The sequence below is a fragment of the Monodelphis domestica genome, chromosome 8 (genome assembly GCF_027887165.1).
Source record: "Monodelphis domestica isolate mMonDom1 chromosome 8, mMonDom1.pri, whole genome shotgun sequence".
NCBI classification, from domain to species: Eukaryota; Metazoa; Chordata; class Mammalia; order Didelphimorphia; family Didelphidae; genus Monodelphis; species Monodelphis domestica.
Window position 1 is genome coordinate 32,348,407 of NC_077234.1, and position 248,847 is coordinate 32,597,253.

At 41.8% G+C, this 248,847-nt stretch overlaps 3 protein-coding genes and 1 long non-coding RNA gene across 7 annotated transcripts; 3 read left to right on the forward strand and 1 right to left on the reverse strand.

The window, feature by feature from the left end:
* Nucleotides 1-53,846: 53,846 nt before the first annotated feature.
* LOC103099682 (uncharacterized) lies at nt 53,847-64,173 on the forward strand. Its single transcript, XR_472020.2, has 2 exons — nt 53,847-53,996; nt 64,030-64,173. It is a non-coding gene; the product is annotated as an uncharacterized LOC103099682 (long non-coding RNA).
* Nucleotides 64,174-67,898: 3,725 nt separating this feature from the next.
* SKIL (SKI like proto-oncogene) lies at nt 67,899-102,199 on the forward strand. Of its 4 annotated transcripts, none has more exons than XM_056807794.1 (8): nt 67,899-68,033; nt 71,817-72,032; nt 72,592-73,755; nt 91,076-91,173; nt 93,644-93,894; nt 94,421-94,662; nt 96,513-96,737; nt 97,781-102,199. In XM_056807794.1, the coding sequence occupies exons 3-8, from the start codon at nt 72,655-72,657 to the stop codon at nt 97,937-97,939; spliced, it is 2,076 nt and encodes a 691-aa protein (XP_056663772.1). In that variant the 5' UTR covers nt 67,899-68,033; nt 71,817-72,032; nt 72,592-72,654; the 3' UTR covers nt 97,940-102,199. The 4 variants fall into 4 exon arrangements, with proteins under 4 accessions (XP_056663772.1, XP_056663771.1, XP_056663770.1 ...); XM_056807793.1 differs by lacking the exon at nt 67,899-68,033 and adding an exon at nt 69,311-69,542; XM_056807792.1 differs by lacking the exon at nt 67,899-68,033 and adding an exon at nt 70,400-70,552.
* A 12,628-nt stretch (nt 102,200-114,827) lies between these two features.
* CLDN11 (claudin 11) lies at nt 114,828-137,665 on the forward strand. Its single transcript, XM_001362263.3, has 3 exons — nt 114,828-115,566; nt 120,096-120,260; nt 136,335-137,665. Exons 1-3 carry the CDS (start codon nt 115,341-115,343, stop codon nt 136,565-136,567), a joined length of 624 nt encoding a protein of 207 aa, XP_001362300.1. The 5' UTR covers nt 114,828-115,340; the 3' UTR covers nt 136,568-137,665.
* A 10,754-nt stretch (nt 137,666-148,419) lies between these two features.
* SLC7A14 (solute carrier family 7 member 14) lies at nt 148,420-228,492 on the reverse strand. The gene is made up of 7 exons (XM_056808481.1): nt 228,381-228,492; nt 213,612-213,884; nt 211,952-212,169; nt 197,792-197,938; nt 187,630-187,838; nt 186,238-187,115; nt 148,420-156,113 (listed from the first exon to the last, which is right to left on the reverse strand). Exons 1-7 carry the CDS (start codon nt 228,490-228,492, stop codon nt 155,788-155,790), a joined length of 2,163 nt encoding a protein of 720 aa, XP_056664459.1. The 3' UTR covers nt 148,420-155,787.
* Nucleotides 228,493-248,847: the final 20,355 nt, after the last annotated feature.

The following is a 248,847-nucleotide window of genomic DNA, read 5'->3' on the forward strand; positions in this document are numbered from 1 at the left end:
GGCACTGATCTACACTGGAAGAGGGAATTTCCTCACTGGCAAATCATTGAATCTTTCTGTTTTCTTAGAGGGTCTCCAAGACTGAGTTAGGGGAAAGGCACTGACCTACACTGGTAGAGGGAATTTCCTCACTGGCAAATCATTGAATCTTTGTTTTCTTAGAGGGTCTCCAAGACTGAGTTAGGGGAAAGGCACTGACCTACACTGGTAGAGGGAATTTCCTCACTGGGAAATCATTGAATCTTTCTGTTTTCTTAGAGGGTCTTCAAGACTGAATTAGGGGAAAGGCACTGATCTACACTGGTAGAGGGAATTTCCTCACTGGCAAATCATTGAATCTTTCTGTTTTCTTAGAGGGTCTCCAAGACTGAGTTAGGGGAAAGGCACTGACCTACACTGGTAGAGGGAATTTCCTCACTGGGAAGGATCCTATATCACCCAAATCATATGTTCCATCCCAATTCCAATTCCTATCCCCAGCTGCAGCACATGCCTCCAGAAAGAGACCTCAACAAAACACAAACATCTCCACATGTAAAGAACAGAGAGGCTTAAGTATGAAACCGCAATCCTTTATTATGGAAAGCTTGATTTTTGTCTGATTCTTTACCAGTTCTCAAATTTGCCACATTTTATACAGCATCCACCATTTGCTTTCTGAGGTGCTTAGAAAAAATGAGACAGAAACCCCGTGGACAGCCCCAGGCTCTCCAGGTTATTTCTTTGTTGGCTTGCTTGTTCATTTATTCATTCACTTCAATTATTTTTTAAAAAGTCTCTCCCCGCTTCATACTGTTGGAACTTAGAAGGATTCTATTTATTCTCTTTGCAAAGTGCCCGAGTTCCAAGTAGGCATTTATTTGACTACCCCAAGTCAGGGCTCCTAGGATAGGCGCCGCCGCCAAGCCCCAGCCAACAGCCTCACACATTTTCTTCACAGGTTTTTTGTCAAACAGCTATTTTAGATTTGTTGGGTTGTTGATTGCACTTGATAATCTGCGTGTTGTAACTTCATAGTAGGGGTGAAAGGTACAAAATCAATCCACTTGTTAGAGCACTGACATGCCAGTCCTGTCCCTATTGGGAAACCACGAAAAAGCAGATGCCACATGGTTTACAGGATCTGGAATGGGATGGAGCGCTTTCCCAGTTCCATTGGGCAGACTCTGAAGATAGCCAAAGGATTGTTGGTACATTTAGCCAAACGTATCTCTCTACCTTGTCCAAAACCAGAGTAATTATCCATGCAAAATTCCAGACTCTCTCAAAGACATCCTATTCCTTTTAGGGGACTGAAGCAATTACATAAATTCATTCCTCAGCACATAGAAATGAAGATAGTCCAGTTCTTTGTCTAGATGAAGAAAAAGGCTCAGAGTTGGTAAGTCATAGGGTTAATAAGTGCCTGGAGCAGGATTTGAACTCCTGTCTTCCTGCTTCCAGAATGCTGTCTGCTACACCAGTTAGCTGCCTCATTTAGGCTCCTTTAGGGCAGGAATTCTTAACCTTTTTGGTGGTGTAAACCCCTTTGGAAACCTAGAGATGGTTTCTACAATATGATAAACATTAAACACTCACTATGTGCCAGGCACTGGGCTAAATGCTGGGGATACACATATTGAAAAGGAAAGAAAGTCCTGCCCTCAAGGAGTTTACAGTCAGGAAAACAGACAAATGGTGGGGAGATGCTAGGTACTCTGGCATGGGGAAATGAAGATGGTGGTGGAGTGGAAATCAAAAAGAGTAACTGTTGGCAGAGGAAGAGATGGCTGCCATTTTGAGTCCTCTATCAAAGGAGGCTGTGGGAAGAGTTTTTTGCTCTGTCATCCATCCCTTCAATAGGAGAGGCAGAAGCAATTGAGGTGTGAGGACCAGAGGTGAAGCAACCTCCATGTTGGTGAATTTCCTGGTGATGAGATTATTGGGAGGAGGAGACAGTGGTGGTGGCATTTGGATCATGGTGGATTCATACTTGATACTAAGCAGAATAGCTGGTGGAAAATGAACAATTGTCTCATAATAATGTCTTAAATGTATAAATAAGATGCATAGGATTATGGAAGAAACCTCTTCATCACAAGAAGGCCCAGACACTGCTCTCACTCTCCAACTTATCCTCTAGGCTGCTCCACTGTCACACTAGCTACCAGAATCCCTCCTTCCCACTTCCCATTCTCTTTTATATCTTATCTTCCCCTAATAGAATATGAACTCCTTGAGAGTATGGACCTTCTAATTTTCTTGTTTTTGTATTCTCAGTTCTTAATACAGTACTTGGCACAAAGTAATAACTCCCTGATAAATTCTTCCTTCCTTCCCTCCCTCCCTCCTTCCTTCCTTCCTTCCCTCCTCCCTCCTTCCTTCCCTCCCTCCTTCCCTCCTTCCCTCCTCCCTTCCTTCCTTCCTTCCTTTCTTTCTTTCTTTCTTTCTTTCTTTCTTTCTTTCTTTCTTTCTTTCTTTCTTTCTTTCTTTCTTTCTTTCTTTCTTTCTTTCTTTCTTTCTTTCTTTCTTTCTTTCTTTCTTTCTTTCTTTCTTTCTTTCTTTCTTTCTTTTCTTTCTTTTCTTTCTTTTCTTTCTTTTCTTTCTTTTCTTTCTTTTCTTTCTTTCTTTCTTTTCTTTCTTTTTCTTTCTCTTCCTTCCTTTTTCTTTCTCTTCCTTCCTTCCTTCCTTCCTTCCTTCCTTCCTTCCTTCCTTCCTTCCTTCCTTCCTTCCTTCCTTTCCTCCTTTATATCTATTGATTATTTCAAAATATTTATTCTAAAGAAGTCATAGACCCCAGGTTTACAATCCTTACATTCAAGAAAATAGATTTTTGATTATCAGAGCTGGTCAGAAGAGCAAATGAAACTGTTGCATGCTCTTCTGACCATTCCTGTTAGTTTATATCTTATCTATGACTTTTCTGTTGACTCAAATTTTATGGGCTAATAGAAAAGGTGGAGTCACCTTAGATTTATAGGTCACAGGCTGGAAAGAACTTTAGTCCAACCCCTTCATTTTTCAGATGAGGAACATCCAGCCAAGGGAGTTGAAGAGACTTTCCCAAGGTGGCAGAGACAGGATTCAAACTCAGGTCCTCTGACTCCAGACCCAACTTTCTTTCCATTGCACCATGCTAACTCTCAAAGTTGTCAAGATCAGCATGACAAATAATTAGTTAGCAGCTTTGTACATAATGTAACTGGAAAGGTGCTTGGAAAGTCATCCTGCCCCCCAAATATCTTTCCTTATTGGCCCAAAATCTCACCAGCTCAGATGGATGGATTGGGACTCATTTTTATTAGCAATTCCTTGCCCCCCCCCAATCTCATAGATTTGGAGTGACCTCAACAAACTGCTATTAAAATGGAATTCTACAGTATCCTTTAAAGCAAGGACTGTTTTTTTTTTTAACCCTTTTTTTGCACCTCTAGCACTTAGCATAGTGCCTGGAACATGGTAGGTGCTTAATAAACACTAATTGGCTGATTAGACTCGGCATCAGTAGAGACCTGGGTTCAAATCCAACCTCCCAGAAACTCTACTTCCTTTTGTCAAAAGGAGATAACAATAGCTTCCTCCCAGTGACATTAAAAGGCTCAAATGCAAGGATAATAATAATAGCACTTATATAGTACTTTTTTGCTGGCTATTACAATATATGTAAAGCACTTTGCCAAACCCTTAAAGCCCTAAATAAATATTAGCTACTACCATTACTAATTGGGTTGCAGCTATGATGACAGGGTGCTCAGAAGCTAATGAGGATATGGAGAGAGTCTGAAAAGTGTTGGAGACGGCAAATATTGAACAACACTAAAAAGTCAAATTTGCTCTGTCTTTAGCAACTGATAACTGACCTGTGAGCCAATTCTGAATCTGATGTCTCTGTGCAGCCAGTTAGAAGAAATGTGAAAATCAGCATCAGATTTGAAGAAATGCTTATTACAGGAGTCAAAACTCAGGAAAGAAATCAGTCAATGAAACATTTTCTAAAGGGCAGCGAGATGGCTCAGTGGATAGAGTGCCAGGCCTGGAGTTGGGAGAATCTGGGTTCAAATGTGATCTTAGATATTTCCTAGCTGTGCGACCCTGGTCAAGTCACTTAACCCAGTTTGCCCAGCCTTTGTCTTCTGTCTTACAGAGTTGTTGCTAAGGGCTTACTTTTTTTTTTTAATTAAGCACCTATTGGGGGCAGCTGGGTAGCTCAGTGGATTGAGAGCCACTGAGAGTGGATTGAGGTTCAAATCTGGCCTCAGACACTTCCCAACTGTGTGACTCTGGGCAAGTCACTTGACCCCCATTGCCTAGCCCTTACCACTCTTCTGCCTTGGAGCCAATACACAGTATTGACTCCAAGATGGAAGGTAAGGGTTATTAAAGAATAATAAGAATAATTAAGCACCTATTCTTTATCAGGCATTGAATGATAAAACCTGTAATCTCAAATATTTATCTGAAAATGTACAAATAATGAGTAATAAGCAAAGTGAACTAGAAATCCTAACAGAGATGAATTTGACCTCAAAAATATCATTGAGTTTTAGTGGAATTAGATGCATCAATAGAATGTCATGTTGTATTGTATTATGGAAAATTTTTTTCAAAATGGATAATCTAGATAAAAGCAAGGCAGGAAGGTAGGACTGTGTTGGGGGGACCATTGTGGCACAATAGCATTGCTGGGAAACAAGAAAAGGGAGGAAACCATTTGAATGAAAAATCAGTGGAAGGAGGAACAGTAATATTGTCAACAGATCACCTGGCCAGAAGGAGGAAATAAATGAGGCATTTGTGGGGAAAAGATCATAACTTGGCCCAGAGGCATAAATATAGTAGTATGACGCTTTTAAAACCAAAGGAGGAGAGAGAGAGAGAGAGAGAGAGAGAGAGAGAGAGAGAGAGAGAGAGAGAGAGAGAGAGAGAGAGAGAGAGGGAGGGAGGGAGGGAGGAAGAGAGGGAGAAAGAAGGAAAGAGGGAGGGAGGGAGAGGGGGAAGAGAAAGAGGGAAAGAGGGGGAAGGAAAAAAGAAAGAGGGAGGGAGAGAGAGAGAGGAAGAGGAGAGAGAGACAGAGACAGAGACAGAGACAAGATAATATTTTCTTGACCTTTCTAAGTAATAATTTTTTCATTCAAAACATGGAGGAAAATGGGTTTGAATCAAGAACACATGTGATACCCAGTGGAATTGCCGTTGGCTGTAGGAGAGGTGGTGGGAGGGGGGGAGGGAAGAAAAGAAAATGATCTTTGTTTCCAATGAATAATGTTTGGAAATGACCAAATTAAAAAAAAAACAACAACATGGAGGAATCAGCAAAGTTGACCTCTTTGCTGGTGATTGCCACTGGCATGATGGAATTGGTTGCTGAGGTAGAAATGGTAGGAAGGGACTGCTCCATCTTAGAATTTGTGGTTCAGGAGAAAAGAAAAATCTAGGCATGTTATGACTGGCTCCCTTCATGAGGGTTCAAATTTCAGAGTTCAAAGAAAGGCTGTATAGAATTCCAGGGACTAAAATTCCACAAGGGATTTCCTTTTAGCCCAGGAAAGATGGAAAACTCTCAAGTATGCCATTCAGAAGGCACAAAGACAAGCTGTGGAGAACATGAGGAGATAAAGGAATAGTTTGTTTAAAGAGACTAAAGATGATGAATAAAGAACTTATCAACCAACCAAGATTTTTAAAAGATATTTATAGAAGATGAATGCTAAAGTTCAGAATGGGGGAGAGTTGGATGGCTCAGTAGATTCCTAGAGACAGGAGGTCCTGGATTCAAATTTGACCTCAGACCCTTCCTAGCTGTGTGACCCTGGGCAAGCCACTTAACCCCCATTGCCCAGCCCTTTCCACTTGATTCTAAGACAGAAGGTAAGGATTATTAAAAAATAAAGCTCTGTATGAGCTGAGCCTGATGAGGAAAGCTGAGGATGACCAAAAGTCTGCAAGCTTTTATTAAACATCTATTATATGCCAGGCATCGTGCTAAATGCTGGGGATTCAGAGACAGGGGAAAATGACTTCTCCAAGAGCTCACAGTCTAATGGGAGAGAGACAACATACACACAAATATGTCCTAAGTAATCCAGGATAAATTGGAGCTAGGCACTCAGCATGAGGAGGACTGAGAAAGACTTTCTTGCAGAAGGCAGGATGGTGGGTGAGACTTGATAAAAGCCAAGAGGCAGAGATGAGGCATACAGGAAGCCACCAAAAATCAACAGCCTGGAGATGGAGGAACGGCAAGGAGGCCAAGCTCACTGGCTCCAAGAATGATCCAAGATATGAAGGGAGGAAGATGTGGGGAGACTGGAAAGGGCAGGAGGCTCCAGGCTATACTTGTGTTTGATCCTGGGGCAACAGAGAGCTGCTGGAGCTTATTAAGTAGGAGAGAGTCATGGACAGACCTTCACTTTAAGAAGAGTATTTTGATTGCTGAGTGGAGGATGTAGGAGAGAGTTGAGGCAGGGAGGGCAGTTAGTGGCCATTTAATAATCCAGGTATGAGATGATAATAGCCTGCATCAGAGTGGTAGCAGTGTATAGGAAGGTAGAATCAGCAGGATTTGGCAACTCATTTAATTTCTTAAATGTTTATTGTTTTAATAAAACTTTTACCTTCCTCTTAGGATCAATACTCTGTATTGTTTCTAAGACAGAAGAGCAGTAAAAGCTGGACAATGGAGGTTAAGTGACTTACCAAGGTCACATAGCTAGGAAGTATCTGAGGTCACATTTGAACCCAGGACCTCCCATCTCCAGGTCTGGCTCTTTTTCTACTGAGTCACCTAACTGTCCCCAGCAGCCCATTTAATATAAAGAGTGAGAAGATGGGGATGTCATCTAGGTTGTGAGCTTAGGTACCTGGGACAGTAGTGATACCCTCAACAGCAGTGAAGAAGCTAGGAAGAGGGGAAGGTTCAAAGAGAGGAAAATGCATTCTGTTTGGGATATATTGAGTTTATAATAGCTACAGGACATCCATTCTAAGTTGCTCAGCAGGTAGTTGAGATGCAAGGCTGAAGGTCAAGAGAGAGGTTAGGGCTGGATAAACTGATCTGAGATTCATCTCCTTAGAGATGAAAATTGACTTCATGGAAGCTCATGATAAAAAGCTGTTTTTAACTCTGTTGGGAGAAAGAGAAGACTCAGAGAGAGAGAATAGACCACTGTGCAAGGTAGAGAAGATGAGGCTAATTTACAGAAGTGGCAGCTAGGTGGCACAGTGGATAGAGCACCTAGATTGAAGTTGGGAAGACCTGGGTTCAAGTCTAGCCTTTCAGATTTCCTAGCTGTATGATTCTGGGCAAGTCACTTACCTCCATTTGCTTAGTCCTCACCTTTCTGTCTTAGAGTTTCTATTAGGACAGAAAATAAAGACCTCAATTTTTAATTTGCTTTTGTTTTCTCTTCCTTTCTCTACTGTTATTCATCCTTCTCCCATCTCAGTGAACCAGTTTTCCATCTCAGCTTCTCCAGGAAGTCTTTCCCATCCTCTCTTAATTCTAGTGTCTTCCCTGTCATTACTTATTTATCCTGTTCTTAGGTGTCTTCTCTATTAGACTGTGAACTCCTTATGGGCAGGGACTGTCTTTTGTCTCTTTTTAGCACAGAGCTTGGCACATAGCAAGGTGCTTAATAAGTGTTTATTGACTAACTCAAGAAGGGAGGAGGAAAGGGAACAAGCATTTATTAAACATCTACTATGTGCTAGCACAGAGCCTGGCACATAGCAGGGTGCTTAATAAGGGTTTATTGACTAACTCAAGAAAGGAGGAGGAAAGGAAACAAGCATTTATTAAACATCTACTATGTGCTATTTATAAATTAGGGCAGAACAAAAATGGCTTACAGAGAATCAATACCCAAGATAAATAGGGAAATAGCAATAGGCTACCTGTTCTGTTCAAATTGGCGAGCCATCTCTTGAAAGTGCTTGATGGGTCTCCATTTTTGAGTTTACAGAGATCTAAGAAGGTGACACGGGATCAAAGAAAGGACAACAAATGTCATCCTGATTTTCATAAAAGAGAAGAGAATGGTGAAGCCAGTAAGTGGACTTTGTGCACATAATGCTAGAATATATCCTTCAAGGGATGGTTAGTGGACGTCTAGAAATGGGAGCTGTGCTCAGATGGCCTCACGGTGAATCGATTACACCAGCTGAAGCTCATTTTCATTTTTGACTGCTAGAGCAAAGGAATGTGAGGAGGAGAGTTCATTAGACTGTAGAAAATCACTGAACAGAATCTTTCAGGGTGGTCTTGTGGAAAACACAGGGAGCTGATGGGATAAAGTTAGCACTTGGCGTTTTGTTGAATGACCAAACCCAAAGAGTGATTGTAAAGTCATTAGATGTCCATTTGGAAAGTCTCCAGTGGGATGCCCTAGCAATTTGTGCTGGGCTCTTGGGTTGTTTAACAGTGACTTGGTTAAAGGCAAAAAGGGCATGTTTATCAAATGTTTAGAAGAGACTATGACAGGAAGAATGGATAACATTTTGGATGACAAAGTCTGAATCCTAAGAAATTTTGACGAGCTGAAGGAATGGGCTGAATCTCATAAGAGAAACCTTAATGGGGATAGAGAGAAAATCTTCCACATAGATTCCAAAGACAGATAAAAAAAGAACAAGATGGGAAGGGTAGGACCCAGCTGAAGCTCAACTGAAAAAAAAAAAAAGCTCAGGGTTTGAACTGAAAAGTTAATTTGAATAACTGTTATATGTGCCAGCCAAAAAAAGGTAAGCATTGGGGCAGCTAGGTGGCTCAGTGGATAGAGAGCTAGGCCTAGGTTCAAATCTGGCCTCAGACACTTCCTAGCTGTGTGACCCTGGGCAAGTCACCTAACCCCCATTGCCTAGTCCTTCTTGTTCTTCTGTCTTGGAACCCATACTTAGTTCTCATTCTAAAACAGAAGGTAAGAAGCAGCATCATTCCCAGAGTTAGGGAGACTATAATCCCATTGTTTCTGTTTTACCAGAAGGCATACAATATTTGTGTTTAGTTCTGGGGGCCACTTTTTTTTTAAAGCCCTTACTTTTTGCCTTAGAATCAATGGAAAGGACTAAGCAATGGGGGTTAAGTGACTTGCCCAGGGTCACACAGCTAGGAAGTATCTGAGACAAGATTTGAACCTAGGACCTCCTGTCTCTAGGCTTGGCTCTCAATCCACTGAGCTACCCAGCTGACCCTTGGGGGCCACTTTTTTTTTTAATTTTGGAAAATTTACCTCCCTCTCATAGCTGACACTCAATACCACTGGGTTTTACACGTGTCATTGATCAAGACCTATTTCCTTATTATTGATGTTTGGGGTGATCATTTAGAGTCTCCATCCCCATCGATCCATGTGATCAAGCAGTTATTTTTCCTCTCTTTCTACTCCCACAGTTCTTCCTCTGGATGTGGACAGTGTTCTTTCTCATAAATCCTAGGGGCCACTTTTTAAGAAGGATGTTGGCTGATAGGCTGGAGAATGTGTAGAGGAAGGCAACTAAGATGGTGAAGAGGTGATAGGCCCATAGATAAAAATCTGGAAGGAGAACTAAGAGACCATCTATGTTACCTCCTCATTTTAAAATATGAGGAAACAAAGGCCCAGAGAGGTTAGGCAATTTGCCCAAAATCACCAAGAGAGAAGGGAAACAAGCCCTGGCTCCAAGTTCAGTTCCATTGACTTCCAAGATCACATCCCATGATCAGCTGAAAGGACTGGAAAGAACATGGTAACTCTCCTTTCGAAATTGAACGTCAGCCACATAGAAGAGGGAGTCAACTTAGTTGGCTTGGCCACAGAAGTACTAGTAATGGATGGAAGTGGAAAAGATGCTGGGAAAGGTTGAGGTAGAACAGTCCAAAAGGGGAATGGACTCCATTGGGAACCTGAGTGGCTTTCCTCCTCTTTGAGAAAGGGTTGGTGTGTTGGAGAGGAGAATCTCTTCAGAGGATTGCTGGCTTCTCAGAGTCCTTCAAGAATCTGGAATTTGATGAATGTGAATGTAAGCTTCATGCCCCGTGGCTGTTGAGCTGGCCATGGGGAAAAATGGCGACTGTGGGACCTTGGCCAGCCTCCTTTAATAAAACTTGGGAGCTTATGGCCTCCCACATGGGTCTTGCCCATAGCAAGGACTTCATGACTTTTTATTATTTAACTCAGTTGAATGATGAAGAAGCACAGATTGAGGAAAGTCAGAGAAGCCTTTTGGGCCTTGAAACAGTAAAAGGGGGAAGTTAGTTTCGAGAAGTTTTCATGGGCTAGTTTCAAAGGAGCAGTTGAGTCAGGATGGATGGTTACAAGAGCACACGTGGATGGAAAACAGAGTTTTCGGCATGGATCCCAGACAGTAAGAACTTTATTCCTTCAGCAGCCCAAGGAGGAATTCACCAGTGGATTCCTCACCCCCAACAGAACCGAGGAACCCCTCTGCTGAGCTCCCACACTGATTGGTGCCTCTCCAATAAAGCTGGGCGGCTCTTCCTTTTGTCTTGGGGGTTCTTCTCTCTCCGGGTTAGACAATAAGTAACTTAAAGTCAGTCACCATGTCTTTGCTTCAGTCTGATCCTTTGGTATCTCTGTAATCTGGCTCCAACCTGACCTTTCCAGGGCAAATTCTTACTCCTCCTTCACTCTGTGTTCTAGGCAAATGGAGGACACAAACTGTTCTGGGATCTTAGCCTCTCACCTCCTGACCCCGGGCATTTGCATTTTCTCCCCTTGCCTGGAATGCCTTTCCTTTTCCATGGGGTGTCCCTAGGGCTGAGCATACTGTCTAAGGGAGGCCTTTCATCTGTTAGATTATTCCCTGCTTGTTCCCCCAGGGCTCCAGGCAATTATTTACCTATGGGGAGGCACTCAGTAAATATTTGGTGAGCTGGATCTAAAAGAAGTAGGAAAAGGCCTGAGATCCCCAAATCCTGATCTGCAGGCATGGAGACTTTAGCCAAGGGCCCTAAGGAGGCAGTTCCAGAGCTCTAAGCTACCTGGAACCACTGGGCTTTGGGGGTAAGGCAGGGTCTGGGGGTGATGCGACCCCCCGGGCTGCTGTGAACCAGGCTTACCCTCCACTGCCCAGCCCATGGTCCCGCTTTCCCAAGTGTCTTCTTGAGATGGCCTCTCCTCCCTCCTCCATACCCACCAGGCCTCTGAAGGGGCCAATTGGAGCCAACTGAGAATTGCCTCCCCCACCCCCAGGACCAGCAGGCCTCACTTCAGGGGGGCTCCTGCCACACAGTCTCTCCCATCCTCCTGCTTAGCCAATTTTGCCCCAAGTATTCCTGGGTGCACTTTGGCTCTCCACACGCTACAACCCAGTAGAATCTGCACTCCTAACAGCTGCCTGTGTCTGCAGTGCTTTCAAGGACGCAGTAGGGGCGAGGGAATGACCATCTGCCCGGCCATTACTCCTCAGCGTCCTCAGGGACTGCCATCTGCTTTGCGACTTTCCCAAAGTACTGCCTGGCCTTTCCATGTGCCATTGACTCAACCTAAACCTGAGCCCTCCTTTAGGGATTATCTCCTCCAGTTAGAATGTGAGCTCTTTGGGACTAGGGAGTATCTCAGCAAGGGCTTCAGACACATGAGCTCTGTGACCCTGGGCAAGTCACTTAGCCTTGTTTGCCTCAGTTTCCTCAACTGTAAAATGAACTGGAAAAGGAAATTGCAATCTATACCAGGATCTTAGCTGAATGACCCTGGGCAAATCACTTAACCCTGTTTGCCTCAGTTTCCTCATCTGTAAAATGAGCTGGAGAAGGAAATGGCCAACCATTCCAGTATCTTTGCCAAGAAAACCCCAAATGGGGACATGAAGAGTCAGATATGACTGAAAAGACTGAACAGCAACAAAGTCTACCTTTCCTCTTCAATGGAAAAAAAAAACATAATATGAACAGAATGAATATCAATCAACATAAACATCTCTACTTGCAAAGAAAAACTAAAAAAAAAGGTCTGAATGTGAAGCCATGGACCTCAATCGCAGACATGTTGGGTTTTAAAGGACATGGGATCTAACACGGTGGCACCCCAGCCTGTCCTGCTTGTTTGTACCCTTTTTGAACTTCCTCTTTTCCTTCGTGGGCATTTTTCAAAGGTTTCATTGAGGCTCTTTTTCTTTCTTTTCTCACCTCTGTGCATTTGACAGAAGTGATCAGGAATGGAAGTCACTTGGTCTTGACACTGAGATAAAACTCTGTTCCAGGGAGAACCCTCTTGCATCCCTTCTATGAAGGCAGAAAGCAATCCCAGGGCTTGGGCAGGTGAGAGTGTAAAGAGTAGAGGGAGTCATTCAATGTATGCCTCTGGCCAGAGTGGGTAGAGATGACTGATGAGGCAAAGAGAGAGCTGGGTAACAGATGCTACCTAGTGCAAGAGTGGCAGGTAATGCATCTTTGCGACTAGAGAGCTGGCTGTTAAGCCAAGACAACCTGGATCCAACTCACACCTCTAGCACAAACTGGATGGATGATTTGGGGTGAGTTACTTAGCCTTTTGACTCTGCTGCCTTGTCTCTGAAATGACTGTACATTTACACTGTATACATCTTGTATGTGCCTCCCCCATTCCACTGTGAGCTCTTTAGGGGCAAGGGCTGTTTTTGTGCCTTTGTGTCCCTTCATTCATAATAATTAAATAAATACATATTACTGAGGTCAATAATGATAGTGACGAAGGAAGGGAATTCCAGGCCTGGGAGATAGCCCAAGGCCAAAAGTAAGGAAAATTTGAAGTGTTGAGTTCAGGAAATACCCAGAGGGGCTCACTAGCTATTTTTGGAACCTCTTCCTCCCTCCAGGCAACTCTCAAAGACTGAACGTTGTTGAGAAAAATGGTGCTGACCTGTACTGGAAGAGGGACTCTTTCACCAGAAAGGAGCCTGAGAAGTTGGGTGAGAACCAGCTTGTGGAGGGAATTAAGTACCAGACTGAGAAGCTTGCATTTTATCAGCCGTCACAGATTGCTGAGTGTGTGGTGGGGGAAAGGCAATATGGTCAGGTTTTTGATTCAAGAATATGAATTTGCAATTGTTAAGAGGGGAGAGATTGGAGGCTGGGAAACTAAGGAAGACAGTATTGTAGAATGAGAGTCTGACCTGGGACAGAGGCACTGGAAGTAGAGGGAAGAGGGGCAGATGTAGCAGATACTGAGGATGTAGGGTCAACAGATGAGATGAGGGTGAGGTAAGGGAAGGTTCTGAGACAGAGAACCTTTGAGACAAGTTTAAATTATAGACTATTTTAAAGCCATCTTATTCATTTTGACTTATGGAATGCTTCTTTCTCTTGGTTCCCATCTTTAACCACTCCTCCATTCCCAGTTTTTTTTGCAGGATGATCACCCTTCTCTCCCCCAGTGAGGCCCCCAAGACTCTGCTCTGCGCCCTCTTCTCTCCTCTCCCTATGCTCTCCCTTTTGGTGATCTCATCTGTTTCCTTAAATTCAATGATTATCTCTATGAAGATGCTTTCCAAATTGGCAGTCTATATTCCCAGTGGTCTCTTGGCGTCTCTACCAGGATGTCTTAGAGGCATCTCAAACTCAACTTGTTGATGACAGAATTTAGATTTTCTCTTATGAGCATTGCTTCTCAAAACTTTCTATTTCTAGTAATGGTACCACCATTCTTCCAGTCACCCAAGCTTGTAGCCTTGGAATCAGCCTTGACATGAAAGATGGAGGTACCTTTGACAGAAACAGGAAAGTTCCTTTTGAGTTCTAGATGGGCCATGGTGAGTTTGAGATGTCTATGGTACACCCAGATGGGAATGTCCAGTGGGCAACTGGTGGTACAATCAGTCCCTAAGCTTTGATAAGTGCCTACTATGTGCTCAGGCAATGTGCGAGGGGATACAAAGGCAAAAGCCAGTCCCTACTCTCAAGAAAGGGGCTTTCAGACTAATGGGAGAGTCAACAGGCAAACATTTCCATACAAACAAGCTACATACAGGATAAATTGGAAATGATTAACAGAAGGAAGGCACTGGAATTAAGGGGGATCATAAAGGGTTTCCACAAGGAGGGGATTTTAGCTGGAACTTGCAGGAAGTCAGGGAAACCAGAAGCAAGAGACTGGAATTTAGGAGATACTAATTAGGCAGATTAGGCAATCTTTTAGATTAGGGAGATTAGGTAATCATTTGAATAAAGATGATCTCTGAATTGCTGAAAATGGACAAGTTCACCAAAGAAGAAGATAGAGAAAGAAAGGTAGACCCTGCAGAGAAACTAAGAGGGGGTGCCCACATTTAGAGAGGGAAGACCAGACCAAGAGGATGACCTTCCAAGGGAACCAAGATGGAACATGTTGGAAGGAGAGACATGAGAATAGAGGGTGGTCTAAGTTAAAGGCTCCCAAAAGGAGAGAGGAAAGCTGTCTGTTATTCAGGGGCAGATTGTTTCCCCCCAGGTTCATTTTAAGTGAGGCTCTAATAAATTGAAACCACCCCGGCTTAAACTGAAGAATGTTCCCAAATGCATCACGTAAACCCATTTACAAAATTGCAGATTCCAAGCTGGGAAGGCCAAAAGGGGTCAAATGAGCCAACCCTCTCACTTTTCTGTCTGGGAATCTCTGGCCCAGGGAAGAGAGGGAATAGGGAATAGGATTAGAGCCATGTTTTTCCTTTTCTTTAAATTAAATTTCATTTTTTATTCTGAATTTTAAACCCTAGAATAAAAAGCATTTTTGTATAGAGAACAGAGCACGAAATAGGATTGTATTTGAAGTCATTCCATTTACTTCTTCATTTTTTAAAGTATGTAATCAATTCTACATATTTCTCTGAGAACTGTGCTATTTAGTGTGCTTTCTCCTAAACTTCCTTCTGTTCTCTTGTGGGCATTTTTAAAAAAGTTTCAATGACTTTCTTTGTTTGGGTCTGCCAAACTTTCCCTTCTGCGCCATGTCATTTTTCTACTTTTGCCCCCGGAAACAATGTTATATGTGGCTATGAGGCTCTTATAACCCCTGCAAAAGCCTTTGATTGAGAGCTAGGGGTCATAGTTGCAGTCCAGGCCTGTCCAAGTAACATTATGGAGCTTCCCCACGAGATGTAATGAGTTATTTCTCCAATAATACCTCCAGAGAGTGAGTACCATTGGAAATACATCACGGCCTCCATCGCTCTGCAAGAGAAGCCGGGACTGTCTTCCTTGGCTCTTGCCACTTGCCAGGTTATCCCAGCTCTAAGGCAGCTTTGAGCCTTCTCTACTTTCTTCCACAGCACTGATAAAAATGTAGACTAGATGGTGCCAGGAACAGAGTGAGCCCTGGGACCCATCACTGGAGCCCTCCCTACACGCTGATAGCCATCTAAGTTATTACTCTTCATTCAACGACTTTCACATTTGGTGAATTGGAGTTTCAGTAAACATCTCTCCATCTTTTCACAAGGATATTGTGAAGGAATGTCAAATAACTCGCTCAAGGCCAGAACTCCCCCGCCATTGACAATTTTTTGTCCTGTCCAACTCTTTGCAACCCCAGTTAGCATTTCTTGGCAAAGATACTGGAGTGGCTTCCCATTTCCTTAAGGTTAAGTGATTAGCCCAGCATCACACAAGTGTCTGAGACCCAATCTGAACTCCGGGCTTCCTGACTCAAGGTCCAGCACTCTATCCACTGTGCCACCTAGCTGCCTTCTTATCTGACTTACCAGGCAATAATTCCTCTAGATGCAATCTTAGTGAAGGAATTGAGATCTGTCCTTGAAGTCAGGAAGACAATGAGCTCAAGTCCTGCTTCTGCTACACCAGATGTGTGATGCTGGCCTCAGATACTTACTAGCTGTGTGACCCTGGGCTAGTCACTTAACCCCGTTTACCTCAGTTCCTCATTTGTAAAATGAGCTGGAGAAGAAAATGGCAAGCCACTCCATTATCCTGGTCAAGAAGACCCCAAGAAGAGTTGAATACAACTGAAATGACTGAACAACTATTTCTATTTTAGTTATATATCATTGCTCTAAGCAATTCACCAAAACTAGGATTTCTCAAACCTTCAGGAAATCCCAGGGCCAGGCCCCATCTTTCTCTGGCCCCAGAGCTCCCTCCTATCAAATGCCCTTAGTTAGGTGATATCAAAGGTCTGAAAACCAGGGAAAGGGTTGAGAACAATTGTGGTTCTCAATGCCTGACAAAACCTTAGAATAATTCATTGAAACTTTGAAATGCAAGAATTTCACCAAGTAAAAACCAAGTTCTTGGGTGGAAGGGTGATGATGACCAATGCTGGTAATGATATGGGAGGGAGGGTAAGGCACAGGACAGACATATACAGCATCATCCCCTTGTCCTGGGGAGTGAGGGACCAACCAGGAGCAGCCAGAGCATGTATGACCTTTGCAAAGGGGCTAAACATATGTTTCATTTCTTCCAATCAATCAATCAATCAATCAATAAGCACCTACTATGTGCCAGGTATGATTACAAAAAGAGGTAAGAGATAGTCCCTGCCCTCATGGAGCTTACAATCTAATGGGGAAACCATGCAAACAAATATATACAGAATAAATATACTTAAATATATAAAATGATAAATATCTACTACTAATAAATACACATACAGAATAAATAGGAGATAATTAATAGAGGCACTGGAACTAATTGGGATTGTGGAAAGCTTCTGCTAGGAGGTGGGATTTTAGTTGGGACTTAAAGGAAGCCAGGTAGGTAGAATTGAGAAGGAGAGCATCCCACGAGTGGGGGATAGTTGGAAAGAATGCCCAGAGCCAAGGGATGGAGTATCTTATTCATGGAAGTCAGGAGACCAGTATCACTGGATCCAGAATATGGTGGAGAATAAGGTGTAGAAAGTCTGGAGAGATAGAAGGAAGCTAAATTCTAAAGGGCTTTGAATGCCCAACACAGCATTTTGCATTTGATCCTGGAGGTGATAGGGAGCCACTGAAATTTATTGAGTAGGGAGGTGACATGATCGGTGAGTTTCAAGAAAATCACTTTAGAGATTGCATGAAGGATGGGACTGGAGTGGGGACACTTGAGGCAGGCAGACCCATCAAGAACTCTTACAATGGTCTGAGAGTGACGTCATGAGAACCTGCTCTAGGACCATGGCCATGCCAAAGGAGGAAAGAGGCATAGTTGGGAGGTGTCACCAAGGTGAAATCAATCGCCTCTGGTCACAACTTGGATACGGGGAGTGAGTGAGAGTGAGGAATCCTGGATGATTCCTAGGTTGTGAGCTGGGGGGATTGAGAGGATGAGAGGTGGTAGAGGGGAAGATTTAGGGAGAAAGCTAATGAGCTCTGTTATGGATATCTTGAGATTAAGATGTCTACTGGACATCCATGGGAAGGACCTTATTTCATCTCTGAAATGGGAAAAATAGCTGACATTTCCTACTTGCAAAGTACTTGGCAAATGGTCCAAATACCATTATCCCCATTTCACAGATGAAGCACAGAGGGGTAAGTGACATATCCAGGGTCACACAGCTAAGAATTTTTTTGAATTTGAAATCAGATCTTTCTAAGCATTCAGGGCTTTCCACCCAAGAACAGTTGTTTAAGGAGTTGCTGTGTTGTGATGAACAAAGAAAAGAAGAAAGTGAGAATGGCATCCTCCTTCTACCCTGACTTGATGGGAAGATTTGAATCTTTTCAGCAAATTCTATGATTATAGAAAAACAGACACTCACTCTCTACCTTATGTGGAACCCAGGGCTGGCCACTTAATGCAGTTAGGAGGCACATCTCAGGAACCATCCAGATTTACTAGGATGGGGGAAAGCGTGTCCCAACCTGCTTGTCCCTCACCCTAACATTCCTCAGACCTTAAGTGTCTGGGGACACAATCCCCACCTGTAGGTCTGGCTCCACCCCAAGCCCTGGGACTGATCCTACCCTTAGGCAGAGGCCCAGGAAGAGTCTAGTTCAGTAGTTCAGCAATGAGTCAGTCTTTACTGTTGATCCTGTTTTGGCTGTGGAAAAAGCAATAAATTTGGAATCCAGAGACCCAAGTTACATTCCAGCTCTTCTCCTTATTATCTGTATGACTCTGGGCAGCTCCCTTCAGCCATTTGGGACTCAGTTTCCTTATCTATTGAATGAAGAGGTTGGACAAGAAAATCTTTAGCAACATTCTTAACTTGGGGTCCATGAATTGTTTTAAAGATATTTTGAAAACTATATTTCAGGGCACTCAGTGGAGTGTGAGCCATGCCTAGGGATGAGAAGTCTTGGATTCAAATGTGACCTCAGACACTTTTTAGCTGTATGACCCTGGGTAAGTCACTTACTCCTTACTGCTCTTGTGCTTTGGAGCCAATATTTAGTATTGGTATTTAAAACACACACACACACACACACACAACTCTCTTTCACTATAATTGGTTTCCTTGTTATCTTATGGATTTCATTTAGTGCATTGAAAACTTATTTTAAAAAAACCTCTTACTTTCTATCTTAGAAACAATTCTAAGACAGATGGTCAAAAGCTAGACAAACAGGGTTAAATGGCTTGCCCAGGGTCACACAGCTAGGAAGTATCTGAGGACAGATTTTCACCCAGATCCTCCCAACTCCACACCTGGTGCTCCATTCACTGTGCCAGTTGGCTACCCTGCAAAACATTATTCTGAGAAAGATACCAGAAGTTTCACCAGATGGTCATCAGAGTTCAAACCATGAAAAAAGGCTAAGAAGTCCTGCTTAAGATCTCCTTTCTAGCTCGGACCTCTTGGGATTCCATATTCCTGCCTTGTCCTTAAGTTCCTCCTATGGCTGACTTCTCACCTTAGATTCCTGGGATTCTGAGGCTCACTGGCCTCAGCAAATAGCTTTCTTTTCCCTAAATTGGGCTGTTTGTGCCCAGGTCCCTTATTACCTACTCAGTGCCTCCCCTTGCCTGGCCAGACCCGGCCACTTCATTAGGTTGATAACCTGGAGCTTGAACTCAGTTTGGAACTTTGGCAAACCATATACATGACTGCAATAAAAGAAAAGAAAAGAGTACTCCACGCTGGTTAAGCCCTGGTTCCTCCAATGACCAATTTCCGTCCCGGTAGAATGATGTTGAAATCCACCTCTCCCCTCTCTGTGGCTGAGACTGTGGCGTTCGCTACGGGACAGGCTCTCCTCTGGTGGACAATTTTGTTAGAAGAGAGGATGGTCAAGAACAAGTAGCTCTGCTGTGGAAACGCTTTAGAAAAAGGGTCTTAATTACTCTTTCCCTGGGAAGGATGCATCACCTGCTTCAGGATTCATGTCCCTGCATGCTTTTCTCTTAGAGAACCCACACCTGACCTTGAAGAAGTCTGGTAGGATGGCTCCCACTGCCTCTCCTATTGCCTTCCACTTTCCCACAGATCAAAATGGCGGGAAGGTTTTCCTTACTTTGAGCTGAAATCTGCTTCTCTGTAACTCTCACCCATTGCTTGTTCTTAGTCTTAGCCTCCGTGGCCAAGCAGATCAAGGCAAATGCCTGGAATCTGTCAGATACTGGACTAAAGCTGTCCTGCTCCCCATAAGTTTTTTCTCTTGTTGAGTTGTTTCAGTTGTGTCTGATTCTTTGTGACCCCATTGGGGGTTTTCTTGGCAAAGATACTAGAGGGGTTTGCCATTTCCTTCTCCAGCTCATTTTATAGATGAGGAAACTGAGGTAAATAGGGTTAAATGACTTGTCCAGGATCACCTACCTAGTAAGCTGGATTTGAATTCAGGAAGTTGAATCTTTCTGATTCCTGACCTGGTACCACCTAGCTGCCCTATGCTAAATATTACCCATTAGATTATGGGGTGGTTTCTAGGGCCCTCACTATCCTGTTTGCATTCTTTTGGATGCTTTCCCATTGGTCAAAGTCTTTTGTAAACATTGGCTGCTCAAAAGGGGAATAGTTCCTTCAGAAGTGTTTGGTCAAGGCTAGTGTACAATGGGATCCTCATTTCCCTTGCTGAACAGGGACCCTTAAAGGTTTCATTGACTTTCTCACTGAGTATGGTGCCTGGCACATAGTAGATGCTTAATAAATGTTTGTTGACTGCTCAACTGGCTGGTTGGCTACCATGTTTCACTGTTGACTCCAGTGCAACAGAGAGTTCCATCACATGAGGGCTCTATTCATGTCACAACACTTCCTAGCAACAAGGTGCCACAGTGAATAGAGCACTGAACTTGGAGTTAGGAAGATCTGAGTTCAAATGTGGCCTCAGATACTTATTAGCTGTGTGATGTTGGTCAAGTCAATTAACTCTGCCTCAGTTTCCTCTACTGGAAAATGGGGATAATGACAGTACCTACCTCCCAAAGTTGTTTCAAGGATCCAATGAGCTATTTATAGAGTGCTTTGTATGGCATCTGGCACATAATAGATGCCATGTAAGTGCTTATTCCTTTCCCTCTCCCAAGTACAATCTGAAACCAGATGAAATAATTGGGAAATAGTAACAAAAAAATACATGACCATAAAACCTAGATAATATCATATGCAGCTTGCAGAGAACCTTAAGTGTGGATTGTGGTCCCATTTCCATTTGAGTATGGCATTACTGGTAGAGAGCTGGCAGTCTCCTAAAATCCCCAAATCTTTTCCAGGTAATCTGCTGCCCAGCCGTATCTACTCTATGTCCTGGATAGTAGGATCTCTGAAGTTACTTTATAATGCTACGGGTGCAGGCTCAGCCTTTAAAAGCAATCTCTTCAGCTCTCAAATAAACTTGGGCTTACAACATGGGCGACCTCCCACCAAGTGACTTTGGTGCTTTAGACAACCCTATGGTTCCACGAGCAAAAGGTTAAACCTGTAGACGATAGGATGAGAGCTAGCATGTTCTCCTTGGAGAGGTGAATATTAGCAAACTGATTTCCTCATGCACTCAAAGGAAACAAGAAATGTCATTTCATGGGACACTTATTGGTAAGAGATAACTAGTGGAGAAGAAGATAGAATTTTGGGCTTGGAGTTAGGCAGGGAAACTAAAATCCCATTTCAGATCCCCACCTCATGTTTCTGGGCAAGTCACTCAGGCTCAGTTTCATCCTCTTTAAAATGAAGGGGTTAGGGGGAAGTTGGGTAGCTCAGTGGGTTGATAGCTTGGCCAAGAGACAAGAGGTCCTCTGTTCAAATAAATCTGGCTTCAGACACTTCCTAGCTGGGTGACCCTGGGCAAGTCACTTAACCCCTGTTGTCTAGCCCTTATGATTCTTCTGCTTTAGAACCAATACACAGTAGTGATTCTAAAATGAAAGGTAAAGGTTTTTTTTAAAAATAAAGGAACTCCATGGTGTTGAGGGACCCTTCCAACTCTAAGTCAATGATCCCATGATCTCATCTTGCAGAATTCAAATTAAGCTTAAGCGAACAGACTGATATTGTGTAATTGGAAATCTTGTGCCTTTGAACCTCATTTCCCAGGAGCCCACTGACTTCCTGTAGTTAAGTGCTGATGTAGACAGGGAAGATATATAAGGTGGTCTTCCATGGCTAGCTCTTTTTGCTTCCTGTTGGCCACTATGGTGGAGCGGGTGTTTGAACAGGTAGATTAGCCATGGGCACATGGTTTTATTTTGTCACCGTTTTATTTTGTTACTTCTAGTGATTATTAATACATCTTATTAAATATAATATTTTAAGTTATTGTATATTAATTTTAATGTTTACAATGTTAAGGAAATTGCAGACTATACTCCCACATCTGGAGGAGAGGGCAAAGAAGTAGGGAATGTCTACTTAAAAAGCAAGTAGAGAATGTCTACAAGAGAACTTAAGGTCCTCCATACTAAGCCAACTTATAATCGTTCTTTTTTTTAGATTTTTAAAATTTAAGTATTTTTCCATGGTTCAATGATTCATATTCTTTCCCTCCCCTTTTTTCCTCCCTACTCCCAGAGCTGACAAGCAATTCCACTGGGTTACATATGTATTATTACTCAATACCTATTTCCTTATTAATCATTTTTTGTAATCTTTTAAAAACCAAAACCCCACAACCAATACCCACATAAACAAGTGAAAAATCAAAAGTTTTCCTCTGTGTTTCTACTCCCACAGTTCTTTCTCTAGATGTGGATAGTGTTCTTTTTCATAAGTCCCCCAGGATTGTCCTGGATCATTGCATTGCTATCAGTAGCAAAGTCAATTACATATGATCGTCCCATAACGTTTCAGTCTCTGGGTAGCATGTCCTCCTGGTTCTGCTCGTTTCACTCTGCATCAATTCGTGGAGGTCTTTCCAGCTTGTATTCAACTTACATCTTGACACATGATGACTGTCATGTGAAGAGAGGAAAATGGTAGAAACTCTATTGGAAAACATGGTCATCTTACGATTCTGAAATGAGAGAATGAAGACTACTGAGAAAGGTCCCAGAAAGAATCCTTTCTTTAAGAAGACTGTCAGAAGGCATTGGCTAAGGTCAGAAGGAAAGAATGTCCCTGAAACAGAAAAATGAAAGGCACCATACTTGAGCAGACAGGGAATGATTAGTTTTCAGATGAGATTCATCTCAGAAGCAACAGTTTGGTGTAATTAGAATGGTGAATTATTGGCTAACTAGAAAAAGGGTAAAAACTTAGAGGAAGAGGAAGAACATCAAATCAGAAAAATGAATAATTATGACTAGAAGACACTGCATATAATTAATCAATAAGCATCTATTAAGAGCCTACTATGTGCCAGGTATCCTGCTGGACTTCAGGGAATTGTTAGATAAGGAGCTGCCAATAGCCTATCAATTCAGACTGGCACCTTTTCTCAAATTTTAAAATAAAAAAAAAATCTCAAATCTTAAAGAATTGCCTTGGGGGAGCTAAGTAATACAATGGATTGAGAGCTGGGACCTGGGTTCAAATCTGACATCAGACACTTCCTAGCTATATGACCCTGGGCAAATAACTTAACACAAACTGCCTACTCCTTACTACTTTTCTGCCTTGGAACTGATACCTAGTGTTGATTCTACAACAGAAGGTAAGTATTTAAAAAAAAAAAAGTTGCCTTGAACAATGAGAGGTTATAGGTAGCCTACCTGGGGTCACACAAAACAGCCAGTATGTGACAAGGTAGAACTCAAAACCAAGTGTTCATGGCTTCAAGCATAGTTCTATAACTGTACCAGGGGTGCCCCTTATTGAGGCTACAAAGATTATTACAGCAACCTTCCCTCCCCACGTGTACATAAGCTACCAACTCTCAAAATGGGGAAAAAAGACTAAAATTAAGGTATTGCCTCTATCATCCTTCCCTTGAGGAGTTTGACTAATGTTAAACAGTTACCAAAACAGCACAGAAGCCACAGCGGGCACCAAGATGACAGATCAGCCATACGTGCCCATTTGCAAAGGAATAAGGAAAAGGTGGGAGGATAACAGCAATATGACTTCACACAACATTAAAGGGAGGAAAAACAAGACTTGGCATGCAACCCAGCTAAACCAAACCACCTTGAAAACATTTATACATGAAATTAGAAAGAGAACGAATGGACAAGAAACGGAATAAGATTTGTCAGCATTTCTGTGTAACCAACGCATAATCTAGTACTTTCTATTAATCTACCATCATCAGTGATGATAATGGAACTGCCATATCTGGATCCTATCCACTTGGAACTTCATATATTACATGAGAAAGGGCCAAGAATTTGGGAAGAGTAGCCTTATTTGATTAAACACAGAAGAAATTTATTCTGCAAGCAAAACTATTTGTAAAAGCTCATAAGGGTCTATGTTTAAGATATCTCAAGGAGGGGGAGATTCTAAAAGATTGGAGAAAGTCATGGAGGGCATCATTTAAAAATTAATTTAATTTAATTAAAAATTAATGATAGAATACAGGACTACAAAAGTTATCAGGCCCAAACTCTTTCATGTTAATATACCCCGAGAAGATATGTAAAATTGATAAGCTCACACAGGTAGCAAGTGGCAGTGCTAGAACTTGAAACAATGTTCTGTGACTCCTAGGTTCAGATGTCCATGTTTTGTGTGGCATGACCAGACCAAGGCTACCACCAGCAGGCTCCTATTGAGGTTATATTTCTCTTCTGGGGCTCACCTGCCCTTCCTTCATAGTCCCACAGAAACCCATCCATGACTTCTCATCCTGTGTAGTTCTTGTCCATGTGGTCCTCGAAATCCTGCATGGTGGATCTAACCAATGAGCTGACGTCCTTTCTCTCAATTTTTGAATATGTGTGTTTGCCAGTAGAGCCCTCAGACTGTCTGCCTCTTGTTTTCTCATCTCCCTACGCCAGTGGCCCATTTCCTTTTCAGATCATACATTTTCTTCCGACATCTTTATTTATTTTTTTATAACATTATTTTATTTGGTCATTTCCGAGCATTATTCATTAGAGACAAAGATCATTCCCTCCCCCCCCCCCCCCACCTATCCCATAGCCGATGCGCGATTCCACTGGGTTTCACATGTGTTCTTGGTTCGAACCCATTTCCCTGTTGTTGGCATTTGCATTAGAGTGTTCATTTAGAGTCTCTCCTCAGTTGTTTCCCCTCAACCCCTGTAGTCCAGCAGTTCTTTTCCTCAGTGTTTTTACTCCCACAATTTGTACTCTGCAGAATGCTCAGGGCCATTGTATTGACACTAATGGAGAAGTCCATTACATTCGATTGTACCACAGTGTATCAGTCTCTGTGTACAATGTCTCCTGGTTCTGCTCCTCTCACTCTGCATCACTTCCTGGAGGTTGTTCCAGTCTCCATGGAACTTCTCCACTTTATTATTCCTTTCAGCACAATAGTACTCCATCACCAACATATACCACAGTTTGTTCAGCCATTCCCCAATTGATGGGCATCCCCTCATTTTCCAATTTTTGGCCACCACAGAGTGCAGCTATGAATATTCTTGTACAAGTCTTTGTGTCCATTATCTCTTTGGGGTACAGACCCAGCAGTGCTATGGCTGGATCATAGGACAGACAGTCTCCGACATCTTTAAAGTCATCACGTTTAATATCCTGTCTCCTACTTATGCCAACTAGACATCAGCTATCCAGTGCCCTTTGGGATGTGACTGTGATGAAACTGGATCATGAGATTAACCCAGAGTTTCCTTTTAGATAATCCTTCTGAGCTATTTCCTCTCCCTTTAGGTGTGTCTGTCTCAAAGGTCACAGAGCTTGCCATTGTCCATGATATTGTTATCCCTGTGGCTGAAGCCCAAAGAATAAATGTGTACTCTGGTTATTCACAAAGGAGAGCCATTGTGAGTTTAAGGACAAGCTGAAAACCCATGAAGCAAAGACCAAAAAGCTAAGTTGTGGTAGCCCATGATGTTTGCTATCCAAGTAAATAGCAAGAGGTGGCTGTCTTCCAACTAGCCTTTGGTAAAATGACTTCCTGGGTCTCACTCTCTCCCTTTTCACTTTTTTCTTTCCTTCTCCCTCAACCTTCTTTATTTTCTTTCTTTTTTTTTGAAACCCTCACCTTCCATCTTAGAATGAATCAATACTATGTATTGGCTACAAGGCAGAAGAGTGGTAAGGGCTAGGCAATTGGGGTGAAGTGACTTGCCCAGGATCACAGAGCTGGGAAGTGTCTGAGGTCAAATTTGAACCTAGGACCTCCTGTCTCCAGGCCTGGCTCTCAATCCATTGAGCTACCCAGCTGCCCCCTTTATTTTGCTAAATACAAGAGACACAAGTCACTTAGATGCAATTGCCTTCTTTACCCTCTGCGGACCTTGTATCTACTCTCTATGTATCTTGTACATATTTATCTATGTACATGTGGTCTCTCCATTTAGAAGTTGAACTCCTCCAAGGGCAGGGCTTGTGGTTGTTGTTTTTTTTCTTTGTATTTCCAGAATAAAGCCCTTAAAACATTTTGTAGTTCAGTCATTTGAATTGTATCTGATTCTTCCATTTGGGCTTTCTTTGGAGAAGATACTGGAGTGGTTTGCCATGTCCTTCTCCAGCTCATTTGACAGATGAGAAAACTGAGGCAAACAGTGATAAATGACTTGTTCAGGGTCACCCAGCTAATAAGTGTCTAAAGTCAAATTTGAACTCAGGAAGATGAATCTTCCTGATTCCGGGTCTAGTGCTCTATCCACTGCACCCTCTAGCAAGTGGGTCACAAAAATGCTTACTGAATGATTGATTGGCATAAGCTAGAAGGTACAAGTGGGCTCACATGACCAGGCTTAAACAATGTGAAAGTAAACATATTCACATAAAGAAGTTTGAACTAAAATGTGGGACCCTCATAAAACTCAGACCCCCACAGTTATTCTGGTTTTGAACACCAGAGACTGTCTCCTCCCTCACCACATTTCTTTGCTTTCCCTTTGGACCCTGTTGAGATCCTGGTATCAAGCCCAGCTCCATTTCTGATTGGGAACTTCTCTTTCCTTGGCCCCTTCAGCTCAGGACCCTTTATCTCTGGCTACCAACCACGTCCCATTGCCCATCTACACAACGCTTTTGGTCCTTCCAGGGGCAGAAACACTTAACTGGGGGACCCAATAAGCTTCAAAACAGAGATATGACCAGAAAAGAAAAGATGGGCTGGTAGGTCGCAAGTATGGCAGAGGACCAACTTGAATGTTGGCAATGCGGGGAATGACAAGAGACCTAGAGAAAGAGCCTCAATATGGTGGATGGTCTTCCTATGGAAGGTTTCTAGGAGGAAATGAGCAAGAGTGACATGGGCTGAGCAGGGATGAATAGGTCATGAGTTATAACTTTGGAGGGATTATCTACATGAATAAGATCAAAGAACCAACAAAATATCCAGGTGGCATGGCGGAGGGAGTCAAAGGAACAGGGTTGGGTCCTTCCTGCTGAGCTACTGTGGCAAGGCCAATTGAAGCCCACAGATGGAGGCAAGGGTCAAGAAGGTTGACTACCAAGGAAAGAGAACAATCAGAGCTATATCTGGCTGTCCAGGAGTTTCTTAACTTTCCTTGGGTCTTGGATCCTTTTGGCAGTCTGGGGAAGCCTAGAGACTCCTTCTTAGAATAATGTACAGGTATATGAGAAAATAAAAGATGAGGCTTAAAATGGAAAATTAGCATTACGACCCTAACTTTGCTTTTTTAAAATAAGCTCTTACCTTCAGTCCTTCCAAGGATTGGTTCCAGCTAGGCAACTGGGGATAAGTGATTTGCTCAGGGTCACATAGCTAGGCAGGATCAGATTTGAGCCCAGGACCACCTGTCCCCAGACCTCATTCTCTATCTATCCACTGAGTCATCTAGCTGCCCCCGAACCCTAACTTTAAACTTTAGCCTTTATCCCTAGTTATATTAAAATAGTTATCTACATATTAAAAAAAAAAAAGCTACAAGTTCTTAAATTCCAGGTTAGGGACTCCTATTTAGGGAGGAGCAAAAACATCAAATGGAAAATGTAATCAGAGGATCAGAGTAAGGGTTCTTGACCCCAAATCAGGAGCCGTAGGAGTCTAGAGCCATTAAAGAAAATAATACGGTACAGACTCCCAGGCTCTGGAGAAAAAACGTTCATGAGAAAGAAGCAATCAGGACTCTTAGATTTTGTCTGCATTTGCTAAAAAATTATTCTTCTCAAAAAAAAAAAGAATATTCTTAATCATCTGTTAATGTCAATAAATCAGCATGGTTATGGAATTACAATCTTCATTGTGGAGGAAACAAAATGGGAACCATATTGAAACCTGAAATCTGGAGACCCAGTTTTTTTGTTAAACCCTCACCTTCTGTTTTGGAATCAATACTAGGTATTGGTTCCAAGGCAGAAGAATAGGAAGGGCTAGACAATGGGGGTTAAATGACTTGCCCAGGGTCACACAGCTAGGTGTGTCTGAGGCCACATTTGAACCCAGGACCTCCCATCTCTGGGTCTGGCTCTCCATCCACTGAGCCATCCAGTAGCCCCCTCCCCCCCCAATATGTTCTGATAGAGAGAATTCCACAGTGGAAATTCCCTTTACCAGTGAAATCACAGATTTGGTCAAAACAAAACAAAACACAAAACCAAACAGGTGGTTTAATAAACTCCGACTTGGGAATTCTTTACATTTGAAAATTCTGGCCCTAAGAACAGTGTGCCCTGCTTCATCAACTTTGCCATTTAAAATTGTGTTTCAGCTTAAAACGAGAGATTAGGACAGTCTGCCTCAGGAAAATGTGCTTGTCAGTGGTGATAACTAATTAGCCCAAGAATGAGTAGCAGAAAATGAGAGAAGGTGTGTCTGATCCCTTTCTGAAAATCCAGGAAATGGAATGAACTTCCTGGCCCATATCATGGCCCATTTAGGTCTCATTCCAACCTGAGGAGCGCTGAATGAGGCAGTGGATGTAAGCAAGTCGGGCTTTAGACTTAAAGATTCCTAGAAGGAAAGAATTAGTACTAGAACTAATATAAAACAATTGGAGACAATATGCTATAACAGAAAAAATGTAAAAGTCTGAGGGTCCATGTTCAAATCCCAGCCCTGTTGCTTATTCCTTGTATGGTTTCCCTCCTCCCCTAATTTGGATATGAACTTGTTTTGAGGAGGGATGGCGTCATTCCTTGTACTTGTATTCTGACCACTGCTATACCCAAGATCAATCAATCAACAAATATATATTAAGAGTCTACTTGATGATTGATTGACCTTTAACAAGTCACAGTTTCTCTAGATCTCAGTTTCCTCTTACAGAAAATGAGGAGTTGGGGCCAGCTCAGTGGCTCAGTGGATTGAAAGTCAAGCCTGGAGACAAGAGGTCCTGGTTTCAAATATGACCTCAGACACTTCCTAGCTGTTTGACCCTGGGTAAGTCACTTAACCCCCATTGCCTAGATTAAAAAAAAAAGAAAAAGAAAGAAAATGAGGAGTTGAATTAGGTAGCCTTTGAGAAGTTTCCTTCTAACTCTACACTGAAGATACTTTGAGGTTATGATTTTGCATATGGTGCAAACACATGGACAAGACTGCAGGGATGGCTCCCACTAATGCATTCATGTATTCACTGGAGTCATATCTGTATGTGTCCATGTTTTTAGTTTGCTACGATCTAGCTTGACATAAAAGAGCTGGCCCAGGAGTCAGACAGATCTGGATTCAAGTTCTCTCTGAGATATATTTTGTAACCATGGATAAATCACTTAGCCTATTGGTCTCCCAAGCCACTCTCGGAGGTGGAACCCAGCTTTAACAGTGGAGGAAGTTTCCATACTAGAAGTTCACGCACTGATGAAATCCTAGGTCGAGGGCTCCTTTCCCATTCCCAAAGAAAATCTAGCTATCCAACTATTTGAATCACTGTGGCCAATTTCTCAAGCAAACATACCAGAATTGACACAACAGAATGGATATTATCCTCTTTAGAGTAGGCAGTCCTTATGGGAGGCTAATTATAATAATGCCAAAGTTACGCAAAAACATTTGGAATTTTGTGCTGGCCTTCTGGTTAGACCTAGGTAGTTGTTAATGCTTGATTTGTATAGCTTAAGGCTATTTCATCCTTTTATAAATGACTTCAATAAAGTCATAGAGCATAGAGTTGCTTATCATTTCATAGATGATGGCTTTTTGATCCCAAAATATATGGACCAGTGGGATTTAGGGCCAAATTTAGTAAGCTGAAATTTAACAGAAATAAATGTAGTTTTCTTCTTGGGTTCAAAAAAGCAACATCACTGCCACAAAACCGAAGATCCTATCTAGTGGCTATCTAGTATAAAAATTAAATTTAGTCTTTAGTAATAAAAGTATTCTATTTTATGAGGTTTATTAAAGATTATTAGAAATCAAGGAAGAAAGAAAATACAAAATAATAAAAAAACATGTGCCATGGGCTGATTAGCCCATTCATAGCTTACTTACTACATACATCTTGCAAATGGCAGAGCAGCCCGCCTGTGAGGCAGAGAACCAGTTAAATACTAGTGATCTCACCCAGGTGGAAACTCAGGTGAGATTATAGGGAATTCTGGGAAAAACCAAGGCTTTGGGGGGATTGAAGTCTAGGGTTCAAATCTCCATTTTACACTAGTTTGTCCGGAAGAAATTTGAGGGTTGTTTGCACATCTAGGGAGTTCAGTATGAATTGACAGTAAAGCATGGCAGCCAAAAATTCTCATTTAGTCCCAGTCCTCACCAGACTCCATCTTAAGCCCTTTTCGCCTCTGACAGTCTGGAACTCTGTCCTTGCTGCAGATTGTGGGCTCCAAAGTTCTATTGTTACCTCTCAGGAGCAGCAGGAACAGATGTTAGAGGGACTTCTTGTGAGTCAGAAGACATCATGGTTCACTGGGCACATAGCTCTTTTCTTGGTTTCCCACAACCCCAGGTGTGTACAGCACGACTCTTGACCTGAAGAAAGAGGACAAAGGAAGGCAGAGGATTCAGCAGAATCTGAAGCACTCACTGGGAATGCACCTCTAGAAACCCGTCGCCGACTCCTCTTCCTCTTCTTGCTGACACCTGAAGTCCAGGATGCCCAAGATCCTTAAAGTGCACTGAGCCCCAGTTGCTAGAAAACCTCTCTTTTCCCCTATGTCCAGGCTTATTTAGTCACAAGTCATTGACAGCGTTGGAAGAGACATCCAAGGCCATCTAATCCAACTTTCTTGTTTTACAGATGAGGAAAATGAGAACCAAGGAAGTTAAATAACTTGTATTAGAGGTGGGATTTGAACCTGGGACCTCTGACCCCAGAGCCAATGAGTTCTCTTTCCACAGCTTCCTTTCCAAGGTCAAGAATGCTAATCACCAAGCAAAAGCAGAGAGGAATAGGGGCCAGAAATGTACTATTAGGTCTCAGGTGAAACTGAGGCAGCAAATGGGAAGTGTGGTCCCAAACACAGATCCAAGTCTGCTTGGTCAATCAATATTAGGACCAGCTCTCTAGAATCCCTAGGTGTCACTACCCTTGTTTCCCTAACTTCCTGACCCCAAGGGCTATGTTTTATGCCTAGAACTGCTTGTAGGAGTGAAAGTGTACCAACATAAAGGCTTACTAGTCTACCCAATCCCTCCCTCCCCCACTTGAAAATCCCTCTAAGTTCCATAAATGCTACAAAGGAGTGGGGCAGCTTGCTCAGTCCAAGGCCCCTCCCTCCTCTACTTCACTATCTGAGTTCCAGGAGAGACCAGTTAGAGATCTCCAATCCCTTCATCTGGGAAGATTTGTCTCATTGGCAGCTGGATGACTGCCAGACAAAGTACTCTGAAGCCTGTTGGGTGATTGTGCTAATGGGTGGCCTCTTTAGGTATTTTTAACAGCACTTGAACAACTCTGCTCAAACTGAGGACCTGAGAGGTTGGAAGCAAAATGTGTAAGCTGTGAAGAGGCAGGAAGCAGAGCACTTCTGAATTCAATACATTTCAACAAGCCTTCATTCATCTATCTATCTGTTCATCTCTCTCTCATCTTATTTCCCTATCCACCGCTTTCTTCTCTAACTCTCTCTTATTATCTAACTCTGTCTATATCCATCCATCCATCCATCCATCTATCTATCTATCTATCTATCTATCTATCTATCTATCTATCCATCCATCTATCTATATAATATCTCTCTATCCATCTATCTATATAATTATCTATCTATCTATCTAATATCTATCTATCCATCTATCTATATAATTATCTATCCATCTATCTATCTATCTATCTTCTATCTATCTATCTATCTATCTATCCACCCATCTATCTATCTATCTATCTATCTATCTATCTATCTATCTATCTAATTATCTATCTATCTATCTATCTATCTATCTATCTAATTATCTATCCATCCATCCATCCATCTATCTATCTATCTATCTATCTATCTATCTATCTATCTATCTATCTAATTATCTATCCATCCATCCATCTATCCATCTATCTATCTATCTATCTATCTATCTATCTATCTATCTACCTATCTAATTATCTATCTATCTAATTATCTATCTATCCATCTATCCATCCATCCATCTATCTATCCATCTATCTATCTATCTATCTATCTATCTATCTATCTATCTATCTATCTATCCATCTATCTAGCCATCCATCCATCTATCTATCCATCCATCCATCCATCTATCTATCTATCTATCTATCTATCTATCTATCTATCTATCTATCTATCTATCTATCTATCTTACTTCTGTGTCTATCTTTGTATTTATCTCTCTTTGTATCTGTTTATCTACCTCTCTGTCTCTTTATCTCTCTTAGTTTGTTTATCAACTTCTGTCTGTCTCACTATCAATCGTCTGTAATTCTGTCTACCTCTCTCTGTCTATAGTCATCTATCCAATTATCTCTGTCTGTCTGTCTGTCTGTCTATCTGTCTATATCTCTGGACCTCTGTCTGTCTGTCACTTTCTTCTGCCTATATCAGTCAATTTATCTATCTTTCTACTTCTCTCTATCTCTCTCCCTCTCTCTGTTCATCTGTCTCTGCCTCTCTGTATGTCTGACTGTCTCTGGCCTTAATCATTCATTCATTTATGTTGCTAGCTTCTGTTTTTACATTGCCTTCCTTTCTTGGTGCGTCCCTTCCCCTTCCACTGGAGAAGAGAGCCCGCCCGTATAGCAAAGAATAACAAAGAAAGATGAAAAAGTAGTTTCCCCCAAAGGATGAACACTTCACCTGGATCTGTCAGTGTATGTTTGGCTCTATGCTCCAGTCCTCCATCTGGGAAGCAGAAAGGGAAGTGTAAGTCCTCATCTCTTTTGGGCCAAGCTTCATAACACATTTGTTGAGTCTCCTTTGTGCCTGGCAGTGTGCTAAGTGATAGGGATACAAATGCAAAAAAGAAAACAATAATAATTCCTGCCCTCAAAGAACACCCTTTCTACTTGAGGGGCTGTAGGGAGAGAACAACGTGGTTTTTTAATAAGGCAATACCAGATATGGAGAGAGTAAATTGCTAATAAGGTACTTACCTGTCAGTGCCTTAGTCCTTCACAGAGGCCATTTACTTTTGGTGAAGCAGATCACTTAGAAAAAAGCCTTTAATGATGGAATGATAGCTATAAAGAGAAAGCTGCTGTTTGATAATAATAATTATACTAGCTAATATCTTATAGCACTTCAAGGGTTGTTAAGGCTCTTTACAAATTTACCTCATTTGGGGGCAGCTGGGTGGCTCAGTGGATTGAGAGTCAGGCCTAGAGACAGGAGGTCCTGGGTTCAAATTTGACTTCAGATACTTCCTAGCTCTGTGACTGTGGGCAAGTTGCCTCACTCCCATTGCTTTTCCCTTACCACTTTTCTGCCTTAGAGCCAAATTGATTTTAAGATGAAGGTAAGGGGTTTTATCTTTTATTGTTGAGACTTTATTTTTTAAATGGAAAATTCCTATTTAATTAATTAATTAAGGATAGTCTTCCATGGTTATATGATTCATGTTCTTTCCCTCTCCCCACCTCCACCCCCCCATAGCCGATGAGGAATTCCACTGGGTTTTACATGTGTCGTTGATCAAGACCCATTTCCATATTATTGATAATTGCACTGGGGTGATTGTTTAGAGTCTACAACCCTGATCATACCCCCATCAACCCATGTGATCAAGGAGTTGTTTTTCTTCTGTGTTTCTACTCTAAGGTTTTTTTTTTTTAAACCCTCACCTTTTGTCTTGGAATCACTACTGTGTATTGGCACCAAAGCAGAAGAGTGGTAAGGGCCAGGCAATGGGGGTCAAGTGACTTGCCCAGGGTCACACAGCTGGGAAATGTCTGAGGCCAGATCTGAACCCAGGACATCCCATCTCTAGGCCTGGCTCTCAATCCACTGAGCCACCAGCTGCCCCCTACTCTAAAGATTAAAAAAATAAAATAAAATAAATTTACTGACTTTGATCCTCCACATTTTACAGATGAGGAAACTGAGACAAACAAGGTTAAGTGACTTGCCCAGGTTCACACAGCTAGTAAGTGTCTATCCACTGAGCCCCATTGCCTGGGTCCCCAAAGCACACCAAGAGCTCATGTCACTGGGACCTAGTATTTGACATTAGGGAGAAAAAAATGCCGGGTAGTTTAGACAAGAACGCTGGGCTGAGGCCTGTCTGCTGTCCCCATAGCTACCTACAGGAAAGAGCCCAGCTTCCCAGGAGCAGTCTTGCCTTGCTAATTATAGATGAACAGCGTCTGGGTGGTAGAGCCTTCTGGACACTTGCACTGTGACAAGAGCTCCGCTGGCACAACTAACAATTTGGGTCATTGAACTTCAACCTAGGCTCGTTGCTGTCTTAAGCTGACAGATCAATAATGCTCAGAGTTTTTCAAAGAGGGCAAGGAAGGGGGCTGGAGGCACCATCTTCCCAGGAAGGCTGGACCTGCTAGAGAAGATGAATTCATGAGATGTGAAGTGTCAGCCGAGGCAGTGCTTGCCTTCAGCCTGGTCTGGAGGCTTGCCCTTGGCATTTGCTAGCTGAGTGACTGTGGACAAGTCACTGGGACTTTGAACCTCAGTTTCCTCTTCTGCAAAAGCAGGGGTCATCCCTCTACTAACCAGATTCTCGTTTGGCTATGCTCTCATGGACTGAGAGGATGCTGTCTATACCCAGGAGCCTCCTCATCTGGTGGCTTTTCTCCACATCCTCACCACCAAGCTCAATGTCGTCCTTGTTTTCTCCTGACGCAGTGAGGGTGCCAGAAAAGGCCCTGGCCATCCTCACATCATCTTAGAGCTGGACCTGCAGTCAGGAAGACCAAAGCCTGCCTCAGACACTTACATGGGTGATGGAGAACCTGGGTAAGTCATTTAACTTCTGCTTCAGTTCCTCACCTATAAAATGGGGTGAATGATAGCACCTGCCTCCTTCATTTTATGTGAAGATAGAATGTGATAAATGTTAGCTGTTATCATCCCTTGCTCTCTCCATGGGGCCATCTTCGTTTCTGTCATGAAATTATTTGATGGCATCCTTGCCAACCTCAAAGTTCTACATGAATTATTATTTCAAACACAGTGTGGCAGAAGTTGTTAGGTGATTCACTGGATGGCACATGGGACTTTTAGTCAGAAGTTCCAAGTTCAACTCCTGCCCCATCCATTTAGGAATGTGTGACCCTAGGCAAGTCATTTAACTGTGCCTTGGTTTCCTCATATGTAAAATGGAGTTAATAATAGCCTCGATTTCACAGGGTGATTGTAAAAATCAAATAAAATAACCTACATAAAGTTCTTTGGAAAGCTAAAAGTAATACATACATGCTAGCTGATGTTATTATTAATTCAGAATTAGGGAGGTAGCTGGGTGGTTCAATGAATTTAGAGCCATGCCTAGAGATGGGAGGTCCTGGGTTCAAATCTGGCCTCAGACACTTCCTAGCTGTGTGACCCTGGGCAAGTCACTTGACCCCCATTGCCTAGCCCTTACCACTCTTCTGCTTTGGAGCCAATACACAGTATTGATTCTAAGATGGAAGGTAAGGGTTTAAAACTTAAAAAAAAAAGAAATGGAAGATGACAGACACTTTCTACCTGTGTGACCCTGAGCAAGTCACTTGACCCCTATTGCCTAGCCCTTACCACTCTTCTGTCTTGGAACCAATACATAGCATTGATTCCAAGACAGAAGATAAGAATTTTTTTAAAAATCAGAATTAGGAGAGCCCTGGTTTCAAATCCTATCCCTGATACTTGCTAGCTAAGTGATTCGAGGTAACTCAACTTCTTTGACCTTCAGTTTCTGTATCTGTAAAATGGGAATAACTATCTCTAGCAGATACATCACAGAGTTGTGCAGGTTAAATAAGTTAATACCTGAAAGCCACTTTGCAAATCTCAAATGTCAGCAATTACGTTAATTATTCTTCTTGGAGAAGTAGCATGTCATGGTGGTGGAGTGCTGGCAGTCAGGAAGACCTGGGTTCAAATCATGCCACACTACCTATGAGACACAAGGCAAGGCACTTAACCTCTTAGCACCTCAGGCAACTCACTATGGGTTTGGATCTGCCTAGGCAGAAAGTGTTCCCACACTAATTAAATCAAAAGTCATTCACTTATTATTGTGGTTACTATCACTATCAATGATCTGAGGCTTAATTACAACATGGAAACTGGGCATGGGAACATGGGGGAAAAGAAGTTCGGGTTTTTTTATAGCCAATAAGGAAGTAAAATATTTGGTAAATCTGGCTTTCTACGAAAACCAGAGCCTCCGTGTCTCTAAAGCAAACGTCTTTCTTTCATTCAGTGTAAACTGAACATGAATGAGGTGTCCTAGACGACTGCCGGGGCTCTGATGTCCTGCATGGCTTCGCTGGCCATCTTGCCTCTTGGGATCCCCTGCTTGGCTGACATGAGATTGGAGGGGATGGACGGATGGATGGATGGATGGATGGATGGACGGACAGACGGACGGACGGACGGACGGACGGATGGATGGATGGATGGATGGATGGATGGATGTCAGAGCCGGGACTGGACTTTCGCAGGGGAAGCACGGAGGCCAAAAGAAAGAGGCAGCACCTGGGAGCTGCTCAGAGACCTACCTGTGTCTGGTGAGGGAGGCAGATGGCTTTTCCTGATTGCTGAAGCTTTGGAACAGTGTTCCTTTCTGGCGATGAGGTGGGCTACGAGAAGGGATGAGCCAGGCTGAACACTAGAAACAGTGATCTTGACTCAATGGAAGCCTGTGAAAGCAGCAAAGACCAGCTGGAGAAAGTCCGGTCCTCAGCCTAGTGTTTACCCACAGCTAAGATGACTGTGGCCTTTCCTTCCTGCCTGGAGCTGGGGGGACAAAGAAGGCCTATTATAAGACACCCAACTTCTGGTTTGACTCACTCCCATTCCCAGGCTGTGGTGGGGAGTCAGAAGAGGGCCAGGGACCAGACCACAAACAACTGGCTAGAGAGGCTCTTTGTTTCTTTGTTTTGGTTTTTGCTTTTGAGGCAAAGAGAGGCAAAGACAGCCGGATGGTAAGCTCTGCCATACATGTGTTTATTGCTTTTCGTTTTAAATGTTTTTCAACTAGGCAGCTGGGCAGCTCAGTGGATAGAACCCCAGTTCTTGGAGTTGGAAGGACCTGGGTTCAAATTTGACCTCAGATACTTCTTAGCAGTATGATCTTGGGCAAGTCACTTCACTCCGATTGTCTAGTCTTATTGCTTATTTAGTATTAATTCCAAGGCAGAAGTTAAGAGTTTAAAATATATATACATATCTAATTCAAGTTTTTTTCTTATAGAAGAATGTTCTTCTGTCCCTTAGTGTTTCCTATTTCTCATTTTTAAGATGAAAGGGTTTTTTTCTTTTTCTAAAAAAAGTTTTTAAGCAGTCTAATTAAAGTGTTACTCAACTTGACCTTGAGTTGGAGACAGGGTCTAAAGTATCATGTTGGGTCTGGAAATGAAGGGTTGTGGCTTGGAGGTAGGGCACAGATGTGTTCAAGACACATTCTGATTGACACATTTGATCCTGACCTATAATTTCATTCAGACAGGGAAGTCCCAGCAGCAATGTAGATTAGTACCTCATATGTGATTTACAGTCCTGGAAAATTGCCTGGCACACAGATTAAATGGCTTATTGTACAGTTGTATAGCTAGTAAATTTCAGGGCAGGATTTGAATCCAAGTCTTCTCACCTCCAAGGCTGAAGATCTTCTTTGTACTCTATGGACTTGTCTCCTTCTTGGCAAAGAGTCAGGAAGGTAACGGTGGGGATCAGAGAGCTAGATGATTGAGAGTCATCTGCTCCAGAGCCCCGACCCTAAAGTCCTCAGGTGACTAGTTGTAGGTGACCTTGACAATGATCTACCAGAATTCCAAGTAGGACAAATCAGTAGGTCTGTTGCTCAGCCCTAACATCTAGTGAAGAACTTGCAGAGCTCAGACCAGGAGGCAGGAGTTCAGGCTGTGCCCTGCATCAGACCACTTTGGGAGCACTGAAGGTTGCAAGTCCCAAGGCTGAGCCGTTTTTGAGATCCTGGAATAACTCAGCACTCAATACCTGCAAGAAAGCAGCACAATGATCACCTCCATCATGTCTCCTGAAGTGTGCACCAGCCGTTTAAGTGCCTACCATGTGCCAGGGTCTGTGCTAAATACTACTGACAGAACCCAGCCTTAACATAAAGTCCGAAGAAAGGAAGTGGGCTGGAAGAATAAACAAAGAAAAAAGGAACCTCCTATAAAGAACTATTATGGTGGCATGCACACTCAAGACATAAACCCAGAAGAAAAGAATGACTCCAAAATTCTTCCAGGGAAACCTCGAAGAAAACTACAGCTTAAGCACAAATTCATCTAGAAAATCTCAGAAGAGACAAAACAAGAGATTTTTTTAAAGGGTGAAAAAATATTTTTATAAATGAAATATGTTTGTTAGAGAAAAAAATTGGAAAAGAAATGGAAGCTATGGAAGAAAGAATTGGAAAAGGAATGAATAACTTGGCCCAAGAGGTGCAAAACCTTAGCTAAGCAACAAACTCTCTGAAAATTAGAATGGAATAAAAGATAACGATAAGAAGTAATTTTGAAAAAAATCAAAAGACTGGGGAAAAAAAACTAAAGGAAATGTAAAGGTATCTCATAAAAAGGACAATTGATCTGGGAAACAGTTCAAGGAGAGATAATTTAAGAATCATTGGATTACCTGAAAGCTATGACAAAACAAAACAAAACAAAGCAAAAGAGCCTAAACATCATATTTGAGAAATCATAAAACTTCCCTAATTTTGTATTACCAGAGGGGAAAGTAAAAATAAAAAGAAGCCACAAGTTACTTTCTGAAAGAAACCCAAAAAAAGACAATTCCTAGAAGCACTCTAATCAAAATCCAGATCTTCAAAGTCAAAGGAAAAATAGTAACAGTAGACAGAAAGAATTCAAGTACTGAGGAGCCAGTCAGGACCACATATGATTTAGTAGCCAGCACTACAAAGGAACAGAGACCTTGGAATATGATACTGTAGAAAGTGAAGGATATGGGCTTACAATCAAGAATAGCTTACCTATCAAAACTGAGTATAATCATACAGGTGGAAAAATAGATGTTTAATGCAATAGATGGCTTACAAGCATTCCTGATGAAAAATATCATTGAAAAACCAGAGGTACATAGAAACTTTGAAGTACAAACGTAAGAGTCATGGAACCAAAAATGTTAACATGAGTGAAAATCATAAAGGACTAAACAAGGATAAACTGTTTACATTCCAATATGGGAAGATGATTATTCCTTAAAAGCCCTATTAACATTAGAGGTCAAAGAGGGACTCTTATTAGATTGAGGGGCTAAGAGTGTTTTTTTTTTTAGGTTTTGATGATTTTAAAAGAAGAATGGGGTGGGGCAAAGGGAGCTGGGTGGCTCAGTGGACTGAAAGCCAGGCCTAGAGATGAGAGGTCTGGGTTAAAATCTGACCTCAGACACTTCCTAGTTGTGTGACCCTGGGCAAGTCACTTAACCCCCATTGCCTAGCCCTTACCACTCTTCTGCCTTGAAACCAATACACACAAAAAAACGAAGAATGGAAAGGGAGGAAAAGAAGAATATATTAAGAAGGGGGAAAGGAGAGGAAGGTTAGGGAAATTTATCTTACATAATTGGTATAAAAATTGATTTAAATAAGAAAGAAGAGGTTAATTTACTCTTAAATAAACTGATAAAAGGAAGGGGAAGGAAATACACGTTTAATATAAAGAATGCTTAATTTAAATAATATTTAAAATAAATATGTATACATGCTTAATTGAATAAGCATTTGTATAGTGCTTATGATGTTTCAGGCACTGTGCTAAGCACTTTGGAAATATTATCTTGTGCCTATCAATTGAGGAATAGCTAAACAAGTTGTGGTATATGATTCTTTTTTTTTTTTTTAATCCCTACCTTCTGTCTTGGAATCAGTACTGAGTATTGGCTCCAAGGCAGAAGAGAGATAAGGGGCTAGACAATGGGAGTTAAGAGACTCACCCAGGGTCACACAGCTGGGAAGTGTCTGAGGCCAGATTTGAACCTAGGATCTCTAGTCTATAGACTTGGCTCTCAATACACTGAGCTACCCAGCTGCCCTGGTGGTATATGATTCTGATGGTATACTATTGTGCCATAAGAAAGGATTGATGATCACCAAAAATGTGGAAAGACATATAAAGTAATGCAAAGTGAAGTGTTATTGCAGTACCAGCAATAAAGTACAATGATCAGCTGTGAATGACTTAACTACTGTCAATAATGCAAAGATTCAGGACAGCTCCAAGGATCTTATGACAAAAAAAAGCTATCTATAGTGCTAGAAAGAACTGATAAAGCCTGAATACAGATCAAAGCATACCAGTCTTCTTTTTCTTTACTTCATGAATTTTTCTCTAGTGTAAGTGATATGTGTCTTCTTTTACAACATGACAAACATGGAAATATATATTGCATGATAATACATGTGCAACCTATGTAATATTACCTGTTGTCTTGGGGAGGAGAATAGGGTGGGAGTGAGGGAGATAACATGTATCTCAAAATGTCAGAAAATGATTATTAAAATTATATCTATATGTAATCTAAAAAAATGCATTATTTAAAAAAAGAAAGAAAATGCCTCATTTAATCCTCACAACCAACTTGTGATGTAAGGACTATTATTATCCCCATTTTACAGTTGAGGAAACTGGGGGAAATAGAGTTTAAGTGACTTGCCCAGGTATGACACAGCTAGCAAGTATCTGAGGTAAAATCTGAACTCGGGTCTTTTCTGATTCCAGGCTCTGTGTTCTATGCACTGTGCCACTAAGCTGCCTCTAAAGAGGGGAGAAATATATATCATTGTGTACATAAATTCATTTCACTAAATAGGAAAATGAGAGGGGAAGGGAAGAAGGGATAGAGAATATAAGAGGAAGGATAAATTTAGAGAGAGATTAATCTTAAGCAAAATAATCTGTGACTAAGAATATATGAAAAATGTAATCATAATAGTTTACATTTATATGGTACTTACTATGTGTCAGGCACTACACTGAGCATTTGAGAATTATTATTTCATTTGATTTGCACAACAACCCTGGGAGGAAGGTACTATTATTATCCCCATTTTATAGTTGAGGAAACTGAAGCAAACAGAGGTTAACTGACTTGCCCAAGGGCACACAGCTAATGTGTCTGAGGCCATATTTGAATTCAGGACTTCTTGACTCCAGGCTGGGCTCTCTGTTTATTGGATCACTTAGATGCCCTAGTAGCTAATTTTGTGGTAGCAAAGAATTAGCAACCAGGAAGGGCTAACCATCAATTTTAGAAAGACTGAACAAGTTATGGTAAATGAATGTACTGTAAAATATGATAAAGGGAATGGTTCCAGAGAAATATGGAGAGACTTGTATGAACTGATGGAGAGTGAAGTGAGCAGAACCAAGAGACTAATCTATATGATAACAACAATAATGTGAAGACAAACAACTCTGAGACTGAGGAATTGTGGTGGATGCAACACCCAGCCTTAATTCCAGAGGATTCATGGTGAAATATGCTACCCACCCCCTTGATAGAGATGTGACAGATTCAGCAGGCAGATTGAGACATATTTTGGGGGTGGGGCAATGTGGAATATTGTTTTACTTGACTCTACATGTTTGTAGCAAGAGTTTTGTGTTTCTTTCTTCCTTGGTGGAAGAGGGGAAAGGAAGAGAAAGCAGATAAAAAAAACATTTACTTTTATATGATGCAAGACACCCTTTTATATTGGCCATTGGTCATATAAGACCAAAATCCCAAAATACAACCATAAACACACTGATATGAAAAATAGTATACTTTGATCTGCATCCGTCCTACTCCAATGGCTCTCTCTCAGGAAGTGGATAGCATCTCCCAACATAAGTCTTGCAGAAATTGTCCCAGATCATTGTATTTATTGCTGAGAGTAACTGTGTAGAAAATAGATTTTCATTTGCAGAAAAAACATTTTTTAATGAAAAAAAAAAAGGAAAACATTATCCAATCAATTTATTAAATGCCTACTATGTTCCAGGCACTGTGCTAGGTGCTGAGGATGCAAAAAGAACCCAAAGCCTTACCTTCAAGGAGCTTAAAACCTGTTGGGGAAGAAATACAGCTAAAATAAAATGCTTTTAAAAAGATGCTTCCTTATTCAATAGCACAACACAGTGCTTTCCACATGAAGAAGTTTGGTAGTGAAATGAACAAGTACAAATAGACAGGTAGATATGGTGTTTACATTTCGTTTTTTTCTTTTTTTTAAAAGAACAATCACTCAATACTTAATTTAACATGTGGCAATTTTAAGTGAGATTCTTTCCTGTCCTCCCCTCTAGAAATGTAGCTAATTCACTTTCTCACCCACTCAGTGAGCAAAGGAAAACATCACCCAGGACTTGTTACATATCACAAAGGCTACATGTTACCATGTAAGCATCTAGTTTGCCAGGGAAGACTTTCTGCTGTCTCCTCCTCCAGCAGAGAGAGGATGGGGTGAGAGGGGTGGGGTGGGGGGCGGGAGGAGAGGGCTCTGTCCTTTGTTAGGGAAGGGTGTGAGCTGGGAGTGTTCTGGGGTCCAGCCCCCAGAGCTGTTCAGTTTGGAAGCCAGTATCCCCAATCCCCTTTAGCCCTTCTTCCCTGGATAGACCCGGGAGAGCTGGAGGATCCCCAGATGTGAGTACTTAGCATTCAGACAGCACTTTCATCTGCGAAGTGCCTTATAAACATTAACTAATTAAGAGGAACAACACCCCAACAAGGTATTTAGCAGGATGCAAAAATGAAAAATCTAAGGCAAGCCAGTCAGGCTGCATGAATCATGAGCTGTTAAGTAAACATGACCTGAAAGCCAGCACAACTTCTTGCCAAAATTGTCTTTAAAGATGGGCAGGAAACTTGATTCAATTCCACAAACCTTTATCAAGCCTACTATGTGTAAAGGGGCCACACCACTGCTCTTTAACTTCCATTCTTCCAAGATTGCAGTCAATGGTTTATGACTTGTAGCCAAATAGCATCCCTGGTCAAATACTGGTATTAAGGGGCAGCTACATGGCTCGGTGGATTGAGAGCCAGACCTAGAGATGGGTGGTCCTGGGTTCATATGTGACCTCAGACACTTCTCAGCTGTGTGACCCTGGGCAAGTCACTTAACCCCCATTGCCTAACCCTTACCACTCTTCTGCCTTGAAACCAATACATAGTACTGATTCTAAGGTGGGAGATGAGGGTTTAAAAAACATGTAAATACTAGTGTTAAATATGCATGTATGTATTTATAGAAAAGATTTATAAATACAGGCAAGTATCTTTTTACAATTTAATTTAATTTTCACTGCCAGGTTCTTTCTTTTCCTTCACTGCTCCTCTGCTCATTGAAAAAGCAAGAAATGAGGGCAGCAAGGAAGCACAGTGACTAAGACTGTCAACCTGAGATTTGGGAGGTGCTGGGTTGAAATCTGTCCTCAGATACTTCCTGGCTGTGTGACCCTGGGCAAGTCACTTAACTCCAATTGCCTAGCCCTTATTATTTTTCTGCCTTGAAACCAATACTTAGTGTTAAATTCTAAGATAGAAGGTAAGGGCTTTTGGTTTGTTTTTTTTTTTTAAGCAAGAAATTCAGTGCTCTTTATGCATATGGAGTCATGCAAAATATATTTCTGCATTAGTCATGTTGGTATGTCTTTTTATATATGATATATGTTTTGACACTAATAATCCACCAACGCCAATATTTTGTTTAAGTGTATGTGTATGTGTGTATATATTTTTAAGAAAAAAAGTTTGGTGTCAATTAAACTCTAAACAGGCTGTCATACATTACAAATAGGAACCTTTGAAGAATGAAATAAAGGATGACTTCAAAAGAACATAAACAAAGAAACATTTTTTTCCTGTGGAAAATGAATGTAAGGAATGTCCATGAATGTAATATTATTGTAAGCTTTTTCCTATTGTGTCCAATTCTTCATGATCCCATTCGAGATTTTCTTGGCAAAAATACTGGATCAGTTTTCCATTTCCTTCTCCAGCTCATTTTACAGATCAGGAAACTGAGGAAAGTAGGATTAAGTGACTTACTTAGGGTCATGCAGTGTCTGAGACCAAATTTGAACTCAGGAAGATGAATCTTCCTGACTCCAGGCCTAACACTCTATCGCACCACCTAGCTGCCCCATTATTATATTTTCAAAAATAACCAATATGAAGAATTCAGAGAAACATAGAAAAATATATGAACTGATGCAGAGTGAATTCAATAATCAATCAATAAACATTTGTTATTTACTTACTATGTGCTAATAATAGTACATAATAATAGTAGTAGTAGTAGAGGCAACCTCATAGCTTCTGATTCAGTAATACTACTACTGGGTATGTATCCCAAAGAGATGAAAAAAATGGAACAGGACCTGTTTGTACAAAAATACTTAGAGCTGTTCTTTTTGTGGTGGCAAAAACTGGAAAGTAAAGGGGTGTCCCTCAACTGGGGAATGACTGAACAAAATGTGGTTATGGTGATGGAATACTGTTCTGCTATAAGGAATGATGAACCGCCTGATTTCTATAAGAACTGGAAAGACCTCCATGAACTGATGCAGAGTGAAATGAGCAGAACCAGGACAACATTATACACAGTAACTGCAATACTGTGGAATAATCAAATGTGATAGACTTTGCTACTAACGGCAATCCAGGACAATTCTGAGGGATTTATGAAAACGAATGCTCTTCACCTCTAGAGAAAGAACTTTTGGAATAGAATTACAGATGAAAACGTAAGATTAATCACTCGTTTATTTGCGTTTATGTCTTGGGGTTTGGATTCTATAAGATTATTCGCTTATAAAAATGAATACTATGGAAATATGTTTTGTGTGATAATACATGTATAACCCAGACTGAAATGTTTGTCAGCTCTAGGAGGGGGGAGGGAAGAAGGGAAAAAGGGAGGGAGGAAGATAATATGGATCATATGAGTTTGGGAAACTTATGTGGAAATTTGTTATTAAATTTTTTTAAAAAATTTAAATAATAGAGGGATCCTCTCAAGTAGAGAGCAGGCTTCAGAACCAGAAAGATCTGGATGTCCAATCCTATCTCTGCCAAATACTGGCTATGTGACCCTGGGGAGGTTACTTGAGTTGGGAGAGGTATGTTTCTCACCCAGAATTCCCCACAGCAATGAAATTATGGATCCATTCCTCATCCCTAAATAAGTTTCAGGCACTGTGCTAAGTGCAAGAGATACAAAGATAAAAGTGAGACTATTCCTGTCCTCAGGGAGTTTTCTGTCAGATCTGGCTATTGGTTGCAGTAGGGATTGGGGGTAGAGGAAGAAGGGATTTGGTCTCAGGGTTTATCACTTGCATTTGAGGGGAGGTTATGTGTGTGTGTGTGTGTGTGTGCGCACATGCGTGCATGTATCCACACATACATAAATACACATCATCACACATACATATATAGATACAGATACATATATGAGCATAACAAGGAAAATAGTACGTACAATAACTATACTAAAACAAAACTTTTCTGTTATCCTTAGACAAATTTGACCTTGGAGAAAAGATAAAAAAAATCGTGTCTCTTTCCCTTTACTGAAGAAGTGGAAGATTATAGATGTGGAGTGTTGCTACTCCAGACAAGCAAGCAAAGTATGGCTGATTTTACTAGACTTCTTTTTTAAAAGCGCTTTGTTACAAGAAAAGGCACAAAAGTAGGGGAAGAGCTTAGAAAAGAATACAATGTAAAAAGAAGGTAGTTGGTCCTATCTTTGGGAGAGAAAAAATGAATGAATAGTCCTTGTTCTTCATTGGAACCCTCATGATGCCAAGAGAAATCGAGGAAAGTCCCCAATGTGTTGAGTATTCCCGCTGTGGCAAACATCTGGGAGGACATGGACATTTTTATGCTTGTGTATATCTTCTATTTGTTTTGTGTGTGTGTGTGACCATGTGCTATCACCCTGGTAGGATGTAAGCTCTGAGGGAATGAGCTACCTTTTGTCTTTGTATCCCTAGCACATGGCACAGTGCCAGGTTCATGTAAGTGCATAATAAATGCTTGTTGATTGGCTGATAAATAAAGAAGGGGGGTAGAACTATGACCAAAGCAGAAGCTGAGGTTCTGCTCAAGCATGAGACCCAGGTTCTTCTCAAGAAGGCTGGGTGGTCAGTGGATTGAGAATCAGGTCCAGAGATGGGAGGTCCTGGGTTCAAATTTGGCCTCAGACACTTCCTAGCTGTGTGACCCTGGGCAAGTCACTTAACCCCCATTGCCTAGTCCTTACTGCTCTTCTGCCTTGGAACCAATACACAGGATTGATTCCAAGACAGACGATAAGGGTTTTTTTTTTTTTAAAAAGAGGAAGACTGGCCAGTGAAAAATCAGTGATGCCAGTTACTGAGGGAGTTGGAACTATCGCCCAGCTGGAGACTGGCTAGTAGAAATGGTATCAGTTAGTAAATGGACAGAAAATATCAAGCCTGTGATGGATATCTTAACTCAAACATTGCTTAGGTTGTCATAAAATAAAATACATCCGGGTTCTCGTAGATGTTTGCCACACAAGATGGGCAGGTATGGAGGGGTTGCAAACTGCATCACTGGAAGAAATATCCATTGATCAGCTCTCATATCCATTGGAATATTGGAATATTTGAGTATATGTAAAGTCTTGTACTAGACTCAGAGGATATAATGACAAGAGGAAACAGTCTGCCTTCCTAAGGCTCGTATTCTATTAGAGCAGGACTTCTCTGCTACTTTTGTGTTGGAAACCCCTTGAGTTGTCATCTTGGGAAGCCTCTGACCTCCTTAGAATCATGTCTGATGTTTTTAAATGAAATAAATACATGAGGAATAAAATACACATGATTACGCAGGAAACTAGTCATAGGTATCTCCTCCACATCTTGGGGAAGAGCATTAAGGGCTAGGCAATGGGGGTTAAGTGACTTACTTAGGGTCATACAGCTAGGAAGTGTCTGGGGTCAAATTTGAATCCAGAACCTCCTATATCTAGGCCTGGCTCTCAATCCACTGAGCCATCTAGCTTCCCCCCTTAATATTGGTTCTAATACAAAAGGTAAGAGTTTAAAAAATAAAATAAAGGCATTGTTACAAGGGTTGGGCAAAAGCTAAACTTGAGGATGGCATTGCTAGTGAGGACCAAGCATAAACTGAAGGAGCAGTGAAGAAGAGGAAAAGCTGGAATAAGGCAGGAGACTGATCAGAAAGGGGAACTTCAAAGTCGAAGATTATTGAACAGTTCTGGATCAAGTGTTCCAAACATGCTAGGTGTGGGGGATAGAGGGTAAAAATAGAACGGTGACTGCTTTGGGGAGCTGACATTCTCCTGGGGAGACAACATGCACATGTGTAAATACAGGCAAAATCAATCCAAGGCAATTTGAGGGGAAGGAACTATTAGCTGGGGATGCCTTTCCGTATAAGACAGTTGGAGCAGATAGGTGGCACAGTAGCTTCACACTCACTAGTTGTGTGACCCTGGGCAAGTCATTTAGCCCTGTTTGCCTCAGTTTCCTCATATAAAATGAGCCAGAGGAAGAAAAGGCAAGCCACTCTAGAGTCTTTGCTAACAAAACTCTGAATGGGGTCAGGAAGAGTCAAACACGACTGGAATGACAACTTAAAGTGATACCTCAGGTAAGTTTTGAAGGAAGCAAAGGATTCTAGGAAGTGGAGGTGTGAAGCAATCGTGTTCTAGGCATTGAGGACCACCAGTGCAAAGCCACAAAGATAGGAGATGGTAAGATGCACTGTGGAGTGCAGACACAAGTGTTTACTAGGTGCCAGGCTTTGTGCTCTGCCTGGTGGTACAAAGAGAACCAAGGTCCCTGCCCTCACCAAGCTTGGATTTCAGTGGAGGAGACACAACACGCGAATCACTGTGCCAATTCAATATATCCTCAGTGCAAATGGGAGGTAATCTTAGAGGTAAAGCATCAGGTGAGGGAGGCGATTGAGAAGGGATAGCTTCCTGCTGGTGGTGGGATTGGAGCTGGGTCTTAATTGAGGCCAAGAAGGCAGGAGGCTGAAGAGAGGAGAGAAAACCTTTCAGATATGGAGGACAGTCAATAAGGAAGGGTAGAGATGGGATGTGGACTATTGGGTACGAGAAACAACAAGGAGGCAGTGTCACTGGATTTTAGACTACATGGAAGGTTTAAGAAGGCTAGAAAAGTAGGAAAGAGTCCAAGTTTTATATTTGATCCTGGAGGGAATAGGGAGCCACTGGGGTGTATTGAGGAGGAGTGACATTGTCAGACCCTCCCTTTAGGACACCTACCTTGGTAGTCAAGTGGAAAATGGGAGGGACATGAGGCAGGACATCACTAATGCATCTATTAAAAATTGCTGATGGATGTATGATACTGCCCTTTGGCACAGGCCCTTTTCTGTCTCTGGCTTGCAATCTCCACAAAGACAGTGGTCAGAAGTATCCCAGTGGGATTGTGAGTAAGTTTTGGACAGCCTACCTGCATGAGGCAAATGCTCTACTAACCCAATAAAGAAGCTTCAAGGATCTACTTGTGTTCGAATGACCCCAGAGAGCAGAAAATCAATGTGGTATTTAATTAAGCTGTAACAAATTGAATTCACATAAAGGAATTGTGGTCACTGAAAACAATGTGCCCAGAGATTTGACAGGACACAGCTGAATTACCTTGAAGGGCAGTCAAACATTTGCCTGGTGACCTGTGGGGAGGAACTTGTCCTTTTTACACTTTTAGGAGTGGAGGAAAGAATAACACTAGCCAGGGGGCAGCTGGGTGGCTCAGTGGATTGAGAGTTCTGGGTTCAAATTTGGCCTCACGCACTTCCTATCTGTGTGACCCTGGGCAAGTCACTTAACCTGCATTGCCTAGCCCTTACCACTCTTCTGCCTTAGAACCAATACCCAGTGTTGATTCTATGGAAGGTAAGGGTTTAAAAAAAAAAAGAATAATGCCACCCAGCTCTGGCTAAAATCTCTCCCCCTCAGTCTGAGATTGTGCATTGTCAAAGTTGTTTGGACTTATGGTGACATCGTGGAACGTCACGTGTCATACAATGAATAGTCTCACTTTGTGTTTGAGGTTTAGTTTAGCCCCATCTTAATTCCATGAGTTTAGATTGAGCCTGAGAGGTTCACTTCAGTAAGAAGCAGCTCTAAGGAAAGAGGACCAGGCCTGAGTCAGAGGTTCCCCATTCCTAAGACATTGGGAAATCCCAACCTTTAACCTTCAGACTCCCAAATCCCACTGCAGGATTCCCTCCTTGTTGGTAGGGCCAGGAGGCTGGTTCGCCTTGTGGTCCTCGGGCTGTTTTAGGGGGCCTCTAGAAACTCCCTGGGGCTCTCAGGGGCCAGAGATCATCTGGATACCCTGGGTTAGACCACCCTGGATGATGGTAGTCACTATGCCATGATGCTGGATCCTTTCAGAATCTCTGCTCAGGTGGCCCCTGTAACACCACACTTGGTTCAACTCTGTGTCAACCAACAGAGACATCTGATACCTGATACAAGTTTCCTGACCCTGAAATGATCAGGGCAAGTCAGCTGGCAAAGAAAGACTGAACATTGCCATTCCAGTCCCATCCTACTATGGCTTGACCTTATACACATCATTGAATTTCTCTGAGTCCTTGTCTGGAAAATGAGAGGGATGGATCCGGTGAGCTGTAAGGTTCTAGCCAACTCTTCTGGTCTTTGGGGCTATAAGAGCCATCCTCCCCCCCAGAAAAGGTGTTCCCTTCCAACAGATAACCATGTGGATTCAGTGATAAGAGCTAGTCCCCTCTGGGTATCAATCAGGACAGGAAGTACATTCCAGGGTGGGGTTTTGGAAGTGCCCTGCTCCAGAGGGATGGCTTGTGGCCACCTCCATTGGCTCCAAAGGGCATCCTGTACACTGTTGCTGCAAGAAAGCAATGGGTGGGGACTCACAAATGTAATGTCATAGTTCTGCCTGCCAGACACAGAACTTGCTCTTGCCCTTGGGAAAAAGTGAAGAGCTTTGGGGGCAGGGATGGGGTGGGGTGAGGGAAACACAACCTCCCTTTTCTTTTCAATGACTAAAGTCATAGATCCAGAGGATCTTAGGATAAGAGATCCCAAGCTGGGAAGGACCTAAGCTACAATTCTCATTTTATAGATGAGGAAACTAAGATACTGGGGGGTTGAGTAACTTGCCCTGGCTGAAAAATCCAGACCCTGCCCTCCAGGAGCAAGTGTCTGAGGGAGAACTTGGACTTTATTCTCCTTGACTAAATTCCCCACTCTGCCACACTCTAAAGAGATGAATAGATTTAGAGGTAAAAGGGATCTCAGGGGTTATCTAGCCCAACTTCTTCCTAGAGGGGAAGTGAGTTGCCAGAGGTAGAAGGAATAAGGATTCAAATCCAAACTCTCTTAACTCAAATCTGGTATTCTTTCCACTGTATTGTGCTATGCTCTCTTAAAAGTCAATATAGGGGGCAGCTGGATAGCTCAGTGGATTGAGAGCCAGGCCTAGAGACAGGAGGTCCTAGGTTCAAATCTGGCCTCAGACACTTCCCAATTCTGCCTTGGAGCCAATACACAGTATTGACTCCAACACAAGGTAAGGATTAAAAAAAAAAAAAGTAAATATAAATAATGCATCAAAAATTAGAAGGGAAGCAACAAATTGGGAAACAATCTTCATAACATAAACCTCCGACAAGGGTCTAATTACTCATATTTATAATGAGCTAAATCAATTGTACAAAAAAATCAAGCCATTCTCCAATTGATAAATGGGCAAAGGACATGAATAGGCAATTTTCAGTTAAAGAAATCAAAACTATTAATAAGCACATGAAAAAGTGCTCTAAATCTCTTATAATCAGAGAGATGCAAATCAAAACAACTCTGAGGTATCACCTCACACCTAGCAGATTGGCTAACATGATAGCAAAGGAAAGTAATGAATGCTGGAGGGGATGTGGCAAAGTGGGGACACTAATTCATTGCTGGTGGAGTTGTGAATTGATCCAACCATTCTGGAGGGCAATTTGGAACTATGCCCAAAGGGCACTAAAAGATTGTCTGCCCTTTGATCTAGCCATACCACTGCTGGATTTATACCCCAAAGAGATCATAAGGAAAAAGACTTGTACAAGAATGTTCATAGCCCTGCTCTTTGTGGTGGCCAAAAATTGGAAAAAGAGGGGATGCCCCACAATTGGGGAATGGCTGAGCAAACTGTGGTATATGTTGGTGATGGAATACTATTGTGCTCAAAGGAATAATAAAGTGGAGCAATTCTATGGAGACTGGAACAACATCCAGGAATTGATGCAGAGTAAGAGGAACAGAACCAGGAAAACATTGTACACAGAGACTGATACACTGTGACACAATTGAATGTAATGGACTTCTCTATTAGTGGCAATGCAGTGACCCTGAACAACTTGGAGGAATCTATGAGAAAAACCACTATCCACATCCAGAGGAAACACTGTGGGAGTAAAAACACAGAAGAAAAACAACTGCTTGAATACATGGATTATGGGGAGATGGCTGGGGATGTAGACTCTAAATGAACATCCTAATGCAAACACCAACAACATGGAAATAGGTTCTGATCAAGGACACAAGTAATACCCAATGAAATTTCGTGTCAGCTGCAGGAAGGGTGGAATGAAGGGGAGCGAGGGAAAGAATGTGATTATTGTAACCATGGCATAATGTCCTAAATTGACTAAATAAATTAATTTAAATTTGAAAAAAAAGTCAATATAAAAATATCCCCGAGACAGTCATTTAGAAAGTACAGATTCAGAAGAAATGATTAGAGGACAGAATTTCTGACACTAATATTCCTTTGATTTTGGGTGCCATTTTCTGAATAAAGGCATGCCAGATGCAAACCTCAGGATCTGTGGTATTCCTTATGGGGCATCTATCATATGCAGTCAGTCCAAGGACATTTAAGTGGCTACTATTGTGCCAAGCACTGGACTAAGTGCTAAAGATACAACAAAAGACATGACAGTCCCTGTTTTCAAGGAGTTTACAATCTAATGAGGGAGACAGCATGCAAATAAGCTACATGTTGGCAAAATTAGAAAAAAATCAGTAGAGGGAAGGCCCTGGAACTAAGGGGGATTGGGAAAGGCTTCTCAGTGGAGGTGGGATTTTAGCTAGGACTTAAAGGCAGTGGGAACCTTGCATTCTAGTGAAATCATTCATTGGTTCAACCCCTAACTTCATTCCTATCATGGTGTACAATACTATACTCTGATTATCATGGAAGGTGGCTTAGTCACTGATGATCTCTTGTAGAATTCCTTGTATATACTCCCAGGACTTGGCTCTCTTTGGTCAATCCCCTTCTGTTTTACCCATAACTTTTGCCCCATAAATATTTCTTCACTTTATTTCCTAAAAACAATGTGACTGAATATTTATTTTATCTATTTTAAAATTTATAAAACATATAGAATTTTTGGCACAAACTTATTCCAGCAAGAAAGTGATGAGGTAACATGAAGAGAATATTGCATAGAGCTGTGTTTGACAAGCTGAATTATATTAAAAATCAACAGTGTTGGAAGGAATTCCAGAGTAGTAATTTGAGGACCGTTCCCATTTATATGAGTTTTTAGTGATCTCAGGTGGTTTTTGTTAAGACTACCCTGCCTATGTTAGGAAAATTCTGAGAAATATCAGCATACCAAGGCACACTTATTTCCAATGAAGGCCAATTCTTTTAGATTTAAAAAGTCTGCCCTCTAACTCTGGTCACTATCTGATCTCATTGATAGTCTATTTCCTTGGATTGCCAAGCAAAGAAATGTATTGATGAACTATATATTGTAATTAACTGACAAGTGCCTTGGTTTGAAGAGAAGTCTAAATAGATGATTGATAGGTGCTATGCTATTAATGGATAAAAATCCTTTCTGTTTTCCTAAAGAAGTTTCAGATTTCTTTTGTCTTCCACCCAAATAAACCTGCTGTTGCTTGAAGGTCAATGAGTTCTTAATGTATCATTTATTGGGAGGCAGCTGGGTGGCTCAGTGGATTGAGAGCTGGGTTCAGAGATGGAGGTCCTGGGTTCAAATTTGACCTCAGACACTAGCTTGTGAGACTTTGAGCAAGTCACTTAGCCCTCACTGCCTAGCAGTGCTAGGATTAAGGACTAAGCAGTAAGGACTGCTCTTCTGTCTTGGAACCATTACACAGTATAGACTCTAAAATGGAAGGTAAGAGTTTAAAATTAAAAAGTTAATCTGTCACTTATTTTGAAAAGAAAGTATGCATATCAATTTAGTTTTCATTTGGGTGCCCAAATATTAAGGGTATTTTTGGGGTGGGGGGAGGTACAGGGGACCTGGAAATATACTTGGAAAGAACTGACACATAGACAGACAGTTTGGGGTGTATGCATTATTACAGATTAAGGGGTTTTTTTCAGTACTTTTCTAGATATAATGTACCCTGTAATTATATGCATCCAGTAGCTCTGTGTCTCTCACTGTTAGGATCCCTGGAAATGCTTAGACTCAAGTTATGAAATCTGTGGGTGCAGCCTTTAAGTGATAAGCAAATGGCATTTTCCACTGTTTTCTTGTAGTCAATAGAAACTTCATTTTGACACTTTGACTAGATTGGGTGGACGGTGGGAAGAAATCATTAGTTTCTGGTTAGGCTCCCCTGGATAAAACTTTCCAAATTTACCCAAGTCTGTCCTTTGAAACTGTATATTATTTGTTCTTGAGCCTTCAGGGACTTAGGGTCACCTTCCCATGATCATGAGCCGCTGGAGCTCTTTCATGGCTCTAACAGATATCTGGGAGCGGGCTGTGTTGGCTGTCCATCCCTGGATCCCCTGCTTTACTTGAGGCAGGGTCCAAGAGAACCTCATGTTCAGGACTTTTTGGTTTGCTGACGAGATTCAGAAATACAATCTCTCCTGACACTGAGGTCAGGTTCATTTGCTTCAAATTCCAGTTTTACTACTGACTAGCATTGTTGTCTGGCAGGAATAACCTGAACTCTCTCGGCCTTGATTTTTTTCTTTTAGCAAAATAGGAGAAAGCTAGGAATACACTGATCCTGATCCTGGGCGATAGAATGTCTGCACAGCCCTCTGAGTTGTTTGGTTGAAAGGGACAAATCTGCCGGTGCAAAGTACAGAGTGTGAGTAAGACAATATCCCTCTAGACTTTAGGTTAGGCAGCTCAGAGTCTGGTGCTATCACAGGGCCAGATCTCCCCTCCCAAAGGGTCCTTGGGCTGGAAAGTTTGTGGATTGGAGAGAGCTAGCCAGTTTTCTTAGGAAACCTACTGACTGTTGGTAGGAGGGGGCGAGAGGGGGAATGGTGACAAAGGAGAAGCACCCACGCCCAAAGAAAAGGATCTAGACTGACTAATTCAAAAGCAAAACCAGAATATGTTCTCTAAAGAGAAAGTTCAAAGAATAAAAGACTGAGTGAAGGGGGTAGCCCCACTCCGGTGGGAATTTTACTTTGGGGTCTGATTGTAAGTTGAACTTGCTCTTTTCCCACAGAAATGCTCTCAGTAGTCAGTTCTCGAGCATGACCTTTCTCCTTCCTTATCTTCCCCCTCATCTCTTGCCTCCTTTCCTCCCTACTTCTTTCACTTTCTATTTCTTAGAGATCGAGGTTAAAACTGACTTTCCATTGTCACCGTAATATCAACTAAAAAAGAGGGGTTCTCTGTCCTTCCTGGAGAACGCAGGCAGAGAGAATGGGTTCATTGCTTCTTTGCTTCCTAATTCTTGGTAACAGGAGGGGTAACCTTGTAGAGAGGACAGTGTTGGACTTGGGCTGAGGAACACTTGAGTTCAAATCCTGTCCCCCAAAGACTTCTTGGAAGTATAAATTGAGTTTTCTCATCTGTAAAATAGGAACATCTCTGGTACCTATCTCTCAGGGTTGTTGTGTAGCTCAGAGGAGATATCATATAGAAAATATTTTGATACTCTTAAGACATGATATAAATGTATATTATTAATGTGCAGAAAATGCTTTTAAAATCACAAAGTGCTATATAACTGTGAAATATTATTGTTGTTTTGTCATTTGGGGCATTAAAAATGAAAATCAGGACCTGGCATAATTGTTTACATGTTGTCTCCTCTGTTAGACTGTGAGGTCCTAGAGAATAGGAACTTTATTTGCCTTTCTTTGGATCCCCAGTGCTTGACACAAGTGCCTGGCACATAGTAGGTGCTTAACAAAAACTTGCTTGAACTTAAAACAACTCTGAGGTATCACCTCATACCTATCAGATTGGCAAATGTGAAAGAAAAGGAAAATGATAAATGTTGGAGGGGATGTGGCAAAATTGGGACACTAACACACTGTTGATGGTGTGATGTAACCATTCTGGAGAGCAATTTGAAACTCTGCCCAAAGGACTCTAAAAAAGGACTCTAAAACAACAACAAAAAAGGACTGTACATACCCTTTGATCCATTAATACCACTACTATCCCAGAGATCCCAGAGTATCCCAGAGATAAAAAAATAAGGAAAAGGATCAATTTATTTAAAAAAAATATTTATTTCAGTTCTTTTTGTGATAGCAAAGGACTGGAAATTGAGGGATTGTCCACCAATTGGGAAATGGCTAAACAAATTGTGGTTTATGATTGTGATGGAATACTACTGTGCTATAAGAAATGATGAGCAGGATGATTTCAGAAAAATCTGGAAAAACTTAAATGAACTAATGCAAAGTGAAGTGAGCAGAACCAGAAGAACACTATATATAGTGATAGCAACATTTTTTGATAGACAAACAACTGTGAATAACTTAGTTATTTTCAGAAATGAGTGATTCAAGACAATCCTCAAAACTCATGATGAAAAATGCCATTTGTTTCCAGAGAATGAAGTCTGAATTAAGATCAAAACATCCCTTCCTTCCTTCCTTCCTTCCTTCCTTCCTTCCTTCCTTCCTTCCTTCCTTCCTTCCTTCCTTCCTTCCTTCCTTCCTTCCTTCCTCCCTCCCTCCCTCCCTTCCTTTTTTCTTTTTTCCTTCCTTTTTTCTTTCCTTCCTTCCTTCCTTCCTTCTTTCCTTCCTTCCTTCCTTCCTTCCTTCCTTCCTTCCTTCCTTCCTTCCTTCCTTCCTTCCTTCCTTCCTTCCTTCCTTCCTTCCTTCCTCCCTCCCTCCCTTCCTTTTTTCTTTTTTCCTTCCTTTTTTCTTTCCTTCCTTCCTTCCTTCCTTCCTTCCTTCCTTCCTTCCTTCCTTCCTTGGTTTCTTTCTTGATTTCTTTCATTCTTTCTCTTCCTCCCTCCCTGCCTTTTTTCATTCTTTCCCTCCTTCCTTTCCTCTCCTTCCCTCCTTTATCTCTTTCTCACTCTCTGTTTTCTTCCTCCCTCCCTTCCTCATTTCCTCCTTCTCCTACGCCTCCTTCCTCCCAAGATCTCTTCCACAAAATGTCTAATTTGGAAAAATATTTTACAGAATTATATATGTAAAATCTATATCAGATTGTTAATTGTTTAAGGTCTCAGGGAGAGGGGAGGGAGGGAGGATAAGGAAGGAGAGAATTTGGAACTCAATTTTTTTTTTAAATGTTAAAAAATTGTTTTTACATATAACTGGAGAAAAAGAAAATATTATAAAATTAAAAAAAATACTTGTTTGAAGTTAGTCCATTTGGCAGTCATATCTGAAGAAAGTCTCATCAGGAGAGCAGAGCCTTGCCAAGGAGAGCAAACACATCAAAGGCAGGGCTGGTCAGCTTACATGGGCATCAGAAATATAATATATTTGAAAAGAAGAGAGTAAAAAAGGGGGAATGTAGAATGATGAAAGAGTTGAAGAGCAATGAATAAATGGGGACAAGGAACAAGGTCGAAAGTTACAAGGAAGAGAAAAGCTGGACAGGGACATGGCTGTCAGAAATTCTTGGAACTGAGGCAGAACTATTTCAATTTCAGTGAACATCTTTTAGTACCATGTAAGGGAGGAGATTGAACAGGGCACTTGACTCTCATATAGCTCTCTCTCCTAGAGTATGGGCATAGGGTCCTATGCCTTAAGCACCTAGTTAAGAGGATGATGGATCCTGGGGACTTGATTCTCTATCAGAGCCTGGGACTGCTCCCAAAATGATTGGCTGGCTTGAATTTAAGGAGATCATTGTATTATCTTATGAGTTGGTCCTTGCCTGGTCTATAAAGAAGAGTGAAAGGACCCAGCTCCTCTTCCTCTTTTGGCCTTTTTCGGGAATGTTTCCCTCCTCCTACCAATCTCCTTTCCCACGATGTAGTGTTGGGTGGGAGACATATTTTTCGCCTTTCTTGTTCCACTAGGAGCAGTAGGGGACTTATAGCAGTAGCACATGACATTAGACTTGATTTTCCTAGCCCAAGGGCCTGGTTTAGGATGGATTTCCTCTGGAAGCACATGGCTAAGGTTGAAGCATACTCCTGAATCCCAACCAAGGGTGTGCTGGAACCATCTCTACCTGCCTCTCTTGTTAACTTTTCAGAATGAGCATTTCCATCTTGGAAATCAGCAAATGATACTAATTGGAGCCCAATTTATTGTTTTGTTAATTGTCTAGAGTTAAGAAAGTGATGGAGACAACATTAATAATGTAGATTAGGGGGCAGCTGGGTGGCTCAGTGGATTGAGAGCCAGACCTAGAGATGGGAGGTCCTGGGTTCAAATATGACCTCACACACTTCCCAGCTATGTGACCCTGGGCAAGTCACTTAACCCCCATTGCCTAGCCCTTACCACTCTTCTGCCTGGGACTCCAAGATGGAAGGTAAGGGTTAAAAAAAAATAATGCAGATTAAACTTAAAAGTGTATGGTGTAGTACTTTTTTTTTCCCCAGGAGAGCTTCTGTCATACATTTACCAGCCTACCTGGATCCCAACCTCCTGTTTAGATTTCAATAATTTCTATCTCCTAGGCAGCAGAATTGTATGACCTAGCCTTGTGGTGATAGAAGAGATTTCTTGAACAGTGTCAACCCCAGGGTTTGTCTCAGGAATTATCCTCCAAAAAAGGAGAATCCTCAAGAGTCCTATACAGAGTTAGGAGGGCAGCCTAGAGAGGAATGAAGGTTTGGTTGGTCAGGGCCCCCTCCTTAAAATGGAGGTTTTGAGAGGAACAAGTTAATAAGAAAGAGAGGCAAGAAGGGACAGAAGGCATTTAAAAAAAGAATTTATTTTTTATTTATTTTAAACATTCATTAAAAATTTCTAAGTCTTGAATTCTTTCCCTCCCCAATCCATTGAGAAGTCAAGCAATGTGATAATCAATTATACATGTGAAATTATGCAAAAAATTTCCATATTAGCCACATTGCCAAAAGAAAAGCAAGAAAAATAAAGTGAAAAAATTATGCTTCAATCTGTACTCAGACTTCATCAGTTTTCTTTCTAGAGGTGGATAACATTTTTCATCATCCTTTAGAATTGTCTTAGATTATTGTATTGATCAGAGTAGTTAAGTCTTTCACAGTTGATCGTTATAATATTGCTGTTACTGTGTATAATGTTCCTCTGGTTTCACTCACTTCACTTTGCATCAGTTCAAATAAATCTTCATAGGTTTTTCTGAAATTACTGTCCTCATTCTTATAGCACAATAGTATTCCATCACAACAAATAGACATCTTGTTCAATCATTCCCCAACGGATAGGCATCTCCTCAGTTTCCAATTCTATGCCACCACATAAAAAAGCTGCTATAAATATTTTTGTATTTAAAGGCCTTTTCTCTTTTTTCATTTAATCTTTTTAGGATACAGATCTAGTTCTGGTATTGCAGGGTTACAGGGTACACACAGTTTTATAGTTTTTTGGGCATAGTTTCAAATTGTTCTCCAGAATGGTTTGAACAGTTCACAACTCTACCATCAATGCAATTTTTCTATATCCCTTCTAGCATTTGTTATTTTCCTTTCCTATCATGTTAGTTAATCTGATAGGTATGGGGTGGTATCTCAGAGTGATTTTTAATTTTTATTTCTCTAATCAATAGTGATTTAGAGCATTTTTCCATATGACTAGAGCTAGTTTTGATTTTTTCTTCTGAAAACTGCCTATTTATATTCTTTGGGCATTTATCAATTGGGAAATAGCTCTTATTTTATAAATTTGAGAATGAAACTTTTATAAGAGAAACTTGCTGCAAAATCCCCTCAATTTCCAATTTTCCTGATAGAAGGTATTTTCAACGTGAGTAGTCTGGGATAGTATGAAAGTCAGGAATTCAGCCTAGAGAAGAGTGGAGAGAAAGACAGAGACAGAGACAGAGACACAGAGAGAAACAGAGACAGAGAAAGAGAGAGAGAGAGAAAGAGAGAGAGACAGAGAGACAGAGAGACAGAGAGAGAGACAGAGAGAGGGAGAGACAGAGACAGAGACAGAGAGACAGAGAGAGAGAGTGAGAAAGAGAGAGTGAGAGAGAAGGGGGGGAGGGAGGGAGGGAGGGAGAGAGAGAGAGAGAAAGAAGGGGGAGGGAGGGAGAAGGAGAGAGATAGTGAGAGAGAGAGAGAGAGTGAGAGAGAGAGATGGAGATTTTCTTCTGGGAGAAAGGAGAGGAGAAAGAAGAAAATCATTCACATTGTCTATGAGGCCCAAGGAGCAGTAAAGGGACTCAATTTAGGAAAGCAAGGCAAGGCACCTGGACTTTGTCACATACTGTGTCCCCCACTCTCCACTGACTGTGAGTGATTCAGAGAGTGCAGGGGAAGGCCTGCTGCTGGCTCTCTAGTCCCCAAGGAGTAGAGCATTGCTTCTCTGGGGAACCTTATGGAATATGAGAATTGTCTGTATTTTCTGCATCTGCTTGTAAGTTCCCATAAATCCTTTGAGTGCTTTTGGTGTTTTGTGTCGTCTTCATTGTCAGGGCAATTTTTGTTTGTCGGTTTGACTGCTTGTTTTGGAGTCAGGGACCCTTTTCACCTAAATTTGGATAGAGTTGGATATGGGCTAAACTTATTTGGAAATATTTCTGGGAAGAGCTGCACATGGGGTCAAAAATGAGCCAAAGAAAGAAAATTACCCTTTTGGGTCAGTGCCCAGGATTGGACTTAGTCCATGTGAACCCAAAGGCTTTGAGGAACCCTCAAAAGGCCATGAAACATACCCTAACCAAAAACATTAGAATAAAAACTTTTCTTTCTTTTGAAAAACAGGAATAAGTTATACAAAGAGAAAAGCCTACAGTGGAAAAGGAGAAGGATGGTTTTGTGAGGATAAAATCTTTAACATTTTATATACAGGCAAGGTGGGAATAGTTTATAAACAGATCCTCTAGTTTTCTGAATCAGGATATTAAGTAAAATGGGGAGTGATGGTGAAGAGGTTAGAGCACTTGGTATACTGAGGGCCAGATAGTAGTGGAAAGGATGCTGGGCTTGGTATTAGCTGGGAGTAGGTTCAAAACCCACTTCTGATACTTAGTAATGATCTAGTCTTGGGCAAGCCTCTAAACAAAGTCTCAGAGTTGGAAGGGATCCCAGAGACCTCTTGGACAAATGAAAGTGAATTCACAAGTCAAATGCCTCCAATGAATTTGACTTTTTTGGCCTTCAGTATAATCCTAATAATAACAGGTACAACTCATTTATTGGCACATTGCTTTATGATCTCTTTTTATTATGGCATTTGGATATATCTAGATTACAGAAGAGACTGAAATAGAGATATAGAGCAAATAAAGGAAGCTAGATTGCAAGGAGTTGAATAGTAAGCAAAAGGTGAAAAGAACAGGCAATGAGAGTTGAGAATTTTTTTCTGCTTGCTTTTTGAAAGGGAGAAAAAGTATAGCTTAAAAGGATGTCAAGTGAAGGCTTGAAAAATACATTTGCAAATGTTCTTTTTAAAAAATCATAATTATTTTTGTTAATAAACCAACAGTTCTGCATTGAGCCCTCTTTTATACCAAAGAAAAAGAATGAAGCAACAACCTAACTCCCTGGAGCGAATGTATCTGATAAAGTATAGATCATCTTGGCTTAGTAGTACCTGATTTCTTTTCCAAGAGGTAGGAATCAACTTCATTTTCTATTCTCTAGAATCTTCAAGAACAATATGCTACCATCCCAGTTGGCCTGTTCACTTGATTAAAAACAGCCAAGAGCTTAAACAACCAGAGGATTGGCTGGAGAGGCTTCCTTTAGGTGTCACTTTTATTTACATTGTGGTAATCATGCATATGGGCTTTTTTGGTTCTTATTTCATTTGGAATCTGACATATTTCAGTGGAGTCCTGATTTCATCAAGGTGAGAATTTCCTTTAAACATGAAGATCTCACACATTTATGCATGACTACTCTCTGCAACTTTCATCTATGCTCTTCTGAAAGTTTCCCACAGGACCACACCATGTGCTGGATGCCTTCCTTGAGTGGCATATTGGCCAACTGTCTGTCATCCTTGTTTTTCCCTCGTGACAAATCCTTTCTTGTGCGATCATACAATTCATTTTTGATCTATGTTGTAGCCTTTTCATATCTACCAGCTGCCTTGCCGTTGCCTTCTACTTCTACATTGCCTATCTTGAGCTCTTCACAGGCAGTGGCATTCTAGGTCTCCATGTCTTACAGCAACACCTGGGCAATGTGAGTATTAACAAGATGGGCCTCTGGTATCACAGCAAGTTTATGGACCAGTGAAGATGCTTTGTCAGTTTCTGAAAACAAACCCAAATCTCTTCCTTTCGAATTCTAGGCTCAGCTCATCCTTCATCCACTGAGCTAACCACTGATTGGGTCTTCATGGAGCCCTTCCCTGACAATAGACATCCTCCATCCATTTGAGTAATTTCACTAAAATCTCCCCATGTTTCTCTGAATTTCTCTTCTACAAAATGTATTAACGTAGTAACATTCCATTCCATTCATCTACCAGGTTTTTTTAAAAGACATTTGCCAAGCAATAGGCTCCTACTTTGTTTCTAGAAATGTATCCGAATAAGAGCCATCCCCCAGTGGATAAATGGGCAAGAGAGAGAAACAGATCCCTTTCAGAGGAAGAAATCAAAGCCATATATAGGTATAGGAAAAAATGCTCCAAATCACTACCGATTAGGGAAATGCAAACCCAAACAACTCTGAGATGTCACCTCACACCCATCAGACTGGCTACCATGACAAAAGGGCAAAATGACAAATGTTGAAGAGGATGTGGGAAAGCAGGACACAAATGCACTGTTGGAGTCTGAACCGATCCAACCATTGTGGAGGGCAATTCGGAATGAAACCTAGAGTTATAAAAGTGTGTGTGCCCTTGGAGAGGGAAGGATGTAAGGAAGGGAGAGAGAACACTTAGCTCATGAAAGGATGACATGGAGGAGGATTTCAGGAGGAGGCAGACATTTGAGGAAGATCTTGAACGATGGCGAGGAATTGGGGAAAAGTAGTGGCTGGCTCTTTATTCACTATGACATACTATCTTATCTTAGAGTAAGGAAGATCTGGGTTCAGGTTCTAATTCTGAGGCATACTGGTCGCATGACCCCGGGCAAGTCATTTAATCTTTGAGGGTCTTAGGCATCTCTTGAAAACTACACATTTCAGTTTCTTCTCTGGGCATTCCTTGCATCAATTAAATCATAATCCAATTTGAAAACTAGAAGAGGAAGCCATTTTAAGGTAAAGTGCTGGTAGGGAAGGGGAGAACAGGACCAACAAATTTGTAGAGAAAGGAAAATGGGTGTCTTATTGGAATAACAATGACAACAACAAGGAAACAACAAAACAGGGGGCAGCTGGGTGGCTCAATGGATTGAGAGCCAGGTCCTAGGTTCAAATCTGGCCTCAGACACATTCTAGATGTGTGTCCCTGGGCAAGTCACTTATCCCCCATTGCCTAGCCCTTACTGCTTTTCTGCCTTGAAACCAGTACCCAGTATTGATTCTAAGACAGAAGATGAGGGTTAAAAAACAATGACACCACCAACACCTATATAGTGTTTTAAGATTTGCGAAGCACTTTGCCTAGTAGTAGTGAGTATGCTCCGGCTCATTTTCCCAGAGTCAGGCTGATTCCAATAAGTTTCATCAGTAGCCCAAGTTTGGAGATATCTCTTTTCCAGTGCCTTTGGTTTGAGCTCTCATTGGTTGTATTCCCTGTCAGGTACCTTTGATTAGAGCCTTCACCCCACTTAATCATTTAATGTTAAATAGCTGTTTAATATAATATAATATAATATAATATAATATAATATAATATAATATAATATAATATAATATAATATAATATAATATAATATAATATAATATAATATAATATAATATAATATAATATAATATAATATAATAAATATAATATAATAAATATAATATAATATAATAAATATAATAATATCATATCATATAATACAATACAATACAATATAATACAATATAATTAATATAATTAATATAATATAACATAACATAATAAATATAATATAATATAAAGTAAATATCTTGGAAGCTATAGTAAGAACAAAAATACAAACAGGTTTCCCCAGTAGCTTGGGAGCATACTCTTTCCTATTCTATGTTGGTTTCTGGGAAGAATAGGTTCATACATAACTCGGGTCCACATAGCATTAGTACTACCATGTTCGTGCCTAAATCAATCAATCAATAATAATAACTAACTATTAAATTCTTACTATATGCCAAGCACTGCACTAAGCACTAGAGATACAAAAAGAGGCAAAAGACAATTCTTGTCTTCAGGGAACTCACCATTTATTGGGGGGAGAAAATGTGTAAATATATACAAAACAGGTTAAAACAGAATAAAAAGAAAATAGTTGGGAGAAGGAAGGTACCGGAATTAAGAGGGTTTGGGAAATATTTCCCTGTAGGAGGCTGGGTTTTAGTTGAGACTTAAAGGAAGACAGGGAAGTCAGCAGTATGCCACGTATAGGGATCAGCCAAAGAAAATGCCCAGAGCTGGAAGTTGGAGTGTCTTGTTCATGGAACAGCCAGGAGGCCAGTGTCACTGAACCAAAGAGTGTATATCTGGGATCACTGATGTGGTATTGATACTTGATTGAGTCTGACTCAGTCACTCACAAAATGTCATTTCATGCTCACTGGGGAATTGATGCTGGGCTGCCTGCAGAATCTGGACAATGGGACCTGAGACATCAGTTCACCAGGAGGCTCACCTGACCTTTTGAGACTCTCAAGGTTGGACCATTTTGTAAACTGAGGCAGCATTACGTTTTTTTCACAGGGTCATATGTCAGCTCCTGTCAGGAGAAGGTCCAAGACTTCTTCCTTTGTGGCTATGCTTCTCACCAGACAACACCAGAGGAATCAAATGATGACTGAGCAGCCAAAGAGGAATGTGGTTGAATAATAAAAGGCTGAGTCTCTGGTTGTTGGTGCCTTTTTTTTTAAGGCTTAACTTTCATCTTAGTATCTGTTCTAAGACAGAAGAGTGGGAAGGACTAGGCAATTGGGATTAAGTGGCTTGCCTAGGCTCACACAACTAGACAGTGTCTGAGGTCAGACTTGATTCCAGGTCCTCCTGATTCCAGGACTGGAGCTCTATCCATTGTACTACCTAGTTGCCCCACTGTTGCATTTTTGAAGTCAGTCAGTGGAAAAGGCTTTTCTTAACTAGATGGTTAGCAGACTACCCAGTTATAGAATGCTAGTATATGCTTTAGTCTTCCATTACATGTCATCACAGCTATCCAAGAAGCAGAATCCTCTACATCTCACATTGGGAGACATTATCAAAGATTCTCTGCTCATGCACTGGATCTTGTTACACACATACTATTATTGTCCCCATTTTACAGAGAAGACTGGAGCTGGGACTTGCCCAGTGGCACCCAGTTGGTAAGTGGATGATTTGAATTTGGGACTTCCTGACTCCCAATCTAATGTTCTATTTATTAGTTGGCGCTCTCTATTTTTTAGACAGTAGGGAATCATTCAAGGCTTTAGAGGAGGGAAGTCTTAGATGGCACCTAGGGTTTATACTTTTCAAGGAGGCAGATAAAATGATGGTTAATTCAATAGTCACTTACTTTTGGTTTTGGAATTCAGATCCACCCCATACATGCACCGCCTGTCTTTGAGCTCTGTGCTTAATTCTTCCTGTTGGATCATTCACTAAATTGATAATCTCTGGTAATTAAGTTGGCCTCATATGTATTTGTTTGTGGATGTGGACCATTCTAGTTTCTTCCGGTAGTGATCAGTACTGTACCCACCCCACACTGTTTGTTTTGTGGGTCCTTTCACTATAACATCTGGAGTGGAAGAGAAAATGGCCGCTATTTTTCTCAAGGGTTTCTATAAAATCAATCTTGTAAATACTTCCCAAATATTAGGGAAGGTGGGCAAAAATTTGGCCACCGATGAACCTCTCAGGATATACTCCAACTAAGCAAATCTCACTTGCTCAGTATTGGCCAAGTCCCTGCCTGCAGTTTGGAGCCAGGGGCCTTGAGATCTGAAGGGCAAAACAACCTGCCAGGCTATTTCTTTACTTTGCTGGATAAAGCAAACATTCTATTTTTTTCTCCAATTAGTTCAATTAATTTTCTCCACATTAAACTCCCCAAACCACTCTCTTACTCCCTATCTCCAGGGAGTGAAAGAACAAGTTTTACCCTCCCATTATGGGGGTGGGGGCTTGGGGGGTGTGAATGAATAAGAATTTTCCTGCAGCAAATGACTTTGGCTTCTATTAGAAATCCAGAAGTTTTTTGGGGAAAACAAAATGAATAGGGAAAAAAGCAGTGATAGTCTGGTATTGAGATTTTTCTGCCCAAGGCATTTGGGCTTGTAGACAGTTATTTTTATCACTGATAAAATGGCTATTAAAAATTGATTACTAATGGCAGTTTTGAAATAACCTTTTTTTTTTTTAATCTTGAGGAGGTGTTGGAGAGGGCTTTATGGTTTCCACAGATCATATCTTCCTACAAGATCATGGCACAGGTACAAACAATTGACTAAGGCACATGGCTGTCCACCCTTCCCACTTCAACCCTTGGGTTAGGTCATCTATGTTTTCAGACTGGTTTAAAAAAAAAAATCTCTCCCTGCAGGCTCACAGATGCTCTTGGTTCCCCCACTGATTCCACACTGAGCATCATTATCTCTGCCGAGCTTCTGTCTCTATGGTAATAACAGATGGGTAGTGCTACAGAATTATTCATGCTAGGGAAAGGAGACAGTCCAAAAGGGGGAGTGTTGGGGGGGGAGGGAAGAGCAGCCCTCCCTGGGGGAGAGGCTCAGTAATTGGGGAGGACAATAAGTGGGGGGTGGGAGGTGTTGGGGGTGAAACTTTGGAGCAGAAGTGGAACCTGAGCAAATGGGGGGGAGGAGCTGGAAGGGAGGAAAGAAGAGAAAAATCTTTTGTCTGAGTTGTGCCTCAGTCAATCTGCAGAACTACTGGCCCTATTTAAGCTGAGATCTTAGAGAGTATCTAGAAAAATACGCCAAATGACAGAATTTGGGATAATAAATTGAGAGGAAAGATATAACAGGATCAAAAAACTGGGCACTTCTCCCTCTCCCTCTCCCTCCCAAAACAACAAAAAACCCAAACCCTCCTCAAACAACCCACATAGAAGAAAACTTTGAACCTAATGAATATTGAGTGCTTTAATGCTGGGTGGGGACAGTTTCGATTCCTGATTTTAAGGTTGTGGTGGAGTAAAAGGAATCTCACCAAGGTCAACAAAACTACTGAACACATTGGGAGGTAATTTTGGCTTTTGAAAAAGCAAGCATTTGACGAACAAGATTCTCTATCCTCCTCCTCCCCTCCTCTTCCTCCTCTTCTCCTCTATCCCTAAATTAGAGACATTTTGAAATAGGTTATTTATATGCTTGCTTTACAATTATTATATCATTTGATCCTCAGACAACAACTCTGGGAGGTAGGTGCTATTATTATAGGTCTTTTAAAATCGAGGAAACCGAGGTAAAGAGTTCAGTGACTAGCCCAGCTAGTAAGTGTTGGATGTTAAATCTGAACTTGCCATCTTCTCTAGAGCTTTATTCACTTAGCCACCAAGCAAATATGCCTTTCACTGATCTTTATTCTGCTTTCCCATCTACAACTTTCTGGGGCCAACAAACATTTATATACCCTGTACAGTGCCTCTGAGAAGGGGTTAGGCTCCTCCTGGGTTTTGATGAACAAAACCCCGAACAGTCCCTCTCTTCAGAGAGCTCATAGTCTTGGGAGAAGTTGGAGGAGAAGATAGCAAAGAAAATTGATCTGGAGGCAGGACATCTTATTTATCTGTGATCTTGGCCGAATCACTGTTTTTTTGGGACCCGGTTTTCTCACCTGTAAAACAAAGCCTAGTCATTCATTTAGTCAAGAAGTATTTCTAACTGTATACCAGGCAATGTGCTAAGCGTTGAAGGGAAAAAAAGTCCTGCCCTCAAGGAGCTTACATTCTAATGTGCTTTGGTGTATTTTTGGGATCTCCAGCACTTGCTTGGCACAGTGCCTGGCATATAGTAAACGTTTAATAAATGCTTATTGACTTTCAACAGGAAAACAACACATAAAAAGGAGCCTCGGAGAACAGCTCCAAATCCTATGAGACACATACAGGGCTAAGAAACTAAAGCAATTTGAGGAGCGGAGTGCTCATAATGAGAGTCGGTATTTCTATAGGAATTTCCCAAGTGTAGCTTATTTAGTCCTCCAGTGAGGTAGGTAGGGCATGCTTTTGAGATCATGGATTTTGCGCTAGTGTTTTTGGTTTTCTTTTTGTGGACAGGTAACTTTTATTATTCACAGAAGGAAACTGAGGCACAGAGCAGTTAAACGACCGGGAAGAACACCAGAATATTTTCAGAGCCTCCCATGGCCAGACAGACTTCGTGCTAGGCGCCGAGGTTACAAGGTTCCATGAAGGGCCCGGCTTCTGTGCCCTCCCATCCCTTAGGTTCAGACACCACCACCACCATGTTGGCAGGCAGCGCTTCTCCTCGTCTCTAACGAGTCTTTCATTCCTACAGCTCTTGGGTGGTTAGTCCCCACTCCTTCGCTCCCCTCCCCAAGTGAAAGTCAACCAATAAAAAAAAGAACCCGGAAAAAAACCAGAGCTATTGATGCTCTGGGTGTTTTTAAATTGCATGAGGGGAGGGGCCCGGACCTGGGCCAGGGAGGGAGGGTGGCTGGGCTTCGCCGGAGCTGCAACTTTTTTTTTTTTCTTTCCAGACGACCGACTCCCCGGCTGCCTGCAGGCCGAGGTCAGTTCAGGCGAGGAGCTTCGGAGCGCGCCCTGTTCCGGGACCAGAGTCCGGGGGCCGGGAGGGTGGGGGAAGGGCCAGGAGCTGCCAGAGGCAAGGTCGGGGCGGGGCTCCCGTCTGCTGGTGCAGAGCTGGCTTTCAGCACCCAGCCCAAGGCCCCGCGGTCTAGGAAGTGGGGGGGCGGGGGAGGTTCTTGGAAAGAGGAGGAGGGGCGCTGGGGAGCAGATGCTGTTTTCGGAGGGGGGAGGGGTGTCCCTGACCTCCCCACTTTGGAGACTCAGAAGAACTGGGGAGGGGGGAGTGGGGACAGCTGGAGGAGGGACTGAGGTGACGAGGGAGCAGATGCTGTCCAGGCGAGGGGGTGTCCCTGACCTCCCGAGTAGGGGGCTTGGAGGGGCGTAAAGAGAGGGGAAGCAGATGCTGTTCTAGGCTGGAGGAAGGGTGTCCCTGACCTCTCTGTGTAAGGGCCTAGGAAGGGCTCGGGGAGGGGGTAGGTGGTGGGGGAGAGGGTGTCCCTGACTTCTCTGGGCGAGGGGCTAACTGGGGCGCCGGGTATGTGGGCTAGTTACCATCCTTCACGTGGGGCAGGGGCATCCATGACCTCCATCGGTAGAGGAGGCTCAAAGGGGCGCCTGGTAGGGGTGGGGGAGATGCTGCCCTCTCCCTGGGGCAGGGGCGTCCCTGACTTCCTCTGGCCTAGGATTCACAGAGACTCTTTAAGCTGGGGATTGGGGGGCCACGCTCGCCTCGGATAGGAACTGGGGTTCTCTTGGCTGGTGGCTGAGGCTGGGGTTGTTTGGGGGTCGATGTCGTCTTTTGAGGCAGGGGGTTGGGAGGGTCGATACCGCCCTCTGGCTGAGGCCACAGTTCCCTCGGCGGGGGCTGGGGGGGGAGTTTCGAAGCAGCCCTCCGGCTAGGCCGGGGGCGCCCCGCGGTCTGGCTCCGGGCCCCCGCGGGGCCGGCCGCAGACAGCTGGCTGGGCCCCTCCCCCGCAGCCCGGGCGGGGCGGGAGGGAACATCCTGTCTGCTCTAGGCGCACCGCAGACAGGCTCGCGCGCCAGCCGGCCAGACAGCGCGCGGGGCCGCGAGGCCCAGGGAGCCCTGCGGGCGGGGGGGAGGGGAGGCGGGCACGCGCGAGCCCGGCCGCGGTAGCGCGCCGGGTGGGGAGCGCGGGGGCGGGGCCGGAGCCACAATGGAGCGCTGAGGCCGCGGGGCGCGTGCGCGCGCGCGCGCCGGCGGACGGCGGCGCGCCCCTCCCCCACCCCTCCCCCTGCGGCCCCTCCCCCGGGCAGCCGGAGACGGCGGCGGCGGCGGCGTCGTCTGCGGGAAGCTGTGTCTCCGCAGTGACGTGGGCGGTCTGTGTGCCCGGTGACGTCAGAGGGCTGGCTGTGTGTAGCCATGGGGGGGGCGGGGGGTTCTGAGCGGCGGCGCCGGCTGAGCCCTAGGGAGCCTTGGAGCGGCAGCAGCGGCGGCGGACGTGGAGGCGGCCGATCCCGGGCAGCAGCTCAGGTACGGCCCGCCCGACCGGGTCCGGCCCGCGGCCGGGGAGCAGCGCCTTGGGGACTGAGGCCGGGGGGGGGGGGGGGGGGGGGGGTCGCGGCTGCACTTGACCTGGGTGCTCGCCGGGGATGCCCTGGCCCTGGCCGGGTCACAGAGCGGTCCGGGTGGGGCGCGGGGAGCCAACCCCGGACCCCTTGAACTTGCGGGGAGCCCCCACGGCCGTGGGGAGGGGGGATCCACGCGTGTCGCCATCCACTCGTGTCCCCGCCGCCGTCTACCAGACTAGAGGGAGGGCTTGGAATAGGAGGGCTGGGGACCCCCGGGCTGGGGAGAGAGTAGACTTCCACCGGAGTCTGTCCCCTGTCTAACCTCCTTGACTCTATTCCCCCGTGTCTAACCTCCCCCCTATGTGTACTCCCTGCGTTTGTCCCCCTGTATCTACCCCGAGTCTTCCTCTTGTCCTCCCCGCTCCCCACCCCCCAGCTACCCCCCTGTCTAGTCCCTCAGGTCTACCTCCATGTCTACTCCCTGCTTTCCTCCCCGTGTCTACCCCCCCCCCCCCATATCTACTCCCTGTCCACCCTCCCCTTCCCTGACCGGTGTCTATCCCCTGTCTTCCTCCTCCCCCCTCGGTGTCTTCCTCCTCCCTCGGCCTTCCCCCTCCCTCGGGTGCCTTCTCCTGGTGTCTTCCGTCCCCCTCCCCCCTTGGGCCCCCGCCCCTGGTGAGTGGCGCCAGTTCCCAGAGTGGGGGCAGTGACGGAAGGGGAAATATGATGGGGGTGGTGGTGGCAGGAAAAGATTGCTCCCGCCCCCACTCCCCTACACCCCCTCCTCTGACTGAGACCCTTTCTGTTCGGTGGGGGGAGTTGTAGGGATGGGGGTTGGGACTTCCCTCTCTGCGAGTGGGGGAGCGGCAGAAGAGACTGGTGTCTTCCCCCCCACCCGCACCTCCTTCACTGGCCGGCTCTTGACCCGCCCGCTCTGTTGAGTTTCTGGGGCAGCCGAGAGGGACAGGATGGGTGAGGAAGGGAAGGGGATTTCCACCCGTGTGTCTCCCTCCCCGCTTTTACCCCTTCTCCCTACCAGCCTCCACCCTGTTTGAGTCTAGACTAGTTCCCTGGGGCAGACTGAGAGGGGGAGGGCTGGGGATGTCCCAGTCGGATTGGCGAGGAGGTGGAGGGAGGACTCCCACCGACCTGATTTCTAGTGTCCTGCCTCCCCCACCCTTCTCTTGGGTTTTGAATTGAGTACTTGACTCCGCGTGGGTGTGAAGGACTTTCGGGGTTTGGGGAATCCCCCTTCCTCCAGGTGATCCTTCTCGTCCTCCTTGGTTTGAGTTGGCCCTCTGCGGTGGGGGAAAGCCAGTGGGTTCCTAGTTTTCCTGTTGTCCTTCCTTTCCCTTATTGGGATGGATGGAGTGAATAGTTCTGCCCAGAATTCCGGGCAGCAACGTCTCCTCTTCTCCACCCCCACCCCAATTTCTTCGATTTAGTCAGTTTTTCTTTTCATGAGAAGGAAGTAGGAGGATCTTTCCCCCTCTTTTCCTTTCTCCTTCCTCCATTTGCATTCTTTGTGAACAGTGTCTGCAACTGCTTTTTGTCCCAGATTAGTCTTGTTCAAGGTTGGAGGGTCAAAGGATTTGGAGTTCTGTAGTTCCCAGGCAGCAGGCAAATCTACTCACCTTTTGGATTTACCTACATTTTTTTTTCTGCCCGAATCTTTGATTTCATAACTGCTACCAAAAATAATTCAGCTGTACTGGGCAATTAATGCAAAAAAAAATCAATGCAATTTAGATTAGGCCAACAGTATTTACCCATGATAGAGTGAGTGCTGATTTTGAACACTTGATTTTTTTTGTCTTCCTGTAAGTACTTAGAGTTAATTCTTTCGAATGATATTAGGGTATGCAGTAAGTAAATTATTCTGGCTATAATGGCAGTTGAAAGAGGCTCCCTAGTGATTAGCTTTGGGTGAGTTGATTCGAGTGCAGCCATTGTGTCATTCTGTATATTGTGAGTTAGCCCCTCTGCTGCCCACAATCCATATTTCTCCTTCTGATTGCACCAGAGACACTTTTCAGGCTGCCTACATGTTTAAATTGAGGGTCTTCAAATGAAATTATTTAAATAAATGGCCATCAAATCAACTGATTTAAATGTTATTTTGAAATAAGAACTTGCTTCAAAATTGAGAAAATTCTTTCAAATGGAACCTTTGGCTTCTGGAACAAATTCAAATATAACTTTTTCTTGTCCCCACCCCCTCTTTTCTTTATTGCAGATTAATTGAAAAGAGAATGAAAGGAGCATTGTCTAAGAAGGAAATCTGGCAGAATTTTCTTTAGGTGTTGTTACTTTTGGTTGCAGAAATCCAGGTGGAGATATAGTCCGGGGTCTTCTTTACTGACATCACATAACGGGGCCAACTATAGGCTGTCATTTATTTGCTAACATAGACTATTTTTTTGAGGAATATATTTTTTTCCAGTCTCCTCAGGTGAGTTTTAAATTTATCTGTACTGTGTTATAAGTATTTTGACTTTTGTTGATCTCTTATATGCATTCACAAATAATGTATTTAGCATTACATTGTCAGCCCATCTCAAAAAATAACTTTAAAATTAGAAAAAATATATATCTGAAGAGTACATGAAACTCATTTAGACTCATTTAGACTTAAAAATGTAGTGTGTGTTTTATTCTTGGAATCAGAGGCAAAAAGGTGAAATCCTTTTATATTTAACAGTTGAAAAGTGTAAAGATAAGTCTTTTGAGTTAAAGCTTTCTCAAGAGAGACATGAGGGGCTGGGAGGTGGCTCAGTAGATAAGAGAGTGGGGCCTGGAGATATGGAGGTCCTGGGTTCAAGTGTAACTTCAGACATTTCCTAACTGTATGACCCTTGGCAAATCCCTTGACCCCAATTGCTTAGCCCTTACTGCTCACTCTTCTGCCTTGGACCGATATATCCATTCTAAGACAGAAGGTAAGGTTTTTTTTAAAAAGGGCATGACTGTGAGAATAAAGTTAATTTAAACATTTTCTTTTTTTCTTCCAGAACAAACCACCAGACTAAGATGCAAATTTCATACTTAATTATTTAAAGCTTAACAATTCAGCCATGGAAACTCTCCAGACCAGCTTCCCTTTGGTTCAGGGCTCCAATAAAAAACGGAATGGGCTAAGAGATGAGGGTAGCCCTCCATTGAAAAAAATGATGACAGAAATGCATGTAAATGGGAAAGTGCTGATAAATTCTTTGCCAACTGTGAAGAAAGAGAACATGGATGATTATGGCGAAATTCCAATGGAGACTGATGGGGAAAAGGCCAAGCCAAGCTGTAATTCTGTGTCCGAACCTTTGCATTTAAACCCTAGCTTAAAGCACACACTGGCACAATTCCACTTAAGTAGTCAGAGCTCACTGGGTGGGCCTGCAGCCTTTTCAGCACGTTATTCCCAAGAAAGCATGTCACCTACTGTATTCTTGCCTCTTCCATCACCTCAGATTCTTCCTGGGCCATTGCTCATCCCCCCAGATAGCTCCACAGAACTTACTCAGACTGTCCTGGAGGGGGAATCGATCTCTTGTTTCCAGGTTGGAGGAGAAAAGAGACTGTGTTTGCCTCAAGTCTTAAATTCTGTACTCCGGGATTTTTCACTCCAGCAAATAAATACCGTCTGTGATGACTTGTACATATACTGTTCACGGTGTACCTCCGAACAGCTTCACATCCTGAAGGTCCTGGGAATCCTTCCGTTTAATGCTCCATCCTGTGGGCTGATCACACTCACTGATGCGCAAAGACTGTGTAATGCTTTGCTCCGTCCACGTACCTGCCCTCAAAATGGTAGCATGCTTCCTGCTAAAAGCTCCTTGGCCCAGTTACAAGAAACTGGCAGGGCCTTTGAAGTGGAACATGAGTGCTTGGGTAAATGCCAGGGTTTATTTGCGCCCCAGTTTTATGTTCAGCCCGATGCACCATGTATACAGTGTCTGGAATGCTGTGGAATGTTTGCGCCCCAGACGTTTGTGATGCACTCGCACAGATCGCCAGACAAGAGGACATGCCACTGGGGCTTTGAATCGGCCAAGTGGCCTTGCTATCTCCATGTAAACCAAAAATACTTAGGGACTCCCGAAGAGAAGAAACTCAACAGTCTTTTAGAGGAAATGAAGGAGAAATTTAGTGTCCCGAGTGCAAAGAGAGCGCAGTCCAAAGTAAGTGTTTTCATCCTAGTATGTGAAAAGCTGCCCAGTTGCTCTGATTGGAAGTGGGAGACGTGTTTTCTAGAAGTGCATTGCTTATTTCAAAATCAAACATCCTTTTAGGATTGCATTGGAGAGATTTTAGAAATGTAATTTGATGCATTTTAAGAAACTGGAGTGGTTACAAATGTAGCCAAATGAGAGACTATCATTGCTTCACATAGATAAAGGGAAGCTAACTGTTCTGTTTCTGTGATTTGTGATCATTTACTTTTGAGCATTAGCTGCTTTTGCAAATGGATAAGTAAACCACAAGGACATCTCTTGGTTTGCCCCAGTTGGCATTTTTGAGTGACACCAAAGATTTTTGGCATCATTTAGATTTTGTGATCCTTGAAATGTGATAGAGAAAGAAGGTTTGTTTGAAGGATTTGTGATTCAGTATTAGGATAATCTTAAATTTCGTAACTGATTTTTAAAAAAGACGAAATTGTTATGGTGTGGGGTTATCTAGATAGCAGGAGAAATGAGCAAAAATTTAGATCAAACAAAAGGAAGGGAGAAAACCTTGTGAGATGATGTTGATATGGTTGGTTATCTAGTCCAACCCTTGTACAGTTTAAAAGGCATTTTATAAACATTTCCCCCCATATCAGCTTTCTTAATTCATATATAAGCCTCTTCCTTGAGGGTCTCAATATTATATTATGATGAGTAAATTTCTTGAGATTGAAAAGCAGCAAATCATTTTTCATTTGAAAATCCTTAGTCACAAGAATAGCTGTGTAGCTTTTAATTCTTCAAAACATCCTTGGCTGTTCCTTTTTTCCAGATGAAGAAGAAGAAAATGCAGTACAGATTAAATGACTCCTTGAAGGTCACAGGGCACATAAATGTGCTATAGTAAAGAGCATAGCAAAGAATAGACTTTTGATTCCCTGCCCTGGATATGAGAATATTGCCCTTTAAAGATATGAGAATTATGTTAATTGTTCAGTTCTGGTGTTAGAAAATGAAAGAGAAAATCTGCTTCTGCCAGGATGTATTACTATGGACTATTTCAACTAGATAAGTTTGGAAATATCTTGCTTCGTGCTTGGCTCCCTATATTTGGAATGTAGTAGGTGCTTAATAAATGCTCCTTTCCACTCCCAAAGTTGGAGCTCACCTGTGTGGGTGATAGGCTCAGATTTTTTTTTTTTAAGCAAAGTTGACATATCACCTCTTCAGATTCCCAGATTTATACCCAATTTATTCTGTTTTAACTTCATACTGAAATGAGATGTCTTAGCCTGTTCACCTCAGAAATTTCTCTATTTATGTAATAGCAATGCTTCCTTCTTTTATGAATAATGTCCTGCCCAGTGAGAATAAAGATTGACCTTTCTGGTGTGCTGGTGGTCTCCTGAGAGGCTGGTTCTGCCACGAAGTTTGTGGTGGTTGTTCTGGAAAAGGTCTGTTCTGTGGTTTTAGGATACAAAAAGTTAGAGGGATAGGAAAGGCCATTTCCTTGTCCATGCTTTGCTCAAACTAAAGGCTGGCCTCTGGTTTGATTAAGATTCAGACTGATCTTCAGGCTTTTGTGATGTGATTAGATGTCCTTCTGTTTAACTTACCTGTTAGCAGTAAATAGTAAATTTGAATATTGTTACTCATGAAGAACTGACATTTTTAAGTAATTCTGAGTTTGCAAGACTCCTTAAATGCCTCACCCCATTTGAGCCAGACAGAAACCCTTGGTGGCTAGATCCCACTAGTGCTGTTATCCTTAGTTGAGGAAACTTGAAACTACAGAGCTCAGTGAGTTTCCCAGGGTCACCAGCTGCTCAGTCACAGGCAGAATTTGAACTCAGTTTGGTCTCCTTGGCCTCCTAGCTCAATATTGTGTCCAGGCTACCTCTCTTGACTGCTCCCTTGCTTATATTTCTATATAATACCCTCTGTGGTTTAAACGATTTCCAGAAAGCAGAAGGTATTGAGATAGGAAATCTTAGAAAAAAAAATTGAAAAAGCAGTTGCCTTGGACCTGTTTGCCTTTTTAATTAATCTAGCTTGTCTTGAAGTCAGGAAGACCTGAGTTCAAGTCCCACTCCTGACACTTTAGTTCTGCTCAATACCTGTAAGTCTTTTAGTGCTCTAAAATGCTTTGTCATTTGTAGAGAATTTCCTCTCTTGGGAGTTCCCTATATGGTGAAATCACAGATCTAGTCCCTAACCCCATTTACATGTATGTAAGACTGGAATGTATAAACATTTTGAGTAGTGAGTTGACTGCTGCACTCTCAATTCAAACTAATCTGTTAAAATACACATAAGCATGGTGAAATAGAAAGTCTTTTTTGCCTTCATGTCTTTTGGATATTACTATCCATTATACAGTTAGAATTACATTTATTTTGGAAGCTAAAATAATTGATACTTTAATTTGCATTTGTAGAGCTGAAGCTTTGTTGAATAGATTTTACTTAAAAAACAAAAGCTTTAAAATTGATAGACCGATGCTCCTTATTTCCTAGAACTAAAGTAATCCAGATAGGGGAAAAGGAAAATGGCCCCGTTGTTTGTTCATCTTTCATTTCCTTAGGAAAATTGTTGATTTTTCTAAAGATTTTTGAGTGGTATGAGAAACACAAATTTATGCATGGTAAAATGAATGTTTATGGACAGAACTTTCAAGGTCCCAAATCTTTTCATGAGCATAAAGTGAGTAAAATCCTAGACTTACGGGATATTTTTATTATCTTCTGTTTCCTTTAAATGCTAAAAGTGTACTTACTAAAAGTCTTTCAGTGAAATAGTATTTGCTTTAATCTCTGCTTGGATAGACCCTCCCTTCCCCACCCTGTAACTTCCTGTAAATTAAAGCCCGGGCCCCTCCTGGTTTTAGTTAGGCTCTCTCCTTGGTTAGTTAAAGCACATGCAAATAATACATGGCTTATTTATTGCCTTTTGAAAAGAATTTGGCAAATCTCATTGCTTTAGACTACTAATCCTGTAATCAACAGAGGTTGAAGTGGATTGCTTCCGTCTTACCTGAGAGAAGGGTTATAATAGAAGCAGCATATTAAATATAGATTTCAGAAAGTCTACTTTAAAGGACATTTCCAATTTTTTATTTTTTTATGACTTTTTGACTTGAGGTTTTTGAGAAAGCCAAAGGGTCTGAAGTGAGAATTCATTTTCTGATAACATTTTTCTGACTTAAAAAAAAAGTTATCCACACAATCTTAGCTTTGCACTTCTGTATCAACCCTCATTTCCTGTCCAGGAGATAGGGATATTAATAGTCCCAATTTCTATACCCATTTCCTATCTTAAAACCGGTGTCCTTTTTTGTTTGTGAAGTAACAATCTTACTAGAATACTTGAGAGTTGGAACAAATCAGTTGTCTGGGTAACTGAAGACAGTACTACATTGAAATGTATTTCAATGAGTATTATTATTAAGTATCACCAATTGACATCAGGCTTTATTTGCTCTATCACTTGTAAGGTTTTGCTTTCCCAGGAAATTGTTACTGGTTTGTAATTAGCATAAATTGTGGGTAACTGGGGCTGAGGGCCAGGAGTAAGTAGGTTGTGGGTGAAAAGAGGGAACTTTAAAGGGCCAGCCACGGGAGGGACACTTTTAAACCAAGTTGATATGGTGCCATGAGACATTATGGGTGAAAATGAAAGCTTTGCTAGTGGAATGTCATTTAGGATGTACCTAGCTCTTCCCATAATAGTTAATGGATAGACAAGGTTTTCAGAGAGGTTCAAATGTAGCAGGTTCCTCCTTTTTGTACACATAGTAGCAGTGCAGCCCTTAAATCTTTTCACTCAATGGATGACTGAAAGCTGTTGGGTAAGTGCAGTGTAAGAATTAAATACTGTTGCCATTGTCTGAGGAACTAAAGTGACTTGGAACTTGCTGGCTGGAAATTTGGTGTAATCAAGGACCTGCTTCAGGAAGTCACCATTTCAGGCCAGCTACCTGGAGAGGATTCTCCGGCTGAGTCTCTTCACAAGGAGGCCAGCTATGGTTGTCCCTGCTTCCACTCTGGCATTTGGATGAACCTCCGCTCGCTCGCTGTCTGTCAGATATTTAGAAGCAGTTTGGGAAGAGTGCCACCTTACGGCTTGAGAAATAAGACATTCCTTACATGCTGGCTTTCACTTTTGGAAAAAAGTATTATTTCAAAAAAGCCTTGAAGACCAAGTCAGACGGTCCGTCTGGCTAATAGCTGCGTCACTTTGGGTGTGGAAAGGAGAGAGGAGAGTACAGAAAGGGTAAAAGTGTGTAACCAGTGAACAATACTTTGCTGGCAGTGTGTGCATTATTAATTAGTTATGCATCTGTAAAAACTAGGGAGTGATTAAGAATTGGGTAATTACCAGTCCATTGGTGCCCATTATCTATGGCCAGGTACTTAGAATAGTTTCAAAGAAATGTTAGTGAACTGGGATGAACTTAATTTAAGGATCAAAACCTACATCTGGTCTTTATTCAGAGCATAATTCCATATGTGTAAACTCACTGGAATACAATTTGGTCTCAGAATATTAAAGGCAATAAAAATGTAACAAAAATAATAGTTTTTTAGCAGTAGCTTATAACAATCATTAATCTTCATTGTTTGTTTTCTATACCATTGTAGGGAATATAAAAAACATCTAACCCTACTTCCAATTTCAGAATTATAGTTTGATATACTTTTTCCCTTTGGGCATTAAGTCATTAATGTACCATTTTCATGATTATTTCTGAGTTGGAAGCTAGAGTTTTCTTGATCAGAAGAGCATCTGACACCTTTGTCTTGAAGGCTATAAAGTGTTCTTAGACACATTTTCATCTGACTGTTAACATTTACTGTGTGAGCCAGGTGAATTAGGTATTAGTAACCCTATATTTGAAAAAAATTGTGATGATTGGCTTAAAAAATTTTGCTGTTTTTTTTGGATATAGCTGTCACTCCAAAGATGTTCTCCTCTTCAAACCGCCCCATGTTACAGATGAGGAAATGAAGGCTCAGATTAGCTGTTGGCTAGCACAGGTGTGACTAGCTCAGGGCCTTTGACTCTTAAGTCCACTTCTCTTTCTAGTACTTGCCCATGATTATCAGTAAGGAAAAAGAAACCTAAAGATATTTGCATGCAGAGAAATCCTAATAAAGTAGAGGCTGATTGGAGAGAAATCCCTACCTCCGATTGGGTGGGTGGGTGGCATGGCCAGAATGTTAGCTACCTGGAAGCCCCTCTGTGTGGTTGAGGATTCAGGCTTTTGTTTCTATTTGTTGCTAGCCTTCTCATTACCTCTGGGGAAAGTGCAGAAACCCATCTGTTGGGGTTATAGAGATAGTATCTATACTATAGAGGTATAGAACCTCAGTGACCTTGAGAGCAGTACTCCCACTTGATGCCTTTTTTTTTAAAATAATTCTTGGGCTTTCATACTGGCCCTGGTTTTTTTCTGTCTACCTCACCTTTGTTTCCCTCCTGACAGCCTTATGAATGACTAGGCTACTTAGGCTCTGGCTTAATTGCTCCCTAGGGAAAAAGCATGTATTTGGTTGGGAGTCAGAATACCAGATCTCAGCTCTTCTTGTTACTTGTTTGATCTGGGGGTGAAAGTGTGCTGCTTCTTCAGGTTCAGGCTGAGGGCCCATCAAACTGAGCTTCTGTGTTTCTGAGGGAATCTCTTGACTAGTCTGGGCTTCCATTTTTCATCTGTAAAATGAAGGGAGTGGACTCAACTGACTCTTCTGGTCCTACAATCCTGTGATACTTCCTGTTGTCTATCTAAAAAACTTCTGTTATGTGGAAAATCCAATTGGCATACACTTCTCAATCGCGACATTACAGAACTTTAAATATATGTTATTTGATGACAATGTGTAATACTTATTCTAAGTCCATAATCTAATGAAGTATGGTTATTTTTAGTATGTTTTTTCTTTTCTTCGTTATTTGTCTGTCTTGTCTTCTATATGAGTTAAAGTAACCTGTTTTTTAGTTGAGATTGTGTATTTCATTTAACTGTCATCTACAGTACAGACAGTGCTAGGCACCAGGTGATAGCACCCGTCAAACATCAAGGACCTCACATTCTTATTAGGGAATAATACAGTACAGAGTTGGGAGTGATGGGGCTAAGGATAGAACTGAACCACGGCTTCTGGGAAAATATGAGGAAAAGGGAACTGATGCTCAGTGGATTGAGAGCCAGGCCCAGAGATGGGAGGACCTGGGTTTAAATCTGGCCTCAGATACTCCCTAGCTCTGTGACCCTGGGCAAGTCACTTAACCCCCATTGCCTAGCCCTTGCCACATAGTATTGATTCTAAGGTGGAAGGTAAGGGTTTAAAAAAAAATAGAAGAGAGAACACAAAGCTGGGGTATTGGGCTTCATGGAGGAAGTCGAAGTCAAAGTTGGAGCTCGTTAGTGTCCCTGGAAATCAGCATAGTCCCTTTAATGTCATGAGTCACAAGTGTGTAATAAATATATCAATGATAAGCTTGCTCTATGACAAAGGTGCTTTTTTTATCCCTTACCTTCTGTCTTAGTAACAACTTTTAAGACAGAAGAGCACCAAGGGCTGGGCATGGGGGGGTTAAGTGATTTACCCAGCTTTTACCCAGGTTTACACAGCTAGGAAGTATCTGAATCCATGTCCTCCCACCTCCAGGCCGGGAACTCTATCCATTGAGCCACGTAGCTCCTTCTGATGAAAGGTTTTCAAGCAGCCTGCACATTTGGAGCAGTGTTGAGTAACATGACATAATGAAAAGAAATCTGGTCTTGAATTCAGGAAGGCCTACGTTCAAGTCTGCCTCAGACACATCCTGATGGTGTGACTTGGAGTAAGTCACTTAACTTCTCAGTGTGCTTTAGGCAACTAACTCTAATAATTGCAGAGAAAGTCTTGGTCTGCTTTTGCAGAGGATTCCCTCAAACATAGACCAAAGAAATCACAGGTCCAGTTCTTAGCTTTATTGAATACAACTGAATTCTAGTATAAGAAAAGAATTTGACAATTTCCTGGTATTTAGAGTCTAATAAAAAGAAAAACAAGCTTTGTGGATTTTCTTCTGAGAGTTTTGATATACAGGCATATTACTGACTAGTTATTTTGCATTTCATTTAGTTTAAAGTAGTTTAAAATAAGAGGTGTACATTTATGATAACACTTTGTGCCTTTGTCATTCCTCAAAAGGCTTTTTTTCAATTCAATGACCAATTTGAGCACCAGGAGTTTAAAGCTAAGTAGAAGCCTATCAGGCCTCACAGTAACTTAAAAGAAGGGCTTGGATTCTTTTTTTTTTCCAGTTTGTCACTTATTTTTCAAATTAATTATGTTACTGTGTATAAAACTGAGCTTCTTGAGAGATATCAGAAGTCCTTTAGCTCTCATGCCCTTCATTTTATTAATTCAAGAAAAATTATTCTGAATTTAACGAATAAAAAATTTTATGTATAAAAAAGGCTTACATGAGAAATTTGAATTTCTTATGTATAACTTGCTTTCTCCCCTTTTTAAAATAAATCCAATATATATAGTACTTTCACAGCTAACCTGCTTGTCTATGTCTCAAAAATAACTTCCTGTTCTTTTCTAGGCATTTAAAAAAATGTTTCAATGACCTTTTTTTTTTTGGTAATATGATCACTTAACTCTTCTCCATAATTCTATCTCTCTAAATAAAAAAAGAAAAAAGAAAAGAAAAAACCACAGTCCTTGTAACAAATGAGTATAATCAAGCAAGACAAACATCATGCTCAACAATATGTGTGTTTTATTCTTCACCCTAAGATCATTACTCCTCTCTTAGGCAGTGGGGAACATGAAAGTAGAGCTATTTTTAAAAATACTGTACACAAAGTTCATGTGGTATGTTTTCTAGTTACTTGCCACCTTGTAACACTTCTCTTTTATTTTAGTTGTTGAATCACTCATTTATAACATGGTGAGAGCTGGATGAAATATAATGTGTTTAGTTTTTTCTGTATGATTTTTTTTTAGGGATAGTGTTACTAGTGTGTTTTTTGTATTCTACTGAATTTATCTTGTATGGAACATTTAAATTTCTTGCTACTACACACGGGAAAAAACTGCTAAACAGGTCTGTTCACTCTGTGTCTAAAGTTGCACCAGTTAACTATGTGGGTCATCATATGCTGGTGTGCTTGGAATCACATCAGAAGTGAAGAGTGATAATTTTATATTCTTTGTATAACAGGTATCCTAGGAGTGCACACTATATTTTACATGTGTCAGCAATATTGGTAGATACTTAAGGAGATAGATAAGTTTATTTGTGAAACTAGTATTCTGTTGGTCTAATAAACATTTTGGTAAGAGTAGTAAGTATAATCTATATATGTTGCTCTTGGTGGTTTGTGAACCACCAAGTCTTGTGGACTTGGCAATCAGGGGCTTACTCCTTTCTTGGTGTTTGTTTTATTTTGGCATCAAATATTACATATTCTGACATTTATCTATTATAGCACTAATTTTCCTAACTTCTGGTATTAAAAAATATTAAGAAAAGTCTTTGATAAGTGTTTGATTCTGGTTAGATCTTTGTAACACTTCCACTCTACTGTCTCATGGAGTGGGAGTAGTCTTGAGTTCTTGAAGGTTATGCCAGTGGAGTACTAGAGCTGACCAATCTGGAAGGGCTTCCACTGTAGGTCTGGTGATGGACTGGCATCTCTTAGAGAGCCTCACCATTGCTGGAATGTTGGCTATCGAGTCACAACATTTTTGGCCACAGTAACCCATGATGACTCTGCTGAGGCTGGCAGACTGTGATTTGCATTTGTGATTGGTGAGACTGCTCATGCTGATCCCAGCATAGCTTCAGAAGTGTGTTCCATTTTATTTGGTATGTCACTGGAACTTACTTGAAAGTTTATTATTTTAAACTGGTAAAAATTAAGTTGAGTTAACTTTGTGATGACAGAATAGTTTTAAAAAATTCTTAAGTCAATACTGAATATCTGTTCCAAAGCAAAAGAGAAGTAAGGGCTTGGTAATTGGGATTAAGTGACTTGCCCAGGGTCACACAGCTAGGACATGTTTGAGGCCAAATATGAAATCAGGACCTCCTGAATCCAGGTCTGTTACTCTATCCACTGAGCCACACTCTAGCAGAAGTTCTGAAATTGTTCCATTTTGGCACTCTAGAGAACCCTAGGATCCCTTTTCAGCATATCATTTTTTCCTTCATGTACAAGATATAAAATTCAAAAGAATTACTGAAGAAACCACTTAGTTGAATAAAGTAGTCAAAATGCTTATTTCAAAAACCAGATATATAGTTTCCAACTTAAAGATCCATAAAGTATTTATTTATGCAGTAATCATTTCCTATTTAAAATTGAACATAGTATCTAATCATTTTTGAAGCTTTTGAGTTCTAGTATAAGTTGCAGTATCTTTGTGTAAACTAGGAGATGGGTGAAATGGTTCTTAATATTTGAAAATGTTAAGGTTCTAAACTTAGTAACTATCAACAGAAACGTATCTAAGTAAGTGTGCTCCTTTATGCAGAAAATAGAATGAAGAATGTGCTTTGTTTAATTTTTCTTCCCAAATGTAAGAGATTATTTTTCACATGAGAGACAAATACAGATTGTAACACAATCTTTCTACACTGGATTTTCTTTAGAAGGTTCACTTCTCAAAGGAGTTTTGATCTAGGGAGCATGTTGAATCAAGGAGGGAGGTAGGTAAACATTTGAAAATGAACACTTCCTGGGCAGCTAGGTAGTGCAATGACTAGAGCATTGGACTTGGAATCAGGAAGATCAATTTTGAATTCAACTCTGAGACCCTGGGCAAGTCACTTAGCCCTGTTTGCCTCAGTTTCCTCATCTGGAACTAGAGCAGGAAGTGAACTGGTGAAGGATTTGGAAAACCACTCCAGGATCCCCAAATGGGGTCATGAAAAACTGGACACAACTGACAAAAATACTGAACAACAACAGTAAAAAACTAGATGGGAAAATGTTCTTCATTTTTAGGTGCAATTAGATAGCTGGGTGGTGGATAGAGCATTATGCTGGGGTCAGAGGGACTTAGGTTCAAATTTGGCCTCAGGATACTTTCTAGCTGTTGTGGCTCTGGGCAAGTCACCTGATTTCCTAACCTTGCTGCTCTCTTGTCTTAGAATTGATACTAAGACTGAAGGTAAGATTTTTTTTTTAAAAGAAAGAACACTTCCTGCTTAGGACTTTTAAATAGATTTTTAAAAATCAACTATTGTGCATAAATCCTAATTAAGTCAATCTTTCTTTGCATTTTAGGAAATTTCATATGGTTTCATAATTTAAAGAAAGTTTTTTGAGGTGTCTGAATTTTAGCTTGTGGTCCTGAGATAAGCTTGTCATCTGTTTGGGATCAGTAATCACCAGACTCTACCTCTACTTTGTGAATAAATAGATGAAATACACAATTTGCCCTGTTGAAAGGCTTGGGGCCAGAAAAATGGTGCCCGAGCTCATTTTTATTCCTGCCTAGTAGCTGCCTCTCTGTCGTACAGCAGAATCACTTTGTCCCTTTCTGAAGTCCTAATTTGTCTGTTGACACAAATAGAGAAGGGATGAGAAAATCCATTCTGCATCTGTGAATGGTTCATTGCTTAGTATGTGTTTCTTCAATTGCTCTAACATGCAGTTAGGATAATTTATAGTTGAATTTTATTGTTTACTCTAGCCAAACTTAGTGAAATTAACCTTAACCATTTTATTACAGTCACTTGCATGTACTTTTCCATCTTTTGTACAACTCATTTGGTACAACAGTCTCCCAATAATTCTAGGGATTCCTTTGTGGTTCATTGAGGAGACAAGACTTGGGAGGCCCAGCCTGGAAGGGAAGGAAGTGGGAAGAAATCGAATATAGTATTGGTATAGGAAGACCTACTTTTAAGGTCCTGGTAGTAGTAGTTACCATTTTTGTAGCGTCGAGGAGGTAAAGGTGTGCAGTTGAAGTAGCACTCGACTGTGTGGCAATAAAAAGGAGACCCATGCACACAAAATAATGCTAGAAATCTCAGAATGATCTTAGGTCTAAACAGGAGTCTCCTAAATTTAGATATGTCAAAAGAGATTCATGGTGTACAATGGATAGACAGCTAGTGTTGAAGGCAAGAAGGACTGGGTTCAGTCCTACCTCTGACATGAACCAACTGTGAACTCTGGCCAGCTCTCTAGGACTATTGAAGCTGCAGAGAAGGAGCAGACTTGAATTGGTGAAAGGAATTTGAAGCCAACAATTATTGTGTGCCAGTGCAGTCCTATATACTGGGAGTACAAAGAAAAGTACAAAGGCTGTCCCTGCCCTGAAGGATCTTACAGGCTAAAGGGGAGACGATATGCAAACAACTGTACAGTCCTGCAAATTCCTATTTGGGAGATAATCAGCAGAGGAAAGCATGAGAGTTAGGAGAGATTGGGAAATGCTTCTTTTCTTGTAGCAGGTGGATTTTAGCAAAGATTTCAAGAAAGCCAGGAGAGCCTTCCAGGCCTGGGCAGACAGCTGGGGAAGATGGCAGAAGATGGGAGGCGGAGTATTTTGTTCAAAGATCATCCAGGAGGCTAACATCACTAAGTAGGGGAGGGGAGACAGGCTATGAAGAAGCACTTGGAGTGTCAGAGGATTTCAAATTTGATCTTGCGGAAGACGGGGAATTTCGGGTAACATGTTCAGACTTATAGCCAAATATTGGTCCTTTTCCTCTTTCTTTGATTTCTTTGGGAGTAGAGGCCCAGTAATGGTATAGCTAGGTCAAAGGGCAAGTGTGCTTTAGTAACTTTTTTAATCAACTTGTTTTAATGAACATTTCTCTGATTATTCATGATTTAGAACATTTTCTTTCACATGGTTGTTGATAGCTTGGGCATCTTCCTCTGAAAATTGCCTGTTTTGTACCCTTTTGATCATTTATCTGTTGGCAAATGGCTCTTAGTCTTATAAATTTCAATCACTTCTTTACACATCTTGCAAAGGAGAGCTTTATCAGAGAAATCTGTTGCAAAGATTTTTCCTAGTTATCTGCTTCCCTTTTAATTTTTACTAGAGTAGATTTTTAAAATGCCAAAACTTTACAATTTTATATAATAAAAGTTGTTATCTTTCAGAGAAGACCTGATATTGGCCTTCAGTCTGGAAAAATCAACTGTAGAGGAAATTGTTTTTAAGAATTCAAAGTGCTTTTTGACATGTAAAGAGCTGAAAGATAAGGTTGTAGTAAATAGAAATAACAATAGTACCTTTTAATGAAGAGCTTACATGGAGTCAATAACAATTTATGGCAGACTAATATCAAATATCAAATAATTTTTATGTGCCCATGAAACACCATCTAAGTGAAGCTCTAAAGAGAAAGACAGAAAATCCATTTCACATAGGATGATGCATTACGGATCCCTCTTACCTTCCCTGTTACTGTCAAGGGCACCACCATCCTTACAGTCCCTCAGGCTCACAAACTAGGAGTCTTCTTGGATTCCTCATCATATCTAAGCTATTGACACATGACACTTCATCCCTGGCCCCATGCCTGGAACTCTTGTCTACTGACTTCCCTGGCTTCCTTTAAGTCCTAACTAAAATCCCATATTTTCTAGCCCCTCTTAATTCTAGTACCTTTCTTTTGTTCATTATTTCCTATTTATTATCCTGTATAGAGCTTGCTTTGCATATATTTGTTTGCATGTGGTCTTCCTTATTAGATTGTAAGCACCTTTTGAAAGCAGAGACCCTTCTTTGCCTCTTTTTATGTCTCCAAATGCTTACTTCAGGGCTTGGCATATAAGAGGTGCTTAATGAATGTTTATTGAGAGCTAGGCTTGGAGATGAGAGATCCTGCATTCAAATCTAGCATCTGCTATTTCCTAGCTGTGTGACCCTGGGAAAGTCACTTAACCTTAATTGTTGAGCCCTTATACCCTGATCCTTTAGAACCAAAACTTAGTATTGATTCTAAGACTAAGGTAAGGATTAAAAAAATGTTGATTGATTGATTGATGCAGAGACTGAGACTCTCCTTTAGAGTCTAGCTGCCTTTGTTTAGCTTGCTGAGAAAGTAAGAGTTGGAATGATCATCCCACCATGACTCAGGCATAGAAAATGGCTTTGGAAAAGCCCCAAAAGGGAGCTTGAAATTCTCCTGGTTGCCTTTCTTCCTATAAGTGTAGGATGTGAAGATTTCCTGGTTATGTTTCAAAGTCCACTGACTTGCCAAGGATTTAATTAACTTTTAGAAGCCCTTCTGTGTGACCTAGGTTTGAGCTGTTTTTATCTACTGTAGCCAACCTTTATATTTCATAATGACAGGGTAGGCACAGAAACTCACATGGTGGTGGGAGTGAGCAGTAGTGTATGTGTAATTAGAGATAAAGGCTGAAGTAACTTCTAAAATCCCCCAGGGACCATGGATCCATTATTGATTGTGGAGTCACTCCTTAATGAGCCTGAGATTCCACTGACTTTGTTTCTTCAGCCTCCGTGGAGACTTTGTTTTTCCTCAAGCCAAAAAATGTATTTTATCTATCTCATAACTTTTCTGTCCACTTGAAAATTGAGATCAGTGCACTGAAACCCTGCTAGCAAGAATGAATAAACGAATGAATGAAAAGTATGTATTAAATGCTTACTAGGTACAAAGCACAAGGCACAAGAATCCAGAAAGCAAGAGGGTGGCTGATCTCAAGGAGTTCTGATTTGAATAGGAAGGGACAACACATAGAGGAGGTTTCAGCTGAAAATGAGATGTGAAGGCCCAGTAGTTCTTAGGGTGAGGCAGCAGAGCAGAGCGGAATATGTCTCCTTTAATGTTATGTCCACTAATAAAACCGTATCATGTCTGATGCTGAGCCACTGGGCAGTGCTAAAGACTTTGGGGTTGAGAACTTTCTTTTCTGTGGCTTTCTTGCAGTTGTGGTTACTAAGGAGAAAGGAACTGTAGCACCTGGAGTATCAGTCATCAGCTCAAATCTCTGATTCATTGTTTGAGGCTGGCCTGGAAGCAGAGCCAGTTAGTTACCTGAGAGTCAGTCAGTCAGTCAGGCAGTCAGCTTAGCCTTTATTAAAGGCTTATTATGTGACAGGCACCATGCTAAGAGCTGAAGCTACAAAGATGAAGAGGGAAGGCATTGGCATTGGGCTGGTGAGTGCGAGGAAGGCGGAGAAACAAAGAAGAGGTAGAGATGGGGGGACAAAAAATCCTAGGCAGGGGAGCTAGCTAGTGCATAGGCTAGGACAGGTACTTTGCAACCCTCTTTTCCTGATCCCTTGTCTTTCTGTCATTTATAATTTGTAACCTGGGTATCTGTTTAACAAATTAGAGGGATTTGTTGTTTGTTTTTTACTCTTCTGTCTTGCTCAGTTCATCAAATATTAAGTGCTTATGAGTGCTAGGGAGACAGAGTTGCTATATAAAAGAGCTCCTGCTCTAGAGTACCTTACATTCTACCACTGGAATATTATTGGTCCTCAAGTAAGTATGATAAATGAAAAATGAGGGATGGACAGAGCATCGGCACCTAGGGGACGAGAGCTGGCCATGGGAAGGTTTCAGGAGAATGTGGTACAAAGGAAGTTGAGGTTCTTCAGAGGCAGAAATAAGAAGACTGTGTTCCAGGCAAGCACAGAAGCAGAGTAGCAAGCAGTCCATTTTGACTGGAAGTTAAGAGTATGGGAAGGGGAATAGTGAAGTAGATAAGAAATCCAGGCCAGAAGAAAAATGAGGTGTGAGGGCCAGGCTGGTTAAGCCAGGCCTGTTGGACACATAGTAGACGCATAGGAGAGCTGCCAGAGGTTTGGAGCAAAGGCCAGACGGGGCCCAGGGAAGATGATTTTGGCAGGTGGGCAGAGAGATCAGAGAAAGGAGAACTGGGAGTCAGAGAGTTAAGAAAGATTAGGGCTAGCTATATAGATTTGATAGTTACCTTCAAAGAAATGATATTAAATCCATGAGAAGTGATGAGATCATCAAGAGAGAAGAGGAGACAGCCCAGGATAGATTCTTAGAGAGAAGGGGAGCCCATGCTTAATGATGACACAGCAAAGGTAACTGAGGAATTATCAGCCAGGTAAGTGAAGGATCCAGAAAGAACAGTGTCAAGCTGGAAAGACCTCCATGAACTGATGCAGAATGAAATAGACAGAACCAAGAGAACATTACACACAGTAACAGCAATATTGTGGAAAGATTAACTATGATGGACTTAGCTAACTCCCAAGAGTACAGTGATCCAGCAATGATAGGAGTAAAACCCAGGGGAATTGTGTGTCGGCTATGGGGGTTGGGGAGGGGGAAGAGAGGAAGGGAGAGAAAGAACATGAATCATGTAACCATGGAAAAAATATTCTAAATTAAATAAAAATTTTCAATTAAAAAAAGAAGAGTACAATGATCCAGGATAATTCTGAGGGACTTATGACAAAAAATGCTCCAGAGAAAAGAATTGTTGGATTTAGAATGTAGTTAAAATCATATCATTTTTCACTGGAGTTTATTTGGGTTTTTATCTTGGGGTTTTGGTTTTATGTGATTATTCTCTTACAAAAAATGAACAATATGGTGATATTTTTTGTATGATAATATATGTATGACCCAAATTGAGTTGCTTGCTAGCTCCAGAGACAATTTAGATAATATAACTTCAGAAAATTTATGTGGAAATTTGTTAATACATATAATTGAGAAAAATAAAATATCTTTATAATAATAAAAAAGAAGAGTGTCATGGAAGCTGACAGGGTAGGGATGGAGAGAACAGTTTCAGTAAAGTTGTATGGTTGAAAATCAGTCTGTGAGGCTTTAGAAGTGAGTAGGTGGTGAAGCAGGGAATGTAGAAGTTCTCAGAAGTTGACAGTGAAAGAAGGGTGATCTAGGATGACAGCTTCACAGGATGGCAGGGCAAGTAAAGGTTCTTAAAAGGATGAGTTAGGCTAAAGTATGTTTAGGTTGCAGGGAAAGAACCAGTAGTTAGGGAGAGGGAGAAGACAAGGTGAATAGAAATGATCAACAGAGTTTAATACTGAAGGAGATGGGGAGCCTAGGATTGAAAACACTGCTCAGAGGTTTGGTCTTGGCAACAAAGACCACCTCTACTTAAAAGAGTGAAGGAAAGAGTGGTGATGAGGAAGAGGAGAAGTTTGGAAATATGGGGACAAGGAAGGGGGGAGCTCACAGCAGATAGCTTCTATTTTCCCTGGGAAAGTGGGACTCCAGGGAGAGAGAGATGAAAAAGTCAGGTCTAGCCCCAAAGTTTTGCTATCAGCTGTGGGTTGGGCAATAAGTTCCTTGCACAGGCCACTGTAGGATGGATGTAAAGAGAACTAGGAAAATGGCAATGTTCCAGTCAGGCATCCTATTCTCATATAAGCATGATGATCATATTGTAAGATTTATGCTGGCTGCAGATTTGAGGGGAGGGATATTTGAGGGGAAGACGTTCTTTAGTAATAGTATTTATCTGTCTTTAAAAAATTTATTTAAATATATGCCTCATGGGTTTCTGAGTTTTTTGAATCTATTTTTAACAACTTAAAAAAAATGTTGGAGAAAACCAAAGAGGTTCTCAAAAGGGAGTAAGTATTTTAGTTGCTAAATGGAGAAAATTAGTATGATTAACTTTTTCCTTGGTGCTATGTGGTTGGCGAATGGGATGTACTCTGATATTTTTCCTCTCCTTTCCTTATACTGACTCTCTCCATTGCCCTCACCGATCTGATTTGCTTCTCCTTAGACCCATTTCCATCTCCTTGTTATTTCTTTCACTCTCCCCACCTAATTAATACAAAGGAAATAGTAGTGATAGTTCTTTTTTCTTTGCTTCTCTTTCACCTTCCTAGCACCTTTGGATGCTACTTAGAGATAAAAAATTGCTGATTTGGCTGTCCTTGCTGTTGATAGGAGAAACTTCTTTGCTGATGGACGGGCCCTTTAGTAGGTGCTATTATATCGAAGGGACAAAATAGTTTTGGTTTTAGCCTCTGCCTAAGTAGTATGGAATATCATATAAGTCTATTAGAATTGAGCACTTTCAATTTGGTAGGGGAGCACTCTGGTTGGTGGCAATTGTAGGGACAAAATCAAATAGAAATTTTATAAGTTTTGGGGAGGGTCCTCTACTTCAAAATGTACTTTGGATAATTCATGAATTCTTTTAAGTTGAAAAATCTATTGTTAACTTATGGATAGCTGTATTAATGTTTGGTGAAATTATATTATTGCAGAGTTTTTATTTTGTAATAAGACTTTTAGGGAAGAATTGGTATATTAGAAGATGAATATTGAATAATAGTGTGTTGTCTTCCTTTTTTTTTTTTTGCAGTCAGATACACCCCCAGGGCTGGAATTACCATCATGGTATCCAGTTATAAAGCAGGAAGGTGACTCAGTTTCTCAGCCCACTCCATTCATCCATCCTAGGTAAGTAGCCATCTTTCATTTAACTTCTTTCTTTGATTATTAAAAAGTTAACTTTAAAAATCCAGTGTTGATCATTTTGGTAAAGAATATTTTGGCTGGACATAATTTTGGTTTGTGTTTTTTAATATAGTAAAGTTACAACAATTATGTTCTACAGTAAATTTGTCTGGAGATACAGGAAAGGTCTGGACTGGAAACATGAATTTTAGTTTTCCATTATGTTGAGTTCTATTGAGTATTTGTGATCCTAGAGGGAGATTCCATTGTTGTGGGCTTTTTTCTAAATGATTTTTCTTTTAGAGGTATGTAAATCACCTTTCCTCGAAGCTTGCCTTTTAAAAGGTTACTTTGAAACAAAGATGCTTTCTTAATAGTTTCAGATTGACAATAATAATTTTTCGTATTTTCCCCGAGAACATCAAAGATTTGTATCTCCATTTTATTTTCTCTTGTTACTTGATTTTTCTCTTGGGTAATAAGCATTCCCCAAGTCTGGAACTAGAGAGAGCCTTCTGCCTTGCCTTAAATGCCCTGAATTTAAATTCAGCAGACATTTTCAAAGTGTTTACTGGGTGTAAAGCCCCGTGTTAGCCTCTGGGGAATATCCTTTAGATAAAAGGGTCTGTTCTCCCGAGGTGGAGTCATCAGGAGGGAGATAGGAACTACACAAATAACTAATGGCAAAGAGTACGCGCTGGGTCAGCAGTGTGTGTGCGAGGAGGTCTGCTGGAGGGAGGAAAGATCACGGCGGGATCTCCCCAGAGGAGGGAGCAGCGCAGTCGGGCCTTGGGAGAAGGGGCGAGTGGGGAATGGGCGTTCCGGCAGGGAACGATGTATAGAAAGGGGTGCACGTAGGAAAGCAGTGTGCGGCCTGTCCAGGTCAGCTGGAGCGCAGGCTACTGGGAGGAAATGCCCTGACGGATGGATGGCCAGGGAAGGCGGCTCCGGGCCTGGCGGGCGCCCAGTGCTAGGTCAGCAGGCAAGAGGGGGCCACTGAGCAGGACCCAAAGGGCCTGAATCTCTGCATAAAGTCAGTCTTGCGGCAACATGAAGGCCAGTGTGCAAGCCCAGTTTGAACCTCTGAAGCTGGCGGGATGGGCAGGCCGGGAACACGGAAGGCAGAAGGAGACGTTTGGAGGGAAAGACGAGCTGGATTCAGGTTTTGTAGCCTGGAGCTGCAGGTAGCTGGATTAAGTTGGAGTTGGAGTGAGCTTGCTGGTCCTTCGCAAGGCCCGAGGGGTGATAGCATTGGTGAGGCAGAGAGATGGTCCAAAGAGAGTTAGGGGAGGAGAGTGACAGCTGAGGCCCGGGGTTAAGGCCCTTGGGGAGGGGGCGGCTGGCAGAGGCTCCCCTTTCTAGTCACAGTGACAAAGTCTCTTTGTTCTATAGTTTAGCATTGTTAATTTGATACGTCATTCTTAATTATAATTGGGTATATTTGTGTTCATTAATTTATTCCACGAGCCCGCTAATGAATTCGCCTGGGAAGCATCTGGGGTCAGAGTGGGGGTCAGAGTGCGGGGTCAGCCTCCCTACCTTCCACCCTCATTCAGTGGCTCCCTGATCTCCCTCGTGGGCCTGGCCAAGGATGCCTCTCCGGTGGCTGGACTTTGGCTTTGGGGGGAGGGGTTGTGATGCAGGCACTTGGGCTCTCCCCCTCGGCCCTACCCTGCCCATTGCCTAACCCTTCCATGGCCGTCTTAATAAGTCTCATCCATCATTGGGAATGATGGTGATGGAACACGACCACTCTAAGAAATGATGAGCAGGCGGATGTTCACAAATGACGCCATTACAAGAGGAATGAGTAGAATGAAGAAAGCATAGCTTGTGGAGATGGGTAGCCCAGTTAATTGAGAGCCAGACCTGGAGATGGGAGGTCCTGGGTTCAAATGCGGCCTCAGATACGCCTTAACTGTGTGACCCTGGGCAAGTCACTTAACCCCCATTGCCTGGCACCCACTACTTTTCTGCCTTGGAACAATACACCACATTGATTTTAAGGTGGAAAGTTAGAGTTAAAAAACAAAACAAATCCAACTTGTGGGTGTCTGCTCCCAGAGAAAGACGTTGTTTATGTACACATAGGCGCGGTTTGGCACGCCCTTCTGTGGTGCGGGGAGGGGAGCAATGGGGGGCTGGGATTAGTCTCCTGTGTTGTCATACAAGTCCGCAACTATTTAGGGAAGGTCGTTTTGTGGGATCCTTCCTAGGCCCGTGGCAGCTCGGCCGTGCGCCTTCCTTTGGTGCACTCGCTTGTGGACCGGCCACGCGGGGCGACGCCGAGCCAGACGAGCGCGCAGAGGGGGGCGCCCTGGAGGAGCTCCGGGGGTGGCCTGGACCAGATGAGGCCGGAAGCTCTGCGCGGCCCCGGGACGGCCCGGGGTGGCTCGGCGCGGCCCCCGTGAGCTCGGGCTGCGCCGCAGAGCCGGTGGGATACTAAGCAGGGCTTTCTTGTGGCCTCTTCCAGCTACTACCTCTACATGTGTGACAAGGTGGTGGCTCCCAACGTGTCGCTCACTTCGGCCCTGTCGCCCTGTAAAGAGGCCGCGAGAGCCGCGGCCAAGATCGCCGAAGGGAGCAAGGCTGGCCCGGGCGCGCAGCCCGACAAGGCGTACGGGAGCGGCAAGTACAAGAAGGTCGCCGCCTACCCGGAGCTTTCCCTGGAGGAGCAGGAGAGGATGGACCTGAAGTCCAGCCAGGAGCTCGCCAGCCGCCTAGGTGAGCCCCGGCCACCCCGGGACCTTTTTATCCTTATCTTTTTAATAGAGACTTTCCCCAAAGAGTTGAAAATCTCTCAGAAAAAAAGTCCAAAACAGGATTTTTAACATCCCCAAAGATAGACGTCTAAAAAACCAAACCCAAACCACGTTCAGTCCGTTTTCTCACGGGACAAGAGCGGGGCTCGGCATTCCGATAGCAGCCTTTTCGCCGTGTTTTCGTTGAAATTTCTAACATGTGGTTGTGTCTGAGGATCTCCCCCAAACAAAGGGTGCTCCCCGCCTGCTGTGACGCGTCACTCTCAGAGACGCGGACGCCTTTGCTACGCTCTAAGAGCAGATGTCCGAGGCCCGGGTGGCGCCAGCACGGCCAGGAAGTGTCTGGGGTCCCATTTGAACCCAGGGCCCGGCCTCTGCAGGCCCGCTGCTCCGGCCCCCCTGCCCGGCTCTCCCCAGCCCTCCCTCGCGGCCCCTTTATTTCTGATCCGCTCAACCAGGTCACTCAGGTTGTGTTTTTTCCCTTAAAGATGCGTCTGTGCCCGCCAGTTCTGCCCCCAAGAGGAAAGCGGAGGCCAAGGCCTGCGGCCCAGACGCCGAAGGCAGCAAAGCGGACGGGGGCCGGGAGGCGGCCGCCTCGTGGCCGGCCATCATCAAGGACATCAGCTGCGAGGACGACAAGGGCAAGATCATGGAGGAAGTCATGAGGACCTACATCCGGAAGCAGGAGAAGCTGAACTCGATCCTGCAGAAGAAGCAGCAGCTTCAGATGGTAAGACGGACATTCGGGAAGAAACAAGACAAAACACAACTCGGTTTTGTACCGTTTGTCTTGTTAACAGAAAAGTCGGGCAGTTGCTGCCTGGAAACAAGGATCAGTCCTGTGCAGATGGTTGATGTTTTATTTGAAGTTCCTTTCAGCGTTACAAATATAGTTTTTTAATTTGGAAATTTTTATTTAATTAATTAATTTAGATTATTTCCCCTTGATTACAAGAATCCTATCCCCCTCCCCCCCAGCCAACATGCAATCCCACTGGGTATTACATGTGTCCTTGATCAGAACCATTTCCATGTTGTTGTTTGCACCAGGATGTTCATTTAGGGTCTACATCCCCAGCCATCCCCTTCAATCCATGTATTCAAGCAGTTGTTTTCCTCCGTGGTTCTGCTCCCAGTTTTTCCTCTGCTTGTGGATAGCGTTCTTTCTCCTAGATCCCTCCGGGTTGTTCAGGGTAATTGCATTGCCACTAATGGAGAAGTCCATTACATTCGATTATACCACAGTGTATCAGTCTCTGTGTATAATGTTCTCCTGGTTCTGCTCCTCTCGCTCTGCATCTCTTCCTGGAGGTTGTTCCAGTCTCCATGGAATTCCTCCACTTTATTATTCCTTTTAGCACAATAGTATTCCATCACCAACATATACCACAGTTTGTTCAGCCATTCCCCAATGGAAGGGCATCCCCTCGTTTTCCAGTTTTGGGCCACCACAAAGAGCGCAGCTATGAATACTTTGGTACAAGTCTTTTTCCTTATTAGCTCTTTGGGGTACAAACCCAGCAGTCCTATGGCTGGATCAAAGGGTAGGCAGTCTTTTAGCACCCTTTGGGCATAGTTCCAAATTGCCCTCCAGAATGGTTGGATCAGTTCACAACTCCACCAGCAATGAATTAATGTCCTGACTTTGCCACATCCCCTGCAGCATTCATTACTTTGCATAGCTGTCATGTTAGCCAATCTGCCTGGTGTGAGGTGATACCTCAGAGTTGTTTTCATTTGCATCTCTCTGATTATAAGAGATGTAGAGCACTTCTTCATGTGCTTGTTAATAGTTTTGATTTCTTTATCTGAGAACTGCCTATCCATGTCCCTTGCCCATTTATCAATTGGAGAATGGCTTGATTTTTTGTACAACTGGTTTAGCTCTTTGTAAATTTGAGTAATTAGACCTTTGTCAGAGGTTTTTGTTATGAAGATTGTTTCCCAATTGGTTGCTACCCTTCTAATTTTGGTTGCATTGGTTTTGTTTATATAAAACCTTTTACATTTAATGTAATCAAAATTATTTATTTTACATTTTATATTTTTTCTAGCTCTTGCTTGGTCTTAAAATCTTTCCCAAAGATCTGACATGTATACTGTTTGTGCTCACATAATTTACTTATAGTTTCCTTCTTTATGTTGAAGTCATTTACCCATTCTGAGTTTATCTTGGTGTAGGCTGTGAGGTGTTGATCCAACCCTCATCTCTCCCACACTGTCCTCCAATTTCCCCAGCAGTTTTTGTCTAATAGTGGGTTTTTGTCCCAAAAGCTGGGATCTTTGGGCTCATCATAGACTGTCTTGCTGAGGTCACTTACCCCAAGTCTATTCCACCTATCCTCCCTCCTGTCTCATAGCCAGTACCAAATTGTTTTGATGACCGCTGCTTTATTGTACCAGAGTTATAAATATTTAGGAATCTGGCTGTGAAAATGTTGATTTAGGTGCCGAGAACCAAAGGCTCACGTGCTGGAGGAGCCTCGCTAGGAATAATGGCTGAATGGTTTTCTGTGTTCTGAGTTGAAAGTTTGAACTGGATGGAAGTAAAAATTGATTTCTGGCCATCGGTTTTTGTAGGAAGTGGAGATGCTGAGTAGTTCAAAAGCCATGAAAGAACTCACTGAAGAACAGCAGAATTTACAAAAGGAGCTGGAGTCGTTACAGACCGAACATGCTCAAAGAATGGAAGAGTTTTACATTGAGCAGAGGGACCTGGAGAAGAAGCTGGAGCAGGTGATGAAGCAGAAGTGTACTTGCGACACGAACCTGGAGAAGGACAAGGAGGCTGAGTACGCAGCCCAGGTAAGAGGAGCGAGTGTGAAGAGAGCCGCTGCGTGGGGGGTCCTGGGCGTCCGGGCTCCGCTCTGGAGAAGGGCCCGAAGGTTGTGGGAGGAGTGGAGCGCTGAGTGGGGGGAGACCAGGAGAAGGAAGAACTGGGTCTGCTTGGGGGAAGGAGAGTAGAGCAAATTGGAAGTGGGAAAAGGGGAGGTTAAACGGATAGTTTGGAGCTAGACAGGTTTCAAAGGTTCATTAGATTGGGAATGGACGCCAGAATATGTTTAATGCTGTTTTTTTTTTCTTGAGTGTCCCTGGCCTAGAGAAAAATGCTTCTCCCTTCCAAATGCTTTTCCTGTGGGTTGGGGCTTCAGTAGCACATGTGCTTCTTCCTCTGATGTGAAAATGCCCCTCCTGGCCCCACCGCCCTTTCTCCTTCCCTCTGCTCTCAGGCTGGCTTCTTTTTGTTCCCCCCCTTGGATCCTGATCCTTATTACTTGACCCTAGAACTTGTTGCTTTCTAGCTGGGCTGGGTTGAGACCCCCAGGGCGAGATGCTTTTCCTTGGCCTGAGCCACAGGCTCTGGGCGTTTTCTGATCCCCTACTCCACAAGGGATAAATTAACTACACTGGCGAATGGCCAAGCCAACCGTCTGATCACCCTGCTAGGCTTCATGGGGAATATCTGTGCGATCAGCGGAGTCGCTGCGCCTGCTAGATTCGGGCCTCCTTCCGCTCGGCCCTGTTCCTGGGGGCTCCTCTCAGATCAAGGCCTTCTCCCCTAAGGTTGCTCTGACAAATGGCCCATTTGGGACCGTTACGGCCAAGGCCCACTGGGAGTTTTGGCTGGTCGCCCATTAGCCTGCCCTCCCCTTCTGCCCCCCGGAGCTGACCGCCTGCCTGGACCTAGTTTCTGTTGGGCGAGCGACGGCCTTGGGGGACCCGCTGGGACGATCCCCGTCAGACGTTCAGGATGTCCTTTGGCAGAAAGTCACGCTCACCATGTCGGGGAGGGCCGTTGATCAGAATGGGTCCCAGAAACCTTACACGGGGTCTTTTTGAATGTGCAGTTGGCCGAACTGCGACAGAGGCTGGATCACGCCGAGGCAGACAGGCAGGAGCTCCAGGATGAGCTGAGGCAGGAGCGGGAAGCCAGACAGAAGCTGGAGATGATGATAAAGGAGCTGAAGCATCAGATTGTGAAGTCTTCCAAGACGGTCAAAGAGTAGGCGACTTGGCGGGAGAGGTTCCGGACGTCCTTCCGCGGGGTCTTCGTGATTCCGCTGGAGCGCCTTGGCTAGATGAAGACCACGAGGCATTCTTTGGACTTTGGCTCACAAAGTAAAGAGATGATAAATACACACACACACACATATTAAGGTTTTTAGATTTTCCAAGTGAATGAAAATCTGTTTCTTTGTACTGGTGTTTTTTAACAGAGGTCTTCAGCAACTAGTCACAATGAAACTTTTAAACTAGGTATCTGTCTATTTCTAATGCAAAGACTGTTGTGTACTTTCTAAAGCAGCATCGTACGGTGGGAAGTAGCCCTCTGGTCCATTTTATTGTTCCCCACGTGCCCCCCTTGCTTTTGGAAACACTTTGTATGAGATTTTTGGTGTGTTCATTCTTCGCGATTAAACCACGAGAGGAGTGCCAGCTCCGGCTTTTTTGGACATTTTCTCGGTAAGTTGCTGTTGCTGATTCACGGCTCTGGAGAGAACGTTACTTCTGTGATTCTCTCTCGACTGTGGTATGAATTTCCACGCACGGTGGTGGAGGGATTCATGATGCGCTGCTGCTATGGGAAAGAACCAGCTGACGTGTTGGGGGGTTTGTTTTTCTTTTCCCTGTTTAAATGTGCTTGTGTGAGGTATTTTTTTTTCAGGCAGCAACGATAGGACATTGAACTAAAAGTAATAATTGGGACTTATTTTTTAGATTCCCTGAGCTTTTTGGCCTAAAAGTGACATGAAAAAATGAATAATTTTGGGGCTGGGGAAGGGAGGGAATCACTTGTGTTATCATTAATGTAGATCAGCTACTTTGGTATCTATTAGCTTCTCTCCTGTACAGTTTTTATATATAGTTAGGGATCACACTGATGTTTATACTGTGGGTTTGTTTTTCTTTGGGTTGTAAAATATGAAACACTTGGATGGCCATTTTGAATTTTTGTATATTTAAATGTCAAGGTAAATCTTACCAAAATCTCTGCAAATGGACCACGTTCATTTAGCTCTTTAATATTAAAAATCAGGAATTTGCAGCCATTAGATATGAATGCACCATAAATTAATGCATGGGAAAATCCAGATATCTGCTGATTTTCAGACAATTTCCAGAAGCAAGACAGGAATTCCATGTGGGAAAGTAAACTCTTGCACTTTTTTTTTTGCACAGATAAGTCTGTCATTCTCTAATGCCAGATTTCACATTAATTATCCATTTATTTAAAAGAGCTAAAATAGTAGCATTCAAGTTTTTTCATGACATACACTGAAGCCACCATTCATTGAAAATATTTTTCCATGCTTTTGATAGTCTCTCATAAGGTACTGTTTGATAACTATTAGATAAAACCACTTACAAATATAGATATAGGGTTGGATTTTGTTTTATTTTATTTTTTAGATATACAGATTACCAAATCCTGCTTTCAGGATGGATGCAAATTAGGCACTTTGTAGCAATTAAAAACATTTACGCCTCTGGTTCATTACTTTAAAGAATTAATTTTGTGATTTATTATAAATGGTATTTATGTGCCCTAAAATAATTTGTACCCCTCAAATGAACAAAGAATCAATTCAAACAAATAAGATGTGTTTTTTGTGCATTCATTGGAGTTTTTCTAAGTTAATATTCAAACAGACAGAACTAGCACTGCCCAGTTTAGAGAGAGAGAGAAACACAGAAGTGTTATGATCTTGTATTCCAGTTGTTGATCATTAGGAGATCATGGTTACTTTTTATCTCTTCAGCATACGGAGAAGGTTTCCTTTTTCTCAAAGTCACTCCAAACAATGTCATACAGTTACTATCAATGGTAGGCTTGGTTAACATGTCAACATAAAATCCAGTAAAAAGTTACTCAATATTTGTAAATTTCTTTTATTTCTAAAATTTCCAATCCCTTTAAATTTAACGGCAAGCAAGGATTTATTTCATACTATGAACAATTCCCACATACTACTTAGACTTAATTTCACACAGGTGATACAGTCATGTGCCATGTCTGAGCCTGAATTCATTATAAAAAAGTTAAAAAAAAATTAAGTTGTAAATAGTATACATGTTTCTATACTTTTACACTCAGCTCTTCTTCCAATTTTTAAGAGTTAAGATGACTAGTTTTATTATATGCCCTATATAATAACTTGAATACATGCAGAAATTTTGGATAAACATTTATAGAACCCTCTGACTTAAAAAAGAACAAGAAACACTACCAACATGAACGCAATCTTAAAATGAGCATTTTCTGTGTCAATTGTTGGTAGAAAGTTTGGGCAATAGTTTGTGGGCCATTCTTTCCTTCAGACTCTCTTAATATTATTGTTTTAGTAAATTAAAAAAAAAGTAACATCCAAAGCAACCAATGAGAAAAAGCTTATTTTAGGGAACTTTTGTTTCGAGGGAGGGAAGCAATAGCGTATGACATTACTTTCTCTGGTGGGCAATAGTTTTGTTAATTTGCCGAGGGCTGTTTCTGTAAAAAAATTGACCAGATTTCCAAAAGCAAAGGAGCAAGTTCCTGTGTCCTTGGAAGCTCTCAAACTTCTGGGATTCTGAAGTGTAGCTGTATATCACACAAAAAAAGATTTTGATAACAATTTTATTGATAAAGCCATGCTTTAGTTTTTATAAAGCATTCTCCTTAGCTTAAGTTCCAAGGGAAATGACAGGATGCTTTTCACCTCTTGAGCTAATTTTATAACACATTTAATATATTAAAAACCTAGATGTCAAATCATTTGTATATATTAAGCTATCATAATGCACTTACCGAAGAAAGCCATGTAGAGGAGGGATGTATAGCACCATCTGCTGGCTATCCATCTATTTTAGAAGCCCATGTGTTTGTCCATCCTTGGCTTCAGTTTGGAAAAAGCAATGATTGTGGCCCCTGAAAGTAATAGGAAATTACTCGGCACATTTCTTTAGAAGGGCGAATCTGGTGCTGAAGTCATTTTTTGATCAGCTTTCTCAAATTTCCTCTCGCAGAGATTTTTTTGATTCTTCGTGAAAGATGTGATGGATTTTCCATTTTGCCCACTCTTGAGCCATGTGTAATCCACATGAGAGAACATGTGAGCACATTTTTCATTTTCCTAGTGGACTACTACTATACTAGAGTACATCCAGTTTTGTGTTTGGGCTGACACGGTCGTCTCAATTGCTATATTATAAAAGTTGGGGGACCGACTAAACTTTTAAAGCTTAAAAAAGGTTTCCATTGTATTTGTAGAAAGAGACACTCAAGCATCTTCATTATGGGAAGAAACATATAGTTGAGTACTTTATATTTGATACATTTATTTATTGCCTCTAAATTCAAGGGAGAGTCAGCTTTTTAGGGATTTGGGCTTTTTGGTGGGGGGGAGAGATAAAAACTTATCAAATTTGAAACAATACATTTTATAATATGTTTCTTAAGTCATTTAGAACTTAAGCATATGCAAGATTACTGAATTACAAAATGCTCAATACGACATGGACAGATGTTTCCATTAAGTCCAAGAAAATAAAAACAATACACTGAAGGTTAGTTTAATAGAAAAAGAAATAGTTAAAATATTTTTCTTCACTAAAGATACCTCGCTTGAAAAGAAAGAAAGCACAGTAGACTTAAATTAAAAGAGTTCTAGTCAACATAAAAAGTTCTGTCTAAAAAGAATTTGCTGCCATTGGGTTGCCTTTGGGGTTTTTATAATCCATCAATAATCTACGTGTGTGTATGCCTATATATACACACACATGCATATAAATATGCACACTATACACACACACATATTTGTTTTAATCCATGCAGTTAGAAGTATTGATTTATCCACAACAGTCATTTACACCAAGGTATTTCTAATAGTCCCCAAAAATAACAAGTGAAATACCCATCTGAAACTGTAGCAAAAGAGAAAATGAAGACTTTGGAATTATGATCAGTGTATTCAACGATTTATACTAACTTTGCCAATGATGTACAGTTTGAGGGTGAAAGTTGCTGTGGTTGCATTACATGAGACAAACTGTCCTCTACCTCACATGAAATTAAACAATATTTTATATGGTTTTAGTAAACCAAGATGCATCTATCTGGTCACCTAGTTTACAAATTTTGAATTATATTTATTGAAACATGACATAACTGTGCTCTTAGCCTATACCTCAATTGTATTTTGTGCTTTTCCCCCCTTTCCATTTTCATGTCTTGTAAATACCTTGTATAGACTGGATTCAATTCCAAATAAAGAATTGTAATGATAAAATTGAATTGAAAAGGTCATGTGTGTAAACATAACTTCCTTGTGCCTTTTAATTTACTTTATTTTTCTTTATTTATTATATATATATTATATATAATATAAATTATACATAATATAAAAAAATTAAATTTTAATTTAATTTACAATCTATACTTGAAAAAATAATATTTTTAAATTTCAATATTATATAATTATGATGCAAAACCTTTAAGCGGCTTCCCAGTACATCTGATCTTTTTAGGTCACTTAATTTTAAAAAATACCCTTTAGAATCAATATTGTATATTGGTTTGAAGACAGAAGAGTCGTAAGAGCTAGCCGATGGGGGTTAAATGCCTTGTCCAGGGTCACACAGCCAGGACGTGTCAGATTCGAATCTAGGGCCTCCCAATTCTAGGCCTGGCTCTCTATCCACTGAACCTCCTAGTTGCCCCATCACTCAAATTTTTATTACAGGAGATAAGAGTTTCTTCAATTTTACAAACTCCTCATCTCTCACCTATTCATTTTTTGGGGTCAGCAAACACTAAGTCCTTACTCTATGCAATGTGCTGGGCTAGGCACAGAGGAAGATACCTATAAATAAATAGCCAGACTCCTGATTTAAGCTAGGGCAGGGCTAGCTGTTAGGTGATAAAATTTGGGGATGAGGAGAGGAAGGTCCTGAAATAACCTACTCCTTTGAGTCTAGGGAACAACTGAATTTAGCACCTAGTGAAAAAAACAATAAGCTGAAATGAAAAGCTTAGAGCTTCTCTTTTAGTATGAGACATCCAGGATTATGTCTCTCCCCATTTCCCTCGGACCCTGAACTGAATTTGTTTTAAGTAAGGCATTCTTTCCTGTTGTCCGCCCCAGGGAGCTGATGCTATTCCTGGTCACTACCTTGTAAATGAGACATGACTCCTGCCCTAATGTAGTCTTGGTGATAGAAAAATGAGACATGTATATGCATACACACGACATAAATTAAACTGGAAATCCATAAGGGAGAAGTGCTGTGTAAGAACAGGTGAGAGACACTTGAGCATCTCCATTATTGGAATAAGATGAATATTGAGTTTCATTTTAACAGAACAGTTTTTGGCTGGGGCTTTCTTCCTTGTTTGCACTCTGCTTAGTGGACCCCAGACTTTGGTCTTTTTTGTTAAGTCAGATTTCTAAACTCAGACAAGACATGATCTTGGCTTTTAAAAAATGCCTTTTGTTTTTCTATCAGCTATTTCTGACACCTGTGATCCTGTGCTGTCTTACTCCATGCCTTTGACCCATAAACCTGCTCTTGTGTAAGAAAAATAGTTAAGCAGAACCTGTGGATATCAGGGTTGCATCTGATAGTGGGCAACCACAGTCCTTCATATACTGACCAAAGAAAAGGAGATATATTTCCTCATCTCTTCTCCTGGATGGAGACTGGTTATCCATAACTCAATATTCTGCTTTGTTTTAGTGTTTTTGTTTGTTTGTTTGTTTTTTTAATCATTGTAAGGCAGGTAGGTGGCATAGAGATTAGAATTGTGTTGGCAAGTCTAGGGCACACATGCCAGAAGGGACTGCTTTCCTACCCCTCTCCACTGCTCTGGAGAACATTTTTCACATTACCTGTCCCTTTGCCCAACAGCCCAATGGGAGCACTTCCTTCCTCCCCTGTCTGGGGTAGGGGGGCAGTTCACATGTAATGTGAGGGTGTAGTTTGGTTACTTGGTCTCCAAAATGTTCACCATCACTGGATTAGGGCATTAGAATCAAGAAGCCCCAATTTCGAATTCTTCCCTCAGGCATGTACTAGCTGTGTAACCTTGGGCAAGTTTACTTAACTTTTCTAGGAAACTCATAAGACCACAGGTTTCAGAGAAGATGCCTACCTGCCCTGGGGAAGGGACAATTCTTATCTGGGAGTTCTCAGCATCAGTAAGATCACAAGTCCAGTCTCTGTTCCCCAATCTATTATGTGTGTTGAAGAGACAACTCAGACTTCCAATGGGATCATCCTATGAACTCAATGAGTCGATGAGTTTTCATCTAGGAAAAGTTTGATTTCTCCCTTGAGGGTGAGTCCTCTTAAAGTTTTTTCAGTTGTGTCCAACTTTTATGACCCCATTTGGGATTTTCTTGACAAAGACTGAAATGGTTTGCCATTTCCTTCTCTAGCTCACTTTACAGATGAAGAAACAGAGTCAAACAAGATTAAGTGACTTGCTCAGAGTGACTCAGCTAGTGCCTGAGGCTAGATTTAAATTGAAAGGGCTCTTGGAGCATGTCCAGATCACCTGTTTTAGCGGCCCCATAATTCTCTCTGTTCTCTTACCACATGGGTACGGGTAGCTAAATGTTTGGCAATATAGCCAGAAGAGGCTGCTTCGTTCAAAGAATGGGATGGGAAGAATCACACTCTCTTGTCAGGTTTTTTCTGCTGAGTCCAAAGGGTGAATATCATACATTGTTCACTGAGAAAGAGGGCTGCCTTCCCCTCTTCTCTCCTTTCATTCTCTGACTCTTGCAGGATGGGCTTGAAATATCTATTTCTTCTATTTCATTTGTCTTCAGTTCCATATAGAGATGGCAATCCTCATTGGATATTGGGAGTTTGAGCCTTGTTGACTTTGCAGCCAGCCAGTTTAGTGGAGAAGACCTAAGAAGTGCTTAGGACTTGGGCTCAAAGGATATCTTGGACTTGGAACTTGAGAATAAGCTATTGTGGGTACTGGGTTAAATTTTAGACCTAATTTCCCCCCCTCTTCCCCTTAGAAACTGAGGTGGTGTAGGGTCTGGGGGTGTAAACTAAAGAGTAAATTTGTGTTTTTGTGATTATAGCTTTTGAACTAAATATCTTTGTAAAAGCCAATTTGATAGTTAAGTGGTTAAATGAAACTGAAGTGCAGGGGACCCACGCCCTTCAGCCAGGGGAACACCAAGTGAATGGTAAAGCCTAGACATCCCTAATCTCCTTAGGGTACCAGAAAATCCTGGGGGTGGGACGATATGGCACTGGGTACCAGGGTAATCAGATTTACACAGGTACTATGGTGAAGAGACTGCTGCTAAGTTTTCTTTCTGTAGAAGGAAGTAAGAAGGTAGATATGAGGGAGAACATTCCAAGTTTTGTAAAAATTAAATCTCTTAATAAAAATATTATATTTTAAGAGATTTATTAATGATCATTAGAAATCAAGGAAAAAAAGAGATACAAAATAAAGGCCACATGCCCATGGCTGATCAGCCCAGTTCAAACACCCACCTTACCAACACCAAGCTTGGGATCAGAAGTAAAGGACTGGGACCTTCCATATCCATGCCCTAATATCCCCTGTCTATAGAAAGTACATAATGACAGGAAGTCAGTGGGCTCCTGGGAAATGTAGTTTTTTTAGGTAACACATTTTCAATTATACAGTTTGGAGAAGGGCCAATACATTTGGAGTCATGGAATAATCCAGTCTCTCAAGGATTGGAATCAAGGATCCTCCAAAAGTCAATGGAGAAGTACATGGTGGGTGTTAGCCAGCTACAATTTCATGAATTGTGCAAAAATGGGAGCATAAAGGCTATCATCAGGAACCTTTAGAACTGGGAAAAATGTTGGGTTAGGCAAAGAGAATGAGAAAGAACCAATGGAGAGACCCTTTTCTTCATTAATGCCCATTCAATGTCAAGAGAATGAGAGGAAGTTCCTCAGTACATTGGGCAGGTCCCCTCAACTCCCAAGGAGGATTTTTGCAGGAAGAAATGTGGAGCAGAGTGCCTGGCACATAGTTAAGTTGTAAAAAATGCTTGTTGACTGATGCACCTAGGATAATAGGGAACGGAGGGGTTGAGATTTGTGTAGATAAAGGGAATGTGTACTTTTATGGGATGATCTCAGACCAGGGAAGAACTGAAGAAGGGGACCCTCACAGAGAACCATTGCTATAGAGAGACTCATGAAACTGCTTTATTAAATGTTAACTGGTTTTGGTGGAACAATTAATTAAGTAGTTAATCTCATGTGAATCTAATCTTTCAAATAAATACGTATATAAAACTATATTCATCTGGCCTCTGATGTTTAATAGCTGTGTGATCCTGGGCAAGTCACTTACCTTATATTTGCCTTAGTCTTCTGGAGAAGGAAATAGCAACTACTCTGGTATTTTTTTTTAAACCCTTACCTTCCATCTTAGAATCAATACCGTGTATTGGTTCCAAGGCAGAAGAGCAGTAAGGGTTAGGCAGTTGGAGTTGTGATTTTTCCAGGGCCACACAGCTGGAAATGTCTGAAGTATCCTCCTCACTACCGGTTTGGTGATCTATCCACTGAGTCACCTACCTGCCCCTACTCCAGTGTCTTTGCCACGAAAACCTTATAATGGGGTTATGAAGAGTCAAACAAACTGAATGATTGAACAACAACAAATATCCTTATAGATTTGTGTTGGTGAGTTTTGCTTTTCTATCCCATTCATTTCTGGATATTTCTCCTTGCCATTGGTCCCACCCCAAGGTTAGACTCTTCCATGAAACCAAGAAAAACAAGCAAAAAGCAAAGAACACGGTGGCTAAACCCAATCATAGATTCTTTTCTTGTGGTCCCCTCCTTTTTTTTTCTTTGCCTAGAGGAAGGAAGCTCCTTGTATGTATGACCCTAATGTTAATCACAATGTCTGACATTCATCTAGGAACACAAAACTGCCTTTAGCTATAAGTCAAAGTAGACCAATTAGGAAAAAGCAGATACCATGCAAGGATGAGTCACTGGAGGACATTTATAGAATCTTCATGGAGTGATTTGGGACCAAGGTATTTCTGTAGAAATCCCTTTTCCTGGGAAAAGGGAAAGGGAAGCGAATAAGCATTTATATTGTGCCCACTATGCCCCTTACCTTCTATCTTGTATCAATGGAGTCTTAAATAGTTGGATATGATGGAAATGACAACCAAAAACAGTTGAAGAAACTGAGGCACATAGAGGTTAAGTGATTTTCCCAGGATCACACAGATGGAACATCTGAGACTGAGACTGGAGTAGGTAACTTTTTTTGTCGCTATTTTGTATATTATGAAAAATATTATTTAGCTCTCTGATGGATCTGTAGTCTTATCAATATGAATATTCCCTCCAGTGGAATCACAGATCAAAACCTTTCCATTCTCACTCAGATCCAGGGCAGCTCTCATCATGTTACCATAAGGCTGAAATCCTCTAAACAACACGGTTAAAATATGCCAAGATTCCTCTTTGTTTCCCTTATAAATGAAGTATGAAACAGTCAAAAAATGCATAAATGCTGTAAGCACTAACTACTCATATAATATAAACCAGCTGCTTTAATCTCAGGAAAATGACTACATTGAAATGGTTATCCTGTAAAATCCCATTTTCACTTGTGCTCTTTCAAATCAACCCTGCAGAAAACTCTGTATTGATCCTTTGGGGCAATATTTTCCAATGGTGGGCACTTTGTGAAGGCTGAGCTCATTATTTTAAAAATCCCTATAGTATTAGGTTGAATAAGCACATAAAAGCAATACCTGGTTTTAAGGATCATGGGAAATGTTTTCAATGACTTGGAAGCAAATTAGAGACACATCACTGCTGCTGCCGCCATCTTTAAGAGTCAATCACAGCATGATACGTGAGAAATCATTTAATGGAATAGCTTGAACAAATTTTTTTTTTTGGTTACCCAATAAGCAGATGGAGAATAGTTACGCCGTCTAATTTCCAGAATCATTACATTGTACATAGTTTGGTCTTTGTGTAAATGGGTTTCACTCAGCTCGATTTTGATGCTTTCTCTTGCAGTCCTGGGAAAATGAGAGCCTTTCAGTAGCCAAGGTAATTCCTGTAGAGGCTGAGGACAGGATTAGCTATGGTAGTAACAAGAATACTTTGTGACTAGTCCTAATCCCAAAGCTCTTTCTGCTGTTGTATTTTAAAACGAAGGCACCCTGGCTGTCTCCTACAGCTAGAGATCTGCTCTTCCTAAAGCAGATGTTTATTCCCTGTCTGGATCATGAAATGTTCTAAATCTCAACTGCTCTCTGGTGATGAAGCTTTCCTCCCCTACATTTATTGCTGCTTGGGCTAATTCCTTTTTATTTATTTATTTTTAATTTTTTAAACCCTTACCTTCCATCTTGGAGTCAATACTGTGTATTGGCTCTAAGTCAGAAGTGTGGTAAGGGTAGGCAATGGGGGTCAAATGACTTGCCCAGGGTCACACAGCTGACAAGTGTCTGAGGCCAGATTTGAACCTAGGACCTCCTATCTCTAGGCCTGGCTCTCAATCCACTGAGCCACCCAGCTGCCCCCTGGGCTAATTCTTAAGCAGCTAAGGGATTTGTAGTCTAGACCAGTGCTGTCAAACTCAAATAGAAATGGGGCCAGTAATGCATGAGAGGGAACCTAGAGAGTGCAATCTATAGAATATTGGGTCTGGAGTCAGGAAGACTCAGCTTTCTGAATTCAAATCTGGTCTCAGACACTAAGCTGCATGACCCTAGGCAAATCATTTAGCCCTGTTTGCCTCAGTTTCCTCATCTGTAGATGAGCTGAAGAAGAAAATGGCCAACCCCTCCAGGATCTTTGTCAAGAAAAACCCAGGGGGCAGCTAGGTAGCTCAGTGGATTGAGAGGCAGGTCTAAAGATGGGAGGTCCTGAGTTCAAATTGGCCTCTGATACTTCCTAGCTATGTGACTCAGGACAAGTCACTTAACCCCCATTCCCTCTCTTCTGACTTGGAACCAATCCATAGTACTGATTCTAAGGTAGAAGGTCAAGTTTTAAAAAAGGAAAGAAAGAAAGAGGAAGGAAGAGAGAGAGAGAGAGAGAGAGAGAGAGAGAGAGAGAGAGAGAGAGAGAGAGAGAGAGAGAGAGAGAGAGAGAGAGAGAGAAAGAAAGAGAGAGAGAGAAAGAGAGAGAGAGAGAGAGAAAGAGAGAGAGAGAGAGAGAGAGAGAGAGAGAGAGAGAGAGAGAGAGAGAGAGAAAGAAAGAAGGAAAGAAAGAAAGAAAGAAAGAAAGAAGGAAAGAAGGAAAGGAAGAAAGAAGGAAAGGAAGGAAGGAAGGAAGAGAAACCCAAATAGGATCATGAAGAGTTGGATATGACTCAAATGACTGTGATAAAGAATGAATGCTTTGCAACAAACTGAGTAGTGCATAAGTCAGAGTGAGAGATTGACAGGAGCATGTGACTAAGAGTGAGAGATTGACAGGAGCATGTGACTAAGAGTCACATGGGAGCTTAAGGCTGGAGATCTGGGATAAGATTCTAGGCTCCAAGGGACAGACTTCTCTTCTGAAGGACCTGAGTTGGAGACTTGGAAAAAACAGGTTTCTGGCTTTCTCCTGAGACCAGTGGAAGAGAGAGAAATCTTTTGAATCTGGCTTCTGGCAGCATCAGTAAAGAAGATTGAAGACAGACTTCATCTCTGGACCTGTTTGTACACTAAGCAACTAAAGATCCTGGCCCATTGGATTGGACTCCTTCCGTGAGATTTGGCTATTGGGAAATTTACTGCTTAGTTTAATAAGATTGTTTTAGATAGTTTATAGACATTAACTTGTAAGATAACTTGTAGATTTTCTTCCTCCCCTTCTCAACCAATAAATCTGAATTTTTTATATGTTCCCTCTTGTTCTTTCCTCACTAATTTCCTATCATAACATGACCAAACAACAAGAACAAAACATGATGAGAATCTCTACTGGTCGCATATTGACTTAGCTTTAAAATGTAATGTTATCTAAGCTTTATTATTTTAAACCCTTACCTTCTGTCTCAGAGTTGTTGCTAAGTACCAGATCCAAGGCAGAAAAATGTAAGGGCTAAGTAACTGGGTTAAGTGACTTGGCCAAGGTCTCAGAGATAGGAAGTATCTGAGGTCACATTTGAACCCAGGTTCTGCTAGCTCCAGATCTGGGTCTGTATCCATTATGCTGCTTAGTTGCTTTTTCTCCATTACTTCTTAAATCTAGATAATCAGCAAAATGATAATTCAAGTCCTGATTTACAGACTTTGCAGATTTCCAAGGTATAAATGCTCACATCAAAAATTTAACAATTAGCTCAAAAGCACTTGGGTGGGGGCAACTGGCTGGCTGGCTGAGTGGATTGAGAGCCAGGCCTAGAGATGGGAAGTCCTGGGTTCAAATTTGACCTTAGACACTTCCTAGCTGTGTGACCCTGGGCAAGTCATGTAACTCCCATTGCCTAGCCCTTACTGCTCGAGCCAATATACAAAACTGATTCTCAGACAGAGGATAAATGTTAAAAAGCTTTTTTAAAAATCACTAACAGATCCCCTCCAGGACACCCTTAGAAATGGGGAACAACTAACAGCCCAAGTGAACTAGAAAGGAAGGTTATTGCCATGGTATTAATGTGAAATAGGCCTGGGAAGGTAAGTACAATAGACTTGTAAACAGTGAATTCATTTTCTATAGATTAATTAAAGGGGAGCGCCTAAGGCAGGTGCTTGGCAATCTTTCAACATTTTGAATATTTTCTCATCTCATAATGGTTGCTCGTATTTGTAAAGAAGTGTAATAAGCTGTGGGCAGCTAGGTGGAGTGGATAGAGGGCTTGTGAATTCAGATCTAGCTGTATGACTCTAGGTGAGTCACTTGACCCCATTTGCCTCAGTTTCCTCATCTGTCAAATGAGCTGGAGAAGGAAATGGCAAACCAGTCCACTATTGCTGCCAAGAAAACCACCAATGGGATCATAGTCTAATATGTCTGAAAAACAATTGAACAACATGATAAATCACAGTCCTGTTGATCATATGAAGCAAGTATTAGTAGCATTATTCCCTTTTTTTAGGTGAGAAAATGGAAACTAAGGGCGTGAGTAATTTGTCCAAGGTCACATTTTGTTGATTGACGGATAACTATTTGGAATTAGAAGGCAGGAGTCCAGATCCTACCTCTGATGCTCATTATCTTGGATTTTTGGCAAGTCCTCCCTAGACCTCAGTTTCCCCATCCATAAAATGAAAGGGTTATTTTAAGGATCCTTTGCAAAGCAAATTGGCACCTCTAATTTATCTTCTATGTAAACCTCAGTTTACATGTGTTAAGTTTACCTAAAGAAGGAAGGATTTGTAGAATAAAGGAAGTCTAGCTCTGACCAATTATTCCACATCTTGAATGAATGAAGCTAGTATGAATGAGGTTTGGGAATAGATTTAGGCATGGACAAATAGGGTTTGCCCAGAATGGAGAAGAAATAAGTTTTCTATTTGACTCGAGCTGCAATGATTTCAAAAATCCACTAGTTGTCTCTAAAGCCCCATGTCTATTTCCTGAGGCTCCTGTAAGGATGTGGGCTCTGGGGCTGCTAATTGCCACACTGGGCTTTATTAGTCATGGGGTTGGACTTTATGTCCTAGAATTTCCATAAACGAATCGCTAATTCTGGATTCTTTAGCCCCAGCTGGGTTTTAGTAGTACACGAAGAATAGATCCCTCTTCATGAGATGATAGATTCAGGAGCTGGGGAACACTCCCTCGAGTTCATGGAAGGAACCCCCTCATTTTACAAGTAATGCCATTGAGACTCTGAGAAGGTGGCCCAGGTAAGAAGTGCCAGAAGAGGGATTTAAATCCTGCCCAGAAGCCTCAGATTTAGACCATCAGGTCTAACTAACCCTTCCAGTTTATAAATAGGGAAACATAGTCATAGAGAGTGGAAGTGACTTCCTTAAGATTATACATGTAGTAAGTAGAAGAGTACGTATTTCAATGGAGATCATAAAGTCACAGGAGCTTGAGATCCAGTGCTGGAGGTGACCTTAGAAGTCATCAGGCTCATTCCTTTCATTTTACAAATAGGGAAATTGAGGCACAGAGAGGCCAAGGGCAAGAAATGTGGTAGAATGAGCCCAAGTCATAGATTCATAACTTTTAAATTGAAAATTCTCTTAGAAGTTAATTAGTCAGGGGGTCAGTGGGTAGCTCAGAGGGTTGAGAGCCAGACCCAGAGATGGGAGGTCCTGGGTTCAAATTTGGCCTTAGACACTTCCTAGCTGTGTGACCCTGGGCAAGTCACCTAACTTCCATTGCCTAGCCCCTACCACTCTTCTGCCTTGGAACCAATACCCAGTATTGATTCCAAGACAGAAGGTAAGAGTTTAAAAAAAAAAGTTAATTAGTCCAACTCTCTTATTCTAGAGACAAGGAAACTGAGTCCCAGAGAAGGGTAGAGACTTGGTCAAAAACATTGAAATAATGAGTAGCACTTGGGGGTTTTGAACTCAGTGCTTCTGACTAAATCCACTGCATTTTCTATGACACCAGGCTGGAATTGAGTGGTAGCTTCACTTATGGCTCATTTTGCTCAATACCCAGCAGATATTCAGTAAATATTGACAGACTAACAACTCTCCTTTGTGAAGTCAACGAAGGCCTCTGATTTAGCTTTTGTGGAAACCTTGGCTTATACAGGTTTAATTTACTTGAAGGAGGAAGAATTTGCAGAATAAAGAGAATTTAGCTCTGATCAATTAGCTAGTATGAATGAGATTGTTGCTCCTCAGTCCTGTCTGACTCATCATGACCCCATTTTGAAATTTACTTGGTAAAGATACTTGTGATTTGTCATGTCCTTCTCTAGCTCATTTACAGATGAGGAAATGGAAGCAAAGAGGATTAAATGACTTGCCCAGGGTCACACAGCTAGCAAGTATCTGAGGTTGGATTTGAACTCAGGTATTCCTGAGTTCAAGTCCACTGTGCCATTACTCTCTTAGCCTCCTTGCCAAATGTCCTAACCTAGAAGTGAGTTTTTCACATGCTTAAACTTAGAAGAGAACCTTGGATTTAAATTTTCTTAACTGATGCCCATTTGAGCATTTCTATAATACAGGCAAAATCATATTGCATAGGAGGCTGAGAACTAGAAGGGACATTGGAGATCATTTGGTCCAACTCCTTTGTGTTACATATGAGGAAACTGAGACCCAATTAAGTGATATGATTCAATCAAGGTCACAGGTGGTAAACAGCTGGGTTTAAACCTAGCTCTTTTTAAACTCTAAAGCCAAGCTCTTCCCACTATACCACACTGCCTTTGTAGAAAGGATGCCAAGATAGCTGGTTGGAAAGTCAAAATCTCTGAAGAAAAATTTAAAAAGTTACAGCTGTAGAGACAGGAAGAGATACATGTTCCTTAGAGATGGCCTTCTTCCTTCCCCCCTGATTTCTTCAAGGTTGCAAGGAAGTTTTGTAGTCTTTTTAATGCCCTTTGTGCCTAACAAACTGAACTTGCCCTCATTCTGGTTTGTAACTTAAAGCCAACATTTTATGTTATCACAATCTAGAGAAAAATAAACCCCATGTAGCCCAGAACTCAGAGGAAGTGGACACCGAGAACATTTCTGTTTAATGCTTCGTTCTTTACAATGTTTCCCTTCTGGTAGCAATATTCAGGCTTGGTGAGATGGTAGCCTGGAAAATGATGTTATAAACTAGCAACATGCCAAAATCATCATCTTAGTCAACTGTACTAAAAAGAGTTAATTAAGACTTTCCAAGGTGGATTTCTCTGTGTGATGAAAAGAGTGTTAAATGTAGAAATGGCTGAAGAAAGTTCTGAGGAGAAAGGGACTCCTGGAAAGAAAGGTAGGGCTTTAAAATAGTAAGTCTGCTACTTTCTCCTGTAGTGGAAGAGATAACTGGCCAGGGAGGCAGAATATCCAAATTGTAATCCTGGTTCTCTCATCCTTCCTGTGTGACCTTGAGCATTTAAATGTCTTCTCCCTTCTCAAATGTTTCATTTCCCTTAAATGTAAGAGAGGGGCTTCAGATAAGAGATGACAGCCAACTCCCAGCCCAGCTCAGCTCCAAATCTTTGTGTCTACAATCAGAATTCCAATCCCAGGTTTGCTACTTCCTGTAGGACCTTTACATCTCTGGACCTCAGTTTTCATATCTATAAAATGGAGATAATAACAACTGCCAATTTACTTCATAGGGGTTTTGGGAGGAAAGACAATGGTGCTGACCTGAGAACCAGGAGATGCAAGTTCTCTGCCCTGGCTCTTCTATTTCCTACCTACCTGACCATGATCAAGTCATTGCTCTTCTTTTGGCTCAGTTCATCTTCCTGTGTGACTTTATTTTTTTTTAATGTAAAACATCCTGATGGGTTTGCAAATTAAAAACAAAAAAGCCCATACAGGTATAGGCACAAGGGCCACACTATTTAGGTCTCTTTTTAATAATACATTCATTCCTCCTCTTTTCCAACAAACATGTACTGTATTGGATTTACACTATTGTGCAAGGCACTTAGGCAGGGGAGAGGCTGCAAAGATATGGAAGACACAGACTGCCTTCTAGGTGAGGGACAAACAGACAGAGATAGAAAATCAGCTTTGTTATGGTGTTTATTTTCGGAGACAGAGGCAGAAGTCAGACGTAGAGGACAGACAGACTGCTAGTGAGACAACAGACCTAGGGCCAGAAACAGACAAGAGACACCAAGCCAGAGAGGGACAGACACAGTCTCCGCCCCCCCCCCCCCCCCCGTTTCTCTCTCTTTCTCTCTTCTGTCCCTCTGTCTCTCTCTTTGTCTCTCTCTCTTTCTCCCTCCCTCCTTTTTCTTCCCTCCTTCCCCCCACTTTCCTACCCTGCCTCTCTCCTTTCCTCCTTCTCCCCTTCCACATACACACACACACACACACACACACACACACACACACTCTTTAAGTTCCAACACCCCCAGTGCCCCCCCCCACCATTCCTTTCTCTCCAGTTTCCAAACCACGCCCCATCTTGGTTTTCCTTTCTGATTGGTTATCTTGTGCCTCGGCCGCTTCCGATTGGCCGGGAGAAGGCGTGGACCCTCGGTTTAAAGACCGGGGGGCGGGGGCGCGCTCCTCAGCCAGTCCACCCTGGGTATAGGAGAGGCTGGCTCGGATCAACGCTGTGTGCCCTGTGCCGCTGCCCGGTCTGTTCTTTGCTCTCACTGCCGCTACTGCCCCCTGTTCTTCCTTGGCCCGACCTGCCAGCCCTTTCACAGTCCCGAAGTCTCCCCACCCGGTGTCCCTAGAAAGAAGCACCGGGAAGCGCACAGGGCAGCGGAGAGTAGTCCGCGCCGTCGAGGCCGGGCACAGCTGGCGAGCTTGAGGGCTGAGGAGGGCGGAGGGCTGGGGGGCCGCGGCCATGGTTGCCACTTGCCTGCAACTGGTTGGATTTGTGACGAGCTTCGTGGGCTGGATCGGCATCTTGGTCACCACGTCCACCAATGACTGGGTAGTGACCTGCGGCTACACCATCACCACCTGCCGGAAGATGGACGAGCTTGGCTCCAAGGGGCTCTGGGCAGATTGTGTCATGGCTACGGGGCTATACCACTGCAAACCACTCGTGGACATCCTCATCCTGCCAGGTAGGGGCTGCCTCCTTCTTCCCCCTCGACCCCACTCGGTCCACTCCCTTGGGCTGCTCCTGGGGAGCCCAGTCCCGGGTCCTCATTTCTCCCATCAGTCATCCTTGGGTTTTACTCATCTCTAGCATGGGGTGGTGGGAGTCTTAAACAAGGGGCTCAAATGGCTAGCCATCATACTAGGAAAGAGTACCGGAGATGGAGTGAGACTTGGGTTCAAATTCCTCTTCCACAGCAATTCCCTTTGTTTCTCTGGGCCTCAGTTTCCTCATCTGTAAAATAAGTCCCTTCTAGTGCTAAATCTATGACTCCATAGGGCTAGGGCCAGAACTTCAGATACCGATTAGTTCAAATATTTCATTTTACTGAAAGGAAATTGAGTCAGAGAGAGGTGAAGTGACTTGCCTGGTTACATAGATATAGCATCAGGTAGAGTATTTGATCCTGGTACTCTGAAAGGCTAATCAGTGGGGGTTTTTTTTTTGCCTCTTGGTAAAGAGCACTAGATTTGGAATGAGAAAAAATAGGTTGAACTCCAAGCTTATGACTTCCTCTCTGCCTGACCTTGGTCCAGTTACTTTCAGCCACCTGATGGACCTGCTCTGTTGTGGTCTGCTAGTTCACAGAAGGGGAAAATCAATCTCTCCTGGTAGAGGGAAAGGGTTGGACTTAACTGACCTTTCAGGTCTCTTCCTCTCAGTCCCAAGACTTTAAGGTCACTTTCTACCTCATATTTAGGGAGGCAGGTGCCAATGAGAAGTACTCCTGCTAATTATTCAAGTGTTCTCTCTGCCCCATAGTTCTTTGTGGGGCTCAGTAGCAAAGCCTTTATTTTTTGGTAATAGCCCTGCCTTAACCTCCACTCTCTACCCAATTCACACACTACATTTAATCCGGAACCGAAAGGAACTTGATGATACCAACCTTTCCTTTGAGGAGACTCAGAATCAGAGACCCTTAGAGTTGGAAGAGATCTCAGGGCTAGCTAGTCCAATCCCTATTGGAACAAGAGTCCTTTCTATAATACAGCCAACAAAAAGTCATCTAGTATTTGCTAGAAGTTCTCCAATGGTTGATTGGAGGGAAGGAAACCAACCCTATCCAAGGCATTTCGGAATAGCTCAAAGAATTGGCATATTTTTCTGGTCAGAAAGCCAAAATGGCCCCTTTCCTCTTCCTCTGTTGCTCTGAGTCCTCTGTATCCTGCAGAGCTGGGGACTGATGGGTTCATGTGGAAAGATGAAAACATTCCCCCTATGTAAATTTGATGAGCTTTGGCCCTGAGCCCTTCATAACCCATATCCCCTGCCTGATCCATTGCTTTATTCACCACTTTCCCCCCACAGCCTCCCCCTCCACAGTAGGAATTCATTTCATTCAGAAAACCCTTCTGGTCCTTCTGGGCTTATGAGTACCCCCTTTCCTTCCCCCTCCTCCCTGTGACTGGGGTATGGCAACCAAGGAAGACCATCTGGAGATGCTAAATAAGAGTCTCTGATCCTCAAACTTCATGAGAGTTCTTCTGCCTCTTCCCTCTCCCTTCAGGGTGTTTTCTAGCTGCCAAGAGCCCCATGGTGGGTGGGAGCAGGGCCAGGATGCCCTGGGCAATTTCTGTTTCTGAGAATGGATCATTCCTCTCAGGCTGCCCAGGTGATTTCCCCAAATATATGTGATTGACCATATCATACCTAGTTACGCAATCAATGCCAGTGATTCTCTGTGACTTCCAGGATCAAATATAAATCCTGTTTGGCATTTAAAGGCCTTCACAACTGGCTCCCTCGTTGTCTTTCTAGTAAGAACTCTGGAATAACACACTCAGTGATCCAGTGATGGCTGTTTTGCAAACTAGAAACTCCATCTTCTGACTGCATTTCACTAGTTGTCTCCCAGACTTGGAATCCTGACCTCCCCTCCACCTCCAGGCTTCCTTCAAGGCTCAAACCTACAGGCAGCTCTGTGGTTCAGTGGCTAGAGAGCCAAGCCTGGAGTTGAGAGGACCGAGTTCAAATCTGACCTCAATACTTCCTAGCTAGGTGATGCTGGCCAATCATTTAACTCCCATTGCCTAGCCCTTACCACTCTTCTGCCTTAGAACAGATAGTATTGATTGTAGGACAGAAAGTGAGAGTTAAAAAAGAAGACTCAAATCTATACTGTCTTCAGGAGGATTTCCTTGCGCCTTCTTTGCTAGCTCCTTCTCTCTAAAATTATCTTCCTTTTACAGTTTAGGCTGCATATAATTTGGCTATCCCTATTTACATAATGCCTCCATATTAGAATGTGAACCTCTTGAGGGGAGGGACTGTATTTTTGTCTCTTTCCATTCCCAGGGGTGTGCTTGACACATTATAAGCACTTAAATAAAGGCTTATGCTGGGTGACTACATGGATAGAGAGCGAGGCTTAGAGACAATAGGTCCTGGGTTCAGATCTGATCTCAGTTACTTCCCAACTGTATGACCCTGGGCAAGTCACTTAATCTTAGTTGCCTAACCCTTACTAATCTTCTAACTTGGAACCAATTCTAAGACAGAGGATAAGGGTTAAAAACAAACAAACAAACCCTAAACCTTATATTTATTGACTGACTGAGAATTGGGGCTCTTTTTCCTAACATCAGATTTTAATACTTTTCCTCCATCTTAAACACCTCCATTGATTTTTTTGTTCCTTATGCCCAGAAATGTGCTAGTGTTTAAAAACCACAAAAATACACACGACATCCTTTTGTTTTATCTGCATTATTGATACTTTATCGCTTTAAGTCTAGATAATCAATAAAACAATAAATTGAGCCCTTCTTTGTTGTGTTTGCCAATTTCTGGGATGTAAATGCTCACACTGAAAATTCAATAATCAGGAGCCGGTAGGGGCTGGCTTTAACCCATCCCCACCTGCCCCTCATAAGTATAAAATACTAAACACTAAAGTAGTAGATGGAAGAGGGTCAGTGAAAGTATAGTCAAAAGAGCACCACCTCTGGAGACAAAACCTGTGTTCAAATCCTACTTTTGGTTACTATCTGCTAGACCGTGAGCACTTTATTAAACTTTTTTGGACCTTCGTTTTCTCATCTGTAGAATGAAGTGGTTTGCCTACTTGACCTCTATGGTCCCTTTGTGGGCTAAATCTATGAACCAATGATTAGAATCTCTATAATCTGTCTTTGGACAAGTAGCTTATCCTTCCTGAGACTCAGTTTCATCCTTTGTAAAATGAGGTTAGACTCAATGACCTGTAAAGTCCTTTCTGAATTCCCATAATTCCATAAAAGAATTTTAAAAGGAAGACTTGGCCACTGGAAACATCCCTCTGGCTTTTGTTGCCCCATACATTGGGGTATGCTGATAAAAATTTAGCAACCAGCTCTCTGAAAAATATATACACAGGTTACACTTTAAAGTTGAATCTGCATTATTAACCATCAATTTCTTAAGTCTAAAAATCAACAAAATGATAAATCAAGCTCCAATTTATCAACATTTGCTGATTTCCTAGGTGTAAACAGTCACACTGAAAATTTAACAATCAGCTCTCTCTGTTTTTCTCTCCTGCTCCCCACCCCTTCCAGTGTGGACCAACTCTATTACACACCCACCCACATGGATTAGAAAGGGGAACCCTTTAGGCAGCAGAGAAAGATTAGATTCTTGTTGTTGATTTTCCTGAAGATTTAGAGCTGGAAGATCTTTTTTTGAGGTCAACCAGCCCAACCTCGTCAATTTTCAGATGCAGAAACTGAGGCTGAGAGAATTAAATGACTTGTTTGAGGTAATCCTGCAGGCAGTAAGTTGCAGCACTAGGACTGGAACTCAGGTTCAAATGGGATTCTGTTCAGCATTCTTCCCACCATACCCTGCTTCCTCCAGAAATTTAAGGTCAGATTGAAGTTTTGATAGGCCTCGGACTAGCTTACCTAAGGTTACAGGTCCTTGGATATCATAGGGGGAAGAAACCCTTCATGGAATTCCTTATTTTAAAAATAGACTCCAAGGAAGGCTGTCTCTTGGATCTGACTGGAGCATGACACGTCCTCTCAGAAGTCTTCATCCTCGCTCCTGAAAAGAGGTGATGCTTGCATCTCTCACTTCCATAATTTTGTCTCTACCTGAGATGCTGTGGTTGAATTCCTCTGCAGGAGGCCACCCTTCTGGCCACAAACCTTCCATACTCAGCTAGGCTGGGCATGGAGGGCAGCAGATTCAGGCTTTACTCAAAGTCCTTTCCTGGTGTAGCCTCTGAAAACCCAAAGTCCCTTCCATACTGTCACGGGGCATCAGTGAAGGAGTTGAACAAAAGATGGCTTAGCCGAGTTACTTTGAAAGGCGACAACCCATAGTGAGCCATTTAGAGATGGAGCACATTAGAAGCCCTGAGTCAGATCTCTGATTTTATGTAGAAATGGTCTTCTCCATCCAGAGCAAGTAGAAGGAGGGACAGCGAGCTCTTGTGGCACCTTGCCCACTCACACAGGGGTCATCTTTGATCTAAATGAATATCCTTTCTCATTGATTGTCTAATCCTGACAGGTTACGTCCAGGCTTGCCGAGCCCTCATGATTGCGGCATCAGTGCTGGGTCTACCCGCCATCTTCCTGCTCTTGACTGTCCTGCCCTGTATCCGGATGGGCCATGAGCCAGGGGCTGCCAAGTACAGGCGCTCTCAGCTGGCCGGGATCATGGTGATTCTGCTAGGTAAGGGCAGCTTTTCCACCAGCTTTTCTTCCATCACAGCCATCAAGCAACTACTCCTCTCCATCAGCTTCCTAGATATTAACTGTCATGAAATAGTACAATTAAAAATATACTGGCTTGGGCCAGCTAGGTGGGTCAGTCCTGGAGATGGGAGGTCCTGAGTTCCAATCTGACCTCAGATGCTTCCTAGCTCTATGACCCTGGGCAAGTCATTTAACCCTGACTGCCTAGCCCTTACCATTCTTCCACCTTGGAGCCAATACATTGCATTGATTCTAAGATGTAAGAGAATGTTTTTTAAAAAAATATACCAGCTCTAGAATCAGAAGACTTGGGTTCAAATCTCACCTGTGATGCTTAGCTACTGGTATAACTTTAAATAGGTCACCACAGCAACCTTGGATTTCATTATCCTCCATAAAGTGAGGGGACTAGACAAGGTGGTCTCTGAGGCCCTTCCACATCCACAGGACTGATCCTCTGCTCACTTCCTAGTGGCTTTTCCATCCCTCTGAGTTGTCAGCACTCCAACAGGGTAAAGGAGAATTCACAGAACTATTGGGTTACCTCCATCCCTGGGACCTTTTGGAAGAGAGTAGGTATTCCCAGCAGGATTATGAAATATCTGTAGGGAGGGGGCAACTAGGTGGCTCAGTGGATTGAGAGCCAGGCCTAGAGATGGGAGGTCCTAGGTTCAAATCTGGCCTCAGACAGTTCCCAGCTGGGTGACCCTGGGCAAGTCACTTGACCCCCATTGCCTAGCCCTTACCACTCTTCTGCCTTGGAGCCAATACACAGTACTGACTCCAAGACGGAAGGTAAAGGTTTAAAAAAAAAAAGAAATATCTGTAGGGGCTGCTGGGTATCACTGGTGAGTGATACAGACAAGAAGGGGTGCAGGAAGAAAGAATGAAAGGAAAGACTGGAATGTGATTATGGAAAGGACAGCTTGGTTTAATTCAAACAACTATTAGATAATTGCTATGTTGGAGCACTCTGGGAGAAGGAAGAGCCAGAGAAGAAGGCGGTGTCAAAGGAAGGGCTAGAATAGAGAAAGAGGAAGCAAATGAGACAAAGATTTGTTTGTGGCTGGGTGAACTAGAGTGCCATTAACAATTGTCTTACCTTGGGGCAGCTAGGTGGCTCAGTGAAGATGAGAGGTCCTGAATTCAAATCTAACCTCAGACACTTCTTAGCTAGGTGACCCTGGACAAGTCACTTAGCCTCAGTTGCCTAGCCCTTACTGGAACTGATACTTATCATTTCTAAGACTGAAGGTAAGGAGTTAAAAAAAAATTCACAATTGTTCTACCCTGCCTATAGGCAGGGCTAGGTGTTGTGCATGGGTCTGGAGTAGAGTCAAATCTGACCTCAGACACCTACTAGGTAATTCATTTAACTCTGTTTGCCTCAATTTCCTCATCTGTCAAATGAGCCAGAGAAGGAAATGAGAAATGGGTCTGGTATCTTTGCCAAGAAAAACCCCAAATGGGACAGTCAGACAAAATTGAACAACAATCCCAAGGTATTCTGTCTGATCCCCCATCCCCACCCCAGAATTCCATTTCTAGAATTCTATTTCTTTTTGCAGTCCAATTTCCATCTTAGTAGACTTGTAACCAATTGCAATTCTACATTTGACAGGAGCTAAGAGTTCCTGGACCAGTCACTTAACCTGAGTGTCAGTTTTTTCTTTTGTAAAAAGTGTCTCCTTTAGAGGGTTATCGAGACTGGAATGAGATAATGTATGCTAAGAGCTTTGCCTGCCTTAATATACTAGAGAAATTATTCCTCTGAGTTTTGACAATTACTGCCAGGGGCATGAGAATTCTATTCCACATAAGCTGGAAACACCAGTTGTGCTGATTGGCAGTGGGGAGATTTCTCTTTTAACCTCAGTTTCCTTATCCACAAAATGGGGATAATAATAGCACCTTACCTCACAGAATTATTACGAGGCTCAAAGGAGATAATTTTGTAAACTGCTCTGCAAATCGGAAAGCTGGGATTAGTCTTAAAACAGTTTTTAAAAAAGCCCGGGAGTTCAGATGTTCTGCTGAAAGGCTTTAGGGGCCGGTGGCAATTGATCAGCTTTTGGTCTTCAGGCACAAAGCCTTTTTATCTGCCTGCAATACACAAAACAATGGTCACATGATCACCCCCTTTAAACTCTTGGGGATGTCTGTAGGGAATGTTTGACAGGCAGGTCTTTGTGTCAGCTTTGTTCTCTCAGCTGGTGGGTCAACTGGAGCTCTCCTAGGGAAATCGTGTTGGGGGGAATCCAAGTGGAAGGACTTGTCACCCCTTGCCTCCCCCCACCCCAGCCCCAGTGGTGTGATTTGATGTTTCCTACACGCGCTCACAGATTTAGGAAGGCTGACAGATGTAGACAACCGAGCTAGAAGGGACCACTCCTTTGGCTGCAGAGAAAGCAGCCTCAATCCAGTATAACCATGCTTCTGGTTTCCATGCTTCTAATTAATCTGCATCCTTAATTTATTCCTTCCAGGGGCAGCTAGGTGGCTCGATTGATAGATAGAGAGCCCGGCTTGAGACTGGGAGGTCCTGGGTTCAAAGCTAGCCTCATTCACTTCCTAGCTGTGTGACCCTGGGCAAGTCATTTCTCTCAGTTGCCTGACACTGTTTTGCTTTCTGTCTTGGACCAACTACTTGGTATGGATTCTAAAATGGAAGGTAAGGGGTTTTGAAAAAGCTATTCATCCTCAAAGAGCATGGGATGATGGGTGGAAAATGAGCGGTTCTGGAGTCAGGAAGATGTGAGTCCAAGCCTGCCGTATTTTGTGACCAGGCTTGGTGTCTTCTAGGACTGTAAACTGCACAACAGCGACCCATTGACAAGAACTCTTAAGCCAACCATGAATCTGGACCAATCTCCCGGCCAGTATCCTCAAAAGGCTCTGGCCTCTGGACACTTGCAAAATCTACCTGGAAGGGAAACATCTGAATTAAAACTGGGAGCTAAAGGTTGTGTCTACACAGGCACACAAATGAGTTCATTACAGTGGAGAGAGCCCTAATTTGGAAGTCAGGAAACATGGATAGAAATCAGCTGTCACCGTGTATATTACCAGATGTTTGACCTTGATGGTACTTAGTAATTGTTTGAATTAAATAGAATCAAATTGAATTGGCCTTTTTGAACCTCAGTTTGCTCCTCTGCAAAATGGGAGAGTGTAGGAGTTGATGATGTCTGATGTCTTTTCCATCGTAGTTAATATTTATATAGTGCCTACTGTGTGCCAGACATTGTGCTAAGCTGGTGTTATCTAGTTTGATCCTCTCAATAACTGTAAGGTAGATGCTATTTTCATCTCCATTTTATAGATGTGGAAAGTGGAGTCAACAGAGGGTAAGTGACTTGCCCAAGTTCATTCTGGGAGTAAGCTTCTGAGGTCAGATTTTAACTAAGGACTTCCTGATTCCAGTCCCAGTGTTCTATCCACGGGCATCACCTAGCCACCTCTTCTAGCTCTGATAGTGGACATTTCTTGAGCATTTAAAGTTTCACTAAGAGCATCCATGATATTATCTCATGTCAATCAGTCAACAAGCATTTATTAACATTTTGCTATGTGTTAAGCATCACATGATCCTGATACTAGCTGAATTTCAATGGGTAGATAGAAAAGGACTTATTATTCCCATTTTATTGATGAGGGAAATGTCAAATGAGGGACTTCATCTCAATGGCTGCTGAGATCCTTTCCTGGAGAACCTTGTGGATTCCATGACTTGCCCAAGGTCTCATGGCTAATAAATGTCAGAGGTGACACTTGGACCGACCCAGGACCTCTGAAGTCAAATCTAATATTCTCATTGCTACTGAAAACCAAACCAGTTGAGCTCAGTTGAACAAACAGCTGTTGTTAAGATAGCCCAGTTGTTTTCAAATAACGGATTGGCTATATTAAATGATTTCTTTGTGGATTTTATTTGTAGACGTAGCCAGAGACTGAACAGGAGTAAGATGAGGTTGGCAGAAGGGTATGGATGCTCTTTTTGGAGAGTTCTCCAGGTCCAGGGCTTGGGCTGACACTGTGGCCCTGGATTTCATGGGTCTGGTTGTCCCCTTGAGGCTGCACATCTCCCATCAATCCTGGACCTGATTGTTATCTTGGGGCTCAGCAGAGAAATGTTCTCTCTGCTGAGATAAGGGAACAGATCAGTCTCTTCTGGAGCTGCCAGTCGTGCCCACCTCCCCCCTTGGTCACTCAAGCTCAGATTGCTCAGTGAGCCGGCCACTGAGTGGGACATTGTTGTGACTCTGAAGGGACGGCCCTGGAAATGTGAAGCTCATTGTCTCAAGTGTGGCACCTGCAGATTTTCTTTCGGGTCTTCTCGCCACAAGGTCCTGAAGCGCCTTGTTCTCTCTAGATGGCTTAATGAGTGGGAGGAGAGAGAGGAAGAGAAGGGAGTCCTTTGTGTCTCTGACTTGGGTTGGGTGCCTATTGGTGGAGAAGCTAGTGCTGAGCTCATGCTGGGTCCCAGGGGTCACCAATGAGGGCAGAGGCCAAGATGGCAGCTTCTGAAAACAGTGCAAAGTGGGCAAACGGGGGACTTTTAACAATATCTGCATTAGTCCTGTTATAGATGGTGAATCTTCAATTTCTTCTTTAACAATTCCTTTCTCTTTCTCTCTTTTAAAAAGACCCTCACCTTCCATCTTAGAATCAATACTGTATGTTGGTTCCAAGGCAGAAGATCGGTAAGGGCTAGGCAATGGAGGTCAAGGGTCCATAGTCACACAGCTTGGAAGTGTCTGAGACCAGATTCGAACCCTGGACCTCCTGTCTCTAAGCCTGGCTCTCAATCTAATGAACTACCTAGCTACTCCTAGTTCCTTGGTTCATGTCCTAATAGAAGTTTAATAACAATAGTAATAATAAAGATGTATTCAGGAAGTCTACAGATTAACTCAACCCAGTTGGATTAGAAAAGACCGCCATTTTGTTCACATTTTCAATATAGACTGCAGAACATGACAAGAATAACAACAATATAGAGACAAATCTTTTCTATCTAAACTCCATCTAGTAATCATGAGGATAGGAGAGAGACTGGCGTAGTGACGTAATTATTTTAGGAGACTCCCTTCTCCATTGCAGATTGATACCTTCTCAGCAATGTCTATTCCTAGAGAGATGCCTAAAGGAGAACGAGCATTATTTAGTGCCTATTATGCACTAGACATGGGAATATGATCTCATTTGGTCCTCATCACAACCCTTGGAGTTGGTGCTTTTATTGCCATTTTTTAGAATAGATGTTTATGTACATTTGTTGCTTTTTCATAGCCTAGATTTCATTCTGTGCCCCTTCCCTTCTTGTCTTCTCTCCCAGAGAACCATTCCTTATAATAAAGAATAAAAAAAAAAGATGGAGAAGGGAAATAAATCAGCCCCAAATCTGATAAACACACAAAATCTGACATGGGTTGGTGTTATTATTATCCTCCTCATTTTACAGATGGACAAACTAACACTGAGGGTTTAAGTGACTTGCTCAGGGCATCTCATAAGTGCTTGTGCAGGATTTGAACTAAGGTCTCTCTGACCCCAAGTTCAGCACCCTTATCCCTATGCTGCCTTGCTACCTCATATGAGATTGAGATGATTATTATTAACATTAATAACATTAATTCCTTTACTAAAGTCTTCCTCGTGACATGGAGGTGGCTTTGGGTTCTTGAAGGCTATGACAGTGTAGGTTCAAACGGGGCTGGGGGGGGAACATTACTTTGTCCATTACTTGGATATATGTTGTATTCTTCCAATAGAATAGAAGCTCTATGAGGTCAGGGTCTATTTCCCCTTTGCATCTCCAGTGCCCCCCTCAATTATTTGTTGCATTAAATTGCTTTGAACCCTCATGAGCTTGGCTACTAGACTATGAATTATTTGGCTACAGTAGTTCAGAGAAAGGGACAGCTAGGTGGCCCAATGATTAGAGTCCTGGGCTTGGACTCAGAATATCCAATTTCATGAGTTCAAACTTGTCCTCAAATACTTACTAGCTGTGTGACCCTGGGCAAGTCACTTAGCCCCGTTTGCCTCAGTATCTTGATCTGTAAAATGAGCTGGAGAAGGAAATGGCAAACCTCTCCAAGAAGATTAGCTTTGTGACCCTTGGCAAGTCACTTAAGCTTGTTAGCATCAGTTTCCTCAACTGTAAAATGAGCCAGAGAAATAAATGGCAAATGACTCCAGGATCTTTGCCAAGAAAACCTCAAATGGGGTCATAGGAGACAGAACTGGAAAAATACCTGAACAATAACTTCTTGATTCTAAGCCCAGCACTCTATCTACTAGAGGGAATAAGATAAATAAGACATGGACATCAGCATGTTCACTTACAGTCCTTGTCCTCATCTTCATCCTCTCCTCTCTTCTCCTCCCTTTTCCTTAATAACCCTTATATTAATTAATTATTATTATTAATTACAATTAATATTAAGTATCAATTCCAAGGCAGAAGAGCTGTAAGGGTTAGACAATTGGGATTAAGTGATTTGCCCAGGTCACACACCTAGGAAGTGTCTGAGGCCAGATTTGAACCCAGGTCCTCCTGATGGAGTTTTATCCTCTGAGCCACCTAGCAGCCCCAGTCATGGACATTTTTTTAGTCTCTTTTGTGAAAGTAGACAGATGGGGAGTGCGGGCAGTTAGGTGACTCAATGGATTGAGAGCCAGCTCTTAGAGATGGTAGGTCCTGGGTTCCAATAATTCCTCAGATACTTCCTAGCTGTGTGACTCAGGACAAGTCACTTAACCTCCACTGCCTAGTCCTTACCTGTCTTCTGCCTTATATCTAATGTGCAGTATTGATTATAAAATGGAAGGTAAGAGTTTTAGGGGAAAAAAAGAAAGATAGATCCTAGATTTGGGGTTGAACCTTTGCTTATTGCTTTATGAAAACTATGGGCCACAACAGGAATTTTCCAAAAGTGAAGCTGGACTTTGTCTCAGATTGAGATCCATTTTCTTTCCTTTTTCCTCTAGAATCAGGAAAAACAATGTTTTTTTTTTCCTCCTGGCATCCCTCTGGTAGTTCTAATCTGCGACTTTTTTGCCTTAATCTGTGAACTCTGCTCTTTGTTTTTCAATCAGCTCTAAGAATTTGATTCAGTGGGGGCAGCTGGGTAGCTCAGTGGATTGAGAGCCAGGCTTAGAGATGGGTGGTCCTGGTTCAAATCTGGCCTCAGACACTTCCCAGCTGTGTGACCCTGGGCAAGTCACTTGACCCCCATTGCCTAGCCCTTACTGATCTTCCGCCTTGGAGCCAATACACAGTATTGACTCCAAGATGGAAGATGAGGGTTTAAAAAAAAGAAAAGAATTTGATTCAGTGATTTTCTTTTGTGGAAGCTGGTTGGGAAGAGGCTGACATTACAGTACCCCATTGGATGGTCACACATAGAAAGCTAGCTGATGGGCACAAATATCGACAAGCATTTATTCAGTGTCTACTGAGTGCCAGACTCTGGGGACATAAACACGATGAGTGAAGCAATCCCTACTCTCAAAGTGCTTCAATTCTCATGGAGCAGACCAGAGAGCCACCCATATAACGAGACAAATTTAACCCAATCTATATCGAGAGACTAAAGAGAAGAATAAATGGCACCGAGAGAATAAATAAAAACATAATTGACATGGAGAGAATAAGGAGAGAACTAACTTACATAGGAAGAATAAAGAGAACATTTATAGCAAGACAATAAAAGCAAATTCATATAAAGTGGTTAAATCAAGGTCATTTCAGAGAGGCAACAGCACTAATGGAATCCTAGTACACGTGGTCTGATGATTCTGGGGTCACCACATTAGAAACATGGGCAGTCTCTTCAGGAAGGCTTCTCTTACATTTTGAGCTGTTCCTTCACATACTCTTACCCGACAACATGGCAGCAAATTCATATGAGTGCTGAGATGCATTTTCTTTCTTTTGGTATTAGATTGATGTGAGCTGGGAAATGACTGGATTTCTAAGGTTCCTTCCAGCTTCACCAGAATGATGTGTGTGTGTGTGTGTGTGTGTGTGTGTGTGTGTGCGTGCGCACGCGCATGCATGTGCCTGCACCTGACAAATGACTTAGATTAGTGTTTGAAAAAGTCAAAGGAAAAAAGGTGTTGACCTGTGTGGGCTAGAAATAAAGGAAAAAATATTGAAAGTTGGCCAGGAAAATAGCGGGCTCAGTTCTTCCATTGGTTTGATGTCTGTTGTAAATATCAAATCATCATAAAAACAATTGGCCAAATTGAGCCTAACCTGTGCATCCTGCCAGATGGATTAAAAAAAAAAAGAACCCAACGTTTTGATTTCAGAAGATAAATTGGAGAAGGGAAACCAAAGGCTCAAATGATTAAAAAAATGAAATGAGATAGATCATGTGGAAACTAGAAATGTCACGACTATCTTTGCTTTCATTTTTGAAAAGTTAGTTTTGTTTAGTCTGTTATCATTATCAGAGCATTTATAAAAGGCAGGCTCTAAGTCTGGAAAGGATGTTGTGAGCCACCTCCTCTCAGAACTCTGCCTTTTACAGCGGAGGAAACTGAGGCCCAGAGGGCATTACATGCCTCATCTAAGGTCACACTGCTGGTAAGTGTCAGAATTGGGACGTTAGTATAAACAAACTGGATGAGGAAACAGTTTTCAGTACCGTTTGTACAAGACCCCAGAGTCATGCAGGATCCACTGTGATGACAATGGCATTCCTTGTTCTCAAAGCACTATTTTCTAAAGCTCCTTGACTTTTTAGTCTGTAATACTGAGAGTGTCAAAACCAGAAAAAAGACAGACTTTCAGGGGGCCAGTAAGGCTTCCCTCCTTTCCTCCCCTCTTTTTTCTCTCAGGAATATTAAGAAAGTCACAGTTTCAAAGTCAAAACACCAACACCCTTAAGTCTAATGTATTCAGTCACTTTGTTTATGGAGTGTCATCTACTGTCATCGGCTAGCTTCTATTGTCATCAAGATTTTATATTTGAGAAAGATTTTGTTCACTGTTTCTATGGAAATCGGTTTCTTTTTAAGAATATGAAAACCATAATGTACGTATAACCTGGATCGAATGGCCTGCTGGCACCAGGAGAGGGAAGGGGAGGAGGGAGGGAGATAAATTTGATCATATAACTTAGGAAAACTTGGGTGGAAATTTGTTATTTTATGTAATTGGTTATATATGTATATATGAATATGGAAACCAATTAAGGGTGATCTTTTCTCCCAGTATTTGAAAATAACTTAAGGCAAAATTGCTGAGGAAGAGAGCATTCAGGCACATCCTCCAACCTGTCAGGCCAAGGCTAGCCTAGTCCTCTGTCTGTACAGGAAAGCTCTTATGAACCAGAATTCAGACCTTCCTTCCCCTGTCTCAAGACCCAGAGATAGGCATCCCCTCTCTGCCTTTCCTTCCCCCTCTCCTTCCCTTCTTTCTTCTCTCTTTCCCTCTCCATGATTATATTTTGTGAAACATGAAGGAAAGAATCAAACTACTGTGGCTTCACTGTTATCATTTCTAGGGTCCAAATCCTGTCTGTTTCAATGAGATCCAGAAATGAATAGTTGGTCCAGGCGGTTGTCCCTGTCCCCTTTCTTTCTTCAAATCCTCATACCAAGCAGTTGGTGTTGGATTTTTTCTATTAGAAAAAAGTCATCCTCACCTAAGTTTACCTTAATATCAGGGAGAACCTTTCAAACCATCAGGCAGGTTTCCATTTGTCTCTCTGGAGACATTTCTTGGAAAAATCTCCTAAATCTTTTCTTGTTTCCTTAACGACGCCCAAGAGTTCGATAGTTTCAATGGACCTGAGATCTCCAAGATGTGTCACCATGGGAAAATCTCTCATTCTGAGGGCTTCATATTCACATCCTGTACAAATTTCCCACAGAGGATCTATCTAAGGTGTGTGGGGTCTTCCTTGTGGGTCTTTCAGCCTTCCATTGCGGGTAATTTTATTAATAGTGGAGGCCACATGGTGGAAAGAGCTTGGATTTGGAGGCTGGGGAAATAGGCATCTATATCTCAGTTCTGACACTTACTTGCCTGTATACCTATGGATAAATTACTTACCTTCTCCAAACCTCAGTTTCCTTGGCTGTAAATCAGTGGTAGTTAAACTTGGATCACTTAACTTCCAAGGTTATTGAAAGGAAAGAATGCTAGAAATGGGAGCTGCTGTTACTAATGGCTTGGGGTCAGTAGTGGCTTGGCTAGTGTTTTGCTCTTACTGGACAAAACAGATTCTTCCCTCCTCTGTCCCGGAGTACATTTTCCTTTGTTTTCAGTCTCTCTCCCAAACATTCTTCATCTGAAGGGCAGCTGGAGGTCAGCATCTCAAATGACCCTCTCATTTCTCTTCTTGTGGTATGGAAGTCAGTCTGTCATTTTCCATTGGTTTTGATGTGGTGGTTTTGTGAGAGCCACAGGAATCCCACCCAAGGCTAGTCTATCTGCTAGGAAATCAAGACGTTTCTGGCGTTTGAGTGCCATCTTACATTGAGAATATGTGAAGTAGGAGGCTGGAAGAACAGGACGTCTGGGCACCATCAGGTGTATTTATAGGATCAGAGATTTAGAACTGTGGGCTACCTGGGAGGCCATCTAGTCCACCCATCCATTTTATGGCTGAGGAAACTGAGGCCCAGAGAAATGAAATGTCTTGTCCAAGAGCACACAGATAATAAGTGCGAGAGGCAGAAGTTGAAACCAGGTTCCTCTGACTCCAGAGCCCATGTTATTGCCACTATACCAAAAAGACATGGGGGAATCAGAGTGAGGATTTGTCATTTTTTTGGAACAGAAAAGGATCAAAGGATCCTAGATAGAGCTGGAAGGCACCTGAGAGCTAACCTTGTCCAATCCTCTTGTTTTGTGAGGAAACCAAGCCCCATAGAGGTAAAAAGACATACCAGGTAGTTGTCATTATGGTCCAGTGGGAAGAACTCTGTGATCACAGGACCTGGGCTCAAATCCCCTCTGTGATCTTTAGGACTCAAGTGACCACAGACAAGTTACTTACCTTGCTAGGGCTCATTTTCTTGATCTGTAGAGTAAGAGGGTTGGATGAGATGGCCTCTAAGGTCTCTTCCAATATGTACCCAAGTTCTCTGACCTGAAAGCTATGATCTTTCTAGTCTATCTGGGTACATCTCCTTGGGGGAGGGTGGAGTTGGAAGGAGATGAGCTACCATATGCATATGTACATAGAATTATTTTGTTTTTGTGTGGGATGGGGAGGAGGGGTCTGGACTTGCATCAGTGTAGTGAGGAAATCTCTACTGTTGAATCTTCCTCTACTATTGGAGATTGGAAGTTGCCACTTAATACTTAGGTGACTGTGGATAAATAACTTAACTGCCTTGGGCCTCAGTTTCCTTATCTATGAAATGAAGGAATTGGATGAGGGCTTCTGAGGGCTCAGACTCCTGCACATTAAAATACAGTCCCAAATGATGTGAATGGCTCAAGTCAACCAACATTTATTAAACACCTACTATGAGTAAGATATTGTGCTAGGGCTCCTGTAAGGATTTATGATTGGGTTGGTGTGAGAAGTCCCTCTATCAATGCAGGTTGCCACTCTTCTGTAACTGAGTAGATCTTTGGGAGTTGCTCTGCCTAAAGAATTCATCATGCCACCCCAAGCCCTTGGAGATTATCTAGACTAGTCCTCAGACAAAGGGTCTATAAATGGGGTTTATCCTCCAAGTCTTTCTAACTTTCTGACCCACCAAGGACCCAGTCTTCAAGGATTCAGGGTCATTTCCATACTATGATGAGGAATAAGAGCATAACAGAAAACTGTCCCTGCCCTCAAGCAACATACATTCCATCATCAGTTTCATTAGTAAATTTGGGTTACATGGACAGAGAAGCTGGATAACCCTCACCTGACCCAATCTCTAATGCTTTAAAAACAACCACAAATCCTTATCTTCCACTTTAGAGTCAATACTGTGTAGTGGTTCCAAGGCAGAAGAGTGATAAGGGCTAGGTAATGGGGGTCAAGTGACTTGTCCAAGGTCACACAGTTAGAAAGTGTCTGAGGCTAGGTTTGATCCCAAGTCCCCTTGTCTCCTGTCCTGGTGCTTTATTCACAGAGCTACCTAGTTGCCCTATGTCCCAACAGTTACATAAGATCTCATTCCTCATTGACAGAGGTGCATCTTCCTATTTTTTCAACCAACACTTAATATATTGTGGAAACTCAGGACCTGTTATACAAAAGCCAATGTTTTAGTTATTATCAACTTATGTACAATGGGTTAAAGGGCTCCCTGTACATGAGGAAATATTGAATCTTTTTCCAAATGTAGAAGAAACAGTGAAAGATTGTTCCAATTTAATCCAATTGATCCCTGCCAGTGGTAAAGGAAAGTGTCGATATTTCTCCTGTGTGGACACAGGCTGGAAGTGTATAAACATAGTAACTCAGTAAGGCTCTGCAGCAAACAACCAACTTTTACTAACTGCCTACTATGTGCCAGGCACTGGAGATACAAATATAATAAATGAAACAGACCCTACTCACAAAGTCAGTTTACTATCATTTATTAAATACCTACTATGTGCCAGACATTGGGAATACAAATATAATAAATGAAACAGACCCTACACACAAAGAATTTACAGTCAATTAATTAGCATTTATTAAACACCTACTATGTGCCAGGCACTGGAGATACAAATATAATAAATGAAATAGGCCCTACTTTCAAAGAATTTACAGTCAGTTAACTAGCATTTATTAAATACCTACTATGTGTTAGACACTGGGAATACAAATATAATAAATGAAATAGACCCTACTTACGAAGAATTTAGTCAGTTAACTAGCACTTATCAAACACCTACTATATGCCAGGAACTGGGAATACAAATATAATAAACCCTACTCATAAAGAACTTAGTCCATTAATTGGCATTTATTAAACACCTACTATGTTCCAGATATTGTGCTAAATGCTGGAGAAAAAGAAAAACAAGCAACCATCCCTGCTCTTACGGAACTCATGGTGCAAGAAAAAATGGACCAAATCCAAAGGTGTAGGAAGGTCTGCTGGAGCTGGGAGTTGGGAAATGGAAGTGGGTTAATGGTATCTTAAAGATAATCCCTTCCCACCTTACTTTTATGGAACCCTTTACTATTTTTGAATAGTATCACATGACTTATCTTGTCCTCTTAGAATTCTTGGCTTCCTAGGGGCAGCTAGGTAACTCAGTAGATAGAGAACCAGGCCTGGAGTTGGGAGGACCCGAGTTCAAATTTGGCAACAGACACTTCCTAGTCCTTCCTAACCCCAATTGCCATGCCCTTACCACTCGTCTGTCTTGGAGTATTTGGACATTTACTATTAATTCTGAGATGGAAGGAAGGTTTGGGGAAAAAAAAAAGAAGAATTCTTGGCATCTTTTAAAACACCTCTCAGGTTCTGCCTCCATCCTGAAACTTTTCTTGACTCACCTTCCTAGTTGCAACCAATTGTTGGTGTGCTGTCCCCATGGAACCTACGTCATATATATTTTGTATGTATTTGTTGTATCTCCTAGGAGAATGGAAGCTCCACGAGGGCTGGAATGATTTCATTTTTGCCTTTGTATCCAGCATGCCTGGCATGTGTGCCTGGCTCATGATAGGTACCTAATCAGTGTTTATTGAGTTGAACTCAATTTTCTTATTTGCGACTGAGCCTGTGCCCTTTACCTCATGCCATCCTGGCAGTATTGCTAATCAAGTCTCCATTAGGGATAGGATTTGTAAGGAATTGGACAGGAGAGTGAGCCCATGCTCAAGATCCTCTATGGCAAAAGCACCCTCATTCTGGAGGAGGTCAAGAAGGCAGTAAGGGTTGTAAGCTCTTACCCACAGTCTCTGGAGAGAGGAGGAAATAAGGATAGGTCCTCACCTGCATAGGGGCAGCCAGGTGGCACAGTGTATTGAGTGCTGGGCCTGGAGTCTGGGAGACTCTCCTTCCTAACTTCAGATCTGGCTTCAGCCACTTACTAGCTGTGCAAACCTGGGCAAGTCATTTAACTCTATTTGCCTCAATTTCCTCATCTGTAAAAGAGGCTGGAGAAGAAAATGACAAATCATTTCAGTATCTCTGCCAAGAAAACCCCAAATGGGGTCACAAAGAGTCAGACGTGCTTGAAAATGACTGAACAACAACAAAACTCAGCTACATAAGACATTTTAGTGACAAATTGGTCTAGAAGCAGGAGATGAGCCTAAATGCCTTTGGAAGTTCTTTTATAATCCTTTTTGTCTATGAAATCTAAACAAAAATTAAACATGGGCTACACAGTGCAAAATCCCTGTGTTTTCCACATTAAATCTTATCGCAACAAATCTCATTATAACAATATATTGTTTTTATTCATCTCCCTTTGCTTCAAAGGACAGTGAGGAGGGAGCTAGGTGGCTCAGTGGATAGTCAGGCCTGACAATGACAGGACCTGAGTTCAAATCTTGCCTTAATTCCTAGCTGTGTGATTGTGGACAAGTCACTTAACCCTCATTTTCTAGCCCTTATTGCTCTTCTGCCTTGTAACCAATATATAGTATTGATTGTAAGATAGAAAGTAAGGGTTAAAAAAAAAGAAAAAAGATGGTGTGGTAGAGAGCAAAAAAATGTACTGGTCTCCTTGCATGGTTCTTGGGTTCTAAATCTACCTTCTACTTTCTAATTATGTGAACCTGAGCAAGTCAATTTCTCTGGATCTCAATTTCTTCACTTGTAAAAGGAGGGGTCTGGACTAGATGCTTTTTTCCTTCCTTCCTTCCTTCCTTCCTTCCTTCCTTCCTTCCTTCCTTCCTTCCTTCCTTCCTTCCTTCCTTCCTTCCTTCCTTCCTTCCTTCCTTCCTTCCTTCCTTCCTTCCTTCCTTCCTTCCTTCCTTCCTTCCTTCCTTCCTTCCTTCCTTCCTTCCTTCCTTCCTTCCTTCCTTCCTTCCTTCCTTCCCTTTTTCATGTATTCACTGAACCCCATACTATATGAATCCTGTCTAACTTCAATATTCTATAGGTGTATTCAGTGTTTGTTTTTTTTCCCCCCACTTTCTTAGGTTTGAATTTAGGAATAGTATAAATAGCGAATACAGAGGGATTTCAAAGCCCCAGTTGGGCATAGCTCATTTATTTATTCAATACCCCTTACAGCAAACTTACAATAGAGCAACTACCACATATCTGGACAATGTCATGTAATGTGATTTACTCCATATGAATAAAGTGAGTAGAGAATTGGGCACGTGGCCTTTGTCCTTCCCTGTTTGGCTAGCTCAGGCCAGTGCCTTTTTTGCCTTTTTTTTTAAGCATGATTTGACTAGAAAATAGTTTAGCTTTCCATTTTAGGGTGTGTGTGTCTTGGCAAGACCTTTGTATTCTTTTAACAAATATTTTCTTCATCAGTATTGTCTACTGCTAAAGGTGGCTAAAGACTCCTGTAGAGACCTGGCCTCCATGCTAGGAGTCCAGGGTCAGAGGTTTGTAGATACAAGAGATCTTTTTAAAATCTTTTCTTTTCTGGGGCAGCCGGGTAGCTCAGTGGATTGAGAGTCAGGCCTAGAGACAGGATGTTCAAATCTGGCCTCAGCCACTTCCCAGCTGTGTGACCCTGGGCAAGTCACTTGACTCCCATTGCCTAACCCTTACCACTCTTCTGCCTTGAAACCAATACACAGTATTGACTCCAAGACCTTGGAAGGTAAGGGTTTTTAAAAGATTCTTTTCCTAATTACGTGTGATAACAATTCCCAACATTAAAAAAAAAAAACAACTTACCTTCTGTCTTAGAATCAGTACGGTGTCCTGGTTCTAAGGCAGAAGAGCAATGAGGGCTATGTAGTGGAGGTTAAGTGACTTGCCCAGGGTCACAGAGTTAGGAAGAGTCCAAGATCTTTGTGATGACCATCTATTGCACTCCCCTTAAAGTGCTTGCATAAGGTCCTACAGACATCAAGTAGCAGAGCCATCAGGATTAGAATGCGGGTCCTGAATTCATTCCACTGCCAAATGCGCCCCGGTCACTTTTTTCTTTGTGTTTCCCCAGCCCTGTGTGCCCTGGTGGCCACCATCTGGTTCCCTGTGTGCGCCCACCGTGAGACCATGATCGTGAGCTTTGGCTACTCCCTGTACACGGGCTGGATCGGGGCCACCCTCTGCCTCTTCGGCGGCTGCGTCATCATGTGCTGCTCTGGGGATGCACAGTCATTCGGCGAGAACCGCTTCTACTACTCTTCAGGCTCCAGCTCTCCCACTCACGCCAAGAGTGCCCACGTATAGGGAGCCACTGGACTTCCCCGGGCTGCCCACTGAGGTGCGCCAGCCGATGGACCGACGTGCCAGCGGGTTGTCGCCAAGCTCTGACGCCGAAGGTCTAGCAAAGCCTCCTCCCCAGTGTTCCGTAGCCTCAATTGCCCACCTGCTGCCTTAAGAAAAACCTCCCCCTCGGTTGTACCCCTCCTGTTGCCCACGGTTCTGCCCAGTCGAAGGTCTCCCCCAAATGCATATTAAAGAGCCTTGGGCCACGCCTCTGTTTCTCCTTTTTGCTTCGGGTATCTTAGTTCGCTGGGGGGGGGGGGGGGGGCTTTTTGTTCTGGGTGCTTCTTGGCCCCGCCCCGTCTTCTCCCGGATCCCACGTTTCTGAGTTGGGAGGAATAAAAGGACACGTTTAAGCTGTTTCCAATGGCAGCGGAAACCTTCTCGAGCTGCCTCCCGGGCCACGGATGGCTCCTCTTAAGTCGCAAGGCCACCTGGTTGTAACAAACACCAAGAGAGAACGGGGCGGGGCGGGGCGGGGCGGGAGGGACCTCGGGAAATCTGGATCGTGCTGTGTCCAGGAAAGTTGAGTTTGGGGGACTTGTGGGGGGGGGGGATGGGAGGGGCTCTTTCAGGTGATTTGTTTTCCTTCTTCAAATCTGGGGCTTCCCACCTCTCTGTATATAACCGCTGATTTTTTTTCTGCTCTTTTTTGCAATCATGATTTTCCTGAAATTCTCCATTCATTGGTATGAAGGAAATGAACCAATTCGGCTCTAACCACACGCTCCTTAACCGCGCCTAGCTTCAGATGAGATCTCCTAAAGCAGCTTCGGACTTTTTCTTTCTTTCTGGGTACAGGGTCGTTCTTAAACTGTCATTTCACCTTTCCATGTAACCATTGAAAAACCACCACCACGACCACCGGCTCTCCTTCCCCCTTAGCGTCCATGCTGACAACCAGCTTGACGAGGCATTATTGAACATGTGCTGTACTGGGGTATCTGGTCTCCTCCCCTGCTGGCCCGTTGGGCCACCGCTAGAGACGGCCGCCCACCTCTCCAAGTACTGCTGTACCTTAAGTGAAGTACTGTAAAAATAAATAACAGACTGTCTGCAAAACTGGCCTTCCGTCTTCTTCCACTCTAACTTTTTTTATAAACTTGAAATTCCATCCATGTCTACTAGGGGTCATAGGGATGTCCCTTTGGGTTTCAGGAGGGGCGGATTCTGCTTGGTCCTATATGATCAAAACACTAGGCCTGGGAGAGATTTTAGAGGCCATCCAGTCCATTTCCTAAATTTTATAGATAGGGAAACTGAAGGCAGAGGCCTTTAGGTAATTTGTTGGGTTAAGCACAGGTCCTCTGACTCCCAGTCGAGGAGGAATTGGATAAAATGATCCTTCTTTCCTATCTACCATATCAGCAGAAAATGAGTTGGAAGGGATCTTGTAGCTTACTAAGGCCAGTTAGTACTTGATCAATCAGTGTGCCCACCAATGGTTGGAAACTTCATCAAGGGGGAGCCCTGTCTCCTGATGGTTGATGGTAGAAACAGGAACCCGAATGTTACCAGTTTCCTGGGTTGAGTGATGTCTGCTCATCAAGCTGCCATGCTTTGACATGGAGTGTGGAGAATGGGCAAGAACAGAATTATTCATCAGAGGTTCCTCTTGACCAAAGAATGATAAAAGGGATAGGACAGAGTTTAAACCTGATCTAAAGCCACCCTTTTGGAATTTTAAAGGAATAATAGCTTCTGAATAAGGGGCTGATTTCTAGCCACAATCTTGTGGGGCAGAAGTAAATATTGGGTAATGGAAATACTTAGTTTTAAATTTCTAATTTTTTTTCTATAATGTCTCTATTTATTTTTTAAAAACCCTTCCCTTCTGTCTTGGAGTCAATACTGTGTATTGGTTCCAAGGCAGAAGAGTAGTAAGGGCTAGGCAATGGGGGTCAAGTGACTTGCCCAGGATCACACAGCTGGGAAGTGTTTGACATCAAATTTGAACCTAGGGCCTAACTCTCAATCTCAGCTGCCCTCTATGATGTCTCTTTAGATGTGGGTCTGCTCTGAGAAAACATAGACTACCCTACCTTTGCTTGTTTTCCTTTGTCCTTCAAATCAAATGTGAATCTCAGAAACATTTTGGTGTGCCAAAGGCTGCCAAACATTTCCTGTTTGGGAACATCTGTTCTAGTCATCAGGGAATGCATAAACATTCTATTTGTTATGGAGCAGTTTGAAGGTTTGCACCCATCAGGAAGGTTATTCCCCCAGCTGAATACTCCCGTGGCACTGGGATCTCATCAATGATGCTTAATTTCTCTCCAGGAAAACATTTGCAAAATCATTTGTGCAGATAGATAGCTTTCCTGTTGGCCAAGTACATATGTTTGGAAATTTTATCATTATGGTAAGGACATAAAGCATACAATTATTCTTTGAAAGTCTAGACTTAGCTTTCTGCTACCCCCCCCCCCCCAAAAAAAAACCCCACCCAACAACACTGCATGAAAAATGGGTTAGTCAACAATATGATAGTTCATTTTATATTTTATTATTTTTCCCTCCAATGAAAAAGGAAATATAAGAACTGTGAAAATGTATGTTAAAATGGGTAATTGAACAGAGTTGAGTCAAGTCATTAAGCATTTATTAAGGGCCTACTATGTGCCAGTTATTGTAGTTCTGGGGACACAACAAAAGGCAAAGATCATTCTTGTTCTCAAGAAGTTCTTCTGAATGGGGAGAGAGAACATATAAATAGTCATGTGTAAACAAGGTATTTACAGGCTAAAATGAGATAATTTCAGAAGGAAAGGTATTAACATTAAGGGGAATAGGGAAAGAAGGCTTTATATGAAAGGAAGAATTTTTGTTGATACTTGAAGGAAGCCAGAGGAGCCAGGGGGTGGAGAGGAGGAAGAAGAAATTCCTGATATAGGGTTCAATCATTGAAAATGCTTAGGATCAAGAGATAAGAGGATCATGTTTTAGAATCAATAACAAGAAGGCACTGGAATACTTGCAGAAGTGTAAAATATGAGAAAACTGGAGAAGTGAGTGGGGACCAGGTTAATTGCTTTGATTTTTGAGGCAATAGGGAACCATTGGAGCTTGTTGAATAGAATAAGAAGACTCAAAGTCAAGAGAACAAATGGGAATGAATTCATGAGATGGAATATCCTACAAAGAACTATGTAATACCCAAATTGTCTTCAAGAAACTATTCCAAAGGGTCAATTAAACTTTATAAGTTATGTGTTACTGATCCACTATGAGAAATGTTGGGGTCACAAAGATAAATGAGGGTAAATAGAGGCCCCTATCCTCAAAGAAGTTGGTAAGTCCATTAGCAAAGGTGAATAAGTTTCAAAATAATTTCTAGGCTCTCCCCAGAATGGCAGATCTCCTTATCCAGCTAAGACACCTTGAATCTGAATTCATCTTAAGTGATCCTATCCACTTGATGCCCTTTTCTCTTTGTAGCTAGAAGTTATGGTTGTATCTACATCTTTTTCATCAATATAATCTAAATTGTTATCTATATTTGTATTGATATCATGTTATATCACTTTTCAATGATCAAAAATTAAATTTTCTCCCCAAACATTCTTATCCTGCTGAAAAAAGAAATATAAAATCTATGAAAATGTAAGCTAGAAGTGGGTAGGTAATTGAATAGAGTCAATTCATTAAGTATTTGTTAAGGACCTACAGATTATCTATCTATCTATCATCTATGTCTAAGTTTATACATATACATGTACAATATATGTGTGTGTGTGTGTGTGTGTGTGTGTGTGTGTTTAATTGTTCTATGAACTCTGGGGCTGGGAATGAGCAGAAATGCTTTAATGTACATAGTCCAAATCTGGATATACTTTCATCCATGAAATGGGGAAACCAAAGTTCACCTATCTGAATGCTGGGGCAAAAGAGAATGAGGGCAGAAGAATGTCAAATAAAGAAGACCAGATTGAGGGTCAGGAGAAGTGGGGACAAGCCCCTATATTACCATTAACTTGCTAGGTGACCTTGATCTAGTCATAGTCTCTCTGCTTGGCTTTTATTTTTCTTTTCTGTAAAATGAAAGAGTTGGACTGGATGAGTTCTTAAGGTCTCTTCCAGTGCTCGTGCCCATTTTGTGCCTCTGAATCACTGCTTCTGTGGTCAAGAGATAACTGTGGCCTCCCCCTCCTCACCCCTGGTCAAAATGGGAAGGCAGGATGACCTTGAGAGGTACACTGAGTTTTTCTTTTCTTCTCTTTGGCTTCTTATGAGTAGATTGTGGGCTGGTGATCGCCGGTTTGAAAAGAGTCCAATGTTGCTCATGCTTTTCTGGAAAATGTAGGGGAGGCTGATTAAACAAAACATCTCAAAACTAATCTTTTACTGGAGGTATGATAGTGGCAGAGAAAGAAGGTTGTGTACTTGAAGGGCACAATCTCCACATTTGTGCTGAATTAGTGGGTGGAGGAGGGGGGCACAAAAGAACAGAGTTTGGTTTTATCTCATGCTGTATTCTTTTTGTAATCTGGGTTGCAGATTGTCTTTCTATACAATGTACTCAATGTGGACTGTAACTTCTTAAATGTTTGGCAGGACATTCGTGCCCATTACCTCACATGCTGGGTAGTACAGCAGGGCTGCCGCACGGCCGTCAGGAGAGGCAGAATCAGTACTGCCATTGATTCTTGAGATGGGGCCCCCACAAAGGACTATGGAACACCCAGATGTGCAGCTCTATGGAGACTGAATGGGGATTGTGGATTGTATGCTTCTCCAATGCTGTCGATGGCCTGAATAGCATCTCTTGAGGAATCCATGTTTCTCAATATCATACAGAATGTCAGTTTCAGAGAGCGAGCTTTGTGTACCAAGCATTGGGGGAAGGGAGGCTTGTGGAGGGAAGGACCAGTCTCCTCTCCATACTCTAGGCAGAGCCATAACTAGACTGTTTTGTGCCCAGGTCAAGTAGCACAAACATCACTAAAGCAAGTAGGTGAAGGGGTGGAAGTGGTACATTTCCTGACTAGAGGGAGATGGAGACCAAGGGCTACCTCCTCAGTTAAGGTCCTTGCTGGGAAGCTGCATGAAGAGAGCAGGCAAGGGGGGGGGGTAGGTGAAGAACTCATCCTAGACTGATTCCTGAAGGCTTCCAATTATTAAACTAATTAATTATTGTTGTGAATAAGGTACTAATTTCTGCTGTTTCTACACAGCTTAAAGGACTGCAAGAGCTATCAATACTCTCTAAATTGTGTGCCTTGGGTCAAATTCCTGATTTCCCAGTTTTGGTTCCTACTCTGACCTTTGTTGAAGGGAAAAATGAAGAAATGTCAAGCTTTCAGAATGTTGCAAAACTCTTTCTAATGGCTTCTTCAAGCACCATAGAGCCAGAGCTTGAAGAAACTTTAGAGTCCAGCCTCCTCATTTTATTGATGAAGAAAGTGAGACTCAGAAAATTCAAGGTCAAATGGGTAGGAAGTGATAGGATTAGGATTTGAACACAGGTCCCATGACTCCACATCCAATGTTCTTCCTTCCTTCCTTCCTTCCTTCCTTCCTTCCTTCCTTCCTTCCTTCCTTCCTTCCTTCCTTCCTTCCTTCCTTCCTTCCTTCCTTCCTTCCTTTCTTCCTTCCTTCCTTCCTTCCTTCCTTCCTTTCATCTTTTCTCTCTCTTTCTTTTCTAAGACAGAAGGGTGGCAAGGACTATGCAATCAGGGATTAAATGACTTGCCCAGGGTCACACACCTGGCTGAAATGTCTTAGGCTAGATTTGAACCCAGACCTCCTGACTCCAGGCCAAGAACTGTTTCTACTATGCTGCCTACCTAGCTGCCCTGCAATGTTCTTTTTACTTGTATCATGTTGCCTCCCCATTTCTTGGCCTCTGACAGTAATTTTAAAGAAACTTTTACCTTCTGTCTTAGAATTAATAGTAAGCATTGCTTCTAAGGTGTAAGAGCCAGGCAATGAGGATTAAGTGACTTGCCCAGAGTCACACAGCTAAGGAAGTGTCTGAGGCCAGATTTGAACTGAGGACCTCCCATCTCTAGGCTTGGATCTCAATCCAATGAGCCACCCAACTGCCCCCAGCTTGCTCCCAAGGATCTTACATTTTACCAGGGTGAAACGTCCTTGATGAAAGGGGGTGAACAGGGTAAAATGGCCAGAATGAATTTCAATTGCTATCACTGGGGATATTTAGCTTGCAGAAGAGAAGAATGAGCAGGATTGGATAGCTGTTTTCAGCTGTTTAAAGGCCTGGATTTAGGATTAGGAGGTCCTGGATTCAAATCTGACCTCAGACGTTTCCTATCTATATGACCCTGGGCAAGTCACTGAGTAACCCCCATTGCTTAGCCCTTACCACTCTTCTGTCTTGAAATCAATACTTAGTTTTGATTCTAAGTCAGAAGGTGAGGGTTAAAAAAAAACAAAACAACAACTGGGGCAATCAGCCTGAGAAGTAGAGGATCTCTGAGCTGGGAAGAGACCACAGAGGCCATTTAGTTAATTGAATACATGGACAGGAATTCTCTTCCCTAACACCCCCAACATTGCTCTTTGGCACTTTGTTTGTAGATCTCTAGGAAGAGGGGCATTTTGTGGGAAAGAGCATTTACCCTTTCTGGAACAGTTTGGAAAGGACACTGGATTCACAGTTAGGGGATTGGGGTGGCTGTTCCCTTATACTTGTTGGGGAAGCCATTTAACATCTCAGAGTCAGTTTCCTCATTTATCAAATAAGGGATTTGGACTGTCAACTCCCAAGATCCCATTGAATTTGAAATCCTCAGATCTTAGGTTACTGGTTGGTCTTGTGTCTTGACCCTAAAAGGGAACAGGAAGTGATGAAAGAAAGCCTGGGATGAGGAGCACAATGAGGACACATTTGCATCCTAGTCCTGGTTCATCCACTATTTAGCTAGCTGTGGGGTTTGGGGCAAGTAGCTTCACTTTCTAAGCTGGAGTTTCTTCCTCAGTCAAATGGATTAGATAATCTCCAAAATCTCTCACAGCTTTGACCTTTATAGATGGATTCAGAGCTGGAAGGAACCTTGGGGCCTGGGATGGGGAGAGTGGGGGGGCCATCTCATCCAAAGTCCTTTTTTGACAGATATGGAAACTGAGACCAAGAGAGGCAAGGTGGATTGCCCAAGGATTCTTTGAGCTATAACTTTAAGAACCCATCATGGGGAGATTATCATATAAGTAATCAGATATAATAATATCTATAAAATGCCATATCATAGATATATCCTATATAGATATGATATATTATTAGATTTATAATAGATATATACAGAATATATTTGATATTATTTTAGAAATGGGTATAATATATAATAGTCAGATATAATGCAACCATAGCTATAATATATTAATATAACATATAGATATAACATAGAATAATTATATTATTAACCAGCTAAAATATAATGATACATATAAATATTAATATACAAATGAATATAATAATATAAGATATAGGTTAAAATATCATTAGCTAATTATTATATCTACCTTGCATATAGATATAATATAGATATAGTGCATATAGATAAAATATAATAATATGATAGAGATAATGTTTAGCTAATCATATATATATGAACTTAGTTATATTTTCAACCTGATCCCCTATTGGAGGAAATAATCATAACTAGCATTTATAGAGCACTTTACAGATTACTATTTATAGGTTATCTCATTAGATTCTCATAATGACCTTGGGGATAGGTGCTATTATTATTCTCATTTTACAGATGAGAAAATTGAGGCACCGAGGCAAGTGACTTACTAGGGGTCTCCCAGGCAGTAAGCAGGCTGGATTTGGATTCAGGTGTGACTCTAGGTTCAGGTCTCTATCCATCGAGCAAGCTACCTAATTGCTTCTAGATAATGAGGTTTTTACATTTATTCCCCACTGTGAGAACAGTCTTCCTTTTATTTGTCCTCAGATGACCATCTTTAAATTTATTACCCTGCTTGGCACCACCCATTGATCCATATTCTCCTCCTTAATCATAACAGGATGGTACAGTGGAAAGAACTTTGGATTTGGATCTGGAGACCTAGCTCTCTTACTTAGCTTGAGCAAATCAGTTTTCCTCTCTTGGCCTCAGTTTATTCACTTGTAAAGTGAAGGGGTTGCCCTAGATGACCTCCAAAGAAAGTCCCTTCCATGTTTACTCCTATCCTATGACCTCTTTAATCCCTTCCACCTCTAAATCTGTGACCTAGCATCAGATGGTATTACTCCCCTGGCTCTCTCCCTCAGAGTTAGTTAATGTCTCCCATCACCCCCTTCTTGGTTACAAATTAGTCAGGAGGATGCAGGATACTGAGGACTCCAGAGAGTTCTTTACACTGCATCAGGCTTATCATGCATTGACTTGGAAATAGGGCTTCATGGGATTGGGAAATTCCCACTGCTAAGCAATTGCCTTTCTCCCAGCCCTGGGAAAAACCTTTTCATGAGTCAGGGAATGCAATCACTGAGAGCTTTCCAGCCACTGTGCTCAGTTTGGGCAGTCTTGTCGATGAGTTCTGCTTCCTTTTCGGATTTCACTTCTAAAGTGCCTTTCTGTCCCCATAGTGATGTTATTTAGAGCCTCCAGTCATTTTCATTCCTCATTCCCAGAGGAGTTCCTGACACAGCATTTAACTGGTTGGGTTAATTGATATCAATGACTCCCCTTTCCTGGAGAGGAACTTGGAAAGAGTCCCCAAACTCTCTTGTCTCTGATGCATCATGGGCACCGGGCTTGTGCATGATTATTTGAAACTCAGGCATGCTTTCATCTTTCTGGACCTCCCAGCTTCCAGAGGCTTTCAGTAGTTTCAGAGCTAGATTGGGTGAGGTTACTGGAAGGCCAGTGAGAAAACCGACTCCTAGAATAGAGCAGGAAATGTGTGTGGGGTGGGAGCCTCTGGCACCAAAGATGCTCACTTGCACTTGGAAATGGGTTATGAAATGATGTCATCTGAACATGTGGAAAAAGAGGACATTGAGGAAGCAGTGAAGTTAGTTTCTGGCATCTCTGTTGATGTGTTTAACCCCTATGATGCTCTCTGGAGCACAACCCTGGATAGGGGCTGTAACATGTACCTGTTAGTTAGCGTGTTCTTAAGCCACATTGAAAATAAAAGAAATGGCATCGCTAGTCTTGTGTTGGTTTTCTGACCATTGTTCTTAGGCCTGGGACCAGAGGCAGATTGCCTTAAAAAAATCTGTGCTTCCATGGCCTGTGTGATCTCGAGGAAGTCAATGAACTTCTCCAGACTTCTGTTTACTCTGGAAAAAGAGCTGAAGTTAAGTGAAGTCTAAGATCTATTCCAGATCTAACTCTTAGGATCTCACAAGAAATAGATTGAGGCAGTGATTTGGACAGAATGATAGTACTAGGGATTTATTGGGATCATTGGTTTAGAGAGGGAAGAGACCTTGAAAGTTATCTACCAGAGGTTCTTAATGAGCTCAATGAGCCTGATTTAAAAAAATATTTTAACATCAATATTTTAAAATAAATAGTTTTCTTTGCAGTCATGTGTATTTGATTTCATTCATTTAAAAAATAATTCTAGGTACAGTTAGGCAACTCAGTGATAGAGAACCAGGCCTGAATATGAGGGGTTCTGGGTTCAAATCTGATCTCAGATACTTACTGCTCTTCTCCTTTGGAACTGATAATTAATATTGATTCTAAGATAGAAGTTGAGGGTTTAATAAATACATAAAAACATCCTTCTGAGAAGAGATCCATAGGTTTCACAGACAACTAAAGAAATTTCCCATCCCCCCAAAATTAGGAACCCCCTGATAGTTCAACTTGTCTACAAGTTCAATTAAAAGAAAACTTTTACATGTTTTTAGCTCAGGCCAGATCTGGATATTTTGTAGAAGAAACACACAGCTCACAAGTTCTAGGAGTTCTGACCACCTGTAGCCCTTTCCTTTTTGTACACATGGAAACTGAGACCTATTCATTCTCTAATTGGAGGTGGATAGCATGAGGGTCTCAGAGTGCAAACTGAATCCTTCCTTCCTGACTGAGTTAACAAGGGAATTTGTTTTGCATAATTAAGCAAGTTTGCAATAGTTTTGTTTTACTTGCCTTTTTTATAGATAAGGGAAAGAGAGAATTTAGAACTGAAAATAAAATAAAAATGAAATTAAAAAATAAATTAGGAAAAGAAAAAAATCCATGTTCTAGTGACAGAATTGGAACTAGAACCTCAGGATTCTGACTCCTAGGACAATTAGATCCATTAACCTGAGCTACCTCCCATTTAAAATTCTTATCTTCATTTTTTTTTTGGATTAAACTTTAATTATATCTCCAAAAAAAGTGCATTTTGATGCTAGAGAATATGGCCAATCCAGCCTGGATGTCAACCCCTTTTAATCTGCCGTGATTATCTCTTGCTAATGAATTGTGCAAATAGTTTGTTGGAACATTATTGTTTTCCTGTTGTCTCCCCCATTAGAATGGGAGATCCTTGAGGTCTGTGACTATTTTCCCCCCTTTCTCTATATCCCCAGTATTTAGTACAGTCCTCTGTTCATGATAAATAATAAATCCTTGCTGATTGATATTGATAGTGAGTGGGAGGTGTGATTAGTGAGTTAAAATGGGAGAGTTCAGAAGGGTCTATTGCCAGTATGAAATGAAATCTCTTGGGTTCTTGTTAAAAGAGAATAGAGGCCAGGCCTGGAGACTGGAGGTCTTGGGTTCAAAGTTGGCCTCAGATACATCCCAGCTGTAAGACCCTGGACAAGTCACTTAACTCCAATTGCCTAGCCCTTATTGTTTTACCTTGCATGATGGATGATACTGAATATTGGTTCTAAGACAGAAGGCAAAGGTTATGTAAAAAAAGAGAGAATGATGAAAAAGTACTTCAAGAGTTATATACTTTCTTATTCTGATTTTAATACTTTAGAGATGTGGGTCTGAATTCTAGGCTGGCTATTTACTCTTTGTGTAACCTGGGGCAAGTCAGTTAACTTCTCTGAATCTGTCTAGTTTTCCTCATCTATAATAAGATGGAGTTGAATTAGATGTTCTCTAAAGTCCCATTCAACTCAAAAGTTAATATCCCATGAAATACTACAGTATGTGTAATTTTACTGCTATGGCCATTTCCACTCAGGTGGTGTGCATTCTTCTGTCACTTAGTGGGTGCATTTTGAGAGTTACTACAATCTGGTGATGTGCCTCTTCAAACTTATCTGGATTTAGTAGAAATCTCCTATGAATAACTATGAAAAATGACATCTATCCTCACGAAAGGAAGGGGCCTATTCAGAACACCTCAAATCAAAGGATGATAGAATTAGAATTAGAAAGAACCTGAGAGCATCTAGTCCAGTCCCTCCATTTTATAGATGAGGAAACCGAGGCTCACTGACTTGCGGAGAGTCACACAAGTAGTAAGTGTCAGAGGCAAGACTTGAACTTGAGATCTTTGAATTCTAGAACTGGTACTCTTTCCTTTCAGACCATTTACCTGGCTTTCTCCAAATTAACATCTTAAAAATCAATCTGCTGGACTTGTTTTTATATTTTTATTGTGTAAACTAAAACCATTTCCCACAACAAAGCAATTAGTACCAAAATCAGCTCTTCTAAGTGGTCCTTCTGCAAAGGAAAATTGCAGTATATAAGGCAAGATTTATCTCTTAATTTTCATTTAAGGATCAAAAGAAAATACCAGAGTTTAGATATTAGTTAAGCTTAACAAAATCTGTTTGGGAAAGTTCCTTCATTATTGTCGTTTCGGTTTAATTATCTGTGTAAAAGCTTTACATTACTCTGGAAATTTATAGCAAGACACTTCTGTTCCTGAGTCTCTTTATAAACCCATTTTTAATGTAAAGGCACACAATAAAGCTTTATGTATTTATTAAAATAGACACATTTTGTTAAGTTTAGAATTTCCCCACATTCTCAATAAGTCAATATAATATTAACACTACAGTCATTGGAACATAAAATCCACTCCATAATATATATCTGCATATTTTTTTCTTTCTTTATAACACACAACAAGACCCCATTGTATGGTGCACCAATGGGGATTGAAAACCACAAAAAAGAACACTTTTAAAAACGAATACAGCAATTTCATAACCAAAACATCAGAGAATGGACACCAGAAAATACCATCTGCAGAAAGCAAGTTGTACTTCTCAAGGACCAAACAAAAACAGAAAGTCAATAGAATTTACAAGCTGTATTTATAACATCAGATACGAATCAAACAGTGATTTTCTCTTATATTTCCACAGTGAGAAAGCTAGAAGTTGAATTTCATCATCAGACCAAGTAGAATAAGGACCAGGGATGTCCTCTGCAAACCTTAGGGAGTTGCTTACATAAGCAAAAATAGTTGAGGTATTTATGATTCAGCAACCAAAGAGTATGTTTGCTTTGGAAGATGGGAGCTTGGGATTTCTCCCCAGTTTAGCCTTGCCTTGCTATTTGTCAGGGGAGACATGAGCACAGTCAACTCCCAGGACCCAACATAAGGGGACTCATGCCTTACCTGGCACTATTGCCTTACCTTCACATGAAAATGGAAAGGATAACCCAGAGGTTATACTTCCTGGAAAAATCCAGTGACACTCAGATTCACTGTTAATATCCTTGCTCACGAAAATGGTGCCTGTGAAGACAACTGATGGGGAAAAGGTTAGAGGGGTTACCTAATGCATATGAGTGATCCTTCAGCTGTGTTTGTTTCCTAGTTCTAAGTAATGCTGTGTCTCTTTCCTTGGCCTCTTCTAAGATCAGGAACTCATGCATCCTTAAGGGGTCTGTGGATAGATTTCAGTGGAGGTCTGTGAATTTGGAAGGAAAAAATGTATTTTTTATTTTCACCAATCTCTAATTCAGTATTTCTTCCAATTGTGAATCTAGGCAATTAAACATGATTCTTAGAAAGTGTCCACAGGCTTCACCAGACTGCCAAAGGGTCTGTGACACAAAAAATGCTTCAAAATTCCCAAATTAGAGGGACCCAAATGATTATGAATGGGAGCTGCCAGCTCAAAAAAGACTCAGTTCTCTGCAATGGAATTCATAGATGATTTCCTTAAAGGGAGAGTCTTACAAGTCATCTTTCCTCCATGCATCATAGAAGTCTGCTTATGGATTCTTCCACTATTTAATTGACAGCACAGCAGGTGTCAATTTCCGAGCATATGCCAATATCATCACCTTCCTTAAACTAAGATAGGAATAAAGATAGTACCTTTTATCTTCTGGAACTGGAGAGAAGAGAAAGGAGGCTTATTTTTCACAGAGGAATAAAAAAAGAATCAGAGAGAAAATGAACAATGATATAGTTTCTGTCTCTGGGTTACTCAGGCAGATTAAAAAAAAAGTAAGGATACCTTTTCTTTTTAAGAAAGAAGGAAGACCCCATGGTATAATGGAGAGAGGGTCAATTTGGGAGTGAGGAAGAGCATCAGAGGTGAGATTCAACATCATTTAGGCTGGTGTAAACATTATGTCTGCTAATATTCCACCTGGAGCAAAAGGGGGTGCTTTAAAGGGGGGAAAGAAAGATCTGATCACAAAACATGGAGTTATTCTTTCTTGATCAAGAGTTCTGTCCAGATACTATAGAATGTGAAGGTCACATCATTCAAATCAGCCTGTGATTGGAATGCTTTGAGTCTCAGAAGGGTTCATTAGCTGCCCAGTTCAATCACTATTACTATGCTACAGTCATGGGGTTCAGGCACATTTCCTGGTCTCTGGCCTCTCTCAAGGGAACTGATTCTGATCTGGAGTATTTGACTTAGTTTTGACATCTCTTCTCCCTCTGTGCTTTGGGGATTCCACATGACTATCTTGCCCATCTATGGTTTATTCTCATCCCAGCACAAGCTTGTGGCTTCCTTTCAGACTGTGGATGAGGGGCAAGTCCCCTATCTTGCAGCCTTGGAAAGTAGGACAGGCCAAGGACTTACTCATAGATTGTATTCCAATGTATTCTAAATGATTTCATTTATATCAAACATTTCTGAGAGAACACGAGAAAAATGTTTGTAGGAGTTTCCATTTGGCTTGCGAAGAAACAATGTACTAAAGTTAATAGAAACAATCTTAGCACCTTGAAACTTTGTAAGCCCATGGATATTGTTTACAGATAAGTCTTATCTGATCAATAAAGCAGCTTCAGCAGGGTTTGTAAGTAAGCACTTGGTTAGTTGTGACTTTGGCAAGGGAACTTGAATGTCATTAAAATGGATTCTGGAAGGAATATTCTATAATTTTTATTAATTAAACAAAAGTCAAATCTAAAATAATGAGAGAAAGTAGAGCATAGTAGATAGAGAGCTGGCCACGAGAGTCAGGTAGATGGGAGTTAAAATCCTGCTTCTGACACCTACTGGCTTATGTGATCCTGAAGGCTTAGTTCTCTAAGCAGCTTTCTAAGACTATACTTTTAGAAAAAATGCCATTCTCCTTTGGTAGAGAAAAGTCCCTTATTCATTAGTTTCTTTTTTCTTTTCTTTTTTTAAAACCCTTACCTTCCATCTTGGAGTCAATACTATGTATTGGTTCCAAGGCAGAAAAGTGGTAAGGGCTAGGCAATGGGGGTCAAGTGACTTGCCCAGGGTCACACAGCTGGGAAATGTCTGAGGTCAGATTTGAACCTAGGACCTCCCATCTCTAGGCCTGGCTCTCAATCCACTGAGCCACCCAGCTGCCCTCTATTCATTAGTTTCTAATAACAATGAAACCACAGGTTCAGTACATATCCTTATCCCTTATATTCTCAAGAATTTAGAACAATCTTAATCTGAATTAAGTTATTGTTATTATCTTGTCATATAGACCAAATAACATTATCAAGTCTGATGATGTAGGTTAAAAGAACAATGTAAATGTTATAAGCCTATACCTTTGTTTATGATTTCTGTTGGGATGTCTAAGTAGTTACTTGGTCAGTCAATGACCTTTTAGTGAGTGCTTACTGTTAGGCAATGGGAATACAAATGTAGAGGGAGATAGTCTGTGTCTTTAAGGAGTTTATATTCTGCTGGAATGTAAAAATGTAATAGTCCAAGCTATTAGACATCCTTAATTTGTGGTGAAACTAAAAATAGAACATGAAAATATAATAGAACATGAAAATATAATTTTTTACATACACATATATGTATTTTTAAAGTAGGTCAGTGGAATACAACAAAGGATAGCTCCATCTCCCATTAACAAAAACAAAAGCCCAGACCTGTCAGGTCTTGGCATCCTTTTCTAGTACAATTTGGATAACAGGTATAAGAATTTTAAATTTTGCTGTTTTTTTTCTTTTTCGTGATTACCTAAATAGAAGCTGTAAAAAAGTATAGATTTGTTCAAGGACTTCTCAGTGCTTCTGATGAAACAGTTAATTTCAAACTTGCATCCCATGAATCTTGTGGTTTTGGTCCCAAGAGGCTTATTTTTGTGAATGGAAGCTGATAGAGTCAGAACAACGTTTAGAAATGGAACTCAAACGAGGAGGTCTTAGAACTCCTTTCAATTGTTTAATTCTATTTTAAACACAGTTAATTGGATAGCCTGATAAAACAAACTAAAAATCCTTGTCAAGGAAACAACTCAGGAAGTAGAATCCAAGCCAGTCATTCACAGGATTAATATAGGACCACAAATCAAGAAACTTTGTTTCCTAGCAATTTGAATAGAGTATAAGCTCTCTGAGGCCAGGAACTAAGATTTTTATCTTTGTAACTAGTGCCTGGAACATAGTATGCCCTTAATAAATATTTTTTTGGGCTGCTCTGAATTGAATTCAGTAAACTATTTAATGGAAGAAGTGAGGACTATCAATGCCTTCCAATTATCCACATTCTCCTTCTGATCCATTACTAGAGAGAAAAAGTACTTTTTACTGTTGCTAGAGTTCCCTCTCTGTTTGCAATAGCTCTCTGTGTCACAGGAGTTTGTGATCTACACAAAAGAAATGAACTTCACCAACTATAACACACAAGACATCTTTCTTTTGTTGCCCTTTGATTGCTCTTTACTACCATTTACTCTCTTGCTATTCCAGATGAACTGGCCTACTCATTGTTCTCCTAGCTTTCTGCCATTTCCCATCGCTGTGATTTGATTCAGACTTCTCAGCATATTCAGAATTCACTCACTCCTCACCTTCCCCCCTTAGAACCTTGATCTTCCTTCAAGGCTGATTTTCCACAGGAAGTCTTTCCTGTTATCTTTTCTTTTTCTTTGAAATTTTTAAACTCTCACCTTCCATCTCAGAATCAATTCTAAGTATTGACTCCAAGACAGAAGAGTGGTAAGGGCTAGGTAATTGGGGTTAAATGACTTGCCCAGGGTCACATAATTATTGTCATCTTGTACTGTTATTTTTCTCTCTTTTCTCAAATTACCTTGCATTTCTTTATTTATATTCCAAAAAGGGAGGAAGAGAGCAATACAAGTGGAATAATCATTGACTAGGGAGTTGGAGGACCTACATTCAAATTCTGCATTTAATGCTTACTACTTCTGTGACTTTGGGACAAATCACAGTCTTGCCAAGCTCCACTTTCCTCATCTATAAAATGTAGGGATTAGACTAGATGTTTTGAGGTCCCATCTAGCTAGCTCTGAATCTATTATCTTTTCATTGAGAATGCCTCTGGGCCTCAATATTGGCATCTGTAAAATGAGGGGGTTAGACTATATGTATGATCTGTAAGTTTTGACATCAATGATTCTCCATTAGAATTTAAGCTCCTTGAGGAAAGAGGCTGTGTTTTTATTTTGGTGTTATAACCGTAGTACCAAACACACTTCCTTGCACACAGCAGGTGATTAATAAATGCTCATTGAATTGAATTGAACTTTTGAACACTGCTAGAGTCAAAAGATCAACTAGTCCCTCCAAATAGATTTCTGTCAATCTCTATTTTTGCTATTTTTAATTTTAATATTCCTTTTTTGAAATTTTAAGATATTTTGTGATTTCCCCTATTTCCCCCCTTGCTGGGATACTAATTCATACTTGCTTTCTTTCTACCAGCTCAGAGAGCAATCTAAAATGTAATTGGATATATTAAAAAATGGTAAGCTTGAGGAATCTTATAATAAATAATTCATCACCTTTTTTCTTCCCCCAAAGGATACCTAGGGCTATCTCCTTCGGTGTGTAAAAGGAACACAAAAGCATGAATTTAATTACCCATCTGCTCTTCAAATTCCTCTTCCCTTCAGACCAAGAACGGTCTCCCATAGGGTAGTTAAGATGAGAAACACATTGATGATTGGAGGTCAAAATCCCAGGGAAGTCAGTCAATGGGCAACCAAAATGTCAAAACAATGAATCTAAAAGTTGTTGTTTTTCAGGAGCAGTGAGAGGCTCAGCTACGGTGCCTTCTTAGGAAATGATCTGGAATGTAATTTTTGATGGCATGGCTCTAACTGTTAAGTGTCAATTTTGGCTCTAGTGATTGGTCAACTGAAGTGGGATTCTCTATCCTTTCTATGGGAAATGATGTTGGGCCTCCTCTGCCTGTCCCTGTACAGAGCAGCTGTCTGCTCACCATCCTCCAAAAGCAAACAAGGAGATTGAGAACACAAAGCTCAGGTGTTTAGAAAGGGAAGAAGAACCAGGACATATTGTTGCGTGATGGAGTAAAGAAAGCAGCAGGTCTACGACAGATGGAGAAAAGCCTTTTTTTTCCTTTTTTTTTTTCAGAATCATTCTTGCAAAGATTTTAGCTGAAAGCGATATGAGAAACAGTTTTGTTTGAGTTTACATGCCAGGAATGGTGAAGCCTGGGGGAGAGGCAGTCAATAACTAAAGAAGAATTTCCAATCAGTTGTGTGTTCCTCCACTACTTTGTTTGGGGTGGGGGTAAGGGTGTTTTTTTTTTAAAAATACCTATCAAAGCCCAGATCTAGTGCCTGCCCTGGAGAGAGCTTTTCCTTCCCTTGGGGCTTCGATGAGGCTATTGCTTGGGGAAAAGTGCTGGAAGATTACCTAGATCAGCTGGTTCTGAAGTGGGGTGGAGGCTTGTGGAATGCTATTACCCGACTAGTCATATGTGAACATTTTTCAGAGTAGCACCCACTAGTCAAATGGTTAGATGTATATCCAAATACTATATAATTTGTTATTTTAAAAACAGAAAAGAATTTGCTGGGAGACCTTAATGATTGAGGAGATCTCTACCTGCTAATATCTTTATCCAGTGATAAAACAAACTTGGCCTAATTTCCCACTGAGTCCCATGAGATTCTAACCCTTTTTTGCCTTCCCTTGTGAGCCTTTGTATTGGCCAGAGATCTTGAGCTTGTTCTGAAAGCCAACGCTTCCACGGATTGTAGATTTCATGAGTGTGGGGACTGCAGACTGCAAAGGAAGTTTTGCTATCATCATTTCTGCCCAGACTCTTCAGACTTCCTTTTTTTTCCCCCCAGAATCCTATTATGTTTTTAAATGAAAACTTTATGGTACCTTAGGCCATGCCATTGAGTCATCATTGGGGGAGGTGTCTCAGATCCACTGATCTTTGATTGGTCCACTGGTGCATGTGGGTGAAGTCCCTTAGTAAACACAGAGGCACCTGTCCAGTCCAAGAATTCAATTTGGTGAGATTTTAGTACATAACATTCCTTGTTAAGAAACTGCCAGCTAACTTGCTTGTACAGGTTCAACTGAGGGGAGGAACTCTTAGCTGAAAGGACTGAGGACATGCCTTATGCCTCCCCACCCCCTGACTCAGAGGATGGGCTGAATCTGGTGACTTGTCTTTCACCCACCAGCTTTGGCACCTCTCTCATTGGGATGGAAGCACTGGGCTGCCCAGGGAGCTTGTCCTATGCTTCTTGGTGACTCAGCAGGCCCATAAAGAACCTTGGAGCCAACTGCTAAAGCAAAGGGCTCAGAACCTCTCATTTAGATCACTTCCAGCAGTTGGAATTAAGAGAGACACTCTGTCAGCCTTGTTGGGTTTGGTTTTGCACTAGTGGGGGTGGGGAGAAGGTGGAAAAAAGAGGGTTAATCATAGGGTTCAGGTTTAACTTTTTACAGAATTCTCTTGAGGAGGGAAATAGCAAGGTAGAGGCTATGATTTGGGGGACTGACTTATGGGATGATTGCAAAATGAGAGCCGAGAAAGCCTTCACCTCCTAACGCCCAGGTTAGCTTGCCCATAATCAGCATCTCCTCCATCCTTTATTTATTTGCTCCTACTCTGGTGAATAATCTAACTCATCATTTGCAATCAGGGCCTCTGAGTTCTGTTTGTGTTTGCCTTTGCTTTTCGCTTTGCTACTTGTCCGGCTGTTTTCCTTTGCCTCTGACATCTGCTGGTAATAGAAGCCTTTGTCTTCGGCTGCTGCGCCTCCCCAGTCCTGCTGGCCCTCACCCTCTGGGCCATAGGAGAAACCGTCTTCCACAGAGAAGGGGTCATCTACGTCGTAGCGCTGGTAGGTGCTCTGGTGCAGGGCCTCTTCCCTGGCACTGATTTCCAGTGTGCTGTTCCATATGCCATATCCGAAGTAAATAAGCATGCCTATAGGGAAGGACACGGATGGTATTAGCTACTGCTTTTTCCATGTCAGATCCAAAAGAGCTGCAATCCAATTAGGAAAACAAAACAAAACAAAAAAGGGGCAGCGAGGTGGCACAGTGGATTGAGAGCCTGACCTAGAGATGTTTGTTCAATCTGACCTCAGATACTTCCTAGCTGTGTGACCCTGGGCAAGTCACTTAACCTCCATGGTCTAGCTCTAACCACTCTTCTACCTTGGAACCAATGCATGGTATTGAGTCCAAGATGGAAGGTAAAGATTTAAACAAACAAAAAAGAAAAACTAAAAAACAAACATACACAAACGGCACTAAATGGTTATATCTTTATGGTCCTGCATTGTTTGGAGGGTAAATCCATAATCTGGACAGATTTTTGAGGATCTACCACATAGATGAGAGGGCCACTAACTGCTAGCTCTACACCTTGGCCCAGTCTTAGCATCCCTGATTCCCCTTTGCTGAGTAGGCACCCATCTCTTGGATGTTCCCTTAGACTGCCGGCATTCTATTCTGCTGTGTGCTCAGGATCCATAAGGCCAAGCCCCTTCTTGCTGCCCTGGGAAAGAGAGAAATCCTGTCCTTTTGGATGGTATTTCTTTTCAAGCTTGAATTTCTCACTGTGTCTCATCTGACTCTCTAAAAAACCCCAGTGAAATCATCCTTCCAGGAGCCAAAGTAAGCAGAGATTTATAGGCCTAATTGGTAATGAATCCTACAGTTAATTATCTGCAGATGTGGCCTGTCACTTCTTAAACAGATGTTTCATCTTTTCAGTTGGATATTTGCTCTTTCTGATTGTGGACTGGAGGATGGGGAAGGGAGGAAGTAGGAGAAATTAGACATAATGTTTGTGGAAAATGGAGGGAGGAGGGTCAATTTTTTATAAAGGGGACCGTATCCCTGGGGTAGAAGATCTTCAGGTGGATATCATAGGATTATAGATTTAGAGTTGGAAAGGACCTTAGAAGTCCCCCTCTTGTTTTATGAAAATGAAAATGAAAAGACAGTGGTCTAGAGAGATCAAAGAATTATGGGTTTATATCTGGAAGGGACCTTAGAGATTCTGAATTCAACCTTTTTATTTTATAGATGAGGAGACTCAGGAGAAGTAATTTGTCCAGTCACATGGCTAAAAAGTTTTTGAGGCTGGATTTGAACTCTAAGTCAGTAAACATTACATAATATTGCTTCTTAAACATGATCTGGAGATCTTAGAAGTTGGCTTGTTTCATACAATGGAGCCTGTAGAGGAAAATCCAACCAAAAGAAACTGGCATATATTTTGGGTTCTTCTTTGATTCTTCTACAAATAATAATAACTGACATTTTAATAGTGTTTCAAAATTTGCAAAGTGCTGAAAAAGCATGTGTATGTGTGTGAGGTTAGACTATTATTCTCTCTATGAATATAATTAGAAACTTTGGCCCCTTCCAGTGGGGAAAAAAGTTCTGATCCCTTGATAAAGGATATGAGTAACAGTGTGGATATTGGCTGGGTCCATTGATCTGGGTGACTGGGGTTGAGTTAAATATTTTTGGCTACTAACACCACTTTGGTAACTGTAAAAGTGGTACAAAGACCCTCCCCCCCTTCTCTCTTTTGAATATTTCACATTCACATCCATAATAATTTTGTTGTTTAGGTAGATTTTTGCAGATGAAGTCAGTATATTTGAGAAGTGGGATGGAAATGAATTGGGCCTAGGGCTTTCTAATCTTTTTGTTCTATTTTAAATATGGCAAATAGCTTTTACTTTTCTTTGTATCCCCAGAACTTAGCATAGTTACTGGTAAATATTAGATGTCTAATAAATATTTATTGACTGATTAAAACTAGTCTGATGTCCTTATGGACCAGATCATCTATTAGGCAAGAAGAATTCCTGTAACATACTGACCAAGCTAGGAGTGAGTTACCCAGTCTGAGGATTATTCAAGACTTTTGCTTCTCTCTTTACTTCTGACTTTTGGGGAATCTGTTGGCTCTTTAAAGGTTTAATGGGAGTGAGACATAGTAGGAAGAGGGTGGGACTTGGACCCAGGAAGTCTAGGGATGGAATCTTCTCTCTGATGGCTATTTGACCTTAGGTAAGTCATTTATCTCCCTGGCCCTGATTTTCTTGAGCTATTGGCATATCTCATTTCCTTTCAAGGTTTGTGGTGAGACTCAGATGATATAATGTATATAAAGCACTTAGTTAAGCTTAAGGCACTATAGAAACATCAATTATTATTCTTTATAGGTGTGAGGGGATTGAGTGGTTAGAGGACTGGACCTGGAGTCAGGAAGACCTGAGTTTAAATCCAGGCCCAAATATTTGCCGGCTGTTTGACTCTGGGAAAGACACTTAACCCTCTGACTGCCTCAGTTTCATTACCTATAAAATTATGAGCATAATAAGAGCACTTGACTCCCAGAGTTGTGAGGCTCAAATGAGATAATGATTTGTATTTGACTTTAATACAAATGTATATATGATATTTGTAAAGTGCTTTGCAAACTTGTAAATGTTAGCTGTGGTTGCAAATCAATGGAGCCCAAAGGTACTAGAATAGTGCTGAGCCTTTGTCACTTTTGCCCTATGCATAACAATTTGCTCATAACAGCTGGCATTTCTATAGCTCTTTAAGGTTGATGGAGTGGCTTATAGACATGACTTCATTTGATCCTTACTCTAATCTTGTAAGGTACTATTATCCCCATTTTATAGATGAGGAAAATGGAAGTTTAGAGAAGAGAGATGGCTGTCTCTCCTTTTTGCATTTGTTGTTAATCCATTAGACTAGGGGTTCTTAAGATGGGGTCTAGAAATTTAAAAAAATGTTGGGATAACTGTATTCCAAATTAGCTGGTTTTCTTTGTAATCCTATATATTTTATTTAATACATTTAAAAACATTTTTCTGTAGGTTCTACTAGGCCACTGAAAGAGTCCAAGACACCAATAAAGGCATGAGTCCCTGCACTTGCCAATCAGACCCTTGTCACATGACCTTACATGGCTTAGACCAGTGGATCTTGACCTATGAGACTTGAACTCTTGTTAGGACACAGAGTGGTCAGTCAATGCATAAAGGTGGATAAATAATATCTCATCCAAATATATACTTCTCTTTTTCAGTGTGATGTAGACAACCTGCAGGTGAATGCATACACTGCTGCTGGTCATTTTCCTTAAGCATAGATCTGACCATGTGACCTCTCTATTCAGCCAACTCTGATGACTATTGCTTCCAGGGTAAAATAAAAGTTCCTCTGTTTAGCTGCTTAAGCCCAACTTGGCCCTAACCTATCTTTTTACCCTTATCGGAAAATACTCCCCCCCTTCTGTTATCTAGTCAAAATGACTAGATAGTTTCTCTGTGGCTTACACACAACTCTCCATTGTCCCCTTGCCTTTGTGTTGGCAAACCCTAATGACTGGAATGCATTCCCCCCTTACCATCTCGAGAGACCCTTCCTTCCTTGAAGATGCAGCCTGGGCACCATCTTTTGGATGAACCTTTTTCCTATGCCCTCCCCAGCTGCTCTTTCCCAGACGACATATTTGTATTCATTCCCTTTTATTCCCATTGCATATATTTAGCATGTACATTCTATCTTCCTTTTCTGAAAGTAAGCTCCTTGAAGGAGTCTGACTGCAGATCAAAGCTTATTGTTTTTCACTTTATTTGTGAATGTTTTTATTTTGGGATTTTTGGTTTTATAGGAGTATTCTCTCACAATATGACCAATATGGAAATGTTTTGCAAGATCATACATGTATAACCCAGATCAAATTGCTTACCAACCCAGGGAAGGAGAAGGGAAGGGAAGAAGGGAGACAATTTGGGTATTATAAATTTTGTGAAACATATATACAAGGTTGTTCTTACATGTAATTGGGAAAATAAAGTGTTAAATTTAAAAAAGAAAGAAAGAAAGAAAGCCCCTTGAGGGCAAGGATGGTTTCATTCATTGTATTTGAATCCCTAGTGCCCAGCAGAGTGCCTGCACATTGTAGGTGATTAATGATACTTTTGGTTGATTGATTGCTGTGATACATAAACTCATTTAAAGATGTTCCTCAATTCATTGCAACTTTGTGTCATCAGATATTCTGGTCCATAGATCCTAAGGTTCAATGGTAATCACATGTGACTCTGACTATCTTGGAGTCCCTTATACTTGAAAAGGCTGGGAAACACTGGTTTAAACAATCCATTTAAAAGTGAATGAGATCTAATGAGAGATAACCGCTGCCTGATTGAAAAGGCAGCACACTGAAGACTAAAGGGTTGGGATAAAGCAGCTGGAGGAGGGAGGCAGGGGAAAGAGGGCTCTGAAACAAGATCCAAGGATTCTCTGGATTCTGGGTATCATAGCATCCATGTAGTTTTAAAGGTATGGCCCCTATTGTCTTAGTTGTAACAGGGTGGGATGAGGGGTAAAGGGAAGAAGGACAGAGGCAGGGAGGAAGACAGGGGAAGCGAGTAAGGGAAGAGTAGAGAGAACGAGAAAGAAATAGAAAGGAGAAAGAGAGAGAGACAGAAGGAAAGAAAGGAATAGAAAGGGAGAGGGAAACAGAAAAAGAAAAGAAGGAAAGTAGAGAGGGAGAGGAAGAGAGAAGAAAAGACATGTAGGAAAAAAGGAGACAATAATATGGGGAGAAGGGTGGTGGGGAAAGAGAGAGGGAATGATAAAGGGAAGGAGAATAGAGGGAGAAGGGAAAGAGAAAAGTAAAGATAAGGGGAGATGAAAAGAAAAAAAGTAGTGAAGAGGAGGAGAGGAAGAAAGGAGGAGAGAAAAGAGGGAAGAAAGGAAAGAGAAGGTGAGAGGGTAGGAGAGGCAGCAGAGAGAGAGAGAGAGAGAGAGAGACAGAGAGAAAGAGTGAGAGAGAGTAGGAGAGGCAATGAGAAACATGTATTCTTCTATAAATGAAGGCTTTGTGCTGGAGGAATAAACATAGTTGCGAAAGGGCTCCTGTATAGTAGCAACATTATTTGTTCTTGCAGCTTTTCCCAGTTGGCTGTGAATAGTGAACAGGGGACAGTTTCTAGAAATATGTAGGGATTAGGGGAAGTTGCAATATGCTCCGCTTTAGGCAGCACCTAGATATGAAGAGGTAGTAGAATAATGGGCCATTTACATAGCACTCTTCTTCTGAGGGGCATTATTTTTTTTTAAACTCTTACTTTCCATCTTGGAATCCATACTGTGTATTGGAAGAGCAATAAGGGCTAGGCAATGGAAGTTAAGTGACTTGCCTAGGGTCACATAACTAGAATTTTAACTGAGGTCAAATTTGAACCCAGGACCTCTGGTCTCTAGGCCTGGCTCTCCACTGAGCCACCTAGCTGATCCTGAGAGGCATCATTTGTGAGAAAAGTGCTAACTCATTTCAACTTGCATCTTGATGTAGTGGGAAAAGCCCTGTCTGTGGAGGCAGAGCAGCTGGGTTTATTGCCCACTTCTGTTGTTTACTGCCTGTGTGACCTTGGCCAAGTCACAACCTCCCTAGGCCTTAGAGTCCTCATCTGGGAAATGGAGGAATTGGACAAGTTGACCTCTAAGATCCCTTCCAATTCTAGAGCTAGGATTCTGTGATCTGGGTTCAAATCCTACTTCTTTTACTTACTAACTGTGTGACCTTGGGGTAAATCACTTAACCTCCTTGGGCCTCAGTTCCCTCATCTGTACAAAGAGGGTAGACTGGATGACTTCTAGCTCTGGGGCAGTTTCCCCCACACCTTTTCTGTTACAGACTCCTTTGTAAGTCTGGTGAAGCCTGTGGCTCTCCCCTCAGAATAATGTTTGTAAATGTACAAACTAAAATATGTAGGATCACAAAGGAAACCAACCCTATTAAAATACAGCTGCCAAAAATACTTGAAAAAACAAGTTCATGGATCTCTACTCTAGGTTGATGACTTAACCTCTTAGGGGCAGAGAAAATATATGAGATTATCGTCTAGGGAATTTAATTGATTTGTCTAAGGTCACACAGGCGCACAGAGGTGGCACAGTGGATAGAGTGCTCATTGTGGAGTCAGGATGACCTGAGTTCAAGTCCAGCTTCAGATACTTCCTAGCTGTGTGACCCTGGGCAAGTCACTTAATCTTGCTTGCCTAGCCCATGCCCTTTTGTCTTACAGAGTTGCCATTAGGACAGAAAGTAAGTTTTTAAAAAAAGAAGTTTACAGCAGCAGCAGCAGCAGCAGCAACAACAGCTGTGAACTATCCAGCAGCAGCAAAAAGGCAGGAGGTTCTCGTGTGGCTTCTGGTACAGTGACAGTATGGCTCACTTGGGTGATCATAGGCAGGGCTGGCATGAATTTTCCTGAGCCTCAATTTCCCCATCTGTAAGATGAAGGAGCTGAAAGAGGCGATCCATGAGGTCCTAAAATCCTAGTTGATAATAATGCCGAGGACAGCTGGCCCACAGAGAATGCTCGCAGAGGGTTTGCCCTCCATCATCATCTCCTTTGAGCCTCACAACAGCCGTGCCAGGGAGGAACAGCTTAGAGGGGCTCCTGTTTTACAGAGGAAATGGAGGCACAAAGAGGTGGGCTACTTGTCCAGGGTCACACAGCCAGGATGTGGCAAGAGACAGGGTTGGGATCCCAACTTTTGGGCACCCAAATACTTCCATATGGATCTGGATGGTTGCGAGGGCAGTCTCAAAGAGCTAGCTTTCTCTTCTCGAGAGGCAGCAGAGTGCTCAGAGCACCAGCTTTGGGGTCAGAGGATGTGGGCTGAAATGGCTGGGTGACCTCGTGCTCATCATGGCACCTTCTGGGCCTTGGTTCCCTCATCTGAGAAGGAGAGGATCGGCCATGATGCTTTCTTCTGTCTCTGCCAGCTCAAAATCAGTGAACAGAATCTGTGTGTATGGCTAGGGTACATAGGAATGTGCACGTGTATATATTTCTAGGTATATGCACAGATGCACCTACATGCACACTCATGTTTATATGTAGGCGATACACATATATGTATACATACGTGGCATATACACACGTTGTGGGTATGTGTGTATATATCTATCTATCTTGGGGGCATAATGGGCCAGTCCTTTGATATCATTGCCATAGGGAGCTCCTAGTGTGCTGACTCCCTCCACTAATACTGATCAACAACTTGACCCTATAATTCTAGAGTGTTTCCCAGGGAACTAAGAGGATAAGTGATTTGTCTAAGGTCACAAAACTTGCTTGCATAAAGACTTGAACTCAGGTCTCTCTTACCCCTTATTCCAGCTACTATGCATTCTACATTTTGTTTTGTCTTATTTTATTTTTTTTAAAAACCCTTACCTTCCGTCTTGTTTCTAAGGCAGAAGAGTGGTAAGGGCTAGGCAAGGGGGGGTTAAGTGACTTGCCCAGGGTCACACAGCTAGGGAGGGTCTGAGGTCACATTTGAACTCAGGACCTCCCATCTCCAGGCCTGGCTTTCAATCCACTGAGCCACCCAGCTGCCCCCCATCTCAGTCTACATTTTAAAGTGGCTTCTCTTTACATAGAATACTGTCTGAGGTTAGGGACCAAATCTGTACTTTCACTGGCAATGGAACTCCTGGGTGAGGAGATCCATTTCCCAGTGCAGTATTGTTTCCCAATAACAATAGCTAGCATTTATAGAGACTTTAAGGTTTGCAAAGCCCTCTGCATGAGTTAACTCATTCTTTTTTTAAATTTTTTTATTCTTATCTTCCACCTTGGAATTAATACTGTGTATTGGCTCCAAGGCAGAAGAGTGGTAAGGGCTAGACAATGGGGGTCAAGTGACTTGCCTAGGGTCACACAGCTGGGAAGTGTCTGAGGCCACATTTGAACCTAGGACCTCCCATCTCTAGGCCTGGGGTGAGAGCTATTAAAAAACAAAAACAAAAACCAAGTATTGATTTCATAGAAAAAGAGCAATAAGGGGTAAGCAATTGGGGTTATGTGACCTGCCCAGGTTCACATAGCTAGGAAGTATCTGAGGTCCGATTTGAACCCAGGACCTCCCATCTCTTGACTCCAAGTTAGCTCATTCAATCCTCCCTTGGAGAGCAGTTATCACTTCCATTTACAGATGAGGAAACCGAGGCAAAGGGAAGTTGAGTGACTTAAGCCAAGGGTTACAGTGCTAGTCAATATCTGAGATAAGATTTGAACTCAGTTTTTCCTGACTCTGAGTCTTGCAGTTCATCCACTGCATTGCCTAGCTGTCCCCTTCTATGCAACTTCTATCTTTAGAGACTTCTCTAGAAAAGAACTATCAGACCCACAATCTGCTGACTGTAGGCCACCCTCAAGACTCCCCAGTACAGCCCAAACCAGACTGAGATATAACTGGGAGATATTTAACAAAATATTAAAGATACAATAAAACATGGATGAAGTTAATATATGGTTTTCTGAGTCAATGTAGGGCCCATAGGAATCCTTCTGTGTGATTGAGAGGCCTCTATTTTATTTTAAACCCTTACCTTCCAGCTTAGAATCAATACTGTGTATTGGTTCCAAGGCAGAAGAGTGGTAAGGGCAAGGCAATTGGGGTTAAGTGACTTGTCCAGGGTCACACAGCTGGGAAGTGTCTGAGGCCAGATTTGAACCTAGGACCTCCCATCTCTAGGCCTGGCTCCCAATCCACTGAGTCACCCAGTTGTCCCCCTCCTTTTTATATTTGAGTTTGATATCCTTGTCTTAGAACCGTGATTTGCTTTGAGTCACACAGATAGTCTGTGTCAGAGGCAGTTCTAGGACACGATCTTCAATGTACGCCAGTGTCTGACCTCCCATGAATTATTGAGGTATATAGGAAAGAGTGTTAGATTTAGAGAAGAAAGGAAGGAAGGAAGGAAGGAGACACATGACTGGCAGGCACTGTGCTCAGCACTCTACAAGAATAACTATTTTTGATACTTACAACAGCCCTAGGAGGCAGAAATGCTATTATTATCCTCATGGTACAGTTGAGGAAACTGAGGCAAACAGAGGTTAAGTGACTTGTCAAGGGTCACACAGCTTGTAAGTATCTGAGGCTAGATTCTAACTCAGGTCTTTTCAACTCCAAGTAGTTCTCTGATCCACTGTGTCATACAAGACTTCTGAGTCAGGTGAGTGAGTTCAAAGCCTTCATCAGACAAAAAGTTCTCAATAATTGATGGAAAATCAGATAAAATAGTGGAGAAAACCTTAAACAAGCTCTTTGAACATGGTGTGTTCCATAGAATCAAAAGAATGAAAGCAGAAAGAATGAAAGAAAAAAATGAAAAAAGAATGAAAGAAGAAAGAAGGACGTGAGATGCCATCTAGTCAACCCTCTCCCCGTTGAGACAAAATGAGATAATGTTTGTAAGATGCTTTACAGTTCTTAAAGGGCTTTAAAAACACCAGCTATTTTGGTTTGGGCAGCTAGGTGGTGCAGTGGTTAGAGTGCAAGGCCTGGAGTCAGGAAGAACCCATTTCAAATCTGAACTTGGACATTTACTAGCTGAGTGACTCTGGGCTAGAATTTTAGCTCTGTTTACCTCAGTTTCCTCATCTAGAAAATAAGCTGGAGAAGGAAATGGCAAACCACTCTACTATCTCTGCCAAGAAAACCCCAAATGAGGTAATGAAGAGTTGGATACCACCTCCAGCACCACCACCACGACCAACCAACAACAGCAAGAAAAAAACTAACACCAGCCACCAACCACAACAGACAACAACATTTTTGTTATTGTTTCAGATATGAAAAATGAAGCCGTGTGTGTGTGTGTGTGTGTGTGTGTGTGTGTGTGTGTGTGTGTGTGTGTGTGACATGCCCTGTCCAGTACCTGGCACAGAGTGGATGCTTAGTAAATGCTGGTGGATTGATTGCCCAGCGTCACAGTCCCAAGTACAAAGGACTTGAGTCCTTCAACTCCAAGCCTGCTAGTGGTCCTTTCACTCTGATGGGCTCCCCTTTTGATGTGACCATGTGTTAGGTGCCAGATGCCATATATGCCACTAACAGACTTTCCAAGGGTCCCCTTTAGTCCTTAGAGCAGACATGGCATGAGTTGCCTGGGACAGAGTGAGCCGCCCCTTACTTGAGATCTTCAAGTGGATGTTGGTCATCCACTTGTCGTAGATGTTCTTTTATTCAGGCACAAGTTGAACCCGATGCTTCTGGTCCTTTCCAGCTCCCAAATTTGAACCTTCTCTGATTTCCCAGCACATCCCTCTTTGAATCTTGCTATTACAGTGATGAGGAGCTCATATGAACCATCTATATTCTTGCTAGCCATCCATCAATCAACGAGTATTCATACAGTGCCTACTATGTGCTAGGTACTATGCACACAGGGGATATGAAGATAGAATGTAACAGCTCCTGCTCTCAAGGGGCTTACATTTTATTAGGGTAGACTAGGAAGCCTCCAAGGATAATTAAAAAAAATTAGGAACTTAACAAACATTTACCAAACCCGAACATGTTAGAGAAGAAAAATGAGAAAATAATCTTCTTATAGAAGAGGACAGTCATTCCTTTGCTCTATGATCAGCAGTGGCTCTCTGTTGCCTCTAGGACAAAATAATAATTCCTCAGTTTGGCATTCCAACCTTGAGACTCTGGGATATAGTGATTCTAGGAAGTTACTGAAGGGGAATCAATAAACATTTATGAACTGCTTTCTATGTGTTGGGCACATAACTCATCAGTGCCTCAGTTTCCTCTTCTGCAAAATGAAGATGATAATACTTGAGCTATCTACTTTCTGGGGTTGTGAGGGAAACATTTTACTAACCTCCAAGTGTGATATAAATGCAAAAAAATTATTATTGTGATTTGGGGGTGGCTAAGTAGTAAAGTAGCTAGATAAATACTGGAGATTGTTGTTATTATCATTTAAATAACTGGAGATAAAAGGTTGGTGGGGGAACTGGGGAGGAGGAGGAGAAGGAAGATGAAGAGGAAGAGGAGGAGGGAGAGAAATATTCTACATTCTCCCATGGTCCAAGATCTTTATACTTAAATTCCAAAGACCTTTAACTAACTTCTCTTCTTGGGAGTTGACTCTGGAGTCAGAAAAGAACCCCCCCTCTGCCAGGCTCAGGACTCAAAAAGTTAAGCCAAAGACCCAAGTGGGCCCCAAAGCCCTTGGAAGAAATCCAGAACAAAGATCCAGCTCTAAAAAGAGGTGCGCTTGGGTAAACAATGGCTGACATCCTCCTAGTCCCAGAGGCACAGAGCTCGGCACAAATGGGTGGGTCGATCACATCAGGCATCTCTTCCACCAGGGCCTAGGAGGGAGGAGGCCCACCTGACCTCGGGCTGGGTGGGTCTCCCTCTTCCTGGGGAGTCCCTACCCCACAGGAAGCCCTGCCTGCTGCAGATAACCACAGGGCTTTTGTTTGGTTTGTGGACTCTTTCATTTTTATTACTTTGGTATCAAATTTCCAAAGCAGGCATGCCCAGGACAGTGTCATGGAGGAATGGGGTGGTTGGCCCAGTGGACTCATTGAGTTCCTTTAGAAAACGATCATGTATGTATTCCTGATGAGCTACAATAGCAAATACGTTTATTTTTAAAAATGTTACACTTAACACTGTGTAGCTAGGAAGAGATCGCCGAGGTGGGGAAGGCAAGAGGTAGAACACGGATGCCTTCTAATTGACCTAATGTATGGTGTGCATAGACCACTCAGCATGTCCCAAAGGAGCTCATCCTCTTCCCTTGGAAACCCCTTTTCCCTCTGTCTGGTGAGACCACCATGATTTGGCCAGTCATCTAGTTTCGCAGTCTTGGTGCCTTCCTCCATTCTCCTCTCTCATCCCTGACAACCGAGTCTGGTGGATTTGACTTCAACAATATCTCCATTTGTCCCCCACTTTTTCCTGGGACCTCATCTTCTGCCAGCTTGGCTATTGCATCAACCACCTAACTGGAGACTATCCATCTGTCCCTTGTGTAACCTCTCCTCCACACAGCTGACAAAGCAATCTTCATTGTTTTCTTTTTTATTATGAGTTAAATTGATATCACGAAATACGAACAATTCCAAACACAAAGAGTCAATGTGAGAAAGCAATCTTGCTATGGCGGAGGCCGTGTTGTTCCCCTGCTCAGCCATCTTTGGCTCCCCATTACCTCAAGCTCTTCGGCTTGGCATTTAAGGCCCTTTTCAGTCTTGCTCTTACTCACACATTCCATATTCTTGCCAAATAGCCCACTTGCTGTTCTCACAACTCACAATTCCATTACTCTGTTGGTACTAGCTGTTTTTAACGCGTCGGACTTCTTTATATCCAATCTTAGAATCCTTAGTTTCCTTCAAGACTCCCTTCCTGAAAGAAGCTTTTTGGATGCTCCTGTTGTTAAGGCAATCTCCCATCTCCCACTACCTTGTGTTAATTTACATGTAGTTTTTGCCCCTTCCTCCTTGATAAACACAAGTTCATTGAAGGCATAGATTATCTTCCATTTTGTCATTGTATACTTCATTCCTAGCACCAGGACCCTGTACATAGTAGGTGCTAAATAAATGCTTACTGAATTAAAAGACACTCCCAACTTCAGTTTCCTACCTGTAAATAGGAATTTTTGTCTCTGCTATTTTCTTTCTCTGGGAGATGTGACCTCTATGGACTTTTTTTTTTGGCATCCGTTTTCAGTTTTTTTGTTTTTATTTGGTATTTAACAAACAGCAAATAAAATGGGTATTTCCATATACATAGAAGGACAGAAAAATAGAGGATTATTCTATGGACTTTTAACAAAGTCCTGCTAATACTTATAAAAAACCATAAAAGAGGGAGCAGCTAGGTGGCTTGGTGGCTCGAGAGATGGGCCTAGAGATAAGAGGTCCTAGGTTCAAACCTGGCCTCAGATATTTCTTAGCTGTGTGTCTTTGGTGTAATCAAAATTATTTATTTTGCATTTTATAATTTTTTCTAACTCTTGCTTCATCTTAAAATGTTTCCTTTCCCAAAGATCTGACAAGTATGCTATTCTGTGTTTACCTAATTTACTTGTAGTTTCCTTCTTTATTAGCTGTGTGACCCTGGGCAAGTCACTTGACCCCCATTGCTTAGCCTTTACTACTCTTCTTCCTTGGAACCAATACTTAGTATTAATTCCAAGACAGAAGGGAAGGGTTTAAAAGAAATAAGAGCAGTTGCATAGTAGGAGTGGGGTATGGGTTAATTAAGTCAAACAATTATTCTACCTCATCCAAGACACACCTCTATCTGAATCAATTGGACCAGAGGTGGAAACAAAGTTTGAACCTCTCTGTTTTTTTTTTTTTTAATAAACCCTTTCCTTCTGTCTTGGAATCAATACTAAATATTGGCTCCAAGGCAGAAGAGTGATAAGGACTAGACAATGGGGGTCAAGTGACTTGCCCAGGGTCACACAGCTGGGCAGTGTCTGAGGCCAGATTTGAACCTAGGACCACTCATCTCTAGGCCTGGCTCTCAATCCACTGAGCCACCGAGCTGCCCCCTGGTTGAATTACTTTTGATGCATTCAACCTCTCTGTTGAACCCTGGGCAAGTCACTTGACCCCCCCTTGCCTAGTCCTTATCACTCTTCTGCCTTGGAACCAATATTTAGTATTAATTCCAAGACAGAAGGAAAGGGTTTATTAAAAAACCTCTTTGTTGAATGCATCAAAAGTAATTCAACCAGGGGGCAGCTGGGTGGCTCAGTGGATTGAGAGTTAGGCCTAGAGACAGGAGGTCCTGGGTTCAAATCTGACCTCAGACACTGCCCAGCTGTGTGACCCCCATTGCCTAGCCCTTACAACTCTTCTGCCTTGGAGCCAATACACAGTATTGACTTCAAGATGAAAGGTGAGGGTTTTAAAAAAAAAAGGTAATTCAACCAGGTATGATAGAAAGTCTATTGAGGTTGGCTAAACCAGTGAGCTAGTGTGGAAATGAGCATTCTAGTATTTGTCATCTTATTGGTGGGAGCCACTTTCAAGTCCCTGCCTGGGAAGGAATCACTTGGGAGAAAGGAGAAGAGCTCCAGCCTTAGCCCCGCAGCGTCAACTCCCTTCTGTTCTCTACTCCCACTTAGGGGGGAGGAAAGCCTCATGAATGTTGAGACATTTGCATTTCCCCCCATGGTGTTCTAGTCTCAGCATTGGCTCCAGAATGGCTATTGGCATCAGGAGCCAAGGACAAAATAGATACACTAAGGAAAAGACTACAAAGAGTCCAACAGAAATGCCTACTCCAGCCAAAGGATTCCCAAGACCTTGATAAAATAAGAAAACATTTGTAAAGTATTTTGCAAACCTTAATATAAATGCTAATTAATATTATTGCTGATTACTAATTAACTATTGCTAAGTATTAATTATTACTAGTGAGTTATTACTAATTAATAATATATCACTAATATTATCATCTTATTAAAAAAGCCATTCTAAAAGCTCATTACATCTGGCTGATTAAGTGATATCAACTAATAAATCATGAGAGTAAATTTCTATTTACAGGTAGGAAACACTGGTGGGGGCTCATGGATTAGAATGATAACATTCAACTTCTTCAGGTCGACCCCTAGAATCCTGTGGGGAGACGTAGCAGCGACCTCCTCGGGACCCAACTTGCCAGTCCTCGTGGGAGTTGGACAGAATGTTCTACTACTAATGATATTAACAATAGCAAATAATAATAATATGTTCTACCACAGGATCAGAGATGACTTCTAAGCCATTGTAATCCAACCCCCTCATTTTCTTATTGTAGAACTGAGGCAGAGAGAGGTTAAGTGACTTGATCAGTCACTCAGGCAGAGCCTGAATTCAAACCCATTTCCTCTGACCACAAATACAACACTCTATCCATTGTACTGAACTTAACTGGAAAGATTCTATGCTTTGGCTCCCGTGGATGTGGGGCTTACGAAAGCTTCACGGTCTGGTAGATATAAAAAATGAATCACGCACAAAGAGGCTTTAGATTGCTAGAACGAGTGAGCCAATTGGATGTTGTAAAGAGGAGAAGAGTTTCCCAGGGGAGGTTGGAGTCTTCCTCCTTGGAGAGCCTTCAATTTAGGTTAGATTATCTTTAAATATTCTCTGTGGTCAAAACTCTGACTGTCCTTTTACAAGTCTGAGGGCCATAGACAAAATGATGCTGAGCCTTCTTTTGGCTTTCTAGTTCTCGAATTCTCCAAGTCTCTGATTTTAGGGAAGGGCTTTGGGCCTCTGGGAAGAATGGACCTATGGAGATGAAAGTCACATTTTCACTAATACTCCACTTGAATGTTTCCAGTGGCCATTACTAGTCAGGGAGAAAGAAATGTGGTTATGCTACAGGATGTATATCTAGCCAGCCGTGGGGCAGGACTGGGCAAGAACATAGAGGGTTCTAGCACTAGGGGAATTATGATTTTGCAAAAAAAAAAAAGAGTGCTGATTTCAAGACCAAAGACCTGGATTTGAATCTTGACTACACCAAAAGTTAATACATTTTTTTACTGCATGACTTTGAGTAAATCTTCTCATTTGTCAAATGAGAGAGTTCAGCGGGATGCTCTCAGAAATAACATTCTGGGATCCTCTGGGCTGGCAATTCGATTGTTGGCTTCTAACTGCAGGATGAATTATCAATCATCTTTTCCAGATTCCTTTCCTCTGAGATTTCAAATATTTTTTTAGCCTTACAAAATCTGAAAGTTTACAAAATTTCCTATTTCTATCTCTTCTTTCTCAAAAAAATATTTGCCAGCTGCAGAACTTTTGCCCATCAGATTTTAGCCATTAGCACTTTATCTTTTTATTTCAATGCCCTATCCCTGTTGGCACATTATGGTTGAACTATGGGAGACGAGTACTCCAGATTATTCTGTTGTTCCCAACTGGGGACATCCATTGGTAAAGGTATCACCCATGAGCTTGGTTTTGCTCCCTGCCCCAGTTTCTGCCTCTGTTTGGAGAGAGTAGACATCGATTTCTTCTGCCCACTCCCTAGACCAGCTCTAATACTTGACTTGCCTCTCTGATCTTCCCTTGTTGTGATTGGGCCCTTTTTCCCCTTTGCGTAAAGATACCATTTTTTTCAGATTAGCATTTGGTGCAGCAACCCTGCTGCAGCTACCCACCTTCCCAGTATATCTTCCCAGTATACCTCAGAGAGGTGTAGCTAATTAATAACCTTTCTGTTTTAGTCTAGTTTTGTTCTCTCCTGCCATGCTAATTCCTTTTCACAGACAATACCCATGGTTGTGTGAAGGACTCTGTTACCAGAGGAAGGAACACAGTGAGAGTGGGTGGGGAACTGCCACCAGGTGCTAGGTAGCTAGGTGGCACAGTGGGTAGAGCCCAGTCCTAGAGGCAGGAAGACCTGAGTTCAAACATGACTTCAGTTACTTAGTCATCTTGGACAAGTCACATAGCCTCTGTCTGCCTCAGTTTCCTCAACTGCAAGATGGGGATAATTATAATATCTGCTTCCTAGGGTTGTTGTGACAATAATACATAATATTTGTAAAGTGCTTTGGAAATCTTAAAATTACATATAGATACTATTATTATTAGGTGAAAAATTCAGAGAAACTTGGGAATACATGTATGAACCGATAGAGAGTAAAGCGAGCAGAACCAAAGCAATTTTCACAATGACCACAGTATAATTTAAAGGCTTCAGAGGACTGATCAATTGTGTCTTTCGAGGACTGATAAAAACACATACATCTTTTCTCTCAAAAGAGAGGGGGTTGATTATTAGCTCAGAATGAATCATTTGTTGTCAGATATGACAGATTTGAGTTGGTTTGTTCTGTTTCATTTTACTTTGTATCTTTGTAAGGGAGTGGGGTGGGTAGGGAGTCACTGGACAGTATCAGTTATATATTAAAAAAACTTTCATAAAACAAAAAAGAAAAATTGTCTCCAGTTGAAGCTAAGGCAAAAGAATGAAGTAAGTATCATTAGCCCAAATGCTGAGATTTAAAAGAATAGCAAACTAGGAGCAATGCGATAATCTAGGACACTCTTGAAGGGTTTATGGGAAAGAATGCTATCCACAATGAGAGAAAGAACTATGGGAGTAGCGATGCAAAAGCAAAACATATGACATCACTTATCAGACGTATATATGGGGATGTGATTAGGGGTTTTGGCTTTAAAAGGTTACTCTATAGCAAAAAGGAATAATATGGAAATAGGTCCCAAGTGACAACATTCGTACAACCCAGCAGAATTGCTTGTCCATTCTGGGAGGGGGAACAGAAAAGGGGAGGGAAAGAAAATGAATTATGTAAACATGGAAAATATTTTTAAATAAATAAATTAAAAAATAAAAGAATAACAGCACTTAGCACATAGTAGGTGCTTAAATATGTTTGATAATTGAATATTCAAGAAATTGAGAGCGGTAAAGATACAAGGATTCCCTTTTAGATGAACTCATCCTAATTTTGCTTTCCTTTCCCTGAATGCGTACTCAACCCTTGACCATATTTGCTAGATTTTCCCCTTTACATCTGAATACTCTCAAACTACTGACCTGGACTTCTCAATCTTGGATACTTCCCTTTTCTGGCCTATGCCCACTTGCTAGCTACTGGTCATCAACTTTTTGGATTAATAACTAATTATGGCCTGCTGCTTCCTGGCCAAAAGAACAGGATTATTCCTTGTTCCATTCATGATCAAACTAGGGGAAACGGGAAAGTCTCACCTCTCTGCCTTCCTCATCACTGTCTTTTTCACCACAATTCATAAGCTCAATTGGGTCTTTATTGCTGCTTGACCATCTACTGTTATGGATTTCTCTATTTTGTTTTCTACAGGTGTTTTCCAAAGCCTTTCTTCTGCTGCCCCTCTCTTTACCCACCTGGTTCTCCATACTTGGCAGCATATAACAGCCTCCTTTACATTTTTCCCCCCTTTCCTTTTTTTAAAAGCTGCTCTGTCTTCCTGACCTTCCTTCTATTTCATTGAGATGATTGAGGCCATCCAGTGTGAACTCCCTCAACTTCCTTCCTATAGTCTTAAAGCCTTTTCAATATTATCACACACTCTTACTTCCTGCCCTCTGGTCATAGAGAAAGAGATAGCCTTAATTTTCATGAATACTAACTTTCCATTTCCAATCATACCATTTCCTCTCTTCTTCTGAATCTTTGGTTCAATGCCTCTTCCTCATGCATTTTCAATTTCTCCTTCCTCTTATGCTACATTCATGCTTAGATCTTCCCAATCCTAAACAAATCTTCTTTGATCCTTCTATCTGATCCAACTCTTTCACTATTATCTTATCTTTTTACTTCTCTTCAATGTAACCTTTCTGGAAAAGTTGCCAACATCTGATGTTTCTACTTTCTCCCTACTCAGTCTCTCTTCAACTTATAATATCTGTTTTCTGCTCTTCCAAGTCTAGTGACACTATCCCTCCCCTCAAAGCTCATCACACTGTCTTGGTTCTCTTCTGTCTCACTAGTCTTCTGTTTCTTTCATTGGCACCTTATCTTCTTCCTGACGACTTAATGTAAATTCTCCCCAATGATCAGTCCTTGGCCCTCTTCTCTCTTGGCAATTTCGTTTAGTCTTTTAACATCAACTTCCGCCCCGATACAGATTAGTCCCAACTTTGTATCTTCATATGTTTATAAGCTCCAGTTGCCTATAAACCAGGTCCCACCTGTATGTTCCAACAGGTTCTAAACCAAATTTATTATCTTTCTTCTTAACTTTGCTTCTCTCTCTCTCTCTCTCTCTCTCTCTCTCTCTCTCTCTCTCTCTCTCTCATTGTCTGTCTCTCTCTCTCTCTCTCTCTCTCTCTCTCTCTCTCTCTCTCTCTCTCACTGTCTCTCTCTCTCCCTCTCCCTCTCTCCTTACCTTCCACCTTAGAATCAGTACTATGTATTGATTCCAAAGGCAGAAGAGTGGTAAGGGCTAGGCAAGGGGTGGGGGGCTTAAGTGACTTGCCCAGGGTCACACAGCTAGGAAGTGTCTGAGGCTAGATTTAAACCTAGGACATCCTGCCTCTAGACCTGACTCAATCTACTAAGCTACCCAGCTGCCTCTTTCTGACTTCACTATTTCACTATTATTTCCCCAGTGTCCTCTGTGGGTAACTTTGACTTCCTTTTCTCTTCTTTCTCAGATTTATTCAGTTACCAAGTTATGTCAGCTTTACCTCCTTGGTAGCATGGTGTACACAGAGATACTCTCTCTGGATAATGCCTCTGTTGACACTATGGATAATATCTTTGCTTCCATCTAACACCATGAATAGTATCTTTGCCTCCATCAACAGCATGGATAGTATCTTTGCCTCCACTATGGATGGAGAGCTAGCCTCAAAGCCAGAAGGACCTAGCTTCCATCCTGTCTCTGACAAACACTGACTGTTTGACCCTCAGCAAGTTATATGACCATTTTGGTTCTCTAGACTCTAACATTAAGTGGGAGTGAAGGTGCCAATCCAAATTGGTTGAGGGAGTTTCTTAAACAGGGGAAATTACAGTTCTAGTCTCTATCTCTATTTCCAACAATTCTCAGTTAATCTCCTTTATAGACTCACTGCTGGACAGCTAGGTAGTGCAGTGGATAGAGTACCCACCCAGTTCAAATCTGGTCTCAGTCACTTACTAGCTGGGTGACCTGAGCAGGCCACTTGGCCTTGTTTGCCTCAGTTTCCTCAGCTGCAAAATGAGCCATAGAAGGAAATGGAAAATCACTCCAATGTCTTTGCCAAGAAAACTCCAAATGGGTTCATGAAGAATGGGATATGACTAAAACAACTGAACGACAAATATACCAACTGCAATTAGCCCTTCCTCCCTGCCCACTTAGACTACTGCCACAACCTCCTCACAGTTTTTCCTACCTTCATCTCCTCTCCCTCCAGTCTATCCTTTGTACTGGTGCCAGGATGATTCTTCACAGTCATCGACTTGGTTTATCCATAACCCTTTCTCTGACTACTGAGCCAAATTCAAACTTCTGTGTGAATAAAAGACTTTCACCATCTATTACCAAATTTTTTCAGTCTTTCATTTTCTTATCCCCCTGTGCTTCTCATCTCTAATCTGAGAGGCAGTGTGGTGTCATGAAGAAAGACCTTTGACATCAGGAACACCTGGGTTCAAGTCTAGCCTTTGACGTATGTTGTTTGCGTTATCCAGGGTCAATTTCCTGATCTCTTAGTGATTCAGCTTTTGCCTGGGGTATCAAGCCCAAAAAGAAAAGCCACAAGACCCTATATAAGGATCCATGAGGGCTACCATAAATGAACATTATGTTTTATTATGTTTTTATTTCTTTTGTTGAATATTTCCCAATTACATTTTAATCTGGTTCAGGACACATTCAGAAGTATGAGTTGCTGATGTGGACCAGAGTTCTGTGTGTTGGATGCTTCTGCTCTAGACAACTCTCCAAGACTATGAGCTCCTGAGAAGTCCCTTCATCCAGGAATTCCCTCTACTAGTGAAATTGCAGGTCCTGCCCCACCCCTAACCCATTCACTTTATAGTCCAGCTACAGAGCTTTGGGCTCCCAAACATGCCTTGTGTGAACTTTTGTTCGCACGATTCTTTATGCCATGGTTCAGAACATCAGCTCGTGTAGAGTGTCCCTAGGGGTCTTTATGGTCTGTAAACTCAGTAGTTGGATTATATTAATTGGAGTATATAGCATCAAGAACAATTAGGGACAGCTTGATGGCATAGTGGAGAGAGTGTTGGGTTTAGCGTCAGGAAGACTCATCTTCTTGAGTTCAGATCTGGTCTCAGACATTTAGTAGCTGTGTGACCTTGGGCAAGTCACTTAACCTTGTTTGCCTCAGTTTCCTTATCCATAACATGTACTAGAGAAGGAAATGGCAAACCACTCTAGTATCTTTGCCAAGAAAACTCCAAATGAGGTCACAAAGAGCTGGATATGACTGAACAACAACAACAATGACAACAGAAGAGTTGGCAACTTATGGTACACCAGGAGAAGGTGGGATGGGAAATGGTTTTTTACTGACACTGACTCTGGCTGTGGATAGGAGTGAAGAAAAGCTGTAGAGGGCCCAAGGTCTATGGATTCTACATCTTTAACATTTCTTGTACCTGTTCTCTATTTTCTGTTCACATAACTATTTCCTTAGTTCGTTCTTATTGGCTCATCACTATGGCAATAGCTTATTTGATATCTGTGCATCCAGCTTCTCACCTCTCTAATTAAAGAACCACCAAACTGGAATTCCTAAAGGGCTGGTTTGACCATGTTACGTCTCTGATCAAGAAGCTTCTGTAACTCCCTATTGCCTCTAGGATACAATACAAACTGCTCTGATTGGCCTTTCAAAGCCCTTTCCAGTTTAACTCCAGCCGATCTTTCCAGGTTGAATTCATATCACTTCCCCCACCTACACTTTCTATTTCAGCTAAACTAGCTACTGGGAACTCCACATACAACGTTCTGTCTCCATCCTTTATGTCTTTGCCTATGCTGTACCCCAAACCTGGGATGCTCTTCCTTTTTGTCACTACCTCACAGAATCCCTTTTTGTTGTTCAGTCATTTTCCAGTTGGGGTTGACTCTTTGTGACTCTACTTGGGATTTTCTTGCCATAGATATTAGAGTGGTTCGCCATTTCCTTCTCAAACTAATTTCACAGATGAGGAAACTGAGGCAAACAGGGTTAAATGACTTGTCCAAGGTCATCCAGCCAGTAAGTGTTTGAGGCCAGATTTGAACTCGGGAAGATGAGTCTTCCAGACCCTAGACCCAAAATTGTCCACTGTGCCACCTAGCTGCCTTTAAAGTACAGTTCACATGCCATCTTGCTTTATGCTCCCTGGGTCTGGCACACTGCCTGGCACAGGATAAAAGCTTAAGAAATACTTGCTGACTTGTCTTGACCTATTATTAGAGGCCTTTCTCATTTCCCCCATGTACTCATCCTCCCCAAATTTCCAATGTTACATTTGATTTACTTTGTATGCATAGGTTTCACTGTACACATATTGCTTTCTCCTGGCTCGGTGGAAGCACTTTGAAGCCTGGGACTATCTTCTTTTCTTCTATCACCAACACCAAGCACAATACCACCTTTTGTTGTTGTTCAGTCATTTCAGTCAAGTCTGGCTCTTTGGGACCCCCAATTGTTGTTTTCTAGCCAAAGATACTGGAGTGGTTTGCCATTTCCCTCTCCAGCTCATTTTACAGATGAGGAGACTGAGGCAAACATAATGACTTTCCCAAGGTCACATAGCCAGTAAGTGTCTAAGGTCAAATTTGAACTTAGGACTTGAATCAGATCTAAAATTTCCCCACATTTTTATTAGCACGTCTTGCTCCTTGCAAGGGAGGAAACTGGGGAGATGGATGGGAGAAAGTGGTAGAACTAGAACCTAGGGCATCTGGGTCCCATTTTTGTTTTTTTCCATTTAATTTCATTTATTTTTTGTTTTATTTATTTTCCATATTGGTCATTTTTGTAAATGAGTAATCTTCTAAAACCCAAATCCCCAAACATAAACTGGAACCCTTTCCCCTGAACTCAGCTAAGGTTTATTTTTATTTTATTTTTTTAAACCCTTACCTTCCATCTACCAATCAATACTCTCTGTATTGGCTCCAAGGCAGAAGAGTGGTAAGGGCTAGGCAATGAGGGTGAAGTGACTTGCCCAGGGTCACACAGCTGGGAAGTGTCTGAGGTCAAATTGGAACCCAGGACCTCCTATCTAGGCCTGGCTCTCCAACCACTGAGCTACCCAGCTGCCCCTGGTAATTACATTTTAATGGAGAGTTCCAGGTGTCTATGGTTCAAATCAGATGGTGATCCTGGGGACTTGGTTGGACAAATATCCACTCTGTTATTCACTTCTTCGTCCTATGAAATAGAGCAATTTTTATACCTAGAATTGGCAAGAGCTGAACACTCGGGCCAAGCAAAAAAGATTTTCTGAAATCACAAGATGATCCTGGGGACTCGGGTGAGCAAATATTCACTGTGATCCACCATGTATCAGAGATATATTTTGTGTGTGTATTATATATGTGTACACACACACACACATATAATAAATATTAAGAGTTGGCCAGAGTTGAATGCTTAGGATAACTGGAAAGATTTCATCTGACACAGAATTTCAGGGAATGGCTGCCCAAGGACTCGAAAGATGCCCCAGGAAAGACAATTGTGCTCTCTCTTCCCTAACGCTGTTTTCACACTTGCTGCATCTCTCCCAGCTGAAGCCCATGTGAACAATACTAGACTTTCTTTTACACGAATGTATTACCAGTGAGCAAAACAAAAATATTCTTTGGCAGGGGCTCCCTTTGTGGGGCTTAATGGACATTTGATATTTGTATTCCTTTCCTCGGCTCTGGGAGAAAGAGAAACAAAAGCTGGGTGATTCCGCAGGGACATTGGCTACATTATACTGCACGAGTTTTGTTGTTTCTGAAGGTCAACACTTTTAGCAGAACATTCGTGCAAAAAATGGTCTAATGAATCTTTGCTTATCAAAAGTGGGGGAAGAAAATGCAAAGTAAGGAAGCTTCTCCAATCAGGATGACGTTATTATCAAGCAATTATAACATTGTTAACGAGGAAAGCATCGCTTCCAAAGAAGCTGATGTTTTGTGGGAAATTGCTCTACTGGCCTTCCAAAGAGGATTGTGGCTCAGGGGAAAGCGGATGAGGTCGGAGCACCAGGATCCAGTTTGGCTACTTGTCATCCTTGTGACTTTGAGCAAATCTCTTCACCTGTCTGGACTTCAGTCCTCTGGTCTGAAATGTGAAGGAGTGAACTAAATGGTTTCTAAGGATCCATTCAGCTCGAAAGCTTGTGATCCTAAAGTTGACAACCCAGCCCAACCCATTCAATCCAATCTAAGTCAATCCAAAATGCCAAGCTTGGCTCTAGATTCTGGGGATTCAAAGTAGGAAAAGACCCATCTACTAGTTTCTGCCCTCAAGGAACTTATAGTCTAACGGGGGGTGGGGTGGGGGAGGAAATAACATGTATGATAGAACATGTCTTCAGAGAAGTTCACGGTAATCTGAGGAGGAGGAAGAAAGCACTAATTAGTGGGATCAGGAAAGGTTTCCTTTGTGAGGTGACAATATGGACTAAATCTAGATGGGAGCTAAAGATTCTAAGAGGTGTAGGTGGGAGGGAGTGCATTCCAGGCAGGGACAAAGGCAGAGAAGTGGGAAATGGAAGCAGTACTGAGATCAGTGAACAACTAATAGATCACCTTGTCTGAAATGTAGTATGTGAGGAGGTGATATGTAAAAAGCCCAGAAAGGGAAGATAGAAAAAGACTGTGGTTTTTTTTTTTTAAACCCCTACCTTCCATCTTGGAGTCAATACTGTGTATTGGTTCCAAGGCAGAAGAGTGGTAAGGGCTAGGCAATGGGGGTCAAGTGACTTGCCCAGGGCCACATAGCTAGGAAGTGTCAGAGGCCAGATTTGAACCTAGAATCTCCAGTCTCTAAGCCTGGCTCTCAATCCACTGAGCCACTCAGCTGCCCCCAAGACTGTGGTTTTTAAATAATACTAGAGAAGTGTTTTTTTTTTTAATTCTTAGAACAGGAATTCTTACCCTTTTAAGTGTCATGGACATTGTCAGCCTGGGGAAGTTGAGGAGATTTTTTTTTAGAATAATACTTTAAGTGCATCAAATAAAACACAGGATTACAAAGGAAACCAATTATTTTGAAATATAGTCATCAAAAATATTTAAAAAACCCATGATGGGGACATGACTGGGGATGTAAACTCTAAATGATCACCCTGATACAAATATCAATAATATGGAAATAAATCGTGATCAATAACACATGGAAAACCCAGTAGATTGGCTCCTTGGCTGTGGGGGACAGTGGTTGAGAGGAGGGGAGGGAAAGAACATGAATCATGGAACCATGGAAAAATACTCTCAATTAATTAATTAAATAAAATTTAAAAAAGAGAGGGGGCAGCTGGGTAGCTCAGTGGATTGAGAGCCAGTCCTAGAGACGGGAGGTCCTGGGTTCAAATTTGACCTCAGACACTTCCCAGCTGTGTGACTCTGGGCAAGTCACTTGACCCCCATTGCCTAGCCCTTACCACTCTTCTGCCTTGGAACCAATACACAGTATTGACTCCAAGACAGAAGGTAAGGGTTAAAAAAATTTTTTTAAAAAGAGAAAAAATGAAAATAACTCCCCCCTCCTCCAATTTGCAGGCCCACTGAAATCTCTCCATGGTTTAAAAACCTCAGGTGAAGAACCCTCGTCCCAGAGGCAGGAGGCAGCTACCCAAGCTTTGTGGTGACAAGGCCTCTCTTGCTTTAGGAGTGCTGTTTTGGCAGCTTTGGGGAGGATGGATTTGAGAGGGGGAAGACTGAAAGCCGGGAGTTCAGGCTCAAAGATTTCCATACGGAGTGTTTGTTTTATGTCACCTGATAAGATGAAAAACAAACCAAACAATTCTTAGACCTTCTGTCTTAGAATTGATCCAAGCATCAGTTCCAAGGCAGAAGAGAGGTAAGGGCTAGGCAATTGGGGTTAAGTGACTTGTCCAGGGTAACACATTATATTAGAATGGAAGTACAAATACAACATATATGATCTAATCTGCCCTCAGATAATCATGGAAACCTGAGGAGGGAGAAGAAAGCACAGAGTCCAGGAGTGTCTGAATACTTGGCAAGGCTTGGAAAGCCAAATTTGGGCTGGACAGAGGAGGCAGAAACACATTGTAAACAGAGAGGCCATTTGCCCATCTGGTCCTCTTTAGTCACGCACTCTCCTTATTTTTTCAGCCAGTAAGAGATGTGGGGGCAAAGGCCCACGGAGCAGGTGTGGGGTGGATGTGATGGTTTCTGAGATCCCGTCCGCCTCTGACATTCTGGGCTTCCAGAGCCCAGTGATCAGAGTGAGAAGGCAGCACCTTGCTCTCCAGATCCCTGTCCCGATAACCAGGGTCCATCACTTTGCTTCCCCATAACTGGAGGCTCTGGGGCATCCAATTCAGCAAAGGAGCACTCACTCCCTGTCCCAGGCAGCCTGAAGCTGGCCCTTAGACACTTGGGGAGTGCCAGTAGTTTCTAGAGAATAGTTTGTTCTACAGAAAAGGGTGGAAATTAATGACAAAATAATAAGGACAGTGAGTACAAAGCACTTTATCTGTACTATCTCCTTTGCTCCTCTCAACACTCCTGTAAGATAAATGCTCATTTACTCTCCATTTTACATATGAGGAAACTGAGGCACCATACAGTTTAAGTGGCTTCACTAGCCAGTTAATATCCGAAGTAGGATTCAAACTCAGGGCTTTATGACTCCAAGCCCAGCACTCTCTCTACTAGCTGCCTAGCTCCCTAGCTGCCTCAGGCACCCACTGAGGTTGCTTCCACCTTAGATTCCCAAAGGGTAATCTTTGCTGAAATGACTCTCCGTTAAAAAGCTGGGGTTTGGCAGATAGTCTTTGCTCCTCTATAGTGGCAAGAACACGGAAGAAGGGAGTTCAAGCCCAGGCTTGGCTATTTCCTACCTCCATGACTGGTGGGGATGAATTACTTCATCTCTCTGAGGGCAGCCAACTCTCACAAGCTAAAAATGCTAGATTCAAACCTGGGTTCAGATCTAGCCAAAAGACACTTCCCAGCTGTGTGACCCTGGGCAAGTCACTTCACCCCCATTGCCTAGCCCTTCCCACTCTTCTGCCTCAGAACTAACACAGGGTATTGATTCTAAGAGGGAAAGAATGCTAGATGCTTCAGGACAAGGTGGGGCGTCTGCATCCGGGCATCTGGAGCCCGGGGAAGCCAGAGCTCCTGGATAGCGTTTATTTTTTGCAGGGGGCAATAGACCTCGTCCAACCAAGACAGCCATTCGGATCCTAGCAAGACTCGGGACGTGTTCGTAAAATGAATAAGAATCCCAATAATAACCACAGATCGTCTGCCAGGATAAAATGGAAGCTTCCACTAGGGGGCAGCATGATGCAGAAAAAAACCCCACCCTGGGAAAAGAGCCCTCAGTGCCATCCTCATTCCGCCTCATAGTTGGCTGGGGGACCTTGGACAAATCACTCATCTCTTTGCCTCAGTTACTTCATCTGTACTACGGGAGGGAGGGAGGACTAGCCGCTCCCTGCGGCCCCTCCCAGCTCTAACATGCTGTGATTCTGACTGTATCTTATTACGGAGGGGATAGTCCATTTGATACACGAAAATGAAACAAAATAATCCATCCTTCCATCCGTTTCAGGTACTTCCTTTAGAAAAGGGAGGTTCCACTTTGTTGTTTTTCAGTTGTTGCAGTTGTGTCCAACACTCCATGACCTCATTGAGGGGTTTCTTGGCAAATATCCTGGAGTGGTTTGCCATTTCCTTCTCCAACTCATGTTACAGAGGAGGAAACTGAGGCACACAGGGTGAAATGACTTGCCCAGGGTCACACAACTAAGATAGTGGAGTGGTTTGCCATTTCCTTCTCTAGCTCATTTTGCAGAGGAGGAAACCGAGGCAACAGGGTGAAATGACTGGCCCAGGGTCACACAACTAATATAGTGGAGTGGTTTGCCATTTCCTTCTCCAGCTCATTTTACAGAGGAGGAAACTGAGGCACACAGGGTGAAGTGACTTGCCTAGGGTCACATAGCTGGTAAGTAACTAACTATATTTGAACTCAGGAAGATTTAAAGAAGCCGTTTTTCTTTTTGTTTTGTAGCTGTTTTCTTTTGTAACATCAATGTTTAGCAAAGTGCCTCAAAGGTGCTTAGTAAATGCTTCTCAAAAATGGGGTTTTGAGAAGGGAAATGAGGTGTTGAAAAGGTAGAAAGAAATGGTAGCAGGTAATGGACCATGTAGGAATGAGAGGGGGCCGAAAGGGTAAGAAATGGGGCAAGGGACGCTTCTGTTCATATTGCTTTCCAAACCCTGGAACAGCATTGGTGAAGGTTTTCGAGTTCGAGTGCCCAGAAGACAAATTCAAGCTGTCTGTGAGCCCCCATTAATTGAGAGAGTGGAGGAAAGATGTGTTTGCTTTGGGCAGCTAGGCAGAGGGGTGGGTATGCAAAAAATGTCCTCAGGTGCTGGGAAGAGGGGGAACGGAGCAGCTCCCCAGGTCGGCACACCCTCTTCCCTCTACCTATCTAAACTCGACTCATTTTTCAGGGTCCAGTTCAGATTCTGACTTCTCTTTAAACCCTATCCTGAAAAAATGTCCACCTGGAGGGACTCCCAGAATCCTTAGAGTTTACAGAATAGTCTACTATTCAGTTTTTACTTACCTGGTTGGTAGCCTCTTGTTGAGGATTGAAGTGTGAATCAGATTTTCTTTGTCTAGCATCAGCAACTTTTAACTGGTCAACCAAAACTGAAAACAATTATTCTTTATTCTCTTTGTCTATTCCGAATTAACATTTTGTTAACCATCAAGTAAGAGTATTCACAAGCTACTTGATGGCTAACAAAGTGTTAACTCAAAATAGACCAAGAGAATAAAGAATTCCCTTTCACAAGGAAATGACCTCTACTAATTCAGATCACCAACTACTCTGCAACAGACTTGAGTTCAAGTTTGGCCTCAGACACTTCCTAGCTGGGTGACCCTGGGCAAGTCACTTGACTCCCATTGCCTACCCCTTATCACTCTTCTGCCATGAAACCAATACCTAGAATTGATTCTAAGATAGAAGGAAAGGGTTTAAAAAAAGAATAGTCCAGGGACACTAAGCAGTTAAATGTGTGAGTCAGACAGCTAGTAGGTCTCAGAGGTAGGACTTGAACTCAGGGCTGTCTTGGAGCTCTCCAGTCATTACTTAGCATTTGGGGCTGAAAGGGATATTAGACATTTTCTAGTTCAGAAGTCCTTAGCCTATAGTCCATGAACTTGGGGGTGGTGGTGGAAATGGCACCTTCATTTCAATAGAATTGGTTTTCTTGGCAATCTTATGTATTTTATTTTATGCCATGAAGCCCTTTATTCTGAGGACAAGTTCGTAAACTTTATCAGATCACAAAAGGCAGATAGATTGGTGGTGAAGTGGAGAGAGTGTTAGATTTTGAGTTAGGGAGACCCAGGTTCAAATTCTGTTTCAATCCCTTAGCTTTGTCACCCTGTGCAAGTCGTTGAATATCTCTCAGCCTCAGTTTCCTCTTCTGCAAAATGGGGATGATAGCACCTACCTCATCACAGGGCTTGTGGGAGACATTAACACATATAAAGGACTATGTAAATGCTTCACTATTGGTGTTAGCTATTACTAAAGGGGTCTAAGATGTGCTAAAAAGTCGAAGATCCCCCAGTTTATTTTATGATGAAAAAATGAAAGACAGAGAGGGAAAACTGACTTTGGTGGGGGTCAAATACTAGGTGGTAAAGATGGGATTCCAACTCATGTCTCTGGGACTAAGCCAGTGCTATTTCTACCCTGTTAGGTTGTATTTCAAAGGCACCACTTTGTAGCTAGCCGGAGTCTGGTGGATACTTGTTGAACTGACTGTTTGCCATCCTCCTTCCAGAGTCGAGGTCATTTGAAGGAACAGGATGTTCATCGGGGTGGGAAAAGGCCAATTTGTTTCATTAATGTGGAGACCGAGTCCACACAGCTCAGCCTGCCGCTGTCCCAGGTCCATGAGAAGAGTATTGGGTCAACTCTATACAAATTTCCCAGAATGCATCATTCTTAAGGGCAGCTGGGTAGTGCAGTAGATAGAATACTAAGACTGCAGTTGGGAGGACCTGAGTTCAAATCTGACCTCAGATGCTTCTCCCTCTTGTTCATTTAACCTCCATTGCTTAGTCCTTTCTGCTCTTCTGCTTAGGAACCAATACATAGTATTGATTCTGAGATGGAAGGTAAGTTAAAAAAAATGATACTAAGACAGAAGGTAAGGATTTAAAAAAAAAGAATTGGGGGCAGCGAGGTGGCTCAGTGGCTTGAGAGCCAGGTCTGGACATGGAAGGTCCTGGGTTCAAATCTGTATTTAGACACTTCTTAGCTGAGTGACCCTGGGCAAGTCATTTTACCCCATTGTGTAGTCCTAACTGTTCTTCTGCCTTGAAACCAATACAAAGTATTGATTCTAAGACAGAAGGTAAAGGTTTTGTATTAAAAAATAGAATTGATACTAAGATAGGAGGTAAGGAGTAAAAAAAAAAGGAAGGAAAAAAAAGAATACATCATCCTTGAAGGAAAAGCTTACCCACAAAGCACCAGACAGCAAACCGAATCCAGGTGATGGTGGAGAGTTTCAGCATGAGATAGATATTCACCAACATGGCGAAGGCAGGAACGAAGGGCAGGCAGGGGGCCATATAGGGCAGCTTCTTAGGGTTCTCTGGCTGCTGTAGGATCACAAACACCAGGGCGGCAATGAGTAGGACCATGAGGACAACCAAGAGGATGGCCCACCAGCTCTGCTCTGATATGTAATCTGAGCCGAAGATGATGAAGGAACAGAAGATGAACATGAGGATAAAGAGCAGGAGCACACAGACGGTCACCGTGTGGCCAGTGGCAGCTGTGGGCCGGTCCATTTTGCCCGGAAGGCCAAGGCGGATCCTCATGGTGTAGTAGCGAGGTCCAATCAGCTTTTTCAGCTTGATCAGGTAAATGTTTTCCGACTCGTCGGCCTCTATGCCTGATGTCATGTCCACGGTGCCATAGTTGGGGTGGTTGACGTTGTAGGCAGACTTGTCTGATTTTCCTATGAGCATCTCGTTGTCGCCCAAGGAGGGTAAATTCTTGGCCCCACAAGTATTGGTTGCTGGGCCTGTAAACTCTTCCCCCTCACTCACAGGAGAGCAAACTTCTTTCTCACATTCAGCCAGAACACCTTCCTTGTTCTTGGTGTGCTCTTGGGACAGGAACTTCACGAAGCCATCAATGTCGCTCTCGGGCTGGTATCGGAGGAGCAGGACACAGACTGAGACCAAGGTGTAGGCAAGCAGAGTGCCAATCGACATCATCTCGATCAGGTCCCTCAGGCTGACCAAGAGGGAGAGAAGAGCTGCCAGGAAACCCGACACGATGCAAGCCACCACTGGTGTCTCTGTGTAGGAGCTGACGTGGGCAAGGAATCTAAATGGAGACAGAAGCAGGGGCTAGTAAGAATGCTGAGATTTCCAAATCACTTTACCACGTATCACCATATTTGATTCTCACGATAACCTTGTGAAAAGGGTGCTCTTATTATCCTCATTTTATAGATGGGGAAACTGAGGCAGGCAGCGTTTCAGAGATGTAAGAGTGTGAAGCAGAATACAGACTGGTGGCAAGGGCTATTGATTTGGATCACAATGAGCCCAAGGCACTCACTAATGGATTAGGTATTGCCATTCAATTGTTTCCAGCATATCTGATGATTCTTTGCGACTCCATCTGGAATTTTGTTGGCAAAGATATTAGGGTGGTTTGCCATTTCCTTCCACAGCTCATTTTAGAGATGAGGAAACTGAGGCAAACAAGGTAAAATGACACATACAGGTTCACACAGCTAGCAAGACTGAGGGAGTGACATGCATGGAGTCCTGTTGAGCCTAGGGAAAAGAGTGGGCATGGGAAAGGAGTAAATTTCCAGGAACATTGCACTGACCTGAAGAGAAGTCCATCACCAGCCATGGCGTAAATGACCCTGGGCATTGGGAAGAGAGACCCCAGCAAGCTGACCGTCAGGCCTGCGACGGAGCCAATGGCCACGATGAATTTGGCAGCATAGAATCCATGGGCCACAAACATTTCCATGAGAGGGGACTCTGTGTCGATGTCATAATAGGGCACCATCAGGGTCAAGATCACGCTCACCTGTTCAAGAAGAGAGAGTGCATGCCAGATTGGTCATTATCAAAGGAGTGGGACAGATTAGACCAGCAGAGAAGGATTTTGCAGGGTCCTAGGAAGCTCTCAGACAAAGATGTAGCTCTTTGGACCTCAAGAAAGGAGAGATACTTTGCCAAATAAGCAGAGCACTTATTGCTTGCTGCAGTGGCTCTGCCTCTGAACTTTCCAAAATGATGTAGTTTTACAATGATGTGATGGTGTCTTCAAGACAATAAGCCCCAGAAGGACAGAAATCCCATCTTCTCTTCTTTGTACCTCCCAACAAAAGTTAGCCCTGTGCTCTGTAAACAGTAGGTATTTCATAAGTGTTTATCATGATGGTTATTGCATTCCAGCTGCTGATCCTGGCCCTTGTAGCCAAGCAACACTAAGTCTAGTGGGTTTGGTGAGGCATCCCCAGAGTTCCTTCCATGCCATTGCTATCTCTTTTACTTCCTCACCCCCAGATGCTAAGGAGAAGAGTCCTCCCAACCCCAGGCATAGGATGTTAGGATGGTTGGGTCTTGGATTTCACTGAATGGCTTTCCCTTTAAGGTCCAATGTGATACTAGATGATTCCAAACTCTGCTCACTTTGGGCTTCAAGCCAGAGGGCTGATCTTGTCTTTAAAAACAAACTGTTAGCCAAAAAGAAAATAAATAAATACAGATCTCCAGAATCTGGGAACAGACCTCCTTCTCATACAGAGAGCTCACTTCCTGCTATGAAAAGTGGCCAAGACAGTAGAAAAGAGGGAAGGAGCCTATGAGTGGTAATTTTTATTTTGAGATCCATGACTCCATTGGAAAGAGAATCTCTTGATGTAGAAGCTTTCTCTACTGAGGCAGATTGATGACTTGATGGGCAGAGAACCCCAAGTCTTAAAAATATTAGTGCATGGGGGAATCTGGGTAGCTCAGTGGACTGAGAACCAAGCTTAGAGATGGGAGGTCCTGGGTTCAAATCTGACCTCAGATACTTCTTAGCTGGGTGACCCTGGGCAAGTCACTTGACCCCCTTGCCCAGCTCTTACTGCTCTTTTGCCTTGGAACCAATACATAGTACTAATTCTAAGGTGGAAGGTAAAGTTTTTTTTAAATTTTATAATATTTTATTTGATCATTTCTAAGCATTATTCATTAAAGACAAAGATCATTTTCTCCCCCCCCCCCCAGCCGACGCGTGATTCCACTGGGTATCACATGTGTTCTTGATTCAAACCCATTGTCATGTTGTTAGTATTTGAATTAGAGTGTTCGTTTAGAGTCTTTTCTCTGTCATGTCCCCTCAACCGCTGTATTCAGGCAGTTGCTTTTCCTCGGTGTTTCTACTCCCACAGTTTGTCCTCTGCTTATGAATAGTGTTTTTTCTCCTAGATCCCTGCAGATTGTTCAGGGACATTACACCGCTACTAATGGAGAAGTCCATTACGTTCGATTATACCACAGTGTATCAGTCTCTGTGTACAATGTTCTCCTGGTTCTGCTCCTTTCACTCTGCATCACTTCCTGGAGGTCGTTCCAGTCTCCATGGAATTCCTCCACTTTATTATTCCCTTTTGCACAATAGTATTCCACCACCAACATATACCACAATGTGTTCAGCCATTCCCCAATTGATGGGCATCCCCTCGTTTTCCAATTTTTGGCCACCACAAAGAGCGCAGCTATGAATATTCTTGTACAAGTCTTTTTCCTTATTATCTCTTTGGGGTACAAACCCAGCAGTGATATGGCTGGTTCAAAGGGCAGTCAGTCTTTTATTGCCCTTTGGGCTTAGTTCCAAATTGCTCTCCAGAATGGTTGGATCAGTTCACAACTCCACCAGCAATGAATTAGTGTCCCTACTTTGCCACATCCCCTCCAGCATTCATTACTTTCCTTTGCTGTCATGTTAGCTAATCTGCTAGGTGTGAGGTGATACCTCAGAGTTGTTTTGATTTGCATCTCTCTGATTATAAGAGATTTAGAACACTTCTTCATGTGCTTATTAATAGTTTTGATTTCTTTATTTGAAAACTGCCTATCCATGTCCCTTGCCCATTTATCAATTGGAGAATGGTTTGGATTTTTGTACAATTGATTTAGCTCTTTATAAATTTGAGTAATTAAACCTTTGTCAGAGGTTTCTATGAAGACTTTTTCCCAGTTTGTTGTTTCCCTTCTGATTTTAGTTACATTGGTTTTGTTTGTACAAAAGCTTTTTAATTTGATGTAGTCAAAATTATTTATTTTACATTTTGTGACTCTTTCAATGTCTTGTTTGGTTTTAAAGTCTTTCCCCTCCCAAAGGTCTGACATGTATACTATTCTGTGTTTACCCAATTTACTTATGGTTTCCTTCTTTATGTTTGTCAGTCACCCATTTTGAATTTATCTTGGTGTAGGATGTGAGGTGTTGATCAATTCCCAATCTCTCCCACACTGTCTTCCAATTTTCCCAGCAGTTTTTATCGAATAGTGGATTTTTGTCCCAAAAGCTGGGATCTTTGGGTTTATCGTATACTGTCTTGCTGAGGTTGCTTACCCCCAGTCTATTCCACTGGTCCTCCTTTCTGTCTCTTAGCCAGTACCAAATTGTTTTGATGACTGCTGCTTTGTAATATAGTTTGAGGTCTGGGACTGCAAGGCCCCCCTCATTTGTGTTTTTTTTTCATTATTTCCCTGGATATCCTTGATCTTTTGTTATTCCAAATGAACTTTGTTATGGTTTTTTCTAAATCAGTAAAGAAATTTTTTGGGAGTTCCATGGGTATGGCACTAAATAGATAAATAAGTTTGGGTAGGATGGTCATTTTTATTATATTGGCTCATCCTATCCATGAGCAGTTAATGTTTTTCCAATTGCTCAAGTCTAGTTTTAGTAGTGTGGTGAGTGTTTTGTAGTTGTGTTCATATTTTGTCTCGGGAGATAGATTCCTAGGTATTTTATTTTGTCTAAGGTGATTTTGAATGGGATTTTTCTTTCTAGTTTTTGCTGCTGAGCGCTGTTGGAGATATATAGAAATGCTGATGACTTATGTGGGTTTATTTTGTATCCTGAAACTTTGCTAAAGTTGTTGATTATTTCAATTAGCTTTTTGGTTGAGTCTCTAGGATTCTTTAAGTAGACCATCATGCCATCTGCAAAGAGTGATAACTTGGTCTCCTCCTTGCCTATTTTGATGCCTTCAATTTCTTTTTCTTCTCTAATTGCTACTGCTAGTGTTTCTAGTACAATGTCAAATAGTAGAGGTGATAATGGGCATCCTTGTTTCACTCCAGATCTTATTGGGAATGCATCTAGTTTATCCCCATTGCAGATGATATTAGCTGATGGTTTTAGATATATACTGTTTATTATTTTTAGGAACGATCCTTCTATTCCTATACTTTCTAGTGTTTTTAATAGGAATGGGTGTTGTATTTTATCAAAGGCTTTTTCTGCATCTATTGAGATAATCATGTGGTTCTTGTTGGTTTGCTTGTTGATGTGGTCAATTATGTGGATGGTTTTCCTAATATTGAAACAGCCCTGCATCCCTGGTATGAATCCTACTTGATCATGGTGAATGATCCTTCTGATCACTTGCTTGAGTCTTTTTGCTAGTATCCTATTTAAGATTTTTGCATCTATATTCATTAGGGAGATTGGTCTGTAGTTTTCTTTCTCTGTTTTTGACCTGCCTGGTTTTGGAATTAGTACCATGTTTGTGTCATAAAAGGAGTTTGGTAGAACTCCCTCTTTGCTTATTATGTCAAATAGTTTGTATAGTATTGGGGTTAACTGTTCTCTGAATGTTTGATAGAATTCACTGGTGAATCCATCAGACCCTGGGGATTTTTTCTTAGGAAGTTCTTTGATGGCTTGTTGGATTTCATTTTCTGATATGGGATTATTTAAGAATTCTATTTCTTCTTCTGTTAGTCTAGGCAGTTTGTATTTTTGTATATATTCATCCATATCACCTAAATTGGTGTATTTATTGCCATATAATTGGGCAAAGTAATTTTTAATGATTGCCTTAATTTCCTCTTCATTGGAGGTGCTGTCCCCCTTTTCATCTTTGATGCTGTTAATTTGCTTTTCTTCTTTCCTTTTTTAAATTAGATTGACCAGTACTTTGTCTATTTTGTTTGTTTTTTCAAAGTACCAGCTTCTTGTCTTATTTATTAAATCAATAGTTCTATCACTTTCTTTTTATTTCTATTCTATTCTATTCTTCTATTTTATTAATTTCTCCCTTAATTTTTAGGATTTCTAGTTTGGTTTTCTGCTGGGGGTTTTTAGTTTGATCGCTTTCGAGTTTTTTAATTTGCATTTCCAATTGATTTATCTCTGCTCTCCCTAGTTTGTTAATATATGCACTCAGGGATATGAATTTACCTCTGATTACCGCTTTGGCTGCATCCCAAAAGGTTTGAAAGGAAGTCTCACCATTGTCATTTTCCTTGGTGAAATTATTAATTGTTTCTATGATTTCTTCTCTAACTAAATGATTTTGGAGTATCATATTGTTTAATTTCCAATTAGTTTTTGATTTGGTTTTCCATGTACCATTACTATTGCCTTGTGATCTGAAAAGGCTGCATTTATTATTTCTGCTTTTCTGCATTTGTGTGCCATGTTTCTGTGACCTAATGTATGGTCAATCTTTGTGAATGTGCCATGTGGTGCTGAGAAGAAGGTGTATTCCTTTTTATCCCTATTTATTTTTCTCCATATGTCTATTAATTCTAATTTTTCTAAGATTTCATTCACTTCTTTTACCTCTTTCTTATTTATTTTTTGATTTGATTTATCTAAATTTGATAATGGTTGGTTTAAGTCTCCCACTAATATGGTTTTACTGTCTATTTCTTCCTTCAATTCTCCTAGTTTCTCCATTAGAAATTTGGGTGCTATATTATTTGGTGCATACATGTTGATTAGTGATATTTTTTCATTATCTAAAGTCCCTTTTAACAAAATATAATTACCTTCCCTATCCCTTTTGATCAGGTCTATTTTTGCTTTGGCTTTATCAGATATCATGATTGCAACTCCTGCCTTCTTTCTGTCAGTTGAGGCCCAGAAGGTCTTACTCCATCCTTTAATTCTGACCTTGTGGGTGTCTACCCGCCTTATGTGTGTTTCTTGAAGACAACATATGGTAGGGTTTTGGATTCTAATCCATTCTGCTATTCGTCTACGTTTTATGGGTGAGTTCATCCCATTCATGTTCAAAGTTATGACTGTCACTTGTGGACTCCCTGGCATTTTGATATCCTTCCCTAATTCTAACCTTTATTCTTCAGCTCTACCTTTTAGTCCAGTGATTTACTTTAAATCAGTCCCCCTTGTCCACTCCCTTGATATGTTTCCCTTTCTAGTCCCTCCCTTTCTGTTCCCTCCCCCTCCCCCTTTTTCTTCCTTCCCTTTTTTGTGTTCCCTCCCCCCTACCCTCCTTGGTTTTCCCTTCTCCCTTCCCTTGTTGGGTAAGATAGAATTCAAGATCCCAATGGATCTGGATGTTCTTCCCTCTCAGGGTTGATTCCCCTGAGATTAAGGTTTAAGTAAAAAACCGTCTCTTCCTCTCCTTCTTATAGGAGTTTTCTTCCCCTCCCCTTCCCGTGTGAATCTTTGTGTGAGAAAGATTATTCTATTTGGCCTTTCTTTTCCCCCTATTTACACATTACATTTTCCCCACATGTTAGTATACATAGATTGATATAAATGTAGTCCTTATAGAAGAGAGTTTGGGTAAAAGAAAAAGATAACATTTTTCTCCTTTTCCCTTTCCTTCATATTTACCTTTTCAGGTATTCCATGCTCTTTGTCTTTTTTTTTTTTTTGCACAGAGCTCTGATCTTTTCTTTGCAAAAACTTGGAAATCTTATATTTTGTTGAATGCCCATACTTTCCCTTGGAAGTATATAATCAGTTTTGCTGGATAGCTGATTCTTAGTTGAAGGCCCAGCTCTCTTGCCTTTCTGAAAATCATGTTCCATGCCTTACGATCATTCAGAGTAGAACTTGCAAGGTCTTGTGTGACCCCGATTGGGATTCCTTTATATCTAAATTGTCTTTTTCTGGCTTCTTGTAGGATTTTTTCTTTTGTTTGAAAGCTTTGGAATTTGGCAATTACATTCCTGGGAGTTGTCTTTTGGGGGTTCAGTGTAGAGGGTGTTCTGTGAGCTCTGTCAGTGGCTGTATTGCCCCCTTGTTCTAGAATCTCTGGGCAATTTTCTTTGATTATATCTTGTATTACGATGTCGAGTTTGGTGTTTATTTCTGGATTTTCTGGAAGTCCAATTATTCTTAAATTATCTCTTCTTCCTCTATTTTCCAAGTTTGTCACCTTGTCAGTGAGATATTTTATTTTCTCTTCTAATTTCTTGGTCTTTTGGCTTTGCTTTATTAATTCTTGCTCGTTGTCTTCGAGTTGCCTGATTCTGACTTTTAAAGCCTGGTTTTCCTTTTCACTTTGGTCAAACTGGTTTTGTAGCTGCATGAATTTCTTTTGCATTATTTCCCCCTTTTCCTCCCAGAGGGCTTCCATCTTTTTGATCCTTTCCGATTCAAATTCTTCATGGGTTTGTGGAGAGTTTCCATTTCCTTTGGAAGGTTTCAGAGCATTTGCTTGTGTTTCCCCTTCTATCTTCTCTGTATTTTGTATTTTTGCTCCATAAAATGTGTCCAAAGTCGCCCCCTTCTTCTTGTTTTTTCTTGGAATTTTGGGGCTTTTGTGCTTCTGTGGAGTTTGCCATCTCTATCTGAGTGGGGAGGACTAGCTTTTCTTATCTCTGTCTGGTGTTCAGAGGTTTTAGCCCTAGGCAGATTGTCCGTTCTATGCAGTTGTTGTACTGTCTTCCTGGGGAAGCCAGGAATTGTTGGTGTTTCCTTGTTACTGTCCTCCTCGGTTCCCTCCCGATGCTTCTCCGTTGCCTTACTTCCACGCTCTGAGCCTGGCTCGGCCCTTTCCGAGGGATGTTTGTTTCTGTGCCTTAGCCGGCCAGGAGAGCCAGCACTCTGAGGGGGGAGGGGCCACGGCTTCCCGGAGCTCCGAGGGCTCCTGATAAGAGTAACTTTCTCTGGGTTGAACTGAGTATGCTTTGAGGCAGGGACCTTCGGTGAGACTCAGATGGAAGGATCTGGTCAGGGGGCTATAGGATCCTCCCATCTCTCTCTGTTTCCCTGCTGTCTGGGTGCCCCCTCGACTGGGTCAGGTTGTTTTCAGGATGTGGTCTTCAGAATAGCCGGCTCCCGAGGCTCTTTTGCCAGCCCTGAGGGTTACTGTTGTTTCAGAGGACCCTGCTCTCTGAGGGGGGAGGGGCCGTGGCTTCCTGGAGCTCTGAGGGCTGGTGATAGGATTAACCTCAGACTGAGTATGCCCTGAGGCAGGGACCTTCGGTGAGACTCAGATGGAAGGATCCGGTCAGAGGGCTACCGGCTCCCCCCCCAGTCTCTCTCTGTTTCCCTGCTGTCTGGGTGCCCCCTCGACTGGGTCGAGGAAGTGGCCTTCAGGATTGCCGGCCCTGAGGCTCTGAGGTTCCCTCTGCTGCCTCGGACTCAGCAGACTCAGAGCTCTGGGTTGGGGGGATGGGTCCTGGGACCTTCCTTCTGCCTACCCCTTAGGTCCGAGTGATCTCGTGTTCTGGCTTTTGGGGGGGCCGTACCTTTTGGTCCAGGTCCAGGTCCAGGAGGAGGATTCCTGGGGTCTATGCTGTTGTTCGTTTTGAATTTCGGTGCCTTAGGAGCATATAGTTTGAGTTCGGTAGGGAATGGTTTCCGGAGATCTGAACTTTAGTTTTCTCTAAGCCACCATCTTGACTGGAAGTCCGGAAGGTAAAGTTTTAAAAAATATTAGTGCATTCTTAGTTATAGACATTCCTGTCTTTTTGCCCATGGCATCTGCATATGGACCGTAGGAGATAAAGATGGGGGTCTCACACATCTGGGGAAGAGCCTCAAGGGATTAATTAGTGTTGATGCCACATGAGGAAGGGACCAGATGGAATAAACTAGGCAAAAAATGATGAGTAGTTGTAGACAGTTTGGAAGACAAAACCATCATGAGGGTGGGGTGATAAGGGCTTTGTCTTAGGGTACTGACATAGTTCTTGCAATCCTTCAGAAACATAGAAACAACAGAACTTAGCTCTTCTTTAGCAAAGATAATTTGTGAAAAGGGGAGGCTACGGGATGGTGGGGCACTGTGGGCTCCTCCCCCAGTTCACCAGTTTCCCTCCTTTCCCTATGGCAGTCTTCCAAGAAGCATTCTCTCACAGTTGTCTCAGGAGTTGTGTCTCTCTGTATCCTGTTTTGGCTGCTTATTGCTTGTATTGTCTTGGGTTAAGTTGGTGGTGTTCACTCAGGTTCAGAAATTCCTAGGTACAGCTCTACTCTACAGCAGGGAGAGGCTGGTGCTCTTCTTAGATTCTCCGGATGACACGCTGATTTACTTTTTCCTCTCTTTGCAGCCTGGTCTGATTTTATTGCAGTGGCGGGTTCCAAAGACAGAAGTGCATTGATGTGAACTTACATGGGGGCTAAACAATGCCTTTGCCTTGCACACCCATTACTGCCTGTTGCCTTGGACAGCATCCCAAACCTAAAGTATTTTCCAGAGACACTCTGGTCTAGAGACCAGACTGAAGGAGACATATTTCAATTTAAATCAAATGATGGGTTAAAAAAAGTCTTACTTTCCATTTTAGAACCAATATTAGGTATTAGTTCCAAAACAGAAGAGTAGTAAGGGAGGGGGGCAGCTGGGTAGCTCAGTGGATTGAGAGCCAGGTCTAGAGACCAGAGGTTCAAGATTCAAATCTGGCCTCAGACACTTCCTAGCTGTGTGACCCTGGACAAGTCACTTAACCTTCATTACCTAGCTTTTACCACTCTTCTGCTTTGGAACCAATAGATAGTATAGGGTTAAAAGAAAAAGAAGAGTAGAAAGGGCTAGGCAATTGAGGTTAAGTGACTTGCCCAGGGTCACACAGCTAGGAAGTATATGAGGCCAGATTTGAATCCTGGACCTTCAGTCTCCAAGGTCTGGCTCTCTATCCACTGAACCACCTAGCTGCCCCAAATGAGGGGGGGGGGTTGAAGAAGATAGCCTCAGCAGAGAGAGAGGCTCTGAGGATGCTGTCTAGAAATGACAGAGTCCAAGGTCAAAAGGGACCACTGCAGAAATGTCTCTGATAGAAACCGACTATAACAAATGCTGTGAATCTCAAGTCTCAAAAACATTCCTGAGTTCCTGGCTACCTGTACCCACTGTCCCTTGGAACAAGATGTGTAGATGATCCTCCGGTGTTCGAACCCAGGGTTTTATGCAACAGGACTCAAGGCTGAACCCACATAGTCCAATATCCTACCATCTCAGCTATACTGATTTGATGCAAGTCATAGAGGGTCATAGTGGACAACAGTGTAAATGGAAAGAACGCAATCCTGAATGTGAACCCTGTTCAGTCTTTGGGAATATCCAACTTATCTTCTCTACAGAAGTAGAGGACTAGGGGCACAAGCTATTGTAAGTGCCGTCAGACTTGTTTATATATTGGTTAGTTTTGCCGAGTTTCTTTTTTTTTCTTCCTCATTTTCTTTTTGGAATGAGAGACAGACCTAGAGATAGGAGGTCTTGAGTTCAAATATAGTCTCAGATGCTTCCCAGCTGGGTGACCCTGGGCAAGTCATTTAACCCTCATTGCCTAGCCCATCCTGCTCTCCTGCCTTAGAACCAATACACAGTATTTATTCTATGATGGAAGGTAAGAGTTAAAAAAAATGGAGATGTTGTAAAAGTCAAAGACACCAATACAAAAAAAAAAATCAGAAATGAGCAGAGAAGAAAACACAGACTCAGAGTTGCTTTTCTGAAATGAGAAAATGGAAGGAGGTCCAAGAGGACCCCAGCTGCATTTTCCTCCCACTCCCATCCCTCCCTTGGTTTTGTGATTCTTAGTACTTACAGACACATATGCCGTCAGGCAGATGACCAGGGAGGCGGTGATGGCATAAGGGATGGATGTATTGGGATTCTTCGCTTCTTCCCCCGTCGTGGCGATGATGTCAAAGCCAATGAAGGCATAGAAACAAGTTGCTGCTCCTTGGAGAACCTGGATGGGGAAGGAACATGGAGAGTCACAAGAGAGCGATCTTAGTTTAAAGCTACGAAAAGGAGCACACCTACCACTGGTGCCACAGACGGGACTTAAGAGTCAGAAACGATGGACAGGCCCAAAGGTCCTGTCCATTGTGCGGTCTGAGGACCAGGTAGCTTCTGCAGATCCATAAATAAGCAAATACCTATCCTGTTGTCCAAATGATTGTTTGAATTTAGAAATACAGGGTGTCCCCAAAGTCTTAGAACGGTTTTTAATGACCAAAGCTTTTCAAAGACTTTTAGGATGTCCTACATTTCTGTTTTTCAAATGGTTTTAGACCTTAGGGTGAGGAATAAAGTAGCAATTCATTAAATCCATAGTAGCTTCCTGTTATTATGGATTCTCTTATTCTATTTTTTTTTTTGAGTGGACTGGAGTTGTGATTTCCTTGGGGTGAGAAGCTCCTTGCTGAGATCTTCTCAACGAAGAGCTCATGTGGTTCTGCAACTTATAGACTTTTGGGGTTACCTGGGTCCCCAAGATGTTAAGTGATTTGCCTAGAGTCACATAATCAGAATGTGCCAGAAGTGAAACTTGAACTCAGGATAGGCTGCCTCTGGGACTGGCTTTATCTCCACTATATCTCACTTCCTCTCTCCTTTTGTATTTAATATTTTGTTTTCCTAATTACACATAATAACAATTCTTTACATATATTTTCTGAAATTATAATATTCAAATTGTCTCCCTCTCTCTCTCCCTTACTTCTCTTCTTAATCAGTAAGACTTGAAAATATGTATCATCTTTTTTTTTTTTTTTAAAGCTCCAACATTTATTGTGTCAATGTTAAGCACAAGTTTTAAAAGACAACGTAGAATGTATAGAAACAATGGGTTGGGGGACTCATGCTCTTTTCCACAGTACAGGTAATTAAATTGGCTGGTTTCAAGAGGGCTTGGGAGTCACTCAAAGATGGTGACGGCCAACGGGCCCTGTAACATGGGACTGATTCACTGTTCCAATGCGATTCTGGGTTTTTTTTGTTTCTGTTTTTGTTTTTTTTGTTTTTTTTTTATTAAAAAATATAAATAAAATGGCACTGCAGGCCCAAATGGGAAGGACTCCGCAGGACTCTGTCTTCACACGACGGCTTCTTGGAGGCTACTGTCAGAAAACATCACAAACTAGCAGGATGACGGACCACGCTCTGATGTCGGCTGGGCGGCAGGACATCCCACCCTGCCTTGGGTGGGGGGTGGGGGGGAGGGCATCAAATTTTCTCAGAATTTAAGGGCTCTCGAGCTTCCATCCGAAAACTGCCACACATCTTGAGCTCTCTGGGCACTACGCCGAATGGGGGTGTGTGAAGAACAAGTGTCGCTGCGTCTGCCCTCTTTTGAGCTGGGCCTGCCAGGGCCCGGGCCACTAATATGCGGAGTGCTCCCACCGCTTCCCGTGCCGCTGCGGCCCGAAATGCCTCCGTCCATCTCCCCGGGGGGCGTGGAGAAGCGCAAGCTGCCATTCTCCGACGAGTGCTCTGAGGACGAAGCAAAAGGCGATTGTCTGGAGTCTCCGAAGTTGAGAAAGGGGTCTTTGAGCTGCCGGGACGCGGCGTAGCCGGCGAGCCACTGGGAGTAAACGTTTTCGGTGTTGGGCATCGCGGTGGCAGGCAGGTCGAACTCCTTCTCGAGCTTAATGCGCTTGGAGAACGGACTCAGCGAGCTGGGGCTGCCCAGGAGCAGCTTTTTGGACAAGCCCCCCGAGGCGGACTCTCGAAAATATGTATCATCTTAAACATATTAACTTACTTATGACTGTATATAACTACTTGAGGGAAGTATTAGAGGTATTATTCTCTCCGTTTTACAGATTAAGACATTAAGGCACACAGATCCTGTGCCCAAGATCACAGAGCACTAGCAGAATTTCTTCCTTCTCTTCCTTCTTCCTTCTCTCCCTCCCTCCTCCTTCCATTCTTCCTTCCTACCATCCTTCCTTCCTTCTTTCTTCCCTCCCTCCTCCTTCCTTCCATTCTTCCTTCCTCCTTCCTTCCCTCCCTCCTCCTTCCTTCCATTCTTCCTTCCTTCCTTCCTTCCTTCCTTCCTTCCTTCCTTCCATTCTTCCTTCCTTCCTTCCTTCCTTCCTTCCTTCCTTCCTTCCTTCCTTCCTTCCTTCCTTCCTTCCTTCCTTCCTTCCCTCCCTCCTCCTTCCTTCCATTCTTCCTTCCTTCCTTCCTTCCTTCCTTCCTTCCTTCCTTCCTTCCTTCCTTCCTTCCTTCCTTCCTTCCTTCCTTCCTTCCCTCCCTCCTCCTTCCTTCCATTCTTCCTTCCTTCCATTCTTCCTTCCTTCCATTCTTCCTTCCTTCCTTCCTTCCTTCCTTCCTTCCTTCCTTCCTTCCTTCCTTCCTTCCTTCCTTCCTTCCTTCCTTCCTTCCTTCCCTCCCTCCTCCTTCCTTCCATTCTTCCTTCCTTCCATTCTTCCTTCCTTCCATTCTTCCTTCCTTCCATTCTTCCTTCCTTCCTTCCTTCCTTCCTTCCTTCCTTCCTTCCTTCCTTCCTTCCTTCCTTCCTTCCTTCCTTCCTTCCTTCCTTCCTTCCTTCCTTCCTTCCTTCCTTCCTTCCTTCCTTCCTTCCTTCCTTCCTTCCTTCCTTCCTTCCTTCCTTCCTTCCCTATCTCCCCTCTGAGCTAGACCTCTGTTTACCTCAGTTTTCTCATCTGTAAAATAGGAATAATAATAATAACACCTACCTCCATTGTGAGTATCAAATGAGATAACATTCGTAAAGGGCTTAGCACAGTGCCTGGACATAGTGAACACCATGTAAATGTTAGCTATTATTGTTGGGAAGTTTTTCTTGACACCAAGCTAAAATTTGCCTCTCTGCTACTTTTACCCCCCCCCCCCCCCCCCCCCCCCCCCCCGTGACTAGTAGGGGTTTAACAAATGCTCATCTTCCCTGCTTCCTGCCCAGGAATAATCTGCATGAATTTCCAACTCTCAGGCAAGTGGAGAGGCGATCATTGGCCCTTTATGGAGGTTTGGACTCTTGTCCTGCCTTTTTCTCGGGCTGGGAGCTGGCCACTTTCTTTGGCAAACTGATGATGCCCTTTTGTGGGTGGGGGGTGATGGAGAGAACAAGGAAGATGGCAGTGTGGTAGGTGTGAGGGCGTTGCAGAAGTGGAGGTGGTGCTGGAGTACCTAAGGGAGGGTTCTTGTCTCTGACAGCTGTCTTCAGGAGATGAGTGGGATTGTGATTTCATAAATTGAAGCATGTCACTTCTCATACTAATCTGAGGGGTTATTTTCTCCGCCAGAGAACCCATTAAAGTAGAATTAATAGACTCGTATGGTCATGACACCAGCGGCAGCCTAAAGTAGACAATGAACTTTAGCACGTGCCTTCTGTCTCTCTTTTAGGGGAGAGAGGACATGGGGACTGGCTGCTCCCTGCCCTTCCCTGCCCCAGCTTCCATGCCTCCTGCCTCTATTCAGAATCAGCCCCCAGCTCCCAGGGCCCCAGCCCCCCTAATCTCCATCACCTCAGCATCACCCTTTGGAGCAGCTGCCTTCCCAGGTTCTCAGGGCTGCCCTGGGACAGAGTGAGTGGACTCTTTTTGCATGGCTTCAGAAGGCAAGCCAAGGTCCCTAGGGAGCAAAGTAGAGGCTAGTGGGATTCCAGCCCAGTGTGAAGAGCTCAGAAAGAGAGGAAAAGGGGCTGCATCACAAAGAAACTGTGGCTTCCTCTTGATGGACTTTGTCACAGCTTTGTAGGATTTCAGAACTAGAACTGGAAGGGACCTCGGAGACCTCCTAATCCACCTGCCTTATTTTCCTGAGAAGGCACAGAAAGTGGGCATAAAGGTGAGAGATCTGTATTCAAGTCCTCCAGTTCTAGAATCAAGCAGAGGTTGGATAGCCATCTTTGTGGAATGCTGGAGAGAAGATTTCTACACTGTGGGAAAGTTTCTACTTATGATGATGATGATGATGATGATGATAGTAATGGCTGACATTTCTAGAGTCCTTTGAAATTTGTAAATCACTTTACTTACATTAAGTCACCTGAATCTCTGCTGCCAGGTAAGTATTAAAAACAAACCCCCTTAGAATCAATAGTGTATATTGGCTCCAAGGCAGAAGAGTGGTAAGGGCTAGGCAATGGGGGTTAAATGACTTGCCCAGGGTCACACAGCTAGGAAATGTCTGAGGCTGGATTTGAACCCAGAATTTCCTGTCTCTAGGCATGGCTCTCAGTCCACTGAGCTACCTAGATGACCCCTTGGGTAAGTAATGAAATAACAGATATGAGTGTTTTCATTTTCCAGAGAAGGAGAAGGAAGTTCGAATGGGTAGAGGTGACTTGTCCAGAGTCACACAGGCTGGCTCCAAGGTTGGCTTTCCTTTACACCATCTTGTAACATTTATGACTTCATTGGAGTTTCTGTTTGGTAGTTTGCAGTGAACACTTTCAATAAGTATTTACTAAGCACACATTCTACATCCTGGACCCTAAGCAATGGGCTAGGGCAGTGATAGTGAACCTTTTAGAGATTGTGTCCAAACTGCAACCCTCATGCTGCCTGTGAACCACCCCCTTACCCCAGATGAGGAGGAGGAAGTGCTCCCATTGGGCTGCTGGGCAGAGGGGTGGGTGATGGGAAAAATGTCCTCAGGTGTGGTGAAGAGGGGGATGGGAGCAGCCTCTTCTGGTACATGTGCCATAGGTTCACCAACATGGGACTAGGGATATAGACAGAAAGGGGACAGCATCTGTCCTCATGGAATTTACATCTTTCAGCCAACCCTTTTCTAGTGTCACTAAAAGTCAAGGCATGGGAAGCTTCAGTCTCTTGAGTGAATGTGATGGCTTCTGGAACTCAGAGGATCACTTTAGACCCACTCAGGTATAATTCCTCTAGACAAGGCCATTGAAGGTGTTGGTGTCTCTAACTTTAATTTATCTGGAATCTTGAACTATTCCCCAAATATCTAATCCTAAAGCATTACTGGGAATGTTTTCCCTCCTCATCTCTCCCTTTTTTGAACCCTAATTCTACTTATGGCTCAGTTCAACCATTCCTTCCTACAGGAGAGCTTTTTAAAATTTCCCCTAGTTTTTAGAAATTTCACCCCCAAGTTATTTTGTATTTCCTTATTTCAGGACACAGAAGATGGGTTCAAATCTCACTTCTTATACTTCCTACTTCTGTGATTCAAGTGATTTACTTCCTGTGCCTTTGATTTCTTAAATGGAAAATGAGGGCATTGGATGAGATGGCCTCTTGGTCTACTTTGATCACATATATTATTTTGTTAATTCACATCATTTACTGTGTACTTTCACTTGGGTATACATGATTTAACATGGTAGAAAATAGAAGGCAGAGGTTTTTGTTTTTGCCTTTGTAGCCCAACACAATGGTGGGCATCCAGTTGGTACTTAATGTTTGATATTTCAATTCCAATCAGGATCACTCCAGAAAGCCCTTCCTTACATACAATCGTCATTCTATGGACCTCAGGTTTTGATAGGCTGATGCCTCATTAACTGGCCAAACCAGCCATGCCATTTATGCTACCTACTCTGAAGTGTCCAGCTGTGTGTCCAGAAAGCTGGCCTGACTTTGTGAATGCCCATGAATGATGAGCCAAGCTTTTGGCGAGCCATCTTGTCTGACTCTGAGTGCACAATTAACTGCCTTGGTGTGCTTCTTTCCAGTGCTAAAAAGGACCCATTTCTGAAACGAACGGGAATGTGTAGCCATCTCTCCCCCTTGCTCATTAGCAGCCTGCACACGGTGATGGGGGGAATGTGTTAATAAGTTATGATAAATGCAGTGTGATACGGAGCACATTCAAAACAATTTTTGCTGTGTTTGGATATCGTAGACATTCTCTGTTCCACTTATCAGGACTGTTTTTCCCCGGAATTATTTGGACAGTGAAAATATCTTGTTTGGTTAAAGAAAACTACATAAGATAGCATCGGGAACAAGTAATATAAGGCACATACATATTAAACAGCATCCGGAGGCTGAGGAATTACAGATGGTAGCTGGAGTTCATCCGAGGGACAGTGGTTACTTGATAGGGGTGGTAGGGGGAGATGTTTATTTTTCTTGAGCTGCTCAAGACCAAAGAAGCATTTGACCTAGATCTTGTAAGTGAATAAACTGTTCCTCAGTTCATGAGAACCGAGAAAGGTGGTGGTGGGGATGAGGACATGAGAGGAAAAGGGGAGAAAAGATGGATGCAATGCTCATTAACTCTTTCGAACCACCATGGAGGCCATGAGGAAATTAGAACACCAAGGACTTAGAGAGAGCTGAGCTAATCCAACTCCCTTATTTTGCAGACAAAGAAAGAGAAACCCAAAGTAGTGGCTTGCCCACATTTACACAGGAATCAGGCAAGGGGCACAGCTAATACAAATGAAGGGAAGTAGGAGATGGAGTATCACATGTGAGAAACCAAAAGAAGGACAATATGGCTTTGAATTTTGAGAGTTTAAAGGGGGAACTTGGAAGAAGACTGGAAAGGATGAATGGAATCAAGTTTTAAGAGTTTTTAATGGCAAAAGACTTTGTAATTGATCTGAAACCAAACTGGGGGTTCTTAAGTGTGTGGAGAGGATGACATAATCAGGTCTGAGAAAAGTCATCATGGTGGCTGTGTGGAAGATGGATTGGAGAGGGGAGAGACTCGAGGTAGGAAGACCAATTAGGAAGTTGTCCAGGTAAAAAGTGATGGAGGCTTGAACTAGGGTGGTGATTGTGTGAATGGAGAGAAGAGGATAATTGCTGTGGAGAGAGAAATGACAAAATTTGCAAACTGATTGACTTTGTGGCATCGTAGTGTGAGAAACCTTCTTGTTGTTGTTCAGTCTCTTCAGTTATGTCCAACTCTCTGTGACCCCATTTGGGGTTTTCTTGGCAAAGATATTGGAGTACTAGTCCACTTCTTTTCCAACTTCATTTTGTAGAAAAGGAAACCTAGACAAACAGGGTGAAGGGATTACACAGCTAGTAACTATTTGAGACCAAAGTTGAACTTGGGTCTCCTTGACTCTTGACCAACGTGTGATGCTCTATCTGCTTCACCAACTAGCTGCCCAAGAGAGACATTGGTGAAGTATAAAAAACTATATAGTACCTAGAGTTAAATAACTTTAATCTGAATGATGATTCTGCTATTGTGTATGATTGACCTTGGACAAGTAACACACCTTACTGGGTCTCAGTTTCCTCAAGTGTAAAATGAGGCAGGTAAGTGGCATAGTGGATGGGTCTGTCCTTATGGAAAATCTGAGTTCAAATCCTGCCTCAGATATCAATTACGCAAATCACTTCACCTCAGTTTCATCATCTGTCAAATTAGAATTGTACCCAAAGGGTTGTTAGGTGTCTGCCTGTCTATGAATCTATGAAGACAAGGAGATGTTTGGTCTTGATGACTTCTGAGGTCCCTTCTAGCTCAACACCTTGGCTCCTTCTTTTGTAATTCCTTCTAGCTCTACACCACTGCAAATGAGTCCCACCCCACAGATATTTATTTTCAGTGCCTCCTACCTGCCAGCCTAGAGCCTATAAAAGTGACAGATCTTACTCGTGTCCCAAAGTATTTGCCTAACATATCCCTCAAGCTTTGAGTTGTAGAATTCTCGGGTCTCCAAAGACTTAAACTGGAGGGTCCCCCAGAGAACAGTGGAAAGGCACGTGGCAGGCACGAGCAGACTTATCCAGTGCACAGAGGGAATTATGAAGGAACGATGACGTAAGGTATGTTATCAGAGATTATGTGAGTGCTAAAGAGAACTGGATCTGGGGCAAGAGCGAGGGAAAGACAAGGGATGGACAGTCACTGAGCCCCATTGTGATATCAAGAAAAAGGATAGAACGCCCCAGAATGTTGGGTGGACCTTCTGTGGACATTAGCAGAGGACATGGAAAATCGTTGAATGGGGTGAGTAGACAAGGATGGGTTGCAAACATGTGCATGGCATGGAGAGGATGTCTTCATCCATGAGATCACCGCGCTCTCAGCAAAGGCTTCTTCTATTCTTGGCTACTGAAATATATAGAGCGAGCTCATTAACCCCGGAGATGATACAATGATGGCAGGTATCCAGCATCTTGGAAAATAGGATCAGGTTCAGAGTGACCTTAGTAAATTGGAAAAGTGGCCAGGAGCCCACAGAGAAATTTCATTTAAAAGCTAACTCGCAGGATGATGCACGATGGAATGAAAAACACATAATGCCTAGATCCAGGGCTGGCTCTGTCTGAGCCAAAAAGATGGTTAAAATCAAACTACAGATCCTTGAACTCAAGACCCTTTATGAACCGAGTCTCGATGAGCCCTCTAGCCTTGTGACAACTGCTTCTGTCCTCACATTCTACAGTCTAGCCAGACCATATATATTTCTGTCCCTGCAACTATTCTGTGATTTCTTTCTTCATCCCTTTGCTCATATCATTCCTGCATCTGAATGCTGGTTTTCTACCTACTTACCATTCAAAGTATGGCTCAAATGACTCTTTCTCTATAATATCTTCCCAGATAACTTCACTTGGAAACGATTTCTCCCTCAGATCTTCTCATTGTACTTTATGAGAACTCTTTAACACATTATTTGCTCATTTGTATTCTATCTGTATGAAAATCCTTTGAAGGCAAGTGACTATGTCTTATTTATTTATTTTAAAAATCCTTACATTCCATTTTAGAATCAATACTGTGTATTAGTTCCAAGGCAGAAGTGCAGCAAAGGGACTAAGAAGGGGAGTTAAATGACTTGCCCAGGGTCACACAGCTAGGAAATGTCTGAGACTAGATCTGAACCCAGGACCTCCCATCTCTGTGCCTGACTCTCAATCCACTGAGCCACCTACCTGCTCCTGGGACCATGTCTTATTTATTTTGGGGGAGTGTAGTGTGATAAAATAGAAAGAGCCCTGGATTTGAAGTCAGAGGAAGTGGACTTAAATCCAGGCACTGCCACTGACTACCCATATTACCTTGGAAAAACTGCAGCACCTTTTGACCTTAGATTTCTCTTGATTTGGACTAGATTGTGTTCAAGGTTCTTCCCAGTTTTGAGTCTGTCATCCTGTATCTCTTGCAGTGAAAATTAACATGACATAATGGATAGAGGGCCACTCTCTGATTCATGGAGATCTGGGTTCCAGTCCAGCTTCTGATACATGCTTGCCATTGGACCCTTAGTCACCTAACCTTTCTGTGCTCCCAAGATTTCCTAATGTTATTCATTAAAGGGAAGGTGATGATCTGCTTTGGAAGAGGGGACTTTTGCCCTGGGAGTTCTCTACCCTGATACAAACTCTCCCAGCACCCAAGTCCATGCTCTGCACAAAGATCTTATATGATGTTAATTGGATAAATTCAACTCCTGACATATGTTAACTACCTATCGTGTCAGAATCAGATTTTCTTTTATTTTTTTTAACCTTCCCTATCTTGTATTTTTTTTTGAAAAATTTAATTAATCAATTTAGAATATTTTTCCATGGTTCCATGATTCTTATTCTTTCCCTCCCCTCCCACCTCCATAGCCAACAAGGAACTCCACTGGGTTTTACATGCGTCATTGATCAAGACTTATTTCCATATTATTGATATTTGCACCAGGGTGATCGTTTAGAGTCTATTCTACCTTGTATTTGATTTTAAAAACCAACTCTAATATGACATTTCTCCCAATTGCATTTCAGTTAGTTTCCGTCTAATCTTTTCACATCAAGAGATTTTTGGATTCTGATGGTCATCCATTGTGTAAGTTGTCCCTCTCAGTACTTTTCACTTGCAAATGTGAATGTTGTGTCTATGACTCACACTATCCAAATTTGTTCCCTATTCAGATCCGGAGGGAATATCATGCCCCAGGGACATCTTCCTTCTTTCTTCAACAAGTAGAGGGCCCAGCTCACAGTCTTGGCTCCACAACTCCTGCTTCATGCTAGAGGACTTCATCCTCCATCCTCATCCTTCTTCCTTTACCTTGATTTCCCTCAATGGACTCAGTTCTCCAGACCTGCTCCTCCACTTTGCCTCATATTTCTTGCTCTTACCCCAAGTGCTCCATTTCCTTTCTCATGAACTCCCTAATTCCTTTACTTGATCATAATATTTAATCATTTCAGAATCAGATGTTTAGAGGCAAAGATGGTGCTTCTTGCTCACTTTTTAAAAACAAACTTTTATTTTTTCCCTCTCCTTTTCCCTTCCCATTGAACAATAAAAAAGGAAGAAGAAAGAGAAAACCTTCGGAACAAATCTGCAAAGTCCAGCAAAACAGATGTCAACATTGGCCATATCTAGGAAAGAACGTCTCATTCTGATGTTGCTTACTCTCTCATCAATAGCGCCTGGGCATTGAGTTTCCTGTTATGCTGGTGGCCCTACAGTGGCCCATTCACTCTCTCTCTCTCCAGACCGGCAACATAGCTGAAGTTGGGTATGCAACGGACAGTCGGGGAAGAAATCAAAGCTATTTGGCCCCATTCATCAAACACGGAACTTTAGCCTCATATCTATATCAGGATAGTCCTCTGGTCAGCAGAGAAACTCAGTCTCTGCCCATGAATTTCTATCATGAAAAAAGTGAGTCTGATCCTGGGCTTTGGATGCTAAATAAGATCCGAGGACATGGATGTTGGTCATGGACCACTAGCCCATCCTCAGGCCCCTTTCTATAGGTCAGAGACTGAGGTTTTAGTGCCTTCTTCAATACCATAAAAATGAGGAAGTAGTTGAGCTGGAAACGGAACCCAGTTTTTTGGGTTTAGATTTGATTTTTCTTCTACTATATCAAATCAAAAGCACTCATCTCTGAGTTCATTCTTCACTCTTACTCACACCCTGATTTGCCCCTTCCTGGAATTCTCAGGTGTGGGCCCACCTGAGGATGGATGAGAAGGTATCAGAGAACAACTACCAAAGACCCTTAAAGTGACTGGCAATGAAGCACACTCAAGTTGCTGAAATTTTGCTGTCTGGAGATTGTGAGAAACCGGAATTGACTAAAGCCTTTTGGATGAGAAGATGTAAAGGATCACAAACAATCCTTGGCCATTTCACCAAGGGCTGGTTGCGAAGAAATGGGCTGAAGCTATAGAATGGGTCACTCAGGCTAGACATGAGGAAGGTGGCTATGAATATATAAAAATCAGGAAATATGAGTACATTCCCTTCCCTTCAGGGATGCTATTTTTTTTAAACCCTTACCTTATGTCTTAGAATTGATTCTGCAAGAGTTGTAAGACCTAGATAGCTGAGGTTAAGTGACTTACCTAGGGTCACAGAGCTAGGAAGTGTCCAAGGCCAGTTCTGAACCCCCAGGCGCCATTTTTTAAAAGAGAAAATGATGGATTGGGATGCCATTCCAGAAGAGGGCAATGGGGATGTCAAGAACACTTAAAGTCTTGGAATATTTAGTGAGAAGGGCATACTTAGGGGGGTTATTTTGAAAAGCTGTCAAATGGAAGTAAGATTAGACTTAGATTAGTTGGTCTAGACTAAATCTGGTTGAATCTACTTGGCTCTGATGGAGACAACTTGGATCAAAATTTGAATTGGTGGGTATAAGTAACATGAAGTGGGTTTGGCCTCAATATTTAATAATTATTTTTAATTTTCCAAGTAAAAATTGTGTACAAATTAATCAGACTTTCCAATTACCCCACACAGAGCAAATTAAAAAAACCCAACAACCCCCACAACATACACTCTGACACATATTTACCTACCCTCACAAAACAAATTCTTTTTCGAGTCTGTCAATCAGTAAGAATTTATTAGGTGCCAGGCAAGTATTTTATAAGTAGTGAGCTTTCCATCACTGAAGAAATTGAAGGAGAGATTGAATGGTCACCTCTTGGTAAGGATGTAGAGAGGATTTTCAGTTGAGATACGGTGGGATTGGATTAGACTTCCTCTAGAGAACCTTTTAGTACTAGAATGATTATTTAAAAAAAAACTACTCTTATTTTTGTCTTAGAATTGATACTAGGTATTCCAGGCAGAAGAGTGGTAAGGGCTAGGCAATTGGGGTTATGTGACTTGTCCAGGGTCACACAGCTGGAAAGTGTCTGAGGTCCGATTGAACATAGGACCTCCTGTCTCTGGCCCTGGCTCTCAATCCACTGGGCTACCTAGTTGTCCCTCTGTTCTAGGAGTCTGGGGAAGTTAATAAACAGAAGACATCCTTGTTGGTCTGGGATGGTTCCAGAGTAATCTTGTTTGAAGGCTAGGGAATGCAGTGAAGGATCTTTAAAAATCCGTTCCAGTGCCAAGAGTCTATAATTATGTCACTGTGAGGTTGTTTAGGGAAATAAAAACTTAATAGCCGAACATTCTACATTGAAGTGTGACTCATCCATCATTACAATTGTTAACTATCACACCATATTCTTTTTAACTCTTTTCAAAAACAATTCCTCCTCTTTCCTTAAAAGTAACTGGTGTCTAGTACCTGCCATCCCCATCTAATGGATGAGGGAATCTTAAAATGGGGAACTTGAAAGGCTGGCCAAAGCAGGCCAATAAACGACATCATTTTAGTGCTTTCTTCACTTATCTTTGAACTATTATTCCATTTCTTATGTCTGGATGAGAAGAGTAAAACAGTGTGATCTAGGAATTTCCCATTTGGCAGGTCTGCTCCTAGAGCTTTCAGGGGTCATCTTGGAGCCTCTTTCACTCCATCAGCAGAACTTCAATGTAAATATAAAAAATGACCTCATGTCCTCCCACGTGGACTCTAGTCATGGGATCATAGATTCGAATTGGAAGTGACATGAGAAGACATCCAGTCCAACTACCCTTACTTAGAGCCCTTGATTTGGCATCAGAGAACCTGGGTTCAAATACTAGCCCTCTTACTCTGGAACCTTGGAGAAATAACATTGCCATTCTGAGTCTGCACTCTGTTAGACTGTAGATTAGGGATGCAAAGGACCATAGAGGTCACCTAGAACAAACCTTATCATTTTCCAGATGAGGAATCTGAGAAGTTACTGTCCCAAGGTCACATATCCAGTAAGCAATGAAACTGGGATTCGAACCTAAAACATTTGCTTTTGGTTGGATCCATTATCCTTTTTTCTTAAACTTTTAAAACAAAAAAAAATTCCCACTTTCTGTCTTAGAATCAATACTAAGTTTTGGTTCTAAGGCAGAAGAGCAATAAGGGCTAGGCAACAGGGATTAAGTGGCTTGTCCAGGTTCACGAAACTAGAAAATGTTTGAGGTCAGATTTGAACCCAGAACATCTCAATTCTGCCTGGATCTCCATCCACTGAGCCATTTTGGATTCCTTAGGTCCATTGTTTTTTCAACTACGCCACACTGCCTCATCCTTGAGGGGACACCACTTTCAGCAAACTCTAAACTAGCAAAACTGACCAAGTGTCTTAGGAGGCACTTAGTGACCACCCATGGAGGATTTTCTGGCAAATTTTGTGAAATCCATGTACTAAGCCTCTGGGTCATCTTGTGAATGGTGAACCAGACATTCCTCCAATGTCCTTTCTGAAAGGAACAGCTGACACCCACAGTATTGATATTTGTAAAACCTCTGACACCCATTTATAACCTAGTCAGGGAGATTGTGCAGTCATGATTGTCCCCATTTTTTAGCTGAAAGAACCGAGCCTCAGAGAGGTCTACCACCTTCTACATGTAGCTGTTTCTGATCCTTCCAGGTCTTAGTGTGCTCCTTCCCTAGTCCCTTGCATTTAATTAACTCATTTATTTGCTATTTATTCTGTATCTACTCATATGTGTGTATATATATATATATACGTTCATATATCCATGTCCATTTGAACATAAGTTCTCTGAAGGCAGAGAGTATTTCATCCTATTTTTTTTGGCATCCCTGGTACCAAGCAAGTGTCTGGCACACAGTAGGTACTTAAAACATGCTTGTTGATTGACCTGCCAAAGATCAGACAGCTAATGAATGTCAGGAATGGGAAATCAAGTTTCTCCTGTAGAAACTTACCCCTGACCATCCATGAGGCAGGAACTGTCCTTCAGCCCAGTAGCTTCCATTGATGAAGAAAAGCCCAGCAATCATGATAAACACCCATACGGCCAGGTTAAGCACATTGAGGACATTGTTGAAGCCCACGGAATTTTTCACCCCCAGGGCAACAATGACGGTCACAATGACAGCAATGACAAGGGCTAGCAGGTCTGGATATGACTCTTCTCCTTTCCCTGTAATACAGAGGAGGTGGGCGCCAATTACTTTCGTAATCAGAGAAATCAGAGAAAAATGGTCATGGGCATCCCACAATGGGACATACCACTTCATGCTCTTGAGAGAAATATTGGTCAGAATAGACCACGGAACAGAGAAGACTCAAAATCCTACCGGTATGGGTGTGGGTAAATGTACACATATGTTGTAGCCCATATGTAGCTATATGGTTTATCTGTAGACAGGTTGAGGTACATAAAAAAACCATCTACTGGTTTTCATGAAATAGTGCTAGACTTGAAGTCAGAAGATTATAATTGCAGCTCTTACACCTGCCAGCTAATTTACTAGGGATCCCTTCTCTAAGCCTCAGCTTTCTTATCTGAAAAATAGAGATAAGAAGTCATTGTACTCCCCATTTCCCTTGTTATGAAAGATGTGCTTTGTTATCCTTAAAGTGCTTTAAAAGCTTGACTTCTTGATATCACATTTATGTGGCAGAACCCTCTTAGCTCCTACTTGTAAGATTTTGTAGTATGATTAACTAAAAATGTCAGATCCTTCTTTTGGTTCCACCATTTCCCCATTTCCTTTTTAAGTTCTCATAAATTGAAAAAGATTATTGAAGATGGAGTTGAAGAGTGTGGCAACAGCAGATTTCTTTCAGTCCACGTGGATGAGTGTGCAAAGACAATGGAAAATAGAATGTAAGCTCCTTGAGGGTGGGAACTATTTTTTGTTTTGTCTGTGTATCCTTAGCACTTGGTAAAGTGCCTGGCACATAGTAGGTGCTTGATAATAATTACATTCAACATTTGCATAACATGTGCCAGTCTTCCTCACTCTTAAGTCCTATGCAATATTGCACCATCTAGCTGCCATTTTGCAAACTTTTAAGGACTGTATCAACATAACATTGGTGATAATCAGTGGACCTTGGTTCAAATCTCATCTCTGATATTTACCAATTTAGGGAAGTAATTTCTTGGTCTCAGTTTCTTCTGCAAAATAAGGGTGCTGGCTTCTCCTTTCTGGCTCTAGAGGTAGTCATGATCCTATGAGGCTTTCCTGCTATTGTAGAAATATTCTGAAGAACCAGATTTTACCCAGGTCTTCTGGAACTTAAAAATTATGAGATCAGACTCTAGGGATGAAAAGAGGCTAATATTTAAGGACCTTCAAACTTGGGTCCAGCCTCCTTTGTGATCAGAAGTATGTCTTTTGGTGGTATCAAGCAGGATGAATTAAATTCATTTGAACTACATTACAAACTTTTGTAGGTTAGATTTTTGTTTTATTTGTCTTTTTTCTTCATTGTGCCTAGCATGCAGCAGGGATTTAATAAATATTGATTGGAATTAAGAGGTAGAATGAGTGAAATCTTACAGGAAATTGCTGTTGCAAGAGATCTGGACAAATGGCTATATAAGGACCCATGTTTCTTCTCTTGGACTCTTACCCAGGCCATTTAAAGTCCCCACGCTGTCAATCATCCAGCGACTGATGGTATGGTTTGCCAGGGAGTCAAACATACTGCTCAGGGCACTGGCCCCTGCTGCGGTGCCAATCAGGTACTCCAGGATCAGATTCCAGCCAATAAAAAATGCCACAAACTCGCCCACTGTAACATAGCTGTAGGTATAGGCTGACCCAGTGGTCTTGGGGACTCGAACTCCAAATTCAGCATAGCAGACACCTGCATGGGGCACACAAATAGGACATTTCCTTGATACTTGAATGTTTAGAAAGGGAGGAAAGCCTTAGGTTGTTATTCATCTTGGGCTTTATAGATACAAAAATGGTCCTTACTTGAAAGACTGCTATACTTAGAGGAATATAAACTTTACAAATATGAGCCCTTTTTAGACTTCTCAGCTTGGTCAATGACAGAAAGGGAGGCACCATATATGCAAAATGAGTCATTTTGTGGGAGGCAAAGACTTGGGGGGAAAAGTACCTATGGGTTAGGAAATGGTTAAACAAATTGTGGTATGTGAACATCATAACATATTACTGCCCTATAAGAAATAATGAATATGAAGAATCTAGAGAACCATAGGAAAACTCCTATGAACTGATTCAGAGAGATAAAAGTGGAACTAGAAAAACCATATTCATAATAACTACAATGATTTAAGTAGAAATAACAATAAAATGAACCTAAATAATGAGTAACTATTTTATTACAAATTTTTATATCTATTTTATGTCATCCAAATTTCTCTCCTTGTTCCTCTCTTCCTGAAAGCCACCATTTGAAATAAATAAATTATACATGTTTCATTTAAAAAAATTATGCCCCAGAGATTCATACAATACATCAAAAACTATCATGGGATCATAAATTTGGAATAGGAAAGGATCTTGAGAGATATCTAGTCCAATCCCATTGAGGAAACCGAGACACAGACCAATGAAATATCTTAGCCACTGTGAAATTGACACACAAATACATGTAGATTTAATATAAAGAAAATAAATACAAATAATATCATCCTAGAACTTAATTGGAAGAGGAAGAAGGCTTTCTTTGACTTGGTATGCCAAATTTAGAGTTGAAGTCTATTTGATGTTGTTTAGACGTGTCTAATTCTGTGACTCCATTTGGAGTTTTCTTGAGATAGTTTGCCATTTACTTCTCCAGATTATTATACAGATGAGGAAACTGAGACCAACAGGGTTAGACAATTTACCCAGTAAGTTGAGTGTAGTAAGTGTCTGAGGCTAGATCTGAACTCAGATCTGTTACTCTATCCACTATGCCACTTAGCCGTCCCCTATTTGATATAGTAAAATAAATATTGGCTCTGGCAGAGGATTTATGATACTACAAATACTCTACATGACCTTTGGCATATGACTTAAAACCCCTGGCCAATAAATAATATTTTTAAAAGAAAAATATTTTAAAGAGAAAAATGGAAAAATGTTTTAAAGGAAAAAATAATCAGCAAAACTGATTGGCATATTATAAAAGTCTGAAAAAGATGTGTAATGTATCACAACTGTGGCTCTCCCACCTTTGTAAAGAAATGGGGCAATGATATCTTTTCATATTTCTTTGGAGCTATATTTATTTTGTATAATTCTGCAATATTTACTTTTGGTTGTTTTGCAGTTATTCTTTCAATTTATATTTTTGTGGTTATTGGATACATAATTTTCTTGGCTCTGCTTACTTCACTCTGCATAAGATCATGTAAAATTTTTCCATATTTCTATGTTTTCATAAGATTTATTGATTTTCATAGCTCAGTAGTATTATATTACATTTATATACCACAATTTGTTTAGCCATTCTCCAATCAATGGAATCCATCCAGTTCTTTGCTATCACAAAAGTGGAGCTATAAATATTCTCATGTATTTGGGTACTTTCTTCTTATAATGAATTCCTTAGAGGTATAAACTTAGTTATGGAATCTCTGGATTAAAGGGTTTGAAAATTTTGTTCACTCAATATGCACAATTTCAAATTGTTTTCCAAAACTATGCTGATCTTGCAACTCCACTAACAATGTATTAGTGTGCTCCTTTTCCCATAATCCTTCAAACAAAGACTATTCCAATCTTTTGTCATGAGTGCTGATTTGTAGACTATAAGGTGAAACATGAGTATTGTTTTGATTTGCATTTCTCTTATTATTAATGATTTGGAATATTCTTTTACATGGTTGTTAATAATTTACTTTCTTCTTTTAAGAACGTATATCCTTTGATCTCTTATTTGTTAAGGGAAGGTTTGGGAACTGAATTGCTTATGCATCTTGAATACCAAACTCTGAGAAATTAGATACAATGATTCCCACCACTCCCACCATCCTACTTCTTATTCTAGGTGCATTAATTTTATTTGTGCAGAAGTTTTTCAGTTTCATGTAGGCATTTTCTTTTTTGTGATTACCTCTCCTTTGTTTGGTTAGCAATACATCCTATTGCCCATCACATTACTTCAGGATTGTTTTACTTTTCTGACCTTAGTGGATAGCCTGAGATCCATTTCCTTTTTCTGGGGTTATCTGAGTATATATTGATATTTCATTCTTCTGTTGAATTTAGATTGAAAGCCACTGAGTAATAGTGTAATAGTTTGAAAAAAAACCCTCTTTTCTGCCTTTTTTGTGATCTGTCAGGTTTATGAGCTCTAGATTTTCCTCTTCCCCCCTGTTGAGTCCATCTCTTCCTTTTCTAGGCTTGTCCATTGCTGGCAACTTTCTTGCTCTGTGATTGATATGAGGATGGGGCATGGTGGGCATCCTTTGGCAGATCCTCAGCCTCTCCCCTCCTTTGTCACCAGAAGTGGGAAACGAGTTAGATATGATTGCTAGAAAAGCTCTTCCCTCCAAAGCAGTAGCATTAGCTCTACAGAAACGAAAGTTTCTTAAGGTTATAATTTTCTTATAACCCAGCAGGGACAAATCTAGAGGGCAAGGGGTCTTCTGCAGGGTCATCATGACCCCTTTTCTCCTTGCCATAACCTACAGGTAATTGAACCTGATATTCTGCTGACCTCCCTGGATATTTCCTGGATATTTCTATCCTCAGATCCCCTTACTCATCACTGTCCACATGCACTGGAGTCCAAAATAACCTGAGTTTGAATCTGGCTTTAGACACTTACTAGCTATAAGTCTCTGACCAAGTCATTTAACCTCTCTATGGCTCAATTTCTTTCTCTGTAAAATGGGGGATAATAATAACACCTACCGTACAGTGTTATCATAAGGATATAATGAGATAAAATATGTACAACACTGCACAAAGTATAAAATGCTGTATAAATGCTGGCTACTATTATTATGACCTGTCATGGTAGCTGGATTTCTATCACTAGAGATTCATTCTTTTAACTTACTGGGCATCTTCCTTTAAGAGATACCTTCTTCAGTAATGAATAATTATTGACTATTGGGTACAGCTAGGGGGCACAGTGGATAGAGCACCAGACTCGGAGTCAGGAAAATTCCACTTTCTGGGTTCAAATCTGGCCTCACACACAAGCTGGTCAAGTCACTTTAACCATGTTTGCCTCAGTTTCCTCATCTGTAAAATGAACTGGAGAAGGAAATGGTAAACCACTCCAGTATCTTTGCCAAGAAAACCCCCAAAACGAGGATGAAGAAAATGGAAAACTGAAAAACTTGACTCCATAATAACAACAACTATTAACCCTTTAGGGCAAATTAATTTTCTTAGCTCATGTTCCTATCTACCAATTAGTTGGTCATAGCCTTGAGGGAATGGGAATTTTTCTGTTGTCATAGTGGGAAACTCGAGGGGTAAATTTGGAGCATGTGAAAGTCTGCTCTTCCCGTACACCAGAAGAGGGGATGGGGCTGAGTGCATCTCAGAACTTCTGAAAAGGAAGGTGGGAGAATGGCCAAAATAAAATCTCATGATTTCACCATTTTACTTGGAGTTGCCATTGAAATGCTAATGAATGAAAGATTGCTCACTTCTTCTTGGTCAATTAGCTATGGGAGGCAGTTGGTGTAATGACAAGAATATCAGGGGTCTTAGATCTGAATACTAGCTCTATTACTTATGGATCTCCCTTATCCAATCTATAAAATAAGGGGATTGGACATGATAATCTCTTAGGGCTCTTCCAGCTTGAATCTTCTTGGATCCTCTTGTATTGGTCACATCTAGGACTCTGGCTTCAGAAGCTTCACTTCCAACCTGAACAGAAAAGCATTAAAGTGCTTTAAATTTAAAGTGCCCAAGGGCAGAGGCTCCCTGGAAGGTTGCTAAGAACTCCAAGAGCCCAAGCCAGCAGCCACTCTGCCCTGTAGTGATTGCTGGATTGGCCAGCTCAATAGAAGACAGTCAGAGGCCACCCCTACCTCAACTAGACTGCAAGCCTTTCAGGAAATCTGGGTCTCCATCCTCCTAACACTGCTAACTCAGCATATGGAGAGAGAATTTCTAGATAGATTTGGGCTAACGGAGTCTGCCAACTACTTCTTTTTCCTTCTTTCCCAGAATTAAACATGGCCCAAGGGTCAGAGGAAGAGAGAACCGTTTTAAAAACTTTTAAAATGCTACATAAGTATCACTTATTACTGGAAAGGTCCTCAGAGCTTATGTAGTCTAGTCCAGGACAGGCTCCCAGCTCATAAATAGAACGAAGGATCATAGGGTTAGAGCTAAAAGTCAGTTGATGAACATTTATTGAAGTGTCTACTATTGAAGTGTGCTCAGGAGTGTGCTAAGTGCTAGTGATGGGAAAAAAGGCAAAAGATAGCCCTCCTCTCAAGGAGATCACAGCTTAATTGGAGGAACCTTAGAGGTCATCAAATTGAAACCTCTCATTTTATAGAAGAGGAAATTGAGAAAGACAGAGTATATATGATTTGCCTAGGGTCAAACACATGTAGTAAGTGTCCGAGGTGGGATTTGAACTCAGGTCTTTCTGTCTCCAGATCTAATGATCTTACTCACTGTACCACCAAGTTGCCCAAAGATAGGGAAATATCAACAGGGAAAACACTTGATTTTTAAAAACAAAATCTCTGGGGCATCCTTTTCTATGCATTAGATAGCTAGGGACAGAATGCTTCCGTCGCTTCTACTTTTTCTGGGGAGCAGAATTTGGTGAATTCTGAGAAAAATCTGTTTGGTCATACTTGTCCTGTGCAGCTGAAGCTATTGATCCCATGACTGATGCTCTTGCTTAGCTAAACAAATGGCCGATTTCATTTTCAGAGGACGATCCATCAGCTTCTGCCCTTTTCCTGCCTCCCTGAGACTGTCTGTCCTTTATTCCCAGGTGGGGATAGTTTGCTAGACTTTATCATTACCTCATCTGTGATGAAGTGGATTCCAGTCAATTTTTACAGATGTGTCTGGAAGAAAAGCAATTTGTCTGGGTCGTGCGTGTGCCTTTTCTCATCTCCTTCCCTTTGGCCGAGCACCAAGATCTAGAGGCAGCTGTCCAGATACACTCAATGGAACAGCAGCAGATGATGTTTAAAGGAGAGGTGCTGCCATCAATCCCAGAGCTTTATGGCATTATTATTTACTTTGTGCCTGACATCCGGTAATCAGAATTAGCCAGTGAATGGGGAACTCTCCAGTGCCTTAAAAGAATGGTATCCAACTTATTAAAAGGGAATCACTGCTCAGGGAAGTTACCCAGCAGGTAGAGGACTGACCTATTTCAAATCTTGAGATAGTGAAAGAATATTTTATTTTTTAAACCCTCCCTTCCATCTTAGACTCAATACTGGGTATTGGTTCTAAGGCAGAAGAGTGGTAAGGGCTGAGCAATGGAGGTTAAGTGACTTGTACACAGCTAGGAAGGGTCTGAAGCCAGATTTGAACCCAGGACTTCTCATCGCTAAGCCTGGCTCTCAATCCACTGAGCCACCTAGCTGCCCCCTGAAGGAATAATTTATTGAAAGTCGGAGGAGCTGGCTTTGAATCCTAGCTCAGTCACTTTGCTAGCCTTGTGATCATTGGCAAATCTCTCCACCTTTCTTGGCTTCCATTTCTTCATCTGTAAAATAAGAGGGTTGGGTTGATGACATCTTAGGTTCCTTCTAACTGCCATCTTTGATCTCTTCCTATGGCCGTTTCCCAGTATTTGATTGGGAATCAGAGGCACATAGTGGTCATCACATGCAAAAGGTCTCCTGAGATTCTTTAAGCATACAAAATGAGTTGTCAATAGGCCATCTGAGAATGACTTTCAGCAATAAATAGTGAGCATCTTATAGTTCCCTTATAGTGTAAAATTTTTATAAGGGAATTCATAAAATCACAGGTCTTTGTGTAGATCTTAAAGCTAGAAGTGGCCTTTAAGGCCATCAAGACCATCTCCTCATTTTATAGATGAGCAAACTGAAGCCCAAAGAGGCTTTGTGGTTTGTACAATAGCAGACCTAGAATTTGAACCCAGAACCCTTCCTCAAATCCAATTCTTTCCCCTGAACTGTAGTGAGTTTAATTCTGTCTCTAGAAATGATTGTATAGCAGGTTTAACATTTCAGTGCTTACATGGTATAAACAAACGTCTTTATTTTTCTCTCCAAGTACATCTCACCTGTCTCTACATAGGTCAAAGAATTTCAAGGAGGAAGGAGCCTTAGTGACTCTCTTCTCCAATTCCTGCATTAGACAAGTGAGAAAATGGAGCTCTAGATAAAGCAAATGACTTGCCTAATGTCATAAGATAAGTGGAATAACAGGCTTTCAAGCCTACATTTTCTGATGCTAAATCCATTCAAACTTCACTGTACCATCCTACCATCTGTACACCATTTGCCAATTCCTCGGTCCTTTTATGTTTGCTCACATTTGGGATTTGCGAGAGACCCTCTGATTTGAGCTTCCTGAAGTATAATCAAAACTGGATTCTTATAAATCAGACCACCATAGTCTTCCCAAGCCCTCAGCTTAACCTCATGCCAAATATGAAGTGTGTTCTTTCAAAACTGACTCAATAAACACATAAGACCCAAATGTTAGACTTCAGCAGTCTTGCACCTGGAAGGTTCATGTAACAGGAACCCGGAGGGAGATTGGCTTGGATGGCTTTAAAATTCATGGATGGAGCCCTTGAATTAATGATGACTTAAGTCAAGTGAAAGCCTGTATTGTTGCTGGCTGATTATGGCACCGTGACCCTTCCTTGCATCACCCACATGGAAAGAGATGTTGTACAGGGGACTTGGGGCATATTTTCTATTGTGTCAGTTAAAATCTTTGAAGCCTGGTGGCTATAGAGCCCCAGGCAAGTCAGCAACCTCTCATTGCTACAGCTAATTCTCTATAAGTTGAATAGTAAGTGCCAGACTCCAATGGTAGGGGGCTTCCTGATCCTAATGAACTCATAGATGTGGTCCAAAAAGCAATACTGGTTTAGTGGCTATGAATTCAGTGCTGTGCTATAGTTGCTTCTTACATTTTCTTAGAGAAAACATTTGAAAGAGAATTGAGAATTGGAAGGAACTTCAGTGACCATTTAATTTTAACTTAGACTCCATGAAAAAAAGGTATAACTGAATTTCAATCAAATTGGTCTCCTTTGTGGTCCTAAGTATTTAAGTATTAAAAAAATTGGGAGAAGGGGTCCTATGAGGACCTGGAATGAGTTTGGACTCCAACTGAAAGTGAAGACTGAAGAAAATCATTGGATGAATTTAGGCATGAGGGTAGAACAATAGTCAGAAAAATGGAGCAAGGTAGCCAAGAATATCATGAGATAGTAGAGTGATTTCCCGGGCACTGTCCCCTGGGTGGCCCAGACAAATTAGAAAACTATGGCTGGTTCCTAAGATGTGATATGTGAGAGTTAGTGGGTAGAGAAAAGACTTTATAAAGCAGAGGCGAGGAGGAAGTAGTCTCTAGGAGTTCATGTTGATGATGTTGACTGGACCCATGACGAGTGTAGTGAGGAGGTCCAAAATGGCGGCAAAAGATTAGTTAGCTAAGTAGCTTTTATCTCTATCTCCTATTTTCCCCTCTTTTCCTCCTCATACTTTTGATTTAATAAAATTATTAATCTACAGTCAGGCTCCTAATTTTAATCCTTATAATAGACTTCAGTGGAGTGATTGCCGAAGGGGTCTATGACATTCAGAAAGACCAAGAGCTCCCAATCCAGTCTGACCCATACATGATTCCTGCCCATATTGGACAACTTCTTTTTCTTTTGTTGTTGAATACTAAGGAATCCAGATATATTCCAGTCTCAATTTCTTGGTGTATATTAAGGGTCTTGATCTTAGAAGCTTTGGGTTCAACTCAAAAGTTACTAGCTGTGTGACCATAGGTCACTGGATAGAGTAAGGGACCTGAAGTCAGGAAGATCTGAGTTGGAATCCTGCCTTGGGCATTTACTTAGTGGTGTGACCCTGGGCAAGTTATTTAACCTCGAACAGCCTCAGTTTCCTCATCTATAAAATGAACAAAATAATAATAGTGCCTACCTCCCAGGGTATTTGTGAGGGTCAGATGAGATAACATATAGATAGAGATGTGTAAACTTTAAAATGCTATGTAAACAGTATCTGTTGTTAAGTCTTTTGGAATTGGATCATCTCCTTTGTGAAATGGGGACGATAATATTTAAACTACCTAACTCATAGGATTGTTGAGAGGAAACTGCTTTGGAAGTCTTAAAAGCCTGTATAGATGTGAGTTATTATCAAATGCTGCACCTTCCTCCCTTGCTCTTCTATCTCTACTTTTCCAGGAGGTTGCATTGAGCGGTAATACGTCTCTGGACCTTTGCTGAACAATCATGGGGGTCTAACTCTTCTTGTACAAGAATTATTTTTTTACTTTTAAGGAAAGGGATAAGAACTTCCACCTGGCCAATCTGGGGAGCCATGATGTCCTCAATTAAGGCATCTCCTGAGAGCTAGTATTTGTAGGAAACTCCTTCCCCTATCAGTCATAATTCTGCACATTCCAGCTTACCAATGAATTGCATGTGATGAATTTTCCTAAATGAAGTCCAAACTATTTTTTACTACCACAGAATCTTTTGGCTAAGGTCTTGAAAGAACCTTAGAAGGTGGTGTGGTCCAATGGAAAGAACAATGAATCTAGAGTCACAAGATCTGAGTCAACATCCTGGATCTATTATTTATCATCTGGGTGACCTTGGACAAGTTACTCAGCCTCCCTGGGTCTCAGTTTGCTCATCTATAAAATGAGAACTAGATAATGAACATTAAAGTTGGACAGAAGGACCTCTGTGATCACTTTTGATCATAGATCTATGAACCCTGGGGACCAGAATTTTAGAGTTAGAAGGAAAAATATTTACAAAGTATTTTATAGACATGATCTCATTTGATCCTCATGAGAGTCCTGTGAAATAAGCGTTATTATTATACCCATTTTTTCAGATGAAGAAGCTCAGGCTTAGACAATTTCAATGACTTGTTCAACATCTCATAGTATTGGAGGCAAGGTCTTGACTCTTAGTCTAGCATCTTCTTCACCTTACATAGCAGGAAATCTTGATTAAAAAATGACAACCCTTCCCTTGCTCCTCATTCAATTTTAGAATTGATATTAGTATCCTTTTCAAGGCAGAAAACCTGTAAGGTTAAGAGACTTGCCTAGGATTATAAAGCTAGGAAGCATCTGAGGCTAGATTTGAACCTTGGTCCTCTCAACTCCAAGCCTGGCTCTCTATCTACTAAGCCACCTACCTGGCCCAGGAAGCCCTGATTAACCCTAAGATAACTTAGGTACCTAAGATAACTTAGGATTAACCACTAAGATAGGCTTAGGTACCACTCACAAATCATGGTGGATTTCAGGAACAGCCCAAGCAGGTAGGGAGATGATCGCATTGCATAATGGTGGAGCAGGTCTCGAGTAGTTTCAAGGGATCATGGGACATAGCAATCCCATTATAATTCCTCCTATGAAGACTTTGATGTCAGATCCTACCCTTACTGAAGGGTGGGAATTGTTTGCTTTTATGTGTTATGTCTGCCAATATGTATATTTTTTATTATGAAATTTGGAGTCTAGGAAGCAGCTATCCCAGGGAGGGCCATGAACCAGGACTGGACCCTCTGAGAGAAAGGAGGAGGACTAGAGCAAGCAGCAGGGCCAAGAGAAGGTTTTCATTGTTTACCATTCCCAGGGCGTGCTTGGCAAGAAGCAGGAATTGGGTGGGAGCGTCCCTTGGAGGGATGGGTCCTGAATAAGAAATGAAGATCAATATGGGGGAGAGAGCCCATGCTGGGCGCAGCACGCAGATGCCAGGATTGGGGGAGAAGATCACAGTGAGCCTAGATCATGCACTCACAGGGCTACATGACCTCTGGAGAGGAGGTGGTCCAGCCTAGGACAATCTGGCAGCGGAAACCAGTGTCATAAATAAGGGCAGAACCCGTTGGAGGAAGCAGCTGACAAACTTGCTTCCAGGAAGCCAGCCAAGTCAGAGAGACAAAAGCTTTTTTTTATCCAGGAAGCCAAGAAAATAGAGGTTTACCAACCAGGGCTATGACCAATGGGCAGAGAAGGAATGATCAAGGGTGGGGTCTGGTAAAGCAAGGAGAACACCTGTCATGGCCTGGGGCTTTGATGGCTAGAGTCCCAGGAGGGTTGGGACACGTCCAATAGTGCCAAGCTAAAATGTTAGCTTGAAACCAATAACTGGTGCCTAGCATGGTGCCTAGCACATAGTAGGTGCTTAATAAATGTCGATCGATTATTGAACTGATCCAACGTGGAACTTTGAAATGAGTGGACCAGAAAACTCTGAGTGATAAGACTTTATAGAAGTAGGAATCAGCCAGGACAAAGAAGAAAGATGAAGAACAAACAAGACTTAACTCCGAGGTAGTGTGCACAAAGAACAAATGAAGGTTGTACATGTTGGAACCTTCCTTGCCTTGTACTGTAAATCCCTCTTGGGAGATGTAATCTCCTTGAAAGCTGGGACCTCTTTATTTTTTTGTTTTGGTATTCCCAATGTTGAACACAGCTCCTGTCACATAGTAGGCACTTAAATGATGCTGAATAAATGAATGAATATTAATTAGCTTATAGTGTGTAACTGATCTTTTACCCAAGGCTGGATTGTTTTGCAAGCTATTACATTTGGGACAGAGATGTGAGCCCTAATTGGTGGGGAGAATGTATGCTTAACACTGCTGACTTATACGGTGGGCAGAGTTGGTTCCAAATATTCTTTGAATCAGATCTTTGCAGTTGCAGACTCTCTTTGGAACAAATTCCAAGGAAGAGAGAAAAAGCACCAGAAGTTGCAGAAATGCAGGGGAACCCTGAATAGTCCTGATTTCTTGCTTGCCACCCTAGAATCAATTTCCTCCATTCTAAAGGTTAATTTCCCTGTGGGTGAGATTGGAGTCTCTTTTCCTTGGAGCTGATATCTTATCTGGATCCTATCAGAAGAGCTTACTCATTCTTGTGCATTTTTTTCTGATAAATTCTAATCTGTGTAATTTCTCCAACTTCTGTTTGCTTCGATAAATGGGTTTGCTCACTATTTGCTGATAGTGATGGCCTTTTGTATAGCCAGAATTTGGTGGGAGGTGGCCAAGTCAAAGTGTCTAAGATTGGGACTATCCTCCCTTCAAAGAGTGGTGACCAACTAAGTGGCTTTTGTTTTAAATCTATTGAATCCCAATATTTGGAAATAGGGCAGACGGTTAGAAAAGAATGCTCAGCTCAGCTCCATGGCCTTTTTCCTGCTTCCCTTAAGTCAGGAATCAAATCTTCCTTGGAACGAGAAGGGCAAGATGCTAGAAATATTTATCAATTCTTCTCATGATCCCCATTTAGACAGCCCATGTGGAGGTTAAGGACTGTTTTTTTTTAACTTTCTTTTTTATCTTCCATGCTTAGTACAGTGCCTGACATATCAAATGCTCTTAACAGATCCTTGTCATTGATTAATAAAAACATTTATTAAGCACTTGCTACGTGCCAAGTACCTGAGCTACAAATACAAAAAACAAGATACTCCTTGTGTTCAAAGAATTCACAGTCTAGGGGGCAGCTGGGTGGCTCATTGGATTGAGAGTCTAGAGGCCCTGGGTTCAAATCTGGCCTCAGGCACTTTCCAGCTGTGTGACCCTGGGCAAGTCACTTGACCCCCATTGCCTAGCCCTTACTGCTCTTCTGCCTTGGAACCAATACACTGTATTGACTTCAAGATGGAAGGTAAAGGTTTAAAAAAAAAGAATTCACAGTCTAGTAGGGAAAGATTATATGCATAGAGGAATGGTAGTGAGGGAAGATTGTGTTAGACTGGGAAATTGGAGAGATGGTCAGTGAAGGGAAAAGGCTGTGGTCATGAGTAGGTTGCTTCTTTAAGAGTAGAGGGAAATTTCCTTTTCTTTAACCAAAGTCTGCCAAGAGTTTGGGATGAGAAAATGGGATCAGATATTAATTTACTTGTCAACGTGTGATTAAAGGAGATGGGCAAGGCTGATTAAAGGAATCTTTTATAACGGGTCCTAAGGAATAATGAAGAGGATCACAAAAGGGCAAGATTTCAATGTAGGCGTAGAAACCACATCCACTCTTTTTTTCTCCAAGATGTCCAAGTTCATGGAGCTAATAAGCCGCAGAGTTGAAGGCTCAAAGTCAAGTCTTCTGAATTTAAATCCTCCAGAAATGTTGGTTTGTAAGGGAAAGTGGGTTGCCTGCCTAATACATACTATACCCCACAGTGACACATTATTCCCAAAGGATCCCTCAAAAAGGAACAGAGTGATGGGCCCCAGGGCTGTATTTCCAGCAAAGCGCACTGTGCTTTCTATAATATCACTGAGATATCTTTCATGGAGAACTATAGTGGGTAGAACAGAGAACAGTTCTGAGACTTTTAATCATAACCATTCCCAGGCAAGGATAACGCTAAGCACTCTTTGCTTGAGTTACAGAAATCATGTGTAGGTCTTCTCACAATGAAGAGATTCTTGACATTTTAGAAACAGTGTGTGTATGTGTATATGTGTATGTTAACATTTGCTGGGTAAGAGAGAAACATCATATTGGATATTTTCTTTAAAACTGTAAAAGATTCAAAGTATCAGTGTTGGTAAACATTATCACCGCAATAGGTCAACTTGGGCATTCCAGAGCTGTTTCTGAGGCCAATGGGATATAAGAAATGCCCGAAAAATGTGCATGACTTTCTGGATTACAGAATGCAAATGTTTATATATATATATATATGTATGTATCTACACACATTTATATACACATACATATAACCATTTACATATCTATGACATTTTTTCTTTATTTCATGGGCTTCTTTGGTCAAAGAATCTATGGAGTGACTAGACTATTGATGCTACTAGCTAGCACTTATACAGTACTTTAAGAGTTGCAAAATGCTTTAAATGCTATCTCATCTGATCCAATGTCTTTTTATAGATGAGGAACCTGAGGCTGAAAGAGGTTTATTGAGAGTTAAGTGACTGTTGAATGCAGGATTCAAACTCACATCTTCCTGATTCCACGTTCATAGCCTTCACCATTAGGTCACCTTTCCATTCTTGAGAAGGCTGCCCTATAAAAAGCAGATACTGTATTGCTAGGACCAAACTCAGTACTCCAAGAGAATTTGAGGAAGGTCTCCAGCACATTGAGTGGTTTCCAGTGGTGACAAGGACCAACATTGGACAAGATGGGCAGGCACAGATGGGTTACCATTTGTATCATCAGAGGGAATGCCCACATTGATGTGATCACAGAACCATAGGGGAATTAAAATCCATAAAATATCAAAGGTCATACATAGGATCATTGTGTTAGAGCTTGAAGGGAACTTTGAAACTATCATGTGCAATCTCTTCCTTTTATGGATAAGCAATCTGAGACACATAGAGATTAAATTCCTCTTCTCTGGGGAATATAGCTAGTAAGAATCTGAGGTAGAAATCCAGGTTTTCCTGGATTCAATTAAGTCCTTTGCCTGCTTTTCCATACTTCCTCTCAACCTAGAGTATAAATTCTTTTGGTAAAAATTTTAGTATTTATTTTTAAACTTAATTTTTTAAAGTTCCAAATTCTTCCTATAGTTCTTCTTATTTCACTTTGCATCAGATCATATAGGTCTTCCCATGTTTTTCTGAAACCATTTTCCTTGTCAATAGTTCTCCTTCACAATCATTTGCCACAATTTGATCAGCCATTCCCCAACTGATAAGCATCCTCCCAATTTCCAATTCCTTGCCACCACCAAAAGAGTTGCTATAAAATTTTTTGTATGCATAAGTCTTTTCTCTAGCCATCAGGTTTGTGTGTGTGTGTGTGTGTGTGTGTGTGTGTGTGTGTGTGTGTGTGTGTGTGTGTGTGCGTGTGTTACTGTTTTCAGAGCTGGTTCTGGGAGTCTGCAAGTTTTTGGTGCTTCCAAGATGGTGGATCCTGGTAGAGGTATGGCCATCGCTCTTCTGCTCTGAGCTCTGGTGTCTTTCCAGGAAGCACTTCTGTTCCCCTGTAGTCACAAATACGGCTGCTCCTCTCAGTCTAGCACTGTGACCAGGTCCTCTGCTCTCTTGTAGCTACAAGCTACAAATGCTCCTCTCTTATTTGGAACTGCAGCCAGAGCCTCTGCTCCCTTGGGACCAGCCACAAACATTTCTCTCCACCCTGGAATTCTGACCCAAACTCAGTATGAGCCATAGAGTTGCCAATCAGTGCCAGCTGCACCCAGTGCCAACAAAGAGTTCCCTGTAAAGGGTCCCCTTTCCAATCAGTTGTTCACATCTCTTACCATTTCTGGGCTGAGGGTTCTGAAAGCTGCTGCTGCCCCTACCAGCTTTTGCAGCTCCCTCCAAGGTCTGCTGCTGGCACTGCCTCATCTGCTTTGGGCTGGCCTTCACCATGGTGCCACAGACCTCTTCTGGTCACTTCTTATGTTGTCTTAGGCTGGAAAATGTCTTATCCTGATCTCTTGCTGACTCTATCCCATCCAAATTCAACTTGAGGCATTATTTTATAGTTGTTTGAGGGGAACGTCAGGATAACTTGGTTAGGCTGCATAAATTCTCAAATTGAGGTCCACGAACTTGTTTTCAAAAGTATTTTTATAAATATACTTCAATAAAATTGGTTTTCTTTGTAATCTTATGTATTTTCTGCACTTAATAACATGATTTGGAGAAGGTGTTCATAGGCTTCCCCAGACTCACAAAGGGATTCTTAACCCCCAAAGTTTAAGGACATTTGGATTGGGGGAAGACCTCCAGCATGTTGGATAGGCCATCCATAGAGGATTTATGGGGCAATGTAGAAAAAATTCACACAAGATAAGAAGGAATAAACAGGTGAAAAGATCACTTACATCTTTGAAATGGTGGGTCTATAAATACTATCTATAAAACTATCATACATTCCACTTCTCCAAAGGAGTACTTACACATGTGCTATGGGTCCAATGGGTCTGCAATGTCATTAATTTCAAAGCTCTCTTCAACAAGGTTGATGTAATCTATTGTAACTGGCCCTTAAGGTTCTACTGTAGACCACTTTCTCCCATCAGTTCACTAGAGAAGGTCCATTCAAGATTCTGGAGATCTTCCTTTAATTCTCCTGACATTTTAATGTACCAATGAAACACTTACTTTTCACTTGCCGTTCCTTGCCTTTTAATGCATGACCTATTTATCTGTTCTGATCACATTTCCCCGGTGACATCTTTGAATTTGTTTATAAAACTATACAGAAATATATGCACACATTTATAAAACTTGATATATTATATATAATACATTGAGACCTGCTTCTTTGTGGAATATTTTTGACATGTGATTTCAATCACTTTGCTGAGTGCCAGCCACTCCATCAAAACACTGCTCAAGAGAAGACATAGATCATCCCCTTAAAATATTCCCCAAACTGAAGGCTAAAATGCATTTTCCTTGTGGTGTTGAGGCAGCTTTTATTTTCAAGAGGAAATAGACTCAAACAATGTTAGCTTTAGATGGATAATATGTTTTTTAAGATAGAAGGATGAAAATAAAAACCTAGAAAACATCTCATCCTATTTTGGTGAATTTAGGAATGGTACAAATAAATGTGTTACCAGAACAACTATCTAATTATGTGGCCTAATATAGACTTATTCCTTCCAGAGATCCATAAAGAGTGAGAATTAAAAAGAAACACAAACTCTCTAAAGCAACATTGTGAAATTTTTCCCCATATAGCCTTACTATTTGCCATGGCATACTCTTAGGAAAACAGAAAATTAGAAAAAGGTTTAACAGTGAATTCGGCTATGAGTTCAATTCCATTAAGATGGAAAGAACACTTACTTGGAATCAGAAAACTTGGGTTCAAATCCTGCCTCTAATGCTTATTACCTATGTGACTCTGACAAGTCACTTTATCGCCACAAGCTTTTTTCCCTCATCTGTAAAATAAGAGGGTTGGAAAAATGATATGAGGTCCCTTCTAGCCCTTAACTTGTGATCTGGTGGTCCTATAATTTAATTATGCATGCTCTAGGAGAATATAAGCTCCTCTACACTCTAGCAGGCAAGGACCATATTCACTTATTCTTTGTATCACTAGCATTATCATATGATAGCTTAATCAATACTTGTTGAGAGAGCCAAGATGGTGGATTAGAGGTAACCCAGCTGAACTCTCTCAATATTCCCCTCCAAATAAATTTAAAATGATGCCTCAAATCAAATTTTGGTGCAGCAGAGACAACAAAAGGTCAGAGTGAGACATTTTACCAGGCTCAGCAACCCTAGGAGGTTGGCAGAAGGACAATGGGACAGAAGCCCATGTACAGCCCACACATGTGGTCATTCCAGGAGCAGCAGAAGCTCTGGGAGGTTTCAGCTCAGAGACAGTAAGGAAGGTATACAGCTGGTCAGAAAGAGATTGTAGGAGACCCTTTGCTGGTACTGGGTACAATTGGCACTGATTGATAACTATTAGCTATATGTATTTCCAAGGTAGAGAAGAGCATTGAGTGACAGTCACAAGTGAGCATGAGCAAAGAGAGTATTAGCACATGCGACTCTAGGAGATCAGAAGCATTTTCTTGCTAAAGACCAGAACATAGATAAGAAGAACAGTGACCATACCTCCCCTAGGATCACACCACCTTGGAAGAGCCCAAAACTTGCAGACCCCCAGAACTAGTTCTGAAAACAAAAGTACAAAAAAAGCGTGGGACAGAACCTTCCCATCCCTAGGTGAGCAAAACCCAACTTTAACATAAAGTGCAATGTCAAGAAATAGGCCAGAAAATGAACAAATGACAAAAAGGAATCTATGAAAATCTACTATAGTTGCAGGGAAGACCAAGACACAGACTCAAAAGAAGAACATTTTAAACCCTTTTGACTCAAAGAAAAATCCTAATCAGAACAAAGCACAACAATTTCTGGAAGAGTTAAATAAAGAGCTAAGTGGAAATTATGAGAAAAGAAATGAGATTAAAGCAAGAAAATTATGAAAAGAGAATTGACAGATTGGTAAAAGAGGCACAAAAAACACAGAAGAAAATAATACTTGAAAAAACAGAAATAGCCTAATGATAAAAGGCAGAAAAGAGGCATTGAAGACAATAACTTTTAAAAAATAGGACTGGTGAAACAGAAAAGAAGGTACAAAATCTCATTGGAGAAAATAATTGTTTAAAAATTATAATTGGACAAATGGAAGCTAATGACTTCATAAGATACCAAGAAACCAGAAAACAAAGTCAAATGAATGAAAAATAGAAGAAAATGTGAAGTATCTCACTGAGAAAACAGATGACCTGGAAAATAGTTCAAGGAAAGATAATTTAAGAATTATAGAATTACCTGAAAGCTATGATTGAAATAAAAGCTTAGATATCATATTTCAACAAATTATCAAGGAAAACTGCCATGACAGTTTAGATATAGACTGTTAAATAGAATTTAAAAGAATCCACAAATCATCTCCTAAAAGAGATCCCAAAACTAAAACTCCCAGGAATATTATATCCAAATTCCAGAGCTCCTTGGTCAAAGAGAAAGTACTTCAAGCAGCCAAAAAGAACAGTTCAAATAATGTGGAGTCACATTCAGGATCATATAAGTTTTAGACTTTTCTATGTTAAAGGAGTGGAGGACTTATGATATTCCAGAAGGCAAAGAAACTGGGATTACAACCAAGAACATCCTACCCAGAAAAACTGTGTTTAATCCTTCAGGGGAAAAATGAATATTTAATGAAATAGAGGACTTTCAAACATTTCTAGTGAGAAGATCAGGGCTGAATAGACTGACTCAAACTGATTCAAACAAAAGACCTGAGAAACATAAAAAAGGTAAACATGTTTACATTCCTATATAAGAAGATAATGCATATAATTTCTAAGAACTTTATCATTATTGAGGAAGTTAAAAGAAGTTTATATAGATGAGTATGGAAGTGAAGAAATTATATTAGAATTATTTCCAAAAAAATGAAGGAATAAGAAAGATGCACTAGTAGAACGGGGAAGAGAAAGGTAGAATGGAGGATGTTTTCTTATGTAAAACAGCTGTGCAAGGAAAAACTTTTACCATGGAGGAAAAAATGAGGGCAGTGACAGGCAATGGTTGAACCTTACTCTCATCAGACTTTATTCAAAGAGGGAAAAGTGTATATATACATATACTCTATGTAGAAACATTACTTAACCAATAGAGAAATAGGAGGGGAAGGGGATAAATGAAAGGGATGACAGATTAAGGAAGACAGTGGTTAGAAGTAAAATAGACTTTTGAGGAGGGAAGGATAAAAATAGAGAAAAAAGAAACAGAAGAAATGTGATGAACAGAAAGAAATGGTCATCCTAATTGTAAATTTGAATGGGATGAGTTGACCTATAAAATAGAAGCTGATCACAGGATGGATTAGAAACTAGAATTCAAGTTTATATTGTTTACAAAGGATGCACTTGAAACTGAAAGACATACACGGAGTTAAAACAAAAGGCTAGAGCAGAAACTTATATGCTTTGGCTGAATTTTTAAAAGATAAAAGCAGCAATCATGATCTCAGACAAAGCAAAAGCAAAATAGACCTAATTAAAAAGGATAATCAGAGAAATTGTATTTTTCTAAAAGTTACCATAAACAATGAAGTGATAATGAAACTTATTTTATAACAAAGTTTCTTTGATAAAGCCTCTTTTCTGAAATATATAGGGAAATGAGCCAAATTTATAAAATACGAGCCATTTCCCAATTGATAAATAAAGGATATGAACAGGCAGTTTTCAGAAGAAGAAATCAAAGCTATCCTTATTTAGTCAATTAATTTTGTCTTATTCTTTGTGACCCTGTTTAGGTTTGACTTGGCAAAGACACTGGAGTAGGTTGCATTTTCCCCAGCGCATTTATGGCTGAAGAACCTGAGGAAAACATGGTAAAGTGACTTGCCCAGGGTCACACAGGTAGGAAGTGTCTGAGTTCAAATTTGAACCCAGGACCTCCTATCTCTAGACATGGTTCTCTATCCACTGAGTGATCTAGTTGTCCCTTCTAAATCACTATTAATTAGAGAAAGGCAAATTAAAACAATTCTGGGGAGCCACTTTACATCGATCACAAATGAATAATGGTGGAGGGATTGAGGGACAAATAAACATACTAATAAACTATTGGTATAGTAGTGAATAGATCTATCTATTCTGGAGAACAATTGAAACTAGGTCCAAAGAACTAAAACTCCAGACCCTTTGACGTAGCAATATCATTCCTAGGTCTATACCCCAAAGAGATTAAAGATAAAGAAAAAAGATCTTTATGTTCAAAAATACTTACAGCAACTCTTTTTGTGGTGGAAAAGAATTGAAATCAAGGAAATGTTCATCAATTAGGGAATGGTTGAATGAGTTGTGGCATATGGTTGTAAAGCAGTGCTATTGCATTGTGGGAATGAAGAAAGGGACAGTTTCAGAAAAAACATGAAAAGACCTTTATGGAACTGATGCAAAGTGAGAAGAACCAGGAGATCACCGTGCCCAGTAACAGCAATGTTCTAATGACGATCAGCTGTGGAAGACTTGGCTGCTCTGATCAATGCAATGATCCAAGACAATTCTAGAGGACTCATGATGAAAAAATGCTCTCAGCTTCCAGAGAGAGAACTGATGAACGCTGATTGCAAATTCAATTAAAATGTTCTCACTGTCTTTATTTTCCTTGCTTTTTTTGGGGGAAATATGTCTAATATGTAAATATGTCTTACATGGTTTCACTTGTATGATTGATATCATATTGCTTGCCTGCTTAGTGGATGGGGGAGAGAGTGGGAGGGAGGCAAGAGAATCTGGAACACAAATCTAAAAAGAAAAATGTCAAAAAATTCAAAAAATACTTGTTGATTAAGTGCCTCCCACATGCTCTTGAATATGTCAAGGATTCAAGGTAAAAACACTAGCAGGTTCTACCCTGAAAGAATATACAGTCTCTTGGATGTTGAGTGGCATTATTGCATATGAGAGAAGCTGGATCTGTCTGGATCTGGTCTTTTCTTTCTTTCTTTTTTTTTAAAATCCTTACCTTCCATCTTGGAGTCAATACTGTGTATTGGCTCCAAGGCAGAAGAGTGGTAAGGGCTAGGCAATGGGGGTCAAGTGACTTGCCCAGGGTCACACAGCTGGGAAGTGTCTGAGATCAAATTTGAACCCAGGACCTCCCATCTCTAGGCCTGGTTCTCAATCCACTGAGCTACCCAGTTGCCCCCTGGCCTTTTCTCCAAGAAAAACTAAATCCACTTGAAGGCAGCAAAGTTGTGGTCAGCTTATTTGACTGCCCAATTGCCAAAAAGACCAGTTTTTTTCTATTCCTGTGATGCCCCAGATAATGTTACCTATGCACACATCATGGTAGGACACAGTTGCTTGGGATAATTTTTTTACCATGTCCCCATATTTATGAGGACTCTTTAATTACAATATTAATTAAAAGGGTGTCAATGTGAAATAAAAATTGAAAAAAAAGTTAAACATAAAATGAACGAGAAACGAAACTTAGGATAGCTATTAAAACACCTCCACTCCCATAAATAGTATGAAAAGTAAAGTTGAAAAAGGGGTCAAAGTTATTTTCTTTCTTTCTTCTCTGTCTATGCCCTTCATGGAATGCCCTCTGCCAGGAATAAGAGGCGAACTTTTGAAAAATTTCTCATAAGAATATGACTTATTCTGGCATTGTTATTTGTTTTCTTCCCTTTCCCTTCTGAACTATAGGGCTGAGTATATTATCAGTGCTGATGGATTGTCTATAGGAGAAAGGCTTAGAATTCACGAAGATGCCATCTATTTATGTGACAGCCAGAGGGCTTCCCCCCCTTTTTTAAAGGCATTAACCTGAATAGAAACCTGAAGGGTTCTCTGTAAAGATCCAGAACTCATAGTCCCAAATACGTATATCTATATCCTCCTTAATTTTGGTCCTGGAGGGGCAAGACCAACATTGATGTTATTTGGATCATAGGTTTTGAGGCTGTAAGATTGCTTAGAGATTCTCTAGTGCACCCCTCATTTTACAGATGAGGAAGTTTTCAGGCTGGGGGTGAAGCAATGGCTCAAAGGCACAAAGGTCATATTTAGCAGTCAGGTTTTGAATTTGAGTCTTTGATTCCGAATCCATTTCTTCCCTCTCTACCCAAAGTAGATAAAATCAGGTATATCAGGTTTTTCCTTTATGTGTCTATTAGTTTTCAAGACTGTATCTTGACTCAATATCCTCTCAGATCTGTGAAATATTGATTCAGGTTATACTGCATATGCCTGGAATACAGAAGCCTTTTTTTTTAAACCCTTACCTTCTGTCTTAGAATCAATACTCTATATTAGTTCTAAGGCAGAAGAGTGGTAATGGCGAGGCAGTGGGGGTTAAGTGACTTGCTTACGGTTAGTGTCTGAGGTCAGATTTGAACCTAGGACCTTCTGTCTTTGGGCCTTCTGCTCTATCTATTGAGTCACCTAGCTGCTCCTGATGGCACAGAGAAATCTACTGCAATGGAAACTCCAAAATAGGCTCTTGCCTCCTGAATTGTTTTCCCAGGAGTTCTGATATTCTTTGGATTATTTTTCCCTTTCAGACTTATAGAGAACCAGATTTGAAGTAAGGAGGATTTGTATTCAAGTTCCACATATTTAAGTATGTATCTATATGCATATGTATGTGTGTACATATGTATGTTTTTGTCTTTTTAACCCAAGTGCCTACCACAGTGCCAGGCAGATAGTAGATATTTACTAAATGTTTGTTGACTTGGATTGAAATGGGAAGATGAATGGTTTCCGGCATTTAGGCAAGTGATTTTGAATTCTTGCTGCTTCCTACATGACATTTAGGAAGTCACTTAAATACTCTCATCCCTCAGTTTCCTTGTCTGCCAAATGAGAAGTCAGACTCAATGATAGTATAGGTCCCTTGTAGGTCAAAGCCTTGTGGTCTTACAATTCTGTTTGGGTTTTTTATGAACACACAGCTTGTTCTCAGGGATAGGGGAGGGCATTGGAGCCCTTGGGAAGAGAGTTTAGGAGAGGTGGATCCTCTCAGAAGTGCACACTCAGGTTGACAAATTGGTGCCAATGTCTGGCTGCCATCTTGAAACTCACCTGTTTCACAGTGAGAGGGATCCCTGCAATGCACACGCTATCAGGAGCCATCAACAAAGAAAACTCATTTGATCATAATTGGATACATGATTAGCTCTGAGCTGAAGAGTTATGTACAAATGAAAGGTTGTCATGTGGAAGAGAGAGTGAGATAGCTTCTGACTGATCTCAGAGGATAGAACTAGAATTATGGGTGGAAATTGAACAGAAGCAAGTTTAGGCTCATTGTAAGGAAAGACACTAACCACTACCGCTGTCCCAAAATGGAATGGGAAGCTTTGGTGGTGGTGGGTTTCCATTACTAGAGATTCCCAAGCAGAGGCTGGATGATTGGGTGGTGTTGTAGAGGGACATCCTTTTTCGTTTTCCATTGGTTGGTAGCCTCTGAGAATCTGATTCTGCATCTGCTTCACTCTTTCTCCACAAAGTTTCCATATTAGAGGTCCTCATCCCCAGCTATGAGTTGATGAGGTTATTTTGAGTTGAAACTCTGGGTCTCTGCAGGACTCCAGGAAGCAATGGTTTTGATTAATTGTGAGAACAGTGCATTTCTAACCCCCACCAGGTTGTTCATAGGGGGATCTGGACTCCTCCACATCCAAGGACACTGTCATCTTCCATCTTCCCATAGTCCTCTCCCTATATTGTGACTCACTCTCTTTCCATTGGCCATATGCCAGACCCATCATATATAGACACATAATAACTTATTGAGTTATGTGCTATGGAATTGGTCAAAGAACATCCTCTGTAACTTAGATCCTTCTCAATTTTAATGTAATGACCAAATGTGTGAAAATACCACAAAGTCAAGAAAACATACACAATAGTGGTCTCTTATCGTCTGTTACCAAATAGACCAATTGTGAGCAAACATCCCAAAGCAAAAGGAGAATCAAAGAATCACAGCTTCTCAGAGCTAAAAGGGCGGCCTCAGTGGCCTTCTAGGTGGGAGGCCATGCATGCTTAAATACTCCTCACAATTGATTAATGGCCAGGGGAACCTCTTCCTTCCTACTGTAGATTGCCCATTCCACTTTGGGATAGTTCTCCTTAAGAAATAGCCAAATTTAGTCTTTTTTGTGACTTCTACCCACTGTTCATTGTTCTGCACTGTGGGGCCATGCAGAACAAGGTTAAACCTCTTCTCTATCATTTGATGTGTCCTTCTAACTGGCCTCAGTCAATCAACTAGTCATATCATTTCATGTATCTGTCATGCTATAATACCAGTTTTTTCACTTCTCCTTGCAGGCAAGTATAATCTTCAGGGATGTTCATAGGTAAAGATGCAGTTACAACAACTATGCACCAGCGGGGGATAAATTACTAAACCCAGAGTCAGGAAGATCCAAGTTCAAATATAGCCTTAGATATTTCTAGCTGTATGACCTTGGGTAAGTCACCTAACTTCTGAGTGCCTCACTTTCCTCATCTGTAAAATGGGGATAATAATAGTACCCACATCCCAGCATTGCTTTGAGGATAAAATTAGATCCTATTTGCAAACTGCTTTGCCAAACAAGTGCTATGTAAATGTTAGTTATCATTATTAAAGAGATGATAGAATGAGCTTTGTTTATCCATGTGGTCCTCCCAGGCATCCATAATGACATTCCTATCTTTTAGTACTATACATGCTTTGACAGAGAGCAATGATCAGCCAATCTGTACCTCAGTTTAAGGAGACATCCTAACCTAGCAGAAAAGCTCACTGGACCCAGAATTAGAAAAACCTGTATTCAGATCCTGCCACTGTACTTATTAGCCTCATGACCACAGAGAAATTACTTGGTCATTATGTTCAGTTTGTTCATTCACAACATGGTTAAATAATGCTTGCAATAGCCACTTTACAGGGATCAAAGGATATAGTAGACTTAAGGTGCTTTGCAAATGTTCATGTGTTCTTTGTCAAGATCAGAGAGTAAGAGTTGGAAGGAATGTTAGAGGCCAGTGAGTCCAATCACCTCATTTTACAGGTGAGGAAACTGAGGCACAATGAAGGTGAAGGGACTCAGTCAAGATTCCTCAGGAAGTCCAACCCTGATTTTCTATTAGCTTTCCATAGGCCTGGCCAGCAAGTTTTTTTTTTAGCATGAATAATGTCTGGGACTTCTCTAAGAGTCATAGGAAAATCAATAGCATCTACATCTGGGAGCTGTCCAAAGGTGGCAAGCAGTAGCTGATTTAGTCAATACCAGATCAGTTTTAGAACAACAGATTTTTGTGGATTGGATGTTGGTTGTGGAAAAAGTAAACATTTCATAAACAGTTTGATACAATTTGGTCCTCATCATAGATCTGAAAGAACCTCAGAAGCCACTGGCTTAAACACTTCATTTTATATATGAGGAAATTGAGGTCTAGGCAATCCAGGTAGGAAATGTCAGAGGCAGGATTCAGTCCAATGTGTGTTCTAGGTGGTGCTCCCCTCTTCCATGAATCCTTCCTTTCTTTTTGTCCCTGGCCTCTCTGAGCTTTTTTCTTTTTCTTCTAAACTCCCTTAGCATTGATTTTGCTTCTGTCTTTGTGTCCTGAGCCTATCCCTGTGTAGGCATACAGTAGATGCTTAATATAGAGCTCAGTATGTAGAATAGAGCTGCTATATGTGGGTTAAATACAAAATAAACACAAGGTAGTTATGGAGAATGGGCACCCGTAATTAACAAATAGTGGCTATGGGAGAGAAGATGCTGGAAAAAACTATCACTAATCAAGTCCACTTAATAAGCCTTTACTGTACCAGGGTACTTATTTTAGAAGCTGATATAGAAAAAAATTAAAAAGAAATAAGAAAAAGCAATATGCCTGCCTCTTTCAGTCCCTAGAATACTCTGGTCACTCAAATGATTTCATTTATAGGGTCCTAGATCTAGAACGACACTTAGAAAGCATCTTGTTCTTTCATTTTACAGATAAAGAAACTGAGACCCACAGAGGGTAAGTGGCTTGCCCAAGGGTACATGGGTAGTAGGCACCAGAGGTGGGATTTCAACCCAGATCCTCTGGCTTCAGAGACAAGGCTCTTTCTACCATACTAGGCATCCTTATCATCCATGCCATGCTAGACTCACTTTCTAATTGGAATGGGTTGAAGACCTTGCAAAATTAAAAATAGCTCTTCACCCCACCTGGACCGATAATTGACAGAGTAGATATTCCATCCTACAAAGATGTCAATCCAGCACCCTACATGAGAATGTGATTCTCTTATTAGCAGCCTTTTCTCTCCCCATGGCAGGTGACAGGTAGATGTGTCGAGAAGTCACTTTTCATGACCTGATTTACACATAGCTGGAATAATGAGCTCCCTGGCACCAGATGAAGATGGTAGCATGAGGGGTCCCCTCAGAAAAAGAGGGAAGAAGAACTTCTTAATGAGCTTGATTCTGTCCAGTGGTGGACAGAGCTCTCTGGCAAGTAGCAGCATCCCTGAGATGGAAAGCCATGTTGGAGATGCTGGCCTTGAGAGCAGCAAAGCTGTTGAACTACGTGCAGTTCCTTGATTGCTGGGAGAGGCCTCTGAAAAGCAAGACTGAAATAGAAACCCAGTGACCGACTGGACTCCTGGGGTCTCATGCCCACATCCTGCCTCAGTTTGGCAAAGACGTGGAACAACCAAACAAGACAACTTGCTGTTAGGCTATCAAAATAGTCTCTGATTCTTAAGACAACAGTCTTGCTGCTATGAGAAAACAACTCAAGATGAGTCATTGGAACACCAAGAACCATGCTAAACAATTCGAGAGTTCTGAGTGAAACCTCTTGGAAGGGAGACTCTTCCCATCCCAGTCCTTAAGGTCAGCCCATTTGTTCTGTACTCTCTGGTGCCGGCACCATTTCCTTCAAATCTTAAGGGATTTGAGTTTATTGGAGGCTCAGCTGGGTGAAATAGCTGCCAGAGGGACAGTCTTGACTATGTTACTCCCCTGTTCAAAAAGTTTCTAGTGCCTCTAGAATAAAATACAAATTCCTTTGGCAATTAAAGCTTTAAAAATATTGCTCAGAGGCAGCTCAGTGGATGGAAGAGTCAGACCTAAAGATGGGAGGTCCAGGATTCAAATCTGGCCTCAAACACTTCCTAGATGTGTGACCTTGGACAAGTCACTTAACTCCCATTGCTTAGTCCTTACTGCTCTTTTGCCTTGAAACCAATAACTGGTAATGATTCTAAGATAGAAAGTAAGGTTTTTTGCCCCATTATGGCTCTTATCTCTAATTACAGGTCGATTACACATTGTTCCTATCTCATTCATTCTCTGGTCCTGCCAACCTGGTCTTACTGTTGCTTGGGAATGACATTCTACCTTTGAATAGGCTTTCTCTGATTCCTGGGATACTCCCTTTCCTCACCTCAGTTTTGAAATCACTAGCTCCCTAGTGGTCCTTTCCTGATCCCATTCCTCTGTAAGTATTTTTTATTTAGTCAGCCATCAAGTGTTTATTATTATTTATTTACACTGTGCCAGGAACTGTGCTAAGTGCTGGGAATAAAAGAAAGGCAAAAGCATGGTCTTTTTATCTGTATATATGCTATGTATGTGTATATACACAAAATATGCATAGGAATATGTGTGCAAAAAGGCTGCATATGTTCACTTAGGTGTGTATATATGCCTATATATGTGTGTGTCTACATATCTGTCTATGGAGAAATTGTTTCCCCCAGTAGGATATACTTTTTTTTCCTCAAAATATTGGACTTTCCTTTGCCTGAAACTTAGTAGGTGCTCAATAATCCCTTGGGGATAGAATCAAACAGAGTTAAGCTTGAGGTTGTTGGATTTAGATATTTTTAGGGAGCTTTTCTTAGTCTCAGACCCAAACCCTGCCCTTCTCAGAGGAAAAGAACCCCAAGTGCTGTTGATGGACTACTTGGCTTGAATCCCCAGCCTTAGTGCCTCCCCTCTGAGACTACCATCCGTTTAACCTGTCTAGACTTTGCTCATACACAACTGTTTGCATGTAGACTCCCCCATTAGGCTGTAAATTCTTTTAGGGCAAGGATTGATTTTTGCCTTTGTAGCCTCTCTGCTTAGCATAGTGACTGGCATAGAGTAATGAATGCCAGTTGACTCAGTGACTGCTTGGGACCTGTCACACCCAAAGCATATCATCTATTTGGAATCTTTCATTGAAAAAAAAAATCCACTTTGTGATGTCTCTTTCTGACCAGAGAGAACATCCAGTGGATGAAATATTTTACCCATGAAAGGGAAATTGGTATGAATAAGTCAGGCAGCAAAGGCAGACTCATTTGGGTGCCACATACTGCAGTCAGAGTCCTTTGAATATCATAAAATCATTAAAAAAAGTTTTTATTGGATCTGTGAATTCATCAGTTTATGGAGCTCCTTACTGAGAAAACTCCTTCTTTCAAAGCACATCAATATCTTCTTTACAAAGAATACTTTTAGAGACAGGGTTTTAAATTTGGATTCTGTAAGCAAACCCTCCTTCCTTCCTTCCTTCCTTCCTTCCTTCCTTCCTTCCTTCCTTCCTTCCTTCCTTCCTTCCTTCCTTCCTTCCTTTCTTTCTTTCTTTCTTTCTTTCTTCTTTCTTTCTTTCTTTCTTTCTTTTCTTTCTTTCTTTCTTTCTTTCTTTCTTTCTTTCTTTCTTTCTTTCTTTCTTTCTTTCTTTCTTTCTTTCTTTCTTTCTTTCTTTCTTTCTTTCTTTCTTTCTTTCTTTCTTTCTTCTCCCCCTTTCTCTCCCTCCCCCTGTCTCCCCCTCTCTCTCTCCTCCTCTTCTCTCTTCCTTCCTTCCTTCTTCCCTTCTTTCTTTCCTTCTTTTTCACATTTCGATAAACTGCATTTTGATACAATTGGCTTTCTATGTAATCCTTCATATTTTATTTTCTGCACGTAAAAACATAATTCAGTGAAGGGGACCATAGGCTTCTCCAGACTGGCAAAAGGGTCCAGGTCACAAAAAAAGATTAACTGTGTCTTAGGAAATTTTCTGAGAAGTTAAATGAGTTTTCTAGGGTCACACGGCCAATATGTACACACTGGGACTTAAAGTCAGGACTTTTTGTGTCCTAGGCTGACTCTTTTATTTCCCACACCACTATACTTCCATGGAATCAGAGATTAGTAGAATTGGAAGTGGTTTTGGAGATGAGCATGGGGTAGTGATCTTTGTATACATACAATGATGTGTTTACTACATAGATTTAGACTTTTACAAAATTTCCCTCCTTAAAAAATCCAAATTGCATATTATCCAGCTACTCTGAGTCACATTCAACCCTTCATGAACACCTTGGTTTGCAACAAAAGAAAATCCAGAAAATAATAGATATCCTGTGGGTGTAGAGAGGGAACTTTCTGTTTAATTGAAGATTAAGTAGAAAATAATTTGTGTTTCAACATTTGTTACAAATCTCTTTGGACTTTTGCCTGGTTTATGAAGTCTAGGGTGATGAAAATGAGTCTTTACTTGTTGGGTGAGGATATTGAGGAGCTTTGTGTGATACTGGAGAAGGTGCACACTGAGCTCAGCATACCCTGAAAGCTATTATTTTTGTGTTTGTTCAGTGTGATGTTAGAATCAAGAGGACCTGGGTTCAACACTCGCCTTCAATGCATACTACCTATATATCTCTAGGTAAGTCATTTAATTCCTACTGCTTTAGGCAACATTTTAAGTTATAATGCGAGTACTCATCTGCATTGGTAAAAGGAATTAAAAAAAAAAACTGAGAACTCTCTATTTCAATAAAAGCACAGGTCTCATCTCCCCCTGTCCCCCAAATGAAATCCTTGGTATAGATTTGTTTGCTTTTGTTTCTTCTTTTTCTTTGTTTGTTTGTTTGTTTTTTTCTTTCTTAACCCTTACCTTCCATCTTGGAATTAATACTGTATATTGGCTCCAAGGCAGAAGAGTGTTAAGGGCTAGGCAATGGGGGTCAAGTGACTTGCCCAGGGTCACACAGCTGGGAAGTGTCTGAGGCCAGATTTGAACCCAGGACCTCCCGTCTCTGGACCTGGCTCTCAATCCACTGAGCTACCCAGCTGTCCCTGTTTCTTCTTTTTCTTAGGAGTCAAATGTAGCATCAATATGCAATTGGGGAAGTGATTTGGTACAGCTTATTTAGAAAACATTTTGGAGCTATGTTCCCAAAGTAGCCCAAATGTTCATTTATTTTGATCACTTGTTACCAATACTGGGTTTTTATCTCAAAGTATAAAGACAGAAAAAAGATGACTATCTATCTATCTCTCTATCTCTCTATCTATCTATCTATCTATCTATCTATCTATCTATCTATCTATCTATCTATCTAGTGGTAGTCTCTCCGTGATCGAGGATGACTATTGTCTTTGTGCAGTTTCATCCACGGTGTACCCTCCTGTGGCTTTGGAGTCCAAAGGCTGAGGCGCACAGTTTGTGGCACATGGGGCATGGGACGCCCGTTGTTACGGGAGGTGCGGTTGTGGCCTGGTGTCGGCGTTCACGCGCAGCGGCAAGACGTCAACGTCGCTCATCTTCAAAGGTGGTGGCGGCATGGTTAATGTGGGTTCGCCAGCTGCTTCTGTCAGAGGCAGCGAGTTCTAGCTGCTTTGGTGTCATGCCAGCCCACTTCAAGTTGGACTTTAGCTGATCCTTGAATCTTTTCTTTGGTCGGCCTTGTTTCCTGAGTCCAGCTGACAGTTCACCATAGAATACCTGTCTTGGTATTCACTGTGGGTCCATGCGGAGGACGTGTCCAGACCATCGTAGCTGGCTTTGAGGACCAGGACTTCGATGCTGGTGGAGTTGGCTCTGTCGAGGACTTCCTGGGTGGTGATTCGGTCCTGCCATCAGATCCTCATGATTGACTGGAGGGAGCGTTGGTGGAATTGCTCCAGCTGTTTCATGTGCTTCCAGTACAGTGTCCATGTCTCACACGGTACAGGAGCGAGCTGAGGACCACTGCGTTGTACCCTTTGAGCTTCGTCGCAGTGCTTACACCGCTGTGTTGGAGGACTTTGCAGCGCAGCCGCCCGAGTGCCTGGCTGGCCTTTTGGATCCTGGCATTGATCTCGTGGTCTAGGGACCCGTCGTTGGCGATGGTGCTGCCCAGGTACTTGAAGGTGTTGACATTAGAAAGCTGCGTGCCGTCGATTGTAATGCACAGCTGGCTCATTGGCCTCCCTGGTGCAGGTTGGAACAGCACCTCTGTTTTGCTGAGGCTGATAGTCAGGCGAAACAGTTTTGTTGCGGTGGAGAACCTGTCCACAATGGTTTGGAGATGATTTTCTTGGTGGGCCGTGAGAGCACAGTCATGTGGGAAGAGAGCTTCCAGGATGAGTCTCTCTGTTGTCTTTGTTTTTGCAGTCAGGTGGCAAAGGTCAAATAGTGAGCCATCTAGTTGGTATTTGATGTAGACGCCCAGGTCTAGATCCATCACAGCATGTCGTAATACTTGGGTGAAAAATAGGTTGAATAGTACTGGAGCGAGGACACAGCCTTGTTTCATGCCATTGGAGATGTTGAAGCGATCGGAAGTCTCTCCACCAGATAGGACTTCCCCTGTCATGTCGACATGAAGGAGCTGGATCAGTCTGACGAATTTTGCTGGGCAACCGAGCTTGCTGAGGATCACCCACAATGCGTCCCTGTTCACTGTGTCGAATGCCTTTGTCAGGCCTATGAAGACAATGTAGAGACTCAGGTTCTGCTCAAGGCATTTTTCCTGCATTTGCCTCACCAAGAAGACCATGTCGATGGTGCTGCGATCTGGTCGGAAGCCACATTGTGATTCAGGCAGGTTCTGCTCTGAAACAGATGACAGGAGTCTGTTGAGTATAACACGGGCGAGGATCTTTCCAGCAGTGGAGAGTAGTGAGATGCCTCTGTAGTTGTCACAGGCTGCTCGTGAGCCTTTGTTCTTGTATAGGGCTATGATGGAGGCATCTCTGAGTTCTGGGGGCATGTCTTCCTCTTCCCATATGCTGGTCAGCACTATGTGGAATGCCTGGAGCACCTTTCCATTTAAGGCCTTGTGCACCTCGGTTGGGATCCTGTCTTTACTGGGTGCCTTGCCTGCACTCATTTGTTTAATGACTTTTTGGACTTCCTTTATTGAAGGAGGGACGTCAAGTTGTTCAATGGTGCAGTTTTGGGGGATCTGGTTAAGGGCGCTTTGGTCGACTGAAGAGGGTCAGTTGAGAAGCTGACTGAAGTGTTCTTTCCACCTGTTGCTGATGCCTTTTTTATCTTTTATGAGAGTGCCACCGTCAGAGGATATCAAGGGAATGGTGGTGGGTTTTAATGGCCCATAGACAGTCTTGAGGGCACTGAAAAATTGTTTGTAGTTTTTTGAATCAGCAAAGTGCTGGATTTCTTCTGCCTTTTCCCCCCACCATCGGTCTTACATCTTCCTGATCTCACGCTGTGCCGTGGCTTGGAGAGACTTGAATCTGTCCCTTTTAGGAGCAGAGTTTGGGTTATTTTGCCACTCCATAAAGGCTTTGTTCTTTTTGCTCAATAGGTCTTCAATAGCAGTGTTGTTCTCGTCGAACCAGTCCTGGTGGTTGCATTGTTTGGGGCCTAGGACTGCTTTTGATGTTTCCTTCACTGCATCTCTGAACTGGTTCCATTTCTCGGTTGAGCTTCTAGTGAGTGGTCCCTTGGCAGACAGCTTGTCGTCCAGGCAGGACTGGAATGTTTACAAATAAGATGGATCTCTAAGATGACTCACATTGTAAAATGCGCGAACTGTCTGGGTGCGTTTTGGATGGTGAGGCGCAATGTGCATTTGAAGAGTTGCTCTAACCAATTGGTGGTCTGTCCAGCATTCAGCTCCTCTCGTGGCTCTGGTGATCTGTACATCCTGGATGTCTCGCCGGCATACAATGATGTAGTCAATGAGATGCCACTGTTTTGATCATGGGTGCATCCAAGATGACTATCTATCTATCTATCTATCTATCTATCTATCTATCTATCTATTCATCCATCCATCCATCCATCTCTCTCTCTCTACTTAACTAATCTGTCCATTCAACCATCCATCTGTCTATCTGTTTGTATCAGACTATTTATCTATCGGTCTGTCTATTTTTCTGTCTATCTATCCACGTGCACACATATACACACATTCATAGAAGCATTGTTTGTGGTAGGAATAAAAAACCCAGAAACAAAGTGGATACCCACTGGTGGAAGAATGGATAAACAAATTATGGTAAATGAATTTTATGGATATTATGGCATGATAAGAAATAAAAATGAAAAGTATGAAGATTTGGAGAAACTTGAGAAGATTTCCATGAACTGATACAGAGTAAAGCAAGCAATAGCATAGAAAACACTTTTCATGAGTACAGTAATGTAATGGGGGAAAATACACATCAGAATTTCAATGAATGCAATTTTTTAACCCTTACCTTCCATCTTAGAATCAATACTGTGTATTGGCTCCAAGGCAGAAGAGTGATAATGGCTAGGCAATGGGGGTTAAGTGACTTGCCGAAGATCACACAGTTGGTAAGTGTCTGAGGCCAGATTTGAACCCCGGACCTCCTGTCTCTGGGCCTGACTCTCAATCCACTGAGCCACCCAGCTGCCCCCAAATTAATGCAATGTTTATCTTTCCTCCTGAGGACTAATGAGGAAACAGTTGTCCTTCCTCTTGCTAGGAGAGGTGAGATACAGTTACAAAGACAACTATGTTCTTTAGACATGGGCAATGTGTTAGTTCATGTTGCTTAACTTTAATTCTTTGTCACACAGGTAGGTTTGATTAGGTGGGGATGACATTTGGAGATGAGAGTTTTTTGGAATATCACTAATAGAATACTGAGAAAATAAAAGCTGAATATAAGCCAGGGTGCGATGGAGCAGCTCACATAGGCTTACTAAGAGACAACTACCAACGTTTTCAGTATTACCTTTCAGAAACCAACAAACACTACATCCCAGGGCTTGACTTATTATTACTTTTTCATTATCTAGACTTTAGAAAGTCATAAAGTGGTAATAATGCACATTAAGTTTAAAAGCGTGGGTCTCTCTCCTGCTTTTCAAAGATCTGGTTGTTAAACATTTACCAGCACAACTTTGAATACAGGTAGAACATTGGATAATTTAGTGCTCTGGTCAATTGTGCTGTCACTGTAAAAAGACCTACTCTACTTAAATTTCAACATTAATCTTTAGGAAAAGTTTCCAGAACCTCATTTTTTAATAACCTTAAAATGTATTAAAAGATTTTTCTTACTTGTGATCACCGCAGATTTTGCAAAGCAGGACAAATAACCTCACTAGGACATGAGAATATGAGAATTTGAGAACATGAGAAAAGCACAGATGCCCTGAATTTGTCATTGTCCATTAACATAAGAAATTTAGAAATGGCGGGTGATAGATACATTTAGACAGCTACTTGTCTAAATGTGCTATTTGTCCCCAGTGCTGTGAGAAGCTCTTAAAAGTGGGAAGTGACATATGATGAATTGAGAAGCAGCAGAGAGTAGAAATGAGTATTAATAAAAGTGAAGTGAGACAGGATAGGCTCATTACTAGGCTGAAATTCTTAGACATCTTGAAGGTAGCATCACATAGTTCTTATGCTTATCCTTACTTACAACTCAGAAAACTCTCTCCTTCCACAGTTTAGGAAATCAGGATCATAGCTCTGGGGCAGGAAGGGACCTCAGAGCCCTCTAGCCAACCTCCCCATTGTACAGATGATGAACCTGAATCTCGGAGAGGTGGAAAGAATTGCTTCAAGTCACACAGGCAGTAAGCATTAGAAACAGGAGGTGAATCCAAGTCCTCTGACCCCGAACCCTTTTCTACTGTACCATATTGCTATAAGCTGCACTACTTAAGTCAATTTTCATGGCTCTTGGGTAATAAAATCTTTTAGGAAAAAAAATGTTTTCTGCCTCAGACACTCAGTAGCTGTGTGGCCCTGGGCAAGTCATTTAACTTCTCTGTGCCTCAATTCTTTATTTACAATATATGGGGTTTAACAATAACACTTACCACTTACCTCCCAGGATTATTGTGAGGATCAAAGAATGTAACAAAAGTGCAGGGCTTTGAAAATCTTAAAGCAACCATTATTACCACCCTCAAAGTTATCGCCGTCATTATTGTTATTATTATCACCATTTAGCCATCTGAAGCCTCTCTACGGTGATAGGACTGGCCAGGTTTTGGATCATCGTCATACAATGGTAAGTCACCAGAGGAGCTTTTCAGCGAGTGAAGAATCATTGGCTTGATGTCAGGTTTATGACATTTCCCAATATTCCTGTGTGTGTGTGTGTGTGTGTGTGTGTGTGTGTGTGTGTGTTGGGGGGGGGATGGGAGGAGGAGCAGAGAAGAAAGGGGGGGAACATGAGGAAAGCTAGGTCTGTTGTTGCATAACAGAATTGTGTCTGAGTGCCAGGTGTGGGTGCGGGAGTCTCCGAATCCTGCTGACCTGGCCATTTCGCATGTCCGTCCTGACTTGCGGTTCCTCTGTCAAAATGTTGAGCCGACATCTCTTCAGCTTGGCTCAGAGAGTATGACTGGGAGCATTGAGGCCAATTAAACCTTTATGTTGGGGAAAACTTCCTAATGATGAGAACTATCCCAAGGGGAAACAGGGTTGGCTGCTCTGGAAGGTAGTGAGTTGTCCTTGCTAGAG

Excerpts from the sequence above, each read along its gene's own strand:
- SKIL (XM_056807794.1), top strand. The coding sequence starts at position 72,655 with ATGGAAACTCTCCAGACCAGCTTCCCTTTGGTTCAGGGCTCCAATAAA. Across the intron at positions 91,174-93,643 it reads ACTCCATTCATCCATCCTAG|CTACTACCTCTACATGTGTG; the intron begins GTAAGTAGCCAT and ends GGCCTCTTCCAG. Across the intron at positions 93,895-94,420 it reads GGAGCTCGCCAGCCGCCTAG|ATGCGTCTGTGCCCGCCAGT; the intron begins GTGAGCCCCGGC and ends TTTCCCTTAAAG.
- CLDN11 (XM_001362263.3), top strand. The coding sequence starts at position 115,341 with ATGGTTGCCACTTGCCTGCAACTGGTTGGATTTGTGACGAGCTTCGTG. Across the intron at positions 115,567-120,095 it reads GGACATCCTCATCCTGCCAG|GTTACGTCCAGGCTTGCCGA; the intron begins GTAGGGGCTGCC and ends TAATCCTGACAG. Across the intron at positions 120,261-136,334 it reads GATCATGGTGATTCTGCTAG|CCCTGTGTGCCCTGGTGGCC; the intron begins GTAAGGGCAGCT and ends GTGTTTCCCCAG.
- SLC7A14 (XM_056808481.1), bottom strand. The coding sequence starts at position 228,492 with ATGGTGAAGGCCAGCCCAAAGCAGATGAGGCAGTGCCAGCAGCAGACC. Across the intron at positions 213,885-228,380 it reads GAACCCTCAGCCCAGAAATG|TATCAAGGAAATGTCCTATT; the intron begins GTAAGAGATGTG and ends TAAACATTCAAG. Across the intron at positions 197,939-211,951 it reads TGCCTCATGGATGGTCAGGG|GTTCTCCAAGGAGCAGCAAC; the intron begins GTAAGTTTCTAC and ends TTCCCCATCCAG.